This window comes from Ictidomys tridecemlineatus, chromosome 5 (assembly GCF_052094955.1).
Source record: "Ictidomys tridecemlineatus isolate mIctTri1 chromosome 5, mIctTri1.hap1, whole genome shotgun sequence".
Lineage (NCBI taxonomy): Eukaryota > Metazoa > Chordata > Mammalia > Rodentia > Sciuridae > Ictidomys > Ictidomys tridecemlineatus.
The window spans coordinates 186028405-186311509 of NC_135481.1; the positions used below are offsets into that span (position 1 = coordinate 186028405).

Consider the following 283105-nt stretch of genomic DNA (forward strand, 5'->3'; position numbering starts at 1 on the left):
AGTGCGCTCACCTCCTCGCTGAGGGAGGTCAGTGGAGAGTAGAGGCTCCGGGATCTGGTCCCAGCTCTGCCCTTCCCTCACCATAGGACCTGAACCAATCACTCCAGCTCTCCCAGCCTCAGTTTCCTCATCTGTAAAATGGAGGGGCTAATGTCCACACTATGGAGCTACTGCAAAGTGAAAAGAATAGCGCATTGATTGTGCGCTCACAGGTGCTGGGCTTTGTTCTAAGCACTTCACTCACATGGTGATAATCACCCTGGGAAAGAACACGAAGAAGGTTGCAGTTGGGAAGAGGCAGAGGCGGGATTCAAACCAGCAACCTGGCTTCAGAGCCCACGTGCTGAGCCACACTGCTGCTGTTCTGCCCCCAGACGAAGGAAGCAAAGGGCCCGGCCCAGAGCTGACCACGGAACCATCCAGCAGGGGAAGCGGAGAGAGACAGGAAAGGGGAGTTTGATCTCTGACAACAGAGAAATCGGCACAAAGAGAACAGTTCTGAGCTCTTTTAATTTCGGCAAACTTCCATTTTGCATTTTAGATTTTAGGGTTTTTTTATTGAGTTCCATAAGGGAGAGGCAGGTTTCCGTGTGGCTTTGTCAGGCTGTGGCCTCCAAAGGTCCTCTCTAGGCCTGCACCACCAGCACAGCCAGATCCTCTGTGGGTCCATCAAAGATCATGGAACTTCCCCTTCTTGCTGCAAACCCTGCATCTGGCTCCCATAGTTCCCAGCCCCTTCCCCTTCTCTGCCCTGGAAGAGTCTGGCAAATCCTCCCCCATGGTAGTGGTCAGTGATCACAGGTCCCAGCAATGCCCACGGTTTCCCTGTGGTTCCAGCATGGTACAGAACACCTCAAATGTAACATGGCAGGGGACTGGTTAAATCTCCTAGGGCACCAGGGACCGAGGCTGGAAGGGGAGGTACCAGCCAGGCTGGGTCCTGAGCCGCTGGAGGAGCCCGACTCCATCCAACCTTACCTGATGGGGTCTCCAATCCCAGCTCAGGAAGCCACCTTCTTTGCCAGCCGTCCCAGGTCATTCTAAGTCAGCCCTCCCACGCTCCCTAGGCTCTAAGCAGTCTTCACCACCCCAAATCTACTTCATTTGATCCTCACGGCTGCACTTCCTGGGAAGAAGGCCATGGACAGTCTCCTTGGCATAAGGGGAAACCAAGGCACAGAGAGGGAGGGAGGCCGGGGACACATGCCAAGCCAGAGGAGGTGCTTGGGAGAGAACCAGGGCTCCTGAGGACCTGAACATTGAGCCTGAGCCTGCCGGTGGGTGAGGGACCCTACCCTGCGGCCCACTTGCTGAGGCCACCCACTGAGAGAAGCTTAATGATAGGGCTTGTTCCCAAGCAAGCTAGAGAACCATGTCCCTCCACAGGCTGGTGTGACTTGGGGCAGGTCCCTTCTCCTCTGAGCCTCTGTGGAGGTGGCATGGAGGTTCCCTGTGACTGAGACATGCTGGGACTGTGCAGTTGGGGCCTAAGGCGATTCCATCTCTTTACGGTTTGGGGATCCTCCATCAAAATGCAAGAGGGTGTGTGACAGGTATGGTGACTGTGTTGTGACCTGATGACAATAAGGATGCCTGTCTGTCTCCCGGCTGCTCTCAACAGCTGGGTTATACGTAAGTGTCAACGTTGAATGTAACCCTCACTGTAACCCAGGGAGGTGGGTGGTGTTGTAACCCCCATTCTATAGATGAGAAAACTGAGACTCTGAGAAGTGGAGAAAGTGAGCCAGGACTGGGATCCAAGGGTCTTCCTCCTCTAAGGGCAGGCTCTTGCTCCTAGATGTCTGCTTTAGAAACAGACTCCACTGTGCAAGGTCTATAGCCCCTGAGCTGCTCCTCCAGTACTGAAGCCCCTCATTGCCCCTCAAAAAGCATTACGGGAACTTTCTGAGCACGTGAGGACCTAGACCAGCAGGACCAGCTTCCCCCGCCTCTCCTTCGCCAGGCCCTCATCCTGGCCCACATGCAGACACTGCAGCTGGGCCACGGAGCCTGTGAGCAGACACAAGTTTATTATTGCACAGCCTGTAGCACCTGAGCCCCCACCCCCACACCGGTTCCAACCAGGCCCCACAGCTCTGGCAGCCACAGGCTCGTCCCCAGCACAGGACCAGACCCAAAAACCCAGAGCAATGATCTTAGAGTTGAGGCCCGGAGCCTGTCAGCCCTGAGGAGCCTTACCCCACCCCCTCATTCTCTAGGAGTCCAGAAAAGCCCAGACACAGATGCAGAGTGGTGCCCACAGCTGGCTGGGATGGGGGCGTCTGCAGGCTCCTCTCTGCAGAAGCACAGTTCAGGATTCCAGCCACGCTAGAGGCTGTGGCAGCTGGAAACGGGCAAGTGCAAAGCTAGAGGGGAAGGTTCCCAAGGATGGAGAAGGGGGAAGGGAAAGTTGTTCCAAATGACGAAGTCCTGACCTGCCCTGGGGGGGGGGGAGCCTGGCACCACATGGAGGCTCCAAAGTCCAGAGAAACAGAATAGCAGCAGCACCTCCAGCTCAGCTCGGATGCTGTGGCCACATCCTTCCCCAGGAAGGGCTTGGGTGGGCCTGGGAGCTCTTTCCCTTCTTCCTGGAGACAGGGAACCACAGCCCTTAGCCCCCAGGCCACCCCCCAGCAAGCCTGAGGGCCCAGACACAGTGTGGTGAGGACATCTTTAAGTGAGGTGCATGTGTCATTTGCCAAGCACATGGAAGGGGCTTTCTTGTGCAGACTGCACCAGGCTGATCTCTCAGCACCCGCCTGAGAGTCTGCCCAGGGAAATCTGCCTCCCTTCCATGTCATGCCTCCCTGAGCCCATAGTGGCCCTGGTGGGGGAAGGGGACAAGCCAACATAGGGCATCATACGAGCTGTAGCTCATGGGCCCGAGAACTTCTGTACAGTGACCCCAAGGAAATCAGCAGCTCTAAATGCAATTCCAGCCTCAGACACACCCACAAACAGGGGCCACCACAACTGCACCTTACCCTTCCTCCCGCCCTGCCCCCTGGGGTCAGTGGCCTCCTAGGCAAAGGCTCCCATTCCCCAGTCTCCCCCTGTTCTACTGGGCCAGGAGGGAGGCTGAGTGGATTGGTGGGGGAAGGCGGAGCACTGCATACTGGGATAGTCAGCTGAACTTGTCCATTTCCTCCACCATCATCCAGAACCTCTGTAAGTCAGGGCCAGCTGGGTGCTGGGTACAACAACACGGTCCAAGGGATTTCAGTACTCCCTCAGCTTCCCAGGCAACCTTGGGCCACCAGCCAGGGGACTAAGTTAAAATGGGAGAGGGGTAGGAGCAAGAGGGAGAACATCATTGAACATCAACATCCTGCTTAAGTGACTTCTTCCAAAACACACAAAAGCTCAGGGATTGGGTGACAAGGGGCAAGGAGAAGGAGTGGGTGAGGACAGGGGACAGGAGCAGATCAGGAAGCTCAAGAGACCAGGGGTCTCCCCTCAGGGCTTCCCTTGCCCCCGAGCAGAGCGCCCCTGGAGGGGTCCCAGATGTTTTACTCCTCTGGCACCCAACCCACAGCACGGCCCCGGGAGGCCTCCTTAAGCGTCTGTGGTGTGGATGTGAGCTGGGCGCGGGGCTCCAGGAGCAGAGTCTTGTCCTCTTTGGCCACCTGCCGGGCATTGCAAAAAGATGGATCATGGTGTCCTCGGAACTCCTGGCTCTGCAAAGGGACAGCAACGAGGTGAGGTGAGGGAGGGAAGAAGGGTGCTCCAAGGCTGACCACCCAGTGGGATGCTGGGCGCGGCCCCCTTCCCCCCACCAGGGCAGACCTGGCCCCTGGCTTTGGCACTCTGCAAGGCCTCCCCGGGCCCTGATGCCTGCCTCTGCCTATTTGAACAGGCTGTTCCCTCTGCTGTTCCACTCTTCCCTTCCTTCCCTCCCTCTCCCCCTCTGTCACTGGGCTCTCTCCTTTCCATCCTCTAAGCCATTGGTGCCTACAGGAAAGGCTCCAAAATCCCCATGAAACAGGCAGCCCACGAGCTCAGCATTTACCCCCAGGTGGACCTGCCAGGCTAGTATTGTCCCTGGCTAGCTACACAGTGATGGCACAGGGATTCCTTCCCTCTCCTGAGACTGACTACAAAACTCCAACACACTCTAAGCTACGATCAAAGAAGGGCTGTTTGGGTTGTTGTTTGTCTTGCAGGGGGAGGGGGCAGAGGACAGGGGCAATAGGCAGGAACTCTGAGAGCACTGCCAAGCCCAGGATTCGCTGTAAAGGCCAGCCCTGGCAGGGGGAAGACTGTCACCCTGAGACCAGCTCAGCCCATCCTTTTTTAGAGGACTGTGTCCAGTCCCCAGTTCCATCATGGAGAGAAAACTGGGATGGAACCAATGGCAGAGGAAGGGCATGGGGTGGGAGGGACTGAGGTGGGGCAAGAGGGCGTGGTGCTCAGCCCTGCCCACCATCTCCGGTGGACTGTCAAGATGCAGGGATCTGGGGACAGCATCAAGAGCTGCTCAGCTCGATGTCTGAACTGGAAGATCTCCTCGCTGTGGGCTGTGAGGATTGGCTGTCACTCCTCAGGGCAGGAGTGAGTCTCTGCTGCCTCTACAGCTCCTCCTGGAGGCGCTGCTGAGCAAATGTTGGTCCAATGAACGAATGGACGGGTGAATAAAGCTCCCCAAGTGTGCAGCTAGGGACACCTAGGCGTGAGCAAATGGGGTGGGGAGCCCAAGATCTGCCAAACCCAGGGGCAGATGTGACTCCACAGCAGAATGCTTGCTTAGCATGCACAAGGTCGTGGGTTCAAGCCCCAGCACGGCAGAAAAAAATAACAACAATAATTAGCCTCAGGATGGATGCCCAGTCCCGAGTGGGTTCCTTCTCCTGTCACCCTGACCCAGAATTCCTATGAGCTCCTCCCTTTTCCTGCTTTCCCCTGACGCACCTGGTAGACGAAGGTCAGGTCAGGAGATGGACAAAGAGGATGGCCAGGCCGATGTTGAGCAGGATCACCATGCAGATGAGGACAGTATTGGGGACCTGGAACAGTGGACAGAGGCTGCCTGAGTCCCAACAGCCTCTCCACAATCCCAGTCAGGTTACAAGTCTGGCCAGGGACGCAGGAACTTCTAGAAAGATCCTCCTAAGAGCACCCCCTGTGTGGTCACTGTGAACCCTGGATGGCAGACTTTGGGAGCTGAAAAGATTCTTGAAAATAATTAACATAAGCCCTCGCCGGGGTCCAGAAAGAGACATGAATATATCCCAAACCACAGAGCAGGAGAGACTCAGGCCTGGAACCCGGGTGGCAGGCCTGATGGACTGCTGATCCCTCCTGTGTGGCCTTCCTCATCCCCTGAGAGCCCAGCTACACTGTTTCTGCAGCAGTGCGTCCAGCCTCCCATGGATGGAAAGGTCCAGAGTCCAAGACCTGCTGGGGTCTTCCTCCACCCCCAGGAAGCCATCCCTGCTACACCCTGAGCAGATGAGCAAGCTGGGTCTTCCCCACCAGCAGGTGGCCCATCCTGCCTTGGCTCAGGCTCCCTGCTGACCCGGTTCCTGAGACCTGCCTCTGTGGATAGGACACCAGGGGCAAAGATACTTACCCGGAGGTGAGGCGGGAATCTCTGCCTTGTCATTTGGGCTCTGAAGTCCTCTAGGCACCGGGACAAAACTACACTCCAGTATTCTGCCTTCCCCGCCCCCAAATGCCCTGCACCCCAATCCTGCCTCCCTTCCTGTGGACCTCGGATGCCTCTTCTGCCCATAGACTCACCTCTTCTACCTCCACCTCCGCCTCTGCCAGCAGCGCCGCCTCCTTCCGAGCCTTCTTCTTGGCCCCAGCCTTGGTCAGCCCTCTGGCCTCGGTCTTGCGGGCCTTGGCCTTGGACTCGGCTTTGGGGACAATAGGCTTGGGCTCCATCTTGGAGGGGGCCTCGGGCGCAGGCTCGCAGACTTGGACCGCAGGGGCCTGCACGGGGGCGGTGGCCGGGGACGGTGGCGCGGAGTCGGACCCGGAGGCTTCGGGCTCGGGCTCATCCTCGAAGGGCGGAGGCGCGGGCGGCCCTGTGCGCACGGCGTAGCTGTGGTAGCCGCGGTACAGCGCCACCTCGGGATCCCGCGACGGCGCGGGCGGCGCCTGCAGCGCCTCGATGGCCATGTGTTCGGTGGCGGGGCGCGCGGGGCTGCGGCGGCCCGCGCCCTCGGACGGCGTGACGGGCCGGCTGCCCTCGCCACCAGACTCGCCGTTCCAGGCGCCCGGGCCCAGCAGGCCGTCCTTGGACGTCCCCGGCCGGGGACGCTTGGGCTGCGGGGGAGTCCCGGCCGGCGACGGCGGGCCCCCTTCGGGCCGCGGGGTCTCGCGCTCATGCAGCTGCGGGCTCTCGCGGGGCGGCTTCGGGGCGCCTGCGGCGCCCGTGCCCCGCTCGGGGGGCTCCAGCAGGCTCTCCGAGTTCTCCAGGATCTCCTGCAGCAGCCGGCGCTTCTGATATTCCGGACCTGCCGGGGCAACACAAGGAGGCTGCGTGCGAACCCCACCGCTGGATGATCCTGGGCCAGGCACGTCACCTCCTGAGCCTCACTCATTCACTCAGCCAGCACTCAGGGCATGAGCTGATACCAGACTCTGCCTGGCCTGAGCAATTTCCTAATATGAACTCGTTCGTTTTGATAACCCTATGAGATTGGTGCTATTGAAAACCTCCGATTTCCAGATGAAGAAAGAAAAGACCCAGAAAGGTTAAATCACTAGCCCAATGTCACACAGCAAAGGGCAGATGTGATGCTTTTAACTAGGACACTGGTCTCTTTACATCCCCTTGACTGAAAAATGGGCCTAGTAATACCTATTTCATAAATAGCACTGGAAGGATAAATTTAGAAAATGTGTGCAAAATGACAAGCTCAGACCCTGGCACAGTAACAGCCATGGCTACCACTATCCAAGGCAAGCTAGTGACACTCTTCCTGAGCCAGCAGGGGGAGCACTGTGACCAGAAGGGACGTCTCTGGGCACAGACTGCACTCCTGGGTCTTCTATCTAGTGTCACTTGGGCTCCCTTACTGCAGTGCAGTCTGTCAGAGCCATTGGTCCTCCTTACTCTGCAGCCTCGCTCCCCACCTCCCGCTGCGTGCCTCCCCATCTAACTGTTCCAAGCTCCTGTGCTTTTGGGCCTGCAGTTCTTTCCATTCAACTGTCCCACCCAGTACCACCTGGTGCAGTAGTTCTCAAAAGTGTGGCCCCAGACCAGCAGCATTGGCCCTGCCTGGTCCTCTAGACATGGGCTCCACCCCAGACCTACAATCAGGACCTGGAGGAGGGGTGGGCCCAGCAGTCTGTGTCAAGATCAATTTTGAAGGACCTGATCTGTCACACAGCACTCATCATACTGCGTGAAATTGAGGTTTACCAGTTGCCTTGCACGAAGTAACACAGCTGGTGAGCAGCAGAGTCAGGATTTGAACACCTGCAGCCTGTGTGCCTCACCCCATGCTGTCTTTGAGTGGCCCTGGAGCCCAGCACAGGCCTGACACACAGGCAGTGCTCAATTAGTGCTTGACAAAGTATTGAGCAGGTGCAGGAAGCCCCGTTTGCCCCGGCATCCATCAGAGACTTACCACTTCTCTAAGCTTCACCAGCCCCAACCAACAGGGACAGGCATGCAGGCAGAGATGTGTCTCCTCCGTGTCCTTTTTCATTGTCCCATACCTTGTCTGCATCATGCCTCACAGTTTCCAAAACTTGCAAGCATTCATGAGCCTACTGAAGTATCTCAGCTTCCCAGCAAGCAAAAAAAAAAAGTGCCCATCGCCCAGTGGCCCTACCTGGCTGGTAGAAGTCCGGAGCCAGCTCCCTGGCCAGAGTGCGGGCAATGTTCGACTCCTGGTTGGCGGCCAGAGCAGCCTGTTCCGATGCCTCGGCTTTGGCCCTGGCGTGGCTTGTCCTAAGGAGACAATAGGGAAGAACACTTAGGGTCCCACCAGAAAAATAGTTCTTGTTTCTTCTCCCCATGCCATGCAGAGACACCTGGACCCAGCATTCGCTCACTCAGGCTGTCCATGGATATTTATCCAAGCCTGTGCCCAGAACATTTCCTTTACTTTCTGGGCACGAGAGACCTCATGTCCCAGCCTCCCCTGCAGTTAGGTATGATGGGGTGACTCTCTGGCCCGTGCGTTATGGGAAGCTCTGGTGTGTGCGCTGTTCAGGCCTGGCCATAAAACCTTTTCCCTGTTGCTGGCTGCATGCAGAAGAGGCCAACGTCCCACGACAGGGCGTTTAACACCTTTTGCGTCACAGAGTCCTTTGGCAGTCTGGTGAAGCCTGTAGATCCATCTCAGAACAATGCTTTTAAAATGCACAAAATTCATGGGATTACAAAGGAAATCTGCAGTTATATCCACACACTGTCACCAAAATATTTAAAATAACAAATTTGCAACATAATAATGTATGTCCTTCTTTATTAACACATTAAACAAAATGTCTATCAGGCCTACTAACTACCATAATTTTCAAGTATAAAGTAGCATAAAGGATATTTCAAAGATATCTGCAACAGTAATGTGATATGAAAATATGTATGATTTCCATTGACAACAAAGTCACAGATACTGAGAACGGTATCATGGCTTATTGCCTACTTCTACAAATGAAGAAAATGCTGAATTTTAGTTAGAAGTTGGTAAAAAAAAAAAAATAACACTTTTCCCCACCTCTAGTAGATACTTTTGGTGCCCAGCCCAGATCCCTTTACTGGGCAAATTGCACCTGCCCCCTAGCTGTCGTGAGTGTGGGCTGCTAATGGCTCATTTCTACCCCAAGGATTGCAACCAACAGAAACCACTGTGTTCCACAAGTTTAAAATGCCACTCCCTCTACCCTTTGCCCAGGCAGCTCACACCAGTGCCTGGCTGACACCAATCAGCCCCCTCTCACTCCAAGAGCAACCCACTGCAACCCTGGGGCACAAATCCTTGCTCCAGAGGCCTCAGCTTCAGGCAGGGCTCCAAAGGAGACCACAGGCTCACTCAGCTCCTTCCCCGTCCCTCCTGATGCTCCCACACCTCTTTCCTGGAAGCATGCCCTCAATAAATCTCTGGCTCAGGAGTCCCCATCTCATGCCATGTTTCTAGGGACTGTAACCTGAAACACCATTCAAGTTCATGGACCCTCCACATTCTACCCAGAGAATCCCTGGTGGACTCCAAAGTAAGAAATGGAGTGGAAGGAACCCAAGTGCATAATTGACAGCCCCTCCCACAGTCCTACACTGGAATGTGACAAGAGCAGCACCTGAGATTTGAGAGATGTCTGTTTCAGCTGCCAGTCTAGCTACAGTAATAGCGGCCCCGTTTACCAACAGGACAGGCTGGGTGCTCCACTCCGGCACCAAGGGAACCAGTAAGATCATCTGCCATGATATCATAACATCTGAGGAAGCTGGTGCTGTTGTTCACCCTCTTTACAAATGGAAACCGAGACACAGACAGGTTAAGTGACTTGCCCAGGGTCACAGAGTCAGGAGGGCAGGAGTCGGGATGTTGAACCCTCACCTGGGTGCTCATGCTGCTCTTGAGCATGGGAAGACGGTGGCCAAAAGCTGAGGCTTGAGACTCCTTGTCCACTCCTGTGGACAAGAAGGTCCAGACCCCACCCCCACACACACACCATTAAATCAAACATAATCAAATAAAAAGTATTTATTTACAATCATGGAGATGTGCCAATGAGGAAGAGCATAGAAGACACTGGAGACCCTGGACAGTGAGCCTTCCTAGAGACTGGCAGAGTGTGGGTTGGCACAGGAGGTTTCCCTGAGGATGGGACATTCAAGCTGGGACCTGGAGACACACATCCATTGGGCCTAGCAGAGATGGGGAAGGCTGTGAGCTGGGCAGAGAGGCGAGCAAACTCTAAGGCCCTGACCTGGGTGACAGCTGGACTTCCCTGGAGAACACAAGGTGGAGTGAGAGCCAGGAGAGGGGTCAACTCCTCGGGGAGTGGAGTGTCTCCAGCACACACTGGGCCCACAGTAAAGAAGATGGATTCCCTGAAGCTCCTACTATGTGCCAGGCCCCTTACCTTTTGTCATCCCTCTCAATCCTCAAAACTGTCCATAGGAGGTTTTTTCCATCCTTCCCCATATCATGGGCAGGGAGACTGAAGCTCAGAGAGCTATCTTGCTCAAAGATGCAAAATAGTATCTCACATGGCGTGCCCAGGGCTCTCTACTTCCCACAGCCAGGAAGCAGCAGCATGAGGATTCAAGCTGAGGCACCCAGGAAGCAGGGCCCCTGGACACAGGCTCCACTCCACTCAGCAATGAGCAGGGGGTTAGAATCTCACACCCAGGCCAGCAGACATCCAAGCCGCTGTCCTCTCCCCCATGCCACCCTGTCAGGCTAGGGTTCACTGAACCAAGAGAGCAGCCCAGGAGCACGCACGCACACACACACACACACACACACACACACACACACACACACACACACGGGGGCGGGATGGGGGTGGGGGCTTGGGAATAGGTGAGAGCACATCGGGGATCAGCAGCCCTGGATTCTGATTTTGGCTCCGCCTCGTCTGGGGTTAGGGTGCAGTGTGAGGGGCTCTCAGATGCGGAAAAATTCAGTGATCGAGTTAAATCATATTTTCATATAATATTTAAAGTTAAAATTGAAATCCTGGGTAAGTAAATTATTTAGAAAATGTTTCACAGAGACTGATGGGACGCCGTGCTGGCGTCCCTCCCTCCCCCACGACTCCCCAGCCCTGACCCCACTGGACCTTGGGTGCGCGGCTTTCCTCTCCGTGCCTCAGTTTCCCCATCTGTAAAGTGGAGGTGACAGCTCTCCCCTGGTGGAGCTGCTGTGAATGTGAAGGGGGTGGTGATGACTTTGCTGGTGAGACAATAAGTGGTGGCGGTGGTATAGGAGGACAGGGTGACATTTGCAACATCGAAATTCAAGGTGGTACGTGCGGAGCGGCAGGCTCACGTTGGCCTGCGCGTGGGTTTGTGTGAGACAAAGTCCTAAACTCTTCAGAGCCACTTCCAGGGGAACCTGAAACCCCAGGTCAGTGGGGGAGGGAAAGCGCAAGGCAGGCGAAACTTCCAGCTGAGAAGATGCCCTTTTTTGGTCATGTGAGCTGAATGACGCTCATTTCCTGATCCTTAGCGAAGCTGGGTTGCAGGACTCCAGGCTGGAACCAGGGCAGCCGGCACAGGAGTGGAGATGGGGGTGGCCACATAGCCCGAGACATGAGGGTTGCCGCATTGGAAGCAGGCACGCATGGGACCTCTGCCCACCTCCATCAGCCTGGCACTGGCCATAGAACCCCTTACTAGCCCTCTCCCCAACCCCCATCCTCTCTAACCTCAGGGTGGCTTCTGGGCTCCCAGCCTGCAAGCCAGGAATCCCAGTATTCTCCCACACCCTCCTCCCCATCTCCTTCAACCCCAAAGCCAATCAGTCACCCACTCCTGCCTATCCTGGCAAAGCCCCCCCCCCCAGCCCCAGCCCACGCAGTACACAGGGGTTGTGCCTGCCCGTGTACATTCCCAGGCCTCACCTCTTGCTTCAGGTCTTTGCAAGCCCTCTTGCTGTGCTCAAAGCAAAGCCCAAACACTCCACACCGTCTGCAGAGCTTCCCACCTCCTCTGCGTGAGGCAATCCTGATGGGGCATGCAGGGCAGCCCCCAGATGAAGGGCAGGCAGAGCTGCTGTCTCCCAGAGGCCACTGCTTCTAGTCGGGTGCCACTCACAGGGTGGCCCTGCACACCCTCCAGCATCCTCACCAGCTTGTCAGTAATGCAGGTTCTCAGGATCCACCCCAGACCTTCTGAGTCTCAATCGGAGGGGGAGGAGCCCGGGAACCTGTGTTCCACAAGCCCTCCAGACACCTCGGCTCACCAAAGACAGAGAAGCGTGACAGAGAGGTGATCAGCCTGCCCGGGCCCTGGGAGCCTCAAATGCTTTCTTTAAGCACCATGAGCCCTCCCTGGTCTAGGCCCTGCCAGGATGACACAGGGACCACCTCTTCTCTGACTACTCGCCACATGGAGGTTGATGCCTCTGGGCGAGGGTCTTCTGGGATGGCTCTGAGCCTGCTGGGAAGTGAGGGGAACAGTAACTGGGTCAGCGGGTGGGGCAGGGAGAAGCCACTCTTCTTGATGGCATTCAGATGGATTATCTTTCGTCAGCAGGGTTAAAAATAAGGCTGATGGTTCTGGGATGGGGCAGGGCTATCACTCAACAGAACCACTTTGGGGCGCATGCACCACTACCTCCCCATCCCATAGCTTCCTTTCCCATCCTCAGGTCCCTCGCTGCTTGGTTATAGCTGGTCTTGTTTCCCAGTTGTCTTCACCATGCATTGGTGGCTTCATGAGGCCAGAAGGGGACACTCACTAGATTCATCTTGACTCCAGGTCTTTGTTCAGGCTGTTCCCCCAACCTGGAATGTCCTTCTCCTCCCTCCATACTTACAACCTTAAAGGGCCAGCTAAAGACCCCTGACCACTCATTGGTCCATTTATTCATACAATTTATGGAATGTCTACCATGAGTCCACGGCGCTGTGGACTCGACAGGCATCTTTGTGAGCTCCCTCATGGAAATCACATTCTAAAGCAGGACTCAGACAGTGCCAGCTGCAGGCTGAATCCAGCTCCTGGTCTGTGTCTGACTGCCCTTGAACTAAGAACTCTTATTATATTTTTAAGGGATTGAAAAAAACAAAGGAGTAATATATTGTAACACATGAAAAGTATATGAAGTTCCAATTTCAGTATCCATATAAAGTTTTATTGGAACGCAGCCACACTCATCCGTTTATGTACTGTCTGGAGTTAGGTGGTTGCCATAGAGACTGCACGACAAGCAAAGCCAAAAATATTTCCCATCTGGGTCCTTTTCAGAAAAAGCTTACCACCCTCTGTTCTGACGCATTGCCTCCACAAATGTTTCTTCTACTATTAAAACTAATAGCATTGATTGGGGTTATTCGTTGAGCACGTTGTGCCCAGCTCTGTGCTATGGCCTTCTTGATAGCTGTGACCTAGAGACGTGTAATTACATTACAGTATCCAGCTTAACAAGACGGTGGCCATCTTGGTTATAGCCGCCATCTTGCCCTCCAGGTGACCCTGGCACTCATCCCAAACCCTATAGGACAAACAAGTCATTAAGAGAGTCAACCAAGCATGTTGTGCCAGGCACTGATGCCTGGACTGTTTCTTAAGTGACATTTGGCACGTTAATAGCTTTTGAGAAAGGTCAGGTAAATAGCGCTTGGCCGAAGCCCACCTTTGTTTTGCTTCACATATAAATTCCTTCCTCCTGCCTTGGAGTGAGGGGATTCTTTTGCCTTGCCACTGTCCTAGGCACACTTCTGTCTGCGGATCCTAAGAAATTGTGCTTTCTGTGATCCTTTGGACCCGTCTGTGTCTTTCTTTGGTCTCACGGCACCTTCTACCTTTGGTGACTGATGCTTCTACGGGAACTGAGTTTTTCCAAAACATACCTTTCTCATTGTCACACAGTTAGAAATCGAATGCCCAAGCTCTTACCCATTACCCTGAGCCACATCCCTCCGAGCTCCACACCGAGGTAGGTTGAGCCCTATTCTCTGTGGGCAGGGACCAAGCTTGGGGAGGAACAGGTCCCAGCAGCCACTTGGGGATCCTGCACCCTAATAACCCAGTCCTGCCGGGCCCACTGGGCCTCATTTCTGGAAATCAGTCGTTAAACAGGAGCTCAGAGCAAGCGTCTAAGTGACACCATGGCATGGCTAACAGGGACAGCTGGTCGGGCCAGATCCAGACTCTGTTCTCACAACCCTGAGAGGTCTGAGCTCCCTGAGACCCAGTCTCCTCTCCTGCAAAGTGGGAATAGTAACAGCACCTAGCTCAGAGGAAAAGACAGAGGAGAAAGCACGTCGGCGAGCACCCACACGGCCCTGGGACAGTGGTGGGCACACACCAAGTGCTGTGTAGATGCTTGTAAATAAAAATCAGGAAGAAGCACAGTTTGTTTGGAGAGGATTAAACCAAAAATCCTGCGTATACTAAATGTCACCATTTTTTTTTCACTTTAGAATGAAAAAAAAAAAATAATCCTCAGAACAAAGAGGTTTGGCAGACTGGGCAGATCATTGTTCCCAGCTCAGGCCTCTGCCAACGTTTCTGGCCGCTACAGAGGTGGTGATGGGGACAGGGCAGCCAAGTGTCTTCCTGAGGGAGAATGCTTCAGATGCCACAACCCTGCCTTCTCCCAAAATAGCTCCTCGCCCCCAGCTCTCACTGGACAGGCCCGTTTCCCTAGAACGACCAAGGCCAGCCTAATAGAATGGAGGACCCTGGCTCGGTGTCCAGTGGCTGGCCCAGAGAGCTCCCCAGGAGGAAGCCCCCTCCCTCAGGGATGCTGGCAGGACGGAGTCCTGGACCCACAGACCCCTCCCCGCTACGCCATTTGCCCCCATTTGCCAAATTGATCCTGAGCCCCTGCCACAGGGGGGCCACAGCAGGTGCTAGAGAGAGAGTGGCCAATGAGCAGGCGGCCCCACACCAGGAAGCCCCTCACCAGAGAGGCTAAGGGTGCAAACTCAAGCCCCATCTAAGATCTGACCTTTGCTCTTTGGCCTCAGTTCCTTCAGTGGTGAAATGGAGATAATAATATTTACCTCATTGCTGGGCGTGGTTTTGCACACGCCTGTAATCCCAGAGGCTCTGGAGGCTGAGGCAGGAGGAGCGGGAGTTCAAAGCCAGCCTCAGCAAAAGCAAGGCTCTAAGCAACTCAGTGAGACCCTGTCTCTAAATAAAATACAAAATGAGGCTGGGGATGTGGCTCAGTGGCTCAGTGGCCCTGAGTTCAATCCCTGGTACTCCCCCCAAAAGATTTACATCATAAATCTGAAATGAGATAGCAAAACAAGTATTGAGTGTAAACTGAGCACTCAATAGTAGTTACCGTTATTACTGTTTTTATTAGTATTGTCAAAATGCTTACCAGAATTCCCTTCCAAAATTCTATCGGCTGCCAACAAATGGAGACAGGCTGTCTCAAGGCTGCTCTGAGGTCCACCCACACTAGACCCACCAGGACGTCATTCCTCTCTATTGCCAAATGATAGATCATTGTGTGGATAAGCTGAGTTTGTTCACATCAGCTGATGGACATTGGGGTGGTTTCCATTTTGGGGTTATTGTGAATTCTGCTGCTTGGATATTCATGTACAAGTTTTGGAATGGAGGCATGTTGTCATTTCAAACTGCTGGGTTACATGGCACCTCTGTTTAGCCTTCCACGCACCACCAGGTTATCTTGCTAAGTGGCTGCTCTATTTCAGTCTCCCAGCAACATCTGAGGGTTCCAGTTCTTCCACATCTGTGCCAACACTTGTGATTGTCCACCTTTTTAATTATGAGCATACTGGGGACTTGTGAAATGGTACCTCATTGTGATTCTGAGTTATATTTCTCTAAGGACTAATGATTTTGAACATCATTTATATACTTAAAGGCCATTTGTTTATCCTCTTAAAAGAAATGTCTGTTTAGATCCTTTGCCCACATTTTTTAATTATTATTGAGTTGTGAAAGTTCTTTATTTATTCTAGACACACGCCCCTTAGCAGATACATCATTTGTGGTATTTTTCCCATCCTTCTAGTTGACTTTTCACTTTTTTTGATAGTGCCCTTTGAAGCAAAAAAGTCTCAATTTGTTGTCGTTCGTTTGTTTCAGAAGGATTGAACAAAGGACCTCCTCACACATGCTAGGCAAGTGCACTATCCCTGAGCCACCAGCCCCCCTTTATTTATTTATTTTTTTTGGAGTCAGGGTCTCATGCAGTTGCCCAGGCTGGCCTGGAACTTGCAATCCGCCGACTTAGCCTTCCAAACAGCTGGAATTACAGGCGTGCACCATCACGCCCTGCAAAAGTTTCACATTTTAATGAAGTTCAATCATCTATTTTTTGTCTTTTGTCCTCTGGACATTTGGTGTCATACCTAAGATGGCTTTGCCTAATCCAAGGTCACAAAGAATTCCTCCTATCTTTTCTTCTATGAGTTTTACAGTTTTAGTTCTCTCATTTATGTCTCTGAGCATTGCTTCTCATAAAAAAAAAAATGACAGATACACTAAGGGTTCATACCACCTTACAAGGTAGATACCACCACCATTTTACAGAAGGGGAAACGGAGGAACAGAGAAGTTGTGTCACTTACTCATGATTATTAAAGTGCACGTTGAGCCATGGATGCCCCCAGCTGTGGAAAGATAGAGTCTAGGAGGAGAGATAACGACAGGTGAGAAGTCCTGAGAGTAGAACGAAAGGTTAGTGGGCTCTGGAAGCCCATCTGGGGGGTGCTATTTTATTCTTTGTATTTTATTTGTATAATACATATACAAATAAATGCATACACATATGTATTTTATTATTTCTATGTTGCATATTATAAAATGTATCATATACATATACCTGTGTCTCATAAAAATAATATGGCTTCCTTGTAGAAAATTTTGGAAGGCAAGCATAATTTTTTTTTAATTGCTGTTTACATTTTGGTGTTGTGAGGTGTTTAGGATGGTGGGTGACTTCCTGAAGTCCTCTGGGCTTCAGCTTTCCCATCTGTAAAATGGGGGTATGAACAGCCCTGCCTCACAGAGTGGCTGGGATTGTAGAACAAATTCATACAGAAAACCCTAGACCAGGCCCTGGCACAGTGAGCCCCAGGCCAGTGTGCCCAGCAGCGGAAAGTGGTTTGCTCTAGTTGAAGGGGAGAAAGGGGTGATGTTGGGGATTCGGGTTCTGAGTTGGGGTGGAGGCAGGAGCTGTGCTACCCTCCACTGCTCTATGCAGGACTGACCCAGCCAAAACTCCCTGGCCGCAAAGGTAGCCCTTGCAGATCATGTTTCATGGCAAATCTTGCTCCTTATGGAAGAACCTCCAGCCCCATGAGAGTGGAGGCGTGGCCCTCCCAGCCGAGATGGGGAGGCCAAGCCACAAGAGTGTATTTACCCCATGTTAAGTGTGTGCTCGTCACTTGATCTGAGTGGCTGGCTGAAAAATGGCCCCAAAGATATCCAACTCCTAATCCCGGACTCTGTGAATGTCACCTTATATGGCGATACAGCCTTGGCAGATGTGATTAAAATAAAGATCTTGAGATAGAGAGACACTCCTGCATCACAGGGCAGGCCCTGAATGGAATCACAGTGTCCAGAGTGGGAAGCGAGGGAGATTAGGTAGAAAAGAGGAAGGAGCCCGATGCTGGGGAAGCAAGATTGGGGTGAGGGGCTCAGAGTCAGAGGAAATGTCCTGACAAGGATCCCGGGACAGTAAGGGGCTGTAAAGCAAAGAACAGACTCTCCTCTCAGAGGTCCTGCAAGAGCTAACCCTGTGACAGCCAACCCTGCCTCCAGAGGGGAAGACGGGAACCTGTGTTGCCACCTGATTTGTGGACACTTGTTACAGCAGCAGTAGGAGACTAGAACTACCTATGTGATGGCATGTCATCCTCGGAATGACCCACTTCCCTGGAGAAGGAACCCAGGCTGAGGAGATCATTTGCCTAGAACAGCAACTTGCACACTTTCACAGATAGAAAGTGCAGAGTTGGCCAAATGGGAACCCAAGTCCACCTGGGCTTTGCTGACCCCCCACCCCCTGACTGCTCCAGGGTTTCAGTTCAGGCTGAGCAGCGGTGGAAGGTGGCCTCAACTGAAAGCCTCTCCAGGGCGCTGTCCCAGGGCCTGTCCGAGAGGGCGCAGAGCTGGTGGTTATCAGTAGCGCTCCCCTCTCCTGCCCCAAGAGGGCTGTCTGGAGGAGCCTGGCAGCTCCAGGCTGACTGTGGGACTGAGGAGGACTGGGCTGCACTTCAGCAACTGGTGAAATGACAGGGAGGGGACCTGGGGCCTGGCTCCTCCTTTCCACTGGGGACTGGGCCTGCCATCCAGCCTGAGCCAGCTGCCCACAGTGGCCTTCGTTGCATGAACTGGCAAAGGCTTCAAAGCAGATGAGCAGAATTTCCTTTCCAAAAAGTCACTCTTGATTTTAAAACGACGTTTTACAAATTGTCAGAAGAGCACTATTAAAGCAACGCCACTCAGAAGTCACTCCACTAACATGACAGCTATTCTTCAACTTCTGAGGTGTCCTCTCTAGACTATGGGTATGCTTATTTTTTTAACGGGGTTGTGGATGTGATAAAGACTGAATTTGGAGTCACTGTGGCTAAGAGCATGGAATCTGAAGTCATGCTCCCTGGGTTTGAATTCCTGACTCCAACACTTCCTAGCTGTGTGACCTGCACAAGTCACCTAACCTCTCTGTGCACTCATTTTCTCTTCTGCAAAACAAAGTGGCAGGCAGATCTCTCAGATGGCTCCTGGGAGTCATACCCTTGTGTAATTCCCTCCCTTCAAGTGTGTACTAGACCTAGTGACACAGTTCTAATGTAGAGAGTATGGCATAAATGATGCCACGTCTTTCCATACTAGTTTATTAAAGAGTGTGACCTCTCTTACTAGCAGACTCTCTCTGGCTTTGACAAAGTAAGCTGCTGTGCTGGGGAGCCCATGTGGCCCAGAACTGAGAGTGGCCTCCAGCCAACAGCCAGGGAGGAAATGAGGCTCAGAGGCCTACAGGACACAGAATCCTGGTAACAGCCCTGTGTGTGAGCTGCCAATAGGGCCCTCCCCAGCTCAGCCTTCAGATGAGACCACGGCCCACACCTCGGCTGCAGCCTCATGAGAACCTGAGCCAGAGGACCCAGCTGAGCCACGCCTGCCCCAGAAGCTGTAAGATAAAAAATGTGGTGTTCTATTTTGTTTGTGGTGCTAGGGATTGAGCTCAGAGCCTCACAAATACTAGACAAGAAGCCTATTCCCAGGCCCTTTTTATTCATTACTTTTATTTTGAGACAGGGTCAAGCTAAGTCACTCAGACTGGCCCTGAACATGTGATCCTCCTGCCTCAGTCTCTCAAATAGCTGGGATCACTGTGTATGCCACCACGCCCTGCAAGTGTGTTGCTTTAAGATGCTATGTTGGGCCAGGTGCAGGGGCACATACCTATAATCCCAGCAGTTTGGTATGCTGAAGCTGGAGGATTAGAAGTTTAAGGCCAGCCTTAGCCACTTAGTGAGAATTTGTCCCAAAATTAATAAAACATAAAATGGCCTGGGGATGTGGCTCAGTGGTTAAACACCCTGGCTTCAATCCCTGGTATTAAAAAAAAAAAAGTTTGGGAGCAATAACTAATTGCAGATAACTAATAGGTAACTAAAACTTGACAGATAACTAATACAACCAGAATAATAATGATGTCTACCTGGGAAGGCCATTATAACAATTAAATGAGTTAACATTTAGAGAACAGGGTCCTATTACACATTTTCAGCTTAAATAATTTTGCAAGTTTCCTTCCATACATTCAGAGTTATCATTTCAAATTCTTCAATCTGTTTTCTTCTTTAGAAATTGAGCATCCACCTATTTCCGTGCTGGTGATTCCCCTCCGGGAGGCTGGCCAGCAAATACGCTCTCATGGTGCAAAACGACACAGGTACAAGAGTGTTTGCGCGACACCGTTTGTGACAGCAAATGACCGGAAGCAAAGCCCAAACCCAAGCCAGGAACTGGTCAACGCATCACAGCGCGGCCATCTGAAGTACTGTTAGGTAGCCAGGTCCAGGAACGGAATCCATCTTTATACGGACACAGATAGGTTAAGCTCAAGACAGGTTAGGTTCAAAGGTAACTTGTAACGCTTCGGTAAACCAACACGTTTGCTGTTCTATGTGAGAGGATATTTATGGAAGAATGGGTAAGAAACAGTAATGCCCAATGGGAAAGAGGCTCGGTGTCAGGGAATGAGGTGGAAGAAGGAAAGGAAGAAGAAGACAAGGGAGCTCCACCCCAGTCTCCCCCCCCTCCCCCTGGGGGTGACTGTCCACAGCCAGCGTCACCCAGCGCCCTTGCCCTCCAGTTCCCAGCTGGGTCCAGCCAGTCCGGGCAGGGGCACAGCAAGCAGCTAGAGTGTGGAGGAGAGAGGATCTGGGTGCTGGCTGCCCTGTCCCTCCTCCACAGCTGAGCTCTCACCCACCAGCCCTAGTAACAATACCATGTCCACCCTTTGCCCCTCCAGAACTGGGGTACTAATGGCTTCCCATTGCACTAGTCCCAGACACCCTAACACTCCTGGTCAATGTTCTGGCTCATCTCTGCAAACACTGCCTTCATTCGATTCTTCATTAAACCCTTGGAATATGCCCTTTCCTGCCAGGATCCTGGCTGGCACGACCCTTTTAGGCCTGGATGTGAGTGTGCTACACCCATTCCAAACACGCTGATAAATAGATATCAAAATCTATCATCTGTTGGTGCCAGGACCTTTAGCAGTATGGTTTAATTTATTCCTTAAAACAACCCTTAGTGGTGGGATTACCATGTCCACTCAATAGACAGGAAAACAGGCTCCGAGAGGCAGCGTGACCTACGGGCATAGCCTCACAGTCAGGAAGCCCTGGCATGGCTAGATCTGCAGGTCCGCGGGACCCTACGCCTGCGCTAAGCCTCGCTGCAGGGATCTCGGGCATCGGTGCAGGAGGGCGCTGGGGCTTCCTCTGGCTAACCTCCTTCCTGCCAGTGAGAAACCCGAGTTTCCTGGGCTGGTCCTGCTCCATCTGAGGTTCTCTAATTCCTTCTTGGAGCCAGAAGACTCCAATAGGGAGAGAAGCGATGTAAAACATACCTAGCAACAATATGGAGGGCCCTGGCCATCCAGGTGTCTAGTCATTGAGCTGCTGGGTGCTGGACAAGACAATGTCCTAGGCAAGAGGCCAAGTAGACAGGACAGCAACAAGAGACAGGGAATCCTCGGGAGCTCAGAGCAGCTGCTAGTTACAAACCGGGACGGAATCCGCTGAACTTCAACAACTGGCATGATCCTGCTGGAGCACCAGCTGGACCCTGACCTGGAGGTGTGTGTTTTCCTTCCAGTTTCTCATCTGATCTCCAGAGACCACCCCCCACCCCCACCCCCCCGCAAAGCTGATCTTGACCCTCTGCATATGACCCCACAGTGCCCAGGGACAATGTGGAGGTCCTTTAATATGAATTTGTGACTTAGATGGTGCCAACCTCTCCAGTCTGACTCCAAGCTCAGCCCTCCAGACAGACAGAAGCTTCCAGTTCCTCGAAGGTGCTCTACCTGCTGTTTTCTCTCTGGGGTTTGACCAGGCTGTTCCTTCTCCTGGGCCTACTGCCCCCACCCCCTATTCTCCACTTCGTGATCTGCTCATCCTTCAGAACCCTTGCCCAGGAAAGCTTACTCTGATCAGATCTCTGTTCTTACGGTCCCCGTACTTGGCTGCCCAGCTACTACATCTTCTTTCCGTTGGTCTGTGAGCCCCCAAGGGGCACAGAGAGGCTACCACCTGGCAGGCCTATTTATCCACCCCATATTTAGGCTCAACATGTGTCTTCTGGATGTGTCTCGCTCTACAGAGCACATATATTTAACTGTAAGACTCACGGAGCTAAAGGACCCTCAGGAAGCATCCCATCTCATCAAACACCAAAACAGTGACAAGATGGGGACACCAAGGCCCAGAGGAGCCTGCATGATCATTTTCAATTTTTCAAAACTGAAAGCGAGTCATTGTGTTTGCCACTTGTTACAGACCTGTTGGAAGGATCACTTACTATGTGACAGAAACTATTCTGAGCGCCTGCACATACTGCATCACTTAACCTGAACAATGACCTTAGGAGAGACGTACTATTATAATTTGCAGTGTCCAGATGAGGGGCTGGACTATGAGAACTTCAAGAACTTGCCCAGGGGCACACAGGCAGCAAGGGTTGGGGATGCATAAGGTCTTGGCCCAGCACCTGCATAGTGACCACAGGAACCCGGAGGAGGCAGCAGGCCCTACTTCTTCCTCCTCTATGGAGACCAGCCTAGGCCCGGGCACACAGTAAGTGCTCACAGTAGCCTTGGGCTGTCAGGAGCACATGATCACATAGCAGGTGTTAAAAGGGTAAAACCTGAGACCTCTTCCAGCCTCTTTCCCTAGGAAGCAAGGCTTTCGCCTAGTAGTTGAGATGGTCTCTTGGTAGAAAACTGGAGATAGGACCTAGCCCCTGCCACCTCTCCAAGACCATGATTGTCTACATGTTCTGGGAGGCAACAGAGCCTGCTGGCAACAGGTCTTACCATTTGCCTTCTCTGGTCCTTGGGTGCAATCCCCTGGGAGGGTGCCGAATCCCTGGGGCCCGTGACCACCACCACCACCATCATTAACAGGCGATACTTGCTGAGTACCTTCAGTGCGCCAGGTGCTACGCTAAGACACTGTGCTCGTCTCACTTTATCCTTGGATATCCTCTAATGCAGGCGTCACCAACAGTCCTCCTTTTACAGGGAGATGGCTTCGTAACCAGTAAAGAGGGAAGCCAGGAATTCTACTGGGCTTATACCAAAATAAGAACATGGAAGCATTGGTTAGCTCTGGGGTCAGACGAGCTTGGTTTCAAACTCCAGCTGCCCACTCCTAATTTGCGTAACTTTTGCCAAGTCACGAAACCTCTCTGAGTCTCAGTTTCCTCATCTATAAAAGAGGTCAATACCAGCACTTGCTACCACTAAAGTGACCTTGAGGTTTAAGTGAACTGTGGCATGTGAGGTGATGCTCCTTCAATTGTGACAAGCATTGACTAGGCACCTTCTGTGTACTGGATCCCAGCCAGATCTGGGTACAACAGTCATGGAACAGACACTTCTCAGGACCTCCAAGCCTGCTTAGCCTGGTACCCGGTCCACAGGCTCCCCGTGAATGGCAGCTGCTCTTTGTGACTATTGCTTAGAGGGTAATTTTTCTCCCCACAATTTGGACGTCCCACTCTGGAGTGTCCAGGTCCAGAGTGGGAAGTCCAAGAGTCTGCTGACCTAGCTCTGGGTGTGCCCTGCCCCTGCCCCTGCCCCTGTCCCATCCTGCCCCATGAGCTGGCCTATAGTGGCATCCCACAAGGCCCAAGTCAGCAGACGTCTCCTGCCTAAATAAGGACAAGGCGTCCAGGAGAGCATTCTGTGAGCCCGAGGAATGTGACAGCTGAGCCTTCCCTGGGTGGCGCCCACCCCCGCCTCCGGCCCCTCCCCAGGTGGGGCTCAGCTCTGGCATTCCAGCTCTTCCCAGAGTCCCCAGGTCCCCCACAAACCCTCACACCCCACCCCAGGATGACTGGAAACTGATAAGGAGCTGGGGAAGGAATTCCAGGCAGCTCCATCTGCTCCCTGGGGGCTGGCGTGTCCCTTCTGCCACAGAGACATGGCAGGAAGAAGGCCCACAGGACCAGGCCCAGCCCAGCCCTGGGAAATCAGGCCTCTTAGTTCCAAAGGCATTTCCAGGGATCATAACTGGCCCCAGGTCATGCCAGCCCCCAGGGCTCCACAGGAGAGTCCCAGCACTAGGGATTTCCTGTCATAAAAGCACCACTTAGGAGTCACCCATGGGGTAGCCACACCTTCCAGGGCACTCAGAGCTGTGTGGCCATCCTGGCCCTGACCACACCAAGGAGACCACTGAGGTCAGTGATCATGTCTATCATTTTTGTCACCTCTGCAGTAACGGACACATACCTAGCACATAGTAGTTGCCCCTAAGGGTGCGGAGGTTTTGCTTGGTTTAACAGATCTGCATGAATCTGAAGGCATTAAAACTAAGGCATTAAAACCAAGACATGGGTTGGAAAAAATATGGAATTTGACACGTTAATTCAGAGACATTTATGGAGCTGGTGGACCTATGCCTGGTCCTGGGGTGGTGGGGAAAGGAACAGCACAAGGAAGCAAAGGATTCCCTTCTTGGTGATCAAACATGATTGATCAAATAACAAGGAAGGATTTGATAACAAGGTGAGAGGCCAGCAGGGAGGGATTGGGTCTCAGGTGGCCCGTGGGATGTTTTCACAGAAGTAGATCAAACGAGGGAGAGGGCACTTATGGGAGGATGAGGGAGGGATTTATGGGAGGATGCAGGAGGGGATCACCTGGGCAAAGGGGAGGCACGGGCTGGGTATGGGTGATGCTAAGAACATAGGTCCTGGGGCCAGATGTCAAGGTAAGTCCCCTATTCACTCCATACACACTGGCTGACCCTGGGCAACTCACATGACACCACTTCCCACAGCAGTAAAACAGGTTGGCCAGGGGTCCCCAAGATGACATTTGCAAAACTCCACTTGGTCAAGCAGGTTGTGAAGGTAGATTGCAAAGGCCACAAGGAAGGGATATTTGTCTGTTTTGTTCATTGATAAACCCCAGCAACGAGAACCAGGTCTGGCTCAGAAAAGGTGCTTAATAAAAAAAAAAATATGCTTAACAAATAAATGGGTAGCTATTACTATCATCATCATCATCATCATCATCATCATCAGTGATAGACCTGGTCTGGCTACAGCAGAGGAAAATTTTAAAAAGAACTTTTACAGATAGGAAACAGGCCTAGACAGGTGAAGGGATTTGCCTGAGATCACACTGACAAAATGTCACAGGAACTGGGCCCTGGCGGGTGCTCTTCAATCCCACCTCCTTTGTCCTTCATCCTGCCTGCCTTCTGTAGTAGTTACCTGGTGTCCACCCCGTGTGGGCATTGGACTAGGCAGCAGGGGTAGAGAGAGACTGAAAGCCCAGGTTCTGCCTGCAAGAGCTTGTAGACTAGTAGGGATGGTCATTAGAAAAAGAACCCAATTGAGAAACTTCTGCCTTCTAGAGAGCCTCCCCACCAAAAGAAATGGGACCTGCAAAAGATTCTCTGAAGATGAGACCTTTGAGCTAAACATGCAACAGAGCAGACAAGAGGGACTCGCCCTGTGCCAAGCGGCCAGCGGGAGGGTGCTTGCAAGCTCTTGCCTGCTCTCAGAACCAACTGCTTGCTCCCACCTCATCTAAGCCCTGAATCCAGAGACTGCACACTGGTAGCTTGAAATTGGTCATATTTACACCATGGAAATTAGTCCATTGTAGGAAGCAGGGCTTTTCCCATCCTGGGGAGCTGGCTGATCAGCATGCTACTTCTTAGAACAGACATTAATTAAGGAGGTGGGGGGAACTGTCTCAGCAAATTCAGAGCCTTGTATTTCACCTGTAATCTCCGTGATGCCCCTTTGAAAATCAGGTCACTAGCTCTCTTGATAAAAGCTCCTGAAGTGTGTCCTCTTGTAATTGAAAGACGGCCCCTACCCTACTGGTCACGGGGCCATTCCCAGAGTGGGCCTGTCATTTGCTCTGTGGGGGAGCTCAGGGATTGAAGAGGCCCCTCCGGGGCTGTGCACAGGGTGCTTCTCCCTCCATGCCATCCTTAGAAACTTTCAGAGTCTTATTTTAAATGTTGAGGTGTTGGTTTTGTTTTCCACAAGCCTACAAGCTGGTCAGCCAGAGAAGAGAGGAAAGGGTGTTTTAAATAGAGGGAGCCAAGGTACAGGAAGGTGTTTTGCAGACACTTTCTCAAGTTTAAGAGACTTGAGAAAAGTTCACCGTGACTTGTCATGAGCCAAAGAAGAGCTAGCATGGGGCAGATGACAGAGGACCTTGATGCCATGTTCACTGAGCGTGGCTGAGACCGTCAGCAGTTCACCAGCCCGTGTCCTCCAGACACCCGCCTCCCTGGCAGGAACGTGGCCACTGGCTCCACCAACAGAATGTAAGGGGACAGGAGGTGTAAGAGCCTCCCACGGCTTCTTCCTGTGTCTCCCTTTTCCCCAGCTTGATGCAGAAGAGCAGGACGGCCCTGGGCACCGAGGTGTGGAAGGCAGAGAGCCACGAGGTGGACGGAGCCTGGGCCTCCCGATGTCCCCGTGGAGGAGAGCTGCCCTCTGAGGAAGGGGCCCATTCTGGACCTCAGGTGAGCAGGAAACACACCTGTGCTCATCTCCTCTAGGTGTGTGCTGGTTCCCCACTTAGTACAACAAATAAAAGGATGAAGAAGATGAGGGAAAGATGGCAAGAGTGCTCCTGCCTGCCTCCCCTCCGCTACGGTGGCTCTCATTCCAGGGCTCCAGCAGCAGGCTCAGCTGTGACCAAACCGCTGGCTCCGGGGGACACAGCGAGGAGGACAGACGCCCTTATTGTATGAGACTCCAGAAGACACCTGTTTGTCTCAATATCCATTCTTCTTCCATAAGAGCCTCTTAGACTCATTAAGAATCAACCACTGATAAGCATTTAGTGAGTGCCTACTGTGTGCAAGGCCTGTCCAAGGTGGGGGGGGGGGCTCTTTTTACCCAAACCTCCCACAAGTCCTGGAGAAAAGGCCCTGCCAAGGGCTGGCTCTCCCGCTCTCTGGCCCTAAGAAGACAGACGGGAGAAATGTGTCTTACAGGCTGCTGTCTCTATTATTTACCACTGGTCGTACCAAAAGTGATAAATGGTACCAGGCTGTTCATTAAGTAACACTGTTCCATCATAGTTCCGCGTCAGCCATTCTGACAGCATCAACGAGCACCTCATTTGATGCTCATATGTTTTTAATTCCTCTCTTATGCTTCATTTTTCATTTTCACTGCTGGCAGTCAGATCCAAACCCCGACCCGTGCTCAACACACATTCTACCCCTGAGTGCCACCCGCAGGCCCAGTGCTCCTTCTGGAGCACCGCGCACAGCAGCAAGCAATGCTGAGCCTGGGCTTTGAGGGAGGAGTTGAAGGATAACTTAATGATGCTTCATTTTTCTTTTCTTTTTTTTTTTAATTTTTTAGTTGCAGATGAACACAATACCTTTGTTTTATTCATTTATTATTTTATGTGGTGCTGAGGATCGAGCCCAGTGCTTCACACATACTAGGCAAGCCCTCTGCCACTGAGCCCCAGCCCCAGCCTCCTCTTTTTTTGATAACTTCTTTTAACCTATTATTAGATTTCTATTTTCTATTAGTGGTAATGATCTAAAGTTCTTTTATAAAAATAAATTTAGACTTAAGAAAGTCAAAATATTTTTTAAATAGGGAGTAAAAATCCGAATGGCATGTGGGTACGGTATGACTCTGGAAGGCTCATTGGTGGCTGGCACTGGGGACACCTTGCCTTTGCCCCTACTGTCACACCTGTGGGCCTTCACCCAGGCTGGTCCCTCTGTCTGCTTTTCCATGATGACCTCACAGGGCTGCCCTGGGCTCTGTCTGGGCTGAGTCACCTCCCAGTGAAGCCATAGTAACAATGGCTGCTTATGGCAGGGACGCAGAAAAGGCCAAGTCAGGGAACAAATCAGGGGTGGCTTTTTTCCCCCCCAAAGACATGGCTCAGTTCTCCAGGAAATGGCTCCCTGCAGAGGGCAGGGACTTGCCCCAGATCCTCGGCCTGTCGGTGGCAGAGACCTTTCCACCCTAAAACAAGGTGGACAGAAGATGACAGAGAGCCCCAGATCTAGCAACTGCCCTGGGAGGATCTAGTCTGGAGAGATACTGGCCTCGGATGAGATGATGTGTGCCGATGGCTTTCCCCAACCCAGCAGAGGTCTGGAAATCACCCAAAAGGTCCACGCTCAACAACAGCCACCAATGGAATCAATCGTGGCACAGCTACTTCATGGACACCTGGGTAGGAGTTTAAAAAATCGGATAAAATTCTTTATCTGAAAAGATATGGGAATCTCTCCAATTTACACCCAGCAAAGAGAAGAAAGCAAAGTTTAAAACACCGTGTGCAATCTGCAGCTCCCAACAGGCATCTGCTGATAGCAGGTGTTTCTGTGTGAAGCTGCCATTTTGTAGGTGGAACCTGGTCAGATACCAGCGGATCTCACACACTCAGTTGATCTAGGCCAGCGACAACCCAGGGAGGAAAGAAACCCAGGTAATGCTGCCTAGGGGGTGTGGACATGGCAATGAGACTCTATACTTTTATAAGGGGTGAGGGGCTGGGTCCAAGTGAATGTTCACAATTTCTCAAAATTAAGGGGGAAAGATCCTGAGGGCCCCTTCGCACAGGTCTTCGTTGGCACGATGCTGTCTGCACACCCCCGAGTTAGGGAGCTGGGGTGAGCAGGGGAGAACTATCCTGGCCAGAGCTGGGGGGCCACCCAGTTAGCTCCCACAAATCCCACTCTAGAGGGCCCACTTGGTGCTACTTACCCCCTCTACCCATGGGTCAGAGCCCCTGGGGCCCACGCCCTTGGCCAGCTTCAGCATGGCCACAGAAAGCCCTGTGGGTTCCCACTTGACACTGGGTTGCTGAGCTTGTAGCCTCCTCCCAGATCTGGTGGGAAGGAAGTTTCGGCTCTCCTGTGACAGGCACACACAGATTGTCCCCAGCTAACTCTGCCAGCTCCTCCTCCATGTCCCCACTGGACATCAATGAGGCCCACGCTGGCATGTCTCCCCAGCTAGGATGGAAGCGTCAGGAGGGCCAGGATCCTTCTGCATCCTTCCCTGAGTCTAGAACACTACCTGGCCCACAGTTGACTCTCCATAAACATCCGTGGAATGTGTTTGAGGAATTACATGAGTACAACCGAGGATGTCTCCCTCTGAGCTACAGGTTTTCCCTGTTAGAAGATGATTGACAGTTAACCCTGTCCATCAACCTCCTTCCCGAGCCTCTCGTGGGCTGGGTACTATGCCAGGAGCTGGCACCTGGGTTAAGGTGCCAGGAACTCATAAAACAGGGCACCCAGACTAGGCCTGAGCTCAGTGCTTCCCCGAGGAGGAAACGTCTGAGCTAAGTGAGGCGAGATGAGTGAGCTGGTGTTATCAGTGAGGTCACAGTGAGGGACAAGCATTAGGGCACATGGAACAGCTATGCAAAGGTCCATCGGCAGGGAAGAGAGTGACCCTTGAAGGAACAGTGGCTGAAGGTGAGTGACACGGAGACTGGTGTGAGCTGGGGCTGGTGGGGTGAGCTGAAGCCAGACAGGAAGGGTCCTGTGGGCTGAAGGAAGAATCTGGAATTTGTCCTACAGCAGACACCCGGTGCCTCTGTCACATCTCCTCTGTCCATTCCTAATTTCACCCTCACTGTGAAGGACAGGGCAGCCTCGCCAGCATTGTCAGGGTCACACAAACACAGCTGTCTGCGACCTGCCCAAAGCCTGCTCAGATGCTGCAGGAGACCCCTCACTCCCAGGCCCATGCACAACCCACAGTGGGAGAATGTACACCCCAGGGGAGATTCTCAGTAAATAAGGGACTGGAGCCAGGGCCGGGAATCCTGGGGGTACTGGGGTCCCAGCTGAGTCCAGTCCTGGTGGTCTGGAGCTTGTCCTCCTCCCCTGTCCCCCTTGCCCCACTCCCTGCCTCTCACCTCCTTCCGGGCATCTCTTCTCAAATAAAGCACTTGCTCCAAACTTTGTCTGGCTCTGATTTCAAGGGAATTCAAACTAAGGGTCCCAGGAAAGTTCGCCCAGCAGAGTGGCAAGGCCGGGCTGACAGTTTTCAGGCAGGAAGAGGAGGGAGGAGCTGGGAGGGACCCTTGCAGTGGGCCAGGACAGGGGTTGTTGGTGGTGACGAGAGAGAGAAGGGGCTGGAGACACACAGGGGTGCCTGGTTCCCCTCAGGCCCAGAGGCTCTGGGGGCAGGTGGGGTGACACAGAGGCCCGCCCGGGGCCATGCCCCGCCGGGGAAGGCAGCCTTGCGGAGCTCCATCCCTCGCACCCGCCTGGTGCTGGAGACCTGTTGCAAGGGGCTATTTTTAGGGAGCTGGGTGTTTACTGGACAGATTTGAGGCCTGGCTTTATTTTTATCTCCCCTCCTGATGGCAGGGCCTCGCTGGTGTGGTCTTGGGAAGGCAAGTGGAAGCTGGAAACCCAACTGAGCAAGGCAGTGCTGGGGAAGGAGGGTCACGCTGGCTCCACCGTGCCCACTCACCCTGTGCTAGGGGGGCAGAACCATGGTGATATTGGCCCTGGCCCCCACGGACCTGCCGAGCACCCCCAGAGCACCATGGCCATGCAAATCCTTCTACACACCCACTTCAGGGATCCTGGGGTAACCCCAGGAGGCAGGGCTGTTACTGTCCCTATTCCACAGACAGGAGGGCGAGGCTCAGAGAGGACACAGGATGGGCAAGGACAGTGCAGGATTCCAGCCTCGGTTCCTCAGTCTGCCCAGCCTGTGCGCTCGGCCGCTCTACAGAGAAAAGCACAGCCAGGCACCAAGTACCAGGTGGGTGGTAGGACAGAAGCCTGAGGGGTGGGAGCTGAAGGCTTTCTCCTCCAAGGGCTCAGAGGGCGAGTCTGGGCCAGAGAATGGGAGGCCTGGCCACGCCCGTGGTTTTGTTGAGTTCGGACTCCTTTCCTGCGAATCTAAGGGGCAGCTCTTCGCTCATGAGGATTAATGAGATGGAGCCGTAAACGCCCTCATCCTGGGGCCTGGCAGGCGGTGGTGAGAAGGCCCTGTGGGGTCCCCGTCCTGCTCCAGGCTCTGTCCCAACACGGCACGTTTAAGGGCACCCTGGGTCTTCCCTCATGATCTCAGAGACGACACACAGGGGGTGGGAGGCTTAGGGGGAGACAGCTGCCCAAGGCCGCGTGACCAGTGAGTGTGGAGGCCTGAAGCCCAGGCCGCCTGACCTTGACCCTGACCCTGACCCTGAGCTCTCAGACACTCCGTCCTGACCCCAGGGCTCCCGGTCAGCACCCTTCCAGACTTGACCCCTGAGTCCCCGGCGCTCAGCTCAGGGAAGTGAGGAAACGCTCCCCTTTGGGGTTGAGGGGCCCTCTTCTCTCCAGGGTGCAAGCTGCCCCCCTGTCTGATTTCTGACTCTGCTCTTTGGGCTAAAAAATAAGGTGGGAAGACCCTGCGGCTGGGTCACGGGGACGACCTATGACCTCCACCTCACCGAGCCCCGGCCTCTTCCTGCTGGATTTGGGAACAAGGACCAGAAGCCAACGAGGCTTCAGGGCCCCCCTGCTCACCTGCCCTCGCTGGGGTTCTGCCCCTTCCTGCCTCAGTTTCTCCATCGTGACATGAGCCCATGAGGCCACTTCCTGCCTGAGGTGACTTCCAGCCGCCTCCTTCGTCTGAGGACTGTCTGGGAGCACACGGCTTCTCCGCCCTCCACGCTCAGGGGCGTCCCCCTCCCCCAAACACACCGCCCCCCCACCCCCGTCTACGCCTCCCCCTGCCAAGGACACAGGCCAGCTCTTCTCCCCCTCCTGGCCTCTCCGCCTTGGTGTGTAATGTCACAGCTGCCTCGTGTATGTCACCAGAATCCCGCCCCATAACTCAGGAAATTCCACTGACCCCAGTCTTGGGTCTCTGGGCGCTGGGGATTTTGTCCATCTGGCGACTTGGGAAAGAAGGACGTGAGGGAGGGCAGGGGTCCCAGGCTGGGGGTCCTTTCTGTCCTGATGAGCCCATCCCCAGGGAGCTGAATACACTTAACGGACCTCAGGAGGCAAGCCAGAGACAGAGGACAAGGACAGAGGGTGCTGACGGCGGTCCCTGGGTTCATGGCTCACCTGAGTACCCTCAAACAACTTGTCACAGCGTGGCAGCCGGGGCTGAGGGAAACCACACTCGGCTGGCCGGCCGTTGAGGAGGAGGGGATCTATCTGGAGCGACCCTTTGGGAGGCCAGTGGGGGTCCTCGTCATAATTACAACGCGCTGGGGATGTGGCACTCACCTGTAATCCCAGCAACTGGGAGGCTAAGGCAGGAGGATCACAAATTCAAGGCCAGCCTCAGCAAACTAGTGAGGCTCTAGGCAACTTAGCAAGATCTTGACTCAAAATTAAAAAAAAAAAAAAAATAAGAAGGGCTGGGGATGTGGCTAAATTACCCCTGGGTTCAAGTCTCAAACCCCAAATAAATAAATACATAAAATCCTTTTCCACCCAGAAAATCCACCTCTCGAAATTTAACCCGTACGTGTATCCCGTCTCCCTTGCAACGATGATTTAAACCTTAACTGTATATGGGAGGATGGCGCGGGAAGCTGGACGGGGTGGTTTGGAATTTTGCTTTTTGTTTGTGTTAATCCACTCAAAGGTACCGTGGACCCTGTGGGGAGAGTCCACTGAGGGCATATCATGGTGAACATCAGGCGACAGTCCCCTGCGGAGTCACCCAGGTGAGCTGACATCACCCCGCAGGCCCTGCTTATCTGCAGTTTCGCTTTCCAGCTTCAGTTACCCAAGGTCAACCCTGGTCCAAAAATATTAAATGGAAAATTCCAAAAAGAACAATTCATAAGTTTAAAATAACTTCTAGGCTCGTGGAGTGTTATAGTTGTTTTATTTTGGTATTGTTGCTAACTCTTACTGTGCCTAACTTGTAAATCAAACTTTCTCAGAGGTATGCGTGCACAGCAAAACGCAGTCTAAGGAAAGTACTGTCCGCGGTTCCACGCACCCACTGAAGGTCTTGGGAAGTCGCCCTGTGGAGAAGGGGACTTCTACATTTCCCATGTATGCCCATGGTGCTTGAATGTCCCTGACAGGATAAGTCGCCTGGTTGTCCCTTTAACCTGTTCTGTGAGTAGGATATGGGTCCTTGGATGCTCACTGCAGCCTCGTTGGTGATCAAGAAAAGATAAAATGGCTTAGTTTTTCCGCCCAGAGAGATTGGCTGAATAAATCATGGTGCCCTGAACTTTGGGATATTCTGTGACCACCAAAAAGAGTAAGGCAGACCCATGTGCATAAGATAAAAAGGCCTCGAGACACTGAGTCAAAAAGACAAGCTGCAGTTCTATTTATGAAAAACACAAAGAAGAAAAGGTCAGTGGGCAGATTCTTTAGGTGAGCTGTTAATAAAAGTCACTTGGAAAGCACAAACAGGGCAGAAGTAGGTCAGGGATTTTATTACTTTTTTTTTTATGATTTGGATCTTCCTTGAATCTTAACAAGGATGTTGCTTAGAACAGTGATAAAAGAGCAAAAGAAGAAAAGAGAGAGACAGAGAAATTCACCATTTCAAGTAGAAATTCACCATTTCAGTGTTGTGGCTAAACAACTGCATTTAGAATAGCAGCAAATAAAGCAAACTCTGGGGTCAGAATCAGCCCTCTCCCTTACCAGCTCTCGACTCTGGGCATGTTTCAAAAAATCCCTATGTGCATCAGTTAAAGGAGTTGACTCAACCTGACATATACCAAGTCCTCAATTAAAACCACACAATGCTAGCCATTATCCCCAGGCCTTCGTGTGGGGCTGAGGTTAACCGCAAGTGTTGCTGAGGCCCGGGGTCTCCTGACTCATGTCCCAGGGCTCCTGCTCCACTGACCTGTTTCTGCCTCAGTGACCTCCCCCTAGCAGAAGAAGTGGAAAGGGACTGGGGCGAGAAAACAAGGAAGCGAAGGATTCTTAGTCTCTGTCTCAACTCTTGACAATGTCCCGGGCAACCTGGGGTTCACCACTGTACGCCTCTGTGTGACTCCTCCCATGCCCTTCCCTGCCCCCGCCCATCCCACCCCCAATCTAAGGTGCATGTGCCAGGCAGAGTGCCACCTCATCCCTCTCCTTCCTTCAATAAAAAAAAAAATAAAACAATGAGAACAGAAGGAGGAGGATAATTTGATGCTTCTGGAACCCCCAAGCCCTGGTTAGCCTCCTGCTGATATCACCAGCCCCCTCCTCCCTCTCCAATGCCCTGCCACAGGTACAAGAGCAGCAAAAAGAACAAAAACACTGAGGAATAAATTTAACAGGAGAATAAAAATTGTACCCTGAAAACTACAAGACCTCACTAAAAGAAATTGAACTGAATCGTTCATAGATTGGAAGACTTAAAATTGTTCAAATCACAACAATTCCCAAACTGATCTACAGATTCAACTAAATCCCTACTAAAATCTCAATTGCCTCTCCCCACAACCCTTTGGCAGAAATTGACAATCTGATGCTAAAATATACGTAGAAATGCAAAAGACTGAAGATCTCCTAGATAATCCTGGAAAAGAACAAGGTCGGAGGATTCACACTTCCCAGCTTCAAAACTCAGTTCAAAGATGTAGTAACTGGCAGAAGGACAGATACAGAGATCAATGGAATGGAACCGAGATCCCGGAAATAAATCCTCACAGTTATGATGGATTGATTTTTGATGAGGTAGCCAAGAAAAAAAAAATGAGCGAAAGAATAGTCTTGTCAACAAGCAGTACAACTGCATATTCACCAGCAAAAGAATGAAATCAGACTCCACCCCACACTATATACAGATATCACCTCGAATCACAGGGTTCAACATAGAAGCCAAAACTATGAAATACTTAGAAAAAACTTACAGAAGAAGATTTTGGATTAAACAATATTTTTCTCAGACATGACAACAAAAGTATAGGTATCACAAGAAATATAGGTTAAACTGTACTTCATCAAATAAAAACTTTAGTACTTCAAAAGACACCATCAAGAAAGTACAAAGATAATCCACAGAATGAGAAAAGATAATTGCAAATCACATAGCTGATAAAGAGCCTTTGTATTCGTAATTGATAAAGAAGTCTTACAACTTGGTAACAAAAAAGACAACCCAATTTTAAGATGTGCAGAAGGTTTGAGTAGACACTTCTCCAAGAAGATAGATGAATGGCCAGTAAGTTCAAGGTAAGAAAGTCAACATGAGTCACTAGGGAATGCAAATCAAAACCACAAGGAGACGATTTCCCATTTGAACAAACCAGATATGAAATATATTAGATAAAAATTGAGAAAGCCGGGCTCAGTGGTGCACGCCTGTAATCCCAACAGCTCAAGAGGCTGAGGCAGGAGGATCGCTAGTTTAAAGACAGCCTCAGCAGCTTAGTGAGGCCTTAAGCAACTTATCAAGACCTTGTCTCAAAATAATTTTTAAAGGGCTGGGGATGTGGCTCAGTGGTAAAGAACCTCTGTGTTCAAAAAAAAAAAAAAATTGGTACCAAAAAAAATTTTTTTGAGAAAGAAATAATGTATATGGAATTATTGTTGATCTATTCGGTGGAATGATGGCTTTAGGATTATGTAGGAAATACCCTTATGTTTTAGAGGCGCATCTTAAAGTGCTTTGAGGTGAATTCTTTCATAATATCTAGAGTTTACTTTAGACTTGTTATAATTTGGAAATGAAATATTCCCTAAAAGCTCCTGTGTTAATGTTCAGAAGTGAAATGACTAGATTAAGATACTGTAACCTAATCAGTGGGTTAATCCATTTAATGGATTAATAATTTGAAAGGTCTACTGTACTAGGTAACTGTAGGCAGGTGGGGTGTAGCTGGAAAAGGTGGTCACTGGGGGTGTGCCCTTCGGGATCATATCCTGTCCCTGGTTCTGCCCCTCTCTCTCTGCTTCCTGGGTGCCACAGGTGACAGTGCTTCTCGTCAGGACTTCTGCCATGATGTACCACCTCACCACCAGCCCAGAGCAGCAGAGTCAGCAAACCATGGACTGAACCTCTGAAACCAGGAGCCCAAAATACATCTTCCTCCCTTTAAATTGTTCTGTTTCCTCTTCCAGCCTCTGTGTGAAGAGGAAACTAAGCCCCAGAGAGGTGCAAACTTGCCTGGGGTCACACAGCTTCCAAAAGGCTGAACCCAGACTCAACGCCGGGCATCTGATGCGTTAGCCCAGGTATTTCGGTCACAACAACGAAAACACAAAACTAACAAACACAAGACTATTTCAGGGAACATGTGAATAACTGTGATCCTGCAGGTGGGCATCTGCCACAACTAGGAAGTGGCAGGCCCTCCCCAGGGGACTGGAGGAGGCCAGGTCCCCGTGTCCTACCATCTCTAGCAAGTGACACACAGTCTGCACCCTCCTTATAAAACACAGGCCCCCTCCCTCGCCATAATATTTTAGTTGGTACTATCAGGCCCCTGCTCCTTCTCCTGCCCTGGAGACTGACCAGCCTTGCCACCAGGCCGGCCTATCTCCACTCTCCCCGCCCCTCCAGCACGCTCAGTGACTCACGGCTCCCAAAATACACTGCACACTTCCCGCCTCCCTGCCGCACACATCCTGGAGCCTCTACCTGGAAGGACCCTTCCCTCCTCCCTACTGAGGAGCCCCAACCAGAGGTGGCTGCTGCAGGGACTCTCCCCCACCATCTGGGGCGACAGGCTGCTCTTGGCTTTGGGACCCCACTTTCAGCTCCGTCCTCCCTTTATTCCACTACCGACTATTTCCAGTCCCTGTCTGTCGACACCATGGGGCTGTGAGTCCCTGGAGGGCGGTGGCCCTGATGATCCATCCACTCTGTGTGCCCAGGGCCTCAGCACAGGCCCCGCACTGAGCAAGGGCTAATCAGACCTGGTGACAGGAGACCCAGCAGAGGTCAGGAGGCAGAGAAGAACATTCCTTCCCGGCCCGCCTGACTTCAACTCCCAGCCCTGCCATGGTGTGGCCATGTGTGACTATTTTGAGACACTTAACCTGTCTGTGCCTCAGCTTCCATCTGTAAAATGGGAATCGTGAGACCTTCTTCATAGGACTATTGAAGGATGACATAATATAATAATATATTACTTAGACTGGCTCTCAGCAATAAGAACTGTATCAGCACTTCATAAATAAAAATTTTAAAAGCAGGCTCAAACACGGGCAATCACCAAGACCCTCCCTCGGACCTCATCCAGGGCCAAGCCCTCTTCCTGGGGAGGCCTGTGCTCCCGGTGTAGAAAGAAATGGGTGTAGACAGTGTGAAGTCACAGTTTGAATGGCATCAAATACATTTCGGGGGCATGGGGGTTGTGGGGATTGAACCCAGAGGTGCTTTACCACTGAGCCACATCCCCAGCCATTTTTAGTTTTTATTTTCAGACAGGGTCTCATTAAATTGCTTAGGGCCTCACTAAGTTGCTGAGGCTGGCTTTGAACTTGCGATCCTCCTGGCTCAGCCCTCAGAGCTGCTATTACAGGCAGGTGCTACCATGCCCTGCGGTTCCATTCTTCTTACTAGTCGAGGAGAAAGTCCTGCTCCAGTGACTACAGATCTTTCAAACCTCCAATCTCTTGCCAATGTCTCTTTTCAGCAAAAAAAAAAAAAAAAAGTACAGTCTTCAGACTCGGCGCAATCAGCCATCCACAGCATGGCCCTGGATTTGAATGGCGTTGTTCTGTTTTCAGAACTCCCCAGGATATTGGTTTTCTATTTACAAAGGTGATTAGAAAGCCCTCCTGTTTAATAAGCGTACTTAGGTAATCTTAAGTAAATTGATTAAAAGATGAAGATCCAGGAGGTAAGTTAATGGGGGGAGGGGGTGTGAATGTAACCAAAATTGGGAGTGTGGCTTGCAGGAGGTAAAAGTTTGGAAAACACTTTGTATGGACTGAGAGAAGAGGAGGAGGCTGTCCCCCAGGTGGCTTCAATCTCGGGGGGAGACTCCAAGTTCCTTGCAGAATGAGGCATGGTTCATAGTAACAGCCTCTACCTTCTTTTTGAAGAGGAAAATAAGCCCCAGAGAGGTGCAAACTTGCCTGAGGTCACACAGCTTCCAAAAGGCTGAACCCAGATTCAATGCCAGGCCGGCCAATGCCTTATCCCAAACTCTTGGCCACTCTGCCACCGGGCCTCCCACACACAAGAAAAATTCTGTCCCCAGCAACTTGTAAAGCCAACTCTAGCTCTGCACTCAACTTGGGAGCTCCCAGGGCCGGCCTGGGGAGGAGTTATAGGAGAGGAAGGGATGGTGGGGACAGAAGACCGAGCAGTTCAGTGACGTCACCCAGTACAAACCCTGAGACATTCCTAACGTTAGACCCTGGAGTAGCTGAGAACTCTCTAAGGATATCTCTCGCCAGCACCACAAGGGACACAACAAGAATACCAGCCAATGACAATAGCCCTTGACATTGATTGAGGGCTTCCTGCTTGCGGGCCCTGCACAGAGAGCTTCCCATGCAGCCTCTGCTTTGGCCCTAAGGACACTTCAAGGTCATTACCATTTTTCTCCTTTTAGAAATGAGGAAACTGAGGGCCTTGGGCTTAGCCATCTACTCTGCTCCTTCCAGAAAGAAGTCATTTAGCAGGGTGTTAGTGTGACAACCAGAACAGTTCAGGCACCTCTCCAAATGTCCCAGCTTTACTCCACAACCCAGGACCTTAAAAGGCATTACCAAAAGAGTCCTTCCTCGCAAAATCAGAAGGCAAGGATCCCGCTTCCCTCCACTACCTAGTAGCCGTGGCTACGTCTCTATCTCTTTCTGGGCCTCAGTTTCCCCACCTGGTCGGTGGTGGGGCTGGACTATCTCCAAGGACCTGAATGGATCTAGAGCAACACTGATCAATAAAAATGCAACGCAAGTCACGGGGGTAATGAAAATGTTTTTCTAGTAACCACATTAAAAAAAAAGCAAAAAGAAACAGATGAAATTAATTTCAATAATATATCTTCTCTAATTCAATATGTCTAGAGTATAATCATTTCAGCATATTCATAGGATTACATTCTTTTCATACTAAATCTTGGAAATCCAGTGTGCATCTCACACTCAGAGTGTCTCAACTGGAACCAGCCACATTTCCAGTACTCCACAGACACAGGTGGCCCGCGGCTGGGACACTGGAAGATGCAGGTCTAGAATCTTTTTCCATCTCTGGTCCATTTCAAGGATGAGATGTGACTATTTGCTCCCTTCTCCTGGGAAAAGTGTCCTGACTGTAGACTGAGCTGGACACACAAGCCCAGGGCCAAGCCCAGAGGCCAGGATGGAGAGAATCCCAGGCCCAGCCGGCTCCAGGAGGCTGCTGGGGAGTTTCCTGTCTCTCTGTGGCCAAGTCACTCACCCAAGCCCCAGGGAAGGGGAGGAGGCACAACCCTGCATTTCCTCTTCACCAAAGACTCCCTTAACTGGGCCACCAACACACACACACAGGACATCAGCCCCAGGGCACAGGGACTGGTTATTCACACACAGGAGGACTGCAGACCCTCCCTGCCCACCGCTCACAGCGGCTCCCAGTGCAAGAGCCTGTTCACTCACTCCAAAGGCTCTGGTGGCCCCAGCAACCTTCTGAGCAGGGAGAGCTCAACACCTCCACATTCGAGGGTGCGGGCATGGGCAGGAAGGAGAGGGAAGGCCCGGGAAGTAAGGGGGCAGAGAGGGCAAGATGTTGCCCCCATAGAAATAGGAAGGGGAATCCCTCCCTCTTTCCAGCCTTCTATTTCCTGGCCTTAACATCAAACACAGGAGATCTTAACAATGGTGGCTTTCCTGCTGGCTGCTCAGCGCTGGGCATGTCCCAGGCATCAGCTCGTTTCCTCCTCCTAATTATCTATCATATGGGGAAAGAGGACCCCAGCAACAGAGTGGCGAATCAACTTGGGCAGGATCACACAGCTGGTCAGTAGAAGAGTCAGCACGCTCTTCTGAATCCAGAGACAAAACTCTTTCCTGTTCCTCTCTCCCATGTCTCAGGGTCCAGGACAATCCTGGCTTCTACCTGTCATAAGCATTATCTGTCGATAAATTCACTGAATGATGACGGTGACTAGAAATCCTAACTGAACGGCGTTTGGTCCAGCACCGTAGTGGATACTCTGAAGTACCATCCAGATTCCCCTTGAAGACTGAAGGGCGAAGACGGGCATGGTAGCCACACCTGTAATCCCAGCAGCTCGGGAGGCTGAGTCAGGAGGATCACGAGTTCAAAGCCAGCCTCAGCAATGGCCAGGCACTCAGCAACTCAGTGAGACACTGTCTCGAAATATAATACAAAATAGGGCTGGAGATACGGCTCAGTAGTTGAGTGCCCCTGAGTTCAGTCCTCAGGACCAAAAAAAAAAAAAAAAAGATTGAGGAGTGATTTCTCCCATCCCAGCTTCTCAGAGAACTGTCAGCTGTCCATCCTCGCTAATACGATCTTGGCTCAAGAAAGCTGTCCAGACCTAGTCTTGCTCTTTTTTATTTGAGGATCACCTGCATCAGTGCTAAGGGTGTGACCTCCCAGCTCCGTCACCCCAACATGGGACATCTTTGAAGGTCATCTCCACTGCAGAGCACCCCCTGTGGTTGGACAGGCCTTTGTGGAGATCTTATCACTGCCCAGGGTCTCCCTCTACCCTATTCTACTTCCTTCCATCCCCCATCGTGCCCACTCATCTTCATCTCAGAGTCCACTTCCAGAGAACTCGCCCACGACAGGACTGAGAACTACTGGGCTTCACTACCTGCAGCTCACTCCAAAGTACCTAAGTGGGCAGCAGGAGGAAAGAGGAGCAATCCAGGCAGAGAAAGCAGCATGAACACAAGCCCTTCAGCAGGAGGGACTGGAAAATATTAACAAAAGACCCCAGTGACCAGCACCAGGGGGAAAAGCCCAGGCCCAGGAGGAGAATGGTAGAAAATGACACTGGATAGGAGGGTGGAGCCAGGTGACAGAAGGCCACTCTCTAACTGGTTGATTTTGGAGAAGTCACCTTCTAAATGAGCTTTCTGACCTCACTGAGCTCACCTGTAAAACAGCAATAAAATAGTATCTCTCTTATAAGGTTGTTAAGAGGACTGAAGGAGTCAATATTTGTAAATCACTTAAAATAGCCATCACATAGTAGGTGCCATCAATGCCTGGAGACAACATTAAAAGATAATCTGAAGTAGAAGGAGAAGATGTAGAGGAATTTGAATGTAAATAGGGTGGGTGCTCAGGGATGGCAGACAGGGTGGGTGGGTGGGTGGGTGCGTGGTTGGGTGGATGGCTGGGTGAACATGGGTGAGTGGGTGGAAGTATAATGGATTGTTGGATGGAAACATGGTGAAGGAGGTGGGTGACTGGCTGATGGCAAGGTGGCTGGGTGAGGGGGTAGGAGGGGTGCTATTTCAGTGGATGGAAGTGCAATGGGGATGAATGGGAGTAGTTGGGTGAATGCAGGTGGTTGGTGAATCAACCCATGGTTGGATGTTAGGCTGGGTGGCTCAGAGCAACTGAGTGAATGTGGGTGACAGGTGGATGAGGGACAGATACAGGGCTGCATGGAGGTCTGGGCAGTTGCATGGGTGGTTGGGTAGATAAATGGGTGGAGAACTGAATTGCTGGATGAGTAAAAGGAGAGACAGTTGGATGGATGAGGGAAGATGAGTAAAGGGTTGCCAGGTGGTGGTTCAGGTGAAGGTTAGAGAGGTCCAGTGGCTGGAGGTAGATGGGTGGATGGAAGGGTTAGGTAGACAGAGGGGTTGCTCAGGTGGGTGTTAAAGAAGGTACAATGAATGAAGGGCTTGGATGAATGTCTGGATGGTTGACTGTCAGTGTGGGTGCATGGATGGTTGAGTGGGGAGATGGTGGGTATTAGAAAGGCTGGGTGAATGTAAGAGTTAAATCAGCCAGGGTGTGGGTGATTGCAGAAGCTTGGGGGATGTATGAGAGTATGGATGGGCGGGGCAGGATGGATAGATGGTTGACGGGACAGAAGACCTACGGCAGGTGACACCAGCTACTAGAACCCCTCCAATTAACCTCATAAAGTTCATGAGGGAATCCCTTATGGTAAAGAAGCAGAAACAGGCTTGGAGACCGCCTGCTAAGCTGGCCTGCTCCAGGACCCATCCCAACAAGACCCCAGCCAGGCCTACCTGGAGGCGGCGATCTCCGCCTTCTGGCGCGCGATGGCGGCAGCACGCTGGGCACCCTCCACACTGTGCTCCACCTTCTGGCGGACCTTGTTGCTCTTGAGCGGCAGCACGCGGCGCTTGGTGCCCTTGACCAGCACGTTGTGGCGATACTTGCCCTCCTCGCGGTGGCCGTCGGGCAGCGTGGTGCAGCCGTAGCCGTGGCGCAGGTTGTCCAGCCACTCGCCCTCGTAGCGCAGGCCACTGGAGCGCTCGCTCACGCCGAAGCCCGAGCGCTTGTCATTCTTCCACTCGCCCATGTACGTCTCGGTGGTGGTGGCGTCGATGTCCGCCTCAAAAGGCGCAGCGTCGTCGGCGCCCTCAGCGCCCTCGCCCAGGCTGGCAGTGGAGGCTGCGTCGCTGGCCCCGGAGCTCAGGTCGCTCTTCAGGAAGCTGACGCGACTGCGCTGGCTGCCCAGGGACGTGCGTGACTCCGTGCGCCGCAGCTTGCCCAGCAGCGCGCCCCGCTGGAAGAGGCCACCCCGGGGCGCGCGCGCCGCCTCGCCGCTGGCCAGCAGGCTGAGCGCGAAGCCACCACGGGGGATGGCCGGCGAGGGCAGCGTCGGGCCATCGGAGGCTGGTGAGGTGGGCGAGTCCGGGGCCACTGTGCCATTGCTGTGCTCGCTGCGCAGAGATGACAGCGACGTGCGCAGCGGCGAGCGCACCACCACGGCCATCCCGTAGGGCACGCTCTGACGCACCCCATAGCCATGGCGCATGCCGTTGGTAAACTGGCCTTGGTAAGTCCCTGTGGGCGAGGAGAGCTCACATCAGTACGTGACACAATGCGCCCTGCGCATGCACAGTGTCTGGGTGTGCAAGGACCAGGACTGGGCAAGGCGGGTGGCTCTGAGTGGGGAGCTCGGCCATCTGAGGGGCAATCAGTGCAAGTTACCGAATGTGAGGTTGTAAGTGGGCCAGCAAGAGGGTCTGCCCAATGGTGTATTTCTGATGGTGGGAGCATGGCAAGTTCACAGACGTGCAAGAAGGGCAAGTTGTGTGGGTCAGGGTGTCATTGTGTTGTGTGTGCAATTGAGGCCCTGAGAATGGGTGAGATTCTAGGAGTGTGCATTCACGCAGAGGGAACAAGCCAGAAGGAATTTGCAGGGTGGTGTGAATATTTCCATTGGCGGGAACATGCTAAGGTCACAAGTTTCCAAGACAGGGGGAGGTGTGTGGGACGTTTAAGCAGACAGGTGAGGCTCTGATGATGTGAATTTGAATGAGTGTGCACAAATTTTTGATCACACACTGGAGAATGTGCAAGAGCACTGATGTGCAGAACAGTGGGTTTGTGCGATAGCATGACTGCATTTGTGGGAGTGTGCAAGGCAGTGTGCACAGAGTGAGATCATGTGAGTGAGACAGGATGGGATATGACATTAGGTTAGGAGAGCATGGGAGGTCTTCACGCAAGGAAAGGCAGAGTCAAGTGAGAGGGCAAGACCATTGGAGGTCAAAAAGCACAGTGTTGAGGCTGGGCACCGTGGCTCACGCCAGTAATCCCAGTGGCTCAGGAGGCTGAGGCAGGAGGAACGGGAGTTCAAAGCCAGCCTCCGCAAGAGCAAGGTACTAAGCAATTCAGTGAGATCCTGTCTCTAATAAAAACACAAAATTGGGCTGGGGATGTGGCTCAGTGGTAGGCAAGTGCCCCTGAGTTCAATCCCTGGTACAAAAAAAAAAATTAATAAAAGCACCAAATTTGGTGACTAGTCAAGTCTTCTTGGTAACAAGGCAAATGCACATGCACAGCCAACCTAGCATCCAAGGTCATGTGCAAATTCAAGGTCATGAAAAATAGGACAAGTTTAGTAGTGTGAATGTTAGAAAGCATAATATTTTGAATATGCATTTGTGCAAGATTAAGTGTGCAAGAGAGTTTTGTGGAGTTGGGTGCCCTGGCATACACCAGTAATCCCAGTGACTTGGGAGGCTGAGGCAGGAGGTTTGTAAATTCAAGACCAGCTTCAGTTACTTAGCAGGACCCTCAGCAATTTAGACCCTGTCTCAGAAACCAAAAATAAAAAGCAGCGGGGGACATGGCTCAGTGGTAATGCCCCTAGGTTAAATCCCCAGTATCAAAAAAAAAAAAGTACTTTTGTGGAAACACGTGTTAGTGTTTTCTACTTTATGAGATCACGTGTGTGGAGCAGTGTGTTCACAGTGGGGTCCTATGGAGGTGACGTTAAGGACATGTATGAGGTTCTGAGTGTGCAAGGCCATCTGAGGGTCACAGCACAAGGCAATGTGAGGCTAGAGGCTGAGAGTGTGCGGCTGTGGGCACCAGTGAAACTGAGACGGCAGAGGACCACCTGAGCAGGAGAGCGACGTGTCCACGGAGACGTCAGCAGACACGGCCCTGCGTGGACAGAGTGTATGAGCTAGGGGCCACCAGGAACCGGACAGTGAGGTTAGTTGGGGGCTGCTCGAGTCTTCCATGAGCAGAGGCAACAGAGAGAGGAGCACAGGCTCCAAGCACTGCCTCTGTCCTGTCTAGCTGTGTGACCCTGGGCAACTGACTGCAACTCTCTGTGCCTCAGCTTCCTTGTCTGTCAGAGATAAGAATTACCTCTTACTGAAGCATTGCTTAAGGTTTAAATGAGTTAATACCTCTGAAAAACTGAAAGAAGACTGATTCTGCAAAGCTGGACTAGTGTCGGCGGTCACCTAAGCTGTAGAGACAAGCTGACACAAAGTGGCCAAAGTGACTTCACACCACACCTGCATCCTACTGTGAGGTTCTCCCCAAATTCCATCCCCAACCGTGTCCCTCCTCCCTGGATGCCATATGTGTCCTGCTGAGCCCCCCATACACATTCCTGACTTCTTCCCCACCCCTCTGCCTCTCCAGATGTCAGCCTGCAAGGGAATGTCCCCTAGATGTTACACAGCTGCCTCCAGCTCATCACCACCTGCACACAAGGCCTGTGCCACGCGCTGTCTTCGTCTCCCACGGTGGCACTGGTACCCGGACGGTCTCCATTTAAAACCACAGTCTGGCTGCCCGCCCCCCCCCCACTTGCCCCGCTCCCTGGTCCACATTTTTCTTTCCCCCCAGTATTTACTGATGTACCATAGGATTTGTTTATTACCTTCTCTGTTTTTCTTCCCCAGCTAGACTGGAAGCTCGGTGAGGGCAGGGACTTTTCTGCTTTGTTCTCTGGGTATCTCCAGAACCTGGAACAGTGCCTGAAACCTAGAGGCGCCCCCTTGTCCGGCGGACCTGTCTGCAAACTCCATCAGGCCGCGTGACCTCGGCAGCGCCTTCCTTTCCCTGGGCCTCATTGCCCCCCCAGTTGAGTGGCTTGGACCTGAGATGCTGGGCTCATTTCCAGGACAAGCTGCTGGTCCGAGGCGTGACGCAACTTAACCCAGGAGGCAGGATCCAAACTCAAGTCTACCTTCCGCAGAGGCTCGCTGTTGGAGCCTGTGGCTGTCAATCCTGGTGCCCATTTGAAGCACCAGGAAACTTTTAGAAAACCAACTGATCCCGGGGCTTTACCAGTGGAAATCCAGCTCTAATCTGATGGGAAGAGTCCTTAGGGTCCCAGCTCCTCTGCCCAGCAGGCAGGAGCAGCTAGGGCTGAGACACCTCAGTCCTCCCCTCCCCTCCAGCCACAGAAAACCACGGCCACAGTCACAGACTCTCAGCTTTACCCAGGCCAGAGAGAAACTGGTGAGAGACAGAGAGGAGAGCACGGATGGGATCTCAAGACGAAGGTGTAAATATGACCTCTGTTTCTTAGATGGATGTGCAGAGAGGTTGTGTGACTTATCCCAAGTCACACAGCAAGAAAGCAAAAGTGGGATTTGAACTCAGGTCGGACTCAGGCCGAGGAAGTGGGAGACAGTGGTTGTGTGGCGGGCGCCATGAGCAGAGAGATGAGAGATTGGGGCGATGGACAGAGAGAGAATTAGGCGGCACTTCCCAAACTCATTCCCACATGAGCCACTGGACAGGAGGCAGAGGGACACCAGTACGTGAGCCTCTAAGCTGGGGAAGTTCTGCTCGTTCCTTCTTCAGATTCTCAACTTCCTCATCTGAAAAAATGGGAAACGAATACCCACCTTCCCAGGTTTCCTTGAAGACTGAATGGAAAGCCCAGCGCCCCGGGATACGAGGTGAGCTGTTATGCCACCACACAACAGAGTGCCACTCGTCCAGCGAGGGAGGTGACCCGTGCGCTCAGCAGGAGCGGACCTCGAAGCCAGGCCACGCAAGGGAGCCAGAGACCCAACAGCACCAAGGGTTTGGTTCCAGTGACGTGAACGTCTGGAAGAACTGAGCAGAGTGGCAAAGCGGGTCTGTGGTTGCCCAAGCTGGGGGAGGGGAGGGGTCGGCTGCAAGGGGCACAGGAAACCGCAGAGGACGGTGTCACCACGGTGACAGTGCTGGTGTCTGCACAGGTGTGCGTGTTTGCCAAGACCGACCACTTAAATCATGCCTCTGTACAGCTGATTCTTGATAATGTAGATAGGTAGATGAAAGGGAAGGAGAGAGAAGGAAAGAGAGAAAGGAAGGAAAACAAACTTTTACTAAAGCAAAATACACAGATAGATAGTATTCTGGAACTATCTATCAGGACATCTTACAGCCCTACTTTCCAAGTGGATCTAGAATCTGGGTACTTGTCAGTCCTCTTGGACTAGGTGATGAGCGGAGCCCCTGTTGTCTCTCACCTGGACTTCAGCAGGAGGCCACACTGGTCTCCGGCTCCTGCCCTTGCCCCCTCTACCTAACCAACACAGCAGTCAGAGGGATCTGTTCAAATATGCAGCAAATCAGATCACACCGCTCTGCCCCTTCTCACTCAGAAGAAAAGCTGAAGTCCCTAGCGACCCACAAGACTCTACCTAATCTCATCCCCATAACCCTCTGTTCTCAACTCCTCCCATTCTTCCCTTTCCCTAACTCTAGTCACAGAGGCCTCTTGCCCACCCTCCCCCATGTAGGTCCTGCCTCAGGACCTTTGCAGCTGCCAGTCCCTCTGCCTGGAATGCTCTTATATATATATGTATCTGCATGGCTCACCACCTGCCATAGTCAAAGCTTTATTTATCTCGTCAATGAAGTTCCCCCCATCACACTATTTAAAACCATGACCCCCAATGTCTTTTGTCTCCTTCTTTGCTGTGCTCTTACAGCATATCTGAAATGACATCTTGCTTTTCCCCTTTCTCCGTCACTGGCATGAGTACCCCTAGCGCCTGGAACATGCCCATGGGGCCTGGTACAGGAACAGCAGGCTCCCGCCCATCCCACTCTCTCCCTGCCTCTTCCATCTGAAAGTGGCCCTGTGAAGGTGCCTGGCGGGGGGTCCAAGGGTCCACGTAACAGAAGAGGGAAGCCTAAGGCCCAGCGGGGATGAAGGGCCGGCCCAAGATGACCAGTCAAGGTGCCAGAGCCCGCGCCCACCTGCCGGCCTGGCTCTGCCCATCCCGCTGCTGCTCAGAAGGAAGAAGAGAAGAGAAGGGGACGTGAAGCCGGCAGCAGAGGAGGGGACCTGGGAGGACCTGGGAGGCAGCGCTCGCTGGGTTGGATGGAGGTTTGTGCCGTCAGATGGACCAACCTCCTGGGCAGGTGTGGGCTGGGCTGACGTGGCCGCTTTAAGCCCAGGAAAACCTGAGGTTGCAGCAGAGGGCCGCGTGGGCCCCCAGGGGAGGAGGAACAGCAGGCTCTATTAGGAAACCTGGAAGCAAGAGGCAGGAGGCACCGACACCCAGGGGAGGCCTGAGAGCGGGGCCTGGGGAAGGGAAAGAAGCCAAGTGCAGGGCCGCCTCCCGAAGCCTCTGTCTAAGACAGTTCTCCCTGGGGATCGGAGAGCACATGGGAAGGCGGAGAGAAGAGAGAGCCTGTCCACAGTATCTGGGAAGGGCCCTCTGTGCAAGGAGTGTCTGCTCCCACAGCTGCTGGGTGGCCCCTCACTTGGTCTTGTTGCCCCTTCAGGGCATCCTGATGTCCTCAAAAGAAGGACTAAGATCCCTAGCAGCTCATACAGCCTGGTACACCTCTCCTTTCTGGTCCTGAGCTGTTCTCTGGCCTTAATGACTGACTTCCGAGCCTCAGGACCTTTGCACACGCTTTCTGCTTTTCTTGGCGCACTCTTCTTCTCCGTCTTCCCCTTGCCGACTTTGATTGACAGTTCAAGCTTCAATTTAAACTTCACTCCATCCAGGGAGATTTCTCAAACCCCTCCCCCAAGTTCTGCCAGAAATGGCCACATGCTATCACATCTCCTTATCAGCACTTTCCAGGTGCTGCTGAGTCATGATTATGATTCTGAATTCACTGTGAGGCTTTCCTTCCTGTCTTTGGCTTCCAAGAGGGAGGCTTCTTTCTGTCATGGCCCCAGCATCTAGCACGGCTCCCAAAGCCAAGGAAGCCCTCAGAAAGCGTCTGATGATGGTTGCAACTGTCTTTTCCCCGGGTGACACCTTTGTCATCTCTTCTCCCTCATGACTCAGCTCAGCAGTGGGGGGCAGTGGCTGCCAGGGGGGTCAGCAGTAGGTCCAGCATGGCAGGTTCAGTCCTGTCCCCGAGATGGGGCTCTTGAACATGGCCTCCGTGCAGGGACTTTTCCGGTATATTTCAGAACACTGTGCATTTGAGCCCTAACCCTGACCTTGAACGCTCCTGGGTGACAGTATGTGCATCCTTGCATCTGACAGGCATTTGCTGTGGACCCTGCGTTCCGTAGGCCAGGTACTGGGGAGACCACGGTGAACCGAATGGGCGTGGTCTCTGCTCCCGAGGGGTCTGGAATCCAGTGCCGGTGAGACTGAAGTTACCCGTCGCACCTGCACGCACACACCTGGCCGCCACACGGTGGCCCAGATGAGAGGTGGCGAGGGGTAGGGAGAGGTGGCTGACGGCCGAGGAAGTGAACGAACTCCACGGGAGGCAGCCGGTGCCCAGGGAGGGCTCCCTGAAGACTCGGTTTTGTTTCTTTCTCTTCTCCGTCTTCATTTTGGAGCTGGGGAGGAGCCCAGGCCCTGTGCCTGCCAGCCGCACCCCCAGCCCCCAAAGGCTGACTTTTGGCAGGTCAGAGTCTTTGCTCAGAAAAGCTGGCCCAGAAAGGATTAACTGTAAAGATGAGAAGAAGCCAGGAGGACGGGGGACTCGGAGGGACAGGAGGTGACCAGTCCAACTGGCCACCTGGGCGGCGCGGGGCTGGCGGGAAGGCGCTCGGGGCCCAGGAGGCCTGAGTTATTCTGCAGCCTCCACTCAGGGGGGGGCTTCAGAGCTTCTGCCCTTGGCGGGAAGGAAATATTGAACTCTGTCCATCTGTCTCCGTATCCCCAAACGCAGGGTCTATCCACAAGATCCCCTTCCTGGCCCGAAAGGGAAATGTACTGATCTGGAGATGGGAGGGTTTTGAAGCACAGCCTTGCTTTGAATTTGGTTGGCGTCCTCCAGGCGTCCACTGTGACTAAAGGCGTGGTCCCCCAGGGTGGGACCCTGTTGGGACAGAGTGGAGACTTTGAGGGGTGGAGGTCCTTAGGTCATCGGGGACATGCCCCTAGGAAGGGACTCTGGGACCCCAGTCTGACTTCTGTTTGGCAACGTAAGCTCTTACACACACACACACACACCTCTGTCCTGCCTTCATGTGCTACCCTCTGCTGTCCTCCCTAAAGGCCAAATCAATGTCCTCCGTCTGCCTGATCTTGGACTTTGAGCCTCTGAAACTGCAAGCTAAATAAACCTTTTTTTTTTTTTCCTTGTAAGTAGCCTGTCGAGGATTTTGTTATAGTGCTGAAAAGCTGACTAATAGGACCAGGATGCAGCTCAGTGGTAGAGAACCTGCCCAGAAAGCCGAAGGTCTGGGTTCCATCCCTAGCACTCCCAAAAGTGCCAATGAACACAAGCATCTCCATGATTCCAGTGTGCAGCCTGGGTTGAGAGCCGTGAAACCTCTCCTGTGGCCTCCAGTTAAGCCGCCTGCTCCATTCCTGTTCTAAACTGTGCCAGGGATTCCCTTCACACACGGATGCTCCCGCGGGTAGACCAGGTGAAATACCGACTTCATATCTCTCAAGAAAAATCTCAATAATTATATATTGATTAGACACAGAAATGGTAGTATTTTGGATAACCGTCCCAATAACATGTATCATTAAAATTAATGTCACCATTTTAGATGTGACTACTGGAAAGATGTAAATCACACACAGAGCTCACGGTAGGTTTCTGTTGAAAAGTTCTGGTTTCCATCATTTGGAGTTGGAGTCCCCAGTGACCTGCAGAGATCAATGCCATCACTTTAATTTTAGAAATGGAAAAAACAGATGTCAGAATTTAAAGGACCTTCTCCTGATGGCATGGTGTGGCCGTCATAGGCCACCATAGGCAAGTGTCCCTGACCAGCACTGGCCCCACTGAAAATCGGAGAATCTCCCTTCCAAATTAAAGATCGGTACATTCTCCGCCAAACCCTGTCTCCAAGCAGGTGGGGTCAGGTCAGAGGCCGGCGAAGGCCGGAAGACCTAGAACCCACCAGGGACAGGGAGGAGACCTAGGGACAGACCTGGGACTCTGCTTCCTGCTGCAGAATGGCCACGGAACACCCCCACCTGGCCAGGGACACCTTCCTGTCTCCAGGACACTGTCTGAGGTTGGATGGTCACTGTCCCTGGGGGCTGGCCAGAGCTGGAGAGAAGGGCACTAGGACAAGCTCCTTCCAGGGTCCCCACTGCTCTGGAGTCCAGAGGACCTGGCTGGCCAGTGCCTCCGTGAGCTGTTCCAGGTCACCTTCCAGCCTCATGCCCACGCCCTGACTGCCCGCCCTCAGCGCTACCTCCTGGGAGGCCGTGTCCCTTCTTGGCTTCCCCTTTGTGTCTCGTCTGATCCTTCTCCAGGGTCCTCCCACGCAGCACCAGAAGTGAGCACAAGACCTTAGGACCACCCACGGAAGGGTCCCCATCAACAGATACAGACAGGGTTCAAGATGGAGCCTGGCAGAAGTAAGCACCAGAGAGCCCAGGGGACACCAAGGTCAGCTCAGGCACGGACGTTGTCCTGAGCATTCGTGCCCATGCCAGAGACCCATCTAGACGTTTCCATGTGCAGGGGCCCAGGTAGTCTCGGCTCTGACCCATCTTTATAAAGATCATGGACCCAGCCTCCCAGAGAAGCCACTCAGGGCTCACCTATCCTTGGGGACAGCAAGAGTGACGGAAATGGTGCAGGCTCTGGAGACAGAGAGACCTGCTCAGTAGCCTGTGGATTGGTCCATGATCCTTGATCTCTTCCCCACCCCCCACCCCCACCCCTTCTGGTCCCAGCCACATCCGGTCCCTCTGGTTGACTACAGCAGTCCCCCCTGGTCCCCACCTCGGTTGACCTACTGCTGCTGTTGGCCGCCAGCATCGTCTTTTTAAGACGCAGATCTCCACAGGTACCTTCTCTTAGGCTCCTGTGATGGCCTCCATGCCCTGCCTTGGGCCAGGATCCCTAGAGAATCCTCATATTCTGAGCCCTAGATGGCACATGGGGGCGGTGGGGGGGGGGGATGTCCTGGGAAGAACACGAATCAGGAAGGAAACCGGGGTCCCGGGTCTGCAGCAGAAGGGGGTGGACATGACCACAGAGGCCGCCACTGATCTTGTGGGGTCTTGGGAGCTGGTGTGGCCCTCAGCATCGTCCAATCAGAGCAGGGGACCAGGCCGCTGCCCTGGACGGGAAGCAACGCCCAGCTGGGCGCCAGCACAGGCTTCTGGCAGTTGGGGGAATGAGGGCCCCACCTGAGGGGTGCTCAAGGGCGTCCCCAGCATCATAAGGAGGAAGTCCAAAAGGCTCAGTGTGGCTCGCACAGCCTCGGGAGCTGGGCTCTGCCCACATTCCCAGCCTCCGCGTCCCTCCCGCAGGCAGTCTCTGCGCCGATCTTTTCTGGAACACAATGTGCTCTGATCCACCCCGAAGCCCTGGCACTGGCCGGTCCTCTGCCTACCACCGCAGGGTGTCCCTGGCACCCCGTTAACCCCTGCGCATCCTGCAGGTCTCAGCTCAAACGTGGGTGCCCGGAGGAAGCCTTTCCTGATGTCCCGGGCCAGCCCCGTCCTCCCATCGCCACGTCCCGGCTCTTCTACCTTCCCTTTCAATGACACGTCACATCTGTGATGAAGTCACTCCTAGCTGCACGGCCCTGCCGCTCGAATTCATGCTCCTGCACACCAGGGCCATTCCAGGCAAACCCAGAAGGTTGCTCACCCTGAATTTGGGTGAGAAGGGCATTCCACATTAGCACGCTATTGGGTGCATGCTGGCAACCTGCTCTTCAGGAAAAACAAACAATCCTTGGTTTGTAGCGTGAGCCAATTTCCACCGAGAGAATGCTCCACCCCGGCTGGTCCAGATGCTGAGGGTGGAACGGTGAAAAACTCATGAAAATTCAACAGTGGGTTTTCATGAGCCAACAGGAGATGGCCCCGGTACCCTGTATTTAGACAGGACTCTTATGTTCCTAGTATTTGTGAATGTGCTACACAGTCATGACACCCCGACTCTGGTAGATGTGATACTCTCTCAGTCCTACGGACACAGCTAGAGTGGAGCTTGGAGACCAAATAGTCCACAATAATAAATAATCGGTCACATGGGCCACCTCTTCCCTACCCTGTGTCCACAACAGACATTGCTGACCAATCATGATTCTGAATCCTAATGTGGCCTGGCAGTCTCCCCTCAGCACATCTCCAGGTAGCCACAGCCAACAGGTCAGTGCTGCCCATGAGAGAAAATTCACTTACCTTTAAGGGTAAGTAGGGTCCAGCCCCCTCCTAATGCAGAGGAGAACTTTAGGCTCAGAGAGGTAGAGGGACCTGCCCAAGGTCACACAGCAAGGCTGTAGCTCAGCTGGGACTAGGGAACAGATTCACTTCCTCTTTCCATCCAGCTCTACCTTAAAAAACGGAGTGTCCCGGAGTAGAGTGGAACAAGGAGGGAGGACCATGTTGGATTCTGGGCCTAGATTTTGGGAAACTCCCCAAACTCGTTTTTCGTGCTTTGAGGGCCTCTTATCATGTCTGTGTACAGGCACTGTTTCTGTGTTGGGGAGGGAGCACTTTTTAAAAATCACAAAAGTCACATATGCTCATTGCAAAAAATTTCAAACAGATGAGAAAATAAAACAAAAGCCCTCCACAGATCTCCCAGGGGTAGCCACTGTTGAGAACTTGGGTCCCTCCAGGCCTTCCACTCATCAGGGGAAGAGATACAACAAGGAGGCTGAAAGGACAGCCAGCCACAGCTCTGCCACTCACCACTAGCACATAGTAGGCACTCAATTAACCGTCCTCCAACAGCTTCTGTTCACTTAAAGTGCCTCGGATGCCTCCCGCCTCTGCCCTACTCACCGCAGGGCTCAGCTGATGTAAGGCGCCCTGCGGTGAGTGTTTGATTCCGTTTCCTTGTAACAATCCCAGCCCTCGCTCTCTGGCTCGCCCTCCAGGCTGGCACCAAAGTCCCTTGCCATGGCTTCCAAATGCTGCCGTCCATCAAAGCCCCGCAGTGTCTGGTTTCCTGGGATCACTGACTGACAACCCAAAGCCGAGGGGCTGGCAGCGTCGGTGACAGCAGACTTGGGTTGCAGCGGGTGGATGACAAGTCCCCTTTAGCCTGCAGGCTCCGCCACCCCCACTCCATGAGGCTGCTGCCCCGATGACACTCCAAAGCTCACACAAGAAACAGGGGATTCACCTCGCTGACAGCCGGGGGCAGGGGCCTGTGGGAGCCCCTTTGCCAGGTCCTGGGTCAGCGAGGCCCGAGGGCCCTGGAAACCAGAACTGACTGGATGTGGGGGAGGCAAAGGGGTCAAGGGGGAGCGTGGAGGTTCGGAAGGAGGCCCCCGGCCCAGGCGCAGACGCCCCGCACCCACGGTGTCCAGTGCCAACCCCAGGACTTCCCTCCTCGAACCCACACCCGGTCTCAGCTCAGAGCATCCCCGTTCTTCTGTGTTTAGGCAAAAACCTGAAACCCTCCTTGGCTCCTCCTTCCCTTCTCCTCCTGTCCAGCCAGGCGGCAGGAACTAGCAGCTCCGCCTTCACAACTCCACAAGGTGGGGGCCCACCGCCATGGTCTGTCTCTCGTCTGGATCATTCGCATTTAGTGCAGTAGGGTCTCAACCCTGACCCACACAGAGTCTTCTCCACCCAGAGCTAAAGGAATCCCATGAGACCAGTCAGGCCCTGTCACCTGTGCAGTCCCCATTGTCCTCAGAGTAAAAGCCAAATTCCTACAATGGCCCCCACAGCCTGGCGCCAGACACCCATCCCTTCCTGGCAGGGCATTATCTAGATAATGGTGCTTCCCCAGTGAGTCCCATCCAGGGCACACACTGCCCATTTGTCCTGTTACTAAGATGTCACGTTGGGTCCCATGGTTAAGAAGGTATTCGCTAAGGATTCCAGCTTAATTAAAAATAAAAGTAGGAAGAACATGGCACGGGCCAAATGGGGTTTTTGGCAGGCCGCGCTCAGCCCTGGCCCGGGCGTGGCGCCCTCCACATGCCCTGCAGCCCAGGTTGGCCCTTAAGGACTTGAACACCTGCAGCACGAGGTGCTCCCGACAAGCAGCAGGGAAAGTGCTGGAGGCCCTGCTGCCCTGGGTTGCCCTGTGGACTCTGCAGGGCGCACCTCTGGGCCGGTCATCCCTCGCGGCCACCCTGAAGTGGGGAGCACAAGTTGCACAGGAACCAGGAGGGCCACACCTCATGGCCCACCTGCTCTGTGGCTGGGCTTGGGGAGGGATAGGAGGGAACAGCGACAGCCCTCTGGTCCAGGGCAGGAAGCAAACCTGCCCCCCTCACCCTTCACTCTCAGCCAGGGGCCCAGAAAATGAGACTTCGCATTCCTCCCCAGGGTGTGGCGGGCAAGGGCTGGTCCCGGGAACAGCTGCTGGAGGCACGGGATTAGTGGGCCCTGGAAACAAGCAGGCTGCGCGAATCCCAAAGGCCTGCCTTGGACAGGGCCTCGGCAGAGCTGTGGTCAGCTGGACACACGAACCACAGGAACAAGGCCACAGAGAGGAAGAGCTGTGTCCGCTCCTGTCTTGCTGAGAGGCCCCTCTGCTCCCCTGGGGCCTGTAGATACAGCCAAGAAGCTACCAAGACAGCAACTCAGCGGGCTGTCACCCTGACAGCTGGCTGTGAGCTGGGACATGAGATTTTCAAGATGAGGTTAAATTATGCTGATTCTACATTCGAAATGGAATCACGCCTGGCGTGGGCTCCATGGGCACTGGCCAGACACGACGCAGAACCATGAAGAGCCTTGTCTTGGCCTGTTAGCTGCTCCAAAGGCAAAGCTAGTTTTTGTGCTCAAATTTTGTTCCAAAGACAAAGACAAGGTGTGGCTCAGGACATTCTGAGTTAGTTCGTCCTTAGGGATGTTGAAGGACATAGAGGAAGGAAACATATATTTTGGCATTTTCTCTGTATCAAGCATTATGTATTATTGCATGTATTATCTCAAGTCAATGTCTCAATCATATTTGATGGAAAGTTCAATACTATTGTGAGAAAAAGGATGTGGAAGTGCAGAGACGAGGCTCCAAGTGTGCTTAAGTACCGTGTTTCTCCCTTTAATAATGCTGGATTCTCTTAGGACCTGTACACTTCATTTTTAATAATAATCAAGAAATTCTAAATTAAAAATACGCCTTAGAAATCTGAAAAACAAAAATCAATCCCCCCTCACACATTAGAACTAAGTAATTAATTGGGCAAGATAAAAGGCTTCAAAGTCAATATACAAAAATAATTGTATTTCTATAAACTAGCAAAGAATGATTGGGAAAAAATCAAATTTAAGATGCCATATACAATATCATGAAAAATAAAATACCTAGGCATAAAATTAGCAAAGATATGCAAGTCATTGAAAACTCCAAAGCATTGCTGAGTGAAATTTAAGAAGACCTAAATAAATAATGATACATACCATGTTCATGGATTGGAAGACTCTCTGCTTCTAAAATGTCCATTCTCTCAAGCTGACCTATAGATCCAAAGCTACTGTAATCAAAACCCCAGCTGGCTTTCTTTCTTAAAAAAGAAACTGACTGACAAATTTGATTTTATAATGTATATGGAGATGGAAGTGACCTAGAATATGAGAATGTTGATTAAGAAGAACAGAGTCAGAGGATTCATTTATCTGACCTCAAGACTCACTATGAATCTAGGGTAATGAGGGCAGAGTGATATGGGCACAAAGGTAGACAAATAGATCAGTAGAAAAGATATTCCTGTGGGGAGAAAATAAGTAACTGTGGAGGTTAAGTTTGTTCAAGTTCAACTCTGCAAGGAGCACCCATCAAAGGCTCAGAAAATGTGACCCCAGGTACTACTCAGTCCCCTCTCCTGGCACATTCACTAAGTTCCTGTGTTCAGAGTCCACAGGGCTAAAATGAGCTTAAGTCATTAACTCTGGCCAGGAGAAAGTAAACTGGATCCAGAGTGCAGAAGCTTGGGTTTTGGACCCAGTTGTAAGAGATAAACATAAAAATCTCATGTTTTCTGTGCATAATAATAACAACAAAGCTCTAACACAGGCCACGCTCTGTTCAAAGAGCTTTATGTATATTATTATTATTATTATTAATTCTGTTTTCCGATGTTGCTGATGTGTGCAGACACAGAATTACAATATGCAATACATTACAGCAGTATTGCAACTACAAAAGTTTGAAAGCTATTAGTAGTAGATGAGAGGATTTTAAGAAGCCTAAGTAATATAAAGCTTATAAGAGTCTTAGCACAGAGTCTGGTGCATAATAAAGACTCAATAAATGGTAGTTGCAGTTGTTAACTAAGGTCAAGGTGAGCTTGGGTGCCTAGGACCTGGCACTTGGTTTAATGTTCTGAAATTCTTGAAATTCTTTAATGATTTTGAAGAAGAGTCCATATTTCCACTTGTGCTGGGTCCCACACACTATGTATCCTATCCTGACTATTTTGTATTAATTTGTGTTATTTATTAAAACATTTATAATATGAACTATTTAATTATTACTAGTTATTATCAAGTTCCTCTCTACCTAATCAGAAGACCTTGAATGAGCATAACATACATGATCTGTTTCCATTTCCTCATCTGTAAAATAAGGGTAGAAACAATATTTCTCCATAAGATTACTGTGAAGATTTAAATAATGTGACCAGTTAGGTGCAAAGAACAGTACCCAGTGCACCGTAAGAACTTCAAAAATATCAACTACTGCCAGGTGTGATGGCCACACCTGTAATCCCAGAGGCTCTGGTGGCTGAGGCAGGAGGATCACAAGTTCAAAGCTAGCCTCAAAAACATAGTGACCCCTAAGCAACTCAGTGAGACCCTGTCTAAAAATGAAAAATAAGAAAAACAGGCTGGGCATGTGGTGCCGTGGTAAAGTGCCCCTGGGTTCAATCCCTGATACCCAAAGAAAAAAGTTAACTATTATTATTATTATTATTATTATTATTATTATTATTATTAGTTTTATTTTAAAAAGTGAGTCTTGGGCTTGGTTTCTCCACAGCACATTTTTTTAAATGTTTATTTAGTTGTAGATGAACACACAGTACCTTTATTTATATTGATGTGCTGCTGAGGACTGAACCCAGTGCCTCACACATTCGAGGCAAGCATTTTACCACCGAGCTACAGCCCCAGCCCCATCCACAGCACATTTTGGCTATTGGACTAAGCAGTGGTTGTGGAATTTATCTGAGCATGGGGTGACTTTAAGAAACCAACAACTATCTGCAAAGATATCTCCCAGAAAAACACAGATAACACAGATAATTGATGCACATATGAACACATCTTGACTGCAGCTTTGGGACATCTCTGGACATCCTGAGGCCAAGGCAGAGGCCCCAGGTCAAGTCCACTGGGAAGCAAGGACCGGAGCAGCCTTCAGGGCTGGAGTGTGTGACCCTGGGGGTGGGAACAGTCAGGCAGCGACTGCACACTGAGACTCCAGGGCAGGGGTATGCGTGTGCCGCTTTAAGTCAGCAGCTATTTTTAGCTTTGCTTTATATGGCCAGGGGAGGAATGAGGGCCATGGGAGGGGGAGGGGTGCCAAATGGCCTGCAGCAGGGTTTGGGAGGCCGGAGCCCATGTTCCTTCCCCACCTCCGGCCTCCCATGCCAGAGCTGAAGAGCTGAACCTGCAAACAAAGCCATGGCTGGAGGAGGGGGAGGCTCCACAGAGGTAGAACGGCAGGGGCTTCCTAGAGGCCAATCAAGACTTTAGGACAAACTTTTTGGCCATGATCTGCAGAAAGAACTGAATTTATAACACACACACACACACACACACACACACCAAACATTTCAGGAAATAATACTTTATCTTATTTTCTGTGACATACAGAAATTTCATAATTTCTATTCTATTCTTTCATTTTGAAAAGCTTAGGTCTTGACTCCTAAATCAATTTCACCTCCTGCCTCTTCAGTCTGGCAAGCTGCTGTTTCCCCGGGTTTAGAGCAGGCACTGACCTGTAGTAGTGCTGACTGCAAGGGAAGGTGGGGAGCAGGGAACCCTTCTCAGTGCTGGAGATGAGATGCCCAGTCAAAGCTCGGCCCGGTGGTGCATTCCTGGAATCCCAGCAACTCGGGAGGCCAAGGCAGGAGGCCAGCCTCAGCAACTTAGGGAGGCTCTAAGCAACTTAGTGAGACCCTGCTCAAAATTTTAAAAAATAAAAATAAAAAGGGCTGGAATGTGGCTCTGTGGGGAAGTCCCTCTGGTCCAATACCTGGTACCAAAAATAAATAATAAATAAATAAGGTCATTTGGCTTTATCTTCCTGGCTGAGCAGCAGCCTCTTGGCTTTGATGGACCCCTCCTTCCACCTGGGGTTGTCAGACTTGCTCCCACACATACTTCAGGGCTCGGCTTGCTGCCTACTCCAGGAAGCCTCCCTGGATGGCTAAGTCGGGGAGTTCCCCACTCAGGCTCTCTTAGTCCCCTGTCTGCCCCTGCGTCTCGGGCCCAGCACTGCACTTCAGCACCATGTCTCATTAGGTCCTGGGTGAAGGCAGAGCCTGTCCACGTAGGTCACCTGTGCACCTCCCAGTGTAGACTGGATCTGGCTTCCTAGTAATTATGCCGTCTATATTAATTGAACAACTAGTAGTAATAAGCATAACTAGCATTTACTGAGTGTTCTCCATCATTTCATGAGAAATCTCATGAGCGGTTAGGACAGGTCCACCTTACGCATGAGGAAATTAGGACTGAAAGAGACGGAATAACCCAGAGGCAGCCAATGACCCCGGCTGCCCGGCTCCCAACTGATCCTGACCACGGGATCTCATCTGTCCACATTCCCCTCAGCGCTCCCCAGGATAGGGCAGAGGGCAGGTCCTTAACAAACCCTCAGGGGACCGATGACAGGTTGATTAAAGAGATTTTCCAAAGCAGTGGCCACGGCTAATTTTGGGCAGTTACACCTCGTGTGCGGCTTGGGAGAGAGAATCTGTGAGGTTTCCAGGGACCCTGCCTGTGCAGCCATGTCATTCCAGAGAAGTCTGGGCCCCTGACAAACCAGAGGGACAGGTGTCCAGTTACAGCCTCCAGAGATCCTGGGCACACCTGGGACAATAGCAGGTCAGCGAAGCCTGGGAGAGCTGGCCCACGCCCACGGTCCCAACCAGCACCCCTCCCTGGACCCCCACGCTCAGGGCTCCTTCCCCGCCACCCGGAGTTCTTGCTGTGCCTCCAACGTGCCATGCCCAGACTTGCCCCAGGTCACCTTTGCATGGCAGTAGCCTCTGATGGAGGCTGCCTCCTCTCTAGCCTCCCCATCCTGCTTCCGAGGCCACCTTGTCCCAACACACTCACTCTCTTCCCTCTGCTACTTTTTGTGTGTGTGCCCCTAGTAACTTCAGGAAATCACACAGGTGGTTGTTTTCTGGCTTATTTCCATCTGCTCCACTAGACTGGGCTCCTGGAGGACCCTAGAACTTGCTGGGGGCAGAGCCTGGCACAGAGCGGAGCCCAGCCACACAGAGAGCACAAGGGAACGAATGGAGGGGTTTCTTTCTGCCTTTTAAACATTTTGGAAGATCAGCCTATGGTTTCTCATGCTCACCTCGACCAGCAACTCGTGTCCCTGGGACTCACACCCAGATCCACACTCTTATCTCTCCTTGGTTTGGAGAGAGCAAAGAGGGACAGGAGAGGACACTGGGCGCATGCCCACAATGCACCTTTGCAGAGGTGACAGACACCTAGCGAGCGCTCAAGAATTTTCTCCATTTTACAGCTAGAGACACTGAGGCTGGCTCTCTGCTGTCCTCAAAGCCAAGCACAGCTCCTGGCGGACACATCAGGTGAGCTGAGTTGCCCTTAGTTGGAGAGAGTCAGCAAACGGTTCAAGGTCACCAACTAGCAAGTGGTGGAGCCAGAACCTGTCCTTAGCCTTGTCCAGTTCCAGCCAGGGTTTTAAAGCCGTCAGATGTGCACACCCACAAAGACCCCCAATGTCGTCTCCCACTAACATGCAGAATCCTCCCGGGGCGTTCCTCAGGGTCCTCACTCAGACAAACCCACCCTCAGCCCGGGCTGCGCTCAGAGTGCCCACTGGCCTCGGCTTGAGCCTTGCAGCCACCCCTCCAGCACCCCCCTCGCTCCCAGAATGCCCACTTCCTGTCTTCTGTCATCAAGCGGGTGCACTGGTGACAAATATGATTTCCTGCAAATGCCTTCTGGTGCCGATGTGATTGTTTTCTAATTAGCCACAGTTTTGAGCTGCGCAGCAGCTGGGAAGACCACACAGAGGACACAGGTCGTAGGTACGGGACTACAAGGACCGTCACCAGCAGGCGCCAAGGAACTTTTGCTATGAGGAGTCATAACAAGAGGCAAAACTGAGGACGCTGTGCAGCACTTCCATGTAACTTTAATATGTCCCAAAATATGGTTCTTTGATTTTTTTCCCCAAATAACTAATATGTAAAACTGCTCTCAGCACACACGCTACACCAAACAGGCAGTGGGCCAGCTTGGCCTGGGATCTATAGTCTGTGAGCCCCTGGTTTAAACCAATACTTTTTCTTTTCCTTTTTTTTTTCTGAGATGTGGTCTTGCTATGTTGCCAGGAATGGACTCAAACTCCCAAGCACTCTGCCTGCCTCAGTCTCCCCAGGAGCTGGGACATAGGCAGGTGCCTTGCACCCATAAAGCAATACTTTAAAAACCTTAACATGTTTAAAATCTGCCTGGTGAGCTTGTTAAACCAGCTCTCTCCACCCTTGCTCAGAGATTCTGGTTCAGAAGATCTGCAAGGAGCCCTGAACGGGCACCTGCGCCTGGGGGACAGGTGATGCCCATGCTGCCTGTCCACTGACCACCATTTTAGCAGAACTGATGTTCTAAAGAACCCCTTGTTATGAATGAGGAAACTGAGGCTCAGGTAAGTGATAGGTTTCAGGTCACACCCAGCAGATGAGGTAAGGATATCTGCCCTGCCACTTCCGGGGGCTGTTTTGCCACAGAGGACTCTATTTTCTGAACCCACTATTCCTCTCATGCTCCTGAGCCTTGATACAAACTCCTCTCTCTGCTGCGATCGTCCCCAACTGCCACTCCACAGTCACTCCTTTCCCATCACACTGCAGTCAGGAGTCACATACTCTAAAGTGTCCCCTGCCCTCCTCAAACCTAACTGTTCTGTTCTGCCACAGCTCTCTGTGGGTGTTGGTGTATAATTGTTTTTGAAGCCAGACACTGTATCTTGTTCTCATATCCGATCCTTTGCACAAATACCTGGCAAATAAGAAGTACCCCCAGGAACATGCATTGAATGAAAAATAAAACACATGGAGCCTGAGGCAGGAGGATTGCACATTTAAGACCAGCCTCAGCAACTGAGAGAGACCTTTAGCAACTTAGCAAGACCCTGTTTCAAAATAAAAAGGACTAGGGATGTAGTTCATTGGTATAGCACTCCTGGGTTCAATTCCCAGCACTAAAAAGGAAGGAAGAAAGGAAAGAAGGAAGGAAGGAAAGAAGGAAGGAAGGAAGGAAGGAAGAAGGAAAGAATGGGTGAGTGTGTGGGTGGATGATAGATGGGTGGATGGCTGGGTGGCTGAGTGGATGTGCAGGAGGCTGGGTGAGTGAATGAATAAACACACACATCTCATAATCTATTACTTGAAAATAATTTTCATGGCAAAGTTGAGACCAGACCCCAATTCTGCTAGAACCTAAGCTACAGTCTATTCCACAATTGCTTATAGACCTAGCATGCCAAGAGCAGTACTTGCATTTTAGTGATTGTGTGTTAAGTGTATATTTATATGATAGGCCTTGTATCTGCCAATCTTCACAATAATCCCTTCATTGGCCCCACCTTTACTAATAAGGAAATGGATGCTCAGAGAGGTAGAGCAGCTTGCCCAAGGCCACACAGCAAATCCCATCCTACTCACCTGATTCTGTGCCAACTGCCCTCACCCTTCTCACCCTCCTCCAGTGTTCCTCACCCTCTGTCCCAACCCCAGCTCTGCAGGCCCCAGGGTGGGCTCACCTCCATCTGCATAGGTCTCAGTGCCGTAGCCATCCTGCAGGCCATTGTTCCAAGTGCCCTCGTACTTGGCGCCGCTGCTGGTGCTCTGCCGGGTTCCGTATCGCCCCTTGAAGCCATGTGTCCACTCACCCTTGTAGAGCCAGCGCCCCTTGGTCTCTATGCCCAGCCCATGCCGCTTGCCCTGGCTCCAGTATCCCTCGAAGGTATTTCCACTGGGCCAGGTGTAGACGCCGGCCACTTCGAAGCCAAAGTTCCAGGAGCCTGAGTATTCGCCCTGGCCCTTGGGGCCAGTGCACAGTCCATGCCCGTGGGCCTTCCCCCCCTCCCAGCCCCCACAGTACGCCCCGCCATCATCAAAGTCGAAGCGGCCCCCGCTCATCTCATCCTCGCCCCCAACACCCTCCCCGTCCTCCAGCTTGGGTGCAGGGGGTGACACTCTCCAGGCACCCTCAGGGCTGGGCCCCCAGACTCACCACCATGCCCCAGGAGGGGGGAAGCAAGATGCCAGCAGAGGCTGAAAGAGCCCAAGAGCCAGGTCAGCACTGGGGACACTGGGCAGTGCCATGCCTGGGAGCCTCCTCAGTCAGCCCCAGGAAGGAAGGCTGCCTCTTGCAGAGGAAACAGGAAGGAAAGACTCCAAGTCCCCACAAAACGTCCCAAGTCTGGCTTCCATGAAATCCAAGGAAAAACGGTGAGATCCCTTTAAGAAGCACAGGGAAAGGGGTGGGGGCAGAGGGGACCCACTGATTCAAAGAGGGGCAATCCCCTGGGTGGCAGCCCCAGCCGAGGCCGCTGGCCCCCTTCTCCTCCACCCGGTGGGTGTGCGGGCTGCGATCGTCCCGCCGCGCTGCCCCGCCCCTTCTCCAGCCCTGCCCTCCCCCGGGACAGAAAGGTCAGTGTTGCCCTAACAAGGCCATTGGATCTCAGAAGCTGCTCCCAAAATAACCCCCCGGCCAACCCGGCCTCCTTCTAAGCTGGAGGGAGGGGTGTTTCAAACCGAGCTGGTGGCTGCAGACCCAGGTGGTGGCCGGAGGGCTGAGGAAGGCAGCTGAGAAGTAAGAGTAGAAGCCCAGGCCCCTGGGTGTCCTGTGTCCCCAGGGGTAAGAGCTCCCTCCACCCTGTCCCAGCAGGGAGCGGAGACGAGGACCTGCCAATGCCGGGCCCTGGGACACTTCAACTTCTCCAGAGCTCAGAGGTTCGCCAGCCTCGCCACCACCCAACTCGTTTGCCCTAACAGGACCTGGGGCTGCAGCGCCACTGCCGACCCCATCCAGGAATCCGGTGACCTAAAGCCAAAGGAACGGGGACGGGATCACTTATGCTTTTGACAGCAAAGAGGAGCTCAGAAGGAGAGGTGGGGTTCTGGTGACAGACGGCGGATTCAGCAACTCCGAGTCCAGGGCTGCAGCCCACACCCAAGCCCCTGCCGCCTGGGAGCGGGGAGAGCGGGGGCAACCCCCAGCCCAGCGGCCTCTGGGCCAGAAGGGCAAGCCCCGCCCTGCGGGAAGCCCCGCCCCCTCCGCGCAGTCGCTGGGGTGGGGTTTGTGTGGGGACCAGGTCCCCTCCGAAACCAAAGGACGGTGACTTTTACGAAGTTTCCCTTTCCAAGCTCTCTTTTGCTCTAGTGTCCTCGGAGCCTGTGGGGCCACCCTTGGGAAAGCTCTTGGGGCAGGGTCAAGAGCCCAGGGCCTGGGTGGCTTCCCAGCGCTCAGGCTCCCACCAAACTCCAGAAAAAAAAACGAATGCATTTCCGTGTCTAGAAGCTAAGGCTGGGGTTAGTGGTGGAGAACTCCACTGGAGTCCAGGGTTAACGGGAGGGGACAGTCGTCCTGGGAAGAATAAGAGCTGCGGGGGTGGGGGTGGAGTAGAAATCACCAAAAACAGCGAAGGGACTGGAAAGCATTAAATTATTATCTGACTTCAAACATATCTGACAGATTTCCAAATCCCGTGATGACTCACGCCACATAAAGTCACTGCAGAGTCGTCCGTGTGTCAGAAATGGGTAGGAAATGTTCTCTCCTTCCCACTCAGCTGATGGGCCACCCTCATGACTGGGCTCCTCCATGTACCAGTGCAGACCTTAAAAAGTCCCTTTGGTGTTCACATTTCACCACCAGGTAGAGACACCAGCTTCCCTCATAGCAAATGGCAGTGGATAAAAACTGTCACCTGGGCAGGTGGACAGACAGCCTGCTCCTAGGACACGCACTTCCTCCTAGTAGCTCCGCTTTCTCCACTTCTCTTCGAGGGTTTGAGAACCACAGGTTTCTTTTCAGCTCTGCTATCAAGGGAAGAGGAATGAATAGACGTGTCAAATTGAAAGGAGTGTGTCGCAAGTTCCATGCCCCCTGTCATTAAGGGCAGGTCTACAACACACTGTGTGTGATGCTGTTGTAAGGTGAGGTGCGCCTGGCAAGCTGTTCCATCACATACAGGAAGCCACTTTTCATGCCCAGTAGCCCCCTGCGATGGATCTCCCCAGGGAGAGCACACAAAAGAATCACCTGAAGAACTTCAAACCAGATTCCAGAGTTCACCATAGACCTAAGGAATTAGTCGCTCCTAGGAGAGGACTTTCCTATTTGTATTCTTTTTAAAGCTCCCTAGATAAATCTGACCCTCATCTGTGGTTAAAAACAAATGGCAAAATGATACATTCATGACTCCTACAGGCTGCATAGGGTAGGTAGTTTTGGAGTTAGATATATATTCCAATCCATACTCCTGAGCTGTATGGCTGGAACAATTGCTCACTTTCTGTAAGTCATAATTCCTTCATGTGTAGAAGCATCTACCTCAAAAGATCATTGGTAACAAGGTTAATTGTATCTGTCTTATGTGGCTAAGTGAAGATCACATGAGTTGTCATTATAAAAAGACAGGATTCCCTGGTGTGGTGCATACTCCTACAATCCCAGCGGCTCTGGAGGCTGAAGCAGGAGGATCACAAATTCAAAGCCAGGGCTGGGGATGTGGCTCAAGCGGTAGCGCGCTCGCCTGGCATGCGTGCGGCCCGGGTTCGATCCTCAGCACCACATACCAACAAAGATGTTGTGTCTGCCGAGAACTAAACAATAAAACATTAAAAATTCTCTCTCTCTCTCCTCTCTCACTCCCTCTTTAAAAAAAAAAAAAAAAAAAAAAAAAAAAACAAATTCAAAGCCAGCCTCATCAATGGCGAGGCGCTAAGTAATTCAGTGAGACCTTGAGTTATCGAGGTCCTAAGCAACTTAGCAAGACCCTTACTCAAAATGCAAAATAAAAAGGGCTAGGGGGCCGTGCATGGTGGCACACGCCTGTAATCCCAGAAGCTCGGGAGGCTGAGACAGGAGGATGGCGAATTCAAAGCCAACCTCAGCGAAGGTAAGGCACTAAGTAACTCAGTGAGACCATGTCTCTAAATAAAATACAAAAAGGGCTAGGGGGGCTGGGGCTGTAACTCAGTGGTAGAACACCTGCCTTGCACATGTAGGCACTGGGTTAGATCCTCAGCACCACATAAAAATAAAGATATTGTGTCCATCTACAATTAAAAAACATATTTTTAAAAAGGGTTGGGGATGTGACTCAGTGGTTAAGCAACCTTGGGTTCAATCCCTGGTGTCAAAAAAAAAAAAGTCTTAGGATGCACTAGATACCTAAGAAATGTGCACCTAAGAATAATACCTAGCAAACAATAGCCATTACTCTGTTATTCTCATAACAAATTCCTTTTCAGACCATCATGTTTAATAAAATAGTTGCCAAAGAGGGACAATTTAATTTTTTTTTTTGTACTGGGGATGGAACCCCAGCGTGCTTTGCCACTGAGCTACATCCTCAGCCCTTTTTATCTTTTATTTTTTTTAAAGAGAGAGTGAGAGAGGAGAGAGAGAGAGAGAGAGAGAATTTTTAATATTTATTTTTTTTTAGTTCTCGGCGGACACAACATCTTTGTTGGTATGTGGTGCTGAGGATTGAACCCGGGCCGCACGCATGCCAGGCGAGCGTGCTACCGCTTGAGCCACATCCCCAGCCCTATCTTTTATTTTAAGACAGGGTCTCATTAAGGTGCTGATCAAAGAGGAACTAAACATTAAACATTAAGCATTCTCCTCCCACTACATGTTCACTCCACATTACCCTGTGGTTTCTTGTTTTTTTTTAAACTGCTAAACCAAGTCACTAGTAAAGGGACACTTTGACTTTGCAAAAGTTTAGGTAAAATTCAGATCGCCAAATTTGGCACTGGCTGTTACCTGCCAGAGGTTTCCAGCCAGGTCATCAAGCTTTGGTCCTTCCATTCAATCCTGTGCATTTCAGGGAAGAGGGACCCCTTGTGGCCATACGTGTGTTACACAGATTTTCCTTAGGAAAGCACTTCACACTAAACGGAATTTACTAAACTTAAATGAATTATCAACTGTTTTTAAAGGCAGCTTTCACACTCTTTCTTTCTCCCCATCCTTTGTTCTTTCCCTAGCTCTGGTTTGCTCAGAGGCAGTCACCTCCTTCCGGTTTCCTCCTCTGCTTCTCAAGCTGGACTGTTTCCCAAGGGGCCTGTGAGGAGGGGAGGGCAAATCCAGAGCAGGAAGGGGATTGAGTTTGGAGACACTGAGGGCCCAGCCAAGGGAGCCTCCCTTCCCATGAACCTTTCCTGGCTGGGTCAGCAGCACTTCCCAAAAGTGAAGCCAGAATTAGGCAGTCAGTGTAGATAGGTAAATCGAGGTCGGGTCAAGGAGGCCAATTTTGAGTGAGTCTGGGAAGCTGGAGACTGTCCCCTGAGGGATCTTATCAAGAACCTGCCCCTGCACCACCCTGTTGCCAAGGTAACCCGTCCCAGGAATTCTGCCCCCCACACACAGGGAGCTATAAGGTTGTTAAAGTGTCCTGTTCTACTCCACCCTGCCCTTCCCCCTTCAGCCCACCTATTTCCCACCTTTTGGCCACACCACTGAGCATTCCTGGGCCTAGTCACGTACACAGGAAGGAGAAAGATAAGGGGGGAAAGGCAGGAGAACAAAGGAAGCCTAGGACACGTAAAAAGGGCAGAACACCTTGCCTTTTGGGATACCATGATACCAGCTATGGCTCCCTTCTCCCTTGCAGGAGAAGTCTATGTTACCCCTTCTTAAATAAGCCCTGCCTCATATGCTTGCCTCCGAGTGCTTCTCTAACGTTCAAACTTCAACACGCGGGGAAGCAGGACTCACAGATAAATGGCCGTATCACAAGCTGCCTCCTCTCCCCAATCAAGAGAGCCTTCAAGTAAGGATTCTCTTTCCAAAAACATTCAAGAACAACTCCTGTGGGGTGGAGCTGGCCCACCTACGCCTGCACACAGTAGGTACTCCCCAACGGCTGAGGACTCTCTTCTCAAAATGTTTTTTCAGTTGATTTTTAGGGTCTCTTCACTTGCTTTGCTTTGTCCTCCCTTTTCCCTTATCTCTGTACCTTGGGAATGTTCTGGAGCTCAGCTGTTTTCTGTTTGTTTTATTGGTGCGTTGTAATGGTTTGTAATGGTTAGGTTTGTTCTGACATAATCATACATGCCTTGAACTTGATTTACTCCATTTCCATTCTCAGGTGTCTCCCTTTCCCTCCATTCCTCCCTCTTCCTATTTCCCTTCTCTTTACTGGTCTACCTTGTACCTCATTTATATATTTTTAATTGGTGCTTTATAAATATCCATAAAGGTGGAATTCACTGTGGTATATTCATACATGCACATAAAGTAATTTTATCAAATTTGCATTCGAGGACTGGGGTTGTGACTCAGAGGTTGAGCGCTCGCCTAGCATGTGTAAGGCACTGGGTTCGATCCTCAGCAACATATAAAGTAAAATAAAGACACTGTCCAACTATAACTAAAAAATAAATATAAAAAATTCTTAAAAATTATTATTATTTTTTTTGCATTTGACAAATCTGTATTTCCTCCCCTTTGCAGTTCCCCTTAATCTCCTTCTACTTCACTGGTCTTCCGTCTTTTGACATCAAGCCCCACTCCCTCCTGACTTAGTGATGTACATTCACTGCATTGGTGACCTCTAGTCTCATAGCTTTATAAACATCCAGGTACTGATGGCTCCTAGCCTCTCCATCCTACCTCTCTTCTGATTTCAGTCATTATGCAACCACCTACTTGACATCTCTACATAACTCATAAGAATCTCAGGCTTGACAAAAAGAAAACCCAAATCCCAATTTCCCCTCCCAAATCTGCACCACTCAACTCCCAACTTCTTAAAAGCTTTGGATTTCATCCTGTATACTTGTCTTTTTCATACCCTATACCCAATCCATCAGCAAACCCCTGCATATCCTGCACTGCCTAATGTCCAACCACCAAAAAGCCATTGTCTAATTCATGGTAGCCTCCTGATTGCCCTCTAGGACCTTCCCACACTCAACAGCTGATGGTTTTAAAAGGTGAGTATCCGTAACATCTCTCTTCTCCACTCACCTTCCATCTCATTTATACTAGGAGCTAAAGCCTTTAAAGCGGCTACCAGGCCCTCCACGACCCGGCCCCGCCTGCTCAAGCTACATTAATATTCTCATGGTTCCTTCTGCAGAAAATGTTCCTCTTCCAAATGTGTCCCTGTACTCAAATGTCACATTATCATAGAAGTTTCTCTGATGACCACAAATAAAGTTGGAATTCCCAACCTCCCACCTCAGCCTTTCCTATCTCCTAATCCTTCTTTCTTCCGCAGCAGTTACATGTGCATCAGCTTTCCTCTGCTATGCAAAGAGGTTGCTCTGTCTACAGTTCTACCCGCACCTAGTAAAATGGGCCTGATGTGTTGCAGACACTTAAACTTATTTGGGTGAATGAATGAATGACTGAAGAATGGTGAAATAAAAGCATGTGGAAATCAGGGTGCCATTCTGCCAGAGTAGTTTAAACAATCCCTCAATTCACAAACCAAATCCATTTTCCAGGCAGCATCAGAGAAAGTAGATAAGGTTGGTAAACGGTATCCACAAAACAAAGCCAGTACTGACGTTGGCCCAATTGGGTCTGAGCAGAGTAATGTTCAACTTCAAGATTTGTGTTTTGAGAGTTCGACTGAGATAAAATGTATTCCCACAAACCTGGAATATCTAAATTTTCATTCAAATTGGACTTCAGCAGTTTTCCAAGGTCAATATTGTCCTTTTCAGTCCCTTTTACACTACCTAATAACATTGTAGAAAAAAAGAACAATACCACTCTTCATTCTCTGGTGATTGCTGTATTTATAGCATGAAGAAAATACAAAAACAATACAAAAACAGACCCCTGGTTTGAAAAGCAAACCAAAAGGACTTAAAGACTTGATTCCTTTTACTTTAAGTAGTGAGCTACTTAATTACATTTCAATGGTCATATTATCCACATAGATGCAAGATTGCAACTGAGACCCTGTCTGTAAATAAAATACAAAAAAGGCTGAGGACATTGTCAGGAGCTGCCACATAGGCGTGAGCACGGACCCTTAGGGTGTGAGATTTTGTTTCTGCTGTAGGTGGAAACAAGTGGACCTCACCTCCAATCTGCAGGGGAAGGAAGTTCTGGGAGTGGGCGTCACCCAATGAAATTGGGCTACACCCCATGAAACCCAATCCCTTGCCTCATTTGGGTGCCTTCCCCTCAATAAATAGGGTCTCAGGCTTGCTCTTGCACATCCCTGATTCCTGCAAACAAAAGGTATTTCTGTGTTGCATGCTACTTTAGCTGTTTTCTTAAGCTATTGGTGCAGCCAGCTCTTGTGAACCCAGCTGAGGTCGCCAGCCTGGCTATTGGCAACAGGAGATGGCTCAGTGGTTGAGTGCTTCTGAGTCCAATCCCCTACTCTCCAGTAAAAAAAAAAAATAAGGTGAGAAAAAATTATTTATGGGTGGGGTAGTACTTTTACAACCAGCTTACATGGTCTCTTGAATGGTTCTCAAATCATGTTCTGGGAACCCCTGGACATCTTGAGACCATTTTAAGGAACCTGACAGGCCAAATAGTTTTCATGGCACTAAGACATTATTCTCTCACGAGTATACAGTGGAGTTTACTGGAGATAAAATAATGTGATATCCCAAGAGACTGAATGCAGGAGCAGACATGAGAATTTTTCTTCTATGAAGCCAAACAAAAGATTTGCAAAAATGTAAGGTGGTGTAGCCAGTAATCCCCACAGGTGTGGAGGCTGACAGGAGGATCAAAGCCAGCTTCAGCAATAGGGAGGCACCAAGCAACTCATAAAATAAAAAAAGGCTGGGGATGTAGCTCAGTGGTTGAGTGCCTCTGAGTTCAAATCCCGATATACCCCCCACCAAAAAAAATTGTTTTGTTAAAGCTATTTTGAATTCTAAAATGATACTTATGTTAGTTTGAAATGTTTTCATTATTTTTAAGCAATATTTAAAAATTTTATTAGTTTTAATTTCTGATAAATATTAAGCTGTAATCCACATAAACAATCTCTATAGGGTCCCAAATTTTTAAGTATAAAGGAGAATGAAAAGTTGGAGAATTGCTGCCTTATATGTACAAAGTAGTGCATGTCTTCTGTCACCATTAAGAAATGTCACAGCATTTAGTGCTGTCATGGCGTTTTGCTTCTTTGCTCTAATCACAGCTTCCACACTGAAATAGAAACTAGCAGGGGTCTTCCACAAGCTCAGAGCTTTTCTAATACTACCCCCAAGTACAAATCACTCATTTGTGAAGCCCTGACCCCACTGTCATGAATCAACTGTACAACCAGTGGGATGTTTTAGTAAGGTGAAAGATTATTTTGAAATCTAAAAGTAAAAGAAATTTCTTAATGTTAACATGGCTAGAATTTTCACTAAAATTTGGTGACTATACTTAAGATGCTGTGAATTAAAATATAAACTATGAGTATATACAAAAACCCATCGTGGAAACATCTGAAAAAAGATAAGGATTTGTCCTTCTGTTGAAACTGAGATTTTAAAATTATTTTTATTTTATACCAAAGTATGGAGAGGAATGTAGGGTGGTTGACCAGAAATGTATTAAATACAGCATGTACAAAATTCTCTTTTGGGTTGCTGGCTGAGAGGACAGTTTAGAGATAATAAACATCCAGACCATTTGAAACTGAGGAATGAGACCCTACACTAAAACTGATGGCAAGAAACATGCCACATAAAAACATTAGACAGAAGATGCACACAAGTGTCAAATACTACACCCCCTCCCTCCAAATGAAGCAGCCCACTCCAAGCAGCTTCTTACTTGAAAAACTTCACATAGCATATCTCAGGATAAGTAAACACTAGAGGTTTTTTAGTGATGGTTACTAACTCTAAACAATATAAGGCAGGCTGGCTAGTTTATTCATATTGAACCTAAACCTTAGACCTCTGGCTCAACAAAAAACATAAGAAACCTGTAATGGCACAAATCCTGCATTAAATCAGATATGGTTTAAATCAGTCTTGCAACTTCTAATACTGCAGGCTGGCACGACAACATGGCAAGTGTTTAGTTCAGTTACAAAACTGACTTTCCTTGGCTATCCAATCTTACACAGTAAAAAATGCTGTTTTACAAAAGGTTTTCTCCGTACACCCACTACTACCAGTCTCAAGAAATTACGGTTTTTTTCATTCCCCATGAACACTCTAGAGGAGGGGGACTTTCTTTGATCTGTTTACCTTGATGGGTACGAAAAAACTAGAGTAAGTTTAAAGAATGAAGATTAACTGAGATGCCAAGAAAAGTTTTTATTGCAAGCACAGTGAGCAGAAAGATGTCTTCTCACACAAAGTAGCCACAAGGTCTGCCATTAACTAAATCTCTTTGACAACCCTTCATTGGTTTAAAGCATGTGAATTAGCTTCTTACTATCAGGTGTACATCATTTCTGCCATGTGGGACATTTTCTTGGGAATATACAAGTAATATTCCATGTAGCCTGATAGGTCCTCAATGGTCACATCATCCACATAGACTCGAGCTTGCTCAGAACAGGAACGGGGCGAGCCAGACAGAGTTCTGGTGTGCAGCGACTGAGAGTAGTCCTCAAGTGTGGATCTTCGTTCTGGGGCCAAGGGAGGAACATTCTGCAGGCCTGAAAAGGAATACACTTCCATATCATGCCATCTCTTACACTGGCACTCCTTGCCTATGCATGCACATGGCTTGCCCTGGTTTAGCTTGGAAACAGATTGAAAGTCAGAGAGATCGCTGGCCTTGAGACTTGTGTGGGAGACTTGGGTAGCATCACAGGAGTCTTCTGTCTTACTCTCTGATGAGAGCCTTGGAACTGAAGTTCCCAAAGGCTCAACAACTCCCCCTGTGTGATTGGCATCAAGTGAAGCAGAGCTTTCTCCTGTACTGAACTCTTTAGGAGTTGATATTCCCAGCCCACTGCTGCCATCAGGGGGGTCAGTCTGGCTTCTGTGCTTGAGCTGGCTGCTGGAAGGAGATGCTATTGTACTGCAATGTATGAACTTTGGAGGATGAAGGACAGGAGACTTAGAACGTCGACGACGCTGGGTTCTCACTGCTCCTCGTGAAGACTTCCTTGTAGACCTAAGAAAAAAATATAGAAAATGTTGGGGATATAGAACCCTCCCCACTGATTCTTTATGACAGCTGGAAATTTACCGCCTCCCAGGTTGGAGAAGTATAAAGTTATAAATATCCCCCGAAGAAGTGTGCCTCCCTCCATTTTCAAGCTGCCTAAATATCTGTATCTCAAAAGCCACATTATCCCCTTGTTAGCAAGCTATAGAAATAGGAGAGAAAACTGAATTATTTGGAACAAACATGTGGTGTGGAATACCTACCTTGTCTCCACCTATGTCTGTGAATCTCTGATCAAGGGGAATGGGGAAGCACCCTGCACAAATAGATGCCGAAAAGCCTAAATGTCGTGCCCTAAGCCTGAATTCATTGCCATTTCAAGGCTAGTGCTACAAATGGCCAAATAGCCATTATGCCAGTATTGTAAACAAAGCCTCAGATTTATGACTCGTATCTATAATTGGTAACAACCAACAAAAAAAATAAACAAAAGGATTTAGATTCTGATGTTCTCAGATACTGGGAGAATTCTCAGACACCCTATATAAGTTAATTACTTGTTCAATATTTAAAGAAAAGAACTGAGTAAAGAAAAGAAGACATGATACTGGGAAGCAAATTAGAAAAAAGAACCAAATGGGGCTTTAAAGAAATAAAAATTATATTTAGAATTAAGCTAAATGAACAGGCTAAACAATATACATAGCTAAGGAAAGAATTATTGAACTGGAAGAAAAACTGAGTTGTTTTTAACAGGGACCAGCAAGTTATAGCCTGTGAGTCAATTCCAGCCCCCTTCTTGGTTTGTGGCTGGGAACTGAACTGAGGCTACATGCATTAAGCATGTGTTCTGTCACTGAGTGACACCTCTATACCTGTTTCTGTACAGCCCATGAACACTTCTCCAGTAGGCTAACACTATGAAACATGGAGACTAGAGTACAGTGGCCCCTGAACCCCTCTATTCCCTATTGCCTGCTAGTGGGCATGTTGCAGCACTGTCCAGGGCCCACATGGGTTATCGTCTATATACTGGCACTGGCTAGGCATCACAGCTCAATAATGTGACCAATGCCAGAATCTCTGTAGGAGAGATGGGCATGCTGGGATCTGGGTGTCACTGAGAGAAAAAGTAAAACCGAATCTGGTGCTTCTCCCTATCCATCTGTTCCACCAGGCCTTCCTTGTCAGGCTATTCATTTCATCCAGAGACTGTCTCAACAAATGAGCACAAAGTATGTCCATGAGGCAGAATGGCCCACCCTAGGCAATAGCATGGGGCAGGAATTTTCTCTCTTAAATAAGTACCTATAGAATATCCTTGAATTTTTGTCTATTGGTCTCCAAAGCCTAATATATTTACTATAAAAACTTTAACAAAAAAAGTGTACCAGCTCCTAATCTAAAAGGTATACAGACAAATGGATATGGAAAAGATGAAAAAGTTACAAGAAATGGAAAACAAAATAAGTCTGTAGTCTCTGAAGTAAAGAAATCAGAGGACAAGTGATTTGTAAAGAGGTAATGGCTGAGATATATTTTTAAACTGATAAAAAAAATCTACAGATATAGGAAGATTAGAAAAATAATCCATATCCAGACTCTGTAACAAAACTGTAGAACAACAAAAACAACAGAAAGATCTTAAAAGGAGGCAGAAACAAGTCAGATTGTTTCAAACAGAACAACAATTAAAAAAAGACTTAATGTCAACACAATGAAGCCAGAAGACTGTGAATAGTATCTTCAGGTGCCAAGAGAAAGTAAATACTTTGTGTTCATTTGCTTAGACAGTCTCAGGATGAAATGAATAGCCTGAAAGGGAAGGCCTGGTAGAACAGGTGGGTAGGGAGAAACTCCAGATTCGGTTTTACTCTCTGTCTCAATGACACCCAGATCCCAGCATGCCCATCTCTCCTATCAGGTATATCACATCTACTTTTCAAAAACAAGGATGAAAAGGATATTTTCAGGAAAACCAAGTACATTTACCAACAGGACATCATGTTATATAACCCAGGAGGCTCCGATCATAAGTATCTGTCTGCATATTTATGTAGTGCTGGAAATGGAACCCAAGACTTTGTACATAGTAGGCAAGTGCTCTACCACTGAGCTATATCCCCAGCTCAGGGGGCTCCAATCAAATGCATTTTATGTGGGGTTATGCAATCCAAGGGGTCTTTTGCTAAAGAACGGATTTTCACTAAAGGAACTACCTTACGAAGAAAGGGATCCTGTATGGAAGGTCTGAGATACAAAAAAGCAAGCAAAAAAACTATAAACATGTAGATAAACATAAACACATGTTGTCATTTTAAATAACAGTAACAAAACATAAGATTAAAAAGAACTAACAAAACTAAAATATTGAGCAGTTAAACCATGAAAGTGAGGCTATAAGAGAAAAAGAGTTCTAAAGAAGAGATTTATAGCATTAACTTTTTCGTCTTTGTTAAAAACATGCAAGATGATTAAAATTTCAAGGCTAATTACTAAAAGAATAAAAACAATGTATAATTTTCAAACCAGTAGATGGGTAAGTGACAGAGGGAAAAAAACAAATAAAACCCTTTATTTTTTGGAAGGTGGGAAGAGGCAAACAACAAGACCCTGTCTCAATATTTTAAAAAAGTGTTGGAGATGTGGCTTAGTGGTTAAATGCTCCTGAGTTCAATCCCTGATAGGGAATAAAACAAAAACAAAACACAGGGCTAGTTAAAGTAATTCCAGGCAATACGGACTTTAAGACAAATGTCATTATAAAACTATATAAAAGTTTCAATTCACCAGTGAAGAAAAAACTCTAAAACTTGAATGGACCTAGGTTTTATGTACCTAATAATTCCAAAACAAAGAAAGCAAAAACATTGAACTTAAGGGAAAAACAGATAAATTTACTCCAATGAGGGAGATTTCAACATACCTCTTGATAGGTCAAACTGAACAAAAAAATTGAAAGTAATACATTTTAAGCCTAATTTAACGGACATAGAATTTAAAAAAAAAAAAAATGGAGAAAACTCATTCTTCTCAAACACACATAAAACATTTATAAAAATTGACCCTGATCAGGCCAAACAGAAAGTCTTGACAAATTTACAACTAAGGTCTTTCTCTATTCTAATTGCTGGGTGGTGGATTCTATATTGTGGCATTTCTTTTTCTGGACACTCAGGAAGGAAAGTCCCATAGTACTTTAAGGGACTGGGATAAAAATCACCTCAATAAGAAGCTCTTACCCATGCCAACTGTCTTTAGATGCACATGAGGTTTTAGGTTTGGTATCATCTACTGCTGTTCTGACTGATGCTCTGACACTCGTGCCTTCTCCAACAGACAGCGATACTATAGACCTGAAGATAAGAACAAAGTTTACTGCTGTAGAAAACCTACAATGAGAACTTACTGCCATCACCAACCCAAACACAATTTTTATCAATATCTTTATTTTTTTCTAAGTTTATGTTTCTCAAAAGTTGAGGTTGTGGCTCAGTGATAGACTACTTGCCTAACATGTGTGAGGCACTGTGTTCGATTCTCAGCACTGCATATAAATAATGAATAAAATAAAGGTCCACTGACATCTAAAAAGTATTTGAAAAAAAATTGGATTTGTTCTTCATTAAAAAAAAATTGCTTGGCTTTTCTCAAAACCACATTTAGAGGATCTTCAAAAGCCCATAGTTGCAAAATCATAAGCCAAGGAATGATCCTTAAGTGTAACCAACAGCAGGATATAAATAGACTTTTAGGCTGTTTATCTGGGGCAGATCAGGCCTTACATTCAGAGAGAATACTAATGACAATGGCCACTCATTTTTTGTAGGCAAACCAGAGCCCATAATTAGGTTTAGCAGCAAAATCTTTAAAAGACTCAATTTAACTTGAGAATGAACACATTTAAATGCCATAAAATTTTTAGAAAAATATTATAATTTTCATAATAAACAAAATATTTCTCTGCGTTAAATCTTTATTTTAAAAGTATACAGGTTGGGGCTGGGACTAGGGCTCAGTGGTAGATCTCTTGCCTAGAATGTGTGAGGCGGTGGGTTGATTTCTCAGCACCACATATAAAGAGATAAAGGTCCAAAATAACTAAAAAATATTTTTAAAATAAATAAAATTAAAAAAATATAAGTTCCTAGTAAAGAAACATAAAAGAGAAAAAAGGAGAACCATCCATAACCTCACAATCTAGAGACTACCAATACTAACATTTTTGGTATAAGTCCTTCCAGATTTAATATACACACTCAAAATATAAAACACACAAACACACATAGCTTTTACTATATATGCTATGGATAATAAAAATTCTTTAGAAAGAGACATTAATGTACTAAATTAAAAGGTATTCACTAAAGCATAATTTTATTTTGTTTTTTATTTTTAATTTTATTTTTCCTTGTTTTTATGCGGTGCCAGAAACTGAACCCAGTGCCTCATGCATGCTGGGCAAGCGCTCTACCACTGAGCCATAACCCTGGCCCCTAAAGCATAATTTTAAAAAAGTAACTTGGGAATAACCTAAACATTCAACAAGAGAAAAATGCTGTACTATATAAATTATGGGAAAACTATACAATGAAACATTAGGAATTCATTAAAAATATACAAAGAACTGTTAATGAAATGAAAGCATATTTATATTAGAAGAAAACACGGATAACACTTCTATATACATTATGATCTCAATTATGCAAAACACGTATATGGTATTAAGCACCGATGGTCTAGATGATAAGATTATGATAAATTGTGACTGTTCCTTCCTTCCTTTATTAATTTTTTGTAAATTTTTCTCTAACAAACATGTTACTATTTTATACTTAGATAGAAAGGATTATGTTGTTTTGTAAAAAACATTTAGACATGTGTCCTGATAAGACAAACACCATTAGGAATTGAAACCTGTTGAACAGGATCATGCTAAATTCCTGGCAAGGCCAGGTTACCTTATGAGTCAGTCTCTAAGAAGTTTCCCTTGTAAATCAGCAACAATATGAAATAACTAAAAAATGTATGCTGAACTATGCAAGTCTTATTCTGCTTAGTCATGCTAATGAATCACTGTTTGTTTTCTCAAGTGTTCATTGCTCCTCTTCCAATAATTTTTCTCAAGGCAGATCACATGCTACAAATACCATAATTTTCAAGCATATATTATACAGATTCTTTGCAAGATATTTTATAATGAACCAAGTAATTTTTAGCAACACTAAAATGACTCAATTTCACATTCCAATTTCTTAAAACATAAGGAAGTAAGTCTGGGCATCAAGAGATTACCTTAAAGTTTGCACATGAAGGGAATTATATATCTGTTTGTCTGTGGGTGTTTGTGTTTTCCCAGAATCTTCTTGATTTTAAAAAGTTATTTCTGTACCAACAATCACAAAGCAATATACTACAACCACAATCTAGAACTATCTGCTTTTGTGCTCTATTTCCATTTCCCAAAATGGCTTATCAAAGTATTGATACAAAATGGCAAGATGAAGTATCAGAAAAACAAGGAGAAACTTTCTTGAAGTATCACAGAAGCAGATTCGAGCACCTTATCATTTGTGGTGCAAATCTATTAGCATAAATCTCCTCACTTGGTAGGCCAAAAATAGTGCTAGCAGTAGGCAGATACCTATAATGACAAACATCAATTTAATTTTTACTTTATGCTATATCTACATGCATTTCTTCATATTATCTTTATTTAATGTACTATACAAAGAAATGGTTAAGAGCACAAGTTCAGGGCTGGGGATGTGGCTCAAGCAGAAGTGCGCTCTCCTGGCATGCGTGCGGCCTGGGTTCGATCCTCAGCACCACATACCAACAAAGATGTTGTGTCTGCTGAGAACTAAAAAATAAAAAAAATAAAAAATAAAAAAAAATAAAAAATAAAATAAAAAAAAAAGAGCACAAGTTCAAAGTCAGACTGTCTGGGTTCAAATCCTGGCTCCATGTGACAAGTAGAAAGTGACTTTATATGAGTCTCATCAATGACATTGGTATCTAATTTTCTAAGGTGGTAATGAGGATTAAATTATGAGCATGAAGTACTTAACCCAGTGTTTTGGGGAGAGTTAAGTATTAACTATTTATGGTGGAGTGTTCTATTCTGGTTTTTATTCATAAAAAGAAAAATTCTCATTTCCATTAAAATTTTAAGATTTCTTCTGGCTTTGGGAAAATAACTGGAGTGAAAGGAGACTTGCACAGAACATTTTGCAAAGGGTCAAATATTAACATTCAGAGAGCAGCTGGTCTGCAGGTGCTCTAATTAGTTTGGCCAAAGGGTCCAAGATTATTGATCTCAGTGACAGAACCCTATTGAATAGAGGTTTCCATAGTGATAGAGTCAGCTATCAAAGACCATGAAATCAACAATGTCTTCATAGATTACGATTGAGCCAATTACATTTAGTGAAAAATACTGTGATTCCCTTGAGATGTATCCCTGATATAATCTCTTTATATAGAGATAAAGGGGGCCTCCTCAAAGTTAAAGAAAATCAAAACACTGAATGCTAAAGCACAAATGAGCTGATATTTTTCATATTTAACATAAGATTCTTTACTTTAGAAGTAAAACAATACTGTGCGGAATTTGGTAGAATGTTATACTATTACTACCGATTTATTCTATAAATAATAATGAGTGTTGGAAAAGGAAAAGCTCTTTAAAGGGAGAGGACTATTTAAATCTAGTAAATAATTCTAATTTAAATCTAGTAAATTTAAATCTAGTAAATAATATATTAGGTTTAATTACCCTGATGCATCCACTCTTAATTTCTTGAAAGCAGTTTGTAGACTCTCCTCCTCTCCATCCTTGGCTTCAGATTTCATTGTGAAAGTTTTTGCACTACTATGGATGTTCCCGTTAATACTAAAAAAGAAAATAAAAATAAGATGAGCAAAGTAAAAGTGGTGGGATCAAAAGGATCCCTTTTCTATCTTTGGTTGGGGACATAGCTCAGCGGTAAAACATTTCAAGTAAAGCATGCTTGAGGCCCCAGGTTTAATGCCCAACACTGAGGGGTGTGGGGGAAGACACACACATACATATGTAAGCGCGCGCACACACGCGCACACACACACACACACACACACACACACACACACACACACACACTGCTGATACCATAACTTTGGGAGAAAAAAAATTATTTCTAAAAGGAAGTTTCAGTGTTAATGGATCAGGAAACTGTGCGTTCTATTTCTTAAGAAGAAACCAAATGAAATAATGCAGAAAATATGTATGTATTATGACAATTTAAACTGTCCAAATACTTGATGCCAAAATCCTATTAACCAGTTTTAGAAACTAGATCATCTCAGATATGTTTCAGTACACTTTTTAAAAGGGGAAAATAATCTCTCAAGTTGTTGATTCCTAGAAACCTGTAACACACTGACTTATATCAAAAAGGCTCAAACTATAGCACTGATTCTTTAAAATGCTACTGGGCATTCATCTGGTCTAACCCTAACAATTCTAGTTAAATAAAACTTCATGGCACTTGATCATATTTTTTTCTAAAACAATCCTTAGCCAGGTATCCACATGCATCATGAGGAAATGTCTGAGAGACATTTGTTAAAACAGGATTAGAAACTTATTTCAATGATTATTGATTATTCCATACTCAACTTCTTTTTCTTTAAAAATAGCTTTGAATAATGAAATCATGAAACAAGGAAAACAAATGAATTAGCAACTCAAAAATGGGAAGTAAGAAACAAATTGCTGTTCTATAGATGTGCAAAAACGACTTCTTTTTAATCAACTAGTTTGATTAACCAAAGTTCTCCATTTCTTTTGCCCTGAATTTTATATTTAAACAAAGGGGATGAAGAATTAACCAAAGCAACAAGAAACACAACAGAGACTCTGTTAATAAATTAATCTAGTGTCTAAATTAGTTTTTCACCCAGAAAATTAGTACCAAATCCTGACCAAAAATTAAGCAAACCAGTATCCAGATAGAAAGAAAGGGGGGCATGGTGGTGGTGGGGCAGCCAGCATTAACAGTATGTGCCTGTAATTCCAGCTACTCAGGAAGCAGAGGCCAAACCAGGGCAATTCAATTAGACTCTATCTCAAAATAAAAAAATTTTTTTAAAGAGCTGGGGATACATTCAGTGGAAGGACACCTCTGGGTTGAATCCCCAGTTACCATAAAAACAAAAACAGAAAAAAAGTAAAACAAAAAATTGAGAATTTCTGAAGCAAAGAATGTACTTCACCTCTTTATTTCTAATCTGGTATCCCTGACCCCATCCCCCCACCCCCCCCACCCCCCCCACCCCAGACACCCTCAGAAGGAGTAGTGTCCTCCCTATGAATCCTTGAGTCTTCTGTGATCCCATATCTGCTCATTTCTCAGGGGTGAGTTTGATGTTATTATGAGACCTCTAATATTCCAAAGGTCAAGGTGTCATAATGTTTGATATAACATAACCATGTAGTATCAGTAGCAGAATAAAGCAGCAAGGTATCATGATTTACTATTTATTTATGTGTAGAAGTTGAACTAAAATTAGGCAGATGTCTTTGAGGAAAATTGAAAACAGTCTCAGAAGAATTAGCTAGCTTTCACCTCAACTTCTTAAGACTGAAAATGTAAATATGATCTTTACACATATTTGGCTGACTTATTAAATCAATACATAAACACAAGGAAACACTGTCAATACAATTTCACCGGTTTCTAATTCATCTTGATTTAGAGGAGGGTCCCCATAAATAGATAACAAAGTTCTAAATATCTAGGGGTAGGGCTAAGCAAAGATCACATATTCTAAAATATGTGAAACTCTACAGCATCCAAAAAGATGCTATAGTAGATTGTAAACAAATTTTTTTCTGATGCCAGAACTAAATTAAAATTTGATTTACAGTTCTCTTGGATTACTTTATGACCAAATGCTTTGTCTATAAGCATGTACACAGTTAATAAATCATCTGAACCCAGTCTCCCCAACCAGAAGATCCCCACACAAACAATTTTGGGGTTTCTATGGAAATAAATCAGTCTAAATAAATAAATTAGTACACATCACGCATAAGTATACATTGCTGGATTCTACAGACAGAAATTCATTCCTCCCACCAATATTTCCAAAATTCCTACCATGTACGTGCTTGGCACCAGACTGGAAGGCTAGGGATAGAAGGGTCCCTGGGAACTCCATTTCTGTAAAGACTGGAATCTCATTCCTGTCCTCCGGAAACTTAAAAATAAATCACTGCTTGAGCAGCTTTGCACCCAGATATGTAACTTTTAATTATAGAGTGCTGACTTAATAGCAAGGCAGGTGACCACTCTAGGTGTTAACACAAATTTAGTTAATATTCTTGTTGACATACCAAAAAAGATCTATTATCTAAAAACCAAAATAGGCCAAAATAAAATTTCGGTTACAGACTAAAACTTCAAGTCTAAACTATGTTCAGACTTCCAGTATTTCAATTACTTATGTTTACTTTCTTATTTTAACCCAGAGCAAAGGTGAATCTCAGGCATGACCATAAGAGAGAGAAAAAAGGCTTACTCTGCGCTCCTCTGTATTCCTAGGTTTCCATTCACTCAAAGCCAAAAGTTGTACAACTAATTTTAGACAACAAATATAATTGGTTTGCCCATCTTCATTAATATCAAATTTATGAGACTATTTTCACTGCAGACTGCTGTATTTTCTTGAAGCTGAACAATCTCCAAAGAGATTAAACTTGTAAAGAAAGGCCTATCAAAAGTCATTTTGCATTCCCAGCGACTCAGAAGGCCAAGACAGGAGGATCATAAATTGGTGGCCCTAAGCAAATCAGCAAGACCCCGTCTCAAAATAAAAAATAAAAAGGGCTGAGGATGTAGTTCAGTGGTAAAGGGCCCCTAGGTTCGATATCAAGTACTAAAATAAAATAAAATAAAAATTTAAAAAATAATTTTGCATTGTTTTAAGCCAAATCACACCACAATTTAATTCTGCTAGCGTTCCCCCACTCTTTCAAAAATGACAAAGAAAATTCTTGTGTAAGTTCTTCCATCAAAAGAGAAAATTCCTGATTCTCTCTTTCGACGAACAGCATCCACATGATCTATTTCCATCTTTACGTTTTAACCAAGACCTCCTTAAACTTCAAGCCTAATTCTCCATTTCTAGGACCCTGAAAAGACCTGAGAACAATTAAAAAAGGGATCCGCACGTAAGCGTGTCATCACAATGTTAAAAGACTTCGAAACTTTTCCTGACCACCATGGAGCCTAACTGTTCAGCAACCCTCACAGATGCAAACAACACCGGGTTGAAACAATCGACCCCAAAGACAAAAATCACACATCTCTCTCTGCACGACCACTCAACCCAACAATCGCAGGACTACAGCCAAAACACCACGTTAATTCGTTCCAACTAGAATCTGGGCCTGCCGCGGTTAAACAGAATCAGGAAAAGGCCACGACCTGAGGCGGGGGTCTCGGAGAAGTGTCTCGGAAAGCTGCCCCCTCGGAAGAATTCCCAGGCCGGAACGGGAGCCGAGGAGCTAGGGATGCGGGAGAAGACGGAAGCGGACCCGAGGGGCGCAGCCGACGAGAACCGGGCTTGGAGGAGAGCGGGAAAAGGCGGGAAGGGGCAAAGGGCGGCCCTGGAGGGCGAAAAAGGGGAAGCTAAGGCTGGGCGGGAGACCGCGAAGGAGCGGGGCGGGGACCGCGGGAGGGCAGAAAGGCGGGAAGCGGCGAGAGCGCGGAGCTCCGGCAGATCCAGACCGCCGCGGAATAGCCGGCGCCGAGAGGCGCAGGTTCAGGCCCGGCCCAAGTAGTCGGCGCCGGGAGAAGACGCTACGAGAGGTGGGCGAACCCAGAGGAAACGGCCCGCGCCCGGGCAGGACCTGGAGGCCGACATGCCGTCCCTCGACCCCTCCCCGTCACGTCACGGCACTTACCTCCTCGCAGCTGGGGCGCTCCGGTGATCCGGTCCCGTCAGTTCAGATCGTCTCTCCCCGACCGCCGCGCCTGACTGACCCGGATCCAAACCCGCGGCAGGGGCGGCCCGCGCCTCCGGAGTCGCATTGCGCCTGCGTCATTCGGCACGCGCCCCGCCTCCTGCTCATGCCCCTCCCACCCCAGTGACTCGGCAACGCAGTAGGCATGGCCGCGCAGGCGCGCGGTGGAGGACGCGTCTCACCATGCCCCGCCCCGCCCCTCTCAGAAGCACGTGCGCTCGCGTCATTTCCTGTTATTCTTTTCGCTCCCACTCCGGTGTTGTGGGTTTGCTGGGGACCGACTCTTGGGGCGTGTCTGCTTCCTCTTTTTTTGTCAGGTGAGTGAGTAGGCGTAACTCTTCCCAGTGGCCAAGCTGTCTCCACTTCCCGGGGGTCTCCTTGTGCTTAGTCCTTCACTAGGAGTCGCCAAGGCAACGGGATTCCTCGAGGGTGAGGTCCGCGTGCGGGAGCTTTCGTACAGACCGAGACCCTTCTGAGAGTTTGGCCAAGTCCCTTCAATGCCGGGGTATGGATCGCCTGCAAAGTCTTGGGCTCGGGCCGCAACCCTTGCCTCCTGGGATCTTTTCAGGGCCTTCTGAGAAGCGAGGAGGTATCGGTCATAGTTGTGACCAGGAATGCGAGGCCAGAATTAAAACCGAAATGCCTTCGCTTCTGATGCCTCTGTTTGATTCAAGGCAACTGCTTATCCCGATTCAAGGCAACTGCTTATCCCTCTCTGAGCCTCAGTTTCTTCGTCTAGTAAATGAGGAAGTTGGACGATATCTGCACGTGTCCTTTTTTCAGGGACTTCTTTGAGAATCTGGTGAGAACTATAGACCCTTTCGCCAGAGAAATGCACATACACACCAAAGTTTTCCACAAAGTTTAGGCAGGTCACCTACGTCGGTGATTTTTTTAGGGATCGCTATATATTTATGATTCTGATGGTTACTCAGCAGATGGGAAAGGGGTGAGCTCTGCAGCAGCTGCTGCCTCCTCCATCACTAGGACTGGTTCTGCCAATCTAGCTATGCCTCTCCTCACCTGCCTTTGCCCAGCTCCACTTCTCAAAGCTTCGTGGGAAAAGATGACTGTCTCAATTCTGTTACTTTTGACCCAATGTCACAATGGCAAAAGATGTGACTTTTGCAGTCGAGGGGAAGAAATAAAGAATGTCCACGCTTCTGCCTTTGTCAATGCTTTATTCACTCAAATCACTCAATATAATTTCACTCTGTAGGTTCTTTTTTTTTAATATGCGTGAGTTTTTTTAGTTGTAGGTGGACACAATAACCTTTATTTTTATGTGATGTTGAGTTTTGAAGCCAGTGCCTCATGTGAGCTAGGCAAGCACTCTACCGCTGAGCCACAACCCCAGCCGCTCTGTAGGTTCTTAATCAAGAAAATGACAATACTTAGTGCTAGACACTGAAAGAGATGTAATTCACAGCAAACAATTATACATTAATTCTAAGTGCTGCAAACACACTTAATCATGACAAGCTCATGACAGACATTGTCTCTGCATGCTAAGCTCAAGTGTGACTTAGAGCCTAAGTCTAGCAGATGCACACTCACTCAGACTGTGGTGATCAGATCAGGAACCAAGGCAGGCTTCTCCTGGGGTGGAGGTGATGGCTGGCTGAGGAAGTGGTCATAGGGAGAAGTCTTTTTCTCACCAGAGTCAAGCGGCTGCTGTAGAGTATGAGAGCGGAGAGAATAACACAGAGGATCAGGCAGATGAGAAGAGTTGGGATTTCAGTCTGGGTCCTCACAAGGCTCTCAGACTTGTATGCATCAGTGTCGACTGGCTGAATGTCTGTTCATTTGCTCCTTCATTTATACTAAATTTTGGGGCTTTGACCACCCTTTCATTCCCTATCAGCTGCCACTGGGTCTCTCAGTGATGTCTTTACCCTGGGGTTAAAGCATTGGGTCTGTTGGTTCCCACCCTGATTTTCTTGCCTTTCCCTCTTTTTTTTTTTTTTTTTTTTAGAGAGAGAGAGAGAGAATTTTTAATGTTTATTTTTTAGTTCTCGGCGGACACAACATCTTTGTTGATATGTGGTGCTGAGGATCGAACCCGGGCCGCACCTACCGCTTGAGCCACATCCCCAGCCCCGCCTTTCCCTTTTATGGGGCAAGGACAACTTGCTAGAGACTTCACTCTGGGATTGTCAGGGTGGGGAAAAGTGACTTGTTTGTGCCTAAGCACCATACTGGAGTGCTCCCTTAGGCATGCCTGGTGAGACTGCAGGTTTCAAACTGGAGTTTTAAGACAGAGTTGCTTAGGCTCAGGCCTAAGGCCATCCTTACCCCGAGCCCTAGAGTGAGGGAGTAACCCTGAACCCAAACTGGCTTCCTCACCCTTATTCTCCAGTCCTACTAGCTGAATTGGCTTTTGAAGACAGTTCACCTGTATCAGCTTAACTACACCCATGGAATGCTTGACTCTGGGAATGAATTAAAATTCATTGTACAGACAATCCCCCAACTGCTGATAGTTTGAATTAGGATTTTTTGACTTCACGATGGTGTGAAAACATATTGCATTCAGTAATAACCAGGCTTCAAATTTTGAATTTTGATATTTTTTCCCCCAGGGCTTGAAATATGCCCTCTTAGGATGCTGGGCTTAGGCAAGGAGCTGCAACTCCCACTGTCAGGCAGTCACCTAGTCAGGAGGGTAAACCACAGAGACCCTACAGTGTACTGTTGCCAGGCTTTGATGTTCAATAAGTTGTGTATATCAAATTCATCTTTGGTTTAAGATATTTTCAGTTTATGATGACTTTATCTGGGTGTAACCCCATCATAAGTGGAAGAGTATCGGTATAAGATTGCTAAAGCATGTTGTAGGCATAGGTAAAACATTTTAGATTCTCCTTGTTTATATCAGTGGCTCAATAACTGACAGGAGAAGAAAGAAAACTGTAGTTATGATGCTAATAAATAATGGCTTTCTTTTTCTGAGTAGTAGTTATGTACATATGTTCATTTACTATTCCTGTGATTTTATACATTCTGCAGGTGAGGATGAGTGGGACTCAGAAAGATTAGGTAACTTGTTCTAACTCCTGTGGTCCTGTGTCACATAGTAAGTCAGGATTTAAACTGTCTCAAACGCCTATTGATTCTCAGCTGCTCTTCTTGACAACTTCTGGAAAAGAAGAGGGAAATTGACATTTTTTTCTCAGAAGTTTCCAAGTGTTGCATCAATACCAAATATGTATTTTTTTAGCTGCCATTTCAAAATATACCTTGAGTTAAAATCTCACACCTCTTTTGAGTGTGAGGACTGTGTCTAGATCATTGTTGAATTCCCAGAGCTTAACACAAAGCCTGGGAGGTAACTGCTCAATACAGTTTGGGTGACTTCTCATTTTACTTTACTTTTACCTGTTAAGACATTAAATACTAAAAACTAAAAAAGAAAAAGTTCCTTTTTTGTAAGCCTCTCCATCATAAAGTTAGATATTGTTTGAGATGTGAATCATTAAGAAGACTGAAAGATGAGAACTTCTTGGGAACACTGAATCTATTAACTTACACTTGATGCAGCTTTAACTTTCAAGTCATTATATAGAGGACTGACTCACTGTGTAGGACATCATGACTTGTAATGAGATGGAGAAGCTACAAAATATGCTCTCTGGTAATTCTAGCTACACAAGAGGCTGAAGCAAGAGGTTGGCAAGTTCAAGGCTGGCCACAGCAATTTAGAGAGACAATAAAATGTATCAAAATAAAATGGAAAAAAGGGTGAGGTGCTGGGATATAGCTCAGTGATTTATAGCATTTGCTTAGCATATGCAAGACCCTAGATTTAAGCCCCAGTTAAAAAAAAAAAAAAGAACACCCCCATCTTGCTAAATAAAAACCCAAACCTGAATGAACAAAAAGCTAGACTTTGGCCCTGTACCAACAGTATCTTTTTAGCCATAAAAAAACTCTGAACAGCTGGGCACCGTGACCCACACCTATAGTCCCAGTGGCCCAGGAGGTATAAACAGGAGGATCACAAGTTCAAAGCCAGCCTCAGCAACAGCAAGGCACTAAGCAACTCAGTGAGACCATCTCTAAGTAAAATACTATATATGGCTGGGAATGTGGCTCAATTGTTGAATACCCCTGAGTTCAATCCCCGGTACCAAAAAAAATCTCTGAACTTTGTGGATCTTATGTTCAGGAAATTAACTAGGTATTGACTTAATGCACATAGAGATGCTGTTTAATTAAAAGGCTATGCTAGTTATAAGATTCCTGTTAACAGTGACAGATGTTTTGTAAGTGGTTCTTCTAACCTTCTTGTGATAGGTATCCTATAAGTGATTGAACATGGAAGACTTAATTCCATCCAATTAATGCTGCAAAAACAGCTTATTTAGGATGATCTTTTATTTTTCTACATTTTTAGGATAATTTTTTTTAATCTTAAATACAACTTTAAGATTGGAGAAAGCAAGTTCAAAGTCTTTTTTTTTTTTTTTTATTTCTCCCCACAGTGCCAGGGATCAAACCCAGGGCCTCATGTATACTAGGCAGGTGCTCTAACACTCAACTACACCTGTAGCCCAAGTTCAATAAACAATTTTATTTCCCTAATGATATGGTTTCCATCATAACAGTAGTAATCTAGAAAAGTAGTCTTTTGTTTTAAGGGTCAAATAAGTCAATTTATTCCTTACCTTGGTATACTTTTTGTTTGTTTATTTTTATGTGGTGCTGAGGATTGAACCCAGGGCTTTGCATGTTAGAGGCAAGCGCTCCACCGCTGAGCCACAACCCAGTCCCACCTTGGTATACTTTTTTAAATGACTAGGGTAGAAAATAGTGGTGATCTCATTTGTGTCTTAATTACAAGTGTGGTCTCTTAATCTTCCTAACTAACTTGTGAAACAGGTCCTTTTACTATGTCCATGTTACAGCGAGGAAGCTAAGGCTCACGCAGTTAGATAGCTTGTCCAGTGTTACACAGCTTGTTAGTAGCAGAATGAGGATTCAAATCTAGACGGGCTGACTCTCTACCTCCCTCCTGATTGCCCTCACATTGCTTTTCCTAGCCTCCCACACCACCTGACTAGACCAGGGATCTCTGCTTTCACCTGTGCTTGAGGAAGCTGTCTATTCAGCTCAAGGACTGTGTTCCAACAGCACTTGCCTTGTATGTCCTTGAGCCCACTAGACATCACCCTCTCAGATCTTTTGCATTTCTGGGAACATTGTTTACTCGTGGCTCGTCTCTCCACTCAAATCTCTGCTCGTATCAGTTCCTTAGAGGGGTCTTCCCTGGATACCCCCAGAAGTCCCCTTCACCCTGTATCCCTTTCCTTGTTTTCTTTTTCCTTTCAGAGCTTGACATGATCTGTCGATGTGTATTTATCATCATGTGCCCTAGAATCGAAGCTACCTGAAGACAGGCTTTTCTTTTTCACTGCTTTTTTAAAATTGACTCTTAGATGCACATTTCCCCACAATCTAGTCCTCTGCAAATCTGGATGTGTCTTATAATTGGCCGAGTGACCTGGTTTAATTAGTTGTATTTGGTGGTTTTTTGTTTTGTTTTATTCTGAAACAGGGTCTTGCTAAGTTGCCAAGGCTGGCTTGAATTTGCCATCCTCTTGTCTCAGTCTTCCCAGGAGCTGTGACTATAGGTATGAGCCACCATGCTTGGCTGTTTTCTTTTTTAATCATACCTCCAGTAAATGTGAGTCTTTAAAATGACAATGTCAGGCTGGGAGTGTAGCTCCATGACAGCACTTGCCTAAGTTGTATGATGCCCAGCACTGCAAAAATATTTAAAATAAATGATGATGCCTTAAGAGTTTAGGAAAATATGTTTATCATCAGGGCCTAAATTCTTGGTAGCACATAGTTGGCACTCAGTAATTGCTGATCAAAGGAAGGCATTGAACTGTGTGCCAAAACTACTAAAATATTTTTCACTCCCACAATTATCCTTTTATGAAATGCTTCCTGTTACCAAGACAGTCTGGTAGTGAGAATTGAATGCATGTTGATCATTTTGAAAGGCTTCAGGAGCCCAGAGACCTGTGTCCATTTTGCTTTCTCTGCTGTGGGACCTCAGCATGTCAGGGTGCCTCTCATATGCTCAGTTCTATCGTTCTTCCACAGACTTTAATGCTGCTTGCCCAGTGCTGTGCAGACGGCCTTGAGAAGTTCCTGGGGCTCATTCGAGAGCCACAGAATCAGCAGATGTACAATGTGCTGTGTGGACACTCAGAAGGGTTGCCTGGCCCACTGTGAGGTGCAGGATGGTGTCTCAGGGAAGGCTTGCTGAGGGAGGGTTTGAAAATCAGGCATTGCCTGGGCAGTAGGAAGGGGTAGGACGAGACTGGAGGGTGGGCCAGGCCTGTGCTACGGGAGAACTGCATTGAGGAGTTTGGATCTTGTCCTAAAGGTCATGAAGTATTTTCATGATGGTGATGTGCCAGTCAGCAGTCGCTGTTGCTCTGGAAGTCTCTTGGAAAGTAGCGGGGAGATGGGAGAGTAGGTGAGGCCAGTTAGAGACACTTGAAATGATCTGGGAAAGGCCAGAACGAAAACACAGCTGAAGGGCAGTGAGGAGGACATGGCTTCCAGGGAGACGAGGGACTTAGACCAAGCTGGGCAGAGGTGTCCAGCTCAGTGAAGCCAGTAGGTGACCCATTTACTAAGGGAGCAGATCCAGGGAGACCAGGCTTGGGGAGTGGGGGGAGAGTTTGGTTTGGGGCATAGGGAGGTTGAAATGCAGATGAAAACAGGTATCAAGTAATGAGGGGTCTTAAAGGCCATGGCAAGGGGTTTATCTTCAGATTTCTCCTAAGAAACATGGGAGTTATGAAAGAGAAGCAGCCGGATAATTTTAGAATGATTACACTGGCTTCATGGTAGGCTGGCACCGTGCACCAGGCCTGAGAAGGCAGTGATCTAGAGCAGTCCCCTAGGTACGGAGAGCAAGTACCTATGAGATTCATGTGAACTTCAGCATGAGATTCATGTGAACCAGAGGGGCAGGTAGAGAAAATCCAGTGACATTTGGCTGTCTAGTTTGACAGCTGAATGGATATTATTGCCTATCTGCTGAAGTCAGTTAACAGGGAGCAGAAGAAAAATAATATTTAATTGAGGATAATAATAGCAAATAAGACTTATATAGCTCTTGTTTTGTATCATATTTTTAATTTCTTATTTTAGTTCTCACAACAATCCTATAAGACTATCATTATCCTCTTCATTTTTCAGATGAGGACATTAAAGAGCAATTAAGCAATTGCTTGAGGTTACACAGCAAGCTCATGGTGGAGCTAGAATCTGAACCTGGGAGTCTGTGCCCTCCCTGCCTGCCTGTGAACCTAGAATATCAGCGGGTACCGTGGGGCAGTGTCCTGAGGCTCAAGTAGGAGGTGGGGACTGGAACTAGGGATTTTGGAGTCAGCATACCAGTGGCCATGGAAGCTCCAGGAGCGGGCAAGGACCCCATGAGGGTGTGGGAATAATAGGTGAAAGAAACAAGGGAAACCCTGGAAGGCAAGCTCAAGCATTTATAGGGAGGAAACATCCATCAGCAAGTTCATTGCCGTTGGTTTACAGATACCAGTCAGCACTTAGAAAGTCCACCCCCCTGAGTCTGATCAGCTCTGGGTATCCTGACAAAGTAGAGTTCTGGACCCAGGACTCTAAGGACCTACCTGGAATGGGGTGATCCTCCCTACTCTCCTCCACCATGAGATTCTACTTGGTGGCTTCACTGAACATCTGGGTTGTCCCTCACCACTATAGCTGCAAAGCCTCCAGCCCTTCTGCTTGCCATGTGCCAGCTTCCTTGAGGCAACACCCCCACCCCGTATAGGTTCAGTCCCCACACTGTGTGCGCCATGGCACTTCATACTTACCCCAACAGAGTCAGACTGCATCTTGTACCCCAGCAGCTGACACAGGGTCTGCCGCAGTGTACTGATCAGGGTGAGCAGTGAGTCCACCTGTAAGTCATCAGTCGTCTCACTCTGCATGATTCCAGAGACCCACTGCTTTTGAAAGCCACAGCTGGGGAATGCTGCTTCCTTCAGCTGTGGCTTTGAGCAGCAGAGCCTTTCTCCACAATCTGGTTTGGGGCAGGTAGGAATTGTCTCTCTCTCCTGTCATTCTCTCTTAGCCTCAATGCTACTGTAGTTTGTTAGTATTTAAAAAATTTTTTTTTAGTTGTCGATGAACTAAATATTTTTATTTATTCATTTTTTTAATATGGTGCTGAGGATCAAACCCAGCGCCTCACATGTGTGAGGCAGACGCTCTACCATTGAGCCCCAGTCCCAGCCCTGTAATCTGTTATTTTGATAGTTACTCTCTTGAAATGTTAGGAAGCAGAAAAGAAAGTGAAGGAAGATCTTGGAATGTACCAGTGAATGTCCTGGCCTTTCGCTTCTGTGCTGGTTCCCAGTAAGGCCACTGCAACTTGGATTCCAAGACTCCAGTTAATCCTCAAAGGTTCGAGGGAGCTTTGTTGCCACTTATTGCCAGCAGAGGGCACCATAGGATTGCAGCTTCTTGCTTAATTGAGATACAGCAGAACTGTTGAAGGTTATCTGATGGCTTGCCTTCTCAAATTTTCGTTCATTTGAACTTTACAGTTTAAACAGTAAAGTAGTATATGTGTGTTTTTTTCTGTGTGTGTACTTAAACTCCAATAAAAAGTTTGAAAATCTTAAGAAAATATAAATAACCTCCATATGTATGCCATAAGATAGTATTGGGTTAGAGTGAGCTGGTCTTTTCTTTACAATTCTTGATCGTATCTGAGCTATGAGACCTCTCACCTCAAGAAAGCCACAAATCCCAGGTTAAGAACTTTTGCAGCAACAGAAAAGAAAATGAGCAAAGGACATGAACAGATGGTTCACAGAAAAAGAAATGGAAATGGCCCTTAATGAAGAGATACTCAGCCTCAATCTTCAAAGATAAATGCTTCTTGGAAGATCACTGATGTACCATTTTAACCTATCAGATTGACATAAATCCCAGAGTTTGATGGCACTCTGGCTGGGGTTGAAAGAGGGGTCAGGCAATGGGCAGCAGCTTCTTCATGCATTGCTGGTGGGATTGTGAAATGGACAATCCTGTTGATTTGGCAGTACCTATCAAAGTGGTAAGCCCAGCAGTCTCCCCTGTGGATGACATTTGTACACATAGGTAATGACTTAGGTAAAAGGTTAACCATGCAGCAGTGAAGGTGGAGTCAGGTGGCCCTCTGTAGAGGGCTGGAAAAAGTTCAAGGAAGCTCTTTTTAGACTGGGGAAAGAGCTCTAGAGCCAGTGAGATGAGCCTTTAGGCATCCATACTTAATAACTGCCCAGTTCAGAATGGCTGAATTTGTTTTTTTAAGTTGAATTGAGTTGAAGTGAGAGTCTTCAACTGATTTTTTTCAAGCATTTCTTCATTCTCGGCTTGTATGTTCATAGCATCTATTTCTTTCAGAGAGGAAATGGAAAGTTTTCACCAGAAAGGTGTGCTGTGTCCCGGGAGCCCTGAGCTGGGAGGTCTTGCTCTGTGTTCTCTTCTCTGCCTGTCTCCACATCTCTCCCTCTCCTGTCCTGAGGCTGGTTCCCCCCAACATCACTTGGGTTTCCTCTCCCATCTTTTTCTCTCCCATCTTCACACTGTTTCTTCTGTGTGTGCAGACACACATCATCTCCTTGTTCTCCTCCTCCTCTCCCCAGCCATTAGTTTTAGTTTCAGAGGTCTTAATGAGCTTTATTTGTGATACTAGAATTGGTCAGCATTGTAGACCCAAAATAGTTCAGAATGTCCAGCTCTGCCACTTAGGCAAGTTTTATTTATAGCCGGAGAGCTTCTCTCATCTTTGAAAGACAGAAAGCGAAACCCAAACCCACAAAGTGCCCTTCTACTCAGGTTCTCCCTAAAGCTCTTGTCCTTTTCCTTTTCTTCCCATCCATCCCCCATCCTGTCTCCTACTACAACCAGACTTCCATTCCCACTGAAGCATTTCTTGTCAAGGTCATCGATAACCTTGTTGCTGAATCTGAAGGCCGCCATCTTGGCTCTTCTGTTGGTTGGGCACCAAACACTATCTGATACATGCAGCCTCCTCCTAACTTAATCCCAGCCTGTGTATCACTGCTATCAGGCATAGCCGGTGGCCCCTCTTTTTTCAGTCTCCTCTGTGGGCTCTCTTTCCGCTGCCTACCTGCTGATCCCCAGAGGCCTCACCCTGCACTTCCTGAATGGTTCAGTGTCAGAGAATATAGAAGGCCACTCTGACTTGAGTGAATAAAGGAATATACTGTAAGGATATCAGGAAGCACACTCAACAAAAGGGAGAGCTAAACAGGCCTTATCAGCCTGGGAACCGAAGCCCTGCTCCAGGTGCCTGGAATCCCAGAGCATAGCAGTCAGAGTTGATTCCGGTCCTCACATTTTTAATGCTGATGCACCCCTCTGTATAGGATTTCAGATTCCCGGGAGAGAAGCTCTGATTGGAAGCATCTGTAACATGGTCAGAGTTTACCCACTACCCCCCAGAGGGTGGAAACAATGCAGCTTCCTCTGCTTTGTTGCCTGGTCTCATCTTCCTCTCAAACTTGGATTCTTCCAACTGGGACACTTTAGACCTTCTAATTTCCAGCACTCTGTCTTCTCTACCTGTTCACAGTGCCAAGGTTTCTCCTCCCTCTCTCCTTTCTCTCTGCTTTCTTCCAGAATGGCATCTGGGCATAAGGGGGTGGCATACGAGCTATATGGTTTAGATGCTGTCCCCTACCTTTTGCTGGTCTTCACTGACATGTGGCGATTCCAGACTTTCCCCAGGGCATTATGGATTATGACTGAACCCACCAGGACAGGACTGGCCTGGATTAGGTCCTGAGCAGCACACTGACCAACTTCAAATTCTGAAACTTGCCAGTGTTTCCAGTCCTGAGGTCCTCATGTGCCATGGCCTCACAGCTTATCACCTGGCCTCTCTTCATCCCTCTACTAGCATACCACTGGGCCATATGGACAACTCCAGATCACCCACATGGCACTCGCAGACCAAGGGGAGGTGTGGAGTTGCTACTACCCACCATACCATCTCCCAGAGCTACTCTTACAGCTTCTGTGTCAGCTTGGCTGTGTGGCATATCAGGGGACAGCTCCTCCAAGAGGCCAGTGCCCTCCCTGGTCTGTGTTGAGGGAAGTAGCCACCAGTGCCCTCCAAGCCTGTGTCTTCATCACCAACCAGGATTTGACCTGTGAGGAGGGGGACCGCAACACTTGCTTCTGAACTTTCATCTTGCCTTTTCCTTATCAACAGCATTAGAAGGCCCTTTTCACTTCCTGCTGCATGGGATCTTGTCCTTGATCTTACACCATGTCATCTTCACCCTGTGGTTTATAGAAATCTATCCTCTCATCCCCAAATTGTGTTCTTGATCTGCAGAAGAAAGATTTCTGAAATTAGGAAATTTTCTCCAACGAAGCCAGATATTAAGACGTTTCTCACCATGGACTCAAGAAAACTGAATTCTAATCTCAGGACTGAGCAATGGTGGCCTGAGTGACAGAGGCCATTGATGGAGATCTGCTAGCTGGGGATCTGCATGCTAACTAAGAATCCAAAATTATTAGCAACCAAGTTCACTTGGGGGATGGGGGGTTGGGGCTGTAGCTCAGTAGCAGGGCACTTGCCTAGCATGTGTGAGGCACTGGGTTCGATCCCTAGAACCACATTAAAAAAATAAATAAAGGCATTCTGTCCATCCATAACTACAAAAAAATTTTTGATGCATTGTGTTTTTTTTGTTTTTGTTTTTGTTTTTTAAAGAAGTTAGTTTTTTTAATATTTATTTCTTAGTTGTACACAATACCTTTGTTTTGTTTGTTTATTTTTATGTGGTGCTGAGAATCGAACCCAGGGTCTCACATGTGCTAGTCGAGCACTCTACCGATGAGCCCACAACCCAGCCCCAAATGATGCATTGTTTTTTAAAAATATTTTTTAGTTGTAGATGAATGCAACACCTTTACTTATTTATTTTTATGTGGTGCTGAGGATCGAACCCAGTGCCTCACCCCTGCTAATCGAGTGCTCTACCACTGATCCCCAGCCCCAGCCCCAGCCTGGCATTGGTTTTTTTAACCTCAGGAAATGTTCTTTGTACCTGTCTTGGAAGATGTGCACGTTTGGGGTTGCAGGACACTTTGGCATCTCACCAGGACTATGTGGCAAGGGTAGGGTGAAGAGGGGGTGCTGAAAACCAAAGGAAGTGGGAGGGGAGAAAGAGGAAGAGTAAAGGTCTCCCATGGCTTAGGGAGTCTCTTGCTGCTATGGACACCACATCTGTACCTCCCCTGTCATCTGCTTCTGCCTGGTGGATGTAATCTGTGGTGCTGGTAATCTGTTGTTTTTTCTTGTACCCTGTTCTTCCTGCCCTATGATGTTTAGCATTGTGGCATCTCACTGATGACAGTAGGTCCCAAAGCCCAGTATAGGTTCTAAAGAAGCCTGACTCAGGTGAGTAGGAGCTGGGGCGAGCTAAGCCATTTCTGAACTCTGTAGCCTTCCCCATGCAGATGGCCGATACTCTATGTATGTCAACTTCCAATTTCCCCAACATCCTCTCACTTTCACTTACCCTGCTAGTGTTATTCTAACCTCCCAAAAAGAGAGCTAGAGTTTTTCATTTGTAAAAAATAGAATCAAGGGCTGGGGATGTGGCTCAAGTGGTAGCGCGCTCGCCTGGCATGCGTGTGGCCTGGGTTCGATCCTCAGCACCACATACCAACAAAGATGTTGTGTCCGCCGAGAACTAAAAAATAATAAATATTTAAAAAAAAATAGAATCAACTAGGGCTGGGGATGTGGCTCAAGCGGTAGCGTGCTCGCCTGGCATGCGTGCAGCCTGGGTTTGATCCTCAGCACCACCTACAAACAAAGATGTTGTGCTACCGAAAACTAAAAAATAAATATTAAAATTCTCTCTCTCTCTCTTTTAAAAAAAAATAGAATCAACTAAAATTGTATTTGTATTTTACAAAACTCATTTGCGCGTGTGCCTACGTGGATCCTCAGAACCCTGGAGTTAGGTGCGCCTCCCTCCGTGTCGCAAGCTGACTGTGGATCCTGGAGCAGCAGGGTCTATGTAAGTGCCTGGTCTTCCTAAAGGACGTTGCCTTCAGAAAAGAAGCGCAGCAAGGATGTGCATTGCTTGGGAGAGGAGAACACCAGCTGTCTTTGAAGGAATAAAGCTGAAGTTAAAAGTGTAGAGACCCAAGGCCTTGAACTAAGGGGATGGATGCTGGAACTGTGGTTTCAAGAATCTTGCTCCTGTTACCTGCAGGGTGGCAGAAGGAACGGCAGCCCAGGACTCTAGGGATGGGGCTTCCCCTTTCTTTCCTCCAGAGTTACCATTTCTTGTGGGATCCTGGGCCACACACTATACTGACTCTCAGTTTATCCATTTTCAAAATGGAAATAGCTGTCCCACTTTGCCAATTTAGATGAATTGCTTTGAGGGGGTCTTACAAAGTAGCCTACATGATGCTGCCTCAGGGACTTTAAAAAGTGTGAGCACAGGAACCCCTTAAGCTGGATCTCTGCACTTAGGGTCAGGGGGACACTCCAGCAAGTGTTCTGTTCTTTCCTTCCTTTTATCCTTTACCTCTTATTTTTATCTTTACTTTTGTTCTTGGAAGGTGACAAGTGGTGCTGGAATATTTAAAATAGATATAAAAAAAATCCTGTGTGCCTCTCCCTGTAAGCAGCCTGAGGTGATCTGTGAAAATGGTCCGCTACTCTCTTGACCCAGAAAACCCCACAAAATCATGCAAATCAAGAGGTTCAAATCTTTGTATTCACTTTTAAGAACACCCGTGAAACTGTGCAGGCCATCAAGAGTACGCATATCTGAAAAGCCACCAAGTACCTGAAAGATGTCACTTTAAAGAAGCAGTGGATGCTATTCTGGCATTACAATGGTTGAGTTGGGAGGTGTGCCCAGGCCAAACAGTGGGGCTGGACACAGGGCCGGTGGCCCCAAAAGAGTGCTGAACTATTGCTGCACATGCTTAAAAATGCAGAGAGTAATGCTGAATTTTGATCATTGAACACATCCAAGTGAACAAAGCACCCAAAATGGGCTGCTGTACTTACAGAGCTCATGGTCGGATTAGCCCATACATGAGTTTGTTCCTAAACCAGAAGAGGAGGGTGCACAGAAGAAAAAGATATCCCAGAAGAAGCTAAAGAAACAAAAACTTATGGCGTGGGAATAAATTCAACAAAAAATAAATGCAATTAAAAGAAAAAAAATCCTGTGTGCTCCCTGCATCCCACCATCTTATTCTGCAGAGAGAGTGAGCACTATCTGTGGTTAGTACACCTTCCAGGCTTTGGAAACCCAAAGCCCATTCATATTTTGGTATATGCACATTCTCACATTCACATGCACTTGTTCATATAATTTTATAAAATGCCTCCACACTGCACCTTGCTTTTCCTCCTTAATAAATGCACCCTGCAGACCTCTTTACATCAGAACTTGTCTATGTCTCCATATTGAATGAATTACCTACTGATGTCACTCATTTTTAAAACTAGAATATTACCAATGGTGCATTAAAAGACTTCTCGAAGAAGTTTATATATTGTAAATGTATTTTGAAGTGAAGTTGCTGTGGCAAAATTTTAATGTCTGATGGAAATGCCACACTACTGACCCCACCCCACCAGGGCTGTTGGGGACTGTACATCTCCAGTGCTCACAGCTAGAGGAAATTTTGCCCCCAGGGAGTATTTGTGAATGCTTGGAGACAGTTTGGTTGTCATCTACCTGGGGGATGGCAGTGGAGGTGCTGCTGGCATCTAGAGGACAGAGGCCAGGGCACTGCTCAGCCTGATGCACAGGACAGCCCCACAGCAGGGGCTTACGTTAACAGGGCCAAGGCTGAGAAGTTCCGGCCTAAACCCTTGTTGCATATTGCTATTAATTTTAATCTTGCCAATCTGGTAATTTGGAAAATGATGCATAATTTAATTTTGTGCCTCTTTAGGATAATGGAATCATTTTTATTTGCTTATTATTTGAATTGGCTACAATGAGCATGTATTCTTTTTGTGATTTGATTTTTCCCTGGTGCAGGGCCTCATGCATGCTTGGCAAGTGCTCAGCCACTGAGTTACACCCCAGCCTTTTTATTGTTTTTGTTGTAATTTTACACAAGGTCTTGATAAATTGCCAAGGATGGCCTCAAACTTGTAATCCTCCTGCCTAAGCCTCCCAAGTAGCTGGTATCCAGGCATGCACTGTTGCACTTGGCTTCTTTCTGTAATTCTTTGAAAAGCCATTAAAGATTTTCTTTTAAGAATATGCATCTCTTTGACTCTTAGCATGCAATCTGTTCTTAAGACTTAATCATGTTAGTGCCTGTCTGTTTCCCCTGGTGAGGTTTAGAAAGAAGTCCTCAGTGTTGGCCTTGAGACCCCCAACAAATCTTCAGGTTCAAGTCTCCTTCTGACCTTCAGAGTTTCTCTACTGCTTTTTTAAAGCACCTTCTCCTAGTGTGCACCCAGACCCAGGGGCCATCTCCCAGCCTTATCTTAGTCCAAAGAAATTCCTCACCACAGACCAGAGCTCCAAAGCAGAATGTCTCCTGCAGCTGACCTAGGGGGCCTCACAACACCCATTATGGATTCATCTTTCCAGATACCAGAAAAAAAAAAATCCTCACACTCATTTCTCAGCTTTGAAACCAGAGATCCATTCATGCAGTGAGCTTCCAGGACTGTCACAGCTGAGCCAAGCCCCTGGTGCCTGTGTGGAGCCTGGAGGTGCTGGCACAGGCCCTGATGGAGCTTGGACATGTTTGCATTTCCTCACCTCCGTTAGGTCCCATCAGTGTGGAAATGGAGAGGAGCCCAGTGTCACTCCTGCCCAGCATGGCAAGGACTCTTGGAGCAGCGCCCCAATCTCAGAGCAAGTCAGAGCCTGCCTGGAGGAAGTGTCCTGGGAGGACTTGTGGGTGTGATCTGGATATTCCCAAGAAAATGTCCACATGTAGAAATGACACAGATTTGCCTGCAGCCTTTGTGAATGTCATGAAGCAGAATCACCCAACCGCAGATTTTCAACACTTGCCTTGTGGGCAGAAAGCTCCTGGCCCTGGTGCAGGAGATAGGACTTCCACCAGCAGCTCTGAGTGTTTGATCTGCAGTCCAGAGGGCTTTCCCAGCAGAGCCGGGTCGGGTGGCTCTCCCCACTCTCTCTCTCTCCACACCAATCAGGCCAGTGGAATGGAGCTGTGAGGCCAGGGAGTCTGAGGCCCCCAGCATTGCTGACTTAGTGAGAGAGCAAGCAGCAAGTAATTCCTGGGGGCCAGGGATGTGAGGAAAAGGGCCTGAGTTCTGGTCCTATCCTGCTGCCCACCCCAGGCCATCAGACCCTCTTGGGCCTCACTAACTGGTCATTGGAAGCATTTGCTATTTTTCAGTCTGCTTTTTCTTCTCAAAATAGTGCCAATTAGATAAAGCTGGCTACACAAATTAGTGATTTAAAGTAGAATTTGAAATCAATCCAGTTCCTGTTTGTTAGTTTTTCTTGCCTGTCAGTAATAAATCCTCAGAACTTCAGGGAGGGGGAGAAGACACAGCTAAGCTAGAGGCAGTTCTTTTTTTTTTTTTTTTTAAAGAGAGGGGGGGAGAGAGAGAGAGAGAGAGAGAATGAATTTTTAATATTTATTTTTTAGTTCTCGGCGGACACAACATCTTTGTTGGTATGTGGTGCTGAGGATCGAACCCGGGTCGCACGCATGGCAGGCAAGCGCGATACCGCTTGAGCCACATTCCCAGCCCAAGAGGCAGTTCTTAAAGAACACCCATAATCCCACCAGCACAGACACCGTGCCGCTGGCATGTTGGATGGATCCTTCCAGAAAGGTAGTCAACCTAGATTGAAGGATGGGATTTGGGGGAAGAGAATCCCTAACCCACTAAAACTAGGGGCTTGAGTTGGAGTTTCCACTTCTCATTCGGTATGCACAGAGTTTCCTGACTCTCCTCCAACCAATCAGCACTGTCTCAGGGATTTCCTAGGCCTACATATTAAATAGTTTTAATGGTTCTTACCATAAGGTGACTTTGCACTTGAACCCTTTTCTTTCTGTCTTTATTTCTCTCTCTCTCTCAACAGGGGATTGAACCCTGGGAGGCTTTACCCCTGAGCTACATCACTAGTTCTTTTTTATTGAGACAGGGCCTCACTCTGCTGACAAGGCTGGCCTCAAACTTGCAGTCTTCCTATCCCAGCCTCCCAGGTCACTGGGATTGCAGTCATGTGCCATCACACCCAGCTATAGGGTTTTTTCTTAATACTTTTTGACAACTTCTGGTCCATTGCTTAGCTAAGCTTGACTTAACAACCTGCCTTTCAGGCCATTTAGGAGATTTTAGTCATTTTGCTGCTATAAGGACAGTAATGCAGATATAAAAATATGGATGGAAAATAATATCACAAGAAAACAAGAAGAAAAACATAGAAAATGTGAATCCCTAAACAACAACAACAACAACAAAAAAAAAAACTTTAAAAGGATGTCAAATTACACTGCAGAGCACAAGAATTACCAACCAGCAAGAGATGAATAAGATACCAATACTCATTTTCAACCAATTACATTTAAATCAACAAATATGTCCCAGGCAGCTGCTATTATATGCCATACCCGACACCAGATGCTGTAGACTCAAGAGGTGGCCTAGTCACAACCTTACAAATGAGGAGAGACCAGCCCAGAGATGATTTCCTACACCATTACAGCCCAGCATTACCTCACTCTCCATGCTGTTCTGCTTGGAGGAAGTGTCCTGGGAGGACTTGTGGGTGTGATCTGGATATGATCACAGGTGACCGGCCTCCCTGCCTTTGGGGAGGCTGTGTGCTTCAGCCTTGGGTGGTTCCAGCCAGCCCAGAGGGTAGCCCTGACTGAAGGCCATTCAACTTCTGCTTGTTCTCTTCTGGGAACAGAAGGGAGGCGGGAGGCAAGAAGGAGAAGGAGAAGGCAGGAGGGGAGTGGGGACTGGCAAGACTACAAGGGCACGCCCCCAGGACTCTCTCTTCCACCAGCTCCCAGCTTTGCGCAGCTCCATTCACCTATGAATCCATCAATGGATCCATCCACTGATGAGATCAGAACTCTCATGATCTAATCCCTTACCAAAGGGCCCACTCTGAACATTGCTGCTTTGGGGACCAAGCCTTCAACACATGAGCCTTTGGGGAACATTCCAGAACAAAACCATAACATCAGCTGCACCATAATTGCCCAGATCCCAAAGGAAACACAAGACAATTCCCTTTGAAAGAAATTAAAATGGCTTTTAAAAATTTGAAAGGATGGTCAATTTCACTCATATTTAATGAAATTCAAGTAAAGAATGCACACTGAGAAGTGCAGATGAAAGGGCAAAATCAGAAAATCCTCATTTTACAACCCTGCTAATTGACTCACTTGAAACCATAAATGGATGAGTGGATCCAACACTGGCCAGAAGAGGAGAAATGGACCCTTACCATGGAGTGCTGTGGTTACCACCTTAACCTGTGACCACATTCAGCATCATAGTGGGACAACATGACATTGTAACTACTGATACAGGCACAAAGAAGCAGGCAGCACCTCCAGGAAGTATTGATTAAATCCTTGCCCCCAAAGTGTCCAACCTAATTCTAATCCTGGGGTCCAGATGCTACTTTGTAGAAATGCAGGGGACAGTACAAGAAACTAAAGGACATGGCAATGAGACAGTCAGAAAACTGCCAGGGTGGGACATTGCACACGGTGTCTGGCCCAGTCCCTTTGGGGAGTGCCCTGGGAAAGGGAGCAGGGACCACTCCAGACTAAGACACCTAAGAGAGGCAGCTACAGACTTTGGTGTGGGGTCCATGACGGGCTCCTGATTGGAACTGACTGTAAAGACACTTCTGGCAAAACTGGTGAATTTCAATTATGAACTAGAGTGTTAGGGCCTTGTTAAATTTTTAAGGGTGAAATTTGTATTTTTGAATAAGAAAATGACCTATGTTAAATATAAAGTCTTTAATACTTTATGTAGTACCTAGGACGGTAGTTGGAGAAATATCATGATGCATATAATTTGTTTCCAAATACTCCACCCCCAATTAAACAAATATGGTAATTTTTAAACAATGATTATTTCTAAGTGTTGTTTGTTGAGCTATTTGCTTTTTCATGTTTGAAAAGTAAAAACAAAAAAAAAGTAAATTGAAATACCAAAGACAAGATTCCATTTTTCTCTTGTAAATTCAGAAAAAAAATGTTTAAAAATATGGTACCAGGAACAGTGGCCCTTGTCTGTAGTCCCAGCTATTTGGGAGGGCTCAGGAAAGTCCAAGGCCAGTCTCGGCAATTTAGTGAGACCCTGAGCTAAAGTGAAAAATAAAAAGAACTTAGACGTAGGGCTGAGGATGTGGCTCAAGTGGTAGGGCGCTCGCCTGGCATGCATGCGGCCCGGGTTCGATCCTCAGCACCACATACAAACAAAGATGTTGTGTCTGCTGAAAATTTAAAAAATAAATATGAAAAAAAAAAGAACTCAGATATAGCTCTGTGATAAAGTGCCCCTGGTTTCGATCCCTAGCATCAAAAACAGAAATGGAAATTTCCCTCGCTCTCTCTCAATATATCATATATATATATATATATATATATATATATATATATATATATATATATATATATATATATATATATGGTTAGCAGGAGGATAGAGAAATGGGAACTGTCCTAGATTGTTAATGAGGAATATAAATTGGGACCTTTACTAAACACATGTCCTTTGACAGTCATGCTACTTCTAGGAATTTAACATGTAGGGTACACTTAGGTGTGTACAATGTATATGAATAAATTATTGCAACTCTTTCTTTCTTTTTATTTTATTTTATTTTATTTTCAGTACTGAGGATTAAACCCAGAGATGCTTACCATGGGGCTACATCTCCAACCTTTTGAAAAATGTTTTAAAATTTTGAGACAGGGTCTTATTAAGTTGCTGAGGCTAGCCTCAAACTTGTGATCTTCCCTCCTCAGCCTCCTGAGTAGTTGGAATTATAGATGTGGGTCACCATGCCCATTCTGCAACTTTATTTTTATAACAAAAGATTAGAAACAGTATATATGTCCATCAGTAGAAGTTGTCAAATTTTTTATGGTCTGACCATGTAGTAGAAAGTGTCATAAAGTATGAGTTAGACCTTTTGTGCTGTTAGATGTTTTGCTGAGTGTATAATGCAAAGGTCAGGGCAGACTCTTATTCATCACTATATGTCTGGGGCCTAGTAAGGTGTCTGGCACACATGGGTAATATTAGTAGAGGGACTAAATACACCTCTGAACAGCTGTGAATCAGCCTGTCTGGATGGATGTGATCAAGTTTAAGACATAGAAAGAGGCCAGATTTTCTAACTCCCTTAAATATCTTCCTTGAATTCACAGATATTTGAATTTCTCTCAAAATTTACCATATCTTTCTTTGCAAAATCAGTGAACAAAACACTCAAAGGAGGAAAAAGAAAATTATCATAAAAGAGTGACAATGAAATTGCTGAAGGTAGGGGTAGGGAGAGCTAAGGTAACAATTGGGAATTAATAGAGAATGTAGCTTCAAGCTTCCTGACAGCCAGGGCAAAAAGAGAAACCCGCGGGCCACAGAATTTTTGTTACATGGTAGAAGGAAGGACACTGAGTTCATGAGCCATGCTTATAGTAGGGGAGGAGTCCCCAGTAGCAAACTGAGAAGCTTACCTCTCTAGGTAATTTACAGCCATGCACTGCCTAAGAACATAGGTCAACCACGGACCACATATGGGATTAAAATCCCATAAGATTATGTCACCTAGTGATGTTCTAGTCATCCTAGTTCTTACAAATACGCTGGGATGTTTGCACAATAACAACCTGTCAGCTTGTTCCCCTTGTTAAGAGATAGGCGACTATATTTGTGTCTTATTGTCTCGAGATCTGTTCTGTATTTGCTCAATGGTAAAAAGCGTGAACTTTATGTAAACTTCCTATGAATGTTTATTAGGATAACTGTTGGCAAAATGATCTCCTCTACTTAAGTCTCATTTTCCTGGGTGGAGGTGTAACCTTGGATCAGTAGCATTTCAGAGCCTCACCTTCCTCATCTGGGGAAAATGATTATTGTGAAGATAAAATGAGATGCTGCATGGGAAGTGCCTGCTTTGATAAATGCTTGTTGCGCTGCTTACATTATCATCATATCAGGATTTTCTGGCTGACAGCACTGACTGCCTGGATTTGAATCTCAGCTCCACCACTTAGTGACAAAGTGACCTTCGGGAAGGTCACTTAGCCTCTCTGTACCTTAGTTTCCCCTCCATAAAGCGAGGCCAACAGGATTATCAAGGCGCTAAATTGGTTGATGGCTAAATGCGGGTGTTTGTTAAATAACTCACTGGTTCCCTTTTGCGCTTTCAGACCCTTCAGGGAAAAACTTCGAAAATAGCAAAGAGAGATAAGCTCTCTCCCGAGACACTAATTTGAAAAAGCATCGGATCTCTATGATACCAGTTATCCTAAGAGGCATTTCCTTCGTGGAAGATTAAGAGGCGTAAATGCGTTTATAATGGTGGAGCCTTAGGCAGGTGCCTGGCCAGATTGGAGCTATCTGGGGGGCGCGGTCCCCACCCCTCGGCTGCTCGCGCCCTTCCAGGGAGCCCACGCGGACCGGCGGCTTTTCCGCGCCGTCCAGGGGCGGGCCACCGGGAGGGGACGGAGCTCCCGGGATCCCCGCCCCTCCCCCCGCCCGGTGAGTAATGCCATTCGCAGGGAAGGAGGGGGAGGGAGGCGAGGAGAGGGGCCGGCTCGGCGAGGCCATGTGATGCTGGGCGAGAGAGCCGCCGCCGCCGGAGCCGCCTTCTTTCCTCCTCGGATCCCGGGCCGCCATGGCGACCCCCAACAACCTGACCCCCACCAACTGCAGCTGGTGGCCCATCTCCGCGCTGGAGAGCGATGCGGCCAAGCCGGCCGAGGCCCCCGACGCGCCCGAGGCGGCCAGCCCCGCCCATTGGCCCCGGGAGAGCCTGGTCCTGTACCACTGGACGCAGTCCTTCAGCTCGCAGAAGGTAGACGGACCGCGGGCGCCGGGCGCGGCGGGCGCTGGGAGGGGCCGGAGCTGGGGGAGGGCAGGCGACGGCCCCCAGGGCAAGCAGCATCGTGCTGCCTCTCCCTCCCGGAAAGACCCGGTGCTGGGGGCGCTGGGAAGAGAGACAAAGGCCCGGGGAAGGGAACGGGCGGCGGGGAGGCGGCCTGCGGAGGGCTGCAGCGGGCGACCCGCCGCCCCGGGCTGAGCCAGGCAGCCCTCCCTCTGCGCTGCCGCCCCGGACACTGCAGGGCCCAGGTCGCAGCACGCCGCCCTCTGTGCCGGCGGGGGCCTTCCCAGGCTGGCTTCGGAAGGCCGGTCCCCAGGCGCTACCGCTGCTCTGGAGCTGAGGAGGGAGCCCTCCAACCAGCCCCGCGGCCCTAGAGGTCTGTTTTGCTCTTAAAGACACAGACTGGCTCCAGCCCCTTAGACCCTTCTCAGACCCGTGGGTTTGCGGGTAGTTGGAAATCCAGCCTAGTTCTGAGTTAACAAGGATCCGCCTTCTCCCGGAAACGGCACCCCTGTGACCCAGGAGCCTCCAGGGCACGCAATCCCCCACCCCGGGAGGCCGTCCTTTCTCTCAGGCATGGGTTCAGCACCATGGCCAGAGCCCAGAGACCAGTCCTACTGGGGCCTAAGCGGCACCGCGTCTGACCCTGACTCTTCCTCTCCTTGGGAGAATCTTTTGTTCCTTTCATTCATTTCCCACATGAAAAACAGATTTCGTGAAGGAGAGGGGCTTTTGAACCCAAAGACTTGGCTCTGAGTCTTGGTTCAGGCTGGGGTTCATTGTCTGGAAAATGGGATAATGATAATAATAGCTGCCTCTAGTTCCAGCCCCTTCCCAGGGAGGCCGCCAGGGCTGTTGAAGGGGTGGCATAACTTAGCACTCTAGACAGGCACTCCTCATGCTGCCAAAGAGCCACAGGGCGTCGGGGTAAGGCATGGCCTGCCGGATTCTGCCCCAGAGGTTCTGCTTCAGTTCAGTGGGGGGCCCAGGCCCTGTATTTCCAATAGGCTCCCAGGTGCTGCTGAGGTAACTGGGCCACCCATCACCCTTGAGGAGCCCCAGCTTAGATCAAGGCTCTGAGGCCAGTCAGACCTCAGTGGGAGAGCCAGCTTCCCCACATGCTCACTGTAGAGCTTTGGATAAGTCACTTTGCCTCTCTAGACCCTCAGTGTTATAATCTGCAGAATGGGCCCATCACAGTCACTTCCTTAGAGGGCTATTATGAGGACAAAATGAGATGATGCACAAAAAGTGCTGATGGTGGCCGGACACAGTGACGTGCACCTGTAATCCCAGGTACTTAGGATGAGCACAAGTTCAAGGCCGTCTGGGCAACAAAACAAGACTCTGTCTCAAAATAAAATATAAAAAAGACTAGAGGGGTGTAGCTTGGGAGTATGCTTGCCTAATATGGAGACCCCAGGTTCAGTTTCTAGTACTGCAAGGAAAACAAATGCTGAGGTAATGTCTGGTGATGGGCCAAGGCTCTGGTAATAATGGGTGCTTGTGTAGCTCAGTGGTATAGCTCCTGTTCAGCATGCACAAGACCCTGGATTCACGTCCCAGCATGTGTGCATACGCGCGCGCGCACACACACACACACACACACACACATATACACACACACACACACATCTAGGCAAAGGAGGGCCAGAGTTATGCAAGGTCATTCTGGGACCAGTCTATAAATTCTACACATGCTTGCTGAGCACCTACTGCATGCCAGACTCTGTTTAAGGTACTGGGGGGTTGAAGATGAATCAGACTGTCTCCCAGATTTTAGAATCTCCTTCCACCCAATCCTTGGGAATCAGGTCCCAGTGGCTGAGACTGGACAGGGAGCAGGAGGAAGACATCTCCTATCACCATCCCCAAGAGGGCCTCATAGAGTATTTCCTGTTCCTCCTGAGCTCAGGGCTTAGGTGGCTCTGCAGTCAGGGATGGGAGCACCCACTGCAACTCCACTTTTGACTGAGTTGTGGAACAACCCAGGCTGGACATCAGCCTTCCTCCCCCGCCGAGGGCCTTCCCGCTGCCCAGGGCCCATGGTGGATTCCAGGGGCAGGACAGCCTCACAGAAAGATGACTTTGGGTTCCAGTCTCACCCTGGCTGCTTACTGGCTGAGTGACCTTGGAAAAGTTGGTTTGCCTCTCTGTACCACAACATCCTCATCTGGAAAAGGAGACTTTCCGTCCTCCCCTGCAGAATCCATGGGAGTCTTAGAGGATGGAGAGGTGTAGTGCGCGACATGGAGCAGGAGCCCAGCGGGCACATTCCCTGCCTTCCCAAAGCCCTGAAGCGCCTTGGTTGCCTACAGAGAGGCCCCACCGTGGATCTCTGAGAAGCCTGTCCCTAATGGCACATGAGGTATTAATAGCAGAAAACAGCCCACCTCCAGGGCTGACAGTAGCTCCGCTGGGTGCGGGGGCTATTGGAGACCCAGGCTTTGGAGCCCTGGCTTGGCACTCAGCTCTGCCATCAGCCAGCAGGTAACCCCATTCAGGTGCTGATCTCCTGTGCCCCAGTTATCCAACCTGCTCCCTACGGATAATGACAGAGCTCCTGGACAGGAAGGACATTGCAAGTCAGCAGACGGACCCATGTGAATCACCTGGGATAGCATGTAGGATGTGCTCACCCAGGGCTGGCCTCCATTATAAAGACACAGGCTGTGGCACCCGCTAGAGACCAGGCCCAACCCCAAGCCACTGTGTCCCTCTGCAGGCGTCCCTCCTCTCTAGGTCTCACTTGGCTCATCTGTGTGCAGATAATGGCAGTACCCGCTCAGAGCGCTGTGAGGATGGGATACTGTCACCTACAGTCACATGCTTAACACTGTGCACCTCCAAGCACCACCGTATATGATAGTTGGAGGCCAAGGGGTTTGAAGGAGGCTCTGAATGTGTGGTGCAAACAGTGGCTTCGGAGGGTGTTCCTGGCACAGCCTCCTCTGCCTTTCAGAGTAGAAGTGAGTTTGAGAGGGGGCAAGAAATGCAGGGCATCAGACTCTGAGTGTAGCGCTGGAAGCCCCACGAACAGCTGTGTGGCCTGACCCTCTCTGGTCTTCAGCTTCCCCAGGGGAAAAAGGAGTAGATGGGTGGTACAGCCTGCCTTGCTCCCTCCTCCCTAAGAAGGGAGAACAACCCTTTATCTCTGTGCCCCCTGCCTTTGTGCGTCCCTCTGTCCTCACTCATACCTGCCAGCTTATTAAAAAAACTAAGATTGGGGGCTGGGATTGTGGCTCAGTAGAGCACTCGCCTAGCACAGGCAGGACCCGGGTTCGATCCTCAGTACCACATAAAAATAAAGGAGTCCATCTACACCTAAAAAAATAAATATTAAAAAAAAACTAAGATTGCTACTTGTTAGCTGTGTGACTTTGGGCAAATTATGTACTGTCTCTGTGCCTGCTTCCTCCTCTATAGGTCAAGGATATCAGTAAGTGTTAGTACCCACCTTGCTGGGGCTTTGTAGGGATTAAAGGAGTAAATGCACGTGCTGCTCTCAGAACAGTGCAGAAGTGCTATGTGAGAGTTAGCTGTAGATACTGCGGTTATTTCTACCATGGCAACTTTCTGAGGACCTCTTCTGGTTGCTGCCCCAAGCCTGGTTTAGAGTCCCTTACCCCACCTTCTCAGGTTCTGTCTTGGATGGATCTGGGGAGCCCCTAGCCCAGCCTTTGTTCCTGGGGTAAGAGACCCAACTTCCTACCAGGAACCAGTCCTGTCACTGGGCAGGGAGAATGGTCTCTGCCTCCCCGAGCAGCCTCACTTTCAAACTCCCAAGCACTGCCCGCCTCCCAGTCTGTCTCTGCTGCACTTGGCCATTTACTATTCTGCCCAAGGCCCACAGGTAAGAACTGACAGGGCCAGCAGAGCACCACATTCCACTCCTCTCCTGCTCAGAAGCCTGCTATGCCTCCCCAGTCCCTCCAAGAAAGACCCAGAGTCCTCCCAGTGGACTGAGGTCCTACTGCAGGCTCCTGATCTTGCCTGGTCAGGACAAAGTCAGGGGAAGCCTATGGGCCCTAGTCAGCTACTGTCTTTAATTGAATAAAATAAAACACCTAAGATTTATAGAGTAGAAAGGAAACCAATCATATTGAAGTACAGCTATCGAAATATTTTTAAAACACATGTGTTATATAATGATATGTGTGTTTCTGATTAACCCATTATATAACACAGCCTAGTGGCAGGCCTGCTCGCTGCTGTCATGTTGAAGTCTCGATGAGTGTGCATGATATTTCGAGGTGACTGCAACAACTGTCAAGTGAGGTGACACCGCGGTACTTTATCGCCTACATCCCTAGAAGAAGGGCAGGCCCGCATCAGTTTCCATTACTGAAGTAAACATGTCAGTTTCTCATTGAAGGTTCACACAGTCCCTGAATTTACTCATGGCTCCTTGCTGAAAAGCCCCTCCTCGAGATCCTTCCTCCCTCCTCATCTCCCTGAACCTGCTCCAACCATCCTGCCCTCATCCTCCTTGCTGACTTCCAAACACATCCACTTGATCTTGCCTCAGAGCCTTTGCACCGTCCATTCCCTCTGCCTGGACCTCCCTTTTCTGATCCCAGTGTGATCACCTTGTTCAACTTCTGCTCAAGGGTCGCATCCTCAGAGAGACCTGCCCTGCTGGACCACTCTACTTATGTATTGTGGGCCTGGGGATTGGATCCAGGGGTGCTCTACCACTGAGCCCAGCCCTTTTTATTTTTTTTATTTTGAGACAGGGTCTCTCTCGCTAAGTTACTCAGGCTGGCCTCAAACTTGTGATCCTCCTGCCTCAGCTCCCAAATTGCTGGGATTAAGGCGTGGACCACTGCCCCCTGCATGGTCCTTCCTATTTAAAACTGCAGCCCATCTCCCTGACATGCTTGCATCCCAATAGCTCTTGCCTGTTCCTTGGTTTCATCATTTTAACTGCTTATCATCTGCCCCCATTAGCGCATCAGCACCTTAGAAGGGATCTTTGTTTCTTTCATTCATTTCAGAATCTCTAGCACTTGGAACAAGACCTGGCACATAGCAGGCCCTCAATGAACAACTGTTAAGAAGTGATGTATTTGTAAGCCATAAGTTGTTACCTAAAGAAAGTGTTTGATTCTGCAAACACATAACTGCTTTAAAAAACAAAAAAAAAATCTGTTAATTTTTTCTTTTGGTGGGGAAAGATATTTGAGATAAACAAACTAAGGCTCAGAGACTTGAGTGCCTTTTAGAAAGTCACACAGCAACTAAATGACTGGGTACAGATGCCAAATCAGTGCACCACATAAACAGGGCCTGGCTAAGAAGGGACAGTGTCTGACCCCTCACATTGAAGCACCAGTGGGCAATGGCTGAAGTCTCATCACAGGGGTGGTGACCACCTACGTCTGGTGGAGCCTCCAGGAGGCAGAGATGGCAGATGGCTTTGGTGGCTTTGTGCCCTTCCCTTGGGCTTGGTTCTTTTCAGGTTCCCTCCCCCGCAGGCTGGCACCGGGTTCTGGCCTGCAGCTCGGCTGAAGGTGAAAGTCTCCTTGGCCACCTGCCAGGGTGACCCTGAGGCGGCTCCAGGCAGGGTTATTGTGCCTCTAAAGATAGTCCCCTCCCCAGGCGGCAGCAGCCCCATACCCTCACTGGAGCCAGGGGCAGAGCCTGGGGAGTCGCCAGGAGCAGGTGCCTGCAGGGATGGAAGGCCAGCTGCATCTGCGAGGGCCCAGCCTGGCTGGGCGGTTGGGGGTGGAGCCTGACTCCCAGGGGAAAAGGAGGGACAAGAAGAAAAGGGTGGACGGTGCCACCCCTGAGCTCCGGGTTTCTGCAGGGCACGGGCCATGCGTGTGCGCCAAGACCCAAGTTGCACACGCTCTGGCTCCCGCACACCAACACGCTCACCCAGTGCTTCATCAGAGCAGATGCATCTGTGGAGAGCACGGGCAAGGGCCCCCCCCCCCCCCCCCCCCCCCCCCCCCCCCCCCCCCCGCTACTTCCCCTCCGCACTCCGCCCAGTGGGAGGGGTGTTAGCCGAGAGGGCAGGCAGGGGGTGCTCCAGGTTGCCAGCCAGGGTGCAGGGAGGTCGTGCAGGCGCGTGCTCAGCACCCACAGGTTAACCTCCATGCTGGGACTCCACACACAGCACCCATTCCACCTCACACCAGCCTTGAAGGAATAGATCACAGTCCTCCTTTCACAAAAATCAGAGATCGGAAAGGTTGCCTGACGTGTCCAGGGTCACATAGCAAATATGCTGCACAGCTGGGCTTCAAGTCCTGCCGGCCTCTGAAACCTTGTCTAAACCGGGGAGCTGAAATGTGGCACAGGGCTTGGGGCCTTGAACCCTCACACAGCTGTCTCAGGGAGTCGCTCTGGGACTTCACGGAGCAGGAGGCACACAGAAATGAGGCCACTCGGCCATCCAGCAAGGCTGGAGCAGGGATTTGACCCCACACCCTCCAAGGCCCTGTCCCTGCCACCATGCTGCCTCTGCTGGCACTGAGAGGGAGGCCAAGTGCACCCAGGCCTGGGACTCCGGGATGCTCAGCGAGAACCCACCTTTGCTTCTCTCAGGGGTGCCCCCTTCTTCCCAGAACTGCAGTAGAATGTGGGAAGGAGACTGCGGGGGGAGGGGGGGATCCCTTGCCATCCCCCTGCCAGGGGATCTGGGGCGAGTTTCTCCTTCTTTTAGAGTCTCCATCCACAGTTACAGACAACTGGACTAGGTGATCTCTAACCAGGCCTGATTGTTTCCAGCTCAGAAATACTGAGCTGGGGACTAGAGTCATGGCTCAGTGGTAGAGCGCTTGCCTGGCATGTGTGAGGCCTTGGGTTCCATCCTCAGCACCACAAATAAATAAATAAATAAATGATCCATTTAAAAAAAATAAATAAAAAGAAAAGAAATACTGGGCTGAGTCAGGAGCAGGCCCAGCCTCAAGGCTGTTGGCTTTTGCCAATTCAGGTGTTTGTCTGGAACACCCTAGCGACAAGGAAGGACTCAGGAGAGGGCAAGCCCAGGACTCCAGGAGGAATTCCTCAGAGGAAAGGGCACTCACTGGTCTGAGAGTCAGAAACCATTGTTGCTAGCCTTATGTCTGCTGTGTAACTTTGGGTATGTTGCTTGCCCTTTCTGGGCTTTAGTTTTCTCATCAAGGAAAATAGGGAAATATTCCCTGTTCCGTCTTCCCCTGGGAGGCTACTGTGAGCAGACAGCCAGATGGGAAAGCACTTGTTCGGAAGCAATAAAACCTCAACTCATGTTGGCAAATTATTTTTCACCTCACTTTGTTCCCAATTAATTTGAGAAATTTAGCTCTTGATTATGACAATGATTAGAATTTCTGTGAATCTCCTGGACAGATCTACCTCCAGAGACCAGAGTAAGTGTCAGATCACGATAATGATAATCACGAATTGCCATCTATGTGCCAGACCCACACTGGCAAAGTGTGCCAGGACTGGTGATACCCCCATTCTGCAAATAGGGAAACTGAGGCTCAGAACACTTAAAGAGTTTGCCCCCATGGCCCAGCTAGGAGTCCCATCCCGGTGTGTCCAGGTGTAAAACCCAGGCCCTAGACAGCGGCAGCACCACCTCTCAACCCCGGGCAGGCCCATGTTCCCCCACTGCCCAATATATGCCCCTGAGACATTACCCCCGCCCCTGTGCCCAAGACTGCGCTGAAAGCAACAGTGTCCCCCTCCTGTGTGTGACCTCTGACCTCCCTCCCCGCACGCCCTGCCCCGCCTGGGCAGTGTCCCTCGTGTCCGCCTGCCTTCCCCGCTCTGACCCTGGCGCCTGCAGGTGCGACTGGTGATCGCCGAGAAGGGCCTGGCATGTGAGGAGCGGGACGTGAGCCTGCCGCAGAGCGAGCACAAGGAGCCCTGGTTCATGCGGCTCAACCTGGGCGAGGAGGTGCCTGTCATCATCCACCGGGACAACATCATCAGCGACTACAACCAGATCATCGACTACGTAGAGCGCACCTTCACGGGAGGTATGGCCACGGCTCTCCCCAGGGGCCACAGCCCCCTTCCCCAGGAATTCTGCAGTCACAGGCACAGACACAGGCCCTTAGGAGGCCCTCAGGTCCCCAAGACAGGGTCCAGATTTCCCAGGTCCCAGCCCGGGGCCAGACTCACAGGAACCCCATAGACACAAGCAGGGTCCTAACACCCCAGGCCCTGCAGGACCCTATGTCCTCTCCCTCCCTTTGGCCATCCCCAGGCTCAGGAGATCACTGCCCAGGCAGAGGCTCAGGCGGTCACTGAGAGGGGATCAGGGACCAGCAGGTGCTCTTCAAAAGGAATGAGGGGGTGAGGATCCATGGTAGAGGCCCTGGGTTCCACACCCTGCACAAAGAGAAAACACACGCCCGTGGATATTTAGTCACCGGCGAGTAATTTATACATATAATGTATGATTTTATATAGAAGGATACATACATATATATTTAATGAACTTGCCCGTGGTTAAAAATCAAGGAGACTTGAGCTTAAACATCCAGGTTTCCAGTCCCTTATGAAATTAGGCAGCACGAGGCCGAGGTCCCTCCTGGCCACAGTCAGGCTAAGAGGAGCTGCCCTTGCAGGGACAGCCTGGCAGAGCCCAGCAAGGAGAGGCCCCACTGGACCTCTGGATCCCGGGGTGGGCCAGCGGCAGAGCCCTGGAAGTGGGTGACCGGGCCTTCTCTGTGACGGTCCTTGTTCTAGGATGCTGGGGGGCTGGCGGCTGAGTCAGGATCAGCGCCTACCCCAGCTCGGCCATTGGTTGTGCCCCACAGAGCACGTGGTGGCCCTGATGCCCGAGGTGGGCAGCCCGCAGCACGCACGGGTGCTGCAGTACCGGGAGCTGCTGGACGCGCTGCCCATGGACGCCTACACGCATGGCTGCATCCTGCACCCTGAGCTCACCACCGACTCCATGATCCCCAAGTACGCCACGGCCGAGATCCGCAGTGAGTGCCCTGCCTCGCGGGAACTGTTGCCCCACCCTCGCGCACCCCTCCATTGGACAGGAGTCCCTCTTGGGCACCCTGCTCCCCTCCCGGGTCTCTTCCTCCTGCCTCTGCTCTTCCTCTCACCTCTTCTGTCCCTGCTTCTCTCTCTGCCCCTGTCTCTCACTGGGGGTTCCTCCCGCCGCCATTCTTCTCTTCCCTCTTTGCGGCCCTCCATCTCTGGAAGCCCGCCCTCCCACCTTCCCAGGAAGAGGCTGCCTGTCCTGCGGAGGTTTTTGTTACTGGTGGGGAGCTGCAAGCCTCCCCCAGAAATCCCAGCCACAGACTGTCATTGGTGGCCAAGGGCCCTGAGAGAACTCAGGGTCATGGTTGCCCAGGAAGGATGCCCAGATGTGGCAGGCCCCAGTGGGGTCTCTGGTTGGGGGTGGGACTAGTCTCCGTTGGCCCTTTGCCAGCTGTCTATAGACTTCGGTCCAGGCTCCTGCAGACACCTTGGGGTCCCATAGTCACAAGAGACAGGAAGAGCCCTAGCAGATCATAGGTGTTTGGTAAATGGTCACTTCCCCCCGTCTCTCACATCCTCTTCTGTCCCACTCATGTTCAAAGGCAGGGAGGGGCATCAGTCCTGTCCCTCCAGAATTCCCTTGAACAAGACTCAGAATTTATCCATGTGGCCTTCCCTGTTCAGTCGACAACATTAGGAGACCAGGAGGGAGCTGGGAACAGACAGGGTTAGACACAACTCCTGCCGTCCCAGAGTCTCAGTTCCATGGAGCAAAGACAAAGATCAAGCAATTACAGTGCAAGACTAAGAAAACGGGCACTCTCTGGAGGGCACTGACCAAGCACAGAAAGCTCACGCCTTGGAGACTGGCCCACAGGCACACCTGGACATATGCCCCAAGAAGTACAAAGATAGTCACCACAGCATCGTTGGTCATAGTGGGAAACACAGCTGGAAATTAACCCCCTGCCATGGGTTGGGGACTGTGCAAATAAGTAACTGTGCAAATAAGCACTACCATATAATGGCATAGCATGCCACTATTTAAAATATGACAGATGTGTTCTCAAAGATATACCAGTGAGCGGGGAAAAAAGAAGGACGGAAATCACCCAAAATGCTGTACTTAAAAGGGAGTTAAGTGGATGCAGAAGGGCTTGGGTGCCCAGGGTATTTCTTTTTCTTTCTTCTTCTTTTTTTTTTTTTTTTACTTTTTAGTTGTACACAATACATTTATTTATTTATCTTTTCATGGTACTGAGGATCGATCCCAGGGCCCCACACATGTTAGGTGAGTGCTCTATCACTGAGCCACAACCCCAGACCCTGCATGGGGTGTTTCTGGAAGATGCCCATGGAGCTGTCGATCATGCCAGCCCCAAAGGTTTGGTGGGGTCTAGTACACTCAAGGTGACTGAACTGCATCACCAGGGACAGGAACACTGGGGCACTCAGTGAAAGAGGGAGCAATCAGGAGGTGGAGAAGGTGGGTCCCGCAGCTCTTAGAGGGCAGGGAAGGCCCGGGTGCTGTGGGAGAGGGGCAGGGAGGCCTAGAGGACAATAAGGCCTGGGTTTGCAGTTCCGCCTGTTTCCGGCATCTCCTGCTATTTCACCAGGCGCTGTCTCCTCCTCAGTGAGGCTTCCTGGGGGCCCTCTAGGCCCCACAGCATTGTGCCATTCTTCGTTACAGATGGGTTGTGCCATGTCACAAGGACTTGGTGTCTTTCTCACCCACTGGCCTGAGCCTAGGGCAGGGTGGTGTCTCATGGCCCCGTGTCATAGCCTGTAGTGACCCTAAGTCTTGGCTGCTGCCGTTGTCATCCCCCACCAGTGTTCAGATGGACTGACTCCCGGTCATGGGGAAGGACGGGAGGCCCTGGGGGTCAGGATAGGACTCTTCCTGTTCTCTTCTCAGGACATCTAGCCAACGCCACCACGGACCTCATGAAACTGGACCACGAAGAGGAGCCCCAGCTCTCGGAGCCCTACCTGTCTAAGCAGAAGAAGCTCATGGTGAGTGCCCCGGCCCACCCGCGCTCCCCACCGTCTGTCCATGGGAGGGACAACTGGAGAAGGCGGCTCTGAGGTGATCACTGGCTGCTGATTTGAAAAGGAAATCCTTGCTGGCTTTGCCAATTCTGTGTCCTCTGCCACTTACTGGCTGCTTGACCTTGGGCAAGCCACCGCCACCCCAGGGCCTGTTCCTCACACCTGAGGCTCTGTCTCCAAAAGCAGAGCACTGAACACAGGTTCTTGGGTAAGAAGGTTCTGAGGGGAGCCCCGTGGGGATGGCAGAGAAAGGGAAGAAGAAGGGCCCACGCCTCGCCTGGTCCCCTGGGAAGCTCTGGAGCACCAGAGGCACCACACAGCCAGTCCACCTTGTTATCAGGGCCACCCTTTAATGCCCCCATATCAGTTGGCCCTTGGCTACAGACCACCTGGTGGGGTGTAGGGTTGGGGACAACCTCCCATGTGTTTCTGGTCAAGGCAGCTCCTCAATGATTGACAGCCATTTTCTGGAGAAAGGACACCTGTTTGCCACTAGCAGCCAACCCTCCCAGGGGCTGGAGGTCTGAGTGTCCAGCCCCGTGGCCGGGATTTGGGCAAGATGGCCACGCTCACTGGACCGTCCAGCACCAGATGAGGAAGGCTGGGTTTGCCAAGGGATTTAGGTGAAGCCCCTCCTGCCCCTGCGAATCCTGACGCCACCGAGCAAACTCAGCCTCCGGCTCCTGCCCGTCCTGCCACAGGCCAAGATCCTGGAGCATGATGACGTGAGCTACCTGAAGAAGATCCTCGGGGAGCTGGCCATGGTGCTCGACCAGATCGAGGCCGAGCTGGAGAAGAGGAAGCTGGAGAACGAGGGTGGGTGCTGGCCCCGGGGCGGCGGGGGCTGCAGGCCCCGCTTCTACCACCCCTCCCTGCCCCTGCCCCTGCCCCTGCCCCTGCCCAGGGTCTTTCTCCCCCAAGATCTCAGAAGACCTCCCAGAGGGTGGGGATCCTGGGCTCTGGAGTTGGGTAGACCCAGGTTGAAATCTAGCTTGGTCACTTACTGGCTGAGTGACCGTGGGCAAGGTACTCACTTCCATGGCCCTCAGCTTCCACATACGGAGTGGGGATAACAGGAGGACCTGCCCCAGAGACGCTGGGACACTGCATGAGACCACCCGCACAGAGAGCGTAGATCAGGGCGTAGCACACAGCTGAATAGAGGCTGGTGACGCGGCTGTGGTGGTCATCAGCCTCCACACCACCTCACCTGGCCCTGCACGGGACAGCTCGGTGTTCCTTCCCACTGCAGCCAGACCTCCAGGCTCTGATCTTGACACCACCTGCTCTTGAACAGCTTCCTTCCCAGCCCCACCCCCTTGTTCCTGCAGCCCAGCCTAGAGTCCCCTCTCCCTGCCACTCAGCTCCATTAGCCGTGACACTGACTTCAGCCCTTCTCTCAGTCTCACTGTGGACCCTTCTGCCTTGCTCTTTTTTTGGAGGCCTGTTAGTCTTGTGTGCTCAACAGTACAAATGTCTGGGCCATGTGTGGCCTGTCTGTGTGCACAGGAGGCTGCAGAACAGTGTCAGAGACAGGCAGATTTGAGTTAGAGTTCCAGCTTTGCTCTGTGGCCTGGGACAAGTTGCTTTCTCTCCTGGATCTTCAGTTTTCCTCATCTGTAAAATGGGATGGTAATAACACAACTTAAAACCTTAACCCCATCTTGTTGGACTCTGGGGAACATTAAAAGCACTCAGCACTGTTCCTGGTGCATATAGCTGAATAGACGTACAGCTAAAGGCGAGCTTCTTCTCTGGATGAGAAAACTGAGGCTCAGAGAGATGAAGTAACTTGCTCAAGGTCACACAGCTCATAAGTGTTAGGTCAAGAACAGGTTCCCTCTCAAAGAGTTCAGTGTTCTTTGCAGCACCTCATAACTAATGGCTCAAGACACACAGAGACCTAAAGTCCTGAGCAGGGACATCATCATACACACTGAGGCTGCTGCCTCAGATTTTCCTGGAAAAAAGCATGGGCTGGCTGGGTAAACAATGACACACACCTCGAGAAGGAACTTTCCAGTTTCCACTGGAGAGGGTGCTCGAGGGGGGGATTACAGAAGAGCTTTCAGGGGCCAAAATACATGGTGAGTCCAAAGCTGGCCTTTGGGTTGGACAGTCTCAGCTCTGTGGTTCTCTGGCTGGGTGACCTTGAATCACATGGTACCTAGGTATTAGTTTGTTAGGGCTGCTGAAACAAAACACCACAGACCTGGTCACTTAAAAAGTGGAAACCTTCTTCCTCCCTGTCTTGGAGGCTGGACGTCCAAGGTCAAGGTGTCGGTAGGGCAAGTTCCTTCTGAGCCCCTCCTGGTTGAACATGGTGTCTTCCCACTGTCCTCAAAGCTCATTCCTCTGCTGAGCAGCCCTAGTGCCTCTGCAGGCTCAGACTTGGCCTTATGAGGAGGGAATTAGGGCCCACACTAACGTCCTCATTTGGACTCACCTCTTTAGAGCCCTGTCTCCAAACGCAGTCACATTCTGTGACACTGGGAGTTCAGAACGTGTGAAGTTAGGAAGGGACAGAATTCAGCCAGGACAATGTACGTATTTATCAGCACTCTCTGTCTGTGAACACTGTTCATGGAGTTCAACTCGCTCAATACCCATGACAGCCCTGGGAGGTAGAGACTATTCTCATTTAGTAGATGAAGAAACTAAGGCACAGAGACATTCAGCAGCTCCCCTGAGTTCACACGGAGAAGTGGTGGAGTGTGGATTCAAACTCTGGCTCCAGGTTCTTAGGCACTAGCTCTGGTGCCTCTTCTGAGATGAGAACTCTCATTTCATGAGTTGTGAGGATTTATGAGAAAATGCATGTACGGGTAGCACCGCGGGGCCTGGCACACAGGACGGGAGTTTCAACAAATGTTAGCTGTTGTTGTGATCAAGGGGGGCTCAGGGTCTGACCTTGACTGGGGCCAGAGTGGGTGGCTCTGGAAGAGAGCTCTGGATGAATGTTCCTCGAGGGATTCCCAGGTGGGGACCCTGCTGCCTGCCTGTCTTTGGGTCAGGAGGTCTTCTGAGAGGTGGAGGTGTTGCATTGCCCTTGGGTGAGATGGCTGAGCTGTTCAGACTGGAGAGGTGTGGATGGTCCTTGTGCCCCTCGGGGCTGAGGGGCAGCAGAAGCCCAGGGAAGTGGCTGTGGGTTTTAAAGCTCTGACTGGCTGTGTCCTCATGGCCTCTGCCATTCATTCCCCAACCAGGGCACCACTGCCTGCCCTAGGGGACACTCAGGTGGGTCCACTTCTCTCCTGGTGGGCTGAGCCCAGAGTCGGGAGGTATTATAGTGTCACAGTTATGACCCCTAGCATACAGCCGGATGACCTCAGTGCAGATTCCCAATCAGCCATCTCCTTGCTCTGTGACTTGTGGAATTCACTGCTCCTCCGAGATCATCTGCAAAATAAATAACGGAAAGTAACTCACAGCAGGTTTAAGAAGACTTGTGAAGGTAGTGAGCTCTGAGCACTTCAGACAGTGCCAGACTCAAGGCAAAATGTTCTAGAAAGAGCAGTTTTAAAAATCCTTCTTACCATTTTTCTGGAAAGGTTTTTTGTTTGTTCATTTATTTGTTTGCTGTTGCTGGGGTTTGAGCCCAGGGCCCCGAGCATGCTAGGTAAGTGCTCTACCACTGAGCCCCAGCCCCGGCCCCACTTTCATTTTTTCCATTTATTTATTCAAATATTTACTGAGCATCTCATATGTGCCAGATCCTGGGGATCAAATTGGAAGCAAAAACAAACCCCACTTTTGCTCTCATGGAGTTTATGATCCAGAAGAGAAAAAGGTATTGGTCAAACAATTTCATGAGGAAACAGAGTTACAAAGAGTGATGTGTGAAGATGGACGAGGCCAGGGGCTCTCGGGGGAGGAGGCTCGCCTAGCATGCTTGAGACCTGGTTCAAACCCCAGAACCACACACGCACAAAGGAAGACCAAAATGGGCAGGGCTGGGTGCAGGTCCCTGAGGAGCCCTTGCCTGGCATGCCTGAGGCTCCGAGTTCGATCCCCAGCACCACCAGAAAAAAAAAAGTAAAATGGGTAGGACAAGTTTGATAACGTGAGACCTGATAGAGAAGAAACCTAGGGGAGAAGGAAGGAGGGAGCTGTCTCCCAGACTAGGGCATGCTGTGGAGGTGGGGAGGTGGGAGGAATTGGGGGCCTCTCAAGCAGCTGTGTGGTACATCGTGGGGTGAGTGATATGAGTGAGGCCAGAGACAGCTGGAGCGGACAGGGGGTGATCATGGCTTCAGGGCAAGTTGACATTTATGAGGTTATTTTACACTGAGTGCAATGGGGAAGTTCTTGGAGGGTTTTGAGAAAGGGTTGTATCCGTTAGCCTTACTGCGTAACAAACAATGCCAAATCTGAGTGTCTCCCACAAAGAACCTTTCATATGTTCATCATGACTTGTGGCTTAGCAGCATGGGCTGGTCCCAGGTAAGATGGCTGGCTTCATGCCTGCAATTGTGATCAGCCAGCAGCCACCAGCCTCACTGGCGTGTCCGCTGTTGGCAGTGTCAGCGGGGCCAGTGGAGGTAACTGGACCACTTGCTGCTCCTCATCCAGCAGGCTAGCCCAGACCCGGTCATGCGGTGGCAGTCACAGGGTTGCCAAGAGCAACTTGAGAGCAAAGCGTCTTCCAGCCTCCACTTGGGTCACCGTTATTCAAATCCCAAGGACTGAAGCAAGTGGCACTTCAAAGTCCAGATGAAAGGGGTGGAGCTCTATCAGGTTGGCCTCCTGGGGCTCAGAGCAACTTGGAGAAGGAGAAGAGGATCTAGAAAGGCCAACTAGAGATACGCAGCTTCGGATAAGTGCAGAGGACCGCAGAGGGACTGGCCTGGGAGTGGAGGACAGGGCCTGCCAGGTCAGCATGGGTAGGGAGCAGGAGGCAGAGGCTGGAGCTGCTGGAGCCAAGCCCGTGTGCCTGGTGGGGGTGGGGGCGAGGCCTTTCAGACCTGAAGGCTGCTCTCTTCTGAATGAAGCATAAGATGAAGTCATCAGCTGAGAGAGACCTGGAGAAAGTCCTGAGGGGTGAGGAGAGAAGGAGAGGACAGCAGTGGTGTCCCAGGGAGTGGGAACAAGGCCACCCAAGAAGTGCAGCAGGACCCGCAGTGTCCTTCTGGGCTTCGCAGCCCTGAGAGGAGCATGACTCTCCAGCTCCGCTGTGGATTGTCTGCAGCAGGAGGGACTGGCAGGCTCAGGAGTGCCAGCTGGGGGTTGACTGGGTCTGGGGCTTTATGAAAGGGATGCAGGACGGCGGGGGAGAAGAGAGGAGAAACGAAGGGGCCCTCCAGAGACATCAGACGGCAGCCAAGGGGCACCTGTGGTCCCTCAGGGTACTTTGCCTGCAAACAGACGCAGGAGGGGTAGCAGTTCTCAGAGCAGGTCTGCAGGCAAGCCACCCGAGAGTGTGAGTGTGCGCTGTCCTTCAGGAGATGCACCATGTGGACACAAAGCCCACGTGTGCAGGTACCCACATGCAAATACGAGCAGGAGCTGCATGGATCTGTGCAGGCAGGCACAGGGTACACGCAGACAGATCCACACAGACCAAAACACAGTGTGCACCTACTGACGGGGCCGAGTGTACATGTGGAGATGCTTGTATGTCCCAGCTCAGAATCAACACCCATCAACACATGGTGTCAATGTTCATCTGCATGTGGAAAAGAGCAGCATGATGTAAAGTAGCCTGGGTTTGACTCCAGGCTGTGCTCTACCATATACTAGCTGTGCAACTTTGACCAAGTTACTTGACCTCTTCATGTCTCAGTTTCCTCGTCTGTAGAATGGAGATAATAATCACATCTGCTTGCTAGGGTTGTCGCAAGGACTTAGGGAACTACACCACACTCCTTGGGGCATCTCCCACCCACAGGCCCCTCTTCCCAGCCTACTTGCTGGGTTCTCCTTGTGGCCCAGTATCTGGGCTCCATCCAGGTCTATTCTCAAGTCTGTGTATGCTCACTCCCTTGCTATGGGCCCACCTCTCTTGCCGGCTTCATCACACTAGCCAGACCTTGTCCCCTATTCAGTACCTGCCCTGGGCCTACACTGGCCCTAAACATGGCTGGGGAAACCTGAAGACTCGCTGGAGCTGGTGGGCAGCAGCCTTGGGGACATTACCCCTGCCCTGCCTCCCGCTACTGCAATCTCCAGAGGGCTTCTGTGACCATCTCCTTAGCCCCCCACCCTCCACTGTCCCCCATCCTCACTCTCTGATGACCCCTTTCTTCCTACATCCCGGAGAAAATCAAAGCATTAGGAAGCGATTCTCACAGCCCGGTCCCATGACTACCTGCAGGCAGGAGTGTCCATCAATAGGACAAGCCCTATTTGTCCTATTGTGACCGCAGATAGGAGGTTCCTTGGACCCATACCAATATGCTAAGAGGCGTCTTTGTCAATCACACGAACATCTCTAGAATTGAGACTTTTCTTGTGATTGATTATTTGCTTTTTCTTTGGAGTGGGCGTCTCAGTCCCCATGGTTACATAGATTTGATGACAGACCATGCTGTCCCCCTTAGCAAGATGCACCACAGTCCCTGAACTAGCCAAGACCAGCCCCTCCACAGGCCCCAGACCCCACCCCTGCTCCTCCACTCAAGAACCCCCGCATTGCCTCTCCCTCTTCCTGTGGCCTCACCACCCTCCACCACGGCATCACTCCATGGCCTTTTACCCTCTCATCTTGCAGAAGTGCTCTTGACCCGCCTCACCTGACTGCCTGTCCTTCCCCTCAGAGCAAAACTGCTTAAGAGCCATCTTTGCTCCCTGTTTCCTATTCTCTCCTCCCCCCTCTCGAGCTCCTCCTATCCAGGCTGTCACTGTCAACAGCCGGTCCCCCTGCCCCCTGTCAAGGCTGCCATCCACTAAATGCATTGCAGTGCTCCAGCCTCTTACTCGACCCTTGAAATCTGAGCACAGCTGAGCACTGCTCCTCGGGACACTTCCTTAACTCAGCCTCCAGACACCAGTGCCCTGATCATCTCCTCCCTCAGAGGCTGCTCCTTATCTGTCCTTTGCTGTTTTCTCCCTGTTGCTCCATTTCTAAACCTTGGAGAGCCTGGGATTTGGTGTTTGAGCAAAGACCCTTGGAGTGGAGGAATGAGCCAGGGAAAATGCAAAGGCCCTGAGGAGGAGCGTGCCTAGGAGGAGGACCTGCAGGGAGGCAGTGTGGCTGGTGAAGAGCACAGGGCGGGAAGTAGAATCTGAGGTCCAGAAGGTACCTGGGGCCAGATCCCACAGGGCCTTGGAGGGCTTGGAGGCCTTCAGCTTCTATTGTCACCATCATGGGACACTATTAGAGAGAGAGAGAATTTTTTAATATTTATTCTTTAGTTTTTCGAGGGACACAGTGTTATTTGTATGTGGTGCTGAGGATCGAACCCAGCGCTGCGCGCATGCCAGGCGAGAACACTACCCCAGCCCCCTATTAGAGGGTTTTGAGTGGAGACAAGTGGCCTAATCCAAGTTTTCACAGGATCCGTCTGGCTGCTGTGCTAATAGACTCCAGGGGCAAGGACCTCCTAAGGGACATTATGATGATTTGGTTATGAGATAAAAGTTGTTGGATTAGGATGGTAAAATTAAACATCAGGTTTAAAATATATTTTGAAGATATAGCTGATGGGAATTACTGACCCATTAGCTATGGGGGACCAGAGAAAGAATTCATGGTAGCATGAAGGCTTTTGGCCTGAGTCACCAGAAGCATGCAGTACCACTACCAAGGCGGGGGTGACTGCCGTGGGTTTGTGGGTGACCCATAATCCACAATTCTCTTTTGGACATTTTTTTTTTCTCTTTTGGACATTTTGAGTTTGAAATGCAGAGTAAACCCCAACTGGAGCTGGGGGAGAGGCAGTTGGATGTGAAGTTCTAGAGTTTAAATACACAATTTGCACTTTGGAAGTTGATTTAAGCCTTGCCCTGTGTTGCACACCTGTGATCCTGGCTCTTTGGGAGGCTGAGGCAAGAGGATGCCAAGTTCAAGGCCAGCCTGGGCAACTTAGCAAGACCCTGTCTCAAAATAAAATAAAAAGGTCTGGGGATGGATCCTAGTAACAGAATACTTGTCCAGCTGCCAAGTCCCTGCCCCCCCCCCACACACACACATGTATGTCAGTTGAGCCGGGCATGGTGGCTTCACACCCATAATCCCAGCAACTCAGGAGGCTGAAGCAGGAGGATTGAGGCCAGGCTCAAAATAAAAAGGACTAGGGATGTATCTCAGTGGTGAATCCTCTGGATTCAATCCCCAGGATGAGAGAGAGAGAGAAGAAACAGAAAAACACGTCAGAAGCTGTACAGGTGAGGACGGCCCCTGGGAGACACCCGGGTGGGCAGACACAGGCTGGGCTGAGGAGGGAAGTGAGTGCTCCGTCCCCTCTCCTCCTCCAGGGCAGAAGTGTGAGCTGTGGCTCTGTGGCTGTGCCTTCACCCTTGCCGACGTGCTCCTGGGGGCCACCCTGCACCGCCTCAAGTTCCTGGGACTGTCTAAGAAGTACTGGGAGGACGGCAGCCGGCCCAACCTGCGGTCCTTCTTTGAGCGCGTCCAGAGACGCTTTGCCTTCCGGAAAGTCCTGGGCGACGTCCACACCACCCTGCTGTCGGCGGTCATCCCCAACGCGTTCCGGCTGGTCAAGCGGAAGCCCCCATCGTTCTTCGGGGCGTCCTTCCTCATGGGCTCCCTGGGCGGGATGGGCTACTTCGCCTACTGGTACCTCAAGAAAAAATACATCTAGAGCCGCCGGGGCTCGCCTGACTGTCGGTGTCTGTGCTGTGTGATTCCCAATGACCTCAGAAACCCACTGTCCCTCCAACACTGGACAGCACTTCCCGCCCCTCGTTCTGAGTAGTTCTGTCGTCGGTGTGAAAACATTCCATAGTTGTAGAAGTAGCCGTCGCCAATGCTGTGACCTGAGGCCATGGCTCTGCTAGAGAGAGAGAGAGAGAGAGAAACGAAACAGAATGCCTTTTCTTTCGATTCAAGGTCTCAACACGGAACTGTGGGGACTGGTTAGGATCTGAGGTGAGTCCCCGGCCTTGCCATCCAACAGGGCCCAGGTTCTGGGAGGTGCCGGGGGCTCCGAGAACCTGACTGCTCGCCTCCCTTCCCTCTTGCCAGGACAAAGCCAACACCAAGACACACCTCTGCCAACCAGCACCTGGGGCTGGCTGGGGCTGGAGAGCCAGAGACCCCGTGGAGGCCCCTGAGGATCAGAAGGGGCTTCATTCTTCTCCTGGACATGGACTAAGACAGCACTGGCCAAGGCAGTGGCACCCCAAGGCCTGACCATGGCTGGGACAGACACCATGAGCACACCCCCTCCTCCTGAGCGTGTCCAGTCTGGCGTTCAGTAGCATGCCCTCGGGCAGCAGCCGTCAGCACTCCCTACCTTGAGTTGCTTTCCCACCCTGCAATGTGGGACTTTCAGCAAAAGCCACGTTGGCCTTCTCTCAGAAGGTCAGTGCCAGCTCAAGTGCAGGGGTGGGTCCCTCTCCACCTCCTTTAATGCCACCTTTCCCACAATTCCAGGGGCTCCCCATGCTGCATGCAGGGGGGTCTCTGTCTCCATGCTGCCCCCTTGGTCGGGTCTCACTTTCCTGTGCCTTTTGCTGTGTTGGGAATGGGTCTGGGTGTCAGTGCCGCTCATGCTTAGAAACCACTGAAAGCCCCCAATAAAGCATCCAGGAGGAGCAGTTGCTTTTCGTTTCTAAACCTGTTTGTCCACCCAGCTCTCATTTCCAAAGTCAGGCCAGAGGCCTGGAGGTGAGGTTGAGGTCCCCAATTCAGTCGAGGGCAGGTCCCAAATTGCTGGTCTGGGCTGGAGAGACTTTCCAAAGCTCTGATCTTGAGGTAAACACTCCTTGCTTAGGCACAGCACTTCCCAGTTTAAGAGCCTGCTCACAAACATTTGCCTACATTAACCTTCAGGGGGTACCCAGGGCACATCCCCACACCAGTTTCTAAGTGGAAAACATGTATTAAAATGCCCAAAGAATTAAGCCAGGATTATAATTTGTGGAATATAGTTTTATATTGAAAGAAGATGGTAAGAATCTGCCCGTTTAAAAATAGCCAGATCTAAGACAGGCCAATGGTGGATCTTGGAGACCCTGGACACTCTGGTACTGTGTGTCCCACTGGGCTACCCAGACACGCAGAGCCTCCTCACTTGCAATTCAACCTCTACTCAAGAAGAACAGCAGCCTACTCTCCTAGCAGGATCCACTGCCCTTGTGAAATGGGGACACGCTCGCCCTCTCCAAAAACAAGATTCACAAGGCCCTGCCTGTCTGCCACATAGCCTGGGGTGAAGTCATACTCTCCTCCCACTCTTCCAGGTCTAGAGATCACACTCGAGCCTCACTGAGCTATAACTTACAGACCAAATTCAGCTGTCACTAGCATTCCCGTGACACAGTGTGCACATACAAGCAAAGAAAATCCTCACAACTGCCGCCCTTCTGAAACTGATCCCAAGGCCATTGTTGATATTTACAATTACTCTTTTCTCCACGGCTATTCTATGTTTGTTCTCTTTGCCTCAAACAGTGCTCTGCTGGTTGGGGAAGTCTGCCTGGTGAAATGACTCTAACTTTTGGTGGCCCTTGGGTTACTGTGGTTTTCTAACCATCTTTTACCATTAGATGGGAAGGTTTTGTAGGGTACCTAGAACCCCATCTCCATACATAGCCTCCATGCTAGCATTTGTAGAGAAGCCCAGCGTGCCTTGGTAATCAGGTGGAGCTCCACACCCTGGGAGGTGACACCTCTTTGCCTGGAATTTCAATGTAGGAGGGGCTCCAAATGGCCAAGCAAGGGAACCACTGATGTGTTCCCCAACAGAAATGTTCTGTCCTTGGTACTTATCATCTCTAAGTGGCCAAGGCCCACGGTTTCAGGGATGGAAAGCACTATGTGTGATAGTGGAGTCACTACTCCCTCTTCTACCCTGGCCCCACTGGCCCTGTGTTACTCAGCTGAGGAGAAACCAGGACCATGACAGGTTGAAGTGCAGTTTCTACCGCCCCCTGCAGGTCAGTGCTCCAGCCCTGCAGTGTCTCCCAGCCAGCATTGGAACAGAGCCTTCAGTAGCCGGTTTCAATGTTCTGTGAATCCCGCTGCTTCTGGGTACAAGAGTAAGGACATGACAAGACCAGAAGCTTCCATTGGTATGACCCCTTTGCTGCTCTTCCCTTGCTGTAACCTCGATTCTTTGGTCAAAGCAATGTCACATGGAATACCAAGACTGAGACCAGACATCCTATGTCCTTGTGTGTAGTGGTCAGAGAGGGCAAATCCACATGGAGAGCCAGTGAGGACCAACTGCTGCTTCCTGTATAATGGAAGTGGTTCCACGTAGATGAATGTGATGAATGGTTCCATATCATAACTCTGGGCAAGCTGCGCACTCAACAGTGGTATTGGCTAAATAGGGTTTTTTTTTGTGTGTGTGTGTGTGTGTATGTATGTATGTGTGTGGTGCTGGGGATCGAACCCAGAGCCTTGTGCATGTGAGGAAAGCACTCTACCAACTGAGCTATGTCTTCAGCCCCCTAAATAGGTTTTGAGGAAAGGAAGTCCACGTTATAACATTTATAACTCAGTGACCACACCGGTTCTCATGAACCTATTGGACAAGCACAAGGGTATCTGGGGAAAGAGAATGACTAATAGCTACAAAACAAGGAATTTTGTCCCCTGGTATATTGACCCATGACCTCCTCTGCAGTGGCTACCTTTGGGGGAACATGCACGTAGGACACATTACCCTCCCATTCTATGCGCACATGCCTTCTCCCACAGACCTCCTTGTTACCAGTCCTGCAATCTTTTCTTTCCATGTTCCTGATCATCCAGCCAAACCCTCTATCCCATGCATATGTAGGTTCATATGTCGGACTTCTATCTCCACTTGAAAAGTAGTCGACCAGATGGACAGCTTGGACCTGTGTTCTTGGAAGCTATCTGCCTTCTGCAGTGTCTTCCAGGGCACCCTGCAGTGCTGTAACCATCCACTTCCACCTGGCACCAGGCCCGAGTTTTTTCTTCCTCCATCAACTGACCACAGGGACTTCACCACAAGACCTTGGGTACTGATTGAGGAAGAGGCAGCAATGTGGCAGAACAGATGGCATTGTGCTGTCACTTTCACTTGGTAAAATGCTGCTGTACATGCATGTCCTGGCTTGACAGGTCAGATGACACCCAGATCGTGACTGAGTGCTCAGCCAGGTTACATAGCCTTGGTGTCTTGTGGGCAGGAGTTCAGTCTCTACAGGGCCCAGAAGGAAGCCAGATGCTATTTCTCAAAAGGACAATCAATTATCATTTGCAGAAGAGGAAATTGTGGGGTATGCAGAGATTTTCCGACTGGGACTTGCTGAAAGCTCAATGCCACGTGCCTGTTTCAGAGACAACTGAGGCATCATTCATTGGATGTGCTGGGTCACAGGCTCCATTGGCAGAGTATCTTGCACTGCAGCCTGAATTGCGTTGGGACCCATTCAAAACTGCAGAATTCTGGGTTATTCAGCAAATAGTTCAAAGAAGCACGTGTGCATGGGCATGTGTTGCCTCTGGTAGGGCAGCCAATCAGTGAGGAAGAAGAGAAGAGATTTCAGGGACAGCTAGCAGCCTCTGACATAGGAGTAACTGAAAAAGAAGACTACTGGAAAGGATGGTGGGTGCAGAGGAAGCCCAGGCTGGCGGACAGCAAGACTGCCATCTGCTGGTTCCACATATGGGGAAACCGGGATCCTGCATGGGGTTGCGGATGGTTGAGTCAAGACCCCACTGCCTCAGAGCTAGAACCAGGGAGTCCTTTCCCTGGTCTCATTCTGTCGAGAATATCATGGAGGAAATCTAGGGTGTCGACAGGTATTTACTCTAAATTCATGGGCTGCTGGGCCATGGAGGATGCAGAGGTGATGGCGGGTGGCTATTGGAGTTCTCTAGTCAGGAAGATGGGCCACAGCACTCCGGACTGTGGCAACAGGGGCTCCTGAGTTACACTGTTAGCTGGGCGAGGTGGGGCACACCTGTAGTCCCAGCCACTTGGAGACTGAAGAGGGAGGATCACTTGAACCCAGGAGTTGGAGACCAGCTTGGGCAACATAGTGAGACCCCATCCTCCCAAAAGAGAAAAAATAAAAGGAAGGCTTCTCTGACATTCCCTGAAGAATTCCTGCCGGGAGGACAGTAAGGGCTGCTGAAGGTCATAGTTTCTTTGGTTTGTTGGTTTCTTATTGCCAAAGTTACAAACTTGACGACCCAGGTCACTCCAGCATATCCCCAAAGTCCTATATGGTTCTTCTCTAGCAACCTGGGCCCACACTGCCTAAGGGCCTCAGTTTTCTCATCTCTGAAATGGAGCTGGTGACACTAACAGCTGCCATTCATTAAGTACTAGGAAATATGCATAATTTCAAACCCTAAGAAGCATGAATATTTGTTTTTCATTGATGAAATGAAGACTCAGAATTCAAGAACTCATGGTTCTAGTAGTAGATTGTACTATGGGTTTTCCCAACAGCATTGCATAGCCACTGCCTTTGACACGAAACTTCAGCCCCTCCCACTGTGGGTGGAGTTTGTTCCCTGCCCCATCAAGCCTGGTTTTCCAGGGTGACCTTCTTGGGTTAGTGGAATATTGGTAAAAGGATATAACTTAACCACTGAGCCACATCCCCAGCCCTTTTTATTGTTTGTTTTGAGACAGGGTCTTGCTAAGTTGCTTAAGGCCTCCCTAAATAGCTAAAGCTGGCTTTGAACGTTCGATCCTCCTGCCTCAGCCTCCTGAGTCACTGGGATTACAGGCATGCACCACCATATCTAGTGGGCAGAGGTTTTAAATGTGCTATGTGGCTCAGCTTGGACATGGTACTCCAGCAACCACCAAAAGGGGAGCATGCCCCTAAGTAGTTGCTGCCCTTTTTTCTGGATGCCAAAACGAAACTAGCAAAACAGGACTGAGCCTATCTTGTGGCTTACAGCCAGGCAGAGCCACCCCCCAGGCTGCAGCAGAGCTCAACAGCTGAGGGCAGCCCACAGTAGCAGAGTTGACCTACATTTGCTGTAAGTCAGTTGGGAGATGTGTTGTTACCAAGCAGTATTAGAGCAGTAGCTGACTAATATACTGGCAGAACTGGGCTAGGAAGTCAGATATGTTTGAAGCCAAAGTCCCAGCTATTTTCTCTTGGCCTGGATTGGAGGGAACCACAGGTGAGGTGATACAGTAAAATGTCAAGCTTCAGACTAAAAAAAAAAAAATCAAGAACAAACACCAGTTGTTAATCTTATTCATGTTGCATTAGATTGATGACATAGAGAAATTTCAGGGTTATTGAGGACATTTAGTTGTTAGAGGGTCTGCCCCTGAGAGAGAGAGTCATTAAGCAAAGATAAATCTCTTCAATACTAAGCAGGTCTCATGGGTGTCTGATATCTCAAAGCTTATATTTTCCCATCTGTGATTGCATTAGGCCAATCAGTGACTAGCGAGACAGAAATATTCTCATTTTTGAAGTTGAGTAACAAATCAGAGAGGCTAACTGCTTTGCCCAGGGTCACGCGCTGAGGAATTGAACGCAGGCTTCTTGGTTTCCAGTCCAGGTCAGTTCAGGAGAGCTGGTTTATGCCCCCCACTGCTCACCCTGCGTCAGTCCCCAGCAGCAAGAGGCGCCTGGCAGATGAAGTACGCTCAGGAAGTGCAGGCAGAAGCCAGGGCAGGTGCAAGGGGTGCCAGTGGGAACACGCAGCTGGCTCGGGCAGGCCCCAAATGACTTTGTTCCAGAAATTAAGATCTACTCATGGAGATTCCCACGCTCCCCCACCCACTTACCTCCTAAGCACTCAGCCACCTCAGAAGCTCAGACACTGGGTGGCACACCTGGCAGAGAAGGCAGCCGGTGGCAGGGCTCTGTGATAAGGCTCCCCGCCCAGGGCTCCGCAGGAAGCATCCTGGGGCCAGCGTAGGCAGCCCGTAGTTCCCTGGGTGGACAGCACCTCAGACAACCCGGGACCTACTTCACCTTGGCCAGAAGGACGCCACCAGCTCAAGGCTCTTTCTTTCAGCTGTCCTGGAAAATGGCTCCCTCCCTCTCCAGTAACTTCATTAACCTGAAAACCAGAAGGCAGAGTCTGAGGTGCTCTGGGGCCACGCCCGTGCGCAGGGACACAGTCTTGCCTGTTCAACAGCACCTCTGTGAACTGAAAACGCGCTCGTTGGGAGTTTTCTTTCTCTTGGTAAAGTAGGTTATGGTACTGGTGACACACTAGGACCTACCACACCCTGGACGACCCTTGTGTTGTCCTCCTGCACAAGGTCCTGTTCTAAGCACCTCACAAGCTTTAATTCATTTAATCCCCACAACACTTCAATGTAGGTACCATCCTTCATTTTACAGATGAAGAAACTGAGACCCAGAGAGGTTAGGTGCTTGCTCAAGGGTGCACAGCCAGTGTGAATGTTAGGGTTAGGATTGGAAACCAGGCAGCCTGTTAACCTCCTTGGTCCTTTTACTTCTCTAAATGCTTTATGTAACTTGTCTCTGCCTGAGCTGTGAAAATGTCAGGGTCTGTTGGGGAAACACTGCTTCTGATGCTCTGCACACTGTCTCATGTAGCGATTTCGTTGTCTGAATATGGTTGAACTGCAACCCATGGAGGCAGGTCTGAGTCTGAGTTAATGCTGCACTCCCTCCTCGCCTAACACAGAAACTGGAGCACGAGTGCTCTCCAACTACTGGGTGACTGATGAGTGAGGAGTGAACCCCACCTTACACTCCCGAAGCAGGGGCTCAGAGCCGACCCGGTTGAGGACACACAGCTGCGAGTTATAGTCAGCATGAGCCCAGATCTTCCGCTCCAGACTCAGGCTAGCTAGGACGTCACTCATTCTTGGTAGCAACTGCATTACGTGACTCACAGAGTTACTATAATTTATGTAACTGATATAATTTATGTAACTGTCTTTTGGTTTTGACGAGTTTTCACTCTTGCAGCAACTATAATAAAAATCTTTCTGCACACATTTCCGTATGCAAACCCCTACACTGAGGTTGTTGGGTCTGCACGTTTTCAGCTTGGTTTCCACCAGGTCACCGTCTAAACAGGAGGCACCAGGCTTCCACCCGCATCCCCTGCAGCGGGAGGGCACTGTTCTCTGTGCTGGGTGTTCAACTGTAAAACTCCCCAGGTGCTGTCAGAACTGTCACAGGTTACGGGGACAATTCCTAATGATGTCTAAACCATAGGGGTTTCTCTTAACTACCATCTCGATAGTGATCAAAAATGTTTTGATTTTGGAGAGTTTTTAAATGACCTCTGCAGCTCATCCCTTTGGGAATTAGGTTTGGTTCCCCAAGTGCAGTAAGCCCATATGAACCCATGTGACCAGGCCCGAACTACACTAGGGTGTCGTACAGAGAAGGAGGAGCAGAGTGGTGACACACTGCACCCAGAAGTGTGCTCTCTTGTCACTCACCAGGAAAGGAGCTGCCACCTCAGCCCTGAGGGGGAGCTTCTTTCCTGTTGTTTCCTAAAACAAAAGCCATAATCAGCTTTGAAAGAACTATTTATCACGCAGAAGAGAGAAACAGAGGGACAGGGTAGAAGGGTTGCTGAGACAGCCCAGACCACCCAGATCTCATCAGGTGAGGAATCTGAGTCCCAGAGATACTGAGTGATTAGTTCAAGGTCACACAGAAGAGCAGAAAAAGCAGTGGCAGAATCCAGCCCACACCAGGTATTCTAACTTCTGGCTGAGAGTTCTTTAGATTGCAGCTGGGCACATCTGTAGCCGCCAACAACAGGCCTAAAAGTCTTCCTTCAATCTCAGGGGCTTTAGAAAATGACAAGAAAGTTGAGTTCGCCTTGGAAGGGGAAACCTGAATAAATGAACCCATGGACTATCAGCATGACCTTGTGTGTTGGCCGCACTGCCTTGGATTCACTTCCCTGCCAAACTCGTCCAACTCCTCTTTATCCTTCAAGACCCCAAAGAACCACTACCCTCTGTGGAAATACTCCCTGATTCTCTGGGGCAACTGGCTGCTTCCTGCTCTGTGTTCCCAAGCCCTGACCTTGCTCTAGCACTCAGAGCAGTCTATGGTGGGCCTGGCTCTTCTCTGTGAGAGTGACAATTCCTTAAATGCAAAATGTGTCAAATCCACCTTTGCAAACCTAGTAGCTGAAGCCACAGTGATTTTAGAGCATTAACTCCACCAGGGAGGGAGATGATTCAAGAGGGTTTTTAGCAGGGCATGATGGCACACACCTATAATCTCAGTAGACTTGAGAGGCTGAAGCAGGAGGATTGCAAGTTGGAGGCCAGCCTAGGAAACTTAGTAAGACCCTGTCTCAAAAAATCAAAAGGGTTGGGGGTAGCTCAATGGTAGAGTACCCCTAGGTTCAATCCCTAGTACTGAAAACAAAAACACAGAAACACTTCTGCAGAGCTGCTGAAGGAACGTGAACAGGAAGTCCTCCAGGGTGAGGAGATGCTGATCCTGGAGGCACTGAACTTTCATCACACACTACCTGGAAGTGCCAAGCAGGTCAGGCTGCTAAGTGAGGTGAGCGGGCCCTAAAGGGCCCAGGAAACTCTCACCTACACGGAGGCCTCCCTCCAGGGCCACAGAGCACTTGCAAAGACGTGAACTTTGTAACTGCTCTTCAGCCTTCCTCCTAGGAGGCCTAGCTCTCCTTTACCAAGGGGACGCTGCCCAAGTGCAGCTGACACAGAACTCAGGATAGTAAGACACAGAAAGGAGAAAGGCAGGCTAAGAAACACACACACACACACAACAAGATGTAGGTGAAAAAAAATGAGATGAGAGTAACTAATGCCATCAAATACTACACACACACACACACACACACACACACACACAATCAAAGTGACTTGGGAGGCTGAGGCAGGAGGATCCCAAGTTTGAGGCCACCCTCAGCAACTTAGTGAGACCCTGTCTTAAAATAAAAATCAAAAGGGGCTGCATATATAGCTCATAATTAGGGCATCACTGGGTTCAATCCAAGAAAGAAGTAAGGAATTAAAGAGTGGGGTGGGGGGAAGGAAAGAAAGAAAAGAGACAGGCAGACTATCTTTCATATAGTGCTCTCAGGTTTGCTGGGCTGCAGGCTTCTGTAGGGATATGAGAAAGTAACACATAAAACACTGGAATGCGGATTTCATTATCTCCAGTTTACTTTAATTTGCTTGTTTACACACAGATCCATGTGTACATAACAGTGGCAAGAGCCATTCTCTAAACACAATCTGGTACCCAGACATGACAGACGCACGGGAAATGAGGGCCAGGGAAGGAACCTCCAGAGAGGCCAGATAAGCACGGCAGAACTCTGCCATCAGAGATACCTCCAGAGCCTCTTGTCCAGCACCTGAGGACAACAGACACTTCTCAAAAGATATGAGATATTCAACCTGAGATCCAGATTCCAAGTTGCCCCCCAAAAATGTCAGTTCCTCTGCCTTCCATAAAGGAACCAGAACATTCCAAAGGCTGTCAAGAAAAAGGAGGATGGAGATTATCAACTGCTAAGAACAGATGCTCAGCACTTTATAGGCCTCATTTCCCATAATCCCAACAGCATCATCTCCACTTTCCCAGTGGGGAAGACGAGGCTTGCGCACAGTCACAGCCTCTGGGGGTGGTGCTAAGATATGAGCCCACACCTGACCTTTGCCTGGGCCCAAACTCTTATCATGCCGTGGTGTGTCACATGGTGAGAGTGTACATGCTCCCGAGGAAAAGGCAAGGGTGCTGAGGGGCCAGGGTGCAGCTCAGAGGCAGAGCACTTGCCTAGCACACGTGAGGCTCTGGTTCCATCTCTGGCAGCCAGAAAAAAAGAAAAAGCACTAAGAATGAATAATTGGTGGAAGCTGGATGCACACAGCAGGCTGGGTAACTGACAGTCCCCCGTGTAGTTAATTTAGTGTTAAGCCTGCACCAGACCTCGTGAGAAAAATGAACTTCCCTTTGGTGCTGAACATGAAGCTTAGGAAAGACTCAATCCCTCGACATGCGCCTGCAACTGACCTCAGGCCCACTCCACCCCCGTTTATGGATGGAAACCCCAAGGGTAGAATAGGTCATTCCCACGGTGAGCCCATCTAGCCAAAGCACTGTAGTGATGCCTCACTGTGCATTTCTTCCCCTTTGGGGACAACATGGTACGTCTCACGTTTTGATCAATAAAGCTGACCCACAGCAAAATGGGATACGAAAGACATATTTTAAATATCTTTATATAAAAAGATTTACCCTGAAGATCGACCAAGCTCCTTACCACCAAAGCCTGAGCTAAGTAAGCCAGGCGGGAGAGCTTATGCTAATGCTATTATCTGGCTCCACGCCTCAGGCCATCAACCAGAAGGCAGGGCTTGGTTTGAAAGGCCAGAGCAGACAGTCTGGAAGAGAGGACATCTTGTGGACCTGTGCCCTGTGAGATGGAGTGAAAGGTTTTCTGACCCTTCCCAGCACTCTCACAGTGAAGGCCACAGAATGACAAGGCTGGAAAAGAGGAGAGGAAAGGTCCTGGAACGGGCCCAGGTTTTGTGTTTCATTGATGGTGCAAGGAAGAGGAGGTGGGGCCAACGTCAGGCCACCAAGGGTAGAGATGTCTTTGCCAACGGCCTGGCTGCTGGCCAGCGGAGGGAGAGTTTTATTTCACTTTCGAATTATCCCCATCTTAGCCAAAGGTAAAAGTGCCCTAGGCACAGTACAGGGACCAATGCTCTTATGCATGACCCTGAAGCACTCTTCAGTCCACACCTGATACCTGGTCAGGAAGGTTTCAATACGAATACACATTTTACTAAACTATTCTGACTCAGCTTAAAATCCCATCAGATTATTAAAATGCCAGCTTTCCGGTTTTATTCTTAACAGAGGAAACAACCTCACGAGGTGTAATTCCTCTAAAGCCAAGAATTTGGTTTATAAAAAGTAAATTAGTGTCCTAAAAAGACTCCTCAAAACAATCTACACATACCAAAAGCACAGTACTGAACTGTGAGTTGTTTTCAGGAGTTTTGTTGACAAAGAACAAATGTCATAGTTGTTATTAAAAACTATAAAGCATTCACTCAAAAGAGAAAAAAAGATGACCGTATTACTCCAAAAACCAACATAACAATAGACAATGAACAGAAAAATATCATTGTTTGTGACATAAAAATCACCCGATACTCAGTGGCACAGACACTGTGTTTTAAGGGACTGATTTTGGTGGCTGAGCACAGCCAGCTGCAATACTCAATATTCCAAGGAGGAAACAAACAGCTGCCACCAAGTGTCTTTCGGGTACTGGGGTGTTTTATGAAGAACCTGATGGGAAGAGATGCTTCTGCCAAATCTACAGGGAGGAACACTGTTGCAACAACGGCTCTAACAGCCGCTCAAGTCAAAGGACAATTCAACTCTGGAAGATGGCAGCACAGGACTGGAGCTCTGCCTCCCCTTGGGCCATGCCAGGGAGGCCGTACTGATTCTATCTTTTCACTGGGCCTACCTAGCCCCTCAGGGACAAAGGGGGTGTTTCAGGTTAAAGTCAAGTCTTTCCACGGGTGAAAAGTGCCTGGTGGGAACAGTGATGTTTGTGATACAGGCAATGTCACCAAGAAGAGTCTGAGGACTAAACTCACTCCCCAGACTCATCCACCTCTCCACCCCCAACTGCCTGCAAACATCCTGTCTGAAGGAGGATCCAGAATTCAGGCCATAACTAACCAAAATAAGTGGGAAATACATTATCTGTCATCCTGCTGTCCCCTTTTGTTTCTCTCTTATTTCTTGTAACTGTCTTGCTTCAAATTCAAGCTAGAGCTCTGGGGAGGAAGTCCAGGGGAGAAGGATTTCAGATACCAAAACCCATACGTCCCATACCAGCCCAGCAAACCAAACAAGGTACCAAACACCTTCTGGGACAAGTCATGGAAATAGACGGCCGTGCACAGAAACATCCACACCCAGATGAAGGTCAAGAAGCCCAGGGCAACCACCAGGGAGGTGATGGCCATGTGGAGGCAGTGGTTTCGGTCCGTCTTCACCTCGTGCAGCACGGCCATCTCCTCAACAATCATGAGGGCACAGAAGGTCAGCAGGAAGGAGTGGCCTGAGATGTCAAAGCCGTGCCAGAAGCCTCCTTCCCTGTGGCACTGCTGCTTGCTTCGATGCTCCTCTCGGACCCCCTCCAGGGCGGGCGACTGGTAGCAGCTGCCTGTGTAGTGCTCGATGTTGGAGAACAGGGCTGTGCAGACGTACCAGATGGCTGTGCCCACCAGCAGAGTGCTCAGTCGCCGCAGGACCACGCCGGCCTTGCCTGTCAGGTGGTAGTTGGTGAGAGCAATGAAAGGCAGGAGGAGACAGAATGTCCAAGCCCAGGCCAGTTTGACAAAATACCTGACAGAGGAGGAAAGCGGAGATGAAGAAGGGCCATGGTGGGGAGGAAACAAAATCATGACTCAGACGCCCGCACTCCCAAGGGAGGATGAGTGAGAAAAGATGATCGACACTGCAGACCCTAACAGCTCTCACGTTACCAGTGCTTCCTATATGCCCCCCTTACTAAGGACTTTTAACTATTTAAGTCTTAACTCTGTGTTATTAGGAGCTCCATTTTGTACTTAAAGAAACTGAGGCACAGGGAGCGTCATTCCAAACTGGAGGTTGTAAATCAGGCATGTAAATCAGGTGGCGCACACCTGTAATCCCAGCGACTTGGGAGGCTGACATAGGAGGAATGCAAGTTTGAGGCCAGCCTTGGCAACTCAGCGAGGCTCTGTCTCAAAGAAAAAAAGGAGGAGTGCTGGATATAGCTTAGTGGTAGAGTGCCCCTGAATCCAAACCCCAGTACCACATAATGGAGGTTGTAACTGGTAGAGTGGGGCCTGAGCTGCTTGTAGGAGCACAAGCCAATAATTCCAGCTACTCAAAATGTCTGAGGAAGAAGGATTTTAGTTCAAGGCCAACCTGGGTAACACGATGAGACCCTGCCTTAAAAAAAAAAAAAAAAGAAGAAGAACAGGGCTGGGGATATAGCTCGGTGGTAGAATGCTGGTCTAGAATGTTCAAGGCTGTGTGTTTCAATCCCAGTACAGCTGAGAAAAGAAAAAAAAATTCTGGGTCTATGATTTTAGCATTATATTATTTGCTCATGGAAGCAATAGTAATTGAGCATCTACCAAATGGAGCTCTCATACACATTCACTCTCTTTCCTTTTTCCCCCTCCCACCATGGTGCTGGGATCAAACCAGGTTCTCACACAAGCCAGGCAAGCGTTCTACCACCAAGCTACAACCCCAGCCCCCACGTTCACTTTCTACAGAAGACTCACAATCACCTTGCGAGGAAGATGTCATTTGTCTCATTTTATGAACAAAAGAGCACAACTCAAACCGTGCTTTGCCAGTCTAGAAGCCCACGCTCCCTTGCCACACCACTGTTCCTTCCTGAACTGCAGAAGAAGTCCTGAAACAAAGAGCTTTCCTTCAAGCTAGAAGACCCGGGTTCAAATCCTGCTGATTTCACTTGTTACTACTTGTTTCCTTGGCTTTTTTTTTTTTAGGAGAATTTTATTTTTAATATTTATTTTTTAGTTCTCAGCAGACACAACATCTTTGTTGGTATGTGGTGCTGAGGATCGAACCCGGGCCGCACGCACTTCAGGCGAGTGAGCTACCAGTTGAGCCACATCCCCAGCCCCGTTTCCTTGGCTTTTAAGCAGAGCTTAAATGGTTTTCAAAATTGCTTCCAGATCCCATGATTCAATACTAGCTCTCCTAGTTTGGAACACTAATTCCAAACTAGGAATCCATGGCTACCCCCAAACAACAGGGACTCATGTGCCAGGCTGCTTGGCTCCCAGTTCATCCAGGTCAGATAAAGCAGCAGCTGCCTTGTCTAGTTCCCTTGTGCCCATGAAAGGTGAATAGCCTGAGGACTAGCTGTGGGAACACAGGAATGAGACTGGAGGCTTCTACCACTCTCACCACCTATTCTTAGCCCAGCCACCAAGAATGGGTGAGGACAGAATGCCCCTTTCCTAGGTTCCAGTGGTTTCTCAGACACACAAGGGCCTGTCAGTAAAAATCTTCACTGGCACGGATAAGGATGGACTTGCCAGAGCCAAGACCTGTCAGGCATATGAAGCTGCCTGGGAAGGAAACCAGGGTTTGAAATGGACAAAGTTGGGCTGAGTCTCAGGGGATGCTGGAGACAATCCTGAAGAATTAGGCTCACATTAAGGGAGAAATTTCATCTTTCCTTTCCCTTTTTTTTTGGATGCCGATGGGCCTTTATTTTATTCATTTATTTACATGCAGTGCTGAGAATCGAACCCAGGCCAGGCAAAGTGCTCTACCACTGAGCCCCAGCCCTTCCATTACTCCACCTTTTTGTGCAATAAACTTACATTCTGGTTGTCTTTAAAAAAAAAAAAAAGTAAAGAAGTGGGTGGGTGGAGTTAAGGAGATGTCCCCAACAGCTCAGCTGGGATAGCTTTTCTGGGCCACTGGCCATCCACTCTGGATGGCTGAGAAGGTCCAAGGAGATCCAGGAGAAAGGTCATAGACCAGAGGGTTACTTTCCCGGGGCTAGTCTCTTGGAGGGGGGATTCTGTCGCAGGCTGGGGACATGCTCTCAAAGTTGTTGGGGGGAGGGGGGCGTCTTTAAAAACAATGGTGCTAGGACTTTGTCACAGGGGAGATCTGACATGGAGTGGAGGAGCGGGGTCTGACATTCAGGCAGGCAGAAGGGGGCTGGCATCTCCCAAACAGGGCAGTGGACAGCTCCCGAAGCCAGGAGGAGGTGGGGGCAACAGCGACACGGGCTGGTCCATCGCCCCATCCCACCCAGCACCCCCCACGGGCACCCTCACCCCTGTCGTCCCTGCCTGCCCGTCAGACCCGGGCTGTCAACCTGAACCTGCCAACACGAAGTGCTAGTAACGCTGGCTATTCCGGGGTCCCTGAGTCGTGACACGCGCGCAGCGCTGCTGTCCAGACGGTAAGGTTCTCTCTTCCCCCGACTGCTCCGCCCGGCCCGCTAACCCCGGCTTCTCGAGCGCTGGCTGGCAGGCTATGGCGCGGCCAGGAGGACCTGGGGTGCACTCACACGTTGAGGACGTTGCGTTTGTTGCTGAGGAAACTCTCGGGCAGCGGGGAGAGCTCCTTGAGGAGGGAGCCCGCCACCATGGAAGCCACCAGCGCCCACGGCAGGTAGCGCCGCACCGCAGCCCGCACCAGCGTTCCGCGGAGAAACCACGCGCAGCGTTCCAGGTGCTCCATGCCGGACCTCGACGGCCACCGTCCGCCTCTCGGTGCCCTCTCGGCCACCGTCTTACCCTTCGCCAGGGCCGGCGCGGCCGCCTCCTTTCGAGCGCATGCGCGCTGACTGTGGATTTCACTGTAAGGAGCCCGCGCGCTCCTTCTGGTGGCCACAGGCGACCTCTGCAGCGTGCTTCTCTGCGGTGCCACGCTCCCTGCTCTTCCAGGTGCTCCGCCTCCTCCTACAGGCTGCGCTTGCTCTGGTCTGGGAAAAAGCGCCTGTGAGAGTATTTGCTGGAGGCTGGGATAGAACAGATAGAGCCCAGTAGGAACTGGAGCAGTGGTCACAGCACCATTTAGTCTCTCTTGGAGACTTGGAGACATCTCCTCTCTCTCAGAGCTTAATTTTTTCATCTGTCACATGGAGAAGAGAGGATCTATCTTTCCCTGAGACTGGTTAATGAACTTAGGGGTTCTTTTTGGCGGTCCAGGTGTGGAGACATGAGATGACACTTTACTGGAAAGTAAATCCATAAAATAATTACTAAATTTGAAATTTATTATTTATTTATTTATTTTTATTTTTAAAGAGAGAGTGAGGGAGAGAGAGAGAATTTTTAATATTTTTCAGTTCTCGGCGGACACAACATCTTTGTTGGTATGTGGTGCTGAGGATCAAACCCGGGTCGCACGCATGCCAGGCGGGCGCGCTACCGCTTGAGCCACATCCCCAGCCCTAAATTTGAAATTTAAGTTATTAAATGTACTTTCATTTAAAATAGCTGTGCATAATTGTATGGTAAAAAAAAAAATAAAATAGCTGTGCGTACTGAGTGAAAATACTGGATGGCAAGGGTTAATGGAGAGCACATGAAGGTTCTGTGGGGTTTGTTTTGTTTTTGTGGTGCTGGGGATTGAACCCAGGGCCTTGTGCATGGGAGGCAAGCACTCTACCAACTTGAAAGGGTAAAGTTTCTAAGCAGGAAAGCTTGAATGTAAAAGATTAGGTATTATTAAATTCCTCTGTTACACCCAGAACCTGGAATTCCTGAGATAGTTAAAACAACGCCCTACTGGCCATTTAGCCTAGGGCCCTGTGCAGTTGTCACAGGGCCTGAACCAATCAGTTTGAATGTGTAACCCGCTTACGAATGACCAATCACCCCCGCCCGAATGTGCCAATCACGTCTCAGAGTTGTTCAATTTCCCCGCGCCTCATGATGATTTGTTCTGATGTATGCAAAGCCCACCGCCCTCTCCAAAAAGTGTACTTAAGCTCTGCTTGATCTTTGCTCTGGGCTCTGGGTTGCTCTCCCTTCTTGAGTGGGCACAGAGTCCCAGCGCACTGGAATGGATCCCCAATAAATCCTCTTTTGCCAATTGCATGGAGTAAGTCTCTTGTGTGGTCTCTCCCTCCGACGTTCCGCCGGACCCCCCTTACAAACTGAGCTCTAACCCCAGCCCCACATGAGGGTTTGGGAGACCTGGTCACTCAGTCCCCTGTCAAGCTGGGTGACTATGAAAGGGTTTCCCAAACTTGAGTCCTTCCTTGGCCCCTGTATTAGTCGTCTGTGGCAACCATATTAATCACCATAAATGTGTTGGTTTAAAAAGACGGAATTTTTTCTTTCACATTTCTGGAAGCCAGAAGTCCAAGGTGTTGCCAGGGCAGATTCTTCCTGGAGGCAGTGGGGGAGAACCCCCATAACTCTCTCGGTGGCAGTCCTTGGCGACCCTCGGCTTATAACTACATCCTACTGTCAGGCCTCCATCTTCCGGCACACATATCCCCATGTCAGTGTGTCCCCTCTGTTGTCATTGAAGAGGCTCCACCCTAAATCCACTGAGATCCTTAATTTACTTATAGCCGCAAAGACTATTTCCAAGTAAGGTCACATTCCTAGGCGCCAGTCATTAGAACTAGGACAAATCTTTTGTGTGGTGGGGGGGTCATCATTTGACCTATTCCTGCCTACTTTTACTATGTCTATATACCATAAATTCTATTATTTAATTAATATTTTTTTAAACAACACACATTTAAAATGTGCATACCTACTGAATACCCTCCCAAGAAAACTATCCAGGCAGTCATGAACTCGATGTGCCAGTTATATTTCTTCCATTCAAAGAAAACCTTTCTATTGAAATGTTATCATTGTTAGCCAGGCACGGTGGCACGTCCCTGTAATCCCAATAGCTCAGGAGGCTGAGGCAGGGGGATTGAGAGTACAAACCCAGCCTCAGTCACTTAGCAAGGCCCTAAACAACTCAGTGAGACCCTGTTTCTAAATAAAATACAAAAAACTGTTGGGGCTGTGGCTCAGTGATTGAGTGCCCCTGGGTTCAATACTCAATATCAAAAAAAAAAAAAAAAAAAAAAAGAGAGAGAGAGAAATATTATCATTGCTAACAGACTAAAATTATCTCATGTCCATATGCCAAGGACAGCTACCATACTTTGGGAAATAATGTCTGATTTATGCCTATCATGGACTGATTTTTGAAGTATCTCATACAGAGAATCAATAATTAATGAAACTAAAAGTAATAATTCCTTAAAACTCATCCTAAGATGATCTTCATGTCTGTAAATTGCATTTATCTGATTGGGGTTCATATATGGCAATATATTTCTGGGCCTTCAAATAGCTAGGTTTAAAAAAGAAAATACAGGGATAATTATACTAATTTGATTTTTGTTGTTTGTGAAGGCAGCTTGTAAATAGAAGTTGAAACCATCTCTATCTCCTTAAGATTGGCCGGTGCTCACCATGACTTTCAGTAGCAAACACCATAATGGGAAAAGGGAGGGAGGCTGGATTTGTTTGAGTGGCAGCTCTACCTTAATAACTGGGTGGTTCCCTAGTGGAAATCCAGATGCTGATCCCCTGACTTAATGGGGAAAGAGGGCTGGGTGAACAGAAATGCTAGACAGCATCCAGAGGGACCCTCAAAAAGGTACCTCCTGAAAGTTTTGGCTGGGATTTGCATTTCTAAAGAAAAGAAATGGGTTTGTTTCATTGGAAACAATGCAGCTTCCTTCCTGGAGATTGTTGAAGACAGGTGTGAACTTGGTCCTAAAGAATTGTTGAAGGTCTCTAGAGCAGTTCTTATATATATATTTTAAAAATTCAACCCCCATTAGGAAATACATATATATGTTTTGAGTCCAGTGACAATCCCTTAGAGAGCCAGTTCATACAGGTCTGAGAGAGCTGGGTGTTAAATTTTCAGAACTTTTGCAAAAATGATTGTTAAACACAGCCATATAAAGAATTCTATTATATAAACTAATGAACTGAAAATAAATATCCAAACCCCATCACTGCCTAAGTATTTTATTATGTTATTATTATCTATGTTTTGATTGTTTTTTTTTTTTTTTTTTTGCAGTCCTGGGGATTGAAACCAGAGGTGCTCAACCATTGAGCTACATCCCAGCTTTCCCCTGACCCTTCCTCCTCCTGCCCTCCTCCTGCCCTCCTCCTGCCCTCCTCCTCATTCTGTTATGCTTGAATTCGGGACCCCCAAAAGACCACCAGAGACCCAAGATCCATGTAAGCAGCAAAGAGGTGTTTATTGCGAGCTAGCTCAATCCTCCGCACGCATACACAGCAACTGGTGATGCTGAGAGGCCCCAAGCCCAGGGTTTGCAGCAGTTTTACACATTCTTTGGAGAGGGCAGGGACTTCACATACATCATAGCCTCTTTTAGCAAATCATCACACACCGTGGGATAATCAAATAACAACTCTAAAACATGATTAGCACATTCACTGGCAGGAACAAGTTGGGTAGGGGTGATTGGTCAGTACAAAAGGGGTATTCGTTTGAACTGATTGGTTTAAGCCAAGAGGGGTGTACGTGCTGAACTACATGGTTTCCCAACATGTTATCAACCACCATAAACTACTGGGAGGGTCACCTGGCATCCCAGGTATTTCCCTGTCTCATGCTGATTGGTGGCTGCTAGGGGGCTGCTATGGATCCCCACCTAGCCTGACCGAGTCAGGGACACCTGGCGCAGCAGATCTCTCCCTTTATTTGTAGATAAACAACTTAGCAGGGTGGGAATGTGCCTAGGAGTGCTCTGTGGGTCTTTCCAAGGACAAAGTCCATGTCCCTTCCTTGGACAGGCTTTGCTCTGAGGTAGAGGCTGGTTTTTCAATTCTCCTTCTTTTTAATTTTGAGACAAGGTCTTGCTAAGTTGCTTAGGTTTGCCTTGAACTTGAGATCTTTCTGCTTCAACCACCTGAGTAGCTGGGATTATAGATGTATACCAGTGACCTTGCCTATCACCCATGTTCTTGAGGTTGCTTACATTTGTCTTATCTGCATAGCACACTCCTGAATAACTCTTCCCCTCTGTGATATCACATTGGTACCTTAAAATAAGACTAAGTATTTACACTAAGGAAATTGGCAAGTCCACAAATTAAGGCTTTAATGTATACATTGATTGCAACTCCGTTTGTCAAAACGTGGTTGAGCTGAAATCATATGTTGGCTATAGATAGAAGAGTCCAGCAAAAATCAATAAAAGCATTCTGTGAAATCAATTAATTTTATTTGCAACAGAGCATTATATATTCATAACTTGTAAATCAAGTGCTACACATTCTTTATATTGAGAAAAATTTATAATAAGTATATATGTATATACTTATACATGTTCCCCTAGAGAACAAGTAACATTTACCACCAGATCATTGTTTGTGATCTAGTACACACATAAAAACATATGCAGCATATAAGTGATTATATATGCCAATAGATATTTAGTTATAGATAGAGCTTCGGGCTGGGGATGTGGCTCAAGCGGTAGCGCTCGCCTGGCATGCGTGCGGCCCAGGTTTGATCCTCAGCACCACATACAAACAAAAAGATGTTGTGTCCGCCGATAACTAAAAAGTAAAATATTAAAAAAAAAAATAGATAGAGCTTCATGACAGTTCAAGATCAGAATATGCCCCTGTCATGTGTAAAGCACTCTGATCATTTCTACCCAATCATAAACTCAGTTTAATTTTTTAAAATTCTGGTCATGATTCATTGAAATGATTTCATACATTTATAGTATAATTTGAAAAATGCAAATTAGGAAATATTAAGGCATCAGAGAATGATATTCTTTCCCTTCTCCACCAGAGGGAGACAGAAGACCACAAATATTGGGCTGCTCCCCTCCTGAGACCTCAGTGGTATCACCTAATTGTCGATTTTCATCCTTCGATTCTACAAATACTTGTTGGAAGTGTTGTCTCTGGGGCTGGGGTTGTGGCTCAGTGGTGGAGCGCTTGCCTTGCATGTGTGAGGCACTGGGTTGGATCCTCAGTACCACATAAAAATAAACAAATAAAATAAAGGCATTCTATTCATTGACAGCTACAAAATAATTTTTTTAAAAAAAGTAATATTGTCTCTGTACAAATAAATGGATTGGTATCCCATGTTCATGGATTGGAACAATTAATATCATTGAAATACTCGTACTACTCAAAATGATGTACAAATGCAATGTAATCCCTATCAAAATTCCAATGTCTTTTTCATAGAAATTTGAAAAAAAAAAGTCCTAAAGTCCATGTGGAACCATGAAAAAAAAAAAAACTTTAAATAGCCAAGGTAATCATGAGCCAAATGAACAAAGCTAGAGTCATCACCCTACTGTGACAAAGTGGTAGTAGCTAAAACAGCACAGTACTGATATAAAAATAGACACGCTGACCAAATGAACAGAATAGACAGCTCAGAAATGAATGTATAGTCAATTAATCATCAACAAAGTTACCAAGAAAATACTGGAAAAGGACAATTTTTTCCAAATGATGTCGGGAAAATTGGATATCCATATGCAGTAGAATGTAATTGAACTCTTACCTCACACTATAAACAAAAATCATCTCAAATGGATTAAAAATTTAAACATAAGACCTGAAACTATAAAGCTCTTAGAAGAAAATAAAGGGTAAAACTGTAAGCCATTGGTCTGGGCAATTATTTTCAAGATCACATCTTAAAAGTGCAAGCAACAAAGACAAAAATAAACAAATGGGATTACATCAAACTAAAAAGTTTCTGCACAGCAAAGTAAACAGCGGAGTGAAGAAGCAACCTGCAGAATGGGAGAGAATATTTGCAAGTCACGTATCTGAGAAAGGGTTAATACCCCAAATATGTAAGAAACTCAAACAACGCTTCAGAAAGGAAAACATCTCATTTGAAAATGTACCATGGAACTGAATAAACATTTTTTTTTCAAATGCAGACACACACATGTCCATAGATATATGTAAAGGTTCTCAACACCATCATTCATTGGGGGAAATGCAAATTATAAGCACAAGGAAATATTATATGTCAGACGACTGTGATCAAAAAGATAAGACGTGGGTGTTGGTGTAAATAAAAGGGAATCCTTGTACAAAATTGGTAGAAATGTAAATTAGTAGAGCCAGTATGGAAAAAGTTTATGTTTGTATTTTATTAAAAATAAAATTACCACTGGGCGCTGTGGCTCGGGAAGCTGAGGCAGGAAGGTTGTGAGTTCAAAGCAACTCAGTGAGACCCTGTCTCTAAATAAAATACAAAATAGGGCTGGGAATGTAGCTCAGTGGGCAAGTGCCCCTGAGTTCAATCCTCAGTACCAAAACAAAACAAAACAAAAAACATTACCATGTGATTCAGTAATCAAGAAGTTGTATAATCAGTGTAAGATGTTTGCTCTCTCGTGCTCATTACATCATTATTCACAATGGCCAAGTTGTGGAATCATTCCAAATGTCTGTGATGGGACAGAGAAAATGTGGCATATCTACATAGTGAAATATTATTCAATCTTTAAAAAGAGATTCTGGCCTTTGTGACAACTTTGATGGAATTGGAGAACATCATGCTAAGTAAAACAAGCTAGGCACAGAAAGACAACCAAACTCAGGAAGGATTGTATGGAAATCATCTGAGGTCAGATTACATTTTAGCAAGGTTGGACATTTAGAAAATATATATATGGGCTGGGGATGTGGCTCAAGCGGTAGTGTGCTCGCCTGGCATGCGTGCGGCCCGGGTTCGATCCTCAGCACCACATACAAACAAAGATGTTGTGTCTGCTGAGAACTAAAAAATAAATATTAAAAAAATTCTCTCTCTCTCTCTCTCTCTCTCTCTCTCTCTCTCTCTCTCCTCTCTCACTCTCTCTTTAAAAAAAAAGAAAAGAAAATATATATATGACTAAAGTCAAAGGAAATTAAATGTATGTTACCTTCGCATAAGTAATTTTCATTCTTCATAACCACATTACATCATGATACTCATAATTTATATGGGGATTAAACTCTTTTAGATAGAATACCAAAAAATGAGAGTGTCTCCATTGGAAAAGAGATCTTTATTTTGATGGTGATTTTGGTCTGTTTTAAAGTAAATTGATCTGTGTCACTTGGTTCAATGGAAAAAAACTATAAGCTCTTTATGGATTAGTGGTCTCCGTCAAAGATTATACTTCAATTTACTTAATAATTTACTAGTTCATTTTCCATTTTCCCCTCTTAAGGGCAGGGAATGTTGTCTGTTTTGCACATTGGTGCATCCTAAGTGTCTCAGATGGGTTCTGACTCTGACCAAGCACACACACAAACATGTTTTGGAGTAAATTAAAGAAGTATTACTATTATTATTAGTGCTGGGGCTCAAACCGAGAGCCTCAAGCATGCAAATACATTCTACCACTAAGTTGTTCCCCCAGCCTAAAAATATCATCACTATTACTGAAGGGAAAATGAGAGTCAAGAGACAGGTAAGGGAGAAATGAAAGACGAGACCAGGCAGAGACACACACAAGACCAGTCAGAGCTGACAAATAAAGGCCATCTCTCTGCAGGAGAGAGAGGCAAAACAGGCTTGAGTTCTGGGACTTTTATGGGGGAGGCTCAGGAATCAGAGTTGGGCGGGTGCTAATGTGGGCGGTTAAGGGTTGAGTTGGTGGGAGGGAGTGGTGAGCCCTTGTCAGAAACGCCCTTGGGCAGGAAAGTGAAACTTTTTCCTTAAAATGGAAACTGTCACTTAAGATGGCCATCAGATGCTAAGCAAGGACCTTATATCCCCCTCCTTTTTTGTGTTTACTGGGCCATTAGGGAACAGGGATGTAGGTCAATCTTCTATAACTACTTCCTGCTGGGAAGGGGCAGAATTTGAATCCCTTATTAGGGGCGCAGGATATGATTGGAAGGATGACAGAGGTTGATTGGTGGTGGAACGCTGTCCCTGGTGGCCCAATTTTTGGTGAGGGATTGGTATTCCTCCCCAAAGCTGGTTTATAGTTTGGTTAGAAATTTTTTGGATCTGGTCTTGAACCAGTCTAATGGCGCAGAGGGAAAGCATTAACAGAAGGCCTCTGACAAGGAGAGGGGACAGGAAAGGAAGTGCCCACGGGAGAAGGGAGTTACTTGGCTGCCATCCTTCAGCAGAGAAAAGCTGTTGTTTCCGATGTTCAAGGTCCTGTTGGAGTTGTTCTATCTTGTTCTTTACTGAACCAGATTAATTGACATAAATATAGCATTCCTCCTGTAATACAAAGTCCACCTTTTTCGGCCATAAAAAGATCAAGACCCCTTTGATTCTGCAGAACCACAGCAGCTAAAGAATCAAGCTGGGACTGTATGGTGAGTATGGTTTGAGCAAGTTGCTGTCAGTCTCCTAGAAATCAGAATGGCAATTCCTGGGAGTGGTCCCCCTGGGAGGTGAGTGCAGGATGAGGGAGGAGGACAAAAATGAAAAAGGGAAGGATGGTGCTCATGGTTCTGCAGTGTCCTCATGGTCCTCAGAGACTGAAGGAAGATTGGGGGTTCCGGCCTTGGAGAAACACAGCTTGGGAGGGCCTGTGGGTGTCACTGTATAAAAGGGCGGAGAAAACCGTTTTAAATGGGAGTTGTGAACCCAATATGGGACGCCCTCAAGGCAGGCCATCCAGGGGGTGGTAAGAATGACCCGATAGGGTCCAGTCCATTTTGTGGAGAGTTGAGAGGAGGAGGGAGGCCTGTCGGGGGTGGAGGTTAAAAAGTACCAGGTCACCAGGAGACAGAGTGGGAGAAGGGGAAGAGGCAGAACTAGGCTTTGCCAGAACAGCATTACTGTATTAAAGAAGGTTCCTAATGTATGCAAGAAGGGGCCAGAAGAGATGAGGAGCAAGGGGTGGTGGAGAATCATGGGTGGTGAGCTGAGCAGGGAGCTAGGCCATCCATATAAGAGCTTAAAAAGGCAGATGTTGAGTGGCTTCTTTGGGAGGGCTCGTAACCTAAGAAGAGCCAGGGAAGGAGTTTAGTCCAATCTGAAAGTAATTCAAGGGACAGTTTAGTGAGAAAGTTCTTCAATGTCCGGTTGGTAGGTCCCACCTTGCCAGAGGACTGGAGATGCTAGGGGATACGAAAACACCAGGAGATGTTGGGTGCCTTAGCTACAGACCGTGAAACGTGGGAAGTAAATTAAGGACCGTTATCAGACTGGAGGGAGGAGGGGAGGTAAAATGTGTTGACCCATCCTGAGAATTTTTTTTTTTAATTTTTTTAAACTTTTTTTGTCCCTTTTTTTTAAAGATAGAGAGAGGAGAGAGAGAAAATTTTTTTTTTAATATTTATTTTTTAGTTTTCGGCGGACACAACATCTTTGTTGTATGTGGTGCTGAGGATCAAACCCGGCCGCACGCATGCCAGGCGAGCGCGCTACCGCTTGAGCCACATCCCCAGCCCTTTTTTAACTTTTTAATGTTTTATTTTTTAGTTTTCGGTGGACACAACATCTTTGTATGTGGCGCTGAGGTTCGAACCCGGGCCACACACATGCCAGGCGAGCGTGCTACCGCTTCGCTTGAGCCAAATCCCCAGCCCCCCAAGAGAAATTTGTACCATTTGACCAGGTGCATATGGGTGAAATCCAGCTGCCTATCAGAGCAGGGGAGATGTCCTCTTGCCTGGTATAAATGGAAGGCAGGTGGGTGGAGATTGGAGGTGGGATTGGTTTGGGGGCAGATTTCACAGGAGGCAGAGAGGGTAGGGAGAAATTGTATGTCCTCTGGAGAGAGTTTAAGATGGGAAGTGAGAAGTTGTTTTGAAGATGTGGTGTTAGGGTGAAAGAGGTTGTGAAGGAAGGTAAGCATCTGTTGGGTGTCAGGTGGGGAAGAGTCCATCAGAGGACTAGCATGGCAGAGGACCGCAGGTGGAGTAGGCTCTCCGAGGGCAGTGGCCCTCACCTCAGTCTGATGGGATTGACAGTGTGAGATTCCAGTGACATCTGAAGGAGATGGGAGATACAGGGGGCATTAGTAATTGAAGTTCCCTTGGTGGTTAGGAATCCATGCTCCTTCCAAATAACAGGGTGGGAGAGAAGTATGTGGAAAGCATATTTAGAGTCAGCGTAGATGTTGAGGGAGGCTCTTTTTGCCAAAGTGAAGGCTCTGAGGAGGGCAACCAGTTCTGCCTGATGATTTGGATGTATCACTGGGGAGGGGAGCTGCTTCCACAACCAAGGTTAGAGAGACTGGAGCGCACCCTGCCCCACAACTCCCTCCTGGAGGAAGGAGGAGCCATCTGTGAACTGTGCGCAGGTTGCCTGGAGCCAGGGGCCTTCCTGTGTGTGGGAGGGATGTGGAAGAAGCTCCTCCAGAGTTTCAGTGCATGAATGGGTAAGAGGAGAAGAGGTGGAAGAGTCCTGAGGAGTGGGGAGAGAGTAGCAGGGTTTAAAAGTGAGCACGAGTGGAAAGTAAGAGTGGGATCTTCCACCAGGGAAACCTGTAGAGATAAAAGGCAACAGGGGGATAGGGAAGGTCAGCCCTTGTAGGTGAGGAGTTCCTTTAGGTGATGGGGGGCCAGGATGGTGAGTGGGGCCCAGAGATGAGTTTCTTTGACTGGTTGATGAGTAGAGAGGCTGCGGCCAACATTCATAGGCAAGAGGCCCATCCCCGAACAGTAGGGTCAAGACCCTTCCATAGATAAGCTACAGGGAGGGGCAAAGGTTGTGTGTCCAAGCATGTGTCTGAGGACCCCTAGCGCAAATCCCTGCTTTTCAGACACATAAAAGTGAAATGGGCTTGTGAGATCAGGGAGATGGAGAGCAGAGGCCTGGAGGAGGGTCTGCTGGAGTCTGGTGAAGGGCTTTGAAACAGAGTGCAAGAGGGGTTCAGAGAGGGGGCCCCAGGGCCGCATCATATAAAGGCTTAGCCCCAGTATAGAGTAGTTAGGAATCCAAGCTCTTAGGAATCCTGCCATACTGAGAAAGGAGAGATTTCTTCCTTCGTAGAGGGTGTTGGTAATTAGCGATAAGGCCCTTTCTATCAATGATAATGGCTTTGTGGGTAGGGTCAGGAGGAGACCTAGGTATGTTACCATTGCCAAAGAAAGCTGTACCTTGGATGGAGAAACCCTATAGCCATGGGCAGAAAGGAAGTGAAGGTGTCCTGATGACTGACCTCAAAGGGGGGACTGCAAAGAAGGAGGTCATCAGCATACTGTAGCACCATAGACTGAGTGAGATGTAGGGATGCTAGGTCCTTAGCCAAGGCCTGTCCAAAGATATGAGGGCTGTCTCGGAACCCTGGGGGGAGAACTGTCCACGTAGCTGAGTGGAGTGATAAGACTCAGGGTCAGTCTATGTAAAGATGAAAATGTCTGGAGAGTCAGAATGGAGGGGGATAGAGAAGAAGGCATCTTTCAGGTCTAGTACTGAGAAGAGGTCCCAGAAGGAATGGTGCAGAGAAGGGTATAAGGATCGATTGGGACAACCGCAGAGTTGGTGAAACAGAGGTCTTGGACCAAGCAGAAGGAACCATTAGGCTTTTTCACTGCCAAGATGGGGGATGTTATAAGAGGAATGAATAGTTCTAAGGATTCCCTTTCATAAGAAGTCTTGAATGACAGGCTATAAGCCTAGGAGTTCTTGTTGAAAGAGCAGGTATTGTGATTGGGCCAGAGGGGGTTTTTTGAGATGGATGTGAATGGGCTCGTGGTGTGAGGTGATGGAAGGACTTGAAACAGCCCAGACAGTAGGGTCCACCTCGGAAGCGGGTAACGGGAGGCACTGGCAGACGGAATAGGGGATGGTCCTAAGGTAAGTGTGAGGATCAGGGGAGTAGCAGGTGAGTCTGGATGGAAGCATATATGAGGGGAGAAGGAAAGCGTAGCCCCCAACTTTGTGAGGCTGTCCCTTCCCCAAAGGGCAAAGGGCACTGTGGAATGACCAAAAAGGAGTGGATAAAAATTAGAGCCCAAAGCAAGCAAGGCGAGGTATCTGTAAGAGTTGGTAAGGTTTGCCCTCTACCCCGTCACTAATGGTCATAGAACGAGTAGTAGGCCCCCAGAACACCTTGAGGACTGAATTTGTAGCCCCAGTGTCCAGGAGGAAGGCGACAGGACTACCTGAAATATGCAGAAATATCCCACCAAGCGATGGTAGTGATCAGGTGATGGGGACCTGGGCCTTGTCACTCCTCTGCAGAGTTGGAAAGGGGAACCAGAAGGGCCAGATGGCTGGGGGTTGCCATGGGCTTGGGGACAGTTAATGGTCCAGTGTCCTTCTTGATGGCATTTAGAACAATGGCCCACAAGCTTTCGAGGCTTAGGACAGGTACAAGCCCAATGACCTGTCTGACCACATTTAAAACAGGGTCCGGGTGGTCCCGAGAGATTCTTCTGTGGGCCAGTGGAACCAGGGACAGATGCTAAGGCCAGATGGACAGCTTGAGTGAGCATCTGATGTTTCTGCTTCTCGTCTCTCTCGTTATACACCTTAAAGGCCATTCCTAGAACCTCAGCTTGAGGAGTTAGGGGCCCCATCTGGAAGGGCCTTAATATCAGGGACACTCTGGAAGAAAAAGTAGGTCATTAGTAATTGTCTCCCATCTGGAGCCTCAGGGTCCAGTTTAGTGTATTGTAATAAAGCCTTGGTAAGGAGGTCTAAAAATGTTAAAGGGTTTTCATTCTGATCTTGGAAGATTTACTGGAGCCTTTCATAATTGATGGCCTGTGGGCTGCCTTTCTAAGTCCTGCCATGAGGCAAGTAATGGATTGGTTTCTACTAGTTACTCCTCCAGGCAAATTATCATCCCAATTAGGTCCTGGTCAGGGAGTGCTTCAGTGCCAGTCAGATGGGCAGGGGAGGTCAGATGTGCCTCAGCAGCATAATTTCTAAGCTTGCTCCCAAACTCACCTGTGCTCCTCAGGCAGAAGGGTGTTAGGTAAGATCACATAGACATCGTGGGAAGTCAAATCATGTGATTGAGTCAGATACCAAAACTCTTTGACATAGGTGGTGGGACTTGAAGTGTAGGACCCCAGACGCTTTTCTATCTGTGAAAGATCTGACAAAGAGAAAAGCACATGAACTTGGATTATACCATCTACCCCAGTCACCTCATGTACAGGACACAGAGATGCAGGTTGGGTTGGGTAGTACCCCACCCCCATTAGCATGTGGCCGAAAGAGAGAAGGGCAGAGGGGCGGAGGGGACAGTTGCTGTGGAGGCTTCATTAGAAAGAGAATCGTGGTATGTGGGGGCTCATCTGCTGGGTCAAAGGAGAAGGAGTCCTGGGTAGGATCTTCTGTCCCTTTGGAAGCAGTTAAGGGTTGGGTTGGTGTGAGGGAGTGGTGAGCCTTTCTCAGAAACACCCTTGGTGGGAAAGTGAAACTTTTTCCTTAAAATGGCGGCTATCACTTAAGATCGCCATCAGATGCTAAGCAAGGACCTTATAACTACCCTTAAGAAAAGGAAACCATTTTTACATTTGGTTTCTTTGTGAACAGAAGAGAAATAACATAAAATAATAACTGTGAAGCCAGTGGGATGACACATGCCTATAATCCCAGCAACTCTGAAGGCTGAGGCAGGAGGATCACAAGTTCAAGGCCAGCCTGGACAATTTAGGGAGACTCTGACTCAAAATTAAAAAATAAAAAGGGCTGGGGATCCAGTTCAATGGTAAAGCACCCAGGGTTCAATCCCTAGAACTGCAAAAACAAAAACAAAACAAAACAAAACCCTATGAAATTATTATCTCTTTAATCTTAAGGCATTCCCAAGATTACAAATGGCTGTGAAAGGTGTTTCTGGACTATGAGTTCTGGGAGGTGCTGGGTTGGAATGCTGATGGTTTGGTAGAGGATGCTTGGGGCCTTGGAGGATGGAGGGGAGGAAGGTCCAGGGAAGAACTCCTAGGACTGGGGCTGGGGATCAGCACAGGACCAGTAGGAAGCATCATCCCAGGAAGAGCAACCATCAGATGGCTTTTGTTGGCTGGAGCTACAGACTGGGAGGGGGTGAGGCAGCCCAGGAATTGTCCCAGCAAGCAGCTCTCATTGTCCATAGCTCCTGGCCAGCAAGCTGCACTCTTCATCCCAGTGCCAAGTCTTTCCCTCTGAGCTCTCCTAGGTAATGCCTCCCTCATTATCAACTTCTGACCACCACTATTTCTGGCCCTCGGGGATGGCTAGACACTCCCTGGAGGGAGGCAGCTGAGCAAAGCTTTTGTTTGCCAAAGGTGAAGCTGGCTGCCTGCCTCAGTGGAGAGGCTGCAAACGCCGCCTGTGCCCCCAACACACGTAAGCCCAGGTGTCCCATCATCTGAGTCCACCTGGGCACAGGGTCTGGTCAGCAGGATAGGCGCTGCAAAGCAGGGACACAGCTTCGCTCCTCTGCAGGTTACAGGGACAATGGCAGAAGGGCTCCCCCCAACCCTGCGTAGCCCCTTCAAGAGCTTTCTGCTTCCTCCTCTGGCCATGTCTTCTGTACCCCTATGGTGACTCCTATCTCAGACAGTCATAGGACCAAGGCCTGGGGGGAGAGAACTTCTGCTGCCTGAAGGAGTGTTGGTAAAACCAGAAAGAGACACAAGACTGGGACACACCCCAGCCTTAGGATGGTGGCCGCCTGAAAGGTCAGAGGGAGGGCATTGAGATCAAGGGCTTTTGGTGGTGCGGAGGATGTTCACGTCACATGTTTGTGCTTGGTGCACCCCTGTAATTCCAGTGGTTAAGGGGGCTGAGACTGGAGGATTGCAAGTTCAAAGCCAGCCTCAGCAATATCCAGATGCTAAGCAACTCCGTGAGACCCTGTCTCTAAATAAAATACAAAATAGGACTGGTGATGTGGTTGAGTGCCCTGAGTTCAATCTCTGGTTACAACCCCCCCCCCCAAAAAAAAGCCATTTAAAAATAGCTCATGCCCTAATCCCAGTGACTTGGGAGGCTGAGGCAGGAGAATCACAAGTTCCAGGCCAACCTCAGCAATGTAGTCAAGCCCTAAGCAATTTAATAAGACCCTATGTCAAATTTAGAGAGAGAGAGAGAGAGAGAGAGAGAGAGAGAGAGAGAGAGAAGAAGAAGGAGGAGGAGGAGGAGGAAGGAAGGAAGGAAGGAAGGAAGGAAGGAAGGAAGGAAGGAAGGAAGGAAGGAAGGAAGGAAGGAAGGGGCTGGGGATGTAGTTTAGTGTTAGAGCAACTCTCAGTTCAATCCTCAGAAAAGTAAAAGTAAATGTTAAGCTATACACTTGTATTTTATAAATGTTGTGTTTGTTATATTTCACAAAAAATGCTATTAAAACAAATAAATAAGCAAGTAACAACCGGAAAACAAGGAGTACCAGACAGGGAATAAAATTCCTAGGTTCTTGGAATAGTGATTATCAGATTGAGCCCAGTGGCTTGGCATTTTGTGTCTCACAAGGACCTCAGAGGTAGGTACAGTCATTACTCCTTTCTATGAATGGAAATACTAAGGCCAAGAGAGACTAAGAAATCTAGCCAAGGTCACATAAATAACAATCCAACAGAGCTGGGGCTCAGGCTAAGGTCTGGGTGCCCAGGGACAGAATGCCTAACCCCTACTCCCACTGCCTCCTGGGTCTGGAGGTCCCACTCTGAACTCATCTGCCCAATCCACAAGGTCACAGCACTTCACAAAGTTTACCAAGTCACAGTTGATAGGGTTTGGAGACCGTGTAGTACATAATTCAGAACATAGACCTGAGTTCAAGTCTAGATTGTTAATATTGGACGACCTGGGTCAAGTCATTTAATATGTTTCCACTCTTGTAAAAAAAAAATAATATCACGTCAACTTCGCTGTGGGGACATGTATGTGAAACCTTATTTTGCTGAGTGTTAGGGACACAATAAATGGTCACCTCTAAAATAAAGATTGTCTTTTTAGTAAGACAGGTAAAGTGTCACTGTCCCCATAGCCAGATGGGAAGGGTGACCCAGTTCCCACACTACAGAGAGTTGGCCGAAGGGTCCCACGGGTCCCCTGCGCCCCGCCCTGCTGCATTCTTAGGGTCCGCAGGAATGTGCGGCGGCGCTGGGGGCAGCGCCGGTGGCCGGCGGTGGGCGCTGACACCGAGGCTTTTCCGCTCCAGCTGCGCGGGCCCGCGACACAGCAAATTCCGCGGCCACACCTGGCTGTGCAGCTGTCCCGGCTGGACGCGGCAAGGATTCCCCAGTCCTCCCGCAGCCTGTCCCCGGCCCCCGAGGGCACGGCCTTGGCCCGGACTGCAGTGCTCGGGCGCGGCGCGGAGCTCTGGGTTCTGCAGCCAACTGCGCCGCGCTGCCCCGGGCTCCCCGCGGGCGCCACGGGCGGGGACGGCGGTGCCACTGAGGACGGACCTGGCCCACGGACCCGGCCGGCCCTCCTCCTCCTCGCTACACCTTTCCCCTCTGATCCAGGTGTGTGGGCTCAGTCCCTGCAAACACTCTGCCAACACCCCCACTTTGTGCACACAGTGGTGCTTGCTCCCTCTTAGCTGGGTTATCCTTAATAGAGGGACACCTCAGGTCACCCCTCCAGGCTTCATCCTGAGGGTGTGCCGGGAATCAGTCACTAGGGAGTTGGACAGAAGGAAATGCCCTTTCCCTGAAGGCTGAACACTCTTCCTCCCTTCCCTATCTTCCCTCTGCTTACCTGGAGCCCAGGGAGACCCAGGTCCATTTACCTCCGCTTACTTTTTGGGGTTACCAGAGATTGAACTCAGGGGCACTCGACCACTGAGCCTCACCCCCAGCCCTATTTTGTATTTTATTTAGAGACAGGATCTCACTGAGTTGATTAGCGGCTCACTTTTGCTGAGGTTGGCTTTGAACTCACGATCCTCCTGCCTCAGACTCCGGAGCCGCTGGGATTACAGGGTCGCGCCACTGCGCCTGGCACCTCCGTTTACTTTCAAGCAGTCTCTCCCATGGCTCTTGCTGTCTACCCTCAAAGGCTGCCCTAACTGGCCCTTTGTTAGTTTTTCAAATGCTCCCAGTTTTCTCCAGCCTCAGGGCCTCTGCACCAGTACTGCAAGAGACTCCCCCATGACCCAGCTTCTCCTGTGACTCAGCCAACCTCCTCATTTTTCCTGTTTTTTTTTTTTGAGTCATATATATATTACTAATATTATAATTAATGAAGTGTCTCAAAAGTTCTTGGGACATAGCTTCCATAGCAGTTTACAATCAGACATTTAACTTCCTCCAGAAGTTTCATTGGAGTTTGACTTGGGTTTGTGTGGATCTACAGATTAATCTGGATGAATTCACAACACAAGTTTGATGTGAGGCCCTGAAGATATGGAGACAAATTAGACACAGCTCCTTCTCTGGAAGAGCTTATTTGCTTATGATCTTCCTCTTTATTTCTTTTTTATTGGTGCAGTGTATTTGTACATAATGGTGGGGTTTGTTGTTACGTATTTGGCCAATATCCTTCCCTTTCTTTTCTTTTTTTTAGTTGTCAATGGACCTTTATTTTATTTATTTATATGTGGTGCTGAGAATCAAATCTGGGGCCCCCACACATGCTAGGCAAGTGCTCTACCACTGAGCCACAACCTCCCTTCCTCTTTATTTCATTTCATGAGAAATCTAGTTGGGCTCATCTTACTGGTGAGGAGGCAGAGGTTCACAGCTGATGTGATAACTTGTCCTAGGTCCCAGGGTAAGAGAGTGACGGGGCTAAGACTTCCACCCAGCTATGTCTGACTCAAAAATTTGACTCAAGACTACCCGACTGACACCTGTGTTCTCAGCTACTCAAGAGGCTGAGGCAGGAGGATCACAAATTAGAGGCCAGCCTGGGCAACTTAGACTCTGTCTAAAATAAATAAATAAATAAATAAATAAATAAAATGGCTGGGAATGTAGCTCAGAGGTAGGGCACCTCTGGGTTCAATCTCCAGTACTGGAAAACACACACACACACACACAAAAAAAAAAAAAAAAAAAAGCAAAACAAAACCCTTCATCGATTCAGCTCCTAGGTTTAGCTTGTGTGTGTCTCTTCAGGGTGCTCCTGTGTACTCAGAGTTGGAAAAGCATCTGGTCGTGCTGTGTGCCTGTTCCGTGGGATGGCGCCTTCTGTTGTGTGGGAGTTGGGGTCTTTGGTTATGTGTGTACATTGATGGGGGTTTTAGCAGTATATTGGGGAAGGCATGTATGTGCATGGGCAGGAAGTACACGTTGGAAAGACAAGAATGGTTTATTACCATCTGTGTGTGTGTGCTTTTCCTTATGTAGGATTTTAATCTTATACTTATTGAAATAATTATTTTAAACAAAGATTTTTACCATATATAGGCCTCAATTGTTTTAGTGAGGCATAACCTCAATTTGAAGTGCCCAATTTCTGTTTTTTTGGTGGTGCTGGGGATTGAACCTTGTGCATGTGAGGCAAGCACTCTACCAACTGAGCTATATCCCCAGCCCCATGAAACACCTCTAAATCTTGAGTGTACAACTAGAAGAACTTGGAACTTGGAACATAATATTCACCTGTGTAATCACTATGCAGATCACAATAGTAAACAAGGACAGATAATTTATAAAGAATCAGACAGGATGAGCTCAAAGACCCTCAACACAAAGACATGATAGATGGGCTGGGGATGTGGCTCAAGCGGTAGTGCACTCGCCTGGCATGCGTGCGGCCTGGGTTCGATCCTCAGCACCACATACAAACAAAGATGTTGTGTCCACCTAAAACTAAAAAATAAATATTTAAAAATTCTCTCTCTCTCTCTCTCTCTCTCTCTCTCTCTCTCTCTCTCTCTCTCTCCCTCCCTCCCTCCCTCCTCTCTCACTCTCTCTTTAAAAAAAAAAAAAAAAAAAAAAAAAAAAAAGACATGATAGATGTTTGTCAGGTGTGGTGGTGCACACTGGTAATCCCAGCAACTCAGGAGGCTGGGGCAGGAGGATCACAAATTCCAGGCCAGCCTCTGTAATTCAGCAAGAATCTGTCTCAAAATAAAATTTAAAAAGGGCTGGGGATGTAGCTCAGTGGTAATCCCCAGTACCAAAAAAAAAAAAAAAAGAATTGATAAATGTTTGAGGCAATGGAGATGCTAATTACCCTGTTTTGATCAATACGAATTATATACACATACTAAATTCTCACTCTTACCTTGTAAGTATATATAAGTGCTAGTTTAAAAAATTCACAACTGGGGCTGGGGATGTGGCTCAAGTGGTAGCACGCTCCTCTGGCATGCATGCGGCCCGGGTTCGATCCTCAGCACCACATACAAACAACAATGTTGTGTCCGCCAATAACTAAAAAATAAATTTAAAAAAAATTCTCTCCCTCTATCACTCTCTCTTTAAAAAAAAAAATTCACAACTGTGTACAGCCCACCTGAGGCGCTCCCCTTCCACCTGAGAACCCCATTGAGCCCCTGTTTTGACTTTGGTCAACCTGAGTTGGCTGTACCTGTCCTGAGCATTTCGTCTTTGGATTCACATAGTGCTTCTGTTTGAGGAGGCTGGTCGCTAATACTGAACGAACTGCAGTCGGCTAAACTCCTTCTGTTCCCACTGAACCTCCCGTAGTGGCTGAATAAGGCAGCACCTTTTCTGATTCCCATTTTACTGATGGGGAAACAGGCACAGAGAGGACCCATGACTTGCCTTGAGGTCACCCAGAATTGTGGAATCTGATTCCACAATTCTGGTCCTCATCCTTACACTGGGTCATCCTGCCTCCTTCTGGAAATCCGCAGGACAGGTGGTATTGCCATTAGGGTGCAGAGAGATCAACAGAGCCTGGAGCTCAGAGCTGCTTCCACACGGGGTTTGTTTGCGGAGGAGACAGTTCCTCTGAAGCCCTCATGAGTTTCACAGAGCTTGGGTCCTACCTGTGGTTTTCCACATGCCCCCTCCTCAGTTCTCTTCCTCTGACTGCTTGGATTCAGAGTGACACAGGTCTGGGTTGCTGTCCCAAGTCTGCCAGTTCCTGTGTGACCTTGGACAACTACTTAACCTCTGTGAACACCTTTCCTCAACTGAGATGATTTCTAAAGACCTTTGGTCTCCTCTCTCAAGTACCAGACTCCTGCTTCACCATCTTTTCTAAAAAAACTACTTTAAAAAGAATACTGTGTAAAAGTCAGAGAGACCTGGCACGGAATCCAATTTCCCCCGCAACTAGTTGTGTGAACTTGGGCAAATTCCTTGACCTCTCTGAGTTTCCATTTTCTTGTCTGTAGAATGGGGATCCTGATACTTAACCCATGGAGCTGAGAGGAGGCTTGAATGAAATCATGATGTGCACGAAACACTTAGAGCCTGCCGTCTCGTATGTGCTAAATGAAGCGGGGACTCTTAGGATCAATAATAATTGATCTCAGCAATTATTATTCACTGACAGCTTGCTCTGTGCCAGACATTGTGTCAAGTGTCCTAAGATGGACTAACTCATTTAGTCCTCACACTGATGCCTAGAGGTAGCTTCACCTAGTGAACGAGGAAACAGAGGCACAGAGACAATAAATAACTTGCTGCTGGTCACACAGGGCTGGGCCATGAACCAGGCTGTCAGGACATAGAGCCCGCCCCCTCTCCCACCAGGCTGTCCTGCCTTGGATCCTACTACACTCTGCGAGAATTTCCCCTTCCCTTGCCCAAGCCCAGAGAGAATTCCAATGGGGACATTGAAGGGGGCAATAGCAGACTCCAGCAGGGTAAAATCCAGAGGGGAGAAAAAAGGTTCTTACCCTGTGTGAGGTTGACAGCCCTTAACTTGGGCCACCCCAATTGCTTCCTGTCCCCACACCTGACATCTCTACCCTCTGCAAAGCTACCGTAGTGAAAGCAGGACCAGTCTATGCGGATGCAGATGCAGAGGGGGCTCATCAGATGAGGCGGCCTGGCAGGATTCTCTGTGGATGTGCAAACTCATGGGGTAAATGATGGGGGTTCTACCTGAGTGGCTCTGCTGCAGGCTGTGCTTTCCCCGGTGTCCATCTGTCTGTCTGTATTTATGAAGTGGCAATGATTGGGTACACATCCGGCTCTGCCACCCGATGATGAGGTCACGATGGGCAAATGACTTGCCCTCTGAGTGTCTGTTTCTTTATGCGTATAAAAGGGGGCTCCTGCTGCTGCTGGGATCCGCGTGCTCATCTTGCAGAGTGCTTCAGATGGCGCATTGTGGGACAGCCACTGGTCCAGACAGCTCAGATCCAGGTGGGCTTTTGTGTATTTATGCACGATGTTCATTTCCTGTACACTCTGTGGGAGAGGCTACGCAGGGCTGGGGGACGAGCTCTCTGTGATTCCAGGGAGCGGGGTGTGCCCACGAGAGAGCATCAGGACGTGCAGATGCACCCACACCCTGCCTGTGTTCGGGACCCCTGTTACTGCTCCACCCAGCTCCAGACCTTAGCCGCCGAAGCTCACACATGCCTCCTCTTGTCTTGTCTATACCATGGGTGGCATTCCTACCTCAAAGGCAGCCAAGAGGACGAACCCTCCATGGGAAGTTCTGCACCAATGCCCCCCGCCAGTCATGTGGAGTGACCGTGTCAGGCGTTCTGAGAGAGAGGGCATCACTTAGTCTCCTGGGGTCCCGAGCACCAGGGCCTCCCTGGGTTGCTGAGCTCGCCTTGGTGTACTGGGGACCCAGCCTCCTGAGTCACAAGAGCCCTAAGTTCACTTTTTCCAGAGGGACATCCAAGGCCCAGAGACAGACGAGGACTTGCCTCAGGACCCCAGCACGCTGGGTGCAGGGATGAGAGGACTGGCAGTCCTGGTTGGAGGGTCAGAGACCGCAGCCCTCACTGCTCTGCCCTTGTGCCTCCCCCAGCACTCAGCGGTCAGTCAGTGGCCGGCCAGGCTGGGGACTCTGCAGCAGTGGTAAGGTGTGGGCCTTGGCAGTGTGTGCTGTCTGGGCCACGGAGGTGGGGACTTGGCGGCTGCCTGGGGCAGGAATTCCATGTGTCTGGGGAAGACCTGGCTTGAGTTGCTGGGTCCCATCCCCCAGCCCTGTGCAGCCAGCTGGGCTAGGCTGGGCCTGCCCCCTCCAGACTGGGTTTAGCCTGGGGCTTCTCAGAGGTCGCTAGAAGAAGAGGCAGAGGGTGGCAGATACTTCTACCCTCATTTTTTGATACACCACTGTTACAGAAGAAACGTTTGTTATCTATGGAGGATTCAAGCCATCAAAGAGGAGCCGGGCACAGTGGTGCCCACCTATAACCCTAGTGGCTCTAGAGGCTGAGAGAGGAGGATCACGAGTTCAAAGCCAACTTCAGCAACAGCAGGGTGCTAAACAACTCAGTGAGCCCCTGTCTTTAAATAAAATACAAAGTAGGGCTGGGGATGTGGCTCAGTGGTAAAAACCCAAGTAATCAAAGAGGAGAATATAAGCTCTTGCTCATCCAGAATAGCTGAGATTTAACCACACACTCACATGTGTGTGCACACATCTGTACACTCAGGTGTGCACCAGGGCACACACATGTGACTCACATGTGCATGTAAGTGTATTTGCACACACGTAATGCCCAAGTGCAGAGCCACACAGGTACACAGAAATACACACACAGAGCTCCACACCGTGTACTTGCCACTGTACTGACTTCATGGATGTTAATTCATTTAATCTTACAACCGTGGATGGGGCAGGCAGCACCACTTCTTCCGCATGGTGGATGAGGAACAAGATGGCCAAAGAGCCATTGCTCCAGGACACCCAGTCAGTGTGAGGAATAGAAGGGACCTGAACCCAGGCCCGTGTCCTGCTGCATGGTGCTGCGTTTGATTGGCTTCATGGCGAATATCCTCCTAGGTCTTTTACCTAATGCATCTCTATCTGGTTTGGCCACAAAAAAAAAAAAAAAAAAAAAAAACATCCTGGGTCTGTTGCAGAGCCGCTGACTTGACTTTGGTCTCCTTCCTTCACCTCTTAGTGCTGGTTTCTTCATCTGTCCAGTGAGGGGTGTAGCTCCTGCCTCTGAGGGTTGGCCCAGATTATGCGTAATGCTCTCAGCCCTGGGCCTGGCACAGAGTAGGTGCTCATTAGCCAGGGCCGGCTTCAATGCCCACTCTGAGGCTGGATGTCTTGGTAGGGAGAATGGTCAGAAAACACTGTCCTGAGGTGAGGAGGCCTTAATGCGACAGGTCTGGGAGGCAGAAGCCCGGGAGGCCAGCCTGGGGTCTCCAGGAGAAGGGTGTGTCCTGCTGGATTCAGCACATCCCCGTTCTGCGCGCAGCCCAGAAGCAGCCCTGACACTCCGGGTGGAAGCAGATCAGTGGGGTGGGGAGGACTGGAGAGAAGGCCCAGGGATCAGCGGGCGGGGCCTCCCTGTCCAGTCTGGCTGGGCTGGAAGGGAGGGGGCTGTGGGGCCTGGGACGTCAGATGCCATCAGCTCCTGGGGGATGTTAAAGTCTCCGCACAGCCAGGCAGCCAGGTGTCTGTAGAGGTCCCCTGGGAACCACCTGTCCTGGATATGCGCTCTTGGGAGCTGCTTCCTGGTCCCCAAGATTCTCTGCTTCTCTGTACTTTCCTTCTCTGTGTTCTCTCTGCCATCTCCACCCGCCTCTTAATTCAAAGCTGCAGCACCTCAGGAGCAAGAGGGCCCTGCAGTGTGGTTGGGAGAGGTTGGCGCTGCCTCTGTGGGCATCTGCTGGGCCTTGGAGAGGGCTGGAGAAGAGGATGTCTGGTTGTCTGTCCCCTGGGTGGGCAGGACAGGGCCTGGCTTTGGCATGGTGGCTCGTCCCACCCCTGGGGGCTTGGTCTGTGTTAGCCACTGTCTGGGCATTCCTTCTCCTCACCCAACCCTCTCAGTCCACTGGGGTGGGGAGGAAGCAGCACTGGGCATCTGCACCAGAACTGGGTCAGGCCATCTTTGCCAAGTTCCCAGGGAGCAGCCTCCGGGCTGGCAATGCCCGTGGAGGACCTCAGGGCGTGCTGCTCTCCTGCCTGCCCCTTCTAGGCAGCTGGCTCTGACTGTACCAGGCCAACTTGTGCCCCCAGCCAGCTATGCCCCTGCTGCCCAGCGCTGTGGGCCTGGCAGGCCTGCTCCTCTGGGCAGGCCAGACAGCAGATGCCTCAATGGTGCCCAATGCCACCTTATCCCTGGGCCGACCTGAGGGCATGGCTGTGCAATCCCTGAGTGGCCTTGGGGTGCCCCGGTTCCGCAGGAAACGCCATCTCTCTGCCCAGGACATGAGTGCCTTATTGGATTATCACAATCACATTCGGGCCAGCGTGCACCCACCTGCCGCCAACATGGAGTACATGGTGAGTCCCTGTGCCTGACCCAGCACCCCTTCCAGCAAACACCAGCTTGCTCCTTGTGACCTGGAGTGACTGCCTTGGAAGGGCTAGCCAGTCTGGACCCACTAGCCAGTATCTGGGTGTCCTGTACACTGGGCAGGAATTAGTTTGCCCATTTTACAGATGAAGAAACTGAAGCAATTGCCCAGATCTTCCAGTGAATCTGGGGACAAGAATGCTATGTACAGAGCACCTTTGTGCACTAGGCACTGGGGGTGACCCTCTTCCATCAAAAGGATATCTTGTCTCCACTTTCCAAATTTTAAAATTGAGACTCAGAGAATTAATTTGCCCAAGGTCACCCAGCCAGGATTCTAAGCCAGCTGTGCCTGCTGCTAAGGTTTCAGTCTTAACCACCTCAATAGCCTAAGAATCATGACTCACACCAGGATCCTATAGGAGGTGGGTGGCCAAAGTCTCCAATGCTATTATCTCTTGGCCTGAGGGTTTGCCTGACATACCCGGATCACTGTTCCCAGAAAGCCCAAAGAGACAGGTACCTGGGGATCTCAGACTGAGGAAAGCCAGTCACTGGTTAGCGGAAGGAGACTGGGATATCTTTTTTCCCAAGAGGCAGGGCTGATGTCTCTCACCCCAGCCCTCCAGAAGTCAGACCCCCTGGAGTGGAGGACAATTTGCTCCTGTCACAACTCCTCCCTACCACCACTGTCCCAAACTGAGCTGGAGATAGAGGACTCCCAGCCCACAGGGATTTCTTCAGGGAAAGAGTTGCCACTCCACATCTCAGCCTACAGGTGAGCAGCTTGCCCCTCCATTTCTATACCAGCTCTGCTGGGAGTTGGCCCCATGCTGAGAGCTCAGGAGGGACCAGGCTCCTTCCCCTGTGGTGCATGCATTTGAGGAGAAAAAAAAATCAACAAGACACATATATATATGAGTGGGCATCACTTAGCCGCCTGGGGTCACTGATATATATCACCTCCTGGTGATATATATATATATAAAACAATCGGCAGGGATAGGAGCCCGGAAGCAGCAGCTCCAGCAAGGAGGGAGGGAGTCCTTATTTGTTCATTGAATCATTCATTTATTAACACAGGGACGGACACATAGAAAGCCCTCCTCTTTTCAAACAAATGACACATTTATTGAGCAGCACTGATGTATGTGACACTCACCCCAACTGGTGTTTAATTATTGCATGTGGCGTGGAACAGAGAAGTCCAGATTATCTCCCCCAAGGACCTCAGGGAGGGTCAGCGAGTGTCTTTAGTGTTTTCCTTCAACTCACCTCTTTCCTGTTTTCCCTACAAGATGGGAAGTGAGACGAGCCCCACAGGAGCTCTTTCCTGCACAGCCCCCAAGAAAGTCTGGTCTGGCTCCACATTCTCTTACACACCAGGATCAAAATGACTCATGCCTTGTTTGATGTCTCATTTCCTTGCTACACTGTGAGTCCTCAGTGCCCAGAAATATTGTTCAATATTTGCTGAGTGAACAAATAAGATCCCAGAGAATCCCAAGGACTCAGAGTTGGAAGGGAACTAGCATTTTATTTTATTTACTCATTCATTCTTTTGTTGATTTTGTTCTTTGTGGTGCTGGGGATGGAACTCAGGGCCACATACATGTTAGGCTGGTGCTCTACCACTAAGTTATACTCCCAGCCTGGAAGTATAATTTAGTGGTAGAGTGAAATATTTTCTGGCTGTAAAACTTGGGGAATTCATTCGTTGGAAAATTATAAAGCTGTTCAGAAGGATGAGGAAAGTATTTGATAGGCACTGAGGTGGAATCCTCACAAAAATAACCAGGCCTGATGGTGCATGCCTGTAATCCCAGCGGCTCAGGAGGCTGAGACAGGAGGATCACGAGTTCAAAACCAGTCTCAGCAAAAAGTGAGGGGCTAAGCAACTCAGTGAGACTCTAGATAAAATACAAAATAGGGCTGGGGATGTGGCTCAGTGTTCGAGTGCCCTAGTTCAATCCTGGTACCAAAAAAAAAAAAAAAAAAAATCACAAAGATAACCTATCTTGTCAAGTGAAGAGGGTGAGGTGCCAAAGAGTCTGGCAGGCTGCCATTTGTCAAAAAAAAAAAAAAGAAAGAAAGAAAAAGAAAAAAAATACACACTCACACACACACATAGTGTATGTATGTATCTATAAATATACGTATGTATATATATGTGTGGTATTCTTATATATGTATATGTATATATACACACATCTGTGCAAGTATAAAACAATTTCTGAAAACAGACACAGAAACAGTGATTGCCTCTGGGGGTCGGGTGTAGGTGGCTTCAGGGGCAGTGACAGGAAGGATGAGAGGCTCTTCAATTTTCCTCCTTTCAATATCTTATCTACTGATTTGTGCATGTTTCACTTTTTTTTTTTTCTGGTGCTGGGGATTGAACCCAGGGCCTTGTTCATGCAAGGCAAGCACTCTGCAACTGAGCTATATCCCCAGCCCTGTTTTCACATATTAAAAAACGCTTCTGAGTTAAACATAATTTTTTCTTTTTTTGCATGCATTGAACCTGGGCCTCATGCATGCTAGTCAAATGCACTACCATCAAGCCACATCCCCAGCCCTGAACTAAAATTTTTAAGTTAACATAAATATGTTTAGAAAATAGAATACGTGCCAGACATTGTGGCACACACCTGTCATCCCAGTGACTTGGGAGACTGAGACAAGGGGATCACAAATTTGGGAGCAGCCTCAGCAACTTGATGAGACCCTGCTTCACAAAATAAATATATAACATCCCTGGGTTCAATCCGCAGTATTGCATTTTAAAGAAAGAAAAGGAGGAAAAAATAGAATAATTATACCTTTAAAATCAGCCATCTTCCCTTCACCCTGGGCTCAGTCCTCTCTAGGGACCACCAAATGCCTGGACCACACTCAGAGTCAAGGCCTCAAACATGAGGCCCAGTGAAGGGAAAAGGGCATGGCACTGGGGTGGACCTCCACAGTGGACTTGGGGTTGACCTTGAGGCTTTCTTTTTCTAATCTGCCCAGTGGGTTTGTCGCAGAGTCCCAGGAGGTGGGGAGCAAGGCACTGGGCGCGTTCCTGGGGTGGGTGAGAAGAGCTTATGGCCTTTCTTCCCCAGGTATGGGATGAGCGACTGGCCAGTTCTGCCAAGGCCTGGGCCACCCAGTGCACCTGGGCCCATGGGCCCTCACCGCTGATGCGCTATGTGGGCCAGAACCTCTCCATCCATTCTGGCCGGTGAGTCAATCTCGTCCCTCCCTCCCTCCCTTCCTTGGACACACTGAGCATCGGCCCTGTCCCAGGTGCTGGACTACGTTGACAGGAGACCGAGCAGTCTCCTGCCCACTGAGCCTGCCCTTCTAGTTAGGACAGACAATGACAAAGGGGTGAACGAATAATCACTTAGATTGTTTCCGAGAGTTGGGGGATGAGAGCCCTGGCGGGGGGCATCCCAGGTCTACAGGTGCCCCCAAAAGTCTGAGAAAGACAGACCCACTCCTCCAGCCTGACTTGCCTCCCCCATTCCGACTCTTGAATCCGAGTCTGGGGAGTGAGTTCTAATCTGTGCAGCCCGGGGAAGGTTATTTCCGTGTCCCAACCTCAGTGTGCTGTCTGCAAAACAAGGTGTTGGCCAGGCTTGGCCCTTTCCTGACTTGCAGATTTCACAGGCCAGTAAAATGTCAAAGACATTTACGAGAGGGCCACACCATTGACATGTTCTTACTTTGCCAAATATGAACGTTAGGAAAACAATGCTGCCCCACACCTACCAATTGGCCATGACCCCAGCAGAGAAAGACAGATTCAGGGCTGCCCTTCACTGGAGCCCAGTGGGCTCCCAGGCCCTTTCCCAAGTCATCCACTTGCTGGGCCAGCCCCAGGCTTTAGGGGCCAAGAATGCTGTGTAGTCTGTCCCAAGGTCATGTCCCCTCTCCCTGCCACTAAAATTTCCTGCCGGACCCCACCCTTGCCCATAGTCATCACATGAGGAAACTGGAGTCAGGGGTAAAGATGGGCCATTGTGAATTACCACTGCAGGGTTCTTGGGTTGACTCACCAGGTCTGCCCTCTCCCCATCTCACAGTTCAGAGGCCTCACAGATGATCCAACAAGCCTTTCCTTTCCTAAAAATGCAAGTGCCTCTGTCTGAGATGCCCTTTGCAAGTTCAAGCTCTTTCCTGAGCACTTATTATGTGCCAGCTACAGGGAAGGCTTGACACAGCCTAACCCCACTGACCTTCAGAACACACCTGGGAGGTAAGTGTTTCTGTCCTCATTCCCATTTTAGAGAGGAGGAAACCAGGAAGAGAAGCAAAGTGACTCACCCAAGGTCACCAAGCAAATCCTGGGCAGTTGGCGGTACAGTGAATTTTCCATCCTCCCCCGCAGCTTCCTCCATGTTCTTGGCCTCCCCAGGTACCGCTCGGTGGTGGATCTCGTGAAGTCTTGGTCGGAGGAGAAGCAGCATTTCTTGTTTCCATCCCCAAAGGACTGTACCCCGCATTGCCCCTGGCACTGCAGTGGCCCTGTCTGCTCCCACTACACCCAGGTACCCCTCCTTCGGGGCTCAGGGCAGACACAGAACAAGCCCTGGTACCTAGAGGGAGAAGGATGGGTGGAACAGAAATGAGAATTCAAGCAGGGACCTTTGGAGATTCTGGAAAGTTCTGTGCATGTTGCATTGAGGTGAACCTTGTTTTATTCTGAGTGTCTTAGGAATTTTCCATTTTCTTTCTTTTTTTTTTTTTTTTTTTTTTAGTTTTTCGGTGGACACAACATCTTTATTTTATTTTTATGTGGTGCTGAGGATCGAACCCAGCGCCCCGCGCATGCCAGGCGGGAGCGCGCTACCACTTGAGCCATATCCCTACCCCCACCCCGAATTTTCCATTTTCTAAGATTCTCACTATATCTCTTTTTTCCCCCCCTTGGTTCTAGAAATCAAATCAAGGTTCTGTGTCTGCTAAGCAAGTGCTCTACCACTGAGCTACATCTCCAGCCCTTCTGTTTTTTGAAACGGCCCCATTAAGTTGCCAAGGCTAACCTCAAACTTGTGATACTCCTGCCTCAGCCTCCTGAGTCTCTGGGATTGCAGTTGTGTGCCACCATGCTCTGCTTTGTGCCTACTATCTTCAAAAAAGGGAAATGTCCCCAAATATTCCAAATACTATGGAACATTTTGAGGGATAATATTGAATACTGTGACACTAGGCAGAACGATACAATGCCATATTTGTTGTAATAGAATAGAAGCTTCCTACCATGTGACAGTTGGCTTCTTTCAGCTCCGTCTGTCTGTGACTCATTTGGAGTTAAATTCAAAACCTAACTTTGAGACCTTCTACAACATGACACCTAACCCAATTGTCCTTTCTTTTTTTTTTTTTTTTTTTTAAAGAGAGAGTGAGAGAGAGAGAGAGAGAGAATTTTTAATATTTATTTTTTAGTTCTCGGCAGACACAACATCTTTGTTTGTATGTGGTGCTGAGGATCGAACCCGGGCCGCATGCATGCCAGGCTAGCACGCTACCGCTTGAGCCACATCCCCAGCCCCCAAATGTCCTTTCTAACTTCCTAAGACACATTATTACTTCCACTTTACTAATGAAGAAATCAAGGTACACAGAGATAAAGAGATTTAGTCAAAGTCACACAGCAGGCACTATTGGGATACTAATCCAAGTGTATTTGATTCCAAAGTTTGTCTTGAACCTCTAACAAATACAACAATTATTTTCAAAGGTTGGTCACTAGGAGAAAATAAATAAATAAAATGAATAGAACAACACGTAGAAAATATTAGCTTATATTGCACACAATCAAACTAAACATTGGTTCAAAACCTTTTGTTTCAATTGTGTGTATGTGTGCATAACAATATGAAATTTATTCCTTATGGTTGGGTGTAGTAAAACCATATTTTGAGAAACATTATATTATAGTCTTAATGCCTCTAGCCCCCCACCCTGCCTCTACCTTGGGACACGTGGCCAACTCCCCAAGCAGACCTTACCTAATGCACCCACTGGACCCAATCCCAGGGGCCATGCACCCAAGGAACCTGGGCCCCACCCAGTCCCTCTCAGCACCCCTTGTTTTTGTGCCTCCTCAGATGGTGTGGGCATCCTCCAGTCAGCTGGGCTGCGCCATCCATACCTGTGCCAGCATCAGTGTCTGGGGCAGCACCTGGCATCAGGCGGTGTACCTGGTCTGCAACTACGCCATTAAGTAAGTACCTGCGCCAAGAGGGGGCTCCGGAACAGGAGGGGTCCTAAGAATTCAATGATGAGAAGATATGCACAGTATCCCTTCCTCTTTTCTACATACCCCATACAAGTTTGGTGTTTCAGAGAGGCCATTAATAATCCTTTTTCTTGCTGAGTGCCTTGGCGCATGTCTGTAATCCCAGCGGCTCAGAAGGCTCAGGCAGGAGGATCACGAGTTCAAAGCCAGCCTCAGCAAAATCCAGGCGCTAAGCAACTCAGTGGGACCCTGTCTCTAAGTAAAATACAAAATAGGGCTAAGGATGTGACTCTGTGGTCGAGTGCCCCTGAGTTCGATCATTGGTACCTTTCCCCCCAAAATTGTAATAGTCCTTTTTTTTCACCCAAGTTTCAAAATCCCTTGGGAGAGGCAGAGACCCCCTTCTCTCCATGCTCCAGTTACGCTCAAGGGCTAATTATGTAGCCACATCTGCACAGTGTTCTTAAATCACAAGGTTTTCTCACAGGTTATCTCACATAATTTTTACAGGCACTATTTCTTTTATTTAGTTTATGCAGAGGATAAAATCAAGTTTCAAGAAATGAGGTGGAAAAAAAAAAGAAAGAAATGAGGTGGCTCAGCCTGTCACCAAGACCAGAAGCCAGGACCAGAGCTCAGATCTGCTTCCTCCAGGGGAAATGGGGGAATAAGAAGATCAGTGCTAGGGCTGGGGATGTGGCTCAAGCGGTAGCGTGCTCGCCTGGCATGCGTGCAGCCCGAGTTCGATCCTCAGCACCATATACCAACAAAGATGTTGTGTCCGCCGAGAACTAAAAAATAAATATTAAAAATTCTCTCTCTCCTCTTTCACTGTCTCTTAAAAAAAAAAAAAAAAAGAAGATCAGTGCTTGCAGGGACTCTCCTTTGCCAGGCCTGATGCCCTGTCCTGTATGTGTTGCCTTGTCCCTGATGTCAATCCAGTAATGAGGACATGGTTTTAAGAAAAAGGAAAAAGAAGGTTTACTGCTTTGCTAGCCTTTGCAAAGAGGAGAAGCACAGAGGAGTCCTGCCCCAAAGACAATGATTTTGCCCATCTACAGGAACAGGGGGCTTTTATAGAGGTCATTCAGAGAAAATGAGATTAGGGAAGAGAGATCAGGAAGGAGAAGTTTAGGGAAAAACAGATCAAGGAGGAAAAGGTCAGGGAGAAGAATGCTGGGAAAAAGAAAAAGGTGAGTTTCAAAGCCACAAGGGGTGTAGTCAGCACCAAGTGAGCACCTGTCACACATGCTCACAGCCCTCCATCTGAGCCTCGCTGCACCCCCAAGAGGGAAGGGCCTTCTGGTGCCTTTGCAGATGAAAACTTGCCCAGGGTCAGAGAGCCCCGGTGGCTGGGCAGAGGTTCTGAAGTCTGTGAGAAGCTTGCTTACTTAAATCTCCTGTCTCCTAACCCTTCTTCCCTGGGACATTTTCTCTTCCAGGGGTAACTGGATCGGTGAGGCTCCGTACAAGATGGGGAAGCCATGCTCCGCCTGTCCCCCCAGTTACCAAGGCAGCTGCAATAGCAACATGTGCTTCTCTGGGCTCAAATCCAACAGGCTCCTGTGGACCTGAACTCTCCCAGGGCTCTGGGGCACCCACTGGGCCCCATCCTCCAAGGGTTGCCCCCAAAGACAGTGTGGAGGAACAATTATTTCAAAACGTTTTTGCTAGTGCATTGTAATTCTGCAGCGGCATTCATTGTGACCTATTCAGACATGCACACATCACAACTTGATCAATTTCATTCTCCAGTTCCTCCCTCCCCAACTCCCTTTCTCAACTCTACTGGTCTCCATTAAATCTTTAAAATCGGTGCTTTATTTCTATACCTAAAAGTGGGATTTGTTGGGATATATTCATACATGTGCAAGGAATTTAAAAAAAAAAAAAAAAAAAAAAAGGACAGGGACAGGAATTGGGTTGCCCCCAATGAAGAACTGGCTTTTCCCTCCTAGATTCTCTTTGCTCAATGTCCAGCCTGTGTCAGAAGAAAGGGACCTTCTGGCCTTCCCCCTTTCTTTAGTCGCAGCTTTCTTTTCTCAGGTCTCAGGGGAGACCCTCCTTTAGAACTCGGATCTCAGAGCGCTGGGGCTGTGTGGAACAGAACTGCCAGCTCATTTTGCCTCTCTGGTTCCAACCCAAGACTGTCCACTCAACGAAAAGCACTTATTTGACAATCTTTGTCTTAAAACCCAACTTCGCTCATCCCTTGCCAGCAGCTTGGGCTGTCATGAGGGTTTGCTCTTCCCCCTGTGCCACGTGTGTTTTGGGTCCAAGATTTTGAAAACCAGTGAAATTAGTTTATGGACACCCCCTCCCCCAGGCCCACAGGGTCCAGCCCCCTTTGTCAGATGGGGAGGTTCAGAGAGGGTGGATACCAAGCTGGAGCTCAGCTTCCCCGCTCCTCGGGTCTCCTGGTACTTCTCTAGGCTCAGGACTGAGAAGCAGAAGCCCCGGGCTCTGTCCTTTCTCGGTGTCTCTGTCTCAGCCTCATCCCTCTTTGTCAGCTCTGCCCTGTTTTTCCTTTCCAGTCTCCCGCCTCTGGAGTCTCTTTTTCTCCCCTACAATCTCATTCTCATTCCAATAAACCATTTCCCTCTCCGCACCCATCCCACCCAGAGATCACAGCACACAAAGGCCCTTTTGTCTCCAAAGATAGTAAAATCTCCTCCCTCAGGCCTTGTCCTCCAGCTGGGCCCCGCCCTGAACAGGCTCAGGGACTGAAAATAGACCCTTTCTGCACAGGCCCCCACACTGACCTGGATGGAGCGTGTTTTCTTCCCTCTTGATCATCCCTACCTGGGCTGGACCTGGATATGGCACCCATCCCCTCCCTGACGCTCCTGTAGTAAAGTCCTTAGAGATCCGAGGCAGTGGACCTTTCTGACCTCTGAGCTTCCAGGAGGGTCAAAAGACAAGGGAAGGCGAGTGGGTAGGAGGGGTGGGGGTGGCGCCAGGGGGAAGCAGCCTCCTGGAAGAGCCGGGGAGGGGCTGACAGCCAGGGACCTCCTAGCAAAGGTCAGATCCGTGCGCTGGGGTAGGTAGCTCTGTCACTCCATTTTGCAGAAGAGAAAAATGGGGCTCAGAGTGAGTCTCAGTTTCCAAATTCTGGAAAGGATTGGAATAAGGGGATCAATGTTGCAGGTTCATTATTCACAGGTAATGTCCTTCTTGGGAGGGGTGGAGTTTTAAATGTTCTTTCTTTTAAAAAACAATAGTGATAGTAAATATTAGATTAAAAAATATATTCATGGACCCTCATAAGGGAGAAAAATGGTTTTCCAACTCTATATCAATTTCCCAAAATGTTCTGGAGGTGTAAGTGGCAGGGGACCCTCTGGGGTCAGTGGCATCATAGACTCACACAGCGAGTAAGGAGCAGAACTGGGATTTACATTCAGCCTCCTCTGCTTCCAAGGCCTGTGTTGTCCTGGGTCCTGAGTACCCAGATAAGGAGAATGACAATCCCTGGCATTTATGAAGTGCTTGGATGGGAGTCCCTTGGGCTCTTGATCCCATTGAATGACCACAGCCACTTTAAGTGACAGGTAGTGTTCCAATCCCCACTTTACAGAAGCTACATCTGATCCTATTCCCTATGAGGTAGACAGGCCATGTTTTAAGCCCCCACTCTCCTGCCTCTCAGCTAAGAGACACCTTGACGTTTGACAAATGTACAGACAATTAAGAAAAAAAAAAAAAAAGCCACTATAGCATGGGAATTCAAGATGATCTCCCGGATTCACCATTTCTGATACAGCCTTTAGGAAGAGCCTGGGCCAAAGGAGGAATGGGGATGGGTGCAGTGGTACTGTCACAGAGGTTCACTTGATGCTGTGACTATATCCCCTGTGGCCTTGAAACTTGTGTGTTTTTTTTCTTTTCCCCAACCTTCTCCTCCCTGATCTTCTCTTTTCTGATCTCTCCTCCCTAATCTCACTTTCTCTGAATCACCTCTAATAAAAGCCCCCTATTCCTGAGGATGGGCAGAATCATAGCCTTGGGAGAGGAGTACCCAAGCAATAAATCTTCTTTATTTCTTTTTCTAAAAACCATGTCCTCTTAATTGGATAGGCATCAGGGACAAGAACCAAGCTTTCAGCAACAGTAGCCCTTGTAATCTGCCAGCTTCTTGGGAGGCTGAGACAGGAGGATCACAAGTTTGAAGCCAGCCCAGGCAATTTGGTGAGAATGTGTCTCAAGATGAAAAATAAAAAGGACTGGGGATGTAGCTCGGTGATCGAGTGCCCCTGATCTCCATCCCCAGTGTGGAGAAGAAAAAAAAAAGTTTTTAAATACACAAAGAGGAAATAAGCAAGTTGGCTTCTTTCATGCTGCTGTGCCTTGGACATTGCGGACTCAGATCCGCAGAGGGGACAAGGACTTGCCAGTCTGGCTTATTGCAGGGCTTTCCCAGTGGAGGGGAAAACCGTGGTGCAGAGAAAGATAACATTTGAACCTCTGCAAAATGTTGGAGTGTTTGAAGACCTTCACGGCCACTCTCATCTGATAACTCATTGACTCAATCTATTCTGCAACCAAGATGGTTGACCCTGGAGCCAGACTGCCTGCATACAAACTGTACTTAGTGGCTGCATGTGGTCTCAGTGATTCAGGCTTATCTGTAAAGGGGGACACTGATAGTTTCTGCCTCATAAAGTCATTCAAAACATTGCACAAATGAATACACAGAAAGCACTTTAAGTGCACCTAGCACATAGCTAAATGAAAGTCTCAGCTCTGGCCAGGTATGGTGGTGCACACCTGTAAGCGCAGTGACTCAGGAGGTTGAGGCAGAAGGTTTTAGGCCAGCCTCAGCAACTGAGCAGGTCCAAAGCAACTTAGTGAAACCCTGTCTCAAGAAATAGAAAGGACTGGGGATGTGGCTCAGTGGTAAAAGCTCCCTGAGTTCAATCCCCAGTACTCCCGACCCTCCAAAATATTTTCAGCTCTGAGCATAGTGGCCATTAATATACACGAGGGGTGGGCAAACAACAGCCCATAGCCAAATCAGGTCCATTTTGTAAATGATGTTTTTTGTTGAAGTGTAGCTGTGCTTCTTGGTCCTTGCTGCCCACAGCTCCCTTGGTGCTTCAGTGGCAGAGAGGAGGAGTTGACACAGACACTATGTGGCTCTCAGAGTCCAAGACATCTACTACATGGTCCCTTGCCGAAAAGGTTTGCTGATCCCTGAGATCAGTAGTGGTCCAGTTCTCCAACAGGGGCTGCCAGGTAGTAAACGGAAGATGAACATAAATGCTTTATTGGAACTGAAATGCTACCCAGGAGAAGAACAGGGAATTATTTTATTTGTTTTTTAATATGATGCATTTATTTATTTACTTATTATTGATTTTATTATTATTTTTTTAAATGCACGACAACAGTGTAAGGCATTATAATCCTTATTATACACATAGAGCACCAGAACAGGGAATTGTAAGATAAGAACACAGTCTAAACTAGAATGGATGGTCTGGTAGGTCTTCCTGCAGAGGGATTTATTTTTAAACAGACTGTATTTCTTTTTCTTTTCTTTTTAAAAAATATTTTAAAATTGTTGATGGACCTTTAATTTATTTATTGGTATGTGATGCTGAGAATCGAACCCAGTGCCTCACGCCTGCCAGGCAACGTGCTACCACTAAGCCCCACCCCCCACCCCCCCAGGCCCAAACGTATTTCTTTTAGAACAGTTTTTGGTTCACAGCAAAATGGGGAGGAAGTGCAGAGAGTTCCTGTGCACCGCTCATGTTCACCTATGCATAACTTTGCTCCATGTGAGAGGCGTGATTTTGGATGAAGAGAAGCTGGTCAGGTTCTGGGGAAGAGAGGGCCGTGTGGGTGGAGGGCTGGGGAGAGGGTGCCCAGCAATGCCAGGGTGAGAAGATCTCCTGGGTGTTGGGGGAAGAGAGTGAGATGACTCACCCTCGGGAGGGAGGTGGGGGCCATCAACAGTCTTGGAACCTCAGTCAAGGGCAATGGCCCAGCAGGTAGGGATTCTAGCCCTAGAATGACACGATCGAGTTTTCACTGCAAAAGAAAGATCTGACCTCATCCATAGAGAACAAATTTGGGGAGGGCCAGAGAAGATGCTGGGAGTAGACAAGAGGCCTTTCACTGACTCAGGGTAAGAGGAAGGTGGCTTGAGCCAAGCTGAGAAGGAGATGGAGGGCCCAGGTGTTAGGAGTGGGGATCAGGGCTGCAGACACAGGTGCGCCCCCAGGAAGGAGGTGAAGGAAGTGCGGACGGACCCAGCTGAACTGTTGCCTTTGCCAGTGAGGCTCTGGGAGGGCTGGTTTAGGCTGGGGACTAGTGGTCAAGTGGATTGAAGTGGAAAAGTGTTGAGGAGAGCGAGGTCTGACATGGAGGTGGAGAGGGAGACAGATGGAGGAGCAGGGAAACCCAGTGGGAGTTCTGGGAGTGTGGAAGGGCCCTTCCCGGTCAGTGATCATGAGCTGCTGGTGGGCCATCCCTCCTTGGTTTGGTCTCAGCAGCAATTGGCCGCCTGGGTCCGGGTTTGGAGGTGCAGGAATGACATCTGCTTGCTCATTGCCATGCCACCGGAGTCTAGTACAGGGCCTGGGATGGAATCACTTCCCAATAAACCTGCCAGAAGAATGGGAGCCCAAGGGTTGTCTCCTAGCAATTCTCTGCACCACCCTGAGACACCAAGAGCACCTTCTCAGACTCAACTCCTCATCTCCATGTCTAGTGAGGCAGGGCAGGGCCTGTGTGCAGCCCCCAGCACCTAGCAAGACACATTAAACTCAGCGCTTCCCTCTTCTCTCCTCTCCCTCAGCCTCCCCCTCTCCTGCATCACGCCACGCCCACAGTTTGGAGCCATAAAACTCCACCCAATCTGGACTCTCACCTCAGGGCCCTCTTGCCCAGTTCCTTCCCTCAAGTTGAGGACTGACCCCCTTACTTCTGGCCCCAGGAGCTCCTACCCCGAGAGTGCAGGTCTGGGGCCTGAGTGGACCTCAGGTCTGGCCAGGTCGCCGTTGCCATGGCAATAGCGACAGTCCCCAGCCACAGGTTCCCTAAGTGACTGGTTACTCTTTAACGTATCCACCCACCTTGGGTGATTAGAAGAATCAATAAGATAACCGGGTGGTAGCAGCTGGCTGTGCTCACTGCCTTCCTGGTGGACGGGCGCCTGGTGACCGCGCTGCTGCCGTGTGGGGGTACCCCCGCTCCTCCATGCCCCCCGAGTGTCCAGCTGGCTGCACTAGGTCATGGTCAGTGTGAATACGCCCCTCGGGGCTCCCGTGGACAGCACTTATGGTGAGTGGGGCCAGTGGCTGGGGCTGGGGAGGACTGGACAGGGTGGGACTGTGATAAGGTTTTGAAGGCCGTAGATCACCCTCCGATGTGTTTCTGACAAAGTGAAGGTCCTCCTAGGGCTCTTATAGAGTGGCAGGAGCCACGGAGTTGGCGCGTGGCTTGCTTCCCTAGGGTCTCCAACAGGGGCATGGCCTGTGTGCGGTGGAAAGAGCTCGGTACGGCGGCTGGAGCTCTGGGCTTGGGTTTGGTTCATGCTGCCTAGGAATACATCGAGGGGTCCCAAGACGCCACAGAATGACCCAGACCAATAACACTAGCTCACAGAGAACCGTGGCTGGGCCCAGCTCAAGTTGCCACGCGTGGTCACGCTGGGGTGGGGACTTGAGCGAATGATCCCAAGGGAGGGTCAGCTTGGTTCCTCCCTATCTCTGTTGGTGCTGGAGAGAACCCAAGGGAAAGAGACATCAAGCCCTGCCCAACGTGGGGTGTCAGGAGCTGAGGCTGTTCTCGTGCCTCAAGGAGTGTCACTGTGTTGCAACCAACAGTGGGATCTAGACTAGAGGTGCCCGAATGTCCTCAGTAGATGGAGTAGAGGTTCGTCTAAGATGGAATGCCATCCCATCCTTGAAGGAAAAAGAGCAGATCTGTGTGCAGATGGGGAAGAACCTCCAAATTCCAGTAAGTGGAAAGAGCCAGCTGAAGACCGACCGGGGTGTCATTTCTGATTACAAAGCGCATATTGATGTATAGGTGTGCACATGTACTTGTATTTGCACAGAAAATTCCATGGGAAGACACACAAAAACTAGTGACAATTTTATTTCTGTGAAGGGGAAATTCAAGAGAATGTTTTTCCTTTGGGGGGCATGTTTTGAAGTTTAAGTTTTGCATTTTATACACCTAGTTGTCCCCGCAACCTCATACATAGAGCTTGGCCCTTGGAATGCAAAAGAAAGCCATTCTAGTTGTATGATGGAGGTCAAATCGCTCAGCACCTCTATGCCTCCATTGATCTCCCTGGAGCGGGGACAATACTGAAGTCCTTGACTCTTTTCATCACACAGGGAGGTTGTAAAACCCGGACACCACCCTCCTTAGAAGGAATGATTTAATGTCATCATTAACTGATGACAGAGGCACTGAGGGACTAACTCAGGGACTTGTCTCTTCACCAGCCTTGGCTGAAGGACTGAATAGCCTGCGGCCAGCCAAGACCTGCAGCAGCCATGACCTTGGGAAAGTTACTTCCCCTCTCTGAACCTATTTCCTCTTCTGTAAAATGAGATAATTCATGTATTTCATGGGAGGAGGGGGATTAGAAGAGATAGCTTGGTCAGAGGGCTGGGCTTTCATTGTGAGTGGTGTGTGTGTGTGTGTGTGTGTATGTGTGTGTGTTGCTAAGAATCGAACCCAAGGCCTCGTGCATGCTAGGCAAGTGCTGTGTCTCACTAAGCCACATTCCCAGCCTAGCTCTGCATTATTTAATACATAAATGTCAGACTTGATGGAACCAGGACCAGAGAAATATTCAATTTGTTACCAAAGGTATAGGAGAGTCAGCTCTAGGAAAGGACAGTCCAGGCCATTAGCCTAGGCTAGAGGTGAATAGAGGGCCCCCAGAGTCCCTCCCAAAGGGTAATTCAATAGCATCATAACCGATAACCTCTCACTGTCTCATCTATCCACTTTGGAGGACATCCACATGTCCTCTTATCCTGGCCCCTGTCAGTGATCACCAAAGAGCCAGAATTTAATGGACAGTTGTTGGAGTGCTTGGATGGATGGATGAATAATGATGGATGGATGATGAACGGATGGTGGATGGATAGATGGATGCATAGATGGATGGATAATGGATGGATGATGGACAGATGGATGGATGATGGATGCATTGATGGATGGATGATGGATGGATGGATGATGAATGGATGATGGATGGATGGATGGATGGAAGATGGATGGATATATGGATGAATGATGGATGGATGATGGATGGATGGCTTAATGATGGATGCATAGATGGATGCATAATGGATGGACAATAGATGATGAATGGATGGATGAACAATGATGGACCTCAGCTTGCGTCATTCTTTATTCATCCTGGGGACAGTCCTGTGCATGGTAGGTGTCAAGCATCATCCCTGTCCTTGTTCACCAGAGTCCAATCATGTCTATCCCCGTCAGTTGTGCCAACTGAAAATCTATCTAGATGGCCAAATATTCCCCAGAACGTGTGACAGCTGGGAGTTACACAGGAGCAAGAGTAGTAGCTGTGTTGTCTGCTACCATTGAGCACCCTGGGCTCACGTGTGGTGACTTTGCTTTGGGTGCCAGGGTCTACCCCAGAATCAGGTCTGGGGCTTCCCTGAGCAGCTGTGAGGAGAAGATGCCGGGTGGTGCTTTCTGCATACTAGCCTTATTCCTGGGCACATTATTTTCTTGCCCTTGTTTTCCTTGCTTATTTCTTTTGGCCCTTTGGTAGATTATCATTTCTGTAAGTGCCTCCAGTCTCCGTGAGAACAAAATCCATAGTTGTCTTTTTGTCACAGGTTTCTATAGGTTCTGGCCTCAAGTAGCCTTTGGTGGAGGTTAATGTAGATGAATGAGGGAAAGGACGGATGATGTGTTAGTCAGCTTTTCGTTGCTGTTGGCAAATACCTGAGAAAAATAACACGGAGGAGGAAAGAGTTATTTTGGCTCACGGTTCCAAAGATTTCAGTTCACGATCAGCTGGCTCTGTTGCTTTGGTCCTGAGGTGAGGTGGGCTCTCATGGTGGAAAGGCATGATGAGGAAAGTTGGTCAGTTCATGGCAGCCCAGAAGCAGAGAAAGAAAGAGAAGGGAACAGGACCAAATACACCCTTCCAGGGAAGGTCCCTGTGACCTCCTTCCTCCCATGAGGCCCCTTCTTCTACAGTCTTCACCATCTCCAAGGAATCTATTTAAATTATTAATCCATCAAGTAGATCAACTTACCCATGAGGTCTGAGGCCTCATAATCTAATTATTATGAGTCCTACCTCTGACACATGAAACTCTGGGGACATCCCAGATCCCAGCCATAACTGATGAATAAATGAATAGATGCTGAGGGGGAGGGACGGGGGGTTGATGAGTGGAGTGAGGGCTGGGTGGGTAGATGGATGGGCAGAAGAGGTGGGGAGTTAGGTCGACAGGACAAAGGAATGAGTAATGGGGAAGATGAAGGGGTAGGTAGATGGGCAGGCACCTACGAGTAGTTAGGTAGGTGGGTGATTATGGACGGATGGGACAGGTGGAGAGATTTGGACACATGTGATAAGTGAAAGAATAGGTAGCTGAATAGATGGTGGTTAGGGGATGGATGATTGTCTGAATGATGTAATGAGCTGGTGGTAGGTGATAGATGGATGGATGGACGGATGGATGATTGAGCTGAGATAGCCTGGAACAGAAGGACTATCAAGAGCTCAGGACAGCACAAGTGAGGAGACAGACTGATTTGGCCACAGGGCAATAATGCTTTGTCAAGAGAGTTCATTCTACTTTTCCTTGATCTTTCTTTCTTGTGTGTGTGTGGAGGGGAACTAGGGATTGAATCCTGGGGTGCTCTACCACTGAGCTACATCCCCAGCTCTTTTATTTTATTTCAAGACAGACTCTCACTAAAGTTGCACAGCCTGGCCTCAAACTTGCAATCCTCCTGCAACAGCCTCCCAAGTTGTGGGGATTACAGGGCTGCAACACCATGCCTGGCAGGAGTTTATCTGTTTGTAAGTGCCAGAGGAGGCTGGTTTTCTGAGGTGTAAAGACCTAGTCCCTTCGCTCTACACCATTTGACTTCAGGCCAGAGCAGAGGTTCTTGTCATAGGCCGTCTGCTCAGTGACTCTCTGATTTACAGCTATGTGATGGTGGGTTCTTTGAGTCACATTTCCGTTTCCCAATTTTTTCATCTTGTTTGTTATGAGGATTCCATGAGCTAATGAGGGAGGGTGAGTATTACTACAGCCTGCTTCGTCCCTGCAAAGGGTGGTAGGCCTGGAATTGAAAAGGACCACAGGTGCTGGCCGGCTATGGGACCATATCCCATCTCAGGCCATGGATGTTCCAACCCTTCATTGCTAAAGCACCCTCTCCCCCTTCTTCCCCATGTCCCTCTCCACACATCTTCCCATCCCACCCACTCAGCCTTCAGTGGTTCACAAACCTAGTTGCTCTTGGGAAACATCCTTAAGCCAACCTATGCTGGGGCTCCATGCAGACCTGGTGCATCAGAATTCCTGGGATTTCTAAACATCTGTAATTTTGTGTTGCATTCCACCTGTGATTTTGGGTATTCAGGTCAGCTGCAATAGGGAAATGGTTGGCTCTCTTTGTAGAGTGAGGAATGGACACCCAAAGTATATCCTGCTGCACCCAGAAGCCGCCCACGTTGATTAACTCCTTATTCGCTTGTTCACTTCTTCGTCGACTGTCCACTGGGACGGTCATCCGCAAGACGTTCTGGAAGGCACGGGGGCAGCATAGAAGAACAAAGTTTGCCTTGGAATCTGGGACTGTGCTCAATTTGGTGGGATCACAGACAAACCAGCAACCACCAAGACAGAGGACCTTGAGAGGGACAGATAGGGCACTGTGGGAACAAAGGGAACTTGAGGAGGAGAAAGGACGGAGACCTCTTGTCCCCGGAGGAGCAGACGGATCTCTAAGCTGAAACCTGAAGGTTTAGCAGGAGTCATCCAGGAAAAGAGAGGAAGGGTAAGAGTGTCCCCAGCTGGAGGAACAGCGGTGGCAAAGGCTGCCCGGCCACACTGCATGGATTTTATTGATAACTGAATGCAATTAATTCCACCATCTACGGAAAGCGTTGTGGTTGTTTCATGATTGAGTTACCTTGTCCTAGAAACATCCTGAGATGCTCCAGTGCAGGAACCATGCTGCCCATTTTATCCGATGCACAGGCCTCTGGCATAAGGATAAGCTTGCAGAGAGGAGAGAAGTGTGTTTCCATGGGAACCCTTTCCATATAACACCATGATGTCAGCGAATTTAAATGCTTTGTCCATCAAGGTGGGAAGTCCTATCCCCATTATACCACAAGAAAATCGAGACTCGGAGTTGCAAAGTGAGTTTCCCTGCATCATACAGCAAAAGACTGATTAAAATCTAGTGCGACCCAATCGTCATTCTTCCAGCTACACATCTACCCCTCATAATGGCACCCGAGGGACTGTGTGACTCAGTGCTGCACCTTAGAGCCTGGCGTCGGCTGGGTCACCTCCTACCTGTGTGGCTGTGAGTGGGTTCCTTAGTCTTCTGTGCCTTGTGCTCTTCACGTGCTGACTTGGGGGTATGACCAACATCTCTTTTGTAGGGTACCGGCAAGGACAATGTGGTTCATATCTGGGAAGTGCTGAGTGTCTGCACATAGAAAGTGCCATGAACACCAGGCATACCTGTCATCCCATAGAAAGTGCCACTCCCAGCTACTTGGGAGCCAACCGGGGAATGTAGTAAGACTCTGCCTCAAAATAAAATTTAATTAAGAGCTGGGGATGTAGCACAGTGCTTGCCTAGCTTGTGTAAGACCCTGGGTTTGATTCATAGTATTGCAAGAAGAAAGTGCCGTGTATATTTGAACTTCTGCATTAGTATTACCTCCACAGAGTGTGCACCTGCTGTGTGCAAGGTATTGCGTGACTGTTGTATGCAAGCATCTTTCTAGGTGTTGTGGAGCAAACAGATCTGAAGGACTGACTCTAGGATGCAACTGTCCACCTGCAGAGTCAGGGCAAGGCCTCTCTCCAAGCCTTCGGATGCTGTGTGACATGTGCAAATTTTAGATTAAGTGCTTTAATAAAAATAGTATATAGGTAGTGACAAAGCTATTCAACACTGCCAATTGGTGAATTTAGGTGAAAGGATACATAAGTGCTCACTATACTAATCTTTCAACCTTTAGTAGGATTGCAAGTTCAAGGCCAGCCTGGGCAATGAAGTGAGACTCTGCCTCAAAATACCTTACTCTTATTCCTTTCAAAGTAATTTGTTTTGGAAGATGAAACTGTTCAAAGTTGTTAGACCTGAGTCTGGTCACAGTGGTGCATGCCTGTAATCCCAGCTACTCAGGAGGCTAAAGCAGGAGGTTCACAAGTTCAAGGCCAGCCTCAGCCTTTTGAGAGAAGACCCTCTCTCAAAATAAATTATTATTATTTTTTTTATAGAGAAAAGGATGCAATTCAGGGATAAAGCACTTGCCTCGCATGCAGGAGGCCCTGGGTTCCCTACTGAGCACAACAACAAACAATAAAAGGAAAAAAAAAGAGATAGACATAAAAATGGAATAAAATAAGACAAAGCTAGAAGATTTAACTTAACATTAAGGTCTTTGGATTGTAACTCTAACACAGAGGTTGGCAAACTTTCTCTAAAAGACTAGACAGTAAATATTTTAGATTTTGCTGGCCAGAGGGATCTGTGGCAAATATTCAGCTCTGAGTTGTAGCACAAAAGCAGCCACACACAATAAGTAGATGAATGAGTGTGGCTATGTGCCAATAAAACTTTATTTATAAAGCAGGCAGTGTGCCACATTTGGCCCAGAGGTTATACTTTGCTGGCCTTGCTTTAATATATTGAATATTATTTACTTAAAGGCCCTTGAAGTATGGTTTTGTCTTTAAGTAGATATATTATTCCTAGAGTATAATTCAGCAATCTGCATTAGAAATTGGGGATCTGTTACCATACAGCCCTCCAAAACCTTAATATGCTGGACAAAATCATTTTGGCCTAGTTGCTGTTCACATGATTTACTGACTTGTTTTATTTCTTTAAAAAGTACCATTCTTAACCTCCAAAGCAGAAAACGTGTATGAATCATAAATGCATATAGCTGTATGAAATTGCACAAAGGTGACAACTTTTTTTTTAAAAAAGAAAGATGTAAAATAAAATATATTGTGAGCATCCCATGTAGTAAAACTAAGGTAAGAATAAGGTGTGTGTGTGTGTAAAACTTTTGTTTCATCCGTACATGTCTGTGGGTGTGTATGTGCTTATGGTTGTGATAATAGCAAAAACCTGTAGACTCCCTACAGGGGCTTTATGTGAACCAATTCCTAATTTTCAGAATGACCCTGTGAGGGAAGGGCTGGGTCTTCCCTGTTGTACAAATAAAGAAATGGAGCACAAGGAGGAGGTCCTGCAGTCAAAGTGATGTGGGCTTACCCAGGTGCCTGCTCAGGCAAGTGGCTCCCAGGAACTCACTGTGCGGCCACCCTTTACCGCCACTGAAGTCTGGGAAGCAGAGTGTGTTTCATCCTGAGGGTCATGGTCAAAAGGCTTAACAGTCACTGGACAGAATGTTCCCCAAGGTTCGTTTCGAATTTAAAAATAGCATACCCTCCAGTACGTGTACCCACAGGGTACAGGGGCTGATTCTAAGTAGTAAGTGCACAAATGCTTTTAAATCTTCACGAATTCCTTTTTATAGTATGTTAGAAAAATTCATGGCTAGCCGTTGAAGGCATTAGTATGAAATATCCTTCAAAAATTAACAAATGTCTTCAAGGAAAGAAAAATACCAAGTCAATAGTTACTGGTGAATAGAGTACAGGCACAGCATCTCTGAGCAGAATCGTGACGAGGAGAGCAGAGCTAGACCCAGGGCCAGAGCCTGAAATTGGCACCCAGATCCTGGCTCTACCATTCTCCAGCTTTTGGGGTTTGTTTGTTTAATTGTTTTGTGTACATGTATTTTCCTCTTTCTTTCATTTCCTCACTTTTTAAAAATCACTTATATAGTTCTCCAGCACTTACTCTGGCCAACCACTGTTCTTAACACCTTATAAACATTAACTCTTCCAGGCCTCACAATGGCTCATGGAAGGAGTCATCATACCATTTCTCAGGAGAGAAAACAGGCTCAGAGAGGTTAAGTAGCTTACCCCAAACCACACAGCCTACTCAAGGCAGAGCTAGATCTCAAGCCTGGGCACTGTCCTAGGAAGGGTGACACTAACTGCTTTAACAGACACACCACGAGCTGCAAGATGAACACTTCTTTCCTCCCCACAGCCTACCAGGGCTCCAGCGCCTTCCTGCCCAGCTAGGAGATGGGTTTTGCTTTAGTCTCCACACCACACTATGATTTTAGGTGGAATTTTCTTTACAGTTCTGGGCTCTGTTTCCTTTCTCTGAAAATGGGGTAAACCTTGCCAGTTCGGCTCACCCCTTGGGACAGCTCTGTGATGAGGGGATGGAGTTGGAGTCTTCCGCAGACCGCTAAGAGGCACACTGGACGCCAAGCCAAGCGTGGGAAGCACTCTGACTTAGACGTAGGGAGGATCAATTGAGGTGATGTGTGGGAAGACCTTGCCTCAAAGCAGATGGTGACAGCTGCCCAAAGGGTGAGGATAAGGACGTGGACAGGCAATTGACGATAAGGAACGCTGATTCATCACAAATTGGGATATACTTATCCAAGATCCTTCCTAATAGCAAGCTAATGCATTCTCCCTAAAGCCCAAAACCAGGAAGCCGCCGGACAGCCATGACCTTTAGAGATGAGAGGAAGATACAGGGGAAAGAGCCCAGAGCGCTGGCCCTGGGTGACACAGGCTCAGGGGACCGCAGGTGCGCGCTTGCTGTTAGAAGCCTGGGAGAATTCTCTTTCCCAATTGTGACCATGCAAAGGTCAGAATGAAACCGTATTTCAAACACCTGGGAATGTACCTGGAAATAAGAGCCTGGACAGGAAGCTATGGAGGGAGGGCAGAGTTGGAGGACTTGAGGGCGTAACTGTTCCAAGCCCCTGAAGAAGACGCTTGGGCTGTGCCACACTCCAAAGGAGTCCCGAGCTCTTCCACCCAAAGGGCCCCCTGGGCTCTCTTGTTGTTCTCCCTGTTATTTCCTCCCTTCAGACACCCTCACCCGCTCCCGGCTCTTCCCAGGGATGATTTCTTCTCATACTTTGGGTCTTAGTTCAGATGTCCCCCTCTCAGAGGCCACCCACAGCTAAGCCTGCCCGCTCCAGCCCTTTGTCACCAACCCCATTATCCTGCAGCTTTGAAAATTTCCATTCCACCCTCTGCTCACCCTCTTGGACTCTTTTTCGCTCTAACTCAGCAAGGGATCAGGCTGTCGTGTTCCCTGCTGCGTTCCCAGCGTGGACAACAGGCTTGGCACACAGTAGGCGCTCCATAAATATTTGTGAGGGGACAGTTGAGTCACGCTGCTGCCCAGCTGGATGGCCAGTGGTCTGGGAAGGAAGCGACGGCCTCTGCCTGGGCCCTGCCCTGGGTAAACAGGCCTCCCTCCACCCAGACAGCCTCTGTTTGACAACTGTCTGCCGTGGGCCTGGCCAAGCCTGGCCACACGGCCAAGGCCCCAGGATTCCCTGGGACAAGCAGCAGAGGCAGCCACACCTCAGGGAGGGCTTGTGAAGGCACAGGTCGCAAAGTTATCCAAACAGGCCTGAGGAAGGGTGGAGGAGGAGGTGAGACGCCAGGGAGCTGTACCCCAGCAGCTGCAGGAGGCCTCGGCCCAGCTGCCTGTGAGCTCAGCCCCAGGAGCTAGGAGCCCCAGGGTTTAAAGGACAGTTGTGTTGTTTTATTTTTCATTGTTTGAATCAAATTTAAATTGACTGTTAACTTCTAAAAATCCCAACTTCCAGTTTCTTTCAAAAATTGGAAGCTCTACTACACGGATTCCCCATACCCACAAGACAATGGTCTATGGAACTAATTTCAATTAGGTCTCTCTCTCTCTCTCTCTCTCTCTCTCTCTCTCTCTCTCTCTCTCTCTCTCTCTCTTACTGGGGGTTAAATCTAGGAGTTCTTAACCCCTGAGCCACATCCCCAGCCCTTTTTATTTTTATTTTGAGACAGGAAATTCCCTCTCAGTCTCCTTATCTCTAAAGGCTAAGTTCCCAGGGCCTCACTAAGTTAGTTGCCCTGGGTGGCTTTGAACTCATGATCCTCCTGTCTCACAGCCTCCTAAACCGCTGGGATTACAGGCAGGTGCCACCACGCATGCCCAGTGGATGCAATCTCCTGCTTCAGGGAGCCGCTAATTTTTTTTTTTTTTTTTAATGTGACTACTAGAACATTTAAAGCTACATTTGTGGCTCTCTGTTTTTGCTGGATGGCTCCGGTCTAGTCCCTTGGATTCCAAGGCAGTGACCACTGACCTGCACTTACCTCTTCCGTTCTTGAGTGGACCAGTCTCAGCCAAACCCCTGGGGCCTGTGTCTCCAGCTGGGTCTCCCCTCCCCACACTTATCTCTAGCGTCCCCTCCCTTATTGCCTGACCACCTATTATCTATCCTCCGGAGGATCCAGGTCCCAGAACTCCAGGCCTGTCTTCTAGAATTCTCCACGGTAGGGAGTCTGTCCCAGCCTCCTTTGTGATCTCCTTATCAGATATTCACAAAACAATGGTCAATCTGAAACTTAATTGCACATCCATTCTGTCTCCAGCCTGCCCAAGGTCCCAAATCCAGGGACTGAGGGTGGAGTTGGGGTGGAGAGAGGATTATTTGAGGTTTTCTGTTTACAGGAAAGACCTGTCTTAGCTCCTCTGAGGAGAGGGCTTAGGAAAGAGGGAGGGGGAGGAATCTTGGGAGTGGTGGGACCACTTCCAAGGAGAAGGCCCTGGGAGGGGCTGGGAGCTTGTGCTGCAGGGTTAGGAAGAACTGGTTTAGAGAACTGCAGAGGTGACTTGACCTTTCTGACCCTCAGTCTCCTTATCTGTAAAGGCTGCTTCTCTGAATTTTTGGAATTCTTCTGTCATGAACCTGCTTTAGTTAAGTGACAAAAAATATAGTTCTGGGGCTGCAGCTTGGTAGTAGAGCACTTGCCCAGCATGTGGGAGGCCCTAAGTTCAATTCCTAGCAAATAACAATAATAAATAGCAAAACAGTTATTTTTTTAAAATTTATGTAAGGAGGAATAAAATTAAATGGATATGGCATCTCATATTGATTATATTTTTATTGTTTTATGACTAAGCAAAGAATTCCCAGTCCCCCTCCTCCCTACCGTGCTGGGGATCCAACCCAGGGCCACAGATGAGCTAGTCAAGTGTCTGCTATTAAGCTATACCTAGCCCTGGTTTATTTTTCAGAGAGTACTGAGTTTTGAACTCAAGGACACTCAACTACTGGGACACATCCTCAGCCCTATTTGTATTTTATGTAGAGACAGGGTCTCACTGAGTTGCTCAGCATCTCAACTTTGTTGAGGCTGGATTTGAACTCAAGATCCTTCTGCCTCAGCCTACTAAGTCACTGGGTGTAATACCAGTAATGGAGTGCACCACCACTTAGTAATTTTTTTAAAAATTTTATTTATTTATTTTGGCACTGAGGATGGAACCAAGGGCCTCGTGGATGCTAGGCACGTTCTCTGAGCTACATCCCCAGATCCTGGACTTGGCATCTTAGTGTTGGGCTGCAACCTGGGGACTTAGAGGTGAAAACAGGTGAGGATTCTGGCGGTGTCCTCTTTGCATGCCCATTTAAACTGAGGCTCCAGGAAGAAAGGTGATCCGCAAAACCAGACCTCAAGTGGGTGGCAGAGCCAAGACTAGGCAGGCAGTTTTCCCCAAGTGACTCGCTCAGACGGAAGGAATTCTTTTTTATTATTATTATTATTTTTATTTTTTAGTTTTCGGTGGACACAACATCTTTATTTTATTTTTATGTGGTGCTGAGGATGGAACCCAGCGCCCCGCATGCCAGGCGAGCGTGTTACGGCTTAAGGCACATCCCCAGTCCCCGACAGAAGGAATTCTATTGTGAGTTGCTTGAGTTACACAAAATGGCCAGAACCTTTCTGACATAGAACTTTTCAGAGCCAGGAACTCATGACCAGGCCTTGGTCAATGCAGGAGAGCCCCCCCAAACCCTCCTTCCCCACAGTCCAAAGCATTAACTCCTGATAAAGCTCTTCCTGCCTCAAACGGAGAAATGTTTTCTCTTCCATATATTCCTGGTTATTTATTTTATTTTATTTTTTAGGTTGTCTAGATATTTAAAATCATAGGATTACTGAATGGTATGTTGCTGGTACTGGGTTCTGTCAAATCCTCCTGGAGGGTCACACTTTCTTTGGGTTTATTTTTGTTTGTCTAAATGAGAAATGATAGGTGACACAGAATGGAACCCCTGTCCCCACTCGATCCCCGTCACCCCTGCCACTCGGCTCAGAGGCGACCACTGTCAAGGTCTGGTGATTGTTATTATAACCAGACACGTTTTTGGACTTTGACTCTACATGCTGTACAACATGAGCAATAAAAGGAGCACTTTGCATGCTTGGGAAATTTATTCAAACGGTGTGTTGCAGGCAGCCTTCAGCAATGCCCTGTGATTCACCCCACATAATGGCTTTTGGATCTTCCTCTACCGATCCACATAATGCAATCGCTAACTTAAAATGCCTTGTATGTTTACTTCATTTTGTGACAATGGGGATGTTTCCATTTAGTCACTATCTTTTTTTTTTAAACTGAGGATGGAACCCAGGAGCTCTTACCCACTGAGCCACATCTCCAGCCCTTATCTATATTTTATTTAGAGACAGGGTCTCCCTGAGTTGCTTAGGGCCTCCCTAAGTTTTTTAGGCTGGCTTTGAACTTGCCATTCTCCTCGGAGGCATGTGCCACCAGGCCCAGCCAGTTTGTCACCATCTTAAAGCCACGAACAACATTCTTATGTCTGTGAATGAGAGTTTCTCTAGGGCACCGCACAGTAGTGGGGCCTCTGAGTCTCAGGCAGCGGGCCTCTTCCTTCCCATGAGATCTTGATACAAGATCTCTTGTCCACCCCGCACCTGTCAGCAGTGTTGGGGGTTCTCCTTGCTCCACATCCTCGAAAGCGAAAGCGAGCTGATGCTTCACTTTTCCATTTGCATTTCATCTATTGCTAGAGAGGGAGGGAGGGGTTCTCTCTGTCTTGGGGTTTCCTCCCCTTCTTAGATTGTCTTTATCTTTTCCTGCTTTCTTATTACATTATTTGCCTTATCAATTTACTTTTATTATTTTGTCTACTGGGGATTGAACCCCAGAAGTGCTTTACCGATGAGCTACATCCCCAGTTCTTTTATTTTTTTATTACGAGATAAGATCTCACTAAGTTGCTATGCGGTCCTCCTGCCTCAGCCTCCTGAGTCACTGGGATTACAGGCCTGCGGCACCACAGTCTGACAAGAAAGACCTTTTATACATATGTTTGTTTTTTTAAAATATTTATTTATTTATTTATTTTAGTTCTTGGTGGACACAACATCTTTGTTGGTATGTGGTGCTGAGGATCGAACCCGGGCCACATGCATGCCAGGCGAGCGTGCTACCGCTTGAGCCACATCCCCAGCCCTATACATATGTTTTTAAATAGCACACTACAGATAATTCAGTATGGCCGACACACCGTTCCCAGAAATAACATTGTTCTCAACGTAGTGAGAACATAGTTCTCTTTTTTAAAAAAAATTTTTGTTGTAAATGGTCAACCTGCCTTTTATTTATTTATTTTTACATGGTGCTGAGGATTGAATCCAGTGCCTCACACGTGCTAGGCAAGCACTCTACCACTGAGCTACAGCCCCAGCCCTGAGTTATTCACTCTTGATACTAATCCTTTTTTAGTTATATTAATGGCAAGTACCATTGAACATCTGTAGCTAATCTTTCCACTCCATTTATTTATTCACTTATTTATTAATGTACCATACTGGATACTGAACCCAGGGGCACTTAACTCATGAGCTATACCCCAAGTCCTTTTTTATTTATTATTTTGAGAAAGGGTCTTTCTAAATAGATGAGGTTGGACTCAAACTTGCAATCCTCCTGCCTCAGCCTCCAGATTGACTGAGATTACAGGCGTGCAGCATTGAGCCTGGCTAGATGCTTAGAGTTTTAATGTAGTTATATTTTAGCTAATTTATAAAGTCATTAAATATAGTATTTTCCTGTATGGTTTGTGCTTTTTGTATCTTGTCCATTCACTATTCCAGTGCCCTGAAAGTAAAAAGATATTACCCTAAATATTTTCTATAGGCATGTAAGCTTTCATTTTCATAATTAGGTCTTTATTCCATAGGGATTGGGTTTTGTGTGTGGTACGAAAAGAGAATATTAGCTTACTCAATTTTCTGTTGCTATAACAAAATACCCAAGACTGAGTAATTTATAAAGCACAGAAGTTTAGTTGGCTCAGAGTGCTGTAGGCTGGGAAATCTAAGGGCATGGTACCAGCATCTTTTCAGTATCTGGTGGGGGCCTCCTGGCTGTGTCACTACATGGAGGGGCAGAGCAAGTTGCTTGTGGGAGCCTCTCTTGCCTTCAGAAAGCCATGAACACCCACCTGCATGAGCTCATTTAATCCTAAAGGCCTCACATCTACATGCCCTCAGCCTGTGCATTGCTACACATGAACTCCTGAAGGACACATCCAAACCAGAGCAGAGGACATTTTTTTGTTATTTGAAAAGCCACTTGGTCCTGTACCCTTTACTGAATAGGGCATCTTAATTGCCTGGTATGCAGTACCTACCACCACTTCTGTCTTCCGTTTTCCAATATGTATAGACCTTCTGGGCTCTCCACGATGCTCTATTTATCTATTTCCAGCAACCATATTTAAGCAATTTTTAAAAGTGAGTGAATCTACAAGTACACCAAAATGAAGTTTCATTTTAAAAGAATGAAAAAACAGTTGAAATTAATTTGGGGGAGGTGGGTAGTGGATATTGAATTCAGTATTCAACCACTGAGCCACATCCCCAGCTCTGTGTTTGTATTTTATTTAGAGACAGGGTTTCACTGAGTTGCTTAGTACCTTGCAGTTGCTGAGGCTGCCTTTGAACTTGTGATCCTCCTGCCCCACTTTGCGGTTGCTGAGGCTGGCTTTGAACTCATGATCCTCCTGCCTCAGCCTCCTGAGCTGCTGGGATTACAGGCCTGGGGCAATGCGCCTGACAAGAGCTTCTAATTTTAGTCAGGTCCAACAGCTCTGTCAATGGTGCCACTGCTATATTTTAATGGCAATGCCTTGGCCCTCTCTGCTACACTGTGTCTCTCCTCTTCCCCAGGATCCAGGCCAGATGGCCTTTAGCTCTCTGGTTGTTTCCCCCCCTTGCCCCATCCTAGGAAAATTTTATGTGTCTAATTATAAAATCAGAACCAGGTGCAGCTGTCCCTTTCTGGTCCTTTCTGGGTAGAATGCAGGGGGCCTCAGCTCTGGTGACCCGAGCACTATGTCCTTGTCACTGACACCTGAGTCTAGGTTTGGGCAGCGGTTTCCAGGTGCAGCCTCTTACCTGCTGCTAGGGCAGCTCTCCCCGCCTCACTGTCAGGTGGTTTATTTTTGACCACTTTGGAGGATTTCTTATTCCTTTCCATCAAATTCAAACACTTCTGAGTCACTTGGCTCTTGACGCTGCCTGCTCTCTCTAGCAGTCACTGTGCCGGGCCAGTTCTGAGCCCTTCCTGTAGATCAACACCTATACTACTCACACTCCCAGTCACATGCTCATTGTCACTCCTATTTTGAAAATAAGAGCAAACACACGGAACTGGAGGTCTAGCTCACGGAATAGCTCACTGTGCACACTTAGCATGTGGGAGACTCTGGCTTCCATCCCCAGGGTCTTTCCACAGGTGGCTTCCACTGAACTGTGGTCAGTTGGTATGTCTGCTCAGAAGGGAGATGAGGCAGTGTGGGCTTGGCCGATTCAGGTTCTGTGTCTCCTTGGGAAAGTCATCCAGGGAAGGGTGGCTGGAAAGGAGAGGAAGTAAAGGCAGGATCCGTGTGGGCGGGGGGCCTCCCACAGTGCCTGCTTATCAGGTCACCAGGAGGATTCTTGGCAGAGTTTTTAGAGTGGGGTCTGAGAGCATCCTGCACCAGAAGCATCTGGAAGCTCAGGAAACATCTGCTGCCTGGGCCCACTGCCGAGCCCAGAGCCTGAAGGTAGGACCCCAGGGATTCGGATTTGCAATAATGGCCCCAGATGATTTGTTTGGACACTGAAATTTGAGAAGCTCTGAATTACTGGGAGAAAATTTTCTTGTACGTCTAAGAGGTCTAGCACCGTGGTTCTCCATCAGGGGAAAATTTGACCCCCAAGGCATGTTTTTAAATATCTGGAGAATTTTTTTGGGGGGAGGTTTCACATCTTGGGGGAGGGGCAAGGTGCTACCAGCATCTAATGAATTGAGGCCAAAGATGCTGCCAAGCAGCCTGCAAGCCCAGGAGAGCTCCTCCATGCACCCATGCAGGAAGCTGACAGCACCAAAGTCAGGAAACTGGTGGACAAGCAAGTGCTTCTCACTTCTTGAACCCTCCTACGTGTAGAAGCATCTATGATTTCAATCCCCACCTTCCAGAACTTCTATAAGCATGAACTCCTTTCTGTTGATTGCCTACTGTTTACCAAGGACGTCAGCATATGATTAGTAGTCTCTCCTTAAAAATCTTTTTTTTTTTTTTTTTTTTGAGGGCTGGGGCTGAAGCACAGTGGCAGAGCGCTTGCCTAGCATGTGTGAGGCACTGGGTTGGATCCTTAGCACCATATACACATAAAATAAAGGCATTCTGTCCTAACCTGGAAATAGTTAACACACAAATAACCAAACATTTGTGCCATTTCAAATCAATATAAAGTGCTAAGGGGAAATAATAGGTACAGAGACAGAGAATAAAGAGGCGAAGGATGCAGAGACCCTGCATAAACATATAGGAAATTCCTCCCAGATACAATAAAAATTAAGTCCACATCTGAAGGATATTTTTTTCACCCAACAGGCATGCAAAGGACCCAGGAATCATATTCTAGGCAGAGGGCAAAGAATGTGCAAAGGCCCTGAGACAGGAAGGGAAGAAAAAGGTGGGGGTGTAGGAGCGGGATGAAATAAGGTTGGAGAGGTAGAGAGGTTAAAAAGGAGGCTGTGCCCTGCTCTAGTCTCTGGCAGGGGTTTTATGAGCTTTATTTATTATAAATGCAAAGGAAGTTGTAAAGGTGTAAGTAGAGGAGGATCTGATCCAATGTAGGCTTGTACAAGATCACCCCTGTCCCAGGCTGAGGAGTGGGTGACAGGGGAGCCCGAGTGGAAAACAGATGTCCAGAGATGATGGGCGTTTCTGCCACCGCTGGTTCGGTTGGAGATGATGAAAATTCTAGATACTGTAGGAGGTGGAAAGAACTGGGTTTTCTGATGAAGGGAGAGATAGCAGGTGAGGCGGGACACAAAGATAGTGACTCCTAGTATTTGCCCTTGAATTGTTAATGGGGAAGGGTGACCGGTATTTCGTGTAGATATTACTATTGTTCTCGTAACAGCTGAGGAAAGGGAAGCAAATCTCCCTCTGCACAAAGCTTCAGTGTGTCTGACTCCAAGGTCCAGTTTTTCCACTGCCCATACCCTCCAATTTCCATAATGGAGGGGTGACATTTAATGACAGCAATGTCATTAAATATGCCTCTGAATGCAAACGTGGGCTTCCGCGAGGAGCCAGCACAAAGCCTGGGACCTTCCTCCAAGGCGCCTGCGCACTGGCACCAGGTGCTGGGAACTGAGGCCTCAGGAACCCTGGAAAGGCAGCGCGGAGGCGGCCTGGGGAACCGGTTTTTACGTCTTGCGTCCTGATTGGTGCAGTAGCGACGAGCTGTTATTGGTGATTGTGTCGAGCTGGCTTCCGCGGGTTTGGAGAGATGTCGACCGACTGGTCCTGTGATTGGTGGGCCTGTGGCGCGGCTCCGCTGTGGTCGGTGGAGGCTCTGTGACAGCTACCAGCTACCTAATCCTGAGCGCCAGTTGCCGCGCGGGCCACTAGGGGGAGCCCGGGGAGTGCCGAGCGCGGCAGATGTGCGTCGCTGTCGCCTCCTCCGGGACGCCCTCCGTTTCGGGGCTCGCAGCAGGTTCTGCTGCGCCGGGGGTGGGGCGGGCCAGGGGGGGGAAAGTGTGTCAGGGCTCCCGGCTCTGGCCAGGTGGCCACGCTTCTCTGCACAGCTCCTTTGGCCTCTTCCCCTGGCTCCCAGCCCCGCCGAGGACATTGGCTGACCCGAGGGGTGGGTCTGCGGGTTCGCGCAGGTTTGCGAAGGCCCAGGTCCAAGCTGCAGGCCGCGGAGTCTATCGAGTGAGATTCAGCAGCCCCTTTCCCCGGCTGGCACCCTCTGCCCGCCGCGGAGTCTCCCTCGTGCCCTTTAAGATCCTCAAAGGGCTTTTCCTAAGCAACACTGGGATTAAGAGTGGTGCAGGTGAAATCTTGCTGCCAGATCCAAAGACGCCCCCTACCTGTCCCGGTGTGCTGTCGCATCGTGCTGTGTCATTGTTTAACCACTATTTGAATGTACTTGGTTGTTTATTTACTTGATTTGGGTCCCCACCCCGCCTTTCCACCTCGACCCAAGCTGTGTGCCAGGGGAGGTGGGGGGGATAGAGCTTCCAGAAACAATCCACGACTCTCATTTGGGTTTGAGATAAACCACAAACTTTTAAAGTATGAGTATGCCCCATGCATTCTTTGGGACCTACTTTAGGAAAGCATTCCGTTTTTCTGGACTTGCAGTTTGCCTGGGCAGCCTTGACCTGGCTTGCTGGTTGCAGCCCTGTGAGGCAGGGCTCTTGCCCAGGATCTTCGCTGTGGCATCTCCTGGGATCGCACACGGGGCAGGTGCTGAATCAGTGGTGAACGCTGGGGCCGACGATTCCTTGGTTCGGTTGGCTCTTTCGTTCAACCAACCGGTTATATTGAGCGCCACCTGGGTCCTGGGAATGCAGTGGTAAAGGGGACCCTGCTGGAGGAGGAGGCAGACGAGCACCACCTGATTAAACTGTGATGATGAAACGCTCTGGGGCTGTGGGAGGATGGTTGGCAGGACTTGCCAGAGGAAAATGACCAAGATGGGACTTGGAGGAGGGACAGGGAGGCAGTGAGAGATGTGACAGCTCTCTGCCAGGGAGGAGGGTAAGGCGCGGGGTCTGCAGGTGATTGGGGAAGGGCAGCAGAAAGAGGTGAAGACACTTACATTCACTGAGTGTCACTACCCACCACACAGACCCAAGAGTGACACCTGGGTGGCATTATGGTGCCCATCCTAAAGATGAGGAAACTGAGGCTCAGAGAAGCGCAGTGCTTGGCCCGAGGCAGTCTGAGATGGAAAAGCTGAGCATCAAATTCAGGTCTAACAGACTCCCAAAGTGGCACTCTTCGAGAAAAGCTGAGGCCCAGAACCCCAAATGGAGGATAAAGAATCTGGCTCAGAAAGGTGACGTAGGCTCCCATGAATGCGTCTCACCTGTTCAGCAAAAGAACACAGAGAGCAGGAGGGCCAGACCCAGGCCTGCAGGCCCGGTGTCTCCCACTGTTTGGGTTGGGTCTCTAGGGGCCCCTTGCAGAGGCCTGGGGCTAATTCCTTGCGTGGGTCCTGGACAGGTCTTCAGTCTCCATGGAGACCGCCTCCCACCATCCCTGAAATCTCATTGTGACCAGTATTAAGGGATTAACTCTGCCCAGCAGTCCCCACAGGGTCTAGGGTGCCAGGGTGGCAGCAGGGGCTGACTCAAGGATGAAGAGGTTGCCCACTGTGCGGGACCCCATAGCACCGGGAGGAGGATGTCGGCCGGGGGCCAGGGCCTCCCCCAGGACCCACCAGGTATGGTCCTGCCTCTGCATTTGCCTGGAAGGAATATGGGGTGGCAGGAGGGAGACACCGAACCGGGGGGAGGAGGCTAGGCTGGACTTTGAAGCAGTGTGGAGACTTTTATCCCCAGCCTCCATCCAGGAAGGCCAAGGGCCCTGGTAGGTGAATGATATTCTGGTCAAAACAGAGGATTCAGATTCCCTCAACAAGGAGAGGGAGCCCCCAAAGATGCCTTTAGGGGGGCTTCAAGGCTGCCCAAAGACCAGCTGTCTAATCTTCATTTTGCATCCGAGGCGCAGAGAGCGAGCTTGACTTGCCCAGTCAGTGCTCTGAGCAGGTCAAGGATCCAGGGGGACCCTGAGTTCGCCTGCACGGAAAATGTGGGCTAAGCTCTCCTCACCACTTCTGTCTTGAATTCCAAATCCTGCCCTCCAGGAATGGGTCCCCCAGGGCTCTGCACTGGCCGTCCCATTGGCCAGGCTTCCCTTCCTCCCTGCCCCTCCTCCTTTGGACCTTGCTGCTGCCAGCACACTCTGAGCTTGCAGGTTCTACAGTGCTGGATGGCAGGGCCACCAGGCCATGACGTCCCATCCAGGGGACACCCCCCACTGGGTCCCTATTTGGATGACTTATTCCATACTTTAGCCTGTCTTTGGGTCTTCAGGGCCCAGAAACAGGAGGGGCCCTCACAGCCCACCCCACCCCACCTTCCCTTGTGCCCAGGAAGGCCAGGTCTGTGCTGCACCAGTTCATGCCTGGCTCCCAAACTCCTGAGGCCCGGATTCCTGGAAGGCCACTTCCGTTCAGGGGACAGACACGGGCTCTGGAGCCAGGGAGAGAGTTCCAACATGACTGACTTGGCTTCCTGGGAAAACAACGCTCCCTCCCAGAGCCTGTTTCCTCCCCGTCAAAGCTGGCTCTCAACTGCCATGGGAAAATCTGCAGGCCACAATGGTCAGGGAAACAGGCAGGAGGCAGGACAGCGTGGGAGGCAGGGCTGACGACCTGTGATCTTATAGGTTCTTGTACTTCCGTGAAAGACTTTCAAGAAAGATCCATGAGAAAGTAGGAAAATGAGGAAGGGTGGTAAAGAGGTGGAGAGCTCAGGTGGCAGCAGGCAGAGCGGACCGGGCTTCTCAACAGGGTGCCTTTTTCACATCTGATTCTGAGCCATGTGAAGGTCATTAATGATTCAGAAATAAATGTGCAATGTCTAACAGATCCTCCTCCTCATCATCATCACTACACACACACTTCAATAATAGGACAGGTATGCAGAGAAGATGGGCATCCAAGGGACAGAGAAAGCCTGGCTCCACGTCCCTGAACTCTTGGCCTGGAAGGGCCTCTTACTTGATGCCAATATTTTATTGACAGTAACAATAACAGCCATTGGCACCAAGAATCAGGGACCGGCTCAGGATGTCATCCGCTGACTCAGCATTCTGACATTGCGAGGGAGTTGTGGGTCCATTTTACAGATGGGGAAACCAATCCTCCCTGAAGTTCTGAATAGTAAAGTTGCCCTTAGTTGGAAAACTTGGACCTAGAGACCCAACCCAAACAGTGGGAGACACCGGGCCTGCAGGCCTGGGTCTGGCCCTCCTGCTCTCTGTGTTCTTTTGCTGAACAGGTGAGACGCATTCATGGAAGCCTGCGTCACCTTTCTGAGCCAGATTCTTTCCACTTCAAAATGTCAAGCCTTCTAGGATGGGCCTGAATCATCCTGGATGATCAGAATCATCCAGGGATTTCAAAAAATACTAAAGCCCAGTCAGTGCTCTGAGCAGGTCAAGGATCTGCTACTCTAAGAGTTGATCACTGGTGTATCACCCAGCCTGGGCCTCAGTGTTTTGCTTTAGGGCTGAGAATGGAACAACATCCCCTCTGCTCTGAGCTACCACTGAGCTACCCGAGCAGCTGAGCATCTATATATATATTTTTAAGATCCCAAGTGATTCTGTTTCCCTATCTAGATTGAATCTCTGCTTTATGCTAGACACAACTTCCCAAACAGGAATCCAAGGCCAGGGAGGGATGGGGCTTTGTCCGAGGTCACACAGTGGCTGGAAACAGAGCTGGGGCAGAGCTCGCAGTAGCTTACATGGATTCTTTGTGTAAATAAGAAAAAGGCATCCCCCTCCAGGCAGGCAAAGTTCATGGGCTTTGGAGCAAGGGCTGGATTTCTACCCCCACTCAACCATCTTGGCTAGAGAACGCGTGTGTGGGGAGCAGCTTGTACAACTGTACACAATGATCCTGGCCTAAGTCTCAGGACTTGCAAATCGCAGTGACCTCCAGACAAATCCCTGAAGCCCCTCAGGAGGGATCCAGAGAGGCTAAGGGTGACTTTTATCCCTAAGACAAGGGCCTGGACTGAGCAGGAACTTCCCATCACCCTTCAGGCCCCATGAGGGCAGGCTAGGCCCCATCTAATTCCCCAAGGTCACCCCTGTAGATAAAGTCAGGAACATAAACAGAAGAGATGAACATAAACAGGAGAACAGGAACGCCCCCCTGGCAGCAGGCAGGCAACCCACAGGGCGGCTCCACCCACACAGACTGGGTCCTGGCTTTCCTCCTGATGGCTCAGCCTCTAGCCATCCTCTCTACCTCAAAGTCAGCAGCTCCCGCAATGCCCTGATCTCTGACCAGAGGGACTTCCATGCCCCGCTACTGACCAGCTTTCCTTGGGCCCTTACTACATACATTCCTGGAAAGACAGGGTAGCGTTAGGGTTAGGAGCACAGATTCTGCAATCAGTTTGGACTTGAATCCTAACTTATTTCTTATCAGCTGAGTGGGCTTGAGCGCATGACTCAATCATTCTGTGCCCATGCTCCATAAAATGGTGATAAAAACACTGTCTGTGTTAGGGTGGTGTAAGAATTCATGAGTTAACACACGGATGGATAGCCCCCCCACCAAAACACCTGCATGCACATTGGCCCTCATTATCAATGAATGCTTTTTACTCCATTCACCCTCCTGACAACCCTAGGAGTTAGGTAGGTATTGTTCCCAGTTTACAGGGAGAGAAACTGAGGTTCGGAGGGATCAAGAGTCAGGGCAGGGTTTGGCCAAGAGGAGCTGTGACAGAGTCTGGTTTGCAGCTCATGCTGCTGGTCCTGCTCCTCAGAGGACCACAGAATACACTACAGGTGAAGTCCCCTGCCGTGGGATCTTCCAGGACTCTCAGGACACCACTCTGCTTACTTCTGCCCTCTGAGGAGAGGAGGATGGCAGGGGAAGATGTGCATGCAGCACCCTTGTTCCCTGATGTCCTTCAACATGTCATTCAGGCCCAGAGAGAACCTGTTATCCCTGTCTGGGCTGGAGACCCAGGATACCTGGGTGGCCTGTGTTCTTGTCTGAGGCACCCACCACTCCCCTGGCCTCTTTTCCCATCTGCACACTGAGGGGCTGAGGCTGCACCTGTGGTCTCCCTTCTCTCAATGGAAACATTAAAAAAGATCACACCTAAGAGGGCATCAATCCGTGGGCTCCTGGGAACACCAGAAGCTGCTTTGAAAAGTCAAATAAAAATAAAAAGCCCCAGCCCACATCCTCCAAAAGGTTCTCTTGGCTCTGATGCTGCAGGATTCTAGAAACCCAAGCTCAAAGCCACTGCTTCACATCCCCATTTGGAAATTTCCCCCACCCCCATTCCGCAGTGTTTTTATCTCTCTTTGGTAACAGAGCAAATTTGCTCAGGACCAGGCAGGGGGACAGGCAGACTGTTGACTCTTGAGCAAAACTCCCCTTTGGAGGATGGCAGAGGAGGCCTCGGGATGCGCGTAGGGAGGCCAGCGGCCTCTTGCATAACCCAGGAGGCCTCCTGCCCACCCAGGCCTTTTCAGGGTTAGGGGTGAGGCAAACCGCAAACTCATGCCCAGTTAATTTTTTAAGGCAAAATCAACAGTCTCAGCAATGATTAGCAGGCAGGTAAGTTCATCTTAATCATGCTGAGGAGAGGGAGGGAGGAAAGAGGCCTGTGGAGGCCCGGGGATGGGGCCCAGTTATCAGTTAACCATGTGAATAGTGTTTCCTTCCAAACCCACTGGCCTTCAGCCCCAGCTCCCTCGTCTTCCTCTCGGAAATGCTCCTAGGGCAACCTGGTGGCCATCAGTCACTGAGTGAACAAACACACGGGGCCATCCACGGTCTGTAGGAGAGGAAGCGAAGGGGACTGACCTCCTTGTTCAGTCCAAGCTTACCTGCCACCACTGAGTGGCCTGGAGCAATTCCCACGTCCCTTCCAGCCTCTGGGGCTCAGGGAGGGGCCCCCTGGTCTCTGGCCAGCTCCACTCTTCAAACGGCAGCAGCTTCCCTTTGCCGACAGCCTCAGGGTCTCCATGTGCCAAAGGAGGGGGTCAGGGACACAGCCTGTCCAGTGCTGTGGGGTCCCTTCGGGATTAAGCCATGGCTGTGTGAGCAGGTGGTCCGTTGGGGAATCCAGGAGGAGCCCAGAGGCCCAGACAGCCAGGGGGCCTACCTGGCATCTGCTGTTGAGACCAGCAAGCATCAGATCCCAACTCTGGGCAGGAAGCTGTCCTCTCAGGTGGGAGGTGGGGGTCCTTGGCGGACCCCAGCTGCCCTTGGCCTCCTACCCCAGATCTGGGGAGCTGTCGGGAAGCAGCCAGACCAGGCCAGCCTGGGGCCAGGTGGCGGCTAGACTGGAGTTTGGTCAGCAGTTGGGAACCTATATTGTGAGATAGTTAGGACTTTGTCCACAAACTGGAATTTGAAATTTCAAAGGGGCAAAACTGAAGGGCCCTACCCGACAGGGGAGATGGCTCTTGGCTTCTTTCCCCCACGACTTTTGTTCTTTGTCTCCATAAAATCCTGGTTTTCCCTGCCCCACGCCCCGCGTGGCGGGTGGCAGAGAAAGAGTAGGAGTTGCTGGAGTGGTGAGTCCCCAGGAGAGGACAGGCACCAGGTGGCCCTGGGGTGGCTGGGCACCTGGAGGATGCCTCTCAACCTCCATGTGTCTGGGGACCGGATTGTGGCTCCTCAGGCCCTTGGGTGCCCTGGCTGTGTCTGGAACCAGCCCTGAGCTCCAGAATTCTGGAGTTCTTCTGGAGACTCCAGGGGTAGGGCAACAAGGGAGCTCTAGAGCCAGGCGGTCCAAATGGCAGCCCCTCTGCTGCACGCTGAGGCCTTGGGACAGTCATTTCACCTCTCTGAATCTCAGTTTTGCCACCTATCAGATAAAATGAAGAGTTTTGGTTCTCAGCACCAGGCCTAGCACATCTCTATAAACATTAGCCATTAGTGTAATTTAAAAGAAAACTCTGCCTCCTATAGTGGTTCGCCCTTACCTGTGCATGGCAGAGGCATGTGATCCGGGCCCACGGGTGGCAGCCTCTCCTTCCCTTCTTAAACTCCTCTCCTGGACCTTCAAGCGAGCTCTGCCGTCCTGTCAGCTCCTGGGAGCTGCTGCCCTTTGGAGCTGGGTCCTGACAGCTCCAGAGGAAGGGGAAGAATCGATGGCTTCAAGTCCAGGGCTCATTCAGGGCCGGGCAGGCCACACCTGGGAGCTTTCCAGAGATAGGGTCCCAATTCCCAAAGATCCTGTGGCCAGCAGCTCAAGGAGTCCAGCACCAACAACAGTGACCCCCTGCTATTTTGCCCTTCAAGGGATTGGTTCCAGGACGCTCTCCAAGGCCAAAATCAGTGTTTCAAGTCCTTACTATAAATTGCTTAATATAATTTGCACATGACCTACAGACATCCTCAATCATTACGAGATATACTACCGAATACATTGTGAATGCTCTGTAAATAGTGGTTATACTGTATTGTGTAGGCAAAGAAATAATGGCAAGGGAAAATCTTCTGTGCTATAGCCAGGTGTGGTCCCAGGTCTTTGGGAAGTTAAGGCGGGAGGATCGCTGGAGGCCAGGCCTTGAGTTCAAGGCCAGCCTGCACAACATAGCGAGACCCGTCTCAAAAACAAACATCCTGCACACACGTTCAGTTGTGACACAAATTTTTCCGTCTGAGGTTGGTTAAATCCTCTGATTCAGAAACTCTGGGTCCAGAGGGCCTGTATGTGGCCATTCAATGCCTGCTCCATCCCCTGAAGAGGAGATCAGCCCCATTTTTCTGATGCTGAAAGTAAAGCCAAGAGAAGTCGAACCTGAGATCCCAGAGTTTGGTCAATTACAGCACCTGAATTTTGACCCAGATCTGTCTGACTTTCAAGCTTTATGGTTTATGCCCCTAAAGGGAAATGGTGGGGTAGAAAAACTGCGGACCATATAGTATTTTCTCATTTAATCTTTTTTAAAAAAATCCCTATAAGTTAGGCCCATTGTTTGGAAGGAGAATCCAGTGATTCAGAATAACTCACCTGAGGTGCAGAGCCAGGGGATCTCACAGGCAAAATGTCATTTATGGGAGGAAAGTAGATGTGCAAGACACTGTTCCACGTTGGCTGAAGGTGGGGTGAATTGTGTATATGCTAGAAGATGCAATCTGTAGTTGACAAACAGGTAGATTTACTTCTGGAGTAGATCTCATGGGGTAGGACAGGGATCTGGCCTGAGCCTCGTGGGCTGCGTGCCATGCCGTGGGTAAGTCACATCCTCCGTGGTTGGTGCACCTCAGAGCTCCCGGCGTCCACCTGGAGTTCTTGTGTGTGGCATGGTATGGCCTGGCTGACCCTGCTTGATCCTAGACCTTATGTCATTGCATCTCAGCCATCATCTCTGGGAAGATGCATGGTTGTTTGGTTGCCTAATTAAACTCTGACTTGCCAATGATCGCACTCCAGTTTTGGAAATCTGGAAGTGTGCCTCTTACCGTTGATAAATCACGGGACATAGGGGACGAGTATCACTGGACTGTGTAAGGGGAAGTTGTGCATGGGTTGTCACAGGTGGCAGATAGGTGGCAGGGGCCTGGGTGCCCCCACTGGCCCCTTTCTGAGCAGCTGTGCATCTCTCCTGTGTTTATCCTCTAGCTGGGTCTTCCCAAGTCCAGTGTTGCCCTGAAGGCCACCGGAGCTGGCTCCAGATGTTCCATGCTGGAGCACAGGAGGAACCCACCGGCATCTGAATCCCAGATGTGGGTTGGGCTAATCAGAAATAACTGGACCAGGATTGTCTCCCCATTTTACAGATGAGGAGATTGAAGCCCTGGGACAAGATGTGATGTAAACACAGCCATCCCAATAGTGACAGGGCTGGTTTCTAAACTCCGGTCTCCTGGCAGCCAATCCTGCCTCTGTTCTCCCCCTCTTCTTATGCACCTCCTCCCATACCCCCAACTCCTCACCTCCAGGGATAGAGGGGGAAGGGGGGGAGAATAAAGCTAACCAGGGCAAAGGAAGGGCTTCTGGTGGTTGAAGAACATGGAGAGGGTGCACCTCCTGCCTTTGCCCCTCTTCCATTCCCCTGCCCATGCACTCACCCCTAGCTCCCTCACGCTTCACCCACCAGGGCTCCTGGGCTGGCCCTCCCCCTCTTTCCCTGGGTTTTTACCACATCCCCCCCCTCCGCCCCCGACCTCCCTTCTGACCAGCAGAGCAGGACAGGCCCAGGCCTCCTAAGTCTCTGCATTGCAATGCCATCTCCTTGGCTGGCGTTGGAGCCCTTGAACGCGTCTGTAGAGAAGGCACAGAGGGTTTCAGGGCATGAGAAGGACCAGCGGAGCCGAGAGCTGAAGACAGTCCAGGCACGCTGCAGAATTTTGAGAGCCCAGTCCCAAATGAAAGTGCAGGGCACCTTGTTCAGACATCACAAAAGATGTCAAGAGCAACAGCACAGCACTGAGCGCGCGCAGGGCCCTTCTGAAGGTGACCGCACCGCAGGTACATCCATGAAGCCCCACTGCATGGAGGAACTGTGTGCAGAGTGACAGGGAGACAGGAACGGGGGTGTTTTCTTCTGCCATCTCATTACTAAATTGCCCTTGAGGTTGATTGTACCTTTTACAGAGAAGGAAACTGAGGCTCAGTGAGGAGAATCATTTACCCAGAGTGATGATTAGGGGTGGCAGGCGCCTGAGTGCTAACCCAGGCCTGCCGGGCTGCAAACCTTATCTCAGCCTGTGTCTGGGAGTGGGCGGGGGCCGAGGGAAGCAAAAGATGAGACCAGGCATCAGTGGAGCTATGTGGCTAGTGGTAGCCATTGGGGAGTCATAGAAAGCCAGGGAAGGACCTAGAGTTGAGCCCCATCCTTCCAACCCTTCCAGTCCATTCTGTTCCCATGGCAAGTGGGAAAATGGAAGGGAACTGGAAGGAGCTCCCAGGATCCACAGGACTCCTGCTTGAGCCTGGGATTAGGTTTCCATTCATGGTCCACAGGGAGATTTATCTCTGCAGGAGCACTGAGGGGTGAAGTCAATGATTTAGGAAGTGACTGAGTTAGGGCGTCCTGGAGATAGACTGTCACTGCCTGAGCATCCAGTCTGAATGTCCCACTTGGGGTGACAGTGACTGTGGAGTGGCCGAGTCAGGGGTCTAATGAATGCCAGCACATTCAGCGCCTGCCTTGCAGAACCCATAACTGAATACTGGTGAGGGCCCCGGCCTTGTAATTAGCCCCCCAGGTGTCAGTCAGAAACCCACAAACAACCAAATCCCCGGCCCCGCCCAGCCTATCCACCAGCGGGGGACGATTAACCATTAACCCCCAGCCCTCCCCGGCACAGCCTCCACCCCTTCACAGAAGCTAGGCCCAGACTCCAGGCTGAGCCTCCCAGAGGACAGTTTGAAAGGAAGGAAGGCAGAGAAGGGACCTGGGGGAGATAGGGGGAGGGTGGAGGGCAGGGGCTGGGAGTGGGCATCCTGGGTAGGGCGGGTGGCCGAGGCGCGGAGGTAGGGGAGAATGCGCCTCTCCAAAACTCTGGTCGACATGGATATGGCTGACTACAGTGCCGCGCTGGACCCGGCCTACACCACCCTGGAATTTGAGAATGTGCAGGTGTTGAGCATGGGCAATGGTAGGTGGGGCAGGTGTGCCCAGGTATGGGAGCCGATCTTGGTGCTTGGTTTCCGGGTGGGAGGAGAATGGTAGAAAATGGTAGGTGGGTCCTGTGGGCTGCATAGATGTTGCCAGGTGAAGCCCAGGTACCACAGCCAGAGGCATTCTGGGTGAGGGGAGCCTGGCCAGGGCAGATTTTCAGCAAAAATGGATCCCAGTATCCCCCTATTCCAGGCCCTTCCACAGTCCCTGTGACCTCAGAGCTGTCCTGCTGGGCCTGCCGCTGGCAACAGAGATGTAAAGAGGAGCTCCTTTTCAGTGTCCAGTTCCAATAATTCAAACCAACATGCCCCCCTGGAGGCCCTTGGCCTAGGTCAGAGAGATGGAAAGGTGCTTGTCCCTGGAGACAGTGGCTGGAGGCACAGCTGCATTTCAGAGTGTCCTTGGGACTTTCCCGGGGGAGTTGGAGTGTAGAAAGGAGCTCTCGGGCAAGATTAGCTGGCGCAGAGGCCGCCTCGGCTGTGTGCTGTGTGTGTGTTTCTGTGTGTGATTCTGTGAGTTTCTGTGTAGTGTCTGGGAGGGGCAGACGCGTACCTTTGGAAGTACATTGGCCTATTTGTGTTTAGGCCTGTGTGTGTTCTGCATCTGTTCCTGTTGGTATTTGTTCCTCGAGTAGGTCTGTCTGTGTCCCAGGGCTGTGTGTCTTGTTTACGTAACATAAGCAGCCTGAGTGTGTGTGCAGGTCTGTGGATGTCTGTTCACAAGTGCCACGTTAGCTGGCTACATTGGTGGAGGTGGGCACACGTTTTTGTGCCCCGTGCTTTCTGCCTGTGTGTCCTGTGAGCCATTCTGCGGGGCACCCATGTCTGCACCTGCTGTGTGTCTGTGCGTATCCCCTGTGTGGGGGTCAGCGTGTGACCTTGCAAAGCCTTTTGTGTGATCTCTGCTGTAGCCATTCACCAAATGAGCTTCACACCAGCCTCATCTCCATCTGCCTCTCAGCAGGTATTGTCACCTGTGTGTGACTTTCCAGGTTGGTTCTCACTTCACTAATGATGCATCTGTAGGCGCTGGGCGGTTCTCCGGTTCTCTGCAGGAGGTGGGAGGAAGCAGAAAGCCTGGAAGCAGGAAGACCCTGGAGGCAGGAGGCAAAGGGCCTAGCGGGTCCCAGGCCAGCCTCAGAGCAGAGATGGCAGCTGGTCGAGGTCAGCCTTCCGCTGCTTCCTCCCACAGCTCTGAGCCCCTTGGTGACAGGCTCTGACGGAGGGCTGGCAAGTGCTGGTTCATGCAGCTAGAAAGAGGAGGTGGCAGCTGGGTCAGTCTCATTGGTGCTCACCCACCCCTGCCATCCACCATTGTGTGACCTTGGGCATGTCACCTCCTCTCTTAGCCTCTGCATCTTCTATGAAATGGGCTTCTCCACCCCAGGAGAAGCCCATCTGGCTTCTAGGAGGATCTGGAGCTCCAGGGGGAAGTGCTCTGGAAACAGCAGACATGTTTCTGTTGCACGAGACAGGCTGTCTTGTGACCTCACAGGGACAGTACGTGCTGTCACACTCCTGGCCTCTGCACAGCTCCATCCAGAGCCCAGGATTCGTGTGCTCCTGAGGCAAAGGTTGACTGGGTGTCCCTAAGTCACAACACCTCCAACTCTGGAGCCCAAAGGATTGGAGCTCAAATCTGACCCCGTGGGAACCCAGCAAGCTACTTTCCTCCCTGAGCCTCAGTTTTCTTATCTATAGAACGGGGATAGTAGTATCGCCTGCCTCCCAGGGCTAACCAGAGGATACATAAGATAAGGTTCCTGAGTGCTTAGCCCTGGCCCCAACATGGGTCATCTCAAGGACCCTGGGCATCTGTAAGCAGGGTCTGACTCCTCCACTGGCGCTTGCAGTGGTCTGGGTGTTGGGGTTACGTGACGTTGTCCTCTAAAGATTTGGGGGTATATTCTGAGCTGGTTGCTCAAAGGCTCCAAGGATAGACACCCATCCCCCACCCCAATTCAGAAGCAGCAGCAGGAGGGGTCCATGTTTCTTTTTTTTCTTTTTGCAGTACTAGAGATAAAGCCTAGGGGCGCTGTACCACTGAGCTATATCCTCAGCCCGTTATTTTTTAAATTTTGAGATAGAGTCTCTTTAAGTTGCTGAGCCTGGCCTCCAACTTGCAATCCTCCTGCCTCAGCCTCCTGGGTCACTGGGATTTCAGGTGTGCGCCACCACACCAGCTGGGGTCCTTGTTTCTTGAGACTCCAACAGACACTCCAGCATAGGCAGCGTGGTGGAGCAGTGCAGCACACTCACACCATAAAATGGCCTCTCTACTTAGCCTCAGTGTTATGACACTGGGCACGTCACTTGTCCCTTCTGAGCCTCGGTGTCCTCACCTGGAGAATGGGTGTGGCCAGCTGACTTCAGGCGGAAGATGATTTTCCTGATGGTACCCAGCCCATCTTACCCAGAGGGGGCCCCTTCCAGTCTCTGCCTGAATGTCAGGGAGTTTCGGAGTCAGCTCTCCCTGGGGGCCCAGGGAGGAGAGCTGAGGGAGAAAGGGCACCAGACGCAGCTTAACAATTATCCCTGTCTCCAGGAATAATTCACCAGGTGGAGGGGCCACACTCCTGCGCACACTCGGGAGTCCTAGGAGACGTTCAGCCAGGCGACGTCAGAGCTGAGATGTGGTCTGCTTGGCCACGCGGGCTCAGGTCACCTGCGGCAAGAGCCCCCTTCTGCAGAGAAGCTTTTATTTCACGGTCGCTGATACAGGGCTTTCTATGGGCCAAGCGCTCCACATGTATCAATATGGGAATCCTCAAAACGACTCCAGGGGATCTTATTATGCTCCCTGGTTTACAAGTGAGGGGACAAGGCAGCCAGCGTCACGTGACCAAGTGGGCAAATTGGGATCTGATCCTGGACCACACGGTTTCAGAGCCTATGCCCTAAACTCCAGCACTACGTCCCTCTCCAGGCCTTAACCCATAGTCCCTTTAGGAGTCCAAGAGCAGATTCAGAGTTTCTGTGGAAACAGTCATGCACTTCTGAGGGAGGATGGTCTTGGGTTTTATTATCTTCTCTGAAGGCTTTATTCTTGGTGGAAGATTTGCTTACAAAAAAAAGGAGGCTCAAGGGCTGAGATTTTTTTGAAGTCTGAAAAGATCTGGACGAGTTGAACAACGCCCTTTTGTAGTTGGGGAAACTGAGGCTAGGGGAGATTAAAGCAGGAAAAGGAACTTGGCCAACCCTGACACCACCTAAGCCCGAGGCTCCCTCCCCTGCAGCCTCCAACCTCCCCTGCAGCCTCCAACCTCCCCTGCAGCCTCCAACCTCCCCTGCTTTCAAACATGTGTGGTGCCTTTTGCCTCTGGGACAGGAAGTATTTGAGAGGTGCCTAGACCTTGCCATGACCCTCCCGGGAGGCAAAGGAGTGGATGTTTCTCTTGCTCCCTGGGGAGCCTGCAGGGCTCATGGGCACCAGGCTGAGATGCACCCAGCCCTGGTCACTGCCAAGGAAGAGGGACAGGACCTGGATCTGGGGAGAAGCTGGGAGAATACTTGTCCCTTCCACGTCCCTTCTGCCCAACTAGGAGTCTCTGGGGTCAAACTCACCTCTGGAGTGGCCAGGTTTCAGGGCTTCCTGGAAAACTGGACTAGAAGCCTCCTTGAGGGGACAGCAGCCCCCACCCCCAGATGACCCTGTGAAGTCAGAAGCCAACAGATGCAAAATGAGGCCACGTGACTTGCCCGAGGTCCATGATGGGTGTTAGGGTAGAAAGAGCCTCTAGTCGGGCCTAGGCCGAAGCCTGTGGTTCCTGGCTCTCCAGCCCTCCTAGGCCTCACTCCTTCTCTTCTGGTGCAGACACATCCCCATCAGAAGGCACCAACCTCGCCGCGCCCAACAGCCTGGGTGTCAGTGCCCTGTGTGCCATCTGCGGAGACCGGGCCACGGGCAAACATTACGGTGCCTCGAGCTGCGACGGCTGCAAAGGCTTCTTCCGGAGGAGCGTGAGGAAGAACCACATGTATTCCTGCAGGTGAGGAGCCCCTCGGCCTCCATGTCTCCAGCTGGGAAATGGGCACACTTGGGCTCATGCCCCCCCAGGGTCCAGCTCCTTCCCAAGTGGGTCCCAGAGGCCTCTGCCCTTGAAGGCCCTCAAGACACTTCTGGTTTCTGGGGCTTTGTGGATCTAGGTGGGAGCATCTGCTCTACCAATCCGGCTTATTAACCATTAGAGAGAAGAGACCCATCCTCCACTGTTTCTAAGACAAATATGAGATTGGCCCGTGGCCTTTCTGCCCATCCTAAGGGCTTCCTGAGGGTTTGGAGATCTCTCCTTTGAGAAACATTTCTCATTTTGGAAAACAACAATGATAGAATCACAGCCATGAGCAGATCCTGTGCCAGGCCTCATTCAGGTTTCAGCTCACTGTCCCCTGCGGACAGATACCCCTCTGAGGTGGTTACTGTTATTTTTCCCATTTGATCTATGAGGAAGCTGTGGTTTGGAGGATTCAGAATTTGCCCAAGATCACTGACGGCACCCTGGTTGACCCTCAGGTCCTCACCCATAACTCCTGTGTGGCCTCACCCCTCCCTCAGACCCTCCCCCCCAGAGATGCTTCTGTGGACCAAGTATCGGCTGAGCCCTCACTGGGAGCCTGCTGTGGGCTCTGGGTTCTCACAAGATAGGGAGACAGCAGTGCTCCGGCACTCGGGAGACGAAGGTTCCCACTCAGCTTATCTCCAACCAGCTGGGTGACCAGGGCCCCATGTTGCCCCTCTGAGCCTCGGTTTCTCCATGTTTGGCAGGATAGGTGGTACTCTCAGAAAATCCACATGGTCCCTCCGTGTCCTGATGGGATATCATGAGAATTCCTGGGGTGCAGACAGAGATAGAGCAAGGCTGCTGGGGTGGCCATATGGTCAGGGTCCCTGTTCTGTCCTAAGTTGGGGAAGTCGTGTCTTTTCCATCCAACCATCCCAAGTCCTCTCCAGATTCAGCCGACAGTGTGTGGTGGACAAAGACAAGAGGAACCAATGTCGCTACTGCAGGCTCAAGAAGTGCTTCCGGGCTGGCATGAAGAAGGAAGGTGAGCCTCAGCCCTCCCCTCCCCACCACCGCCCCACCTGTGCCCATGGCTCCCTGGCCGTCATTTACAACTGTAGCCACACTTTATGGCTCGGTGACAGGCCCCAGGGTGACTGGCTGATGGCTGAGAGGAGGGAGGGCCTGGAAATCTGACCATAGGGAGCGGCTGGGCTTGGTCTTGAGAAAGATTCAGAGATAAGCTCCCGCTCAGATACGTGGGCTCCCAGCAACTGCCACCCCTGCCCTCCTGTCCCACCACCAGGGAGCCGAGCTGGGTGTTTCTTCTTAGGGTAATACCTCAAACTTTACAAAAAGCATAATACCGTAAGCATCTAAGGACCCACCACCCAGACTGATGGGCTCACTATTCCTGGGCTTCCTGTTCAAGGGACAAATGTCCCAATTCCCTTGGCCCTCATTCTTGGGTATCGGGTGATCTCTAAAGTTTTTCCCATTCTAGACAAAGGGAGCAAGGTGCCCGCCTCCTCCTGGATGGAGGAGGAGGGGAGGAACAGGGCACGGCATCCCTGATGGTCTCCCCAGGCTTCCTCACAAGCCAACACCAGTCACTTGGCTGACTTTTCCCACAATCCACAGCTCGTTCATTCTCGGGCCCACTCTTTTCCTGAAACCAAGGCGCCCAGTGGGGAAGCACTTGTTTGAGGCCCCACAGCTGGTCAGTGGAAAGCCCAGCTTTGTACCTCAGCTTTGTGCTGTTTGGACAACACCTCAATGCTGCTGCCCCTCTAGACCTCTAGGCCCAAGGGATGTTTAAAAGTGGTTCCCATTTCAAAGTAACTGGAGTCATTTTCAAATCTTTTTGTTTCCTTCTTTTCCCGACTCACCTTTTGCAGCTCTGGGACTAACCTCAGGCCTTCACTTCTAGTCCTGTACAGTCCAGGTCTGGTCCCGTTCACACACACACACACACACACACACACACACACCATCCAGAAGCAGAAACCTGGGACCCAGGCTGCCCCAGGTCAACTAGGAAGGAGGTGAAGCTCAGCCTTGGTAGCCTCCTGTCCCCTGTCTCTGCCCCTGAGACCCTGGCTCATCCCTACAGGGCCTTAGGATCAACTTGGAATTTCCACTGGAAAATCTGGGCCTATCGTTACTGCTCCAGACACCACGATTCTAACACTTAGTGGTTCTCCAACACAGTAGGGGTTTTGCAAACTGCCAACATCCCCTCTTCACACCACCACCCCAGTTTGCCTGAGGAGTAAGCCCTCTGACCCTCTGTCACCTTCAAGTTCAGGACCATCTTATGGATTGGGGGATATTAGGAGTGGGGATGTGGTACATGTGTGAGTTTTGGAGATGGGACTGAACTACCGGCTGAGGGCCTCACATTCTATGGTTCCAGGGAACGGTGATTCTGTGACCCCAAAGGCCTAAGATTTGAGGCTCTATGATGGTCCAGAGGTGATATCCCAAAGACGTTGTGTTTGAGAGAAGGAGTCTCATGTAGAACTATCATCTGGTGGGAGAGGGCTGGCAGCCCCCTCAGCTGAGGCCACCTGCCTGGGCTGTCTGTGTCCCTATCCTATCTATGGTCAGTCTTTATATATGTCACTTGTTAACAACCAAAGTAATTTTCACCTGAGTAACTTTAGGAACATTTCCACCTCTTCTGGGCTCCTGTTTTCCATTTATAAAGCAAAGGAGCTGAACTGTCATCCACAGAGCCAGCAACCCCATATGTCAGCTCCTGGGAGGAGAGTGGGCCCCAGGCTGTTCAGCTTTAGCTCAGGTTTGAGGATGGCTGCCTGCTTCTTGGACCAGGAAAGCAGATATTTTCCAGGAGAACAGATTTGTGGATGGCCAGTGAGGGTGGGCCAGTAAATGCGGCTGCTTATCTGCAAGCCTGGGTTATGTGGAAGACCATGGCGTGTGCTTGGTTGCTTTGAGAAGGGGACAGGGAAGCAGCTGTGGTCAAGGCCTTGGAAGTTAGGGTGTTGCTATCTCTCTCTAAGTCTTTTAGCCCACGGCACCCCTTCTCAGGCTGATGAGAAATTCCCAAAGCCAAGTGGAAGTCGGTGGAAACTCAATGTCCAGGAGAGTTGGGGGCAGTTTTCTTTCCCTTGATGTCTACAGGAAGATTAGGGGACTGAAAACCAAGAGTAGTCCTGGAAGACAAACAGTAGGAGCTGGAAATGGAGGGTGTCTGGACTAGAAGTCATCAAATCTATCACTCTGCCCTTCATCGGTGGGGAAACTGAGGTGACGGAGTCTGGCTTAGAACTCAGGCTCCTTGGCATGAGCAGGCACCAAGCTCCAGGGATTGAAATTGCAGTGACGTGTTTGGGAAGCACGTTTGGCCTGGACTCCGAAACTTCCTCTGGACCACAGGGAAGAGCTGGAGATCACACAGGCCTGTGAGTCTTGGTCAGAAGATAATTCCACAGTGTCTAGAAAGGGGTTCCTGGGGGTGCAAAGACTTGGACGGGGGTCTGGGGAGAAACCTGAGGATCAGTGAGCCCCATAGCAGCAGAGAATGGCGAGCGGCCATCTGGGCAGGGGAGAGGGACCCAGACGCCTGGCTCAGGCCCCGCCCCAGCGTGCTGTAGGAAGATGGGCTCATCTCCTCGCTGCCTCTGCCCTGGCCGGTTAATATTCAATGGAAGTTACACTAGGTCCCCGACCCCTGCTAATACTGAGCAAACATTTGGAAAACATCATTCCGTGACTGAGCTCGCGCCGGGCACTGATAAGGCCAGCTTAACCTTGAGGAGCCCTGTCCGCAGCTGCTGACGGCAGCCCTTTCATTGCACCCGCCTCCCCATGGCGCCCTGTTGGGTGCCGGCTGCCAGGGGAGGGGTGAGGCGCCTGGGTGAGCACCCACAGGACAGGGATGTGGGCTAGAGGAGCTCTCCTACCTCAGGATCTCTGCTGCACCCCACTGACTCCTGGGCTCACTTTAGACTGTTGGACTTTTATTCTCCACACTGTGAAATCAAGAGGAAGTAAAATAGTCTGGGTTGTCCGTGTTCCATGGAGAAACAGGGTGTTAGTAAGCCATCCTCCAACACCCTCTTCCACTCACTGACAAATATTTATTGAGCACCTACTGTGTGCCAGGCTGCATTCCCGGTGTTGGGGAGACAACAGAGAAGAAGAAGGCTAACGTTCTGGTCTTCTGGAACCTTCTATCTCCTAGGGAGGTGGATAATAAAGAAGTTGACAAATAATTCTAGAATAAGTGCCTTGAAGAAAAATCAAGTAGGGTGAGAGGACAGGGCCTGAGGGAGGGGATGCCACATTGAACAGGGGATTGGAGGGGGAAGATGATACTATTATGGAGACATGAATGAAGCGAGGAAGTCACTAAGCCCTGGGGGAAAGGGGATTCCAGGCAGTGGGGCAGCAGTGGCGGCCCTAAGGAAGAGGGTGGTGTGTCTGGGTGGCGAGGGGTGCTGCAGATTTGGTAGGAACTTGAGGGGAAAGGCCTGCACCAGCCCAGAGGGGAGATAGTGGGCCTCTGTGTACCTAGGGATTGCTGACAGCAGGGCGGGGTGAGTCAGTCTGGGGTGGTGTGAGAGAAGTTCAGGACGACCCCCAGGGTTTGGCCTGAAGGGCTGGGAGAATCCACCTGCGGCTTCCTGAGATGGGAGGACATGCAGGGGGCAGGCTGAGGGGCAGAGCTGTGGGTGGGGACACTGAGGCCAGAAGTAAGGATGCCGTTCCTACCAGCAGAGAGTGAGAGGGATTCCAGACACGAGCCCAGGTCTCTGCAGCCTCATTTTCCTGCTTCAGCAAAGCCTCGTTATACAGGGAGGCCTCTGGGACTCCAAGGGATGTGTCTGGGACAGTGGCAGGACAGTCTGATATCTTAGGCCAGACTGACTCGGGTGGTGGTGGGCACAGGCCTGGATCCCCGGCTCTGGAGGGCAGCCAGCATGGGCAGGAGGGAGGCAGCCTGGCCCTGCCAACTCTGAGGTCAGTCCAGGCTCAGGGGTTCATGCTGGTGGATGAGCCACCAGGGCAGGTAGGTCCCTGGAGGACCTGCCCAGGGCTAGGGCTTCAGCCTGGTCTTCAGGAATCCCTGGCCATCTCTGGATCACCTGGTTCAACTCGTTTTACTTGTTTTACACACTTTTCATTTGGAGAGAAAGGCTCCCTCTTCTAAACCACCTGAAAACCTGTGATCTCTAAGCTGCCCTCCTCAGTGCCCCAGGCCCATCTTCAGGCCTGGTCCAGTCTCCAGTGTCTCACAGGCCCCTGGGGATGGGCCATCACTCCTGCAGCCTCCATACTGTGTGGGGGAAGTTCAGGAAAGTTCTCCTGCAGGCTGATTTAGAACCTGCCTCCCTCATTCCCACATGCAGAGCTGGGCTGTGTCCTCTGCATGTCCCACCCCGGCTGCGCTGCCTTCCCCTGGGGGCAGCCCTGAGCTGAACTCTCTCCTCTTGCACCACTCCTCAGGGTCATGGGACATCCACCCCGACCCTCTCTGCCCTCTCCTCACCTCTCCTGCCTCCTCACAGCCGTCCAAAATGAGCGGGACCGGATCAGCACTCGGAGGTCCAGCTACGAGGACAGCAGCCTGCCCTCCATCAATGCGCTCCTGCAGGCCGAGGTCCTGTCCCAGCAGGTACGGGGGTGACCCTTCTGCCACCTGGCGTGTCTCACACTCTACAGTTGTCTTAGTTCCTCCACCTCTGTCCTCCCCAGCCAGGCTCTGGAATATCAAATATCACAGACGGGAAACTGAGTCCCATGTCACATGGCCCCGTTTCATAGCAAAGACAGAATTCGGTGTTGACCTGATGCTGCGGGGTGCTGTGTACTTCATCCCACGTTCCGTAGGCCAAGCAGCGTCTGTGCTCTCAACTGAGGGCTTGACATCAGTCCCAAGAGAACAGAGGGGCAGACCACTAGACTGGGGTGTCAAACTGGGGCTCAGGTAACCCCTTGCTGTGTGGCCTCAAGCAAATCACAGCTCTTCTCTGGGCCATGGCAGCTCCCTCTATGAGATGAGGTGATGAATTTTTCCCAGCTTCTCCTCTAGGGCTGAGGGATTCCTGGGGCTCTAAGGAGCTGGAGGAGGAGCAGGCAAGCACCAGGCAAAGGTCCAGAGAGAGCCCTCTCCTTCCTCTCTGTGTCCTCCCTTCTGTCCTTTTCCCCAGAGCTTCCTTCTGAGCTGGAAGGCACCCATTGGGCCAGTCCCCTGCAGGCAGGGAAGGGTTCTGGGAAGCAGGCTCTGTGCAAGTGCTCAGCACTTCCTTCCTCTCTCCTAGATCACCTCCCCCGTCTCGGGGATCAACGGCGACATCCGTGCCAAGAAGATTGCCAACATTGCCGACGTCTGCGAGTCCATGAAGGAGCAGCTGCTGGTGCTGGTGGAGTGGGCCAAGTACATCCCAGCTTTCTGCGAGCTCCTCCTGGATGACCAGGTGAGGGCAGAGTCCTGCGGGTCCCCCTGTGAAAGAGCCTTAAACGGATTCGATTTTATGAAACAAAACACATAGCGCTCAAGGGTTCAAGTCACTCTACAAAGAGTAACTCATTGCACACCTCCAATGACTAGAGTTAGGTACCGTGAGTCCTCCCACCTCCTAGGTGAGGAAAGGGGGGCACGGGAAGGTTAAGTTACTTGCTCAAGGTCACACAGAGGGTCTCCTGCACAACTGGGATTAGGACCAGCCAGGGAAGCTCCAAAGTTCAGGCTCCTAACCACCACAGTACACAGCTCTTCCAGGGGGTGGTGACAGGGATTCAGCGACAGAAGTCAGGAGGTTTGGGCTTACCACCAGTTCCCTGGGTGATCCTAGATCAATCACTTCTTTCTGACCCTCAGTTTTGTTATCTGTCAAATGGGAATTCTTCCCACCAGAGCACTGTCAAGAGGACCGAGGAGTTACTGTTTGATAGGGGCAGGATGGCCTACAGCTGGACCACAGCAGGCCTCCCCACCATCAGGTTCTTTCTTGTTTTCAACAAGATGGGTTTCCCTTAGCATTTAATTTCCCAAAGTTCCTACTTCCGAACACTGAAAATCTCCCATGGGTGAAAAGGGCCGGGGAAGGTAGTGTGTGACTGAGAACAAATGGCTTTCTAAGGTGCTGCATGTGACGGAGTCCCCCCTCCTTACCTCACCAACTACATGGGCCTCACAGACAACTCCTAGGAGAAGGGATGTGGACTGAGCCACCGTCACAGTGTTGGAGGAAGCATCTGGTGCCTTTGCACAAGACAAGCCTTGCAGCCAGGCTGGTCTTTCTCAAAGAAACTTCCAAACTTCTTTGGCCCCTGGGCTCTAGGGAACCGCTGTAAGACGGCCCCATGGGTGCTCTATGAAAACTCTGATCTGGCTCTGCTGCAGCCTTTCCCGGGGCTGGACCAGAAGCCTCTTCCCTGGATTCCTCCTACCCTTAGGAGAATCGACGGGCAGGGATCTTGTCCAAGCTGCCCCCGACTTCTCCCCTAGCCCTCGTGCTCTGGCTGCAGTCCCTCTGCAGTCTTCCAGGGTGTCCGCATTAATGTTTAATCCCCCTGTTCCTTCCCAGGGGCTTAGCAGGGCAACAAGATACCCCGAAGCTGAGCAATTGTTAACCTCAATTTCCCACCCAAACCTCTCTGGCTGGGGCTCAGAGCATTCTCAGAGGGCAGTGATGGGTGGCCAATAACACCAGACAATCATTAACCCCCCCAGCTGCCCGCCCCCCAGCACAGCTGCCACATCAGGGCTGGACCTGGGAACCCATTCATGGTGTAAAAGGAGCCCATCTCGCCCAGCACACACAGGGCCCACCTGGGAGAGTTAAGGTCACTGTATCCCAAAGGACTTGGCATTCCTGTTGCCCCAGGAACCAGCTTCTAAGTGCATGTGCTTCTTGGCTTATTTTGGACATTCTTTGTTGAGACCTGGAAGTGGCTGGGGATGAATGCACAAGGAGATTGAGGACAAGAGAAAGACAGTGAGTGGCCTGAAGCCACAGAGCAAGCTGACCGCAGAGCTGGGATCTGAATCCAGGTTCCCTGCCTCACAGTTTGAGAGCCACCGTCTGATTGACACAAGGTCTGCTCGGTGCCTGGCCAACGGGCGGTGCCGGGTGACCAGCATCCTTTGCTTCCTTCCTACTGGTCATGGAAAGTGGATTCTCACCTCCAAGGTGTCCCATGTTTCCTCTTTTTCAGTCTTTCTTCTGGCCACAGGGGGACAAAAGGACAGAGGATGCCCAGGAGGGGTTAGATCTGGCGAGGAAGCTGTATGCACATGCCTTCATCCCTGAACCTGTTCCTTCCTTCCTTCCTTCCTTCCTTCCTTCCTTCCTTCCTTCCTTCCTTCCTTCCTTCCTGCCTGCCTTCCTGCCTTCCTTCCTTCCTTCCTTCCTTCCTTCCTTCCTTCCTTCCTTCCTTCCTTCCTTCCAATGTCTATGGGGAGCTTCCTATGTGCCAGGGACCTTCCAGGCCTCGCAGCACCTTACCTCCTTGGAGAGGCCCCCCCAACCTCATCTTTTGATGCTATACTCACCCCCTCGCCCTGACCACACAACGCTCAGTTTCCTTCTCTCCCTTCCTATGAAGCCCTATGGCCCTCTGTCCCATTTCCTTGTCTTCTACTTTATTATCTGGCCCTCTCCCGAGAGAGTTAGTTCTATGATCCTAGAGATCGTACCCTTAGATCTTACCCATCATCTAAGGGAGTGTCAGACACTTCATAGCTGAGAGAAAGCAATGCAGCGGATGAGTGATGATAGCACTTCACCCTCCAGCGTGGCTTGCTACAGAGCCTCCAAAGCCCCAAGCCCCACTTTGAAGGCAAGATCCTCAAGACAGCCAGCCTGCCCCTGGATTTCAAGCCCATGTTTTATCCTCATACAAGGCAGATGACTTTGATAGGACAGACATGCCCTGTGAGCCAGCTGGGCCCTGCACCAGACTTCATCCTTCACAGGCTCTGTCCTCCCTGCAAGAAGGGGCCTGCTAGCTGCCTCTACCACACCTTTGCCTTGGGTCGACCCTCTTCTGAGAACCAACATCCATCTCCAAGTTCTTGAAAAATTTCTCAGAATCCTAGACTTTTCTGATGTCAAGTGGACAGATGCCCTGGAATCTTCCAGACCAGTGATTTCCAAACTCAGCGGGGCTTCTGGATCCTCTGGGGAGCTTGTGTCATGCGGACCCCTGAGCCTGCTCCATATATAATAATCAGAATCTGCACTTCCATATAGCACCTCGCATAATTCTTGGCAACTGGTCCATGGGTAGGAAATTGGGATCCACAATTTTAGAACATTTGGGGCAATAGACTTTTGAAAATCTGCTCAAAGGGGGATGATGGCAGTGCGGGTCATAGGGAGAGAAGGGACTTGGTCCAGTATCATTTTACAGTCAAACCCATTAATTTATATAATTAATATGTGCCAATAATAATAATTTTTAAAAGAATACACATAGAATGTTACCTCCAGTTGCCCCAGGCACACAAATGAGGGGTGGGGAGAGCAGCTACTTGTTCAATGACAACAGCAGTTCAAGGGCAGAGTCAAGGAGAGGTCTCCCGGCTCTAAGGACCTGTTCTTTCTTCTTCTGAGTTTCTATCAAACCCTAACCAAGCCCCTCATTGATCCATTGTAGAAGGAAAACAGCAGTTTTTGATGCCCATTTCATAGTTCAGACAAGTTGAAGGCAGAGGGAACACTAAGCTGTCTTTCCCAGGGTCACTGTGTTGGCCAGGAGCAGCCTTACTGGGGGCTCAGACGCTAAATGCCATCCCTTCTCCCTTCCAGGTGGCCCTGCTCAGAGCGCATGCCGGGGAGCACCTGCTGCTTGGAGCCACCAAGAGATCCATGGTGTTCAAAGACGTGCTGCTCCTAGGTGAGAAGCTGCCTGCCCCAGCCAGCTCTGTGCAAGGGGCACACCCAAGCAACAGAGAGCTCTGTGGTGGGGCCCTCGGGGCAGGGCAACAGATCAACACGGCCAGGTTGTCTCTCAGGCTTGTGAGAGAGGGTTCCAGGACTCGGTTCTCTGCTAGATGCCCCACTCAGACACAAGGAAGTGTGGATGCAAACAAGGAAATCTCCCAGGTCTTGAAGATGGAGCTCAGTCAGGGTTATCCCTGGAATTACCCTTGAATTCTGACTTTCTTTCTGGACTAGGAACAAGAGGAGGCCAGGAATGGCACAAACCTCCATCCATGTTTTCTGTGCCTTCCTGACATATTTATTATTTTAAATGCTTTTAAAAGCACACTTCTATGCCATGGACTACACTGACTACTTCACCAACTTTATTTGTTTATTTATTAGATACAGGGAGTGAACCCAGGGAAGCTTTACCACTGAGCTATTTCCCCAGGACTTTATTTTTTATTTTGAGACAGGCTGTTGCTAAGTTGCCCAGGCTGGCCTTCAACTTGCCATCCTCCTGCCTCAGCCTCCTGAGTTACTAGGATTACAGGCGTGGTGGCCCATGCCCAGCATGTAACCTCTTTTAATACAATAACCCTGAGAAGCTCTATTACCTATCCCTATTTTATAGATGAGAAAACTGAGTCACAGAGAAGTTAAGTGGCTTTTCTAAACACAGCTGACCCTAAGTGGCAGAACTGCTCAGCCAGGGCAGTCCAGTTCCAGAATCTGGTCCCTTATCCATGGACATTTTTATGCCTCCAGGTGGCCCTTGAATGGACTCAGTCTTGAGTCCCACTGGCAAAGGGAGCTTGGGTGATATGAAAGGGGTCCTAAACATCCCAGTTCCAAGCTCAGCCTACTGATTTCTGGCACCTCGACCTCTTCCCCTTGGCCTCAGATCTTGCATCTGTGAAATGGGAATGACAGTCCCTGCAGGTCCTCCTCCCGGGTACCACTTGCATTACCACCTACAAACCCCAGCTTCAGGAGAGGGCTCGACCCGAGGTGACTTCCCCATCCTCTCTCCCTCCCAAACCACCCAGGCAATGACTATATCGTCCCTCGGCACTGCCCGGAACTGGCGGAGATGAGCCGGGTGTCCATTCGCATCCTTGATGAGCTAGTGCTGCCCTTCCAGGAGCTGCAGATCGATGACAATGAGTACGCCTGCCTCAAAGCCATCATCTTCTTCGACCCAGGTACCACCCACACTTCCTAACCCATCCTTGATGCCCCAGATACTCTGTCAGACTTCTCCTGCTGGGTTCCTGACCTGTCATGAGAATCAGGAGAGATGCTTTCCATCAACCCCATTCAATAGATGAGGCAAGTCAAGGTTCAAAGGGATAATGGGACTTGGCAAGGCAAACCGACTCCAAAAGACTGGGTTTTCCTTTCTCTCCCTTCCTTTCTTCCCTTCCTCCTTCTTTCTCCTGATTTCCTGTCTTCCTTCTTTTCTTTGCTTCTTCCAAAATTTTTTTGAGATACTATCTACATGTACTGAAAATGCAAATAATCTACCCTCTCAGACCTCACTTTTCCATAGCCCACTCTCCAAGAAATGCATTTCTGATTCTTTTAACTGATCCCTGTGGCAGTCATCTCAACAGTCTAAAATAAACTATGAAGCCTTATATTTCCGATTTGGGTTTTGGTTTTTCGCAGTCCTGGGAATGGAATCCTGGTTCTTGGGCAAGCACTCTCTCCCGAGCTACATTCCTAGCCCCATCTTTTTTACTTTATTTATTTTAGATCATAGTTCTCCTCCCATCCTGGCTAAGGATGCTACTCTTCTCCACCGCTGTTCCCATTTTTCTCCCCCATCTTCCCTATATATTTTTATTGCTGTGTTCCTGTGTCCACTCATTGCCTTTGGAGCTTTTGGATGTGTCTCTCTCGCCTTTATTTATTGTCCTATCAACTGTCCACAGAATCTTCTGACCCTTCACTTAGCAGGGTCTCTTCTCCTCTCTCCATTCCATCTGTTGACTTTTGCACATGCATTTTTACAGAGTGTGAGTCACATCTGTGAGCAAGGTACCTTGACATTGTGAAGGTGCCTCAGCCCAGAGACTTGCTTGCATCCCTCCTCTTATCCATATTAGAGAGTTCCTAGAGGGTGCTGGATCTGCCTACAGAGATCACCTCTAATCATCACAGCAATGAAGGGGAAAATGACCTCCATTTATTGAATGTTCACCGAAGCACAGTTTTAAACACTTTATGCACATCATCTTATAACACGGTGTCTATGAGGTAGGAATTATTAATGCCCTCATTTGCAAATAAGGAAACTGAGACACCAAGATCAAATGATTTGACCAGTCAATCATTTGATTGGTCACACAACCAGGAAATGGCTGATTTGAACTTTAGACTATCTGTCAACCTCTATCTCTCAAGCCCATGTTCTTATCTTCCACACGCTATTCCCCTTTCCTGGAGGGTGAGAATTCTAATTCTGGTTTTTGCCTAGGGCCTAGCTGGGGCTAGACCTAGGCTGGGCAAGTGACATTTACTGGGTAACACAACTGGGTGACTGGTGCCGAGTCAGAGTCAGCAGCCTGATTTAGCGGGCAGGAGCTGCTCCATGAAATTTTGTCAACTGAATAAAAGAATTCACAACCTTGGGGCAGTGGAGACAGCCCACTGGAAATGTGGGCAAACTCTTCCTGCCACTTCCTTTGTTCATGAGAGAGGAAGTAAATGTATTACTTCCATGAAGGCTGAGATGAAAGTATTGATGACTTACCTCCGCTTCTAGGATAAGGATCTAGAATTTAGTCAAGGATTTTTTTCATTCATCCTTTCCTCCATCCATCCATCCCTTCATTCAGTTACCTACTCAACAAAGATTGCCTACACATGGTAGTGTTAATATGGCAATGAAGACATATGCTTGCCCACCTGGAGCTCAGGGTCTAGTGGAAGAGATGGTAACATCCCATGTGGGCAGTAGTGATGGAGGAGCCACAGGACCTTGGGAACATGATGGACACACAATGTAGACCTAGGAAACCAAGATGGAGGAGACTTCCTGGAGATGAAACCTTGGCTGAGTCCCCAGGTGGCAGCAGGCAGGGAAGCGGAGACTATCTTAATGTAGCAGGAGCAGTATGTACCAGGGTCCAGGTGGCGGGTCCTCACCTGTGGGTCAGGAGCCCAAGTCCACATCATGGCTGGTTGCATGACCTGGGCCAAGTCCTTTCCTTGCTCTGTGCCTCACTTTCTCCATGTCAAGATGAGGAGATGGCCCAAGGTCTCCTATTGGGCCTGTTCCTGCAGTCCCACGCTCTGTCCCCTATTCCCCATTCCCACAGTTTGCTCTCTTAGAAAATGTACCTTGGTTGTAGAAAACCCCAAATCTTTGCCCCAAAACTGTTAAAGAGTCCCTGTGTGATGTTGGGTGGCTAAGCCCAATTTGGGCCCCACAAGTCAGGGAACGTCTGCTGCCCGTCCTGACCACCCCTTTCCACTGCAGATGCCAAGGGGCTGAGCGACCCCGGCAAGATCAAGCGGCTGCGTTCCCAGGTGCAGGTGAGCCTGGAGGACTACATCAACGACCGCCAGTACGACTCACGCGGGCGCTTCGGGGAGCTGCTGCTGCTGCTGCCCACGCTGCAGAGCATCACCTGGCAGATGATCGAGCAGATCCAGTTCATCAAGCTCTTCGGCATGGCCAAGATTGACAACCTGCTGCAGGAGATGCTGCTGGGAGGTCCGTGCCCGGCCCAGGAGGGGTACTGGGGGCACCTTTCTGGGAGACAAGCCTCCGATAGACCTGAGCTCAACTCTGGGCTCCATTATTGATTCAATTGGCTTTGAGCAAGTTGCTTAAACTGCCTGGGCCTCAGTTTCCTCATCAGAAAAATGAGAAGAGACAGAGATGCATTTGTTCAGGCGCTGGGAGCCTGGCCTTTGTCAGTGTTTGAAGTGCTGGAGACTCAACAAAGGGCAGATCTCTGCCCTCCTGGAGGATGTGCGTGCGTGCGTGCGTGCGTGTGTGCGTGCATGCGTGTGTGTGTGTGTGTGTGTGTATGTGTGAGAGAGAGAGAGCTCAGGGCGTGGGCATATGCTGCTCGCATGCACACAGCTGTGTGTGTACAAAGGCTCGGGGGACAGGAAATGACCAAGTATGTAATAAAGAAGGTAACTATAGATTTCGAAGTCAACAGATATATGATAAAGCTTAACTGAAAAGATGCTTTGTAGATGGGTTTGGTCAAGGGTGACCTCACTGAAGTGTGATTTCTGTGATGTAAAAGCTACGGGAACATTCCAGGCAGAAGCTGCCCTTGAGGCAGAAGAGGTTTGTGTGTTTGAGAAGGAAGGGCAAGACTGGGACTGGGGAACTGTATGAAATGCAGATGGAGATGTAAACCAAATCATAAACAGATGGTTGTAGGCAAGTCAGAAATTTAGATCTAACTCTCCTTGCACCTATTGTAAGTAGACTGAAAATCAGACTGATGTTGAGAAACACTCTGACTATTGGGTAGAGAGTAAATTTGGTGGTGGGGGCGGTGAGGTGGAAGCAAGAGACCCCTGAGAACGTTACTCTCTGCAGTCATGTGAGGGACAGAGGAGGCCAGGACTGTGGCAGCCACAGTCCGGGGGGTGGGAGGAAACAAGGAGAGTTCCAGAATCCAAGAGAAGAGTGTCTTTTCAGGAAGGAAGACAGGATATTTAATGGTATAAAATTCTACCCTGGGTTTGTGGGGGGAGGGAGAAAAAAGGGAGGAGGGGCAGCATCCCCCGGATGGCAATGTGAGGGCTCTGGACTCTTATGCTTAAAGCAATACTAAGCATTAGTCTGAGAATGGAATCCACTTGGAGGGGTGGGTGAGGAAGTGGGCACCGGGTGGAGAGATTTTGAAAATGCTTTATTCTGAAGGGGAGCTCTGAGGGGGTTGGGGATAATTAAGAAGGAGTGATTGTAATGATGGACCATGGATCTTGGCTGGACTGGAAGAAAAATGGAGTTGTAGGTGCGAGACTGGGAGTCAACCAATGAATAGCCTCCATAGGGTTGAAAATTTTCAGAGATGATACCCCATGGAATGAGCTAGAAGGATGGGAGGCAAAATCCAAGTGAGGGCGTCCGCTCTGGAGGCGTCCGCTCTGGAGGTTTGGGAGATGGTGATAACGTGCTATGGGCGAGGTTTCTCAACCTCAGCACCACCATGTTTGAAATTGGATAGTTCTATGCCATGAAAGGCTGCCCTGTGCGGGTTGAGCTGCATCTCTAGCCTCTACCCATGAGATGCCAGTGGCACTTCTCCAGTGGTGGCTACCAAAAGCATCTTTAGATATTGTCAAATGTCTCCTGAGTGAACAAAAATCATTCCAAGTTGAGAACCACTATCAAATGGTAGCTCATTCCGTTCTCACACTGATCCTGTGGGTGTGGGGTTATTATGAAGCACGGGTTACCAAGATCAGCATCAGGAGCTTGTGGTCTGTTGTGTTGGGTAAAATAATCCCTCTGGCTGCTGTAGAATGGGAAGTGATGGTATCCAAACTCCAGGTTTGTTGTGAGCAATTAATTATGTAAAACATGAGAAGTGCTTTAAACTAGTACCAGGCACAGGATAGGTGCTCAATAATTATTAATTATAGATCAGATATGCCTTGAAATCCAAAGTCAGTCACATTAATGATTATGGCCTATTGTGCCACCATACTTTATATATTATTACTCCTCCACTCATTGTTTGAAGCAGTTACTGTGTTCCTGAAACTTCACTAAGCCCTCAGAGAAAAAAAAGGAAAGAAATATATACCTATAATTGTAACACCCATAGACAGAAGTGTTTTTTTCCAAAAGTTGAGTTATAGATAAATTACTGTGGATTTGGATTGCTCCCAAATTGAGTAGCAGATAAATTACAGTTAAGGAGAAAAAGAAGAGTGGGGAGATTCAGAAGAATCTTCCCAAAGGAGGAAATATCTGAGCTGGGGTTTGGACTTATGGAACTTGGGTGGAGAAGGCATCCCAGATGGAAGACACAATGTGAGAGAAAGCTCAGAGATAGGAAAACATGGGGGACACACAGATACTCCAAGTAGGTCAGCTTGGCTGAAGCAGAGTTGGAAGATGAGGCTGACAGGTGAGTTGGGATCAAATGGTTGAAGGACTTGCAGGTCAAGGAGCTTTGAGAGCCTTTGATTAAACCCATTCTATGACTATGCAACCAACACCCTCACTATATTTAAGTGATCTCAGAGTTCCTTATATGCTCTTCTTTCAAGTCACTTTTACTCTGTTGGTATTTTGGGTCTTCTCAATCCCATATGAAGCCTGTGGACAGGAATGGTGAGCCCTGGTTTACTAACCCTGGAATACTCAATAGGATCATCATTGTTGGATGGGCAGGTCGATGGACCACACCTGAGAAGGACGGTGTTTTGAGGCCTGTGGTCCTTATCCCAGCTTCTCCGACCTGATTGATACCCTCTCTACTTGCAGGGTCCTCCAGTGATGCACCCCATGCCCACCACCCCCTGCACCCTCACCTGATGCAGGAGCACATGGGCACCAACGTCATTGTTGCCAACACGATGCCCACTCACCTCAGCAACGGACAGATGTGTGAGTGGCCCCGACCCAGGGGACAGGCAGGTGGGCAACCTGGGCTCTACCGAGGATGGGGCTAGAAAGGAAGCAGAAGTTTGAGTCTAGAAGGTGAAACTGGGATACAACTGTTCTCTGTGTTCCAGAGTGGAGAAGGAGGGGTGAGGTTGTCCATTTATTGAAGTTGTTTAGTCAATGAGGTGATTGACAACTTCTGCCAAATGAAACTGTCCTGGGAATGAGGCAATTCATTGGATGAGGTTACCACTGGGTGAGATTTCCATAAGATAACACTGTTCACTGAAATTTGGCTGCCCAGTTGGGTAAGGCTACCATTACACAATTGGAAGAGACAGTCCATGGGTTAGGGATGTCCTCTGGGATAGACCATTATCCGAGGTGAGTTTGTCATTGGGTAAAGCTCTCCAAAAAAATTAAATTATCAACAGAATGAAGTGGTTCATTGCAATTAAATGGCATTTAATTGAAATTGTTCTTTGGGAAAGTTGTCCATTGAGTAAAGCTAGCCACTTGGTCAAGTTATTCTCCAACCTGTGATGGAAATGGGGCTAATTAGTTTCTGTTACCCATCTCCTAAATACGGGTGGTAGTTTCTGAGCCATTTATCCCTGGGTCCCATTGACTGCTTCTTTCTCTAAGAAAGAGTACCCCTACCACACATCTCATTTTCCTTGGGGACAGTCAGACCTAGTCCCCCATTTGGGAGAAGCAGCTCAACCCTCCCCGTTATTTGGTGGAGGAGGTGGTTGGAAGGACCTTCCAGATGTCATAGAATGTGGATTTTATAGTCTGGAATCCATAGAAGGGTTGAGTCATCAGACCTCAGGGACCATCTAGTTTCATTCTCTCATTTTATAGAAGAGGAAATTAAGCCTCGAAGTGAGGGAAGAACTTTCCCAGAGCTCTTCTCTTACTCTCAAAGGACTGGAATTTTGAGCAGCTCCTGTCTATTTCTTTGTCCCTTCAGCTACCCCTGAGACTCCACAGCCCTCACCGCCCGGTGGCTCAGGGTCTGAGCCCTACAAGCTCCTGCCAGGAGCCATCACCACGATTGTCAAGCCCCCCTCTGCCATCCCCCAGCCCACCATCACCAAGCAAGAAGTCATCTAGCAAGCCACTGGGAGTCAGGGCTTCTGCTGGCTCACCCCAACCCCCTCAGAGAGTTCCTGGCGACCACTTGATCACAGCAATGGAAGGCGTGACAACAGGGCCAGTCCCAGAGCAGCAATGGAAAGAGCAAAGGACTGAGAATGTGGGCTGAGGGCCACACTCATTGCCACCTTTGACCCAATGCTCTGGCCGACAGAGCTTTAACCTAGAGAGACCCCGGCTGGGGAGTCCTCTGCTGACTTGGATGACATTTCTCATGCTGAAGCCAAACTTCCTTCTCCTTCATCCATATCTACCCCCAAAGAATACTGTCTGAAGATAAGATGGGACCTTGCTTAAACACAGCTCCCCTCCCCCCAGCTGGGACTTCTTCTCCCCTGGGCCTGGGCATGGCGCCCAGACATGGAGCCCTGGAAGTCCTCCTCCCTCTTCTGCTGCCCTCACCTCAAATGCCCCTCTCTGCCCTCTGCTGTCACCTTCCTCAGCTATCCCATCTTCTCCAAAGCCACTCTCCAGAGGTGGAGGAAAACTTGAAACCCCTCCCCCAGCCACTCCAGGAACATCTGGAGGCATTGACTGGGGCTGGGCAGAGGGCAGGAGACGATGGAGCAGGAAGACACCATTCTTCTCCCCCGACCCCACTGCACTTCCCTTCTCCAGAGACTGGCATGGGTGTTCGGAGCCATGGTCCCTATGGGTCTTCAAGAATGAGAGGACAGTCCAAGATAAGAACTGCCACAGGAACTTGTGGGGAGGGGGCAAGTGGCCAGAGAAGGCATCCAGCAAGAGGCAGATGGGCTATGCACTCGGCCTTTGCAGAAGGGCAGGCTTCTGGCTGGTAGAGCAGGGGAGACAGGATGCTCCAAGAGAGGCCCAGAGACAGGGAGGGCGGTGTGGGAGAGAGGCACCAAGGTGACTGGGCTCTCTGAGCCAAGAGGGTGTGTTGGGGAGCATGGGACCTTGAACGCCAGACTGAGGAAGTAGCCTGGAGGGACGGGAGAACTGGGCTGTCAGGAGATGAACACAGTCTCTTAGCCAGAAGGTGGGGAGGGAGCAGGGAGGTTAGACAGGAGCCCACCATGCAATCCAGGTGAGTGCTGAGGCCTCAGATGGAGAGGAAGGGGCAGGAGAAGCCTCAGGCCAGGGTCTGTGGAGGAGCAAGTACCCTCACTCAGGGCCTAGATCAGGCTCTCCTTACTCCCAGGCACTGTCTTAAGGCATGGGACATCCATCCTCTCATGGAATCCTCCCTAGGACCTAGAGACTGTTACAGAAGACAAAATTGAGTTCTAAGAAGTTAAGGGATGTTTCCCCCCCCCCCCTGAAACTCACACAGCTACTCAGTAACTAGGTCAAGATCCAAGTCCCTCTGGATCAGACTAGGAACCCCCTGCCTTCACTACGATCAAACCGAGAGAACCCCAAGGCTCATTCCAGAAGCTCTTCCTATTCCCAGGATTCAGGTTGATTGGAGAATGAACTGAAATCCAGCCAGGGCCCAGAATCCTGTTTGCTGATAAATATTAAGGAGAATTCATGACTCCTGACCCCTTTTTGCTCTTTGCTCCCTAAGCTGGGGGAGGGGCAGCAGGGGTCTGGTTTCTGGGGGACAGACAAACCTGTCTTTGGTCTAGGGGTGGATAGTTGGGGTGAGGAAGAGGGGAGGGATAAGAAACCCCGGGTTTCAGATTTTTTTCTCTGAGGAACGTCATTCGAGATACGTTCTGGAAACCTTAAATCCCAGGATGGAGCAACCAGCACTCTCAGAATCTTTATGGCTTTGGGAAGATTCTGGAAAATGCCATTGACTGGTGTGAATAACAGGGATGTTGTCCTGGGGCCAAAAGTGTGATTAGCTAGGAGAGCAAACTATTTGATGGAGCCCACCTTCCACCCAAGACTGACCCTTCTGAGTGGATGGGGAGGATACTCTCATGCCTGGAAGTTCCACCATATGTGCTTGTTCCTGTTTGCTAGAGAACATGGAGAAGTATTGGAGCCATATGTTTAAGAGCAATCTCCACACCTCTGGGGCTGTCAGAAGCCAAGTCCAGATCAGGAGGGACCATCTCTTGCTCAGAGCTCTCATGTCTTCCTCAGTCACCCTCACTCCAGTGCCTCAGAACCCCCAGCCAGCTGGCCCCAACAGGTCTGCACAGGGCAGTGAAGCTGGGATCATTCTGGTCATCTCGGTCATTCCCACTCTGTTCCTCCCCGCCCGCCATGTTGCTTAGCCTCTATCTTGGGATAAGAAGTTCCCATGGAATGGAGTGGGGTCATGGTAGTCTTTAATGATAGCAATTTGTGGGGAGGGGGTGGGCAGGAGACCCATCCTTGGCCCCCCATCCACACTTTTTAAAGGAGAAATCCATTCCACATGACTAACTTTATTGCATTGCAGGAAACACAAAGACACGTTTACTTTCCTTATTTTAAGATGAGGACAGTACATTGGAATTCGTTTTTCTGAGTTGTGGTCCTAAAACATAAAGTCTGATGGACTCGAGAAGGGTTCATAGGGGGCAAATGTGGGCACTATAAATTCTCCTCCAAAATCTCTCTTTCAGGAGGTTCTCAGGAGCTTCTAGAGTCCACACAGCTTTTCTGAGAGCAGACCCAGGAGTGGAGAGAGTTGAAATGGAGGCTCCCCAATTTCTTGCAATGACCAAGCCAGTTCTTTGCTAGATGTTCCTGTGATCTGCCCCAATTAAGATAAATTGTGAAGTTCACATCTAGCAATTCTGGAAGTGGGCTGGATCCCATCAGAGTGATCTGCATCTTCCTGTAGGTGTATGGATGTCCTTAGGTCCTACGCTGATCCCCAAGTCCCTGTCACTGCTGCCTGATGGGGCAAAGAAGCAAAAAAACATTTCTTACTCTTGTGTGTTTTAACAAAAGTTTATAAAACAAAATAAATGGCACATATGTTTTCTAAGCCCTTGTGTGGGCGTCTTTTTTTTTTTTTCTTCTTCAGGTGTTTGAAATAAGAATAAGGACAGTCCTAGAATCCTTTACATGGACAAAATGCTTTGATATCCATTATTTTGTTTTCATATCAAGATGTAAGCACATTAGACCTTATGATGTATAAATGAGGAAACTGAAACTCAGGGAAGTACTTTTCCTTTAAGAGGCAGAGGTGGAAATCCTACCTGGGTCTCCTGAACCCAAATATTCAGTATACAGAGAGTGAAAGTTGACCCCTCTCCTGAAGAGGAGAGGGATAAGAGAGAGGGTGATGGAAAGATCTGGAAAAATAACAAGAGGGTCTGACACCTGCCCTGTCATTAGGGTCCAAGATGGAGTCCTTCTCTGGGTCACCTCAATCTGCTGGCCATAGGAGATACATAGACATGGGGACATTTCATAAAAGCAAAACTTGTTTTGAAAAAATAATAAGATCAAGGAACATACCCAAGACTCTCCAGCCCTGTCCATGACCACTTTGGTCCTTTTCCATTGGGAGATGACTTTGTGTCTTGGCCATCACAGGAAGTACTGGAACCAGCTTGTGAGAGCCAATTGTTGGCTTGTCCCTAACTCTGGGTTGACAACATGAAATCAGCCACAGCAGAAGGCTTCACACGGTAACTGGCAAATGGCACAAACCAAGGCTTTTTTTTTTTTCCATGGAGGACCTGTTGTTCCGGCACAGCATAGTGGCACACAGTGATGACTGAACTGTGGGATGTCTGGCTATGGTGACGCAGAGGGTAAAGTAGAGGGACCCTCCGTTCTTCCCAAAGGAAGGGGACAGCTGTTCCAGTCTGGGAATCACTGGTCAGTGTAACTTGGGCAGGTCTCTCCACTTCTCCGAGCCTCATCTGTAAAATGGGAATGAAATCTCTCTTTAGAGATGTTGCTGGACTTTGACCGAATGAGCTAACTCTAAGAGCTACTCTGATGACCAGCACACGTGAACTTCATGCAGCCATTTTCTGGTGAGAGGCTAACCATGAAGCTTCCCAGCCTCAAAAGCACCCAGTATCTGCTTGCTTGATCCCTAGGACCACTTCTGCCTTCTCTGTCCCTTCTCTCCACTCGTCAGCACCAGGAAACATTTTCCATGATGCAATGGAGGCCCTGTCTGTGCCCTGCCAGGACGGCCATGGGGGTGGGGGCCAGAGGAGGCTATTTCAGTCCTAAATTGTGCTTAATAAATCCATATCAAAACCATAAACCCTGGGCTGCCATAAATTCTCCTGACCTTGGCTCTTCCACCTCATCAGCCCTTTGCCCCAGTTAATCACAAATCTTGGCGCAAGGCGTCACATTTAGTTTCCATTTCAGTTGCTGAACGTCAGCTTTAGTGGCAAACAGAAAAATCCCCATTTTTAAAGATGATGAAATCTAGACTCAGAAAGATGAGGGAACTTGTCCAAAGCCACACAGCCAGCAGACATTGGGCCAGGACTTGAGCCCAAGCCTCGCTACCAGCCCTCAGGGGCTAGTTGAGAATTGGGCTTCCAGGAAGGCGCCTCCTTTCAGCTCTTTTCCACAAGCTGATTCCATGCTTCTAGAAGCTTCTTCTCCCATCATCCCCAGGAGACAGCCCCAGTGCTCAGAGTGGGAGCCAAAGGTAGAGGGGATCCAGGGTGACATGTTGCTGGAAGGGTCAATGACTGTTCCATGCAATGTGAATGATCTGTCATCCCAAATTGGTGAGGTCTCCCTGCTTCCTCATTGGAGAAGCCAGGTCACCTTTGATCAGTAGTTCTCAAATCAGTATGTCATATGTAAATCCCAAGAGGTGACCTAAGAGATCTGAGTCCCAGGATCCCGCTCAGGTGTAGGATCATGAAACTGAACACTGAATCATGAAGCCAAGGACTGTTTACGGAGCTCTTCCTCTTTCCCAAACACTGCTTGCCTCAATTTACACCCACAATAGCCTTCGGAGGCAGTTATTCTTGTTCTGTGTTACAAACAAGGAAACCTGCCTCAGTAAGAGGAAGGGACTTGCCCAAGGTCCTTCGCTAGAATGACAGCTGATCAGATGCTCACTGTCTGACTCCAGAGGCCACCCCAAGGGGATTGAAGAGGACCCTGATGATTCAGGCGCTGTGTGATGGGCACAGCAGCAAACACAGGGGAAAGTCCATCCTTCAAGAAAGTTGCTGGGCACAGTCCTGAGAGGAGGCCTCGCCTGGGATTACAAAGAAGCAATACCACGAGGTGCTTATGGTTTTTACACATGAAGGGGGAGGTAGCAAGCAGTTGCACCTTAAGAACTAAGGGGGGAAGAGTGACGCCCAGCGAGCCGACGGAAGGGAGTGGCGGGCACTTGGAAGGAACGTACATATGTACACGCGCTCTTGCTACTGAGGCCCTCTGGGCAAATTAAATCATAAATGTGAGAGGGATTCTACGTGAGGGAGAATCTCTGTCACTGGCTTTGAAGATGAAGGAGGCCTAGGCAAGAATGTGGATGGCCTCTATAAGCCGAGAGTGACCTGTGGCTGACAACCAGCAAGGATTTCTGAGCTTCACCCTCCAGCCATAAGAACTTGGATTCTTCCCTAGATCTTTGAGAAGGACATAGGCTGACTGACACCTGGATTTAAGACTGTGCTGAGAACCCAACCATGCTGTGTCCAAGCTTCTGACCCTCAGAATTTCAAGATGACCAGTGGTTCTCATAAACCACTGTGTGTGTGGTCATTTGCAACAGACCACAATATTAGGTAGTGGTAGTAAGAAGTGCTCCCAAATGGGATACTTCGGGAGTAGAACTGCCAAGGAAGTGCTAACGAGTATAGAAAACAGAAAAATAACCATGGGGTGAGTGGGACCAATTGTCAAGGTGGGAAGACCCACCGGAGTGAAAACGTGAAGAGTTCTGTTTGGGATGTGTTGCTTGAGAGGCCAAGGAGATATCTGAAGAAGCCTTGGCCATGTAAAGCTGGAGCTCAGGGAAAAGTAGCTGGGGCTGGAGAGGAAAAGTCCAAGTCGTGGCAGAGATGAGAAACTCGAAAGTCAGGTGGGACCCCTGCCCGGCAACAGACAGGAGCCAACCACTGATAAGAGCAGCAGGGCTCTCAAGTGCTCTGTGCGAGTGAAGAAGGCGGACTTGGAAGCTACCTCCGTATGAGAACATCCATCAGATATTTTGCGTGTACGGGGGATTGAACCCAGGGGTTCTCTACCACTGAGCCACATTCCCCAGCCCTTTTTATTTTTTATTTTGAGACAGGGTCTCACTTAGTTGCCCGAATGGCAATCCTTCTGCCTCAACCTCCCAAGTTGCTGGGTTTATAGGCATGCGCCATGCCTGGTTATAAGTTACTCTAGAAAAGACAAAGCCATAGGGATAGAACTGCAGTTACCAGAGGCGAGGGGGCAGGGCAGGGGGGTGTGAACAGGAAGGGCACCGAGGAGAGACCTTGGTGGTGATGCAAACGTCCTGTGAAATCTCCACCGTCATGTGGCTGCCTGACTGTATGTACTTGCCAAAACTTGCAGAGGCACTCACTAAAAAGGGTGAATTTCAGTGTGTGGAGATACATAACAAAAAGAAAGAGAGAGAGAGAGAGAGAGAGAGAGAGAGAGAGAGAGAGAGGGGGAGAGGGAGAGGGAGAGAGGGAGAGAGAGAGAGAGAGAAAGAAAGAAAGAAAGAAAGAAAGAAAGAAAGAAAGAAAGAAAGAAAGAAAGAAAGAAAGAAAGAAAGAAAGAAAGAAAAGAAAGAAGGAAGGAAGGAAGGAAGGAAGGAAGGAAAGAAGGAAGGAAGGAAAGAAGGAAGGAAGGAAGGAAGGAAGAAAGCAAAAGTCATCAATTAGTTGCTTGAGGACATTTAAAGAGAGGGTGTGGAGAGCGAACTGGTTAGAGGGGAGGACTCTGCTCTGGGCCAAAACACCATCAGGGCTGGAAAGAAGGGGAGGAGCCAGCAAAGAGCGAGGAGGATGAAGGAAGATGGTGGAAAAAGAGCGCTAAGCCCCTTTGATGAGGGCCTACTATGTGCTGGGTGTGCTGGCGTCCTCACAGTCAGTCACCCCAGTGAGGCTGTGGTGGGTCAAAGGAACTCTCCTTGTTTTACGCCTGGGGAAAGGGACTTGCCCTGGGTTCACAGTTCACAGGAGGCATAATGATGGCGCGGTGAGAAGGTCCACACTGGTGCGTCCCTCACACATTCCCTATTCACTGAATGAGTGAGTGTCATCGAGCTCCAGGTGTCACCTGCAGAGTCAAGCTGAGGATATGAGAACGTGGCATTTTTAGAGAAATTGGGGCCATAAAACTTGTTCCAGTCCCCAACTCGTACAACGCCCGGCACCCCCACACCCCACACCCCCCCTCACCCACCCGCTGTGCTGAGATTGCTCCTGGCCTTGGGAAGGGCTCCCTCAGCTTATCTCAGGGAGAGTGAAACCATAAAATGTTTTTATGACTTTGAGATCATGTCTGGCAGGGGCAGCGTTGTCGCCATAAACCTGAGCCTGCTCTGCAACAAGGGCGATGCCCTGGCTGAAAGGAATCAGGGGACAGTTGAGCAATGTCAAGGGAGTGGCCACCACTGGGCTGGGCACTGGGGGCCTGTGGGCAGGGCCCATCACAGACTTATTTTCATTTCATCGTCACATAAATCCTGAGACAGAAAAAGAGAGAGAGAGAGAGAGAGAGAGAGAGAGAGAGAGAAGTTATCATGATATTTTAAAAACTCTGCCATGTGCCCTTTTCTACATCATGGTGTCTCTGAAATTAGGATGTATGTGTCTCTAAGGTCAAGGCATCCCGCGTTCCCTGTTGGTGGGATCAGGTGGTGGCCATAACCTTGTGGATTCTGGTCATGATTCCTGGTGGCCTAACCTCAACAACTTCTCTTTCTGGGTTTCATCATGAACGACTTAATGACCCTTTGAGGAAGGGGCATGAGCCCTGGTTGTTTCCTGAAACTTCCTGTTGACATCTTCTGATAAGAGCAAGAAATGAGCTGTGGAGTAGGAGGAGTGGGTTGGTAGAAAGTGGGTTGGAGATGGAGCATTCTTTCAAGAAATGCTGCAAGATGGAAAGGTTCAATGTAAGGAGGCTGACGTGGCATGAAAAATATGGACAATGAGTTGGGCATGGTGGCCCACACCTGTAATCCAAGCTACTCAGGTGTGCTGGCGTCTTCATTGTCAGTCGCCTCAATGACGCTGTGGTGGATCAAAGGAACTCTCCTTGTTTTACACCTGGGGAAAGGGACTTGCCCTGGGTTTACAGTTCACAGGAGGGATAATAATGGCAGAAGTATCAAAAGTGTCAACAACTTAGCAAGACCCTCTCTCTCAAAATAGAAAATTTTAAAAAGGGGCTGGGAATGTAGCTCAGTGGTAGAGTGCCCCTGAGTTCAATCCCCAATACCCCTTCCAAAATCTAAAACTATAGAGAATGAAGATTCTAAGAGGAAAAGTGATCTAGCTGGGTTGAACCTAAACAGAGAAGGAGTTTGGGGAGTTCTTTAATGAATTTATTTCACTTGTATTTTCCTGTTTATGCATGCACAAGAGTGATGACAAATGATTTTTAAAATCTAAAAATAAAGCTCTGGGTTCAATCCCTACTTAAAAAAAACCCCACCTAAAGTAGTCTAAGGAATTGTTTTATCAAATATGAAACAAAAATTCTATGTGACAAGAAAGTATTAGGTCATCATGTAACTGGCAGAGTTTTCTCTTGTGTGATACGTCAATGGCTACTCTCTCCTGTGACCAAAGCCTCTTAGCTTAGGTTCCCCATTTCAGAGTTGAGAAAGCAGAGGACACAGAGGGCAAAGGACAAGCAGGTCATGGAGCTGGGGCTCCCCCTGACTGCAAAGTGTGTGTCCTTTCCAACCAGCTCTGGGACAGCTGCACTTAGGGGCCAGCAGAGATACCATCTTGCTCAGAAAAAGGGGGCCAAACTACATGAGGCATGGCCACCATCCCCATCAGACCACTCCCCTCCCTGCTGAAACCTCCCAGTGGCTTCCCAGCATGCTTGGAAGGAACTCAGACCCCTCACCCGGGTTCCAAGACCCTCCATAACTGGGCCCTCATCACTTCTCCAACATGTCTCCTCACACTTGGTCATCTCCCAGTGGTCACCCACACCAGCCCGTTGGCCTCCCCGCTGTTCCGCAGCATGCTGGAGCTGAACATCCTTTCCTCGATGCTCTTCCCATGACTACTTCCTTCTAACTGTCCTGGTGTCTGCTCAGATGTGGCCTCTTGGAGAGGACTTCTCGAAAACTAGCTAAATATATGAGGCTTTGGCTAAACAGTTTCTGTTGCAACTGCTTAAATCTGCCCTAACTGCGTGGAAGCTCCATATGCAGTGTATAAGGGAAAGGGCGTGACTGAACTTCAACTAACTTCATTTGCAAAAGCCGGCAGCAGGTGGTCTTGGTCATGATCTTAGTAGTCAACACCCTCTTAACTGATTGTCCTATTTGATTTTCTTCTTTGCACTTAAAACTTCCAAAATCATCTCTGTACTTGTTTATCCATCTATTGTCTTCCCTACCCTTCCCTCCGCTCCGTCAGAGCAAGTACTGTGTTAGTCCTGTTCAATGCTGCTATGATATAGCCAGTTTGCAAGATGGTAACCAAGGATCCCCATCTCCTGGAATTCACACCACAGGAAGTCTCCCAAAACTGAAGAGAGCTGTCCTGTGTGATTTCGAGAATGCTCTGGAACTGATGGAGCGTGACCTTTGGGGCTCGGTCATAAAAGGCACTGTGGCTTCCATCTTTGCTCTGGGGAATCCAGCAGCCACTTAGTAAGGACACTCAGTGGATCCATGGAGACTTGCTGAGGCTTCCTGGCAGCCTCCAGTCACTCAAATGAGTCATATCAGAAGAGGATGGTCTAGACCCAGTCAAGCCATCAGGTAACTGTGGTCCCAACTGATATTCTGACTATTTCCTATAGGTGACACAAGCTAGAACTATCCAGCTGAGCCCTTCCTAAAGCCCTACCACAGAAAAACTAGGGGATCATGTTTGTTATTTCAAACTAAGGTAATTAGTTATGCAGACACAGATAACACAGTCTGATATTAATTAATATCGGTCAATATACCCAATAAATATTGGTTAAAAATAACTTGTTCAGTAAATATAAAAAACATATAATAAAAGTAAAAATTGAAAGATAAATATAACACTTATGTAAATAAATGTTAATTAAATAACATGGCAGGGTAACTGGGACCCTAACTCAGTGGTAGAGCGCTTGCCTAGCCCTGGATTCAATCTCTCCTACTGCAAAAAAAGAAAGAGCCCAATGATGACTTTCCTAAGCCAGTAGGAGCCCTTGGACAATGTGTCTGTACAAGCATTCTTCCAACCATGGTATCCTGAGCTTCAGGGATTCTCAGTCTCTGTGTTCCTCAGGCTAAGTCTCTGTGAGAGTTGAGATTTCAGGCTTCTGTTTCACACGTCTGTCATTCTACAGTTTTATGATTCTGACATCTTATGACTCATTTATCAGCACCTATCTGCCCAGCAACTCTTCTCTGCCCTGCACAGTGCTGGGAGCCAGGGATTCAGAAAAGAAAGACAATTGCAGCTTGTGTCCTCGTGTGGCTCCAGAGCGGATGGAGGCAACAGGGAAATGTCCGGATGCTCTTGAGCTCGGTCTGGGGATGTGGTGCGGGCATGGAGCAGGGAGAGGCGCCAACGCAGACCAGCTGGGCAGACATGACTTCCCAGAGGAAACAGGAAAGGAGGGTGGTGTTCTAGAGAAGCAATGCTGGTGGAACCAGGTTCTGATGGAGGGACTGGCCCAGGGGCGAGGGAGAGCTAGAGCTGCGGGCGTCCTGCTGAGCCAGAACCCTCGCAGGGTAAATGGGTGGAGAGTTGCGGGGGAGTGAAGAGTGGAAAGGGACCGTGGCCCACGACAGAGGACCGGGAAAGGCCTGTCAAGGAGTTTGAACCTTATCCTGAGGGCAAAGGGGAGCCAGTGAAGGGTTTAAGGGGAAGAGCCACACGGTCTGCTGGGCAGTTTGGAAAGATGCCTCTGGCTGCTGGTTTGGAAGGAACAGAGACGAGAGGGAGGCTGGAATGGACCCAGGTAAGAGAAGAGGCCTGAGCGGATGGGAAATGGGCCCAGAGACACTTCATCCATGGCGAGGTGAACAGGTTAGGGCAGTGTCAGGGGCGGGTATGCTGGACCTGTGAGTCCAGGACCCCTGGATTTCAGGACTCTCTGATCCTCTGTTCCATACTGCACCATTCTCTGATACAAAATACTTATTGATATCACTTTATGTTATGACCCCCCCCCAACCCCACACAGCCTGCCCTCCTTCCTTTGCAAGACTTGGTTTCCCCTGTTTGCAACTTGGGGATCAGCAGCACTTTTCCCGCAAAGTAGCCACAAGGGCGAGACCTGGGGTGTGGTCAGCACAGCACAGAAAGGGTCCACTGCAGTGCCCGTTTGCCCTGAGTGCACAACATGTGGCCTTGCCAGAGGAGGTCCTCTGGGTCTTGAGAGACCAGAGCAGAGCAGGGAGGAAGAGCTCCATCTCCGTCCACTCTTGGTCACCAACTGCTTTGGCCTCTGGGCTTCTGCCCGGCAACTGGTGCCCAGATTTGCTTGTTTGCCTTCGCATTGGTGATTGTAGGATCGGGCTGGGGTTTTTCTGCTGTCACCTCCTCTCCTGGTCTTAACTTCCCCCCAGGGACTTCAGACACTAGCTGGGGACAGCCAGGCAGGACCTGGTCTTCCCTGGGGCAGGTCTGAGCCGAGTCAAGTCCATCAAACTGCCACCTGCAACCAGCCCGCACCCCTCCAGGCCAGGCTGCGGGGCATTCCCTCCTTAGGCAACTGGCCCTCGGCTCCACCAAGAGCTGGTCTTTGGAGACAGACAGTCCTTAGTCTCCCCCAAACAACAAAATGTCATCTTCCAAACCGCACGTTTGGTTTCCCACGTTACAACTGCTTCTTGCCGGCGATTCAGTTTTAATTCAGTTCAATCCACAAAATATCAATTGACTAACATAACTGTGGGCAAACCCGAGAGCTGGGGAGACCCTTGGAGACCTACTCATGGTGGGCAGGAGACAAAGGGGAGACCAGAGGGGTGTGGAGGAGTGGAGATAGTGGAGGAGTCGGGTCAGGGTCCAATACTGGATTCTGGACCCTTTGCCCATTTCTTGGCACACAGTGGAGGGCTCCAAAAATATCAGTAGGATCAAGTCAAATTAGGAGTTGAAGTGAGACAGGCCCCACACCTGTACTGGCTGGCATGCACATGGAGTTCTGAAAGGTTATGAGAGACGGGGAGAAGAAGGTCTTTGGGAAGGAAGAGTGGGCAGCCAGGTGACCCGAGGACCTACTTTCCATTTTATGCCCTTTTGGACCTTTTCTGAGTTTACCTTTCACCAAGTGCACACAGCAGAGTCAATCAATGGAACAAACAATTACAATTATTAAACTATTTAGTGAGTCAGGTTCTTTGGTAACTCCATGCCTCTGGCACGTGCTGTTCCCTCTGGTGAAATGACCTTTCCTGGTATCTAAAGTGCTTTCGCTATAACAAAATACCTGCACCTGGGTGGTTTGTAAAGGAAAGAGGTTTGTTTAGCTCATCGTTCTGGATGAATCCTAACACGGTGGGTCACATGTCGAGACAGAACAAGTGTGCCAAAGAGAGTTTGTTCCCCTAACAAAGTCACGGCAGCAATCGCCCTGAATTAAAGTCCTCAAATGGGTCACCTCCATTCAGTCAATTCCCAAAAGGCCCACCTCTCAACACTGCTTCCAGGGGGACCCGATTTCCAACACAGGGAACTTGGGAGACACATTGGCTTTCTCCCTCTGGAGAACCACGCATCTTCCAAGAGGCCCTCAGTTGTCCTGTCCCCTGGGGCCTGCCCCTGCCTCCCTGTGATGCTCTCTATTCATCCTCCACCTCGACCAGTGCACCATCTGGTCTCTACCTGGTCTGTCCTACCCTGGGCCCCAGGAGGCCTCTGTGCTCTGACTTCTATTTGACCAAAGCGGGATCAGCAGGAGAGTAGGGCAGGGTGGGGGGAGTGCTCTGCCTTCGTGTTGGGAGGGGCCACATTCCTCTGTGGCCTCAACTCCTATCTTGGCCTCATTTTTAGGCCTTCGGATGGCAGAAGCTACATTCCTCTGTGGCCTCAACTCCTGTTTTGGCCTCGCTCCCAGGCCTCCAGCTCTGTCTGGTCCAGGGTCACTGATCTCTTTCGCACCCCCTCAGGTCTTGGAGTGCTATCAGCTCCCACTGTTGTCAGTCCTTGGGTACCCCACCCTTCCTTGACAGCTTCCCACACCCCTGGAAACACTCTCTTCCTTAAACTCACTTCATTTATGCTTGTGGCTCCCAGGCTGGGGCAACCTTACCCTACAGGGGATATTTGGCAATGTCCGGAGACTTTTTTTTTCTGGCACTGGGGATGGAACCCAGGGTCTGCTACATGCCACGGAAGCTCTCTGTCACTGAGCTCCATCCCCAGCCCTTGAAGACTCTCTGTTGTCATGTCAGGGGAGTGGGTGTACTGGCACTTAATGGGTGAAGGCTGGAAATGATAAACGCCCTGCCATGCGCAAGACAGTGCCCATGCAGCCCCAATGTCACCTGTGCAGGTCAGGTCAAGGGCTCTGGACTCCTGTTGCCCTCTGTGCTATGACCTGCTGGTTTACACAGCTGCCATTGGGCTCCTCTTACTGGAACAGAGATGAATAGATCTACTCTGTGTCCTTGAGCCACCCACAGAGCAGCAAGGAGAGACCTTGGTGGGCATGGTCTCCCCCCAGATTGAGTCCTTGAGGGCAGGGTCTCAGTGTCGTTCACCATGTAGCCCCTGTAATTGGAGCTACATGCCAGCAAACATTTGCTAACTGGGCAAATGGTCTTCCAAAATATCTTTAAACAGCTGGGCATGGTGGTGCACACCTCAACCCCAGAGACTCAGGGGGCTGACCCAGAAGAAAGGCAAGTTGGAGGCCAGTGTAGGCAACTCAGTGAGAGGCTGTCTCAAAATAAAATTTAAAAGGCTGGGGATGTAGCACATGGTAGAGCACTTGTCTAGCATGTTCAGTGCACTAAGCTCAATCCCCAGGACTACTAATAATAATAATAAAATTAAAAATCACGATGTGAAACTTGATATATTCACACTGTGGCACACTGTACAGCAATGAGACTGAATGAATGAATTATGGACATGAAAAAGTGGGATGGGTTCAGTTAGTGACTCCAATTTTTTTTAATTCACTTGTACCATAGTATTCGAACCCTCTGATTGAAAATAAACATAAAACCGTTCATAAAAGAAAAAATTGAGATATTACACCTTATCAAAATTAAATCCCATGCTCAGCAAAAGACTCTGGAAAAGGGATTATTTTAAAAGTTACAGAAGAAAATATTTGCACACTACGTATATAACAAAGGATGATAATCTGGAATACACAAATACATTCAAAGCTCAACCAGAAAATAACAAATTAGAAAAAACTGGTATAGCTATAAACCATAGGTGACATGATTTATAGAAACACTGGAGATGATTAATGTGAATACAGATGATGCTACAAGATGAAAGCAATTTGAAAGTGGAAAATAAATTAAAAAGAAAATAATTCTTTCATGGTGTTTTGTTTGCTAGAGTGAGTTTTACATAAAAATGACTCAAACATATTTATGAAAAAATAAAATGAGGAAGAGTAGAAATTGCAAATAAAAATGTCCCACTGCATTCCAGGAAAGATAATGAATAAGAATTCAACAATTAAGAGATTTTTTAAACATCTAGATACATAAAATTGGATCATTACAGTTGAAGACATGACTGTGCTCTTTCTCAAAAGGAGTACACAATACTACAAGATAACAGAACAACGCGAACAAAGCTTGGTCATAGAGGGGGGAGAAAAGCATTGGAATGGATCTCAGAAAAGTAATCCAGGCACATAAGAACCTCTGTTATTCCATTTTTAAGTCTTTTCACATCAGACCAAATTCATCTCTGATGTTTTTGAGGCAGGATGTAGTTACCCTGTCAAGGGATGGGTGGTGGGGGATTAGAAGAGCAGAAGAGGGCTTCTGGGGAGTCTATTCTCTCTTCTCCATCCAGCCCAGCACTACAGTGGCATTCTTTTTATGACAACTCATGGAGCTGTACACTTGAACTTTGAGCATTTTTTTATGTATATTATACTTCAAAACTTATATAAAAAATCCAAAACAAACTATTACCATTTGGAAATAGTTCTCTAGATGAAACAGGACTGTGTTCAGGTGCAAAGGGGAAAAATGCTGAAATAATGGAATTCTGAGTGCAGGAAGCTGATGACTTTGTTGAGTGAATAAAAAGAATGCCATGGTCAGCTAGGCTCCCATTTAAAATTGTGGTGTGTAACAAAACAGCCCCACTTTTCTCCATAGTTGCTTTATCTAACATCAATATTAAGAATTGTGTCTGTTTTGCTCTCCTCTTTTGTTCAAACTTATAAACAATGTAACTTTCTCCATGTATTTTGTATATTAAGCTTTCATGGGTAAAGTGTTCCTCAGCGAAGAAACAATGAGAACCTGAAGATTCTCAGTCCTTCCTACCAGAAGCAAGCTGCAAATGGCCTTTGCTTGGGTGCCTCTTCTCCAATTATCTTGCTGCTTCCCATGATGCAAGTGTCCCTGACTCCCAAGAAACTGACAACATAGAGGTTGTGTTGCAAAACTGGGGACAGGGTGTTGGGAGCCAGCGACTGCACCCTGAATATGGCGCTGGTCTCTGCTTCCGCTTCGTTAAGCGGTTAGGTAAGGCTGTGGGGCTGGGCTCTGGCCTGCTTCCGCTGTGCTGTACCTATTAGACTTTTCCACGTGGTGCTAGTTCATTGGTGGGGCTGGGTACTTAAGCTAGGGCAGGCCGACCGCTCGCTCTCTTGTTCCTGTTTTCTCATCATGCTTCAAGGGTCCTGAATAAACTGCTGAAAGAAGAATCCTGTGTCATGTTTCCCTTGCTGGCGAGGGGTCGCGACAATAGGGGACATAGGGAAGAAGTGATTCAATCGTGTGACATTGCTTACTGCTTGAATTGTGTACCATGAGTATATTCAAATAAATTATTAATTCCACCAAAAGTGTCTCTTTGGAGAGGCCTTTTGTGATGGTTTGCATCTCAAATGTCACCCAAAGGCCCAGAGCTGAAAGCTTGGTCTCCAGCCTAGGGAGTTGGTGGGAGCTGGTGGGTCCTTTAGGAGGCGGGGCCTACTGGGAGGAAGTTAGGTCACTAGGGGCGGGTCCTTGAAGGGGATGTTGGGATCCTGGCCCCTTTCTCTCCCTCTTTGCTTTCAGCCACCATGAAGTGAGCAACCTCCTCTGTCATGATGTACTGCTTTAGGCCCAAAATGACAGAGCCAAGTGGCCAGGGTTGAAATCTCTGAAACTGTGAACCAAAATCAATCTTTTACCTTTTGTGTTTGATTTATCTCAGGTATTTTGTCACAGTGTGGGAGAGTTGACCAGCACCTTTCCCCAGTTCCTTCCTTTCTCGGTGCTGCAATTTCCCCCATTCATTGCCGTGACAGTTGGTAATAGCCTTGCTGGCTGGATATTCCCCCTTGCTTTAGTTTATTTTCTATCTCTTCATGAGGAGAAGGACTTTGCCTGTTTTATCTACCACCGGGCACACAGTAGGTGCTCGGAAAGATTTATTAAATGAGAAAGAGAGGAGGAGGAGGAGGGAAAGAAGGGCGCCTGAGTTGGTAATTGTTGGTCAACCAGGAAAAGGTGGGGTGGGAGGACTGGGCTTAGTTCCAGCCACATGAGAACTGGAAGAAGCTGATGGTCCCAGAAGACAGGAGAGCCGGGGTATAAAGCAGGCAAGATTGCCCATTTTACAGATGGGGAATCTGAGGCTCAGAGATGGCAAGGGACTAGACCAAGTCATTCAATGGGACAAGTCTGAGTTTAGAATCCAGGTCCTAACCCTAGATTCAACAGACTGTCAGCTATTGAACACCTACCTGTACTAACTCATGAGGCGAGTTCTGTTATTCCTTCCTCATTGACTGATGAAAATGTTGAGGCACAGAGAGGTTGAATGATTTATCCAAGGTCACCCAGTTAGGAAGTAACCAAGCCGCGGGTCTTTCCCTGGTTCAGATGGCTATTCTCCACCTTCCAATTCTTCTGCACCCTCCGGCCTCACACCAAGCCCTAACTTTGACCACAGAGGGGACTGTGAGTTCAAACTGTGACTTCTCCAGAGCTTTGGGCAAAACCAGGAAATTCCCTGAAACCCCCCAAAGTCCGGGTTCCCCCAAGTTTAACTAAAAGAGAGCATAGTATCTCTGCTTGCAAAGTTGCTGTGAGAAAAATGTGATAAAAATAATTACAGAACTCGTACATGATAAAAATAATTATAGGGTTCCTGGCAAATAGCCTGAGCCCTAGAGATACTGAGTAATGATAGCAGGAATTTATGGCCCTCTGGGCCCAGCCTTTGGGAGGCTGGGGTGATAGCAGCTGAGTTCACAAGTGGGGTCACAGAAAGAAAACTCTTTTCCTGGGGAGAGGCCTGCCTGTCTCTCCTTCATGGCCTGGGCAGTGATTTCAGGGCCAGCAGAAGGCCACGCCCCCAGCCCAGTGGGCCAACATCTGGTCAGGCATTGAGCTCTTGCCGCTTTTCTTTCTAAACACCTATAAGCAATTAGCACTTTCCAGCGACTTGGTTCATTCATTAATCCTTGGGGCCCCAAGGGAAGGCAGGGAACAGATGCTGGCAGTAGAGGAGATGTGACAGACCCAGAGGGGACAGGATTCATTTTTCCTGTATCAGGTTGAAGTTTGCAGAGGGAACTGGGCCTGGGATGCCAGGGATTAACCCGGAATCACGGAGAGCCCTAGGCTGGGGGAAATCAGCCTTGGACCTTGCGTCCGCAACTCCAAGGATGGTAGTTAGTCTCATCACCACAAATAGAGCTGAGAGAGGCTTGTCCCTTTGGCCACCAATGCTCTCTGAGGATGCTAGACCTCCCTGCAGTGTTCACAGCTAATTTTTACACATTAGAAGTCCACCTTAGAGCCCTAGTATTGCTTTTATAAAAACGGAACCTACTTATCACAATAATGGGTGCAATTCATACCTAAAAGAAGAGAAAGAAAACGCAAATTCGAACAACATAGAGATGCACAAAGGGGAAAGTTCAAAATGCCAAAGGTTTATTCCCTAAAGAATCACCCTTAGGGCTGCGGATGTGGCTCAAGCGGTAGCGCCTGGCATGCGTGCGCCCGGGTTCGATCCTCAGCACCACATACAAACAAAGATGTTGTGTCCGCAGAGAACTAAAAAATAAATATTAAAATTTCTCTCTCTCTCTCTCTCTCTCTCTCTCTCTCTCTCTCTCTCTCTCTCTCTTAAAAAAAAATGAATCCCCCTTAGAAAAGGAGGCAGAGCTACATGATCACAAGCACAGCCTCCCAGGCCCACACACCTGGTCCCCAGGCCGCTTGCACCCTGGCATTCACCAAACTTGTAATTATTACAATTTTACTTGTAATAATATTTGTGAATTATCATTCCACAAAAATTTTTTTTTAATTTCAAAGAGCAACATACCCTAGGCATAAAATCTTTAGCTCTGATGGTATGTTTTGCAAAGCTAAAATGAGAAATAGGTTATGACACTCAACACATTTTAGGATCTCATAGTAAGGATTCCCTGAGCGGAAGCCCTTGCTGCGATCACATTATCATTATGATCATCACATCCTTGTGTCTTTCTCTATTGCTGATTGGTTGGAGCGCCCCCGTGGGTCTGCACTGTGTCACAGCACCCCAGTCACTGCCCAAAGCACCCTTTATCCCAGTTTGGAGTCTCAATTCCGGAAGGCATTGTTTTTCTTATCTTTCACTTCAAGACCACATTTAAAAAAAAAAAGTACCCAAATCCACATCAGGCCAACGGACCCCTAACTCCAATCCAAGCCTTGCCACGACGATCCTGAAGGGCATCAGAAGGAAGGCAGAAGGGAACTTGCCCTCTGCCTCACCTGGACTCCAGGGCAACTGCGAACGTGATCCGGCTTCCCAGGAAGAGCCATGATAATACTGTGGCATGGCACAGGCTAAAAAAAAATGCTTTCACATTAGTGATCATCCCAGCTGGCTCTGAGCGACCACTTCCTGCGTGCCGGGCCCCATGTTAAGACTTAGATGATCACTTTTTCCTTTAATCTTTCAATGACCTATAGGCATATGTTGTTTTCTAGCCTGTTCCTGCCCCCACCCCCGCCCCAACAGTAAGCTTTGGGCATCTTTCCACGTCAGTAAATATAGCTGGGTCGGTAAGTACTTGATTCAAAGGCTGAGAAACTTAAACAGTCAGCAGCCACTGCCCAGGTGAAGATCAATAATAGTTAACATTTATTGAGTGCTTGATTACACAGCAGGGCCTATGCTAATTGTTTAATGGGAATTATCTCTCATTTGATTCCTGAGGCAATTCCAAGGGAGCTTCTAGTATTATTCAGATGAGGAACCTGTAGCTTTAAGAGGCAGAGGAGCCCATCTAAAGTCAGGCAGCTGGTGTAAATGGATCAAACCCTCCGTCAGCCAGCATATTTGAAGGACATATAGAGAAAGACACAGCGAAAGGCTTTCCAAGTGTTCTAAGAATCCACTGACTATGTCTGAAGGCAGGCAGGAGGGTGGGGGGGGGGTAAGATGAATTTCTGAAAAGTCATGGTCCTCCATGGAAGGGCCAGGAAGGCTTCCTGGAGGTGGTGTCATTCGGACTGATTCTTTTTCTTCTCCAGACAAGAAAGGAGGCCTTATAATTTTACCCATGTCTCATATCTTCACCCCCACCACACCCTCTTGCTCCTGTAACCACTATTATATTTTCTACCACTTTTTTGTGTTTTTTGTTTGTTTTTTACTCTTCCACATATAAGTGAGACCATGCAGCATTTTTGTCTTTCTGGGTCTGGCTTATTGCACTTAGAGTAATGTTCTCCAGGTCCATCTATGTTGCAGCAAATGGCAGGGTCTCCTTTTTTAAGGCCGAATAATATTTCACCATGTTTATATACCACATCTACCAGTAGACACCTGAGCTGCTTCCACCCCTCGGCTTTTGTGAATGAGGCTGCAATGTAGCTTGGGGTTACAGACATCTTTACAACGTGGTGGGCCCTACAATAACTTACCAGTTCCTCAGCTGTTTCACATCAGACACACCTGGGCTCCAATCTTAATTATGGCACTCTATTTCTTTTCCCTAAATGGCATTTCTGAGATATAACTGATGTACAAGACATTACACATATTTAAATTGCAAAATTTGATAAGTCTTAATGAAGCCAAGCCCTTGTCCTGGAGTGGGGGAGCAGAGGCCCAGGTGGGCTGGAGTGCATGTGGCCAGCACAGGCCGTGGCTGCACAAAGCCCACCCTACCAGTGTGGGCCGGAGGTGGCGAGCCAGGGTCTAGGCGAGCCAGCGTGTAACCGACCTGTCACCTGGTGGCAGCCTAGCCTGTTCCTGGTGCAGATGCCCACTCTGTGCAGCACCACAGCTCTGAATCCCCTACCCTTGCATCCACCAGCCAACAACCTCAACCTCCCGCTTCCACACAAGCAGCGGGAAAATGGAAGCGGGGCAGACCCAAATGGGCTGCAGGGATAACCAATAGCATTGGTATCGATGCTGATCAGAAGAAAGTTTGGACCAATAGCATTGACCCTAGTGCTCTATAAACCCCTAGACTAGCACACTCCAGTGGCAGCCCCCTAGGGGGACCCCTCTGTGAGAGTTCTGTTTCTGTTCTTAACCCTTGAGTAAATCCTCCTCCTTTCCCTCTTGCCTTCTGTTGTCCTTGAATTTCAGTCTTCAGGTCTGTGAGACAAGAACCTGGGAAGAAGCTGGCCGGAGCTGCTGGAGTCCGCTCCAACACGGGGGACATGGCCCCCATTTAGAGCCACGACATGCCACTCGCCACTCAGTGGTGATGGAGGAGAATCGGCTTTGCTGGCTGAGACCCTCAAGGCTGAAGCTGGGAGGCATCTCCTGCTGTGCAGCTGCGGACACTGAAGCAGGCTTTCAGCTTGCACAGCAGAAGCAGAGGATCCAGTTTGGTCTCAAACTCTGGTTTCGTTAACATATTTCAGCACCCCAGGAACCAGCACCACAATTAAGGTGACAGATGTTCCACTGCCCCCATAGTTTTCTCCTGCTCCTTTATGTCACCTTCCCCTCACCACCCCCAACCCCCAGGCAGCTTGGTCACCACTAATCATTTCCTTTCACTGTAGATGACTGTATTTTCTGGACGTTCATAGAAATGAAATCACACAATTGGTACTCGTTTGCTGTGGCTTTCTTCAGGAATCTTGTTTTCAGGTATGTGTTGTTTGTTCCCTTTTATGGCCAAGTCGTGTCAACACATACAAATGGCTCCTGACTTAGGTTTGATTCATGATCTTTTTGGCTCTACGACAACATCATCTTCAATATGAATCATATAAGACATTCAATGCTTTATTATAAAACAGGCTTTGTGCTATGTGACTTTTCCCACCTGCAGGCTGATGTATCCTGAGCACCTTTAAGGTAGGCTGGGCAAAGCCACCATATATAGTAGGTTCGGTTATTAAACACACTTTCAATTGAAGACATTTTCAACTTATGTCGGGTTCATCAGGACACAACCCCACAGTAACTGAGATGCATCTGCATATATGTCTCAGTTTGTGGGCCCACGCCCCTGAGGATAGCCATTTCCTCCCAGCCCCCAGTTTTTGACGACTACAAATAAAGCTGCCATGAACATTCATTGTATGTGCCTTTGACTGGACAAATAATTTCATTAAACTTGTGTGAATAACAAGGTGTGAAACTATTGGATCATATAAATGTATGTTTAATTATATAAGTGTATGTTGTCTTTTTAATCATATTAGTGTATGTTTTAAAGGAAAAAAAAAAACACCTGTTTTTCAAAATAGTTTTACCATTCGGCATTCCTGCCAGCAGAGTGTGGGTGCCCCGTTACTGGGGCCAGTCATTAGACTATAGCGATTCTGGATGTACTCAGTGTTTCAGACATTCCAAGCCTTGGTTTTCCCATTGTGTAAAATGGGGCAATCACAACAGTATTAAAAGGTAGTGAAGACGGTGAACTAGAGTACGTGTAAGACTGTGGTATAGGACTAGCCACCTAAATTTCAATATTTATTTTTCAGTTTTCAGCAGACACAACATCTTTGTTGGTATGTGGTGCTGAGGATCGAACCCAGGCCGCACGCATGCCAGGCGAGCGCGCTACCGCTTGAGCCACATCCCCAGCCCAATGGTGGCTCTTTTATCACAACTGAACCCCAGCCATCCCCTGATCTGGTGAGTGACCCCAAGACATGGCATCCTCATCTAGAGAGCAAAGAGCTGATTCCTTTTCTTGCTAGTCTCGGGGTGCTGGGGACCTGGAGAAGTAACAGTAACCCTATGGAATGTGCAGCTACTGTGCTAGGTGCTTGGGTAGATTTAACTTCTCAAAGGCTTCTGAGCTGGGTGGTTGTCTCCTTCCATGTTCCAGATGAGAAAACTGAGGGGCTTTGACCAGTGATGAGCCGAGGTCACCTGCAGTTAAGTGATGGTTCTGGGATTTGGTTCTGTGTAAGTTTGATTTGGCCCCAGAGATCTCTCTCATGGAGCACTTGGCTCCTGTCTGGCAAAGCAGGCCGTGTTGTCTTCTGGTTCTGAGATGCAGAGCCTGAGGCAGGGATTCAGTGCCTGTGATTTAGGAAGTGGGGAACCTGTGAGGGATGGAGGGAAGCAAAATAGGAGGGAATGAACCAGGACGTGGCCTCAGGTAAAGCCCGCAAGAAGGCTGGCCTTTTGTTCTCTGTAACAGTTGGTGTTGCTATAAGCCACCCTGTGGGTGAGGGGGTAACCGGCTGGCACAGGTGGCTCCTGAGGGGACACTTCTCAGGAGAAGGGGAAAGAGTAAGCCAAGGACTGAAGCTTCCAGCAGGTGGGTGTGCTGGCCCCATACAGGGCTCAAGAAGTTCTCAGAGGCACCCACACTTCTCAACTGCCTAATGAACCAAATTCTAGGACATTCTGGAACACTCATGTCCCAGGCTTGTTTTGAAGAATTCTCCCACTCGCTGAGACCAGCATGTTGAAAACCCCTGGCCTACATGACATAATCAAAGCCCGTCTTTATTTTTGCCTCCCAGTGTCCCTTTCAAAATGTGCTCGGTAGACATTACGACGTGCAGTCAAGCTACTAAAGAAACCCCCAATTTGATTTGGGTTCAAACCTTCTCTGCTCACCCAGCTGGAGCCTGCTGCGGGGAGGTGATGGGGGTGGCTGCTCCTCTGTTCCCTCCAGTCCTCCACAGTGGAGATGAGGAGAACAGAAGGGCCTTGCTTGAACTGTCACCAGCCTGACTGGCTTCAAACTCTCTGGACCCAGAGGACATTTAAAGTTACCCCTTTATCTAGGGAAACAAGAGAGTGGGTTCCCTGAGGATGGCTGTCCCCACAGGACTCCTCTCACCCCTGACCTTGGGGGATTCATCTCTCTTCCTGGGGGTCCCTTGTAACTCCTTTCTCAACACTGCCACCACCCTCCTCCCTTGTAGAAGACCCCAAGGGACAGGGCCCAAGCTGACTTCTTGTGGGTACTCTGTGCCCTTGGCTGGTCTATGAGAAATGCTCAAGCAGCCTTTCCGTGAGATCGCTGGAGTGTGGGCTAGCCTCGGCACTTCCACCTTCTGTGGCTTCTCTACCGTGCAGCCTGAGTTCCAGTCTCTAGATGTCCCTGCCCACATCATCCAACTGCCCCTCTGCACAGGAGTCACACTTGAGCTCTCCAACCAGTGCTTCCCTCCCATGGAGAGCCCCAACTCCTGCAGTCCACCTTCCCCGAGAGATGGCCACCAAAGAAGCCTCTGCTCCCCCTCCCCATCATGGGAGAGCTGGGAGTACATAGGGGTGATAACCAATGAAGGGGTTTTGAGTGCTTGTGGCTAAATGCTAGCAGTTGTCAGTGTTAGACTGTGCTCTAAAAATGATCACTGGTGTCTCAGCAGGGACTTCCTGTCAACACGGTACAGGTCACATCCACTCCCTGGCCTCAGTTTCCCAACATCCTTGACCGGGATGACAACAGCTACCTGCTGGGATGGTTGCGGTGTAGTGAGACTCAGTGACTTCACAGAGCATCACTGGGTCTGACGTGCTAGGGTTCCACAGTCACAGACCTGTCATTCCTCCTCTGGGTGACCATCTGTAAGTGATTTTTACTTCTTTGTGTCTGTTTCCTCATCTAATAGTCAAAGAACTCCTACTCTGTAGCATCACTGTGGGGATAGTCAAGAGGATAGATATCAGATGCTGGCACCGTGCCAGGCCTGTGCTAGGCACCCTCTCCAGGCTGGGTGTTGTTAATATGACCAAAGGGGGGCTGAGCTCTTAGGCTGTACCAATGGAGCAGGGGCTCTGGGGTCTCCACCCCACCCCATCTCCTCACCATGCCAGGCCCTGTTTGGGGAAATCTCCAGGCTGCTGGGATCCAGAGAGGACGTCCTGTCCCTCCAACTGGCCGTGCTGACTCAGGCAGGGAAATCAATGTGTGACCACAAAAACACAGCAGGGTTCTTGCCTCTTCTGGGAAATCCACTGGGCACATCTTTACCCCAGCTCAGAGCTGGCTGGCTCTGCTGTAGGTCCTGGTTCTGGGGCTTGTAAGCCAAACCTCAGCACACTGAGAAACTGGAGCCTCTGGCACACTAAGGCACATCAGGCCTGAGGGTCACAGGTTTCACACGACCCTCGGATTGAGGTCAGGCATCAGGGATCAGGCTTGGCTCTTGCCAATCCTCTGACTTCCCCCACCCTGCCCTGGACACTTGTCCAGCCAAGACAAGCTCCAGACCACTGGTTGGGCAAGCTGTGACCTCAAATGGGTCAGACCTGCCGGGTAAGCATGTTTAAAAGTATAGGACATTTTGTACTTTAGAATCCCAAGAACCAGAGTGTGAACCCTCCCCATCTCCCAGGCAAACCCCTCCCTTGCCCCTCAGTGCCACTTATTTCGTAACTTCAGGCAAGTTCCTTCACCTCTCTGGGTTCCAGGTTTGCCATTTGTCAAATGCAGACTCACAGGTGTACCCACCTCCCAGGGTTAGAGTAAGACTCGGGTCCTCAGTGTCAAGGCATTGGCACCCACCTGGCAGACACTCAGGAGGGGGACTTATTGCTAACAGGGCGCTGGACATGGAAGGAAAAACATGCATGAGGGCCTGGATTCAATCCCCAGCATGAAGAAAATCAAAATCTAAAACCAGGATGGGATACACACTACAGTGAATTGGAGCACAGACTGCCTGGGTTCAGATCCAAACTGCTCTACCACCTCGTGTGTGGCCACAGGGAACCTCTGTGAGTCTCAGTTTTATTCTTGTAAAATGGGAATAACCATAAGAGGGTTTCAAGCATTCAATTAGATTAGATCCATTGGGAACTGTGCCTGGCAGGTAGAAATCAGTTATGATTTCACTATTCCTAATCAAACAAGTTTCTAAGGTTAGCAATGGTGCTGAAATTAAACAGGTAAGTTTTGTTTTGTGATCCTAGAGACTAAACCCAAAGTCTCGTCCATGAGCTAAATCTCATTCATTTTCAAAATTTTCTTTTTGAGGCAGGCCTTTGCTAACTTGTGATCCTCCTGTCTTAGCCTTCCCAGTAGCTGGGACTACAGGTACAGATTTTTCCCCCCTTTTCTTCTTTTTTTGTAGAGCTGGGGATTGAACCCAGGGTGTAGCACATGCAAGGCAAGCCCTCTACCAACTGAGTCATACCCCTAGCCCGTACACATGGGGCCTTTTTAAATCCATAGTTTCCCTTCCAACCTTTTCTTTTCATTGCAGTTCATCAGTTGAAGAATTCGGGCTGTTTAATCAGTAGTTTCTCAAAGTCTGCATTTTGTCTTCTGCATCCTCATAGTACAATACAAGATTTCTGGGCAGATGAGCAATTGGATGAGAGCCAGGCTCTATTCCTTTAGCATGATTAGAGGTTATGCTGGTTCTTTTCCAAGAAGCTCATACATGGTTAAATTTGTTCTTTCTTTCTCTTCTCCTTCTCCTTCTCCTTCTCCTTCTCCTTCTCCTTCTCCTTCTCCTTCTCCTTCTCCTTCTCCTTCTCCTTCTCCTTCTCCTTCTCCTTCTCCTTCTCCTTCTCCTTCTCCTTCTCCTTCTCCTTCTCCTTCTCCTTCTCCTTCTTCTTCTTCTTCTTTTAATTGCTGTTAGCTGCCAGGGTGTGCGTGGCTAGATGTTTAGCTCACGGCAGATCTCAAATGGCAATATTGTATCACTTTGTTTTCACCTACTAGTTGTAATAATTTTATAGGACAATGCTTCACTTAATCTATTGTTTGGTTACCAACTGCTACTGTGTATCTAGGAAAGATGGAATAAATATGGGATTCTTTCTTTATATTTACTCAGTTCTCAATAATTTCTTTCTTTCTTTCTTTTTTAAGTTGTTGGTGGAACTTTATTTTATTAGTTTATCTGGGTGCTGATAATTGAACCCAGTGCCTCACAGATGCTAGGCAAAGGCCACAACCCCAGCCCCATCAGTTCTCAATAATATTTCATGCCACCTTTAGAAGGTGATCAATTAGTGTTTCTGATGACTGTCACTACAAACTCAGGGACTTAAACATATTTGATGAATTTTGATCAACTGCCATTTTTGCAATTGCAATTATTATCAATAATAGATATATAGTAATATATCTCTAATATTTGATAATAGTGATTGCAACTGCAATTATCTTACTTGCAGATGAAATTGTCTCATCTGTGAGTTGACTTTTTTTAGTTGAAAATCACATTTCAAAACTACTATATCTGGGTGAAAGGTATGCTTGTTGCTACTAGATTGGTCATTGTTTTCCATCATCTTTACTAGATATTAGGTATTAGGGAGGGGTGTGTGTGTGTGTGTGTGTGTGTGTGTGTGTGTGTGTGTGTAGTGTGTTTCCATGCATATAATTTCTCTTTAAAAATAATCTCGAGTTCATACTGATACTTTCAAAGCAAATACCTCCTTACAGAACTTTTACTTTAACTTCTTCTTGTTTCATTGGTTGCTCATTTTTTCCACACTGAAGTGTTTGATTCTCATGTATATGGGGGTTAATAAAATGAAAAGATTCTATACTTACTGATTTGCTTGAGTCCATTTTACACAAACAACAGTCTCAGAAGAATAGCAATAAAACTACTACCACTAGTCCCAGCTACTCAGGAACCTGAGGTAGGAGAATCGCTTGAGTCCAGGAGTTTGCGGCTAGCATGGTTAATGTAGCAAGACCCTGTTGCAAACTAAAACAAAAACCTGGTTCAAAGAAATTGAGCTCAGAGTCAAACGCCCTGAAAACAGACAGTTCAGACATTTCTGGCCACCTCCAGCACACACTTAACGCCATAATCTCTGTCTTCAGAAACTGGATGATGCTAGGAGAGCACGATGCTCAGAGCCTTCTGAACCAAGACACAGGACAAGCTGCCCTCTGGTGATCTGTTTGCTCCGGAGTTGGGTGAACATAATCAACAGACAGTTCATGACATGATGTACCAGAACTTTACATAAGCCATTTTACTGATTGGTCCCAAGGAGTCCCTAAAGGGATACATCCCCACTTTACACATAAAGAAATGGGTCCTTTCAAGGGGTTGTTCTGAGTCTATTACTTCAGAGTGCCCAAAGCAGAAGTTGTTCAAATCCCTGTTCAGCCATTTAACTGTCCTGTGACTATGGGGAATTTCTTGTCTGTCTCTGCACCTGTTTCCTAACCCACAGAAACACGGAGACAAGCTGCCCACGTGACCTTTACAGCAAAGCAAAACCTGGGCCTGTGGTAGCAAACAAATTTCAGTTTAAATCAGGCTCTTTCACAGATCCTCTTGGGCCCTTAGACAAGCGATTTCCTCTTTTGGGATCTTAGTGTTCTCTTCAGTAAGGGAAACTCTCCCCTGGCCCTTTGTTCATGGGGGTTGTTCTAAGGCATAATTGAGATCATACAAGTACAATGCTCAGTTATATGATTGCTCAAAAGGCAGAAAATTTATTGTCATTTTTCTGAGACCTTTTCCAATTCTGAGACAAATTGGTTCTCTAAAATGTATTACTAAGGGGGGAGCAAGAAATAATGATCTTAAGACCAACTTTTCTTCCTGCTGTCAGCATCTAGCATGGAAGTCTGGTTCCATGAACCTCCAATAGGTCCTGGGTCTGGGTTGAGGAGGGGTGTCATCCCAAGACCTAGGACAGCATGGTTTGAACAGGGCCATCCCTTGCCTTTTGCTCTGAGAGTTTCCATTTATTAAACACCTACTGTTTGTCTAGTATAAGCAAGAAGTTTCCTCTAATGAGCCCACTTAATTACACTTTTGCCCATGAGAAACTAGAGGCTTTGGGAGTTTAAGTGACTTGGCCAAGGTTACAACTTGCGGAAGGCTATCAGATATTCTTATCCTAATTTCTAAAGTTTGTGGCTATCCTGCTTTACATGGTAAAAAGTATGCTGTAGATGTGCTTAAATTAAGGATTTTGAGATTGGGAGATTATCCTGGATGATTATAATGGCAACTTTGAGATAATTTGAATTTCTTTTCTTTTTTCTTTTTTTTTGTACCTGGGATTGAACCCAGGGGCACTCAACCACTGAGCCACATCTCTAGCCCCTCCCCCTTTTAAATATTTTATTTAGAGACAATGTCTCCCTGATTTGCTTAGGGTCTCACTAAATTGCTGGGGCTGACTTTGAACTCACAATCCTCCTGCCTCACCTCCCAAACCGCTGGGATTACAGGAGTGTACCACAGCACCCAGTGATAATTTCAATTTCTAATAATCATTATAAAAACATAAGCATATCCCAAATGTTGTTTAAGACATACTTAAAAAGAAATCATTTATCTGAAATTCAAATTTAACTGAATGTTCTATATTTTATTTGGGAACCCTAGAAATGGTGAACGAGAGAGCAGAAAGTCAAAAGTCAAGATTCTCAGGCAGCTCCCATTCCCACCACCTGCCACCCCCACCAACACACACACAGTCGGGCATCTGGCAGAAACATTTTCTTGGTGATCTCCTGGGTCACTTCCCTCTGGGACTTCCCTTGCCTTGAGGCAGAGAGAGGAAAGGATTATTTAAGGTCATCCCTTTGGATCTGAAGTTCTTCTGGATCACCAGAATTTCTCCCTAGAAATGGTTTATCGTCTTGACTCTGCCTGAGATTTCTCTCAAAACTGCAGTTGCCCAAAACATGAATATATGCTGGGGAGGGGGGTTAATGGACTAGATGTGGTGGTAATAAGTCCTTTTTCACATTACCATTATCTGGTGGGCACTTCGTGAACCCTAAAGCAAGAAAGAAATTAATTATCAAATCAGGATCAGATGAAGAAACCGAGGCCAATGAAGAATAGGGGCTTGTCCAAGTTCATGCTGCTAATGAGGATCCGAGATTGTATGGAAGTCTCCCTCTAAGCAGCAGCCAGTCCTGATGGGAGATGCGGTGGGAGGAATTCTGGAATGCTAATCCTGAGGTCTGGGTTTTAATCTCTTTACTGCAATGGATTGCCACTCTCCTTTTCATGAAACAGGGGAATTGCACAAACTCAAGAATTTAATGAGGCATGGAGGAAGACACCAGGAACGCGGTGGTACGTTCGAGGAAAAGGGCAGTTTCTTTCCTTCCTTCTCTGCTTTGGACCCGGTTCCCCATTCACACGGAGGACCGGACACGTTGCTCACGATCCCATTTACTATCAGCCAGCAGAGGGCCCGCCATGCACAGTCGCGACCGCCAGGTGGAGGCAAAGCTCCGGCAACACGGCGAGAAATCGCACATGCGCACTCCCAAGCGGCGCCCCGCCTTCCCACGCCCTGTGCACGTCACTTCCGGCGAGAGGGGCCGGACCGGCCGGGCGAGGAGTGCGGGTCGTTTCTGTGCGCGTTGCCAGACGAGGCTCCCGCCGCCGATTGACCCGCGCTCCGCCCCGCAGCCGGGCCGGTGAGTGCCCGCGAGCCCATGCGTACGTCCCAGGGGCCGAGAAAAGATGCCCCGAAAGGGAGGGATAACCGGAAGTGGGAGCCGAGGGAGCGAGAGACCCCAGGAAATGGGGACACCTGGGGAGGGGGCGACGACCGGAAGTTGGGGGCCTGGGAAGGTTGTCTAGGGGAGATGGGATCCCTGGAGCCCAAGAGAAATGGCTTCTTGGCCTCTCGCTGTCGGGGGGGGTGGGGTGGGTGGCGAGGAAGGTGATGCTCCACAAAATGATGGGCCCCAGGTGGGGAAGATTCCTGCTTCACCTCAGCAGCTGGTGTTTGCATCCCATCCCTACGTCCATCCATCATTTAGCAGACTTACTGAGCCACTGTCGAGGCCCTGGAGATTAAAAGCGAAGCACCCAGTGGAGGGTAGGGATGAGAGACCAGGGTGGGGCTTGACACTTCCTCCTGCCACCCTTGGGCACATCACTTAGCATCTGTCTTCCCCTGATGTTTACCGAGCTCTGACATGTACCCAGCAAAGGGGATAGCGGTGATCATGGCAGGCAGGTTCTCTGCCCTCGTGGATTCTTGGGGACAGTCTGTAAGATAGGAACAGTAATAATGTACATAACAAATATTGTGAGGAGTAAATAAAAGGCTGGGGATGTAACCCAGTGATGCATACCCAGCACTGGAGAAATAAATAAATAAATAAATAAATTGAGAAAACAAGTGCCAAACATAGTGCTTGATATAGGGTAAAACACAAAAGAATTTTAGTGTTTGTTGCTGTGTACCTAGCACAGTGCCTGACACATATGATAGGTAATCAGTAATTATTTGATAATGCATAGTGAAACAGACTCAGGAATTTCATGTAAACACTTGTGACATTGGACTGCAGTGCTGTGGAAAACTCAGGGATTCACCCTGAGGAAGTCAGGGAAGGCTTCACAGAGGCCTTGATGTTGCAGCTGGGCTTCAAAGGTGATGAGTTGTGATTGGGAACAGATAAGGAGAGGAAATTCCAGGGAGGGGATATCAGTGCATCAAAGTGTGAAGAATTGTAGGTCAGTAGTTTGTTTTGACTGGCAGGGAAGAGGTGGGAGGTGAGGCTGGAGAGGGCTTTGGGTCTGTAGCCTGTGAGCACTACAGTGTGCCTCTCAGGTATGCCCTGGATTGGGTTTGCAGACAATATTGGAACCCCAAGTGGGTTTTGCACAGCTGGAACTGTTCATTTCTTGCTCAGCATACCTCTGCCAAGCACATTAAACTCATTCAACAAATATTTATGGAGTGCAGACTCTCTCATACCATGTTAAGTGTTGTGTTTATAGTGATGAACAAGACAGACATGATACCAACCACAAATTGCCTACAGACAATGACAACAGAGTGAGAAGTGCTGTGCCAAAGAGCTCCTGCAGGGGGCACCCAACCTGGCCTGGGGTCAGTGAAGGCTGATTGGTTAAAGCCACAATCTTCACCCAACTGGATATTTCAGTAGCCTTTCTGGTCTGTTTCTATCCTCACCCTCTACAGTAGAGTGACTCCTTTAAACTATAAAACAGATCACAACACTCAAAGACCCCCATCCCCCCCCTTCACTTAGAATGGAAGAGTTCTTACAGTTCTACAAAGCCTTGGCCCCTGGGGCCCAGTAAGCCCCTGAATTCATCTGCTAGTGTTCCTCACCTTGCTTATTTGCTGATTGCTCAAAAGAGCCAGGCAGATTCCTGCCTCCAGCTACACAGTTGTCCCCCCCTCCCCCAGATGCATGGCTTGCTCCTTCACCTCCTCCATCAGCTAGATGAAGCCTTCCCTGACTACCCTATTCAAAATTGCAGCACCTGCCCCAAGGTACATGCAGCCAACTTCCCTGCTTTGTTTTCTTCACAACATTCATCACGATGTATAGACTGTATGATTGGTTATGCTCATAGTCTTCTCTATCTTCTCTAGAATCTAAGCTCAGCAGAGCAGAATTCTTTCTTCATTTACTTCTATATGCCTGTAAGAGGATCTGGTACATCATAAATGCTTGGTAACCATTGACTGAGTGAATTGTCATCTAATTGAGACTTGAGGGTGAATGGATGTGGGTCAGATGAGGAACAGGAGCAAGAGCATGCCAGTGCAAGGGATCAGGGTATGCACAGGCTGGAACACACCTTTGTGGAGGAGTGAAAGAAGCTGGAGAATACAAGAGATGGAGTGGCATATCTCAGTTTTGGAGGGAGTGACTTGCTTGGTCACTCTGGCTGTAGTGGACTGGAGGGAGTCCAGCCAGGTACAGTCAGGACCTTAGGGGTATGTGGAGGAACCTGTGAGGTTCCCTGATTTCCTTGTTGAGCTTGCATTGGAGGATCAATGGTGGCCTATGGACAAGAGTTGAACTTTAGAACTGGTCAGACTTGTGTTTACCTTATTCCCATAATATTTCAGTCTGCTATTTTTTTTCTTTCATGTAATAATGTGTTAATTCAGATTTTCTGAGAAGCAGACATTAGAGTCTAGAGATGGGACATGCAGTGCATGTCCAGTTGGAAGCAAAGACTATGGCAGATAAAGGATTCCATGTGTCACTCAGTCACAGCTGAGGGTGGTCTGTGGGAAGTGTGGCATCCAGTGTGGGTGATGGATCCAGAGGGACAGCACCTGGAGCCATTTGACAAGTATATTTCCCCCAGCAGTAGATCTCCCAGCCCATATCACAGTCTCCACAATGTGTTAAATGAGTATATATTTTTTAAAAAAGTAAACAGTACAGTAAACGTTCTCATCTTAATTGTCCAGTTGTCCAGATCTCTTCCCTCAAAGTAACCATTGGTAACACAATTTTTTATATCCTTCCAGAAAATTTCTGTGCATTCACAAGTGTATATGGGTATATATTTTAAAGACATAATGTGATTATTTTTTGCATACTATTCTCAGCCTCCTTTTTCCATAATATGTCAGTTCATGAACATCTGATAATTCCTTTTCATGACTGAATAGTATTTTATTTTTTATTTAATCTAGCTCCTGATGTTCAGTAAAGATATTTACAGTCATCTGTCATTTTAATCAATACTTAAAAGAGACGTGTGAATGCATTATTTTACACATATATATGCATTCCAGAAATGGAATTGCTGGGGCTGAGGATGTGGCTCAAGCGGTAGCGCGCTCGCCTGGCATGCGTGCGGCCCAGGTTCGATCCTCAGCACCACATACCAACAAAGATGTTGTGTCCACCGAGAACTAAAAAATAAATATTAAAAATTCTCTCTCTCTCTCTCTCTCTCTCTCTCTCTCTCTCTCTCTCCCTCCTCTCTCACTCTCTCTTAAAAAAAAAAAGAAATGGAATTGCTGAGCTATATGTGGTTTTAAATTTAATAGATACTAATAAACTGCCCTTTAAAGGGACTACATCAGTTTACACTCCTGCCAGTATTCCAAAGTACCTGTTGTTTATTTTAACCAGTGTGGATCGTAATGTTTTTGCTTTACTTTTATTTTTGGTGTATGCGTGTGTGTGTGTGTCGGGGGGGGCGGGGGGTGGTACTGGGGATTGAACCCAGGGTTGTACTATCACTGAACTACGTCCTGAGCCCTTTTTAGTTTTTTAAAATTGAGATAATGTCTCACTAAGTTGCCCAAGCTAACCTCAAATTTGCCATTCTACTGCCTGAAGATGCTGAGATTACAGGTGTGCACCACTGTGCTTGGCTCCAATTTGTTTTAACTTACTTTTCTGTAAGATGAGTGTGGTTCAACACCTGTTCACACACTGACACAGAAGTCCGTGGTATGTGGGGAGGAGTGCGTGCATTCAGCCACAGCTGCCAGGGTGCCTGCGAGGAGACTCTGACTGCATGGGTCTGGGTTGGACCTAGGCCCATGATTTAGGTCAGTTTCTTTCCTCTTTGAGAACCACTGCCCCTGAGGTTATTGGGCTCTGAAAAAAAAAAAAATACTATTCCCACATCCTGCTTCCTGGGCTTCGAAATGAGCATTGCTGAGCTTTCCTAACTTTGCTTGGGCTTCTGTGTCAGCAGGGACTTTGGTAGCTAATGTCAGAAGAAAGTGACTCTCTGAGAACCAGCCCTTCTGTGGCCTCGCTCTCTGAAAATGAACTGCCACCACCACCCGAGCCCCCCGGCTACGTGTGCTCACTGACGGAAGAATTGGTCACCAAAGCCCGGGAAGAGCTGCAGGAGAAGCCGGAGTGGAGACTTCGGGATGTGCAGGCCCTCCGGGACATGGTGCGGAAGGAGTACCCCAACCTGAGCACATCCCTTGAGGATGCCTTCCTGCTGCGCTTCCTCCGAGCCCGCAAGTTTGACTACGACCGGGCCCTGCAGCTCCTGGTCAACTACCACAGCTGCCGCAGGAGCTGGCCCGAAGTCTTCAGTAACCTGAAGCCATCGGCCCTAAAAGATGTGCTCAGTTCTGGGTTTCTTACTGTGCTGCCCCACACTGACCCCAGGGGCTGCCACGTCCTCTGTATCCGTCCAGGTATTTCCCCAGACTGCCATGGGACATGGGTGTGGTTGCTGAGCTTGCCCTGCACCCTGCCTTCTCATAGTCCCTTTTCCCCTCTTTTAGTTGAGCCTCTTTTGATTTTGATTGCAGATAATAAAAACCTACTCTAACTAAAGACAGAGGGAGGACTTGGTCAAGGGAGTCGTGGGTCTCACCTAGATAGAGGGCATGAGGTGCATAAGCTCTCACCAGGTCCTACAGTAAGAGCCAGTCTAAGATGACCCACCTCTGCCTGCATGTCCCCTGGCCACATGTTTCTGCTACCTCTGGCATATCCTCTTTACCTTTCTTTTCTGTAGACCAGCGCTTGCTGCCTTTGTGCACAAGGCTAACTGACATCTCTCAGCAATGAGGATCACCTGGCCACCCAGTTCACACCCCTCAGTGCAAATTCTAGATTTCCAATGGGAGAGAATATGCTGGGTTGAGGGGTCTGCCTCTGGTCAGAGGATACGAGCAGAGCTGCCAGGAGCCCCTGCCACTCCTCTTTGAGTGGCCAAGGCACAGATATCATTGAGAGGTTGAGGAGCTGGCAGACTCGTGAAAAGGAGCCTTCCCCATCCCTCCTCCTCCCTCCTTTCCTCTGCTTTATGAAGCCTTGACAAGATTCACTTTATTTTTATTTTTGCAGTGATGGAGATGGAGCGTAGTGCCTCATGCATGCCAGACCAGTGCTGTGCCCATGCTAGACCACAACAAAGCCCCAAGAGTCATTTTTTTTAAATCTTAGCACTTTATAATAATCATCAGGGTACATTACTTTTTTGAAAGTTCATTTTCTTTGACATCGTACAAAAAAATGTATGAGTAGACCCAAAAGTAGACACACACTATCCTTTGTTGGCACTATTGTCTAGTTCTCCATATTAACTTTACTATTCAAACAGTTAGGCAGCAATTTATAGATTGGGAAAGAGAGAAAACCAAAAAACTTTTCTGTCCATTTTTATTCTTATTTCATTGGCACAGAAGTTAGCAGTTGGGGGCAGTTCCCTGCCGACTTCCTGAAGAAGGATTTGGAACATTCCAAGCTTTGGACACAGTGACTAGGGGGTGCTAGAACTCCAGCCTTCTAATCCTTAATCCTGTTCTCTCCCATGATGCCAAATGCACTGTCATGGAGGCGTGTTCCCCACCCCACCCACAGCCTCAACATTTTCCATCAGAGCACTGCTCAGAAAAAAAGGGAAAGATAGATTGCAGTGTTCTTCCCGAGTGAGCCAGGAAGTGCAAACAGACTGGCAGCCCGGTGTGTACAAACGCCTCTTCAAGGGACATCTGATGGGAGCAGCACCTCCCTGTGCTTCCTCTGCCGTTAAGCCCCACTTCTCTGTTCCCTTCATCATTTACCAAAATCTCTCTGAAACTAGATCTTTCTTTTTGGCCCTTACTATGAACCAGGCACGTGTTAATGGCTGTACCTGCACTGGTAGGCACTTCCGAAATTAGAGGTGTTTATTTTAAAATAAGCAATGCAGTGCAGATTTCAGGACACCAGGAGACCTAGAAACCAGCCAGTAGGCTTTTTGCTGCTCCTCTGTGCTCAACGGGTAAGGATATTACAAAATGGCAGATATTACCACACTGGTTGCACCTTGCCACAGTGGTTCCTGCCCTTTGCTGGTGAGATGAATACCTTCCCCATGTGGGTGGAGCAGGTCTGGACCCCTCCCTATTGACCCAGCTTCTCAGGAGGTAGCAGAGACACAAAGTTCTCTTCTCAGCTGGGTTTTGGCTTTGCCTTTTTATAAGCTCTCTGGGGACATATGTGATTGAAAAGATAGCATCCGGAAATGCAGAGGCAGGTTTAATTGGCAGCAACACTAAACAGCACACTGGCACGATTTTTATACAAAGAATTTCTTAAGAATTTTGCACATCTTACATGTCTCATTGGTGGTAAACGTGAAGTTTTATCATTCTAAGAAAGGGGCACACAGGTTTTGGTGGAATTTTCTTGAGAATAGTGGTTAATAATCACAAATACTGTTATTTTTATCTTTTTCCCGAAGGGAAGAAAGAATTGTTGAATATATGGGAAGTATTAAAGAAACATCTGCCCTGGGGAGGGGACTTGGATGCAGGGTCTTCTGCAACGCAGCATCATTTCCCATCCCCACAACACCTCCTGAAGGTGGTACAGAAGTTAGGACTCACTTTTTGGGTGGCAAATGACAGCCATCTTAGGTCAGCTAAAACAAACAAAAAAAACCTCATTTTCTCAGATAACTGACATTAGGGCACAGCTGGGTCAAACAGCAGCACTGGAAATCTGCTCCATCTCCACTGACCTCAACGTGGACTTCATTCTCAGGCCAGCTCTGGCCTCATGGGACTCCTGCATCTTGAGGTCACAGCCAGAGTACTGTAAGAGGGAGGAAAGAGTATCCCCTTCCCAAGGGTCAAGGTGCTGGAATTGAGACTCCTGGGATTTGTGTGACCTGGCTTTGACCACACTGTGGCCAGGAGGATCTAATGCCAGATGGCAGATCGATGCCCAGGCACTTTTTCACCTCTAGAGTCAGGGGTCACAGCAGTTCTATGCAAGTTGCATGACAAGAGTGGAAAGAGGTATCTCCCCAAGGAAAATCAGGATGGTGTTATGAAGATAAGGGAAATACCTGATGGTGAGAAGCATAGGTGTCCATGAAGGTGATGTCATTGTTCTCTTACTTGGAGAAGGCAGAGAGGCTCCGGGGAAGAAGGCAGCCTGCTCGAGGCCACACAGCCGGTCAGGTTCCGATCCCCAGGTGGTGAGACTTCAGAGGGCATGCTGTTAACCTTAATGCTCAACTGCATTTCCATTTCTGAATGTACCACTGGGTTGGGAGTAAGAAACATTAGCTACTCAGTCTGATGTGGCTCGGTGGTAGAGCGCTTGCCTAGCATGTGCGAGGCACTCGGTTCTAGTCTCAGCACCACATTTAAAATAAATGAATAAAATAAAGGTCCATCAATATTAAAAAGAAATATTAAAAAAAAAAGAAATATCAGCTACTGCGTAAAGCCCACTTATAACCTAAGTAGCATCATGGCCACAAAAATCTCTTTCTTTCCATTTTGAGACAGCAGTTTTTTTTATCGACAGAGATAAATCTTTTCTCATCACTTGTTCATGTTCATTTCTATAACCTGCTGTTCCTTATTCTCTTATAACCTCAGACAGATGGATACCGAGCAACTATCCAATTACTGAAAACATCCGAGCCATATACCTGACGTTAGAAAAACTCATTCAGTCTGAAGAAACCCAGGTGAATGGAATTGTAATTCTTGCAGACTACAAAGGAGTGAGCTTATCAAAAGCATCTCATTTTGGCCCTTTTATAGCCAAAAAGGTGATTGGCATCCTCCAGGTATGGCCCATTTGCTGTGTGCCCCTTCTGTGGTTGCTTTGACTTTCCCCAGGGTCCTTCATGCAGGTCTCTTGGGATTCACAAACCCCACTTCCTACCTGCAGTGGGAAGTCACCAGCCATTTACCATGGCTTCCTCAGGGTCTCCAGTCATTTGAGGAGAAGGTACCTTCTATCTAGACAAGATCACAGTTTGGGCAAGAATCAAAAACGGGCAGCTGCTTTCTGCCTTTGTGTGTGCATACGTGCACATATGTGCGCAAATGGCAAAGAAGGAATTTTCCTAAAACACAAAATAAATTGTCCTGCCTTAGGGGCTGGAGCCTCTCCATTCCTCTGTGGAACTGGGACCTGGAGTTCTGTGGGACTGTGTTTTGATCAGAGGTCTCACACTTCAGGCTTCACGTTTTGGAACCTAAATTGCTAGGGCCTGGAAGGTCCCTTCCATACATGTTCACAAAGGGCTGTTACCACCGTTATCACCCATTCAGTCCTTTGAGGAATCTTCTGTATTAGTCAAGAATTCTTTTTCCTTTTTTGATAGACGGGGAAACTGAGACCTAGAGAGGATAGAGTCTGGCCAGAGGGTCACAACTGGGACAAATTTGGATTCCTTGTTCATTCTGACCCAAGTCCTGGAGTGCTGCAGATGCTGCCCCTGTGAACTGTGGGCACCAGTGGTCACAGCATCACCTCTCACCGTATTCACAAGTGTGTTTAAGACCACTTTTTGACATAATTGTAAATCTTATTTCTAGCTTTGAGTCAGTACTCTGGCTTTTCTTTGCTTCCACTCTGTTTCTGTTTTTTGCTTTTGTAGTGCTTAGACAGAACCAAGGTCTTTGCACATGCCAGGCAAGCACAGAACCACAAGCCACACCCCAGCCCTCTGCTCTGTTCCCATGTCTACTACATTCAGTGTCAGGGTAGAGTGGATCAGTGTTTTCCTGGTATTTTAAACTCCTCCAGCCTGGTGTGGTGGTGCACGCCTATAATTCCAGCTACTAGAAGGCTAAGGCAGGAGGATCATGAGTTTTGAGGCCAGCCTGGGCAACTTAAGACAAAGTCAAATAAAAAGGGCTGAGAGTGTCGCTTAGTGGTAGAGTGCTTGGTCAGTTTTGCAAGGCCCTGGGTTTCATCTCCAGTACCACAAAAACAAACAAAAATCTTCCAGAGCGGACAGAAGTCCCAGGGCTAAACAGGTTTGGTAATGTGGAATAGCACATCCCTCTCTTATGAATTTCACCACCAACATCTCTGTATTAAAGGCTGAGCAGGGAACTGTGGTCACAGAAACCGGTCTATGTCTACTGACTTACCAGACTCACTTGCCATGGAATCCTTTTCTATATCTAATGCTCCCTGAGAAATATGCTCAGGGCAGCTCTGACCCAGGACTCTTGATGTGTGCCAGCTCCATCTGTGTAGATGCAGATCTTTGCTGCCCACAAGAGGAGCCACTCTGCCTGTTTGTCTCTTTTCTGACCCAATCTTGGCTTCCAAGAGAGACTTTCACAAAGGCTTGTCCTTCCTATTTAGCAACCCTCTCCCCCACGCCCTTCTGTCTTTGCAGAGACCCTGAGAATGTAACCAGACTGATGTGGGCTGAACGTAGAGGTTGAATCAGGGAGTGTGGCTGTGGAAGGGACAGTATACAGTCACTGCAGATGTTCTAACACTCTTTTCCCTCCCCCAACAGGATGGGTTTCCCATTCGGATAAAAGCAGTCCATGTAGTAAATGAACCTCGGATATTTAAAGGCATTTTTGCCATCATAAAACCATTTCTGAAGGAGAAAATAGCAAACAGAGTAAGTGACAATCCTTGTGGCTTTTGATGCTTTCATCTTTTTCCTCCCTGGATTTGCTTGTGACAGCTAGTACTTAATTCTTTTTGCTTTGGAACTAACTTGGAAAGTCTGAGAGTACGGATGAATATAAATGAACAGTCTTTTTTATAAGGGAAAGATGAAATTATAAGATGATAATATTTGCCAGAAAAGAGCAGAAGTCAGAATTTTTACCATAAGTGTCCTCTCTGCTATGTAAACCCTTAGCCTTTTGATCTCCTATCTTAGACATTGTAAACCAATGTTGCATTTTATACGTGAGAGGATGTGGAAAGGGAGGAGCCAAAGAGAGTAACTGGGCAGATTGAGATAGGGTCTCATTATGACCTCAGATTTGCAACCCTCCTGCCTTGTTCTCCTGAGTAAACTGAGATCGTGGTCTGGCTAGGATAAATGTTACTTGAGATACTGAGGCAGGAGGATCACAAGTTCAAGATCAACCTGGGCAATGTAGCATGACCCTGTATTAAAATAAAAGGAACTGGGGATGCAGCTCAGTGGTTGAGCACTTGCAGAGTGTGTGCAATGGCCCGAGTTTAATCCTCAATAGAACAAAAAAATAAAAGATAAACTAAAGGACGAGTCTTCCTTTCTGACCCTGAAGAGCCCTTTTTCTCTTCACCTTTCCCAGGACCACTGATTGAAATGGCCTGGACCTAGGAACGTGGTGGTCACTCTAAAGACTAGGTCCTCAATTTTATACTCTTTTTCAAAAAGAAAGCTTATACAGATGGAGAACCCCAGGGTTGCAAGAGAGGGAACTTAAACTCCAGATCTAGCTCTTTCCCTATTTTATCAGCTCAGGGGTGAAGCCCAGGGATATGGGTTTTTAAATTTCCCTAGGTAATCCTGATGCACAGCTAGTGGAGCTACCGATTTAGTGGCCTCCTTGCATGGGCACAAACCTGTGTTGGTTCCCGAAGATTCTGTTTGGAACCTGAACCTACATAGCCTTCACATAGCCTTTTACGTCTATGAAATGCTCTTATTTGTGGCACATGATGTTGTTTTTCTCCCTTGTGTATTCACTTATTCATTCATTCAAAACTATTTATCAGGGCTGGGGATGTGGCTCACGCGGTAGCGCGCTCGCCTGGCATGCGTGCGGCCCGGGTTCGATCCTCAGCACCACATACCAACAAAGATGTTGTGTCCGCCGAGAACTAAAAAATAAATATTAAAAATTCTCTCTCTCTCTCTAAAAAAACAAAAAACAAAAACAAAAAAAAACAAAACTATTTATCAATCAACTACTCTGTGCAGAATGAACAAAATGACCCAAATCCCTTCCCCTAAGAAGCTCACACTTGAAAGAGATGCCCAGATAATGGATCACATATGTTACCCAGTGTTCGAATGGGAGAAGTGCTTCAGACAAAAGTAGACCACAGAAAGGAGGTAGTAAGTGTGAAGGGGGATCGCAGTGTCCAATAGGGTATTAGAGGTGGCTGCATTGAGGAGATGGCCACATTGAGAAGTCGATGTTTGAGCAAAGACTTGACAGGTGAGGCGTCAGCCTTTCAGACAAGCAGGTGGCCAGCATAGCTGGAGGAGCAGCTTGGAGGATGGTGTGACTGGGGCTGAGGAATGATCAGAGGAGGAGTTGGAGAAGTAATAGGCCAGGTCATGAGGGGCCTCTGACTGGTCCGAGAGGGAGTGCCAGAAGGGTGTGGAGGAGTGACATGTCGGCCCACACTGAAATCCTGTGTTCTATGGGGACAAGAGTGAGAGCAGAGATAGGTAGGAGGCTCATGTGGGACTACAGGGAGAGGTGCTGGAGGCCTGGAACCACTGAGGATGTAGCCAAGTGGTTGGACCCTGAATGGATCTGGAAGGCCTACCAACAGGGTGTGTGGTATACAGAGAAGAGAATTAGGGGTACTCCAGGCTTCTTGGCTGAGGAACTGAGTAAAGTTGCAATTAATCTTTCTTCATTCAACACGTATTATTTGAGCACCTACCACGAAAGGGATTGCTACATTACTGATTGACCTTTTAATTTCATTCCCTGTTAGTTCTTCCTCCACGGGTCTGACCTGAACTCTCTTCACACAAACCTCCCAAGAAACATCCTCCCCAAGGAGTACGGGGGCACAGCCGGGGAGCTGGACACTGCCAGCTGGAGTGCCGTGCTCCTGGCCTCAGAGGACGACTTCGTGAAAGAGTTCTGCCAACCCGTCCCCACCTGCGACAGCATCCTGGGCCAGGCACTGCTGTCCGAAGGACTGGCCTCAGATGTGCAGTGCGACGACTCCATGCGGGCGGTGAAGTCACAGCTGTACTCCTGCTACTAGTCAGTCCCGGGGAGTGTCGCCATGTTTAAATCTTTTCCCTTCGTCTTTAGAACTTACAGTCTTGAGGCCTCAGTCTTGCTCCTTATAATGAAAGAGCAGCATGAGGAACCGTCTGGAGACCTTTGAGGGTGAGCCCAGCTTGGGGTGAGCCTTTGGTTACTTGGATTATTCCAGGGAAAGTTTCCTCAGTGACCCCACACATTCACAGTTGAAGTTGTATCTAGTTCTTAGGCATCTCAGAAGAAAAAGTCACTTTGATCCCAATTCCAGGAAAAGACAACACAAGTGGCCAGTCAGCACTACTCTTCTGAAACAACTTGGCCGAACCTTCAAGGAGGCCATGCAAAGCTTTGGGAGTCTGCCTTTCACGAGAACTCTCGCTGTAAACCCGCCACCAATCAGGAAACTTCCCATTCCAGGTCCAGTTCCCCGGTGGCTGTCACTGGGTTTGGAAAGCACCTTGCCTGCACTAGGGGAGCACCAGGATCTAGGCACTTCTTCCTGATCAAATTGAGAAGCCAGAGATTTCAAAGCCTCCCTGGGATTCACTGGTTGAATCTTGCAATAGAAACATCTCCCAAACCTATAAAGCCTTAGCCCTGGTTCTGAGTTGAGTCAGACCAGGTCTTAAAAGTATATGATCTTGCTCAGTGTAAAACACTGGATTCTAGGCTTGTGAAGCTAAAGAATTTTGGACTAGGAATCAAGAGACCTGGGCTCCAGGTATGTGACTGTGTGACTATACACAAGACTCAGGCCCCCGTGGGTCTCGGCTTTCTCATTTATGAGGCTGGATGAAATCATGTCAAAGGGCCCTTTTGGCACTGAGGTTCTGGTATATGGTTTAGCTACTGGTAGGTTATCTTCCTGGAGATGGCTATCAGATAGTGGTGGTCACATCCTAGTTTTTATCGATACGCACAGACTTTTCCATGGAGAATTAGCGCCATCTGGTCCTGTCTTTAAAGAAGCTAGTATATGCATTCCTAGGACTCAGTGACCCAACTTCCTTTTTGTAGTGATGGTTAAAAGGATGGCTTGTGTGAGGTGGCCTGAATGTTGTAGGAATTCCTTCCATCCTGAAATCTGGGTAGGATATTGTAAACTCAGCTACAGTGGTTTTAATACTTGGATTTCTTAAATCTCATCCCTGAAAACATACACACATGGGCAGGTTGTTGCTGGGTCACCAATGGAGCCTCTGCCCTCCCAGGCCCACTGTAGATTGTCTTTCTGGTGTGGGAGGACCAGTTGCCCTGAATGGCAGTTCTGAATTTCAGCATTTTAGAAGACTTCAGCCTTAGCCCAGCCATCAAATTAGGTGGTTCATCTGATGGTTTCTGACCTGTTTCCTTTCACATGTGATCAAGATGTCAAGTAGTGATAAGTACTATTTGTTGTGCCTGTACCTTCTCTGTACATTTATTAGAATAAGCAGGCAAAGCAGATAGTTTCCTGAGGGAGAGAAACAGCCTCTGAAATTCCAAGGTCTTCTATTACTAAGCTATTCAAGTTTACAGCACTTTCAGAAATGCATAAGTTGGTGGAAATTAATTTACTTACCTCATTAATGCCAATTCCATGGAAAGTTCTTTCCACCATAGACACTAACCCTGAATCCTCTAAGGTCCTGGCTGAGCTGGAAGTGCCAAAACGTACACCACTGGCTACCAGTGGGTGAAAGCAATGTGACCAGCATTGCTGAAAGACCTGGGCTTCAGTGGAATGGCTGAAGGGCACGGTTCAGAATGCAGAGGCCAGGTGGGAAGTTGGTTAGACTCCCTTGGGTTCCAAAGAGAAGAGAATGTGTGTGAAGTGGGGGACGCCCACAGAAACAGCTAGATGGAGGGACGGATGAACACTTGCCCCTGCATCATGTTCCTGGCCAGTGGCCCTTGTCTACATGACTAAACGCTGGATGGCCAGGCTCACCTGGAGAAATAATTCAGAGGCAGGAAAGGATGTTGCCTGTTTTCCCAGCCTTTCCCCTCAGGCGAGAGGCATTGACCTAGTTCTGCCTGCCTCCTGGAGCTGCTGGGCATCCTGCTGGCTCCAGAAAGATCAAATGGTCTTGGCACCTCAGGGAATGGGAAGCAAGCTGTAAATCCAGGACCTCCCTGGTGAAAAGCAAGGCAGAGCAGGCGGGCGACCAGCCGGGCACAGCAGGCCTGGCTTTGTGGTGGAGACACCTGAGGACTGGGGCAAGAGCCTTCCTTCAGGGAACTTTGGTTCAAAAACACCAGGCATGAACTTTCCCCTGGTTACAGGTAGGGAGATATCAGGGAGGGACAGGGACAGAAATTAGGAGCATCGAGTTCCAGCTACATCTTGCCACGTATGTGTCCTTGAACAAACCATTGAACACCCCTGAATCATCATGACCCAGGAGACCTCTACTCTGAATGCCAAACCTGTGTTTCTGGCATCTGGCAGGCTTCACTGCCACAGTAACAACCCACTTTTACTGCCATCTGGGTTTTTAGGAAATTTGGGTCTGAATGTATTGGTAAAGCTTCCAAAACAAATTTGTTAGCTTGGGACAATGGGAGTTTTCTCTTCCCCCATTCCCCATTCTTCCTAGAAACATAGTCTACCTTTATGGAGAGAAACAGATGAAATCTCTGGAAACAGCCAAAAATGCAACCCTGGCTTCGCACACTGGCTTTCCTGCGTGGGACTACAGAAGGGGCTATGGATCCTTCCACTTCATCCTGCTGGCGTGGTAGGAGGCATTTCCCCTGAATTCAAGACTTATTGACTGGGCAGTGTTGATCAGTCATGGGGTTTCTTTTTCATTTGGCAGCCATTGTGGCATTATTATAATACCTCATTTTAAAGTTGTCAGCTTTCCAGGTTTTCCTATGAAACCTCCATTCATTCAGGAAGGGACATGTCAACTAATGTGTGGCCTTCCTGTGGCTGTGACAGCTTGGAGATGCTCAGGAAGACTGTCAACCTGTTAGCACCCCTGAGCATTGGCAGCTGTTAACTTTGAAAATCTAAATTCCTTTCTGCTCTCGACTCAGAAATGGTTTGCTTGAAATGCAAGAAACAAACATCATCAAATATTCCCACTTAGCAGGAGCTTGCTTCATGGGAAGGTCTGGTATGACTCGTGGATGGAGATGATTGGGATGCATTTACTGGTTTTCAGTTTAGCTTGTTTTCAAGAGAACTCTCAAGAAGGCAGCCTGTGTAGTCAGGTAGTAAGAGTTCTGGGCTCTTGTGGATATGCCTCTGATACCACTCTGTTGGGAGCTGGGTTAATTAACTAGGTTGGGCTATCATTTTAGCCACTGGTTGCATTCTTTGCTTCAACCTGAAATTCAGTGTAGCTTCGAGTGTGGGGACACATGGTGGTGGCTTCATCTACTTCAGTGTTTGTTTTGACCAAAAGTTTATTTTTCTAGTGCATTTTTCTAAGTCAAAGTGGTATAAAAAATATGTAATTTTAGTATGCATGACTGGGTCTTAATAAAAATCCCTGTAAGGATGAGTGTGCGTAGTTTGTTTTTCTTGGTGCTGCTGGGGATTGAACCCAGGGCTTTGTGCATGCGAGACAGGCACTCTACCAACTGAGCTATATCCCCAGCCCCCGTAGAGTTTGGATAAAGATTCTTAGGTTTCCTACTCACAGGCATGGCCTCCCTCCTCCAGGAGAGCCTGGGAGGGGTACTGTGGCAAACGTTCAGCTGGCTGCCCCCAAAGACCAGGTGCACCTAGACTGCATCATGTACCAAGGGGAGAGGATGTAATCGTACATGGTGGTCACCCTCAACAACTTATAAAAAATAAAAAGGGCTGGGGATATAGCTCAGAGGTAGACTGCATGCTCAGCATGCAGAAGGCTCAGGGTTTGGTCCCCAAACCAAATAATGATAAAGGTGGAGAGTCAGAAGATCAGTTAGGGTATCACTTTCCTTGGGGGGAAGTTTTAACCAAGTGTTCATGCTCTTACCTGACTAGGTGCCAGCAACTAGCAATAGTGACCTAGTAAAATAGTGACTGCTGTCAGGTGGTCACTAACTTTCCTGAAAATGATGGGCAGTGTTGTGAGCCAGCTTACTCCCCTCCACTGTCTCCAAGCAGTCTCTAGTATAACCTCCTGGATCCAGACAAAGGGTGTTTTGAGAAAAAAACTTAGAAGTCAAGCCCCAGGTTTGACTCCCTGCTTCTTCACCTCTTCCTGGGCAACAGGAAGTCTGACTACTTTCCAAGCATCAGTTTGATTTAAGGGCAGGGGGTGTGGGGACTCAGCACCTCACAGGGGTGTACACATTATCTATTCATGGCCTGGCACATGTAGCTGTTTATGTGGTATCTATTATTATTCTTCACCTGAGCAAAGAGGCAACGTGTGGCTTGGTCACCCAGCAGTCATCAGGACATCATCGAGGAGGCGGACTGATTTGGGTGCCTGGGTAACAGGATGGATAGGTCAACACAAAGTGAGAAAGATGACCAGCAGCTCCCGTGAAGAAACATAAGCCTGGTACCTACTACTAATTTCCAGAAATCAAATGCACATCATCATCTAAATACTCACGTTCAACAGGTAAAAAGAAAAATATAGTCAAGCAAAGACTTTTACGATTGACAAAAAAGGCTGTCCTACTCTAAATTAGACCTGAGTTATGGTTTGGTCTGGAACATCAAGTTATCCTTTTAACCAGGTCTATGGTCATTCTTTGGCAGTCATCTTTGGCTATCAAGAGAAAGTTTTATTCCCCACTGAGTTTAAGGCCAACCTAAAAGGTAAACCAACACTTAACAGTTCTCTCCCAGCTCTAATGAGGTCAAAGCAGCAGCTGCTGCTTTAATGAACTCCTAGAACATGCTACTGACCACAAAGCCAAGGCCTTGACCTAAGAGGCCGTCCCAACCTATTCTTACTGATGAAACACCAGGTGATTCATCTAGAATGAGATGAAACCATGGGATCTGATGATTCATAACACCACCCTGCTTTGAAGCATGATCTTCGCTTACTCAAAATGTTGGTATCATGAACATTTATGTATAATTCAGCATTCACGTGTATAATTCTTGAATGTCAATGACTGAGTTTCCTATTCACAGATAGACTTCATTCATTCTTAGGGGATGACCAACAAAAGGGACATGATCCCCAAACTTTAAAGAGAGTTTGTTATTTCAAATTAATATCAAACTATCATCATGAGAAAAAAAAAATAAAAACCTTTATTGGACTTTGTTACATTATTTTACAGTTTAGTATTGCTTTTATATTGAATTACATAACGCAGAAGAGGGGGGCACTGTAATGTTTTTGAAGTTTAGAACCTATAGAATTCTTTCTGGCACCCCTGCTATTAAGGAACAGGAATCTGCTTTACTCTGGCAAGACCAAGGGCCAAACTCATTCACCCTCAAATCCTTTGCACTTTACTTCCACATACAAGCCTGACATACACAGCTGGTTTGAAGGACAGCAGTTCCAACCATTTGTTTCAAGCTTTGCTTCCTTATCTCCACCTCTATGTTCATCTGGTTAATTCTATAAAAATACCTCAAATCCAGCCTCTACCAGATTCTGAACATCTGTGACCCTTGAATCTCATCCAGTCTCACTTTAACCCATAATGAGATTAGCAGCTCCTATCAAGAGTGCTTTAAGTGTGTTAAGCATTCTTCAAACCATCTAAGTACATCAGTACACAGGTTCTAGGTACCAATACTGAAGCTCAGAGAGGTAAAGTCATTTGCCCTAAGTCATAAAATGTGGTATGTACTCAGTAAATATTGGCTGACCAGTTTGGCAGCTGAAAAATGGAGAAGCTGCCAAGCATGGTAGTAGCCCAGGCCTGTGATCCCAGCAACATAGGAGGCTGAGGCAAGAGGACCAGAAGTGTGATGTCAGCCTGGGCAACGTGGACCCTGTCTTAAAATAAAAAAATACTGGGGATATAGCTCAGTGGTAACACGCTCCTGGGTTCAATCCCCAATTTGGGGGTGGGGAGCAAAGTTGGGGTGCAAACCTAAAAGCTTACTCCCAAAACTGTACTCATTCTGAAGGGACCATCTCTAATTTCCAGTGTTAAAATTCTAATTACCAAGTAGCCCTCACTCTCATTCCCTCCATGTCCCCTTCTACTTCTTTATTTCAAATTTCCTATGAACTGCTTCTGGTATCATCTCTCTATATCCATCCTCTCTGTACCAGCCCAAGTGACCAAAGACACAGTTTGCGCATGTTGCTCTGAAGATGCGCTCTGCTGCCCTCAATATTACAGTCCAAACTCTCATGAGGGTCTATAAAGCACTTCAGAACTCAGTCCCCATATTCTCTCCCCCTCCATTCCGGCTTCACTGAACACTTTTTTCCTATCTCCCTGCTTTTAAGTGTAGTTCTGCCCATCCTCAGCAATGTTACTCCACTATCCCATGTCTCTCTAGCTTACTCCTAACAGCACTTCTCTAGGAAGTCCATTGTGACACCCTCTACCCCAGGTACCCGTACCCGTCCTCCTGATTCCTGCAATCCCAAAATCATAGCACTAACTCACATCAGAACCACCCATCAGCTCATTTTCACACTCCTCTACACTGTCCAAGAAGGAAGAGCCTGTGGTCTGTCATATTTAAAGCTGTGTTCCAGGGCCTGCTGTGGAATAGACACCCAGTAAATCTTTGCTAAAAGAACTGCTTTATCTTACCTCCTTGTATGATGCCTCTCTGAATTATATTTCTTGATAGTGCCTTAACTATTCCTCGTCTACCAAAGTCTTACCCAGAGAAGATAATAGGGATAATTTTTGAATGAGTTCAAGACTCAGAAGGAACAGGGGCATCCTGATGTGATGCTAGATAAACCTGTGACTGTCCAAAAAATAATGCATGGCTATTAACTCAAAAAGCTGTTAAAGAAAGGGCCTTAAAAGTTTAATGTCTTTCTATTGTAATCAAATACCTTTATAGTGCAAATATATAACTTACATGCATTTTACTTTTACATACTCATGACAAGATCATTACATAGACATTGTGGTATTTCCCCAAATGAATCTTCATTTTAATCAAACCTACAAAGCATTTATTGAAATTAACATATCTGGCAAAGCCACAGACTTGTATCAAGCTGCATCAATGCTGTAGTATTAAAAAAGTAAATAAACTCAAGCTGCAGAAGCAGCAGCCTCATCAGCAATCACGCTTCTGGAGAAGGACCCACATACATGATCCTTACCCAAGAATGATGATGCAACACACCTCCAAAGAGTTTACGCACTGAACAATGTGCTTAAATCACACAATAAAGACTTTCATGGAGGGAAATGTCATATAAATGCATTTTTTTCTTTTTAAGGAGAATGCAATAGAAATATATTAATGATAGCTTCAAATATCCAATATTCTTCTATCTTATATTTTAAACGAAATTTGTAGAACCCTACATATCTTTATAAAGAACTCTCTTCACAGCACAGCTGTAGTTCTCTTTAAAAACGCAAACATGTTCTCTTGTGCTATATCCTTACAAATAAAAATACATAAAAATGAAAAGTTCAGATTCTGCATCAAGCATTTTCAATCTTGCTTTTTGATATAAACCAGAATATAGTCAAATTTGCAAAGCGTTCACTTAATAGTTTAGTCGAAGCAAACTTAAAAGGGATATGAGTTTTCAGCAAAGGTGAGACCTTTAGGAACTTCAGCAGTGTCCTTGGCACTCAGAAGTTCAGCTGAAATCCCGACTGGTGAGGACTAATGGAGCCACAAGGGTCCAGACATAAAGGAGGAGGCACACCCAGCTGGAGGTGATCTTGACCCACACAGCAGGCCACTTGCTGGTCACATTCTGGAACTTGGCATCAGGGCTAAGAAAACAAAAAGAGTCAGGTAAAGGAACCTGGTACCAGCATTCTGCAGACCCTAGTTAAGGTAAGAAAGTCCCCTGTGAAACCTTGCTGGCACTAGTACCCCAGTACATTTCTAGGGGAAAATTAAAGAAGCAGCTATTTTTAGTTGTTATGAGGAAATATCTGGCCTCTCAAATAGCATTTTTCCTCTTGTCAGCATGAAAGACTTCAGCTATTCTTTGGGTAAAATGCTTCAGGACCACTTGGCTGTTCTAATTATTGGTAAAAGTCTAGGTTAAAATGGGCCTCCCTGAAACGTTCCTTCCTTAGCATATTATTACTCTGACCAAAATATTTTGATATGGCCTTCTCTATGTACAGAGAAAACTTGTCTACAAAGATGGGTTAAGCTCCTATAAAATATCGTGATTTTCTCTCAAATAAATCAAGTCTAGAAAAACTCCCAAAGTATTTTCACTGCAAAGAATTCCAAAAGGGTTTTAAATGCAGAGGGGAGAAAATCCAAAGTCTTTCAGAGAGAGCACCGAGCAGAGCTTATTACAGGAGTAAAATAAGGGGTGATACGGTCAGGACAATAGATAAAGAGTCACAGGCGGTCCAAGGGGCTAAGTGGTCTTCCACCTTTTTGTCTGTGCCTCACCTGTACCAGCTGGTCAGTGTCATCATGATGTACAAGGAAGCCAAGCAGAGCATCAGATGGAAAAACGAGTAGCTATACTGCACTCCCTCTTTCTCATTGTCCACAGCCCGCCGAGGCTGTCCATCTTCTTCATCGTTGGCTCCGCTGGCATTGGTATCACCAAGGATCACGCTGTCACTCCCTGAGAGGGTCAGCTTGTTTACTTGGCTGTTGCTGGAAGTTCGGATGCTGGAAAGTAAGGAAGACAAATCAGAAAGGGGCCATGAAATGAACTGATGCCTTTGGCCTGCAAACATTATATTGTAGCTGCTCCAACTTTGGAGACTAAGGTCTCTGCTTAAAATTCTGAACTGCTGCCTGTCATCATAGGGCTGACCATACTTGCATCAGTTACGACCCCATGACCCAACTCCCAAAGCACACTATGTTCCTATTACTTCAAAGGGCCTCTTCTATGCTTGGGATGTACCACCCACCAACCTTTTCCCAGCTAACTTACTCATCCCTCACTTCTCTGACTCAGTGCCATGTCCTCTGGAAAGACTTCCCTGACATCAACCCTCACTAGGCTGAGTTAGAGGCTTCCTCCCACCTCCCAATGCTCCCTAGGGCATCCTTCTGCCTCAGCACTTTTCGTTCCTGCCTTGTTCTTTGCTTACTAGGCAAAGAACTCCCTAACAAGATGCAGAGTCATCTATGTGTCTCTAGCACTGCAGACGCTTACTATAAGCAGGAGTTAAATGACTGAATTAAAAAATACACATGAATGAATGACAAAAACTACATGACCATTTCAACAGACAGAAAAAACATCTGACAAAACCCAATGACCTTTCAAGATAAATATACTCAAAGTAGGAATACACAACTTTCTCCAATTGATAAAATACATCAGTGAAAACCGAACCGCAGTGCTGACACCATACTTAACGGTGAAAAACTAAAAGGTTCCTCCTAAGATCAAGAACAAGAGAAGAATCCCACTCTTCACTTGGCTATTTAATGCTATACCAGAAGATCTGGCCAGAATAATGAAAGGTATCCAACTAGAAAGGAAGTAAAACCAACTCTATTAGCAGATATCTTGATCTTGTATGTAGAAAATCCTATGGAATAAACACATATAAACCTTTAGAACCAATGAATGAGCTCAGCAAGTTAGCTGAATACAAGATCAACACACAAAAATGAACTATGGGGCTGGGGATGTGGCTCAAGCGGTAGCGTGCTCGCCTGACGTGCGGGCGGGGCGCTGGGTTCGATCCTCAGCACCACATTAAAAAAAAAAAAGATGTTGTGTCCACTGGAAACTAAAAAATAAGTATTAAAAAATTCTCTCTCTTAAAAAATAAATCAACTATGTTTCCATACTTGAGAAATGAGCAATCCCAAAGTTGAACAACTGTATCTACAATACCATCAAATCAAATAAAACATTTAGAAATTTACAAAATATGTTTAAGATCTGTACACTAGTTAACTATAATCCACTGAAAGAAATTAAAGAACTAAATAAGTGGTCTAAATAAAAAAGATATAAATAAACATTTCACACTCATAGACTGAAAGCCTTAATACTGTTAAAATATCCTCCCAAACTGATCTACAGAACCAATGCAAACCCTATCAAAATCTCAACTACCTTTTCTTTCTGGTACTAAGGATTGATCCCAGGGGCACTTCACCAATAAACTATTTCCCCAGCTCTTTTTATGTTTTATTTTGAGACAGGGTTTCAGTAAGACGTCCAGGGTGGTCTCATATTTATGACCCTTATTCTTCAGGCTTCTGAGTAGCTGGGATCACAGGTACTCAGGAGCCTGGCTCTGATTATCTATTTTTACAGAAACTGACAAGCTCATCCTAAAATTCACATAAAAATACAAATGACCCAAAACAATCTTAAAAAAGAACAATTTAGAGAATTCCAACTTCCCAATTTCAAAATTTACTGCAAAGCTATAGTAATCAAAACAGTTTGGTACTGGCCTAAGGTAAAACATACAAACCAATGATACAAAACCACAGGCCTAGAAATAAAACTATTACATTTGTGGTCAACTGATTTTTGATAAAGATGCCAAGACAATTCAATGAGAGAAAGAAGAGTTTCTTCAACAAATGGTCTGGGACAACTGAATAATCACAAGGGGAAGAACTGGAACCTCTACCTCAAACCATATATAAAAACAATAAAAAGACAACCTAATTAAAAAACAAGTAAAAGCCTTAAATAGAAAATTAAAGAAGCTCTATCAATAAGCACATGAATAAGATGCCTACCATTAGTTAGAGAAACACAAATCAAAATCACAACAAAATGCTACTCCACTCACTCTAGTATGGTTACAATTTAAAAGGTAGACAATTACAGTATAACGACTAGGATATGGTCAAATTGTAAATTTTGTTGGGGGGACATAACATGATGCAGCCACTACATGGAGAACACATTGGCAGTTCCTTAAGAAGTTAAATAGTTACCAAATAACTGAGAAATTCCACTCCTACCTATGTTCAAGAGAGCTAAAAACATACATCCACACAAAACACTTGTACACAAACATTAACAGCTGCATTTTTCAAAACAGTCACATAAGGGAAAAAACCCAAATGTCCACCAACTGATTAACAACAAACTGTGTTACAGCTACACAATGGGATCCAATATTTTCTTTCTTTCTTTTTTTTTTTAAAAGAGAGGTAGAGAGATAATTTTTAATATTTATTATTTAGTTATCAGCTGGTACAACATCTTTGTTTGTATGTGGTGCTGAGGATTGAACCCGGGCTGCACGCATGCCAGGCGAGCGCGCTACCGCTTAAGACACATCCCCAGCCCAAGGGATCCAATATTTTCTATAAAAAAAAGGAATAATTACTGATATAAGTTACTACAAGGATCAACCTCAAAACTATTCAGCAAAAGCTGTCAGACCTGACATTACTGCATTTAGTCAAGTGCCATACTATGTTTCAGTTGACGACAGGACTGCACATGACAGTGGTTCTATAAGATCACAGAACCTATTGACACTGGTGCCATCTCAGTTTATGTAATAAGCACACATTACGATGTTCGAACAATTAAATCATCTAACAACGCATTTCTCAGAGTATCCTTGTATACTCAGGACTATATATGAAATCTATGTATTTTACACACGTGCACATGTGTGCATGTGTATATAAATATATAAAAGTATTTATATAGTGTGAGCCATGACTACATATGGAATGTTTGAGTAGGCAAATCTACAGACACATGAAGAAGATTAGTAGTTGCCAGAAGCA

The 283105-nt window shown here is 48.8% G+C and overlaps 8 protein-coding genes and 3 long non-coding RNA genes across 27 annotated transcripts in view; 5 read left to right on the forward strand and 6 right to left on the reverse strand.

Annotated features, from left to right (window-relative positions):
* Positions 1–491: 491 nt before the first annotated feature.
* LOC101975228 (junctophilin-2) lies at positions 492–62388 on the reverse strand. 2 transcript variants are annotated; one of them, XM_078051836.1, is made up of 6 exons: positions 62009–62388; positions 41455–42238; positions 7788–7906; positions 5740–6461; positions 4909–5003; positions 492–3677 (listed from the first exon to the last, which is right to left on the reverse strand). In XM_078051836.1, the coding sequence occupies exons 1-5, from the start codon at positions 62385–62387 to the stop codon at positions 4923–4925; spliced, it is 2085 nt and encodes a 694-aa protein (XP_077907962.1). In that variant the 5' UTR covers position 62388; the 3' UTR covers positions 492–3677; positions 4909–4922. The 2 variants fall into 2 exon arrangements, with proteins under 2 accessions (XP_077907962.1, XP_077907963.1); XM_078051837.1 differs by lacking the exons at positions 492–3677; positions 4909–5003; positions 5740–6461; positions 7788–7906 and adding an exon at positions 36906–39582.
* A 376-nt stretch (positions 62389–62764) lies between these two features.
* LOC144378139 (uncharacterized) lies at positions 62765–65906 on the forward strand. Its single transcript, XR_013439723.1, has 2 exons — positions 62765–62900; positions 63139–65906. It is a non-coding gene; the product is annotated as an uncharacterized LOC144378139 (long non-coding RNA).
* A 5800-nt stretch (positions 65907–71706) lies between these two features.
* Oser1 (oxidative stress responsive serine rich 1) lies at positions 71707–83644 on the reverse strand. Its single transcript, XM_005327120.4, has 4 exons — positions 83483–83644; positions 79310–79426; positions 75774–75887; positions 71707–72537 (listed from the first exon to the last, which is right to left on the reverse strand). The coding sequence occupies exons 2-4, from the start codon at positions 79384–79386 to the stop codon at positions 71850–71852; spliced, it is 879 nt and encodes a 292-aa protein (XP_005327177.1). The 5' UTR covers positions 79387–79426; positions 83483–83644; the 3' UTR covers positions 71707–71849.
* A 119-nt stretch (positions 83645–83763) lies between these two features.
* Gdap1l1 (ganglioside induced differentiation associated protein 1 like 1) lies at positions 83764–125480 on the forward strand. 2 transcript variants are annotated; one of them, XM_040276226.2, is made up of 6 exons: positions 83764–83859; positions 113495–113687; positions 114474–114647; positions 116567–116664; positions 117402–117516; positions 125116–125480. In XM_040276226.2, exons 2-6 carry the CDS (start codon positions 113582–113584, stop codon positions 125457–125459), a joined length of 837 nt encoding a protein of 278 aa, XP_040132160.1. In that variant the 5' UTR covers positions 83764–83859; positions 113495–113581; the 3' UTR covers positions 125460–125480. The 2 variants fall into 2 exon arrangements, with proteins under 2 accessions (XP_040132160.1, XP_077907964.1); XM_078051838.1 differs by lacking the exon at positions 83764–83859 and adding an exon at positions 105383–105681.
* Positions 125481–134912: 9432 nt separating this feature from the next.
* On the reverse strand, positions 134913–141146 carry Fitm2 (fat storage inducing transmembrane protein 2). The gene is made up of 2 exons (XM_005327119.5): positions 140861–141146; positions 134913–138147 (listed from the first exon to the last, which is right to left on the reverse strand). Exons 1-2 carry the CDS (start codon positions 141031–141033, stop codon positions 137532–137534), a joined length of 789 nt encoding a protein of 262 aa, XP_005327176.2. The 5' UTR covers positions 141034–141146; the 3' UTR covers positions 134913–137531.
* Positions 138743–140854, reverse strand: LOC144378140 (uncharacterized). Its single transcript, XR_013439724.1, has 2 exons — positions 139089–140854; positions 138743–138845 (listed from the first exon to the last, which is right to left on the reverse strand). It is a non-coding gene; the product is annotated as an uncharacterized LOC144378140 (long non-coding RNA).
* A 24002-nt stretch (positions 141147–165148) lies between the features above and the next one.
* R3hdml (R3H domain containing like) lies at positions 165149–173803 on the forward strand. Its single transcript, XM_005327203.4, has 5 exons — positions 165149–165543; positions 168661–168779; positions 169959–170091; positions 171655–171770; positions 173228–173803. The coding sequence occupies exons 1-5, from the start codon at positions 165283–165285 to the stop codon at positions 173358–173360; spliced, it is 762 nt and encodes a 253-aa protein (XP_005327260.1). The 5' UTR covers positions 165149–165282; the 3' UTR covers positions 173361–173803.
* Positions 173804–179878: 6075 nt separating this feature from the next.
* LOC144378141 (uncharacterized) lies at positions 179879–206138 on the reverse strand. 4 transcript variants are annotated; one of them, XR_013439727.1, is made up of 5 exons: positions 205062–206135; positions 204028–204820; positions 203487–203909; positions 202924–203408; positions 179879–181736 (listed from the first exon to the last, which is right to left on the reverse strand). It is a non-coding gene; the product is annotated as an uncharacterized LOC144378141 (long non-coding RNA). The 4 variants fall into 4 exon arrangements; XR_013439725.1 differs by having other exon boundaries at positions 202924–203909; XR_013439726.1 differs by lacking the exon at positions 179879–181736 and adding an exon at positions 196025–198361 and having other exon boundaries at positions 202924–203909; positions 205062–206138.
* Hnf4a (hepatocyte nuclear factor 4 alpha) lies at positions 198614–232226 on the forward strand. Of its 4 annotated transcripts, none has more exons than XM_078051840.1 (10): positions 198614–198718; positions 211492–211666; positions 212629–212723; positions 217216–217322; positions 217969–218124; positions 221464–221551; positions 222630–222785; positions 225068–225304; positions 228056–228208; positions 229149–232226. In XM_078051840.1, exons 1-10 carry the CDS (start codon positions 198679–198681, stop codon positions 229289–229291), a joined length of 1350 nt encoding a protein of 449 aa, XP_077907966.1. In that variant the 5' UTR covers positions 198614–198678; the 3' UTR covers positions 229292–232226. The 4 variants fall into 4 exon arrangements, with proteins under 4 accessions (XP_077907966.1, XP_040131470.2, XP_005327169.2 ...); XM_040275536.2 differs by lacking the exon at positions 198614–198718 and adding an exon at positions 207486–207655; XM_005327112.5 differs by lacking the exon at positions 198614–198718 and adding an exon at positions 207487–207655 and having other exon boundaries at positions 228056–228178.
* A 7969-nt stretch (positions 232227–240195) lies between these two features.
* Ttpal (alpha tocopherol transfer protein like) lies at positions 240196–274826 on the forward strand. Of its 9 annotated transcripts, XM_078051847.1 has the most exons (11): positions 240196–240322; positions 250111–250419; positions 250536–250623; positions 251466–251619; positions 253317–253518; positions 254496–254670; positions 258912–258971; positions 263346–263805; positions 266995–267188; positions 268887–268997; positions 271052–274826. In XM_078051847.1, exons 8-11 carry the CDS (start codon positions 263361–263363, stop codon positions 271328–271330), a joined length of 1029 nt encoding a protein of 342 aa, XP_077907973.1. In that variant the 5' UTR covers positions 240196–240322; positions 250111–250419; positions 250536–250623; positions 251466–251619; positions 253317–253518; positions 254496–254670; positions 258912–258971; positions 263346–263360; the 3' UTR covers positions 271331–274826. The 9 variants fall into 9 exon arrangements, with proteins under 9 accessions (XP_077907973.1, XP_077907971.1, XP_077907972.1 ...); XM_078051845.1 differs by lacking the exon at positions 258912–258971; XM_078051846.1 differs by lacking the exon at positions 258912–258971 and having other exon boundaries at positions 253320–253518.
* Positions 274827–276506: 1680 nt separating this feature from the next.
* The window catches only part of Serinc3 (serine incorporator 3), a 24426-nt gene continuing 17827 nt past the window's right edge, over positions 276507–283105 (reverse strand). The window contains exons 9-10 of the mRNA XM_005327108.4: positions 279812–280039; positions 276507–279168 (exon numbers count right to left, since the gene is read on the reverse strand). Coding sequence (XP_005327165.1) covers positions 279030–279168; positions 279812–280039 — 367 coding nt within the window. The 3' untranslated portion in view covers positions 276507–279029. The remainder of the gene's footprint in view (positions 279169–279811; positions 280040–283105) is intronic.

What these genes read in the sequence shown, in the direction of transcription:
- LOC101975228 (XM_078051836.1), bottom strand. Translation starts at nt 62,387, where the DNA reads ATGAGCGGGGGCCGCTTCGACTTTGATGATGGCGGGGCGTACTGTGGG. An exon ending in TGAGACCTATGCAGATGGAG is followed by an intron (nt 42,239 to 62,008) that starts GTGAGCCCACCC and finishes CCTCGCCCACAG; the next exon opens with GGACTTACCAAGGCCAGTTT. An exon ending in TCCGGACTTCTACCAGCCAG is followed by an intron (nt 6,462 to 7,787) that starts GTAGGGCCACTG and finishes TTGCCCCGGCAG; the next exon opens with GTCCGGAATATCAGAAGCGC.
- Oser1 (XM_005327120.4), bottom strand. Translation starts at nt 79,386, where the DNA reads ATGAAATCTGAAGCCAAGGATGGAGAGGAGGAGAGTCTACAAACTGCT. An exon ending in TTAAGAGTGGATGCATCAGG is followed by an intron (nt 75,888 to 79,309) that starts GTAATTAAACCT and finishes TCTTATCTTCAG; the next exon opens with GTCTATAGTATCGCTGTCTG. An exon ending in TCTAAAGACAGTTGGCATGG is followed by an intron (nt 72,538 to 75,773) that starts GTAAGAGCTTCT and finishes TTTTTTTCTTAG; the next exon opens with GTCTACAAGGAAGTCTTCAC.
- Gdap1l1 (XM_078051838.1), top strand. Translation starts at nt 105,502, where the DNA reads ATGGCGACCCCCAACAACCTGACCCCCACCAACTGCAGCTGGTGGCCC. An exon ending in AGTCCTTCAGCTCGCAGAAG is followed by an intron (nt 105,682 to 113,494) that starts GTAGACGGACCG and finishes TGGCGCCTGCAG; the next exon opens with GTGCGACTGGTGATCGCCGA. An exon ending in GAGGAAGCTGGAGAACGAGG is followed by an intron (nt 117,517 to 125,115) that starts GTGGGTGCTGGC and finishes CTCCTCCTCCAG; the next exon opens with GGCAGAAGTGTGAGCTGTGG.
- Fitm2 (XM_005327119.5), bottom strand. Translation starts at nt 141,033, where the DNA reads ATGGAGCACCTGGAACGCTGCGCGTGGTTTCTCCGCGGAACGCTGGTG. An exon ending in AAACGCAACGTCCTCAACGT is followed by an intron (nt 138,148 to 140,860) that starts GTGAGTGCACCC and finishes CTCCTCTGTCAG; the next exon opens with GTATTTTGTCAAACTGGCCT.
- R3hdml (XM_005327203.4), top strand. Translation starts at nt 165,283, where the DNA reads ATGCCCCTGCTGCCCAGCGCTGTGGGCCTGGCAGGCCTGCTCCTCTGG. An exon ending in CTCTCCATCCATTCTGGCCG is followed by an intron (nt 168,780 to 169,958) that starts GTGAGTCAATCT and finishes TGGCCTCCCCAG; the next exon opens with GTACCGCTCGGTGGTGGATC. An exon ending in TCTGCTCCCACTACACCCAG is followed by an intron (nt 170,092 to 171,654) that starts GTACCCCTCCTT and finishes GTGCCTCCTCAG; the next exon opens with ATGGTGTGGGCATCCTCCAG.
- Hnf4a (XM_040275536.2), top strand. Translation starts at nt 207,541, where the DNA reads ATGCGCCTCTCCAAAACTCTGGTCGACATGGATATGGCTGACTACAGT. An exon ending in GGTGTTGAGCATGGGCAATG is followed by an intron (nt 207,656 to 211,491) that starts GTAGGTGGGGCA and finishes CTTCTGGTGCAG; the next exon opens with ACACATCCCCATCAGAAGGC. An exon ending in GGCTGGCATGAAGAAGGAAG is followed by an intron (nt 212,724 to 217,215) that starts GTGAGCCTCAGC and finishes GCCTCCTCACAG; the next exon opens with CCGTCCAAAATGAGCGGGAC.
- Ttpal (XM_078051847.1), top strand. Translation starts at nt 263,361, where the DNA reads ATGTCAGAAGAAAGTGACTCTCTGAGAACCAGCCCTTCTGTGGCCTCG. An exon ending in AGGTGATTGGCATCCTCCAG is followed by an intron (nt 267,189 to 268,886) that starts GTATGGCCCATT and finishes CTCCCCCAACAG; the next exon opens with GATGGGTTTCCCATTCGGAT. An exon ending in AGGAGAAAATAGCAAACAGA is followed by an intron (nt 268,998 to 271,051) that starts GTAAGTGACAAT and finishes ATTCCCTGTTAG; the next exon opens with TTCTTCCTCCACGGGTCTGA.